Consider the following 254,950-nt stretch of genomic DNA (forward strand, 5'->3'; position numbering starts at 1 on the left):
AGCCAGAAAGCTCACCCCCACACCCTGCATCTGCCTTGACCTTGGACTCCCCCCCCCCAACTGCAAGAAGCGAGTCCCTGTTGGGTCTGAGGCTTCCGGTCAGTGGCGTTTTGTTACAGCAGTCTGAGCGGGCGAAGGCAGTCCTCAGGGCCATCGATGTAGCTGTGACAGCACTTCTTCTTGAGGCTGAACTGTTGTGTCATACCACGTTTTTTTTTTTTTTTTTCCTGCCATCTGTCCATGAGCTGGTAGGTTGCTTCTGGGCCTTCTATTGTGAATAATGCCAGACTGAACCCAGGTGGGCAGACGGCTCCTGGGAATCCTGGTTTTACTTCTCTGGAGGCCCACCCAGACCTGCGGCTGCTGGGCTGCACACCATTTTTAACTTTTTGAGCAATCTCCACACTGTTTTCCAAGGCAGCTGTTAGGTGGGAGTTCAGGGCCACCCAGATGGCGGGGGCAGGGAATAAGAAGGATGCAGCTGGCAGACAAGACAGGCAGAGGGCTCATGTCCCAGTTCACGATTAGTCCTGCCACTGAGGACCCATCACCCTGACATTTCCCACCAAGGCTCGGTATTTCAAAATGACCAATGAGGGTAAATTGGACAGTATTCTAATTGGGTTTTCTAAGGTTACCCAAAGGGGAAAAGTGGACACTATTCTGATCAGGTATCATACGTATCCGGTGGGAGCAAATGGGGTGAGGTCTTCAATCAGGTCCGTCTAGGGAAGAGAGCGTGTCCCAGCTCAGCTTATAAGACACCAGTTGCCAGAGATCTGAACCTTGAGCCTCCCTCTTGCCTGGCCCACTCCGCTCTACCCTGGGGAGTGCTCCCTGTGAAGCCAGATTTAAAGTCAGGTAGTCAGTGTAGTTAGGTAAATCGGGTCTAATATCGAGTGAAATCTAAAATGGAGGCCATGTTGAATGATTCCGGGAAACGCAGGACAACTCACGGAATGTTAATGAAGTCCCGAAAAGGCCCTAGGCCAAAGTCCATCCCAAAGAAATGTTAATGGAACCCAGGAAACGGCCCCCAACAGATTTGGAGATAGCACATCCCAGAGAAGTGATAATCCCATCCCAAAAGGTGATAATTAAGTCCACCTGTGTCCCACCCCTCGGGCCTTCCCACCTACATTCCATCATTGAAAGAAACTATAAAATGGAGAGATAACCGCACTTCCACGGATTCCACCTCTTGGGTCCCCTTCTTCCTCTGGGAGAAGTCTTTTCTGCTGTCCTTTAATAAACTTCTACTCTGACCTTGTGTGCTTCTTTGGTGTTATTCTTCAACATCGGGGGAAGCAAGGACTCGTCACCAATCAGCAGCGGTAACACCTGGGGAGTGCTCCTCCCACCTTCACCTTCAGCAACCCTGCACTTGGCCTCTTACTTGTGCATGTCTTGCTCAATTCTTTGTTTGGGACACCAAGGACCTGGCCCCTGGTGATAGCAGCTGTGCCATCTCACAGTCCCATGAAGCATGATGAAGCTCAGAGTTTCCCGTTTCTCCAACACTTTTTCTTTTTAAAGAGTGGTCAGCCAAATGGGTACGGGATGACCTCTCATTGTGGTTTTGATTTGCATTTTCCTGGCAATTAAGTTGCTGAGCACCTTTTCAAAAGTCTGCTTGATGGTCACTTGCACATCTTTATTGGAGAAATGTCTGCTCAGTTCTCTTGCCCATTTTTCACTGAGGGATTGTCGTGCTGTAGGAATCCTGTATACAGAGGTTCCCAACCCTGTGTCAGATGAGCGATCAGCAAAGGTTTTGGCCATTCCGAGCTTTGCCCTTTCCCTCTGTTGTCTCCTTTGTCCTGAAGAGGCTTTTGAGGTTGACGTAGCCCCATCTGAACGTTTTATTTAGTTAGTTTATATTTTTTTCCTGTGTCTTGGATTCCACATCCAAAAAGTCAGTGTCCGTTCTAATGTCATGAAGATTTTCTACTTTCTTCTGCTTTTAGGTTTGTTTAGTTTCGGCTCTTAGATTTAGGTCTGTGATTCACTCTGAGTACTTTTGCATTTGGTATAGGATAGAGTCCACCTTGATTCTTCAGCATATGGTTAGAAGAGCCTTTGATCATAAATGTGGGTGTTGAGAGCCACAGCTGAGTTGGGATGGCGCATGGCATTTTGCCAGAAGGAGTGGTTGAGAGGTGCCGCCACTGAGCCATTAAGATGATGATAATTAAGTTAAGCTGTGTATAATTGCTGTGACTGGATGCTGCTGGATTGAAACAGGCTGTGTATTCAGTTGTATATAGACCCCTGCTGTCCGGCAATAGGGCGGCTCCTGCTGCCTCGGCTACTTTTGAGTTCTCGTGGAGTTCCCGTTGAGTTCTCACAGATCCTTGTTGAGGGCTGAGAGAGTTCCTGGGGAGTGCACGTGGTGTGCCGAGAGAGTTCAGGCAATAAAGTAGTTCCTGTTTGAACTTACAAGTGCCTCCTGGCGGCTCGGTTATTTGTGCCCAGCCAGACTGCGGCATGTGGGGTTGTTTCTGGGCTCTCTCTTTTATGGCACTACTCCATATGTCAGTCTTTAGGACACTTCCAGACTGTTTTATTCCTGTAACTTTGGAGTATGTTTTTGTTTGTCTGTTTGCAGTACTGAGGATCCAATCCCAGGGGCTCCCTACCAGAGAGTTACATTCTAGCCCTTTTTAAAAGTAAGACACAGTCTTTTTTTTTTTTTTTTCCCCCAGGGTTAACGAGACACAGTCTTACTAGGTTGTCCTCAAACTCAGAATCCTCCTGTTAACTCCCCACCCCCCTCAAGAAGCAAGAAGCTGTGATTGCAGGTGTGCACCACCGCACCTGACTGTATTTTTTGGCGGGTTTGGGGTGGGGTACTGGGGATTGAACCCAAGGGCACTGAGCCACATCACCAGCCTTTTTGTTTATTTATCTATTTATTATTTTGAGGCAAGATCTTGCTAAGTTGCTAAGGCTTTGAACTCTCAGTCCTCCTGCCTCAGCCTCCCAAGTTGCTGGGATTATAGCGTGCACCACCACACCCGGCTTGTTTTCCTTTCTGCAAAAAAGTCATTGGGATTTTGATAGGGATTTCATGGAGTCTGTTCTGGGTAGGTTAGGCACTAATACTAAGTTCCCGGCTTATGAATATGGGTATCTTTCCATGGATTTCTGTCTTCCTTAATTTCTTTCTGCAAATTTTGGTAGTTTTCATTTCATATCTGTAGCCTCCTTGCTCTAGTTGCTTTAAAAGTGCTTTATTCTTTTTTTTTTTTTTTTGTACCAGGGATGGAACCCAGAGGTGCTTAACCACCGAGCCATATCCCAACCGTTTATATTTTATTTTGAGTCAGGTTCTTGTTAAGTTGCATAGCACTTTGCTAAGTTGCTGAGGCTGGCTTTAAACTTGGGATCATCTGTCCTCAGCCTTCCGAGCTGCTAGGATTATAGGTGTGTGCCACTGCACTCAGCTGAAAGGTGCTTTATTTTTATTCTTCTTCTTCTTTTTTTTTTTTTTTAGTTGTTGATAGACCTTTATTTTATTTATTTATTTTTATGTGGTGCTGAAGATGGAACCCAGTACTTCACACTGCTAGGCAAGCACTCTACCAGAGCCCCAGCCCCAGCCTGAAAGGTGCTTAATTCTTTCTGATGCTGTTATAAATGAGACTTTTCTTAATTTCCTTTTTTGGATTGTTCATTTTTTATGCATGGAAGCCCAATTGGTGTTTGAGTGTAATTTTGTATTCTGCAATTGTGCTGAATTCATTTAACACTGGCATTTTGTAGACACTTTAGAATTTCCTACATTTAAGGTCCTGCCCTGTGCTGCAGGCTTTCTTTCTTCCTTCCTGGTCTGAATGCTGTTTGCTTCTTTTTCTTGCAGAGGGGTGGTGAGAATGGGCACCTGGCTTGGTTCCTGACCTAGCACAAGCATCTTTCAGGTTTCCGCCCTGAGTGAGGCGTCAGCAGTCACGCACAGTCTCTTGATGGCCAGGCACTTGGCCTTTCTGCCTAGTGTGCGTGTGTCTCACTGTGGAAGGCCGTTGAACATCCTCAAATGCTGCTTTTCATTGGGGGCCATAATTGCGGGTTTTGTCTTTCTGTGAATGTGGCCAACTACATTTGTTAATTTTGCACATCAAACCATCCTTGGTTACCAAGGATGATCCCACTAAGTGATGTGATAGAATCCTTTTAGTGCTTGGATAAATTTAATTTGCTAATATTTTGTTGAGAATTTTTGCATCGATATTTATCAAAGATATTGGCCTGCAGTTTTTTTAAAATATGTGTATATATATATATATATATATATATATATATATATATATATATATATAGTAGTTGACACAATACCTTTATTTATTTATTTATACGTGGTGCTAAGGATGGAACCCAAGGTGTTGCACGCGCAAGGCAAGCCCTCTACCACTGAGCCCCAGCCCCACCTGCAGTTTTCTGTAGTATCTTTTTCTGGGGGTCGTGCTGGAGCTGGAAACTGTTCCTTTAACTTTTTGGAAGAGTTTGTGAAGAATTGATGTAGACTGTTTTTCAAAAGTTTGGCAGAATTCTCCAGTGAAACCATCTGGTTCTGGGTTTTCTTTGTTGTGGGATTTGTGATTATTATTATTTTTTAAATATTTTATTTTATTTTATTTTTTTAGATGTAGATGGATACAATATAATGCCTCTATTTTTATGTGGTGCTGAGGATCGAACCCAGGTCCTGCCTGTGCTAGGGGAGCGCTCTACCACTGAGCCACAATCCCAACCCCTAGGGATTTGTGATTATTGATCATACATCTACTAGTTACAGATCTGTTCAGGTTTTCAATTTATTCAAGGATGTTACTCAGTGGTTGAGCACTTGGTGAGCATGAGTGAGACCCTGGATGTGGCCATCAGCACTGTAAAAAATTTTAAACAATCATATTCTCTCTGTAATTCAGCTTTCGTGGATTGTATGTTACTGGGAATTAATTTCTTCTGGACTATCCAAATTATTCGTATACACTTGTTCATGGTATTCCCTTCTTTCTGCTACTTCAGTTATGAAATCTCTTTCCTGCTTTTAGATATTTGAATCTTTATTTTCTTAGTCTAGCTAAGGGTTTGTTAATACATTGACCTTTTCAAACAGACAACTCTTAGTTGACTTTTTTCTATATTTTCCTATTGTCTATTTATTTTTGCCCTAATTTATCTTCTTCTTTCTGCTAACTTTGTATTTACTGTTTTCTTCTTTTTTCTACTTCCTTAAAGTTAATTTGAGATCTTTTTTTTTTTTCCTAATGTAGGCACCATTATGAACTTCTTAGTTCTGCTTTTGATGGACCCATTTCAGTTTTAGTACATTCTAGTTTTTGTTCATGTCTCAAGGTATTTTCTATTTTTCCTTGTGATTTCCTCTTTGACCTACTGGTTGTTCAAGAGTTTGTTGTTTAATTCCCACATACTTGTGGATTTCTTCAGTTTTCCTACTGATAATGATTTCTAGTTTCTTTCCATTGTGATTGGAAAAGTCACTTATATGATTCTAATCTTAATTTCTTTAGGGCTCACTTTGTGGCCTAGTGTGATCTGTCTTGGGAAACGTTCTCTGTGCACCATGGAAGAACCTGCTACTGGGCTCCTGGATAATGTCCTGTCAGGGCCAGGTGGTCTCTGGTGTCATTCAAGTCCTCTGGGTCCTTTCTATCTTCAGTCTAGCAGGCCTTTCTATTACGGAACACAGGTTTCTATTACTGAACTCCTTGCGTTATTAGTTCTCCCTTCAGTTTTTAGTGTTTGCTTCCTATATTTGGGTGTTTTAATGTTTGTTCACATGTATTTATAATTGTATCTTCTTGGTAAATTGCCCTTTTCTGATTAGATGAGATTCTTCATTTGTCGTTTGCTGACAGGTTGTTTTCCATTTTTTTTTTTTTTTTTTTTGTATAGGGGTACTTAACCACTGAGCCACATCCCTAGCCCGTTTCATATTTTATTTAGGGACAGGGTCTCACAAAGTTGCTTAGGGCCTTGGCTAAGTTGCTGAGGTTGGCTTTGAACTCACAATCCTTCTGCCTCGGCCTCCCAAGCCGCTGGGAGTACTGGGGTACTGGGGATTGAACCCAAGGGCACGTAACCACTGAGCAACATCTCCAGCCTTTTTGTTTATTTATCTATTTATTATTTTGAGGCTTTGGATACTGACACGGGGCCTGGCTGCTGACAATTTTTGACCAAGTATGTCATCTGCTCTGCTCTGTCTGGGCTACCATTTGCTGGGCTTATCTTTCTTCCCTTCTTTCACTTTTGCATCATGCATTGTGTGTAAGGTGCATCTCTTTTAGAGATGTACACAGAGTGCCAGTTGAAGGGGTTTGATCCATTTGCATGAATGTGTTTACTGATAGGGAAGAGCTTACTATTGTCATTTTGTTCCTTTGTCTGTCTTGTAGCTATTTGTCATTTTTCCTATTGCTATGTCCCTTTATTTTTTATTTTTGTATTGACACAATTTGATTCCTTTTTCATTTTCTTTTTTTGTATTCTCTATCAGCTCTACTATATTATTGATGTCACAAATTTCTTCTCTATATACTGTGTATCCACAAATATATTTTAACATTTTTTTGAACATGTAGATACTTTATTGCTCATCTTTCACACAGAGCACACCTCCAGCCACTTTCTTCCACAGCTTGACAATGTTTATGTACTCAAAAACCCAGCAAGCAGCAGCAAGGCGTGCAGATGTCAGTCAAATTCAGCCAGTCTTGTGCTTTCTACAGCAATATTAAAGGGCCTCCTGCACTCGGCTAAATCTACCTTTCTCTGTAGTGCATTTATTTCTTCCACTCCTTCCTTCAAAAGCCTCCTGCAGAAGCAAACTAACTTGCGTTTGCGGAGCCAGTGATATTAACTTTACATAAAACAAATTTTGGTTTGCTATTTCTTCTAGCCGACATCAAGTAAAAACAAGGTTGAATGAGGAATTGTCTTGGATGGACACAGGTCAGTTTGAGTTGCTATACTTAACTAAATGCCTAAATGTACTATAGGGTCACAACTTAGTTTGTTATTATAGTCTTTATGGAATTTGGCTGTGATCAGGGTTTTCAGAGCATATGGTACAGTATTCCATCAACTGAATAATATACTGAATGTGCTATCTGCAGAAGAGCTCATCTAAAGGAACTGACCTAATGGGTTTAGCAAATATGGCAAATATCTCTGAATAAAATGCCAATTCGGGCAAAATGGTGCTTAGAAAACAGACATTACAATATTTTACACAAAACACATATAAATGGATTGTTAATATGAGGAAGGCTTCTAAAAATTTCTAGGTGAATCCTCATTTTCAAAACTATGTATTGAAAACTACTTTATTCAAGTAATTTCTTCAAGAAAGTATGCATGTTCTGTCTGTGGAATTAGTCTACTGGTCAATTAAAGGCAACTTTATTTACTGTTTAAGAACTTTTTTCATAGAAAGGAGAGATGATGCATGTGTTTCTCAAATAAACAGCATTATGTAAGTCCATTACAAAAAACAACAGACAGGTGCAGTGGTGCACAGCTATAATCCCAGCAGCCAGGAGGCTGAGACAGGGGAATTGTGGATTCAAAGCCAGCCTCAGCAAAAGCAAGGTCCTAAGCAACTCAGTGAGACAATTAGAGAGTGTAGGTAAAAATGAATACAAACTAGAGCTGGGGGTGTGGCTCAGCGGGCAAGTGCCCCTCAATTGTTCAATCCCTCATACCAACAACAACAAAAAAACAGAATCAAAGGAAGACCTACAATGTCTATGCCAAGCAGGAATCTGCCCACTGCCCCCACACCAATTCAAAACAGTGCAGCTCTCCACAAACGCCCCAACTGAGGTTGAGACATACAGCCATCCTGTAAGCAGCACTTTGGAAAAGCCAGAATGCTGGACTCAGTCCACTCTTCAATGAGGGAGAAGCCACAGATTGGGAGAGGTTCCCTATAGGCATCTCTGTACTGCAAGCCCTGGGGCCACAGCAAGCTACCCACTGACCCCTGTGTCAGGGGCTCCCAGGCAACCAAACTATGCTGCATCCATCAATTAATCGGAGCCGGGTGAGCCAGAAAGCAGTCCCTGGGGCAGCCCTCTGAAGAGCTGGAATTAGACAAGTCCCACACCTCTCTATCCTGGCCCTCCTGGAGGCTACAACCCAGGTGCTATTCCAGCCATGCTGAGCTGTCAGCCTGGGCCAGGGGCAGTCACAGGACCCTTCCTACCTATTCTACTGCAGCTGTTCTTGGTTTTGCACCCACTTGGGGGCACCACAACTGGACTGGTGTTTTACCCAATATATCTGGTGAGAGCTAGAATTTGAATCCTGGCATTCTGTCCTTGTTCCCATTATTTAAAATGGATTCATTTTATAAAAGAGATGATTATATCTTCCTCAAGAATTGTTGTAGGAACTGATTCAGAAAAATGGCAGACAGTGCTTAGCCGTAACAATCACTCAAGAAAAAAGAAGCAGAAGTAAGTTTTTCTCCTTTTAACCATTCCATTCTCTTCCAGTTACATACTTTCAAACTGGCATCTCTCTAGGATATCTAGGGCTGTTTCTTCTTGTTCTGTCATTTTGTCACACCCAATATTTTAACCAAAAAGGAAAGAGAACAGGCTATGGAATCCAAGATGATTTATGTGTCAAAAGGTACATTTTCCTGAGCACTGTGGAGTAGGGTGTACTCTTCAATACTCCAAGCCCTTGGTTTGCACTGCAGGTCAAGGCACAGAAATTACACAGCTGTGGTGTCTGTCTCAAGCTAGTTGGGGCTGACATGCTTGGATGCCTGAGCTGCGGGACAAAGCTGGCAACTTGCTGCTGGAGCCCCCATGAGCCTGCAATACTGCAAACAGACACCAGAGGGAGCCAGAGACTATGCTCTGCACACCACTCGCTGGGAATTACAGCTGCTCAAGACCCTGTGTAAATAGAGGCTGGTATGCACTAGGCAAGGGGAACGATTTTTATTTCTTTTATAGTAAAATATCTTTGAGATGGAGAAATTATCCTGTGTTACTGGGGTAGGTCTACTAGAATCATTAAGACTTCTGATGTGAAAGAGGGAGAAAGATCTGAGCTACTAAGCTGCTGGCTTTGAATTTGGTGGAAGGAGCCATGAACTGTTGCACCCTCCTGAAGGTGGGCAGGGGCTCTCCCCAGGGCCTCTGGAAGGAAAAGCCAGCCATCACCTGGATTTTAGCCGTGTAAAATCTAGTTTTGAATTTCTGATTTCTAGAACTGTAGATAAAAATAAATGTGTCATTTCATGTCACTAGGTTAGTGAATTAGCACAACAGAAATAGTGAATGAATATAGTCTGTTAAAAAAAAAATACGTTTCAGACAGAATCACTCAGGAAATAAAATTTTACTGTATGAAATTTACATTTGTTACATGTGATGAAAAGTACAGCCAAAGATCTTTTGCTCATCCTTTTTCTAATGTACTCTTGCAAAGTCACATTCTTTATACAGATTATTTAACAGCTGTTAAATAACAGTTGTACTGGCATAAATGTATAAATAAGGTATAAAACAAGAAACAGATCAAAACAGTGCAGGGGGAAGACCACTGCCAAAGAGTAACCTCCAAGAACTTGGGATTTTCCACGGCAAGGCAGATGTTGCAGGGTCATCACTCTGTAATTGAAGAATAAAATACTTTAGTCTTTCAATTTTACCATCAAATCTCCCTTTCAGTTCCTCTTTTACATGGTTTTCATTGTTAGAAAAAATAAAGCAGTAAGTTTCTATATCTTTTTTAAAATACAGATAAATTCCTTCAAGTTCCAAATCTTAAAGATATGTTAAAAAGGCTGCAGATAGTCTACTACCTAGAATGAAATTCACAAAGATCAAGGGTTTGTGAATTTCTGAACAACAGAAATAATTGCATCATTTTTCTTCTTGGCAAAAAGCAAGAATAAAAAGTATAAAACAGACTAATGGCTGCCCCTTCCCTGGGCTGTCATGCCCATATTTCAGGATACAGAAAGTTCTTCATTTTGACATGCAATCGCTACAGGAAGCACTGCTCACAGGGCAATACTTTCCGGAAACTTCTCTGAAACAATCCTGAATTCCACAGAAGAACTTCCTAGATGGATGTGTCTGATTGATTAATATAACAAGAATAATGAGTTCAATATAGAATCTGGGGCTTTCCTTCCTGGAAAATGAAGCAACTATAAATAGACTGGTTAACTATCTTACTTTCAAAAGTTCAGTTTAAACTTAATTTTATATAGATATATGTCTATAATTAATATAAATTTTTACTTATTTGATCTACTTACATAGAATATAAAATGCAAGTTAATGAATACAGAGCAAGTTAATACAATACAAGTTAATGAAGTCAGAGGCAGCTGGTGTAGTAAGACTTACACATGGTTTGATTATCTGAAGCCATTCATTAAGATACTCGACAAGACCTAGTGCATCTGGGATATTGTCTCCCTCTGAAACAAATTTCAGCAGAACCACCATTTGGATTTCTTTAGAACAGCTACAAGAAATAAAAAGAATAATTCAGTATTCTTCCACTTGTAGATAATTCTAGTGTGTTAGCATTTCAGGCAAGACAACCTGCCAGGTTTTAGGCAAGGAAAAGATACCATACCATAAAATCACTGTCTCCCAGGGGCCCACATATACTCTTGTAGGTATGGGCAGGAACAGGAGCCTAGAACAACCAGCCAGGGAATGTAGAGATTGTGCCTTGCCCCAAAGCTGCACGGACATCTGTCCTTGCACAGTCCAGCTGTGCTTGGCAATAACATGTGAGCTCTGTTCTGAACTACTCCCCAGACCTACTTGGGAAGACAGTGACTTTCAGAAGGACCATACAAAGAGACTGAAAGAAAAACCACAAAACAACACCTTTGTTCTTGGAAATCTAACTCAGTGAAGGCAAACTTGGAGAGTAGAAAGGTTCAAGAAAGGAAAACTCCCGGCTACTTCTCAGAGATAGCACCTACTGGGTGACTGTTCCAACAGGCACTTTTCTGCAGTTTATGATTCAACACTTTCTTGAGGAAGCTGTAATCATTTCCATTTTCTAATGAATCAGTTTAAAATTAATGGGAACAAGGACAGAATGCCAGGATCTGATTTTTTTTCTCTCCACTGACCAGATACATGGGTCAAATTATTTCATTTCCCTCATCTATGAAAGGACATCAGAACCCACCTTACAGGCTGCTGTGAGGTTTAAAGGAGGTAATGGAGGCAATGTGCTTAAAGGTGACATACAGATTATAGTATGCAAGTGTCAGTAGCTAACATGAGGCAAGAGGTTCAGAGAGATAGAAAGTGTAGTTAACCTGCTCTGCATTGGCAAGCGGCAGAGGAGGGGACCTGAGGCTAGTCCTCCTGACTCCCAAATAGCCTCTCTACTATCATGGGTAAGTGCCCCCAGCCAGGGGTGACACGGCAGAACACCAATGCAAAGCTTCCAGTTCACCAACAAAAGCAAAAGCACCCTAAAACTAAGAACTAGGAGAAAAATGTAATGTTGAAAGTTGAGAGTGCGTGACTGACAGCCACAGAGAGTGGGGTCCTAAGCAGGGTTCTAAGACAAGAGACTCTGGGTTCAGAAGTCAGGGGACAGCACCAGGAGAGTTTACCACAGCATCCCAGGCTTCCAAGAGCTAAGGGCAGAAGTCATCAGCACTACTCACACCACTCCACCCTGCAGTTCTCAAGCCCCTTAGAAACTTTCCATCTTTATAGGGAATACTATGAATTTTGATACTCAGAAAATTCTAGCTACTAAGTGCTTCTGCTCCAGTGGCCTCAGCAAAGGCTGCTTAGAGAAGGCTAGCCTCCCTGATTGTGCTGTAAGCATTCCAGCTCCTACAGAGCTTCTGCTTCTGACAGGGCAGCACAACAGCTTTAATATCCTTTTGCAGAGATGGGAATAAATATTTGTTCTGATAAGGAAAAACAAAATATGTATATTGTAAATAAACTGGAAAATACTCAAGATAATCACTGAAGGAGAAAAAAGGACTCAAAATTGTACACCATATGATCTCACACACTTTTTTCAATTTCAAAAATTCTTTTACCACAATTAATGCTTAATTGTACTGAACATGGTTTGGTAATGAATGAATAAAAAATTTGTTAAAAAACTAAAACTGTGAAAATTCTTTGAATAGGATGAACTCTAACCAGTGTTAAAAATGTCAGAAATGTATTATCTCACCCATACATACATTTGAGTAACTATAAAGAAGTTTGTAAAAAAAATGGGTTAAAAAATTAATGGGTCACAAGACTATCACAACATGGTTTCTTTAGGCTGCATTTTCCAGACAGTCTACGCTGAGCACGTCTGGCTTTCACATTTCCGGGGCACTGCGGCTACCTTTTTGGGCAGCTTTTATTCATGGGGTTTCACTTAACACATGGCACAATGCAGAGACTTAAGGAGACCCCAGGTCCTTCTGGCAAGCAGCCCCCTGTCTCTGGTTCTCTGCATGGATTTCCAGTCCCCCAGTCCCATCTGATTCCTTCAACTTGGCAGGAGGCTGTGCTCTGCTGGGGCGCCCCCTGCAGGCCGGCAGTGCAAAAAGTGCTGCCAGTCGAAGCTGAGCAACTGCGGGACCCCTCAAGTTTGCTCTCAGAGATGAGACTCGGTGCAGCAGGCTGTGCTGTAATGTCCGAGGAACAGTTGTTTCGTTTATTCTGTCAAGTTTCTGTTTTTTTAATTGCTGGAGAGCAAGTCTGCTATCAAGTACACTGTTGTGGCCAGAGACAGACGTCCAGGCGATGACTAGTGAAGACTCAAGTACCACAGAGAGGAAGTAACACAACTACCGACTCTTGGAAACCAGGCAGACTTTTGCAAGGAGGACAAGAGGAGGCAGTGACAGAGGAAATGAAGAATTAAGAAACAACAAGGAACCCAGAAAGCAAGGCTGAAATGGCCAAAGTCCTTCCTCACCAGTAATGATTCTCAATGTGAACAGCTGAGACTCGACCCAAAGGCAGAGACTGGCAGAATGGAGAAGTACATAGATAGGATCCAACCACAGGCTGCTAGACATACCACAGGGTGACAGTGAAAAGATGCAAGATGCTCTGCATACAAAAACCGAGAAGAGCAAGGGCGGCCACACCAACATCAGACAAACAGACTAAATCAAATACTGCAAGAGACTAAGGTCACTCTACACTTAGGAAGGGTCCGTTCATTAATAAGACATAACAAACATAACCATATTAAGTGCAAAATAACAGTCTCAGAATGTATGAGGCAGTGACAGAAATGAAGGAGAAATAATCCTACAGTAGTAGACTGGGTTACCCCACATTCAACAATGGCTAGAAAGTTAGCCACAAAATTAGTAAGGAAAAAGAAGACTTGGACAATATTATAAATCAGTTCTAATGATCATATATCACCCCCCTCCCCAACAAAACAGCAATATTTTTTCTCAGATACATATAGAACATTCTCCAGGATAGATCATATATTTTGCCACAAAACAAGCATTGATGATTCCAGTTCTCAGGAGGCTGAGGCAGGAGCATCACAAGTTGGAGGCCAGATGGATAACTTCACAAGACCCTGTCCTAACATAAAGATAAAAAGGGCTGGGTTTTAGCTCAGTGGTAGAGCTTTTTTTTTTTTTTTGCCTAGTATGTGCTAGGCCCTGGGTTTCATCTATAGTACTGACAAGAAAACCCAGCAATTCTACAAATAATAAATAAGTTTACACCTTGTGGGGGAAGAAAGGAGAAAGGGAGAGAAGGAGGGAGCGAGGAAGGGAGGGGGAAGGGAGAGAGGAACAGAGACAGAGAGAGAGAGACACATAGAAGCAAACGCAAGCTGGCATAAGGAAGAAAATAATAAGAGATTACAATGCAGGTAAGTAAAAGAATAGAAACAGAAAATCAATGATCTTTTTAAAGATCAACAAAACTGACAAACCTTTAGACTAACAAGAAATAAGACAAATAAATTCAGAAATGAAAAAGTGGGGACATTACTAGCAATTTTACAGAAATAAAAAAATAAAAAATTATTTCATGTGTACAAATTTTCCATTTAGGAAATGAAATTCTGGAAGTGGGCAGGGCGATGGAGACATGTGGTGAGATTACACTTAATGCCATTTAACTGTACACTTAAAAAGCAATGAAAACGGTAAGTTTATGTGTATTTTACTGCCATTTAAAGACAGTGTTTGGAGAAACTATGTGGCATAATTAGAATCCCTAAAATGTAACACACCAATACAGCACCAAATATGGCTTTTCAGGAACCATGTCTTTTATAACCAAATTTAAATTTTTCCCCTACAAGCAAGATCTCTAGCATAGCACCTATTTTCTAAATACATTTTCAAAGTTCCAATAAAAAAAATCCAATATACTCCTAATTACTTTAAATTTTTTTTGGAGACAGGGTCTCAATTCCTGGACTCCAAGTAATCCTCCAGCCTCAACCTCCTCAGAGGTGGTCACAGATGTGAATCACAATGCCAAACAACTTTAACTTGTAAGTAAAGTGAGAAACAGACACACTCACCTTTCATCATAGAGTGTTTTTGTGATCCCTCCTCCTGGAACACGGACACAAAACTCAGAATCATCCATTTGAGGGATGCATGGACTTTTTTCCATTTCTTGCCAGTTAAGGCTCTGTATTTTACTTTGAACATTTTTTTGCACAGAAGGTGTAAGCAGGTAACGGAAGGGAGTACTAGAAACAATCATATATAATCACCTTTTCAAAAATTACAAACATGAATACTAAGGTGAATATTATCAGTTTTTAACCAATATCATCTTGGTCTCCACATGTTCTACTGCATAAGGCAAGTTATACGTTAGCTGATGATGGAAGGGCAACTCGGGCATAACACATCACCTGGCTTGACGCTTACATACCAGGAGGGAGTGAAAGACAGGAAAATTTAAACCAACGAAAGCCATTGTAAAAATCAACCCACTTTCTATTGCTATGTTCCCTTCTGCAATGGGGTCTGAAATGTCTGTGGTGAGAACCTTAGAAGTTAGCTCCTTTTGAAAGTTTAACTATGGGCTTATTGATATTTTTCACTCTGATTTTACAGGTATATAGACGATAAAATTTATGATCTAAATTAACTAAAAGTCAATATTCAGAATATAAGAGTATTCTATATAATATCTTATTAACTATGTGACAATGACAAAATATCATTTATATCCTATTTCTGGGATACTCTGTCATATATTAAAGAATACACTCTGACAGGCTAGGCAACTATACTTAAGGGCAACTGGATTTCTGCATATACAAATGGGTGCATTTTGAAAATAAGTAGAAACATCAATGTAATCTCTCAAAAGTTAGCAATTAACATAGCCTTGGTGTGGTTTGCCCAGCATGCACAAGGCCCTGGGTTTTTACCAAGTAAATACCAAGAGCATGGTTCCAAAGCTCGCTCTCCACCAAAGTCCTAACTGTGAGGACCTACTAACTACACTCCCCTTATCTCTTATCTTTCTTTCACCTTCCTCTAAAATGGCATACCAAATACCATAACGAAGTCAAGAACACACCTGCGCAGCTGGAGATCATTGCGCTGGTAGGAATGAGTACTTGAAAGGACGATGACTTTGGCACAGCCACTGCTTTGCACCCAGGAGAGCAGCTTTTCACAGAATGACTTGGATTTATACTTTGTGTACATTGAGAGAATAAACAGACAATGTGAAAGTGAGATCTTAGGGTAGAAGAACAGCGTCTACATTATCCACTAAAATTATTAGTACTGTCAGATCCACTTAATGTTTTTAAATTGAAAATGGAAGATATACAGCTGTAAACTATTTGATATATTTTTACAATGACAAAATAAACTAACTGAAAGGAATCTATATTTCTAAGGAAAATGTCTCATTTCTCTGCTTAAGAAATCTACTGTTATGTAATAATCATCACATGGTCATCTATGAAGTGTTCTTGCCAGAAAATTTCTGCCTGGAATCTGATTGGGTGGTAGCAATCAGGTGACTGAGAATGCTGAACATCTGACCTCAAGTCCTCATACAAGCCAACACTAGGAAGAAGAGGAGAAAGGGGGCCAGCTGTACACGGCGGGGGGGGGGGGGGGGGCACCAATTTAAAAGATGTAATGGAGAAATGTAACATGTTAACCTTGACTGGATCCAGAACTGGAGGATATTTTGGGGACAAGTGGGGAAACCAGAATACCCTGGATGACACTTCTGAACAAGGCCTGAAATGTTTATTCTCTGAATGTGGTAATGACAATGTGGTTGTGAGAGAGAATATCCTTGATCTTGACTATACTTTGTTTTTTTCTAGTGCTGGAGCACCCAGGGCCTCACACACACTAGGCAAGCCCCTACCACTAGGCCATAACATAAGCCCTGTCCTTCTTGAATGCTGTGTGCTGAAGCATTTGGGGGACAATACCATGTTGCTAGCCTATGTTTGGATTGCCTGGCAGAAGGACACTGTTTACGCATTGTGTGTTCACATGCATAAAGAGAGATCAAGTGGGTTCGACAACAAGATGTGAAGTTGGTGAATCTGGAATATGGATTATAAATTTTAGCGGAAAAACTCACTTTATGAGAATTCTTAAATTTAAAATACAGGTAAAAATGGTTAACTATAGAAAGTAGAGAGTAGCAAAATACAGAAGTTAAGGGAGGCAGGTTCTGAAGTCAGGCTGCCTGGGTGTAGGACATAGGTCCTTTCCAGACTCTGCATCTCAGGCAAAGTCCTTAACCTTTCTGGACTTCAGTTTCCTCCTTAGAAAAACAATGAAATGATATTTGTGCCTGCCTCAGCTTGTTGTGAGGATTAAAGGGATAATAAAGTGCTTAGCATAGCATCAGTAAAGAACCAATGCTCAGCAATTTTTGGCCCACCTTAATTTTTAAACTGACTCTGTTTATGAAGAGAATCAGTGAGCAATTTTCCTTACGGCATTGTTAAGTTTAAAAAAAAAAAAAGGAGTGATTCTTTTTTTTTTTTTTTTTTTTTAAAGAGAGAGTGAGAGAGGAGAGAGAGAGAAAGAGAGAATTTTTAATATTTATTATTTTTTTAGTTATTGGCGGATACAACATCTTTGTTTGTATGTGGTGCTGAGGATCGAACCCGGGCCGCACGCATGCCAGACGAGCGCGCTACCGCTTGAGCCACATCCCCAGCCCCAGGAGTGATTCTAATACTAATAAAGTCACAGCAACACTATTCACGATAGCCTCAAATGGAAAAACCAAATGTAGCATCAACAGTGCAATGGACCACTATGGTTTACTTATATATCAGAATAGCGCATGAAGGTGAGAACCAATTACTGCTACTTGCAACAACATGGATGAACGGCACAAGGGGAATGTTGACTGCAGAAAGCCAGACACAGTACAGTGTACAATCTGAGATACCATCTATATAGGACTCATTGTGGCAGCCCTTGGAATGCTGACAATATTCTTTCTCTCTCTCTTTTTTTGGTAGCAGGGACTGAACTCAGGGGTACTCAACCACTAAGCCACATCCCCAGCTCTATTTTGTTTTTTATTTAGAGACAGGGTCTCATTGAGTTGCTTAGTGCCTTGCTTCTGCTGAGGTTGGCTTTGAACTCTTACAATCCTCCTGCCTCAGCCTCCTGAGCTGCTGGGATTACAGGCATGCACCACTACACACCCGTCGACAATATTCTATTTCTTCATCTGGAGGCTAATTTCAGAGTTTTTACTCTTGAAATTTCATCAAGCTATACATTTATGGTTTGTAAAAATGTATGTTTTACTTCATTAAAAAATTAAAACAAGTATTATGCAGTTAACCTTAATAAAATCCTGTATTTCTGACCTCCTGAACACATATACCTTAAGTCATTTCAAATAACCCACTCAATAAATATCTATTGATAGTTTCCCTGTGTGAAAAGCTCTGTCCTAGGTACTGGGGATATCAGAGTGAGCACCATAATGTCAATTCTCTCAGGAAATTCACTTCTTCTTAGTGAGGAAGATAATAAACATGTTATGCCAGGAAGTGATAATTTCTGAAGAACATAAATACAGAAAAAGGAGACAGAGAAGATGGTAAGGGACAGCTTTTCTGATGAGGCAACATTTAAGCAATAAGGCAGCGAGCCATTTGGCTTTGTAGGGGAAAAGCATTCCAGGCAGAGAATCAGCGGCAGGATTCTGAGCTGGGCATGAAGGGCAAGTGTCTGAAGAACAACCAGGCAGCTATGGAGGCTGCAGGTCAGAGCCTGCATATAAAATATAGTAGCTGTCCCACAGGACTCTTTGAGCGTGGTAACGCTCTTTACACGTGTGCTTACAGACAACTTGAAATGTGGTTACTGACCCAGGAATCCAGTGTTTAACTTTATTTACTTTAAATCAATGAATTAACATTTAAATAGCTACATGGTAGGGGCGATGAGAATAGAGCTTAGTGGTAGAGCCCCTGCTTAGCACACAGGAGGCTGGGTTCAATCCCCAGCACTGCCAATAAATAAATGAACGAATAAATAGCTACATGTGGCCAGTAGGTACCAGATTAGAAACTTGAAGGCTTGGTAAAAGGTTATGAATTCACTGTGAGGAAGTAGGAAGCCACAGGAGGGTTCTAAAGAGAGCACTGATGTGATTTGACTTGGTTTCAAGGATCATTAATGTTGCTGTTAAAAGACTATGAAAAGGTTCATGGTAGGGAGTGGGCAAGAGTGAAATGGGCTTAAGAGATGAGGAGTGGTTCAGGCTGAGTGGTAGCACAGGTGGTGGCACTGGAGGAGTAAGTTGGATTCAGAGCATAATTTTGATATATAGGTACTTTAACAGATACTCAATTTTTTAAATTTTATTTTTAATTGGTTCTAATTAGTTATACATGACATTAGAATGCATTTTGACACATTGCATACAAATGGAGCACAACTTCTCCTTTCTCTGGCTGAACATGGTGCAGAGTCACACAGGTAGTGTAATCATACATGTGTGTATACAGCATAATGATGCCCATCTCATTCCACCGTCCTTCCCATCCCGACACCCCCTCCCTACTTTGAATTCTTAATGATACTGACTCGATATTTTCTCATTACATTTTAATTTAATAAACTTAAGAAGTGAATATAACATACCAACCTTGATAAAAATGGATCTTAACTGAAGAGCCACAAGCTTCTTTGAAGGCAATGAATATACTACAAGGAAAAGAAACTGAAATCATACAATAGTTAAAATGAAGGATTCTGAAAGTTGAAAAGTTTTTAAATATATATATTTATAGTTGTTGATGGACCTTTATATTTCATTTATTTATATGCAGTGTAGAGAATCGAACCTAGTGCCTCACACATGGTAGGCAAGCACTCTACCATTAAGCCACAACCCCAGTCCTAAATGTTGGAATTATTAATGATAAAAAATAAAATTTGAATAATATAATAGCTTTTACATCTAAGTATTTTCAGTAACTAAAATATAGAATATAAGTACTATATTAATTGGTTAAAATAAAACATTTTAGAAGTAACTCAAAATGTGAGTGCCAGTGAGCTTTATTCTATGGAATATATTCATAAGTTAACTCGGGCATGGTGGACACTCCTGTAGTCCTAATTACTGCAGAGACTGGGCAGGAAGACAGCTTGAACCCTTGAGTTTGGGGCCAGCCTAGTTAACAGAGAGAGTCATATCTCCTAAACCAGAGAAGTATTTCCCTGGAAATTTCTGGTATTATGAAAAGAAAGCTACACTTTTTTGTCTGATATTCCTCCCTCTTCTCTCCTGAGAACAGTAATATTCACTAGGATTAACAGAAGAACTAGGTAGGTAAGTTTGTGTTCTTTTGGAGTTTTTAAAAGACCTCAATAACAAAAAATTTCTGTGAGTCAGCATGTGTGCATTTTTCTGGGAAAAGGATTCATAGCTCTCACCAGATTCTACAAGAAGCCAGCTCTAGAGAGGCTAAAGGCCCCTTGTCCAACCTTACCTCTGTGAATGAGAAGTTCTTGTATGAACCGAGGGCAGAACAGAGTCACTCAATCCAGAGGAAGAGGCCACTGTGGCAAGGAGTCAGTTTTTGGTACCAGGAATTGAACCAGGGGCACTTAACCACTGAGCCACATCCCTGGTCCGTTTTAATATTTTATTTAGAGACAGGGTCTGAATGAGTTGCTTATGGCCTCACTAAGTTCTTGAGGCTGGCTTTGAACTCTCAATCCTCCTGCCTAAGCCTCCCAAGTCTCAGGGATTATAGGCGTGCGCCACCACGCCTAAGGGGTAAGTTTTTGATTACTATAAATGGATTACAAATAACCTAGTTTGGGCATATCCTTTGGTGGGTCAGGTCTCTCCTGTTACAAGTTTCTGGGGGACTGTCATCTGTGATTGGTGTGACTAGGGGTTATACCACACTCAGAAGACTATTAAATACCACTACACTCAGGCCAAAGGGACTAGAACAGGAAGTTTCGAAATTAATGAAACGGGAATAAATTCAGGGAAAAAGGACTAAGGCACAGGCCACTCAGGCCTCTGATCTGTGACATACCCCTTTAATCCTGTGGTAGAGATTTTCTCAGCACAGAAAAAGATAACAGGGAGCCATCTGCATCAGTTGGAGCCTACCATAGCTCAGCTGCAACACTGTTGTTACTCTGTAGTACAGAAGTAGAATGCCTAATCAGAAATGTATATTTCCTCATGTGGAACATAAAGAAATAGTATGTAAAAGAAAACTAACAAAAATATATAAGGCTATGTATGCAACCCTACGATAGGGGCTCAGCCTCTGGATGATAATCTGCTGAGCCAGTGCTGGCACTGAATACAACTGCTTCCTGCTGACAGCCTTGGTGTCTCGTGTTTCTGTCCAAATATCCTACAGCAGTCCAAATTAACAGATCTGGGTACAAAAAGCATGTATCTATAGGGATGGAGGTAAGACTTAGAGCACAATATATACCATTTTCAATAACAGCAAGTCTCATACTCTCCATTAATAAATCATGAAATTCTTTTTTGTTATTAGATCCTGTTTCCTAGTACTCCCCGCCGCCCCTGACATGACATAATATGAAAACAATACCACCTTTTATGTATTCTGGCCAAAAATATTATCTCATAGCAAATCAAGACAACAGACCTAATTCCAGGTTCAGAAAATACAGGGGGCTAGAGGAAGAAGCCAAAAGAGAGCACAAGGAAATAAATTGGTTTTGTGAAGAGAAAAGGACTACTCTAGAGTAAAAGTGTTTCAAGGGCACAACAATCAGCATGGATCCTGTTTGGAGAAATAAACTTTATGTGACATTTTGAGGCAAATCAATACAGATTATGCATAGGAAAATATTTAAAACAGTGCTAATGTAGTTTTAGTTATATGATAGGCCTATGAAGAATTATGGTCTTATGGTATTAAAAACTTACATATCAGGAGCACTGAACAACTCAATCTCTGAGACTTATCTATACTATATTACCATGAATTCTAAAACATTTGAGGGGATAAATACAAGGTTTAGCTGAAGCACCACTATTAAGCATTGCACTGAGCCTACTGGAATTTCTTTTCCTCTATAATACTAGCAATGGTTACATATGCCACTAAGAACAGAAAATAAAACAGGACAAAAGGAAAAAGATCTGAGTTGAAAAAAGTGGAACTCTGAAAGGCTACCCAGACCACAAGCACAACACACTTTCATAATCTTCACTGGAGTTTCCATTACACTGCTTTTCTTTTCTTCTTTTTGAGAAGTCATGTGGGAGGAAGTCTTGTTGTGTGATCCAGACCTCTAGTCAAGAAGTCTTATCCTGTGATCCAGGCCAGCCACAGGCTCCAGGTGACACACCAGCCTCAGCACTGTGAGTGGCTGGGACCACAGGTGTGGCTTCTGTGCCCAGGTCAGTCCTTTCTGATTTAAAGGAACTCCATCAGGTGGGAGAGATAAGCATGCTGACCAACCACTGGCAAGCATACTAAGAGAGAGCTCTGGCTGGGGTAGGATTGAAAATGCTAAGCCAGGACCTTCTGTGTTTATACTAAGGAAGAACTCCACACTGCAGTGGAGCTGTTACAGTGTCCACTTTATGCTTTGAAAATTGCCCTTGCTGCTCTACCTCTGTGACTTATTTTTAAAAAGACATGTTTCTCTTCCTGTCTCCCGACTCCTCCCTAATCTCTCCTCTGCCCCAATCTCAGGGAAAACAGTATTACCTTTCTTCCCCATTTTAGACAGATTTATCAGTCCTTGAGTACCCACCCACGATAGGAAAGAAGTAATCCAGACTTTGGGTGGTACCAGATCTCAGAAATGACTATCTCCCAAATTAACAAGTGAATCACAACTCAACACAGAAGTCCATGACTTTAGCAGCCTTTGCATCACCTCTTTAAAACCCACTGTTAGCCAGTGGCATAGCCTCTTATCCCAGTGGCTTGGGAGGCAGAGGCAGGAGGATCCCAAGTTCAAAGATAGCCTCAGCAAAAGTGAGGTGCTAAGCAACTCAATGAGACCCTGTCTCTAAATAAAATACAAAGTAGGTCTGAGGATGTGGCTCAGTGGTTGGGTGCTCCTAAATTCAATCCCTCAAACAACAACAATAACAACAAAAAACAAACCCCTGTTCTTGCTGATGGGGAGATTCACAGCCTCTGGGACATGAGTCCCCTATGTTTCTCCTTTGTTGCAAAGCAATTAAACTCCTTTTTCTCAAAACTGTGTCCTCATTATTGGATTGGCATTGGGGATAAGGACCGAGCTTTTGGTAACATAACAGAACATGCCAAAGACATACCTTCAGCATTTGTACTGAGCTCTGTTGAATTGTCTTCTTCAGTTGCATATGGATTGTTCCCAACTATTGGCACCAGGCAATCGGTATAGAAGTAGCCAATTTTACGCATGTTCAATGTAGAAATGATCAGATCTATTGCAAGCTGTCCAACATTTCCAACAGATACTGCTGGCTGAAAAAAAGACATTTTCAATAAGTCATCAAAATGAGGAGCACGTCAAACAGTTTAGACAGAAGATAATAATTGACTGTTCGGAATGCGTATATGTTCAGGTGCATAGCTAGATACTGACTCTTTCATGCAGTAAAACAAACTAAGTTCCTGCTCTTGTGGAACTTCCATTCCAGTGAGGGAGTAGTTTACCTGTAATAAAAATAAAGAGCAAAATATACAGTGTTAGTTCTACAAAGAAAAATACAGTGAATGAATGGGAGCAGGTTTATATGTAGTTGGATGCAATTTTAAATTTTGAAGTGATCCAGGCTTCACTTCAAGTGACGAGTCACTATCTTAAAGTGGTAAAGGACAGTCATAGAGAAACCTGGGAAAACAATACTGAAGGAAGCTAGAAAGCAAGTATAAAATCTGTAAAGGATCTATAAAAGAAATCTCTTGGGCTTCTTTCCGTTTGCTTTGTTGGTCTCCTTTCTATCCACTTCCTGAAGTTGGCATGATCTTTTCACATTAAACACACACACTCTCCCGTAACTTCAAACGGCCAACCTACATCACATGACAAGTTTTTGGGCTCCAGAGTCTACTGGACATATCTACATGGTTATATCACAGGCAATTCCCATTCCACTTGTATTAAACCAACTTTTGCTCAAACTTGTTCTCATATTTGTATTTTACAAAAGAACATATTCTCTTGACTACCTTATCTAGAAAATGTCTTCCTTTCCCCTCATCAACCTAATATATGACAATTTTTATTGATTTATCTTCAAAATACCTCTTTAATGAGCTCCTCCTTTGCATTCTTCCAGCAATTGCCTTTTTTTTGTGACCTTCAATGTTCTTACCTAAGTTTTCTCCTACTTCTCATAGCTATTGTCTATTAAACTCCTGGTTATCTACTACATATAATTCCCTTCTCAAAGATTCCGCTACTTTGGTTGGACTCATCTGTATCACCCTTCTTTTCCTCACTACTGGACTGTTCCCATGAGCATGTACACATGTTGTAAATCTTCCATTCTAAAAAGTCTTCCCTTATTCCATATACTCCTCTCCCTCCCACCTCATTTCTGTTGCCTTTCATAGCCCAAATTCTCCAAGAGTTGTCTACTACACATAAGTGGGAACTTTATCTTTGAATGAATGCATACATATGTTGCTGAAAGCTTGTTCTTTGTCCCAGATGCCAATCCAATAACAAAGACCTGGTTTTGAGAAAAGGGAAAAAGAAGGTTTATTGCTTTGATAGCTTAGGAAGAGAGATCAGGAAGGAGAAGATCAGGGAAAAGGTTAGGGAAAAGAAGATAAGGGAGGAGAAGGTCAGGAAGGAGAAGGTTAGGGAAAAGATCAGGGAGGAGAGTCAAGAAGAAGGTTGGAAAAAAGAACAAAACACATAAGTTTCAAAGCCCCAAGGGATCTAGTCAAAGCATCACGTGAGCCCATTACACATATACCTACAATCTCTACCTCCTCTTCTCCCTACTGAACTCACCCCAGGACAGCTTCCCTCTTCGCCACCCCATCCATAACTGTTTGCTCAGGTGACCCCTCTAACTTACGTGTTGGTACCAAATCCTTAACATGTTTGATATTTTATGAATAAAAGAAAGCTATTGTCACTTCAAGCATTACACCACTACAAAAAGTGCATTTTTCAGTGCTACATTCTGGGTTCACAGGGACCCCAGCTTATTCTCTCTCAATGTTTCATTCCAAACTCTTTGCAGTCCCCAATGCTTATGCACCTCTGCCTTTAGCATCCATCTTTCAGAAATGCACCCTCTCCCATCTTTTGGACAAGAATTTCTCTACATGGCTATTTAAGAAATTTTTTTTAGTTGTCAATGTATCTTTATTGTATTTATTTATATGTGGTGCTGACAATCGAACCCAATGCGTCACTCAAGCTAGGCAAGCGCTCTACCACTGAGCCTCAGCCCCTCCACACAGCTTGACTTTTAGATTGAACTCATCCACTGAGCCCATCCGCAGCTCCTTTTTGTATTTTATTTAGAGACAGGGTCTCACTGAGTTGCTTAGTGTCTCCCTGTTGTTGAGGCTGGCTCTGAACTCGAGATCCTTCTGCCTCTGCCTCCCCAGCCGCTGAGCGTGCGCTACACAGATTTTCTTAACAAGCTCCTGTGTCCCTCTCCCTGTCAATCACCTAAGGCCTTTCTCTCTAGTTGTCAAACTCTGATCCCAGTATTAACTGGTGAGGATTTCCAGCTAGCTAGTAAGCTCTTTGAGGACAGCATCTAACATCAGCAGCACCAAGTAGAACGTTCACCGAAACAAATCGGAATACAGCAGCTCCAGGAGGAACAGAACTTGGCGTTGGCGCCTGACAGCTCTCTTGTTACCTAACAGTGGTTCTAACGATGAGGTGCTGGCCGAGGAGCGACCTAAAGCACGTGTTTTGAGGACACACTGCAGGGATGCGCGGCCCGCCGTGCGCGGTCCCCGACTGTCGCTCGCAGGCCTGTTACGTTTCGCGGGCAACAAAGACGGCCCGAGAACGTCGGTTCCCAGCGCGGACAAAGGTTGGCTCCCGACCGCCGCCCCGCGCGACCGACGCCCTCCGCGACCACCTCCCCAATATTATTTCGGTCTCAACCACTGAAATAAAGACGCGCGCCTTCGCCCTGCCGCGGCCCCGCGGGGCCCCCGGGTGGGGTCGCTCCGGGGGGCCGCAATCCGCGCGCACGCACACTTACCATCAGCAGGGTGAAGCCCGTCAGGTCAGGCACCCAATCCCCGCAGGGAACAAACATGACCGCGGCGGGCTGGCAGGGAGGCTGCGCGAGGGCGCGAGAGAACCAGGCCTCAGGAAGGCGCGAGCGCGGGCGCCGCGCGGGGCCTCGCAGATCCCTGGGGTCCCGCGTGACGCGACCGGGGTCCTTCGAGTCCCCTGGCGCCGGGTCCTGAGAGGCTGTCCAGCCTTCTGCCGGCGCGTGGCGCGCAAAGAGGCGGCCAGGGGTAGACAGGCGGTGGGCCTCGCCGTAGGAGCCCCGGCCAGGCGCGGCGGCGGGGGCGGGCCCTGAGGGAGGGCGGGCGGCGAGTGAGGATCAGGCAGCGCGGCGGGCAGCCCCGGGTCCGGCGCCGTTTGAAAACAGTTGGCGGCGGCGCCGGGGCAGCCGGGTTCCCGCCCAGCCCCGGGTCAGCCAGACGCGGCGTCGCGCCCCTGGGGACACGCGCGAGGCGGGTGGCTGAGCCGCTTGGTGCTGCAGCCGCCACTGTCGCTCCGGGGCCCGCCGCCAGCATGTCGCTGCCTCCGGAGAAGGCGTCGGAGCTGAAGCAGCTCATCCACCAGCAGCTGAGCAAGGTGCCGGGGCGGCGGGGCGGCCGGGTGGGTCCAGTCGGGCGACCCCGGGGCGCCCTTCGACCCCGGCGCGGACCAGCCTGGGGCAGGTCCTCTCGCATTTCCCGCGCCTCACCAGCTCCGGAGGATGACCTGCATGGCCCTGCGCTCGCGGGCCGAGCCTGGGCCGGCATCTGGCGACCCTCGCCGGGTCCTGGGTCGGTCTGGGTTGGTCTGGGTCAGCCCTGGGTCGGCCCTGACGCTGCGTCTCCGACCGGGCGGCGGGCACGGGTGCCTTGCGGGCCTGCGGGCCTCCGGGTGCGGGGCTGCGGGGCGAACCCGGGCCGCCGGCCCTCGGGAGGTGGCGGAGGGGAACGGGGGAAACTGCAGCGACACTTTGTGGAAGGCGTGCTCGAAGAGTTCTTTCAAAAAGTCCCCTTTTCTTGTTCAGTTGCGGTCAGATAGTTTTGGAAGCCGCAAACCCGAGAAGCAAGTTTTAGCTGCTTTGTGATGATGTGAGTTACAATTCGAATTTTCTGCGTAGATGGATGTCCATGGCAGAATAAGAGAAATCCTTGCTGAGACCATACGGGAAGAATTGGCACCGGATCAGCAACATTTGTCGACCGAAGATTTGATAAAAGCCCTTAGACGTCGAGGAATCATTGATGATGTGATGAAAGAACTTAATTTTGTTACTGTGAGTTAAATTTTAGGGGGGGAAATTTGACAATATATTGATCGTGCATAACACTTCGGTCTGGGCTTGGGGATGTGGCTCAAGCGGTAGCGCACTTGCCTGGCATGCGTGCGGCCCGGGTTCGATCCTCAGCACCACATACTAACAAAGATGTTGTGTCCGCCGAAAATAATAAATAAATATTTAAAAAAAAATAACACTTCGGTCTGTATTGGGTGCCTCTCCTGATTGATTGAAGTCACTTTAAGGTCATTGTGTCTACTAATAGCCTTGTTTCAGCGTTCAGTATGGCAAATAGTATTTTATATCAGTGAAATTTGAGTTACCATATTTCTTTCTGTGCATAGCAGAATTTTGTATTCTTTTAGATCAGTAATCTGAACTACACATGCTTTCTTGGATTGTTTTATAACATTTTAGGTTAAACTATTTTAAAGAAAATACGCTTAGGAATTTAAAAAAAAAAATACTTGACTCAATAAGAGCTCTCAAATCTTTTCATACATATAGGTCAAAGCTAAGTGATAGCCTCTTGGTATATTAGTAAGTAGGCCCTCTTTTGAAAATGAGACAGTAATGAGAAATTGTGACCTCGATACCTGGGTAATATAATGTAAAAATAGAATGAACTTCATAATACATGAGGGAATTAAGTCTGTTCATCCTTTTTTTGGTTTTTGAGGCTTATGGAACCCATTTATTAAAAAAAAATTGACCTAGTAAAAGCTATTGCTATATGAATGTCATATTAAAACCAGTTCATGGTGGAATCTTAAGCCAGTGTTATATAAGGTTTAGAGAAAGTTTAACCTTGTATAAGGTGTTAAGGATTTGTTTTGTCACATTCTGTGAATGGTAAGACAATTTAGACTTTTTTTTTTTTTTTTTAAGCAAATTATGCTCCTTAACGCACTTCTTTTTTTTTTTTTTGAGAGAGAATTTTATTATTTATTTGTTTTTTAGTTATCAGCGGACACAACATCTTTGTTTGTATGTGGTGCTGAGGATCGAACCCGGGCCGCACGCATGCCAGACGAGCGCGCTACAGCTTGAGCCAAATCCCCAGCCCCAGACAATTTAGACTTTAGGAATAACCAGTTTTGCTGTCTTTTATGCAGATATTTGTAGGTATTTATTTTCATTATGCTAGGAAAATAAAGTGGTTTATTTTATTTTTGAAAGGTTATTATCCTAACTGCTTTTGATTTCAGTGTGCTTGGCATGTTCTTACCTATGATTTGTGTTTTGATTTTTTTTTCTCTGCCTTTTTAGGAAAATGTTGATCAAGAACTTCCTTCCTCTCCAAAACAACCTGTTGGTTTTGATAAACAATCAACATTAAAAAAAAGTATGTATATGTTTTTTAACATTACTACAGTGTTTGATAGAAAAAAATCAGTATTTATTTTTCAAAGTGAAACCCTTAGGGCTGGGGGTGTAGCTCAGTGGTGGAATGCCTGCCTCCCATGTATGAGGCACTGGGTTTGATCCTCAGCACCACATAAAAATAAATAAAGATATTGTGTCCATTTACAACTAAAAAAGAAAAAAAATTTAAAAAGACTGAGACACAGAAAAGCAAAAAAAATATTTTTTTAAAAAATGAAACACTTAAAATTTGATGGTTAGTTTGTCTAAACTTGGATTTCATTTTGTATGTAGTGTATCATTTCATATGTAGCACATGAAACATGAGGACATGAAACAAGAAACTCTAGTTTCTTGTGTTTTAGTATGATTTTATAAAAACAGTACAACTTTGCTTTTCTAACAGTAATATAATTATTTGACAAAGCACTTGCTAAGTTGATAACTGTCTGAGTTGGTTTATGGGGTAGAGGAATGTTGTATAAACAACTAAAAAAGCAAGCTACAGAAAACCTTGGCTGTTAAATCCTTTCCAGCTGGGAGAAAGTAGCCAGGATATAAACTCAGAAAAGGATATGTATTATGTATCTTTTTGTCCCAGAGTGCAAATGATCTGCTCCATAGTAAATTTGTTGCTCTCTTTTTTAGTCTTTGGTTTTATTTCAGTCAAGTTATTGTTTCCTAATGTCTTGATCACAGTCTAAGTTATTTGGCAGTTTCCTCATATATATTGCTACACTTTACAGCTAATATTGATCCAACACGGAGGTATCTTTACCTTCAGGTTTTGGGTGGAAAAGCTTTCTTGGAACATCTTCAAGAACCTGAGCCTTTACCTGGACAAGTTTGTTCAACTTTTACTTTATGTTTACATTATCGGAACCAACGTTTTCGTTCTAAACCTGTTCCATGTGCCTGTGAACCGGATTTTCATGATGGCTTTCTACTTGAAGTACACAGAGAAAGCTTAGGTAAGGATGGGAAATACATTCAATTGAATAAATCTTGACAGGTTTTATTGCAGAAAACTATAACTTTCCCTATAAATTTTTTTATTTGTTTGTTTTGTTTTTGTGCTGGGGATTGAACCCAGGAGGGTTCAACCACTGAGCCACATCCCTAGGCCTTTTTTAATATTTTTACTTAGAGACAGGGTCTCATTAAATTACTGAGGCTGGCTTTAAATTTGTGATCCTCCTGCCTCAGCCTCCTGAGATGCTGGGATTACAGGCATGTGCCACCACACTTGGTAAGGAGAGATTTTTTTAACGGATGAATCTCTCTTTTCTCATATTGCTGTGTTTTTTTGTTTTGTTTTTTTTTTTTTTTTTTTGAGGGGAAGGTGGGTAATGGGGATCATCTCCAGCCCTTTTTTATGTTTTATTTGAGACAGGGTGTTCCTAAGTTGCTTAGGGCCCCATTAAATTGAAGACGCTGGCTTTGAACTTGGGACCCTCCTGCCTCAGTCTCCTGAGCTGCTGGGATTACATGTATGTGCCACCATGCATGGCCTATAAAGGCATTTTATACACTTTCGTTGTTTGTATTTATAAAATAAGCAAAGTTATAGAATTATGCCTTCATAAGTTTAGATTTTAAGATTGATAATGCATTCATAAATTGTTTTTCTTTATAAACAATGTTACTTAATAAGGCAGTTAATGAGATAAATTGCTAGATCCAAGGCTTTACATCTTTGAGTTTTCTGTAGATAATACAGTGGTATATCGGGAGGTTTAAGAGCAAGGTAGCTCAGCACAGGGGTGCATACCTGTAACCACAGACTGAAGGCTGATGTGAAAGATTGCAGATTCAAAGCCAGTCTCAGCAACTTATCTAGATCCTGTCTCAAAATAATAAAGGGACTGGGGATATAGCTCATTGGTAAAGTGCCCCTGGGTTCAATCTCCAGTACCCAAAAAAAAAAGAAAGAGTAAGATTCTTGCTGTGAAGATAATTTAAAAAAAATGTTTTTTTTGAAGAAGGGTAAAGGTAGTTTGAAAATGATGTTATTTAATAGCATTTTATCATATTAGCATATAAATAAAGAACAAACTCATTGTTTATGGGTCAGAAAGAACTGACTATGTATTAAGTAACTAAATGACGCATCACAATTCTTCCATCCTCTCAGAAGTTAGTGATAAAACTATTTTTATTCCCAGCCTTTGGCATGCTTTCCAAGACATAACAAAGTTATTCTATTTGGTTTTGTATTAGCTTAGTATAATTTTCAGTAAGTTTTCTTTTATATTGGCCTAAATGAGAATGTAACTTGATTTTTTTTTTTTTTTCTGATTTATGTTGCTAGGCGATGGAACTAGAATGGCTGATTCAACAACAATGTTATCAATAAGTGATCCAATTCATATGGTGCTAATCAAAACTGACATATTTGGTGAGACCACCTTAGTAGCATCCTATTTTCTGGAATGGCGATCAGTTTTGGGTTCAGAAAATGGAGTAACCAGTCTGACTGTGGAGCTTATGGGTGTAGGTATGAGTGTCACTCTTACCTTTTTATAGGCACAGTTGGTAAAAACATTTATACCTCTATTTTAAAGATGCCTTCCTTATAAGCCAAGAGGGAAGGAAGCCTGTAGAGTTTCTTTCTTTTTTATTGTTTTTTTGTACTCGGGATTGAACGTAGAGGTGCCTAAACACTAAGCTACATCCCCAGCCCTTTTTAAAATATTTTTTTTATTTAGAGACAAGAGTCTCACTGAGTTGCCTAGGGCCTTGTGAAGTTGCTGAGGAGGCGGTCTCCAACTTGGAATCCTCTTGCTTTAGCCTCTTGAGCCACTGGGATTACAGATGTGTGCCACTGTGTTGGCTTAAATGGAATTTCATTAGCATTCCATCTTTGGGAACTTTTTGACAAACAATACCAGTATAGCACTGATGAGGCTGGCCTTGTCTTAAGAAAAATGTTTTTCTGGAAAACAAATATAGAAATTTTGAAGGTTTTTAATTTATTTTCATTTGCTTAAATAAGTATGAGACTATAGAGAAACATAAGATTTTTGGCATGCACAAATATACATGTGCAAAAAGCTTATTCCTCTTTAGCATATCCTGGAATACAGTGCATCTAGTCAGTACTAGTGACTCCTAAAGAATATGGAGTAGGGCTGGGATTGTGGCTCAGTGGTAGAGTGCTGGCCTAGCAAGTGTGAGGCCCTGGGTTTGATCCTCAGCACTACATGAAAAACTAATTAATTAATTAATTAAGGTATTGTGTCCAACTACAACTAAAAAACAAATATAAAAAAAAATATATGGAGTAGATTTTTTTCTCAGCATTTTACAGTGGACTAGTCAGACTTGGAAGGAGGTAATAACTACTTGCTCAGTATAAATATTAATGAATAGTTGTTGTCCTTCAGGGCAAAGTTCATGCCTGTCTTATTTATCATTGTTTCCTTGGAATCTTGCATATTGTCTGTTATGTAACATTATTTTTTGCTAATAAAATGGAAAACCCAAAAATCTAAAACCTACCAATGTTTTTTGCCTGACAGAATGGAATTTCATATTGACACTTCTTCACAGAGTTAAACCTGACCAGTGGACAGCATAGCTTTAGTAATGATTTGGATTTTAAACCAGACCTAGAACATATATTTCATTAAATAAAAAGTAGAAGAAAAAAATGTGTTTTTTATGTAGGAAATTTATTAAAATAAAAATTCCCAGTTATTTGTCTTCAAAAATAGGCCTAACATAATAATCATAGTAATGACCTGGAAACAAGCATATTGATTTCCTGAAGCAATATTAAATACTTTGGTTATGAAGTACATTTGTTTTCTAATTCTTTTAATCTAGACATGGATTGAAAATTTGTATTCCTATGTGATGTGATAATAAGGATAAATGAGAATTTCTCTATGACACACAAAAAATTCTTTTTTTTTTTTCATGGAGACAGAATGAGGTATTGCATTGACTTTGTATTTAATGTAAGTCTGGTTGGTAAAATGCACTTAATAAAGATAAAAAATTAAGAATCCTGGATTCATTAGATCAGAAAAATCTTAAAATTTATTAGAAAGCCAAGAAAATAGTTGATCTCCTTATAACTAGATAAATGTTTTGTTAAACATATTTGTGTTAAAAAAGGTTCATTTTTTAATATGAATATTAATATTTATGTGAATATTAATATTTATTCCATTTAAGTGGAAAACACCAAGTTAAGTTATTTTGGTTACACTTTGATTGACTATACATAGTATTGAAACTTGTGAAGTTCTAAATCTTTATTTATCTTTATAGGCACAGAATCAAAAGTTTCTGTGGGAATTTTAAATATAAAACTTGAAATGTATCCACCACTCAATCAGACATTATCTCAAGAAGTGGTGAACACACAGGTAATTCCTAGTTTCTCCTGGTATATTTGTTTTTATTCTGTTGATCCTAGAAAGTACTCCCTTTTTGGAAATTGCCATGCATTTTTAAATTAATACTCAAAGGTTAATAAAAGAACTGAGAAAGAAAATGACAAAGATTGCTTTCTAGGGAAATCTGTGGTGTATTTTGGGAAATGTAATGGATGTTTGAAACGACATAAAGGAGTAGCCTCAGTGGGTGTGGTTTGTTCATTTTGTAGACTTTTATTGAGAGATTGGTGTCATGCAGTTTCTGCTCTGTACTCAGCACTTGCTTCTGGAAAGTTTGAAAAGGCTTTCTTCCCTAACTCTGCTGTGAGATCTCTTTTATGAAATGCAATGCTGACTTTGTAAATCTCTTTTATTGAGTAGGTGAGTGGCATAACACAATCTTTGTTTTATTTTGCTTTCAATTTTTTATTAGGCTCTTAAAACCCTTTCAGATCTCAGATCTCTGCTGCTTTCTTCTTAGGTCTTGAGATTAGTAGGTTTCTCCACCCCTTCAGGGGGGTGTGCCACCCTGTCCTTACTTTGCAGGTTATGATCATCTGCCACCTTTTGTCATGATTTCTCCTGGACTACATATATTGGTCCTGAAATTGTGCTTTTTACTCAGTCATGCCCCTTTGTATTGTTCTATTTATAGTGTTCTAGTGACTTAGTTTTATTTATCTTTTTTGGCGGGGGGGATTTTTATTTTTACTATTATTTTTTGCAATGCTGGGGATCAAACCCAAAGCCTTGTACATGTTAGGCAAGTGCTCTATCACTGAGCTTTTTGGGGTTTGTTATGTTTTTGCTTTCTTAGTTTTACAGTGCTAACCCCTCTCCCCCAGGTAAACAGTGTCCTACTCTGCTTTCCTGAAACAGCTTCTTAGTTCTGAACTCTCATCTTCCTTTAATCTGGCATTGAATTATATGTTACATAACACTTAGTGGGAACTGACCTGATGTTACTTGTAAATGAATAGAAATGTGTACATATACATACATTATGTATGAGTTTTAATTATGTTTTTTGTAAGTTTATATGATACATAAGGAAGTAAACATTTGGGTTTTACTTTTTTCTTTTGTTTATTATGTTGACAAATAAATGGGTTTGGTGTTTGTATGCGTTTGCCTACGTGCACGCATACTAGGAATCGAACCTCAGGCGTCTGGCAGGTCGTGTAGACTTCTACCACTGAGCTATATCCCCAGTCCCAACAACTCTAGTATTTAACATTGTTTTATAAACATTTCTCATGTTTTTGCTGTCTTGTTTGTTTTTTAATGACTGTAGCCTAAGTTTATTTTCTTATTTCATATATTTTTTCTAACTTTTCAGTCTTCTCTTTAAGATTATATTAAAATTTTCAAGTCAGAAATATTTATTGATCTTAAACAGATATTAAAAAGGGCCAGACACTTTTCTAGATGCTGAAGATGCAGCAGTACACATGGCATACAGCTTGTTTTTGGAGCCTAGATTCTGGTGAGAAGACAAACAGTAAAAATTAGTCCATAAACAAAGTACCGGATAGTAGAAGGTGTTAGGTGGAAAAGTTTCATGGGGTGAAGTGTGCAGTAGAGTGGATACTAGGAGTCTGATTTAGGTCAAGTGATTAGGAGAGGGAAAAAGGACCAGATGGCAAGAGCAGCATACCAGGCCAGAACATTCCAGGCAGGGGGAACAGTAGCTTAAAGCAGAAGTCCCTGAACAGAATCAAGGGTCCCGTGTGGATGGGGCAAGAGAAGAAAATGAGGTGGATACCAGAGTTTGGAAGCCCATGCAAGTACTCTAGAGTGTGTTAGAAAATTACTGAAGTGTTTTAAACAAGGAAGTGACAATATGATTTATTGTTTACAATTTTCTGTCTTGGAAGAAAAAAAAGATCACTTGACTATGTTGTAGAGACCAAATAATATGGCTAGTCATAGAAACAAGGAAGTATGCAGGCTCTTGCAAATATGGTAATGGGAAATAGATATGTATTGTGGTAATCGAGGAGATGGAGTAGAAATTGAAAAAAATATATTTTTCTTTTAAATTTTAAGCTTGCTTTGGAACGTCAGAAAACTGCAGAGAAAGAGCGATTATTTCTTGTGTATGCCAAGCAGTGGTGGAGAGAATATTTGCAAATTCGACCCTCACACAACTCACGGCTGGTGAAAATTTTTGCACAGGTTTGTAAATTATATCAGAAAAGTTTCTTTTCTGCATATGGTAGTTAGTATTGTATATGTAAGTTTATTTAATTTGCTTTTATAAAATGCAATGCTGACTTTGTAAATTTCTTTTATTGAGTAGATGAGTGGCATAACACAATCTTTGTTTTATTTTGCTTTCGATTTTTTTAGGCTCTTAAAACCCTTTCTGACTTTATTTAATTTTTAAGTAGATGAAAATCTGTTTTATTTAACCTGGAATAAACCCATTCATGATACTTAGAAGTTAGATAATTCACCACTTGGACTCTGTGATTTCTGTAAGTGCAGCTCTTGTGTGCAGAACAGAGGCTCTGGACATAAATTATTTTTGTTAGGGTTTTTTTTTTTTTTAAAAAAAAGTCACATGCAATAATTCTGTATAATCAAGATCTCTAACTTAGTGACTACTGATGTTCAGCTGCAGAATTCCAACAACAAATGCTTCTTGGCTTACAATTGGGATTACATCCTGATAAAATAAAGCCATCAGAAGTTGAAAATTTAATATATCTAACATACTGTGCATCACAGCTTAGCAACCAGTAGAGTGTCAGTTGTTTACCCTAAGATCATGTGGCTGATTGAGAGCTGTGGCTGCCTTGCATGGAGAGATGGTATCATACTGCATATTACTAGTCTGGAGCTCAAAATTGAAAATGAAATATGGTTTCTACTGAATGCACATAGCTTCACACTATCTAAAGTGGAAAAATTGTTAAGTCAAATCATCCTAAGCCTAGGACTATCTGTATAGATCTCTGCCTCTGTTTTCCCAAATCTTAAGCCCATTCCCCCGCCCCCTCTCTTTTTTTAAGTTTTTATTAGTTATTGATGGACCTATATTTATTTATTTGCTTATATGTGGTGCTGAGAATCAAACCCAGTGCCTCACACTTGCTAGGCAAGTGCTCTACTACTGAGCCACAACCCCAACGCCCATTTTCTTTTTAACAAATCAGTATGAAGCATATAGTGAGATCCTGTACTTTTTGTAACTTTTGAGGAGACATCCAAATCTTTTACGTATGTTTAACCTTATATAAATGCTTCTTTATAATGTAATATTGCTTTAAATTATATTTCTTAGATCCTAGCTTTACCCTGTTCTTCTCCCTAGATGTTGGGACAAATGAAAAATGGTTTAGTTTCTAGATGGGAAGTTTGGGAATGAGAGTCCCTGGTTATCTAGTGGTGGGAATGAGGGAAATAGCTTCAGACTTTACAGAGGCATTTTTTTCAATGCTTTCAGTGACTGGGTAGGCAAGGTAGTGCTGAATCAGCACAAGGGCATGGAGAAACCACAATCAAAATATAACTTATCTTCCTGTTTTCTAGTCAAATTGCAGATTTTCACTGAGGTGGAATCTGAGACCAGAGAGGACTCAAGAAGTGGATCAGATAAATGACATATCACAGAGAAAGGAGCAATGGGCTAGGGATGTGGCTCAGCAATAGTGTAGTAGTAGGTAACAGGTAGTCCTGGGATTGATCCCCAGCATGGGATGGGGTGGGGAACAAGGAACAAGAGGTTGGTGTGCAGCTAAGGAAATCAAGGGATTATGGAATTTTTTAAGATCAAATGGCAACTTGGTCCTGGCAGAGTCTATATTAATTTGCATATTGTTTTGTTTTATTTTTTTACTTTTTAATTCTAATTTGTTATATATGACAGCAGAATGCATTACAATTCATATTACATATAGAGCACAATTTTTCATATCTCTGATTATACACAAAGTACATTCACACCATTCATGTACTTAGGGTAATAATGTCCATCTCAATCCATCATCTTTTTTATCCCCATGCTCCCTCCCTTCCCCTCTTTCCCCTTTGCCCTATCTCCCCTTTACCCCACTATGAATCAGCCTCCTTATATCAGAGAAAAGATTTGGCATTTGGTTTTTTGGGAGTGGCTAACTTCACTTAGCGTTATATTCTCCAGCTTCATCCATTTACCTGCAAATGCCATGATTCTATTCTCTTTTCATTGTTTTGTTGTTGTTTTTGTTTTGGTTGAACCCAGTGGCACTTAACTACTGAGCTATCATTGAATTGCATAGGGTCTTGCAAATTTGCTGAGGCTGGCTTCAGACTTGAAATCCTCCTGCCTCAGCCTCTCAAGTGATAGGGATTATAGACATTTACCACCTGCCCCACTTAAAACCATAGTTTTAATCCAGAAAATTATACATGGTCTGAAAAAGAATTTGCTCCTTCCAGGCCCAAGAGGAATTAAATTTCCAGTAGTACTATGCAGTAGCACTTTCTGCAGAGATGGCAATGTTCTACATCTGCTATGGGATCTACCAGCCATGTGTTGAGAACTCAGAATGTGGCTAATGCAACTAAAACTGAAATTTCATTTAATTTTAGTTAATTAAAATTTAGAATAAAGTTCTGGTGTTTTTTTGCACAGTAGATTGACTACAAATAATATGTACTGTAAATTTTTGAAAGCTTAAAGAAAGGACTTTGAATGTTTTCACCACAAAAATAGTAAATGAGGGCTGGGGCTATAGTTCAGTGACAGAGTGCTTGGCTTGCACGTGTGAGGCACTGGGTTCCATCCTCAGCACCACATTAAAAAAAATAAATAAAGGCATGCTGTTCATCTACAACTATAAAAAATTTTTTTAAAATAGTAAATGAGATATGTATAGATGTGTGTGATTCTTATGTATTAAATTTTTTAAAAATCAATAAATTTAAAAATGGGAAAAACTTTCTTATTGGACAATGCAGATTAAGAAGTTGAAATATTGAAATTTTCAAGACTTGAATAATATGGGGATATATAGGTAATATATTAAATATTATTATAATGAAACATGATGATATATCTTGTATTCCAAGATGCTACTCTTGATGGCAGATAAATTTATTGTTTAGGTACTCAACCTTTTCTTGTCATTAGTGCCTATCTAACCAAAGATCTATGGACCCATCAGGGTCATTATATACTTGGTAATCCTTTGTTCTTTTCCTCCCTAACTAGCTGGGCAACAATTCATTTAACGACACCTTTTAAAATTTTTAGTGCAAGAAATTTTAAAATAAGTTACAGAAATTGAAACTTAGGGCTAATAATTTTTTAAGATAATATTATAATTGCTTGAGGATATCCTTTTAATGTTCTGCTTGTGATTTCAGGACTTAATATTATACTACACAAATTAGTAATGCTGAATTAATGTAAAAGAAAATCAAATAATAATTTTCCACTTTCCCCCAAATTAGAATCATATTTTGTTTTAGAATTTGATGGCAATCAGAATTGAGAACTATCAGAACGAGTGAAAATAATAAGTTGTTTTACTCTGGAGTGTGTAACAATTTATGGTCAGATGTGTATAATAATCAAATATAAGTGATAAGTAAGTTTTTTTTCCTTGCTGAGTGAGGATTATTCTGGAGAAGTGATGTCTTTGTGATGTAGAGAGATTAGCAGTTCTGATTGTTGGAGCAGGTAGTGTTCCTGTTGGCTGAGTTAGGTTTTGTCTCCTGAGAATCCTGGCCTTGGTCAAGGGTGTGGGGTCTCTAGACCCTGACCAGCTGTTGGCCCTTTCTCATGCTTCGGCATAACTGTGAAGTTAAGGAATGTGTGTGCTTGGTGATGTATTCTCCCTTCAGTCTCGAGACTGCTACACACAATAATAGTTATTAACCACAAGTATTAAGAGCTAGAATGAAAGACATTTTCCTAAAATGTTTTTTAAAATTGTGCTTTCGGTTGACTTGGTTAACAAATGGCTATTTTTCTGGATCTCTGAAGTGGGATGCTATAATAAAAACAAATTAGAAATAAGCTCTGATCATTCTTATATCAGCCAATCAGAATTGTTGTTTGTTAGGATACATATTAAATTGTTTGGTAATATAAATAGTACTTTAGCTTAGACCCTCTATCCCTCCTGTACCTGTCTGCCCACTGTTTTTTCAGATCAATTCTTACTGTTATAGACTTTGCTTTTGATGGTGGTGGGAGGTACTAGGGGTTAAACCCCAGGGGCACTTAACCTCTGAGCCACATCCCCACCCTGATTTACTCTTCATTTTGAGATGGGGGTCTTGCTAAGATGCTCAGGGCCTTACTAAGTTGCTGAGGTTGGCTTTGAACTTGTGGTCATCCTGCCTCAACCTCCTGAGCCCATGGGATTATAGGTGTGTGCCACCACTCCTGGCTGTCTTAGGCTTTAGAGTTGGACAGTTTAGGGTTTGAATCCTGACTCTGTTGTGTGATAGTTATAGCTTCTGTTTTTTTAAATATGAAATGAAAATAATATAGATGAGAATTAAAAGATTATATGAATAGTGCTTAGCAGCTTAGTGCTGGATTTATGATTAATGGTAAATGACATCCAGAGTTATTTTAGCTCATACTCATGTATTAAAAAAAACAAAAGATGTTAAAATTGGGGGATGACAATCTGTCATTATAGATGATGTTTTCATCCTTTTCTTCCAGGATGAAAATGGAATAAATAGACCCGTCTGTTCCTACATTAAACCACTTCGAGCTGGCCGGCTTCTGGATACTCCACGGCAGGCAGCAAGATTCGTTAATGTCCTTGGTTATGAACGAGCTCCTGTTATTGGAGGAGGAGGTAAACAGGAACAATGGTGCACTCTGCTGGCCTTTCTCTGTAGAAACAAGGTATCATACACACATAGTAGAATTAAGTAGCAAGTACATCATAGTTATTCTGGACTTACAGTACACTTATAAAAGAATGACCTTAGAAAAAATGTACGTACTGTCAGTTTGAATAAGAAAATCTTGTTCTCGTCATTTGCCATAAACATTTTAAGTGTCTCAATACGTAAAGACACGTCTTTGTTTTCTCACAGTTTCTTATGTAACTTATGATGATTTCTACAAGGTACGGACATGTTAAGTACTAGTCAGAAACCAAGCTATAGAGTGAATTTGAGAAAGCACTGTGACCAGAACTATGGTCTGCTGGTACAATTCTTGGGTTAACTTTTGCTTGGGTAATATTGCATATATTTAAAGGGAAAATGGCAGTACAAAATGAATATGGGGAAAAAAACTTGGATTACATGGTAGTTTTGTTTAGTTTTAAACACAGTATTAAAGACATGTAGAATAAATTTGTTAATGTTAATTTTTTTTTATTGGTTGTTCAAAACATTACAAAGCTCTTGACATATTTCATACATTAGATTCAAGTGGGTTATGAACTCCCATTTTTACCCCAAATACAGATTGCAGAATCACATCGGTTACACATCCACATTTTTATATAATGCCATATTAGTAACTGTTGTATTCTGCTACCTTTCCTATCCTCTACTATCCCCCTTCCCCTCCCATCTTCTCTCTCTACCCCATCTACTGTAATTAATTTCTCTCCTTGTTTTTTTTCCCATTCCCCTCACAGCCTCTTATATGTAATTTTGTATAACAATGAGGGTCTCCTTCCATTTCCATGCAATTTCCCTTTTCTCTCCCTTTCCCTCCCACCTCATGTCTCTGTTAAATGTTAATCTTTTCCTCCTGCTCTTCCTCCCTGCTCTGTTCTTAGTTGCTCTCATTATATCAAAGAAGACATTTGGCATTTGTTTTTTAGGGATTGGCTAGCTTCACTTAGCATAATCTGCTCTAGTGCCATCCATTTACCTGCAAATTCCATGATTTTGTCATTTTTTAGTGCTGCGTTATACTCCATGGTGTATAAATGCCACATTTTTAATCCAATCATCTATTGAAGGGCATCTGGGTTGGTTCCACAGTCTAGCTATTGTGAATTGTGCTGCTATGAACATTGATGTGGCAGTATCCCTGTAGTACGTTCTTTTAAGGTCTTCAGGGAATAGTCTGAGAAGGGCAATAGAATGTTAAATTTTTTTAATGACTCAATTTTGATAAATTAAATATATCATGGGATGTTCCCTAGAAGTCTGAATTCTAAGAATTATGAACAAATAACACTATAACATTTAATTGTATTGAAACAGGAAAAAAAGAGAACTTACCTTCATCTATTATTGTTTGGAAATAATTCTGCTTATTCTGAGGTTGTATAAATAGTATGGTAGTCTAAGTAAAGCTCAAACTATGAAAGAAACATTTGGATGATGTTGATATGACAGAGAAATTATGTATGGTTTTTCATTTGTTATTGTTTTGTAGTCTGGGATTGAAGCAGGAGGTGCTCTGCCTTTTAGTCTTTTTCATTTTTTGAGACAAGATCTCGCCAAGTTGCTGAGGCTGATCTCTAATTTGGGATCCTCTTGCCTTAGCCTGGCAAGTTCTTGGGATTACAGGCATGTGGCACCAGTCTTGGCTAAGACTGTGTCTTAAAGACAGTTAAGAAAACATTTAATTTTATTTAGCAACAAAAATTAGATTTGTTTCCAAGGTCTAGTTCCCAAATGTTATATATTTATGGACTTTTTAAAAATTTCAAATATAATAGGAATAATATATTTACAGTTGTGTCTATAATTATTTTGTAAAGCAAATAATCACTCTTCCAACTATTTTTATTTTGGTACCAGGGATTGAACTCAGAGGTGCTTAACCCACTGAGCCATATCCCCAACCCAACCCCACCCTGCCTTTGTTTTTGAGATAGGGTCTTGCTGAGTTGCTGAGGCTTTGAACTTGGGATCCTCTGCCTCAAGTCTCCTGAGCTACTGGGATTAGGGCATACACCACCAAGCCAGCTTGACTGTTTTATTTATTTATTCATTTATTTATTTATTTTAAATATTTATTTTTTTAGTTATAGGTGGATACCATATCTTTATTTTAATTTTATGTAGAGCTGAGGATTGAACCCAGTGCCTCATGCATGGTAGGCGAGAGCTCTACCTCTGAGCCACAACCCCATCCCTTGACTGTTTTATTTTTAAAGAGAAAGTATATCTTAAAAAGGAGAACCTTGAAAATTAGAGTAGTCTTTTACAAACAAGCCTTACAATAGTAAAGGTGAAACTTCAGAAACCCATAATTCTTTTCCAAACTTACAATTTCTTCATATTTTTGGGTTTTTTTTTTAAGTAGATATCACTTTTTCCACAATTATAAATTTCCATAAGTAGAAATGAAACTATCTTGCTTTATAATTTAACATTATGCTATGAACATTTTTTTCATATATTGGTATCTTTTTGTGATTTCCAACTTCTAATGGTTATTTCACATTTTCTTGAGTCAATATATAAAATCTACCTATTTCTCCATTGTAGGAACTGTTTCTTTTGGCCAACTTGTGCTTCTAGCTTTTTGATATTATGAATGAATTTTTGCATTGATTTTTTTTTTTTTTTCTCTGTGTGTGTGTGTGAATTTTGGTTTTTTACCAAACCTCAGGATAGAAAGTATGGGTCTAAAAAATTGTGTAAAGTCAATTTACTAACTATAAAATAGTACTTGCCTAGAATGCATAAGCCCTGGGTTCCACCCCCATTACCGCAAAACAAACAATGCAGAGCCACTAATTTAAAATTTTGAGGGGAAAGGAGGCCTTCTTCATTCTAGCATTCAACTCAATATTTTCAGGGCTGGGGATGTAGCTTATTGGTAGAGCACTTGCCTAGCATGCCCATGGTCCTGGGTTCCATCTCCAGTACTACAGCAACAAAAAGTTATTTTCACTTTTGTGTGTTACCTGCAGTATTCCATACATAAATACATATCTTTACATAATGTAGTCATATTATTTTTATAGAGTTTTTCTCAGAACATATTAGAAATTTTCTGTGTGCAGTCTTCATAATTTTTTTAAATTGTGAAATGTAGCAAAGAGAATTTAGAAAACAGGGAGAATGATGTATAATCTACACTAATAATAGGCATTGTTGTCATTTTTGTGTTTTTTCCCAATCAAATTTTCCTATATATTTCCTTGAAATTATATACAGATGCTAAAAATCATTGGTGTGTGTTCCATTTATTTACAACTTTTGCTATATGATTTGTTAGCTTGCTTATTCGTGTCCTTTAGCTATTCATTCATGTATTAAAATCTTCCTGATTTTCTTCCTACATTGTATGAGTTCTTCATAAACTTTTGAATCTTAAGTTCTGCCTATTAAAGTGTACATCATATCTGTGAGAACTTAATTTTTTTAAATTAATTAATTTTGTGGCCCTGGGGATCCTAGCTATGCAAGCATTGTATCACTGAGCCATTTTCCCCATTCCATGAACACTAATTATGTAAAATAATTTCCTTCCAGAATTAGTATGTTTTCCCCCATTCTCTCAATTTAATACTGGTCTAGTGATTAAAATTGAAAAATTTTGATAAATTTTGATTGTAATATTGCATATAAATATCAAGTGAGGTGACAATGTAAAGAAATAAGTACTTGGGCTGGGGTTGTGGCTCAGTGGTAGAGCGCTCGCCTAGCACATGAAAGCCCTGGGTTCAAACCTCAGCACCACTTAAAAATAAATAAAATGTATTGTGTCGAACTACAACTAAAAAATATTTTTGAAAAAGGAATAAGTAGTTGATTTGAATTCATTCTATCCTGTAGGGTGACTGTGAAGATCATGCTAACCTTCTGTGCAGCCTTCTTCTTGGATATGGGTTAGAAGCCTTTGTCTGTGTAGGGACTAAGACAAAAGCAGTACCTCATGCATGGGTTATGACTTGTGGAACTGATGGAACCATCACTTTTTGGGAGAGTTTAACTGGACACAGGTGAGTCATCTCAGTTTGTAGGATTTTAAAATGAAGGTGTCAGTATTTTAATTAGTTGATTTTTGTGGCGTTTGGCATCAAATCCAGGGCCTCAGCACATTAGGCAAGCACTGTACCTCTGAGCTACATCCCCAGCCTTAAAAATTGTTTTTAAACAGGGTTTTTGGGGCTGGGGATGTGGCTCAAGCGGTGGCGCGCTCACCTGGCATGCATGCGGCCCAGGTTCGATCCTCAGCACCACATACAGACAAAGATGTTGTGTCTGCCAAATACTGAAAAATAAATATTAAAAATTCTCTCTCTCCCTCTTTCTCACTCTCTCTCACTATTTCTTTAAAAAAAAAAAAAAACAGGGTTTTTGTTCATATTGATGTATTGAAGGTACACGTTTATAATTTTAGTTATTAGAATATTTTTGGAGACTTCAGTAAAAAATTACTTCAGTATGGGCTAGGATTGTGGCTCAGAGATAGAGCACTCGCGTAACATGCGTGAGGCACTGGGTTCAATCCCTAGCACCACATAAATATAAAATAAAGATATTGTGTCCATATATAACTTAAAAAAAAATTCAATATGAAAGTCTGTGCCCCTGAAAAGAAGTCTTTACCGACATTATACTAGTAAAAACTAAATCATAGTAACTTTTAGCTATGTGTAACTGGCATACTTTTTTTCTGACAATCATACCTAAATCTGAAAATAAATTTAAGTTGTAAATCATGAATTCTTTTGAAAATTGGATGTGGACACCAACTCCATGTTGGTAAGTCCACTGGACTTTTTTTTTTTTTTTCCAGTTCATTAGACTGTCTTGGTTTAAAAAAGAAGTTGGAGCACTCCCTCTATCTTGGGACATTCTCTCCTTAGCTTCAGTGGCTATCACTATCACTGCCTATCAGTTTTCATTCTTTCATTCTGGATGTTCTTCTCAGTTTTAGTTCATCTCATCTTTAAATGGTGAATGTTTTAAAGACACATCCCTGGATTGCCTTCTCATTTCCTTGGGTCTTCTTTCTCCTGCATCAATAATCATTTTGGTTAGTCATGCCTGCTAATATGTTGCTAAATTATTCTAATTATATTATCTGAGATAAACTTTTTTGATATTGATAATAGACATAGAATATATCATATTGTTAGGTGAATACAATTTGGTTTCTATATTATAAGATGTTCTTTGCAGTTAATAGAGAGTAATCAGATTGTGGAAGTATACAAAGGAAAAACAAGTATTAAACTCTAGTTCTGGAAGGTAGTTATGGTCTTGTGTTAGACTATTTTTTTCCTCAGTAAGATACTGCCTGTAATTTAAAAATTTTCATTATGTAAATTTATAAATTATTTTTTTTTAGGTATATTCACAAACCTATTAATCCTGATGAGCCTCCGCTTGCTGAACAGGCCAAACCATTGTACCCATATCGAACGATTGGCTGTGTTTTCAATCATCAGATGTTCCTTGGAAATTGTCAACCCTCTGATGCAGTAGAAACCTGTATATTTGATTTGAATGATGAATCCAAATGGAAACCCATGAGTGAAGAAGCAATTAAATCTGTGTGTGCCCCAGGAGCGACAACATCCCTTCCTCCCTTTCCACCTCTGTGTGCATCCACAATTGACGCATCCGTCACAAGTAATGAAATAGAAATGCAGCTGAGGCTCCTAGTGTCAGAACACAGAAAGGTAATTAATGCCAAAATAGTTGTAGGTTTATACCTTTTTCATTTGTTCATGTATTGAACTGTTTTGTGCTTTTCTTTTTTGGTACTGAGGATTGAACCTAGGGGCACTTAACCACTAAGTCACATCCCCAGTTCTTTTTAACTTTTATTTAGACAGGGTCTCACTAAATTGCTTAGGACCTGGTTAAGTTGCTGAGGCTAGCCTTGAACTCACTATCCTCCTGCCTCAGCCTCCTGAGCTGCTGGGAGAGGGTATCATTTTACATCCACCCATCTAGGCAAACTAGATGCCAGTGTCAATCATTGTCTTTAATGGTACCTGTAAACCAGCAAGTGAGATTCCCATTTTGCCACAAAGTGTAGTTGATTATGAACCTTTGTGATGAGCAGAAACCTTGAATGTGAAGTTAGGAATTGATAAAATACATTACATTATGGTAATCAAAAGATTCATAAGTTTGAAAAGTTTTTATTTTTTAATTTTTTTTTCAGTTGCCAATAGATCTTTATTTTATTTATTTATGTGTGGTGCTGAGAATTGAACCCAGGGCTTTATACAAGCTAGGCAAGTATTCCACCACTGAGCCACAAAACCCCAGCCTCCTGAAAAGTTTGTTTGTAAATGTAGGTTTCTTTAATGCACATGTTATGTATAAAGGAAACCATAATTGCCTTTAATATTCCATGGAAATATACGCTCTAAGCTCTGTAAGGACCCCTAGCTGATTGTCTTTTTTTTCTGTTGTAGTATAAAAGTCAAAGCTTTTGGGAGAGTAAGTGCTCAGTTTAATTACATGTATCATTAATTTGTCCCTCCCACCCACTGCAGGTGAGTTGATGCAGATTCAGTCTTTTTTTTTTTTTTTTTTTCAGTTGTTCTTTTTAGATGTCTGAGACAGTGGAGTATATTTTGACATATTATACATACATGGAGTATGACTTATTCTAATTAGGCAGATTCAGTCTTATAAACTCTTTAAATTTAAATAAATATGGTCTCCAAATTCATTGACACTTCTTGTCTTCATACTAGGACTTTTCCAGGTGGCCACTTGTAGTAGATGTTTTAAAAGTAGAGGATATAGCCAGGTGTGGTCAGTTGCCTGTAGTCCCAGTTGCTCAGGAGGCAGAGGCAGGAGGATCTTGAGTTCAAAGCCAGCCTCAGTGACTTAGTGAGGCTCTGTGCACCTCAGTGAGACCCTGTCTCTAATAAAATAAAAATAGGGCTAGGGGTATCTGGCTCAGTGGTCGAGTGCCCCTGAGTTCAATCCCTGGTACCCCCCCACCCCTACACAAAAAAGTATAGGACATAAAAACTTCATGAACATCATTGTATTGAATGTCTTTCCGTTATTTAAGAATTTAAACCTGGTAACCTTTAGTTGTCTTCTTTTTATCTCTCTTTATCCTTAGGATACTTAATAGGAAGTTTTAAAAACTATGGCAGCTTTAAAAAATTTTTTCTTGGCATCCATTAAAATAATTGACATTTTTGTTTGTTGGTTTTTATAATATTAATGCACTTCACTTTTTCTTTTCCTCTTGAATATGTAGGATCTTGGCCTCACGACTGTTTGGGAAGACCAGCTTTCTTATCTTTTATCACCAGCGTTGGCTTCTTATGAATTTGAGCGCACCACAAGTATATCTGCAGGCAACGAAGAATTTCAGGATGCCATAAGGAGGGCGGTACCTGATGGTCACACATTTAAAGGGTTCCCTATACATTTTGTGTATAGAAATGCAAGGCGTGCATTTGCCACCTGTCTTCGGTAAGGTGGCATTTATGGATTTATAAAATTTTTTTTGCCTAGAATTCTTAGAAACCAGTTAGTCTGGTAGTTATTAGGAGTGACAGCACAACACAAGCATCTGGGGAGCTTTTACAAAGACCTTCTTGCCACACATTTTGTTAAGTCTGACGTAGCCCTAAATAGTCTGGGGTAATTTCCTCAGTGATTTTGGTTGAGGATCTCTGATCTTGACTAGTGTATAGACTATGGGGAAATATTCCATAATTTGAATAGCCCAACCAGAATTATTGAGCAGAGATAGGATTTATCAAATATTAAGATACTTATTATATAATTAAATACTGACTTAGTTGGAAATAAGAAAGTAAAGCCTGTGTCACTTCTTAATTGAGTAAATTTTCTTTCTAACATAGATCCCCTTTTTGTGAAGAAATAATCTGTTGCCGTGGAGACCAGGTGCGACTGGCAGTTCGTGTCCGAGTGTTTACTTACCCCGAATCTGCATGTGCTGTTTGGATCATGTTTGCTTGTAAATATCGCTCTGTATTATAGGACTAGCATTTCCATAAGAATTATACCTGTGTTTTACTGAAATTTTACACATTATATATTACTAGCTGTTTGAAGGTTTTTTATTATTATTATTATCATAATCTGCTTTGGATGTCTTATTTCAATTTTGTATAGACCTGACTGATAATGTTTTAAAAAATCATGATTTGTGTATTTCAAGTCTAAGGATGAAAAACTTGTAAAAATCTTGTTGAATTTAATATAAATTAAGTGTATATTCTATTTTAATAAATGCTACTTTGTTTACAGGTATTCAGTAGTTTAAATATGAATATAAAATTTACTCAGTTTTCTTTACAGTAATAATTATCATAGAGGTATATAGCTAAGGGTTTGGACTATAGTAAAATCAAAGTGATTATTATTTTTCAGAGGCGAATGAAATTATTTTAAATAAATTAGGAGGAATTATCCTCACAAGATTTATTAATTGCATATATAAGAATACATTTTGGTGAATTATCACTTTTGTGGTTTACCCATGATGCTGGGGATATTTGAGACTTCCCAGAAATTTTTGGAAAGACTTCTTCAGAGTAGGAAATCAGTAATTCCACAAAAGCATGAATATTAATAACAGAGCTCATATGAAAGTAATTCAGTAATTTATAAATATTTATTGTTACAGAAGTGTATTGGGTATTTAAAATTTTTTTTCTCTTGCACCCCTGTATTATGATACAGATCTTTTTTTTTTTTTAATGCTTATTTTTTAGTTTTAGGTGGACACAATATCTTTTCCTTATTTTTACGTGGTGCTGAGGATCGAACCCAGTGCCTCACACATGCCAGGCAAGCAAGCTACCACTTGAGCCACATCCCGAGCCCCAATACAGATTATTTTCTATAATTAATGGCATTCTATCACTATTACTGTTTTTAGTGGTCAGAAGATTTATTTCTAACCTCTTAATGGATTCCATCTTCTGAGACCACTTCTTTTCATTGTGATAAAAACGTCAGTGTATGTGTGAATAACCTAAGTGAGGGAATCATTGTGTGAAGCCACTGAAAATAAGTAATAAATGAGTGAATCCATGCTCCTATTTTTAAAAATTGAACAGGTTTTATGTGAGCAAAAGTAAGCATTAAAAAGACTCTAGCAGGGCTAGGGCTGTGGCTCAGTGGTAGAGCGCTTGCCTAGCATATGTGAGGCACTGGGTTCGATCCTCAGCACCACAAATAAATGAATAAAGGTATAAAAAAAATTTTAAAAAGCAGTTCAACTTTCTATAAAAGGCTATGTGATGTAAGTGATAGGTTTGATTATCCTTTTAGCATCTCTGTACAAAGTTTTTTGTTTTTGCTTTTGGCAGTGCTGGGGACTGAACCTAGGACCCTGCACATGCTAGGCAAGCATTTTACCACTGAGCTATATATCCCAACCCTCCGTAAAGTTCTTAATTCAGTTGCTTTATCCAGTGGTCTTCTTAAAGTAAATGTATATCAGTTGTCTATCCAAGTTATTTATTCTATTTGTCATTAACTATTGCAAAGTACACGATTTTTTTTTTTTAAATAAAGATATCTTAAAATTTACTTTTTTTCTTTATTTTTATGTGTAGTGAATATTTATGATTTAACATGTTTTAAAAGTCTGGAACTATTACTATCCTATTATCACTTTTCATTGAAAATGGTAATCAGATGTTTCTTGTGAGATCATATTTAAGAAATTAGTGAAATAAGAATGAAGACATTTTTATTTGTTGCCACAATTACACATAAAGCTATCAACAGAGAAAATTACTCATAATTTTTAATTTTTGAGGTAAACTATAAAGCACATAATAAGAGACACAGACTGTATATATGCTGTGTGTAGTGGCACACACCTGTAATCCCAGCCACTTGGGAGGCTGGGATAGGAAGACTGCAATTTCGAGGCCAACTTCAGCAATTTAGCAAGGTCCTAAGCAACTTTGTGATTACTTAATAAGTACTACTTACTAAGACCCTGTCTTCAGAACAAAAGATAAAAAGGACTGGGGATATGGCTCAGTAGTTCAGCACCTCTGGGTTCAATCTCCAGTACCAAAGAAAGAAAAGAAGAGGCAGACTTTATATGGGCTATTTTATCATCAAGTAATCAAGGCTGTACTGATGTTAGTCTGGGTTTCCTGCCTTGCTGTACCATGATAACACGTGTTTTGAATGTGCTTTTGGTATAAATTCTAAAATAAATTTGCTTTTTATGCACTTTAATAAGAGTCTGGCATTAATTAATATTTTTCTTTGAAGATAGTCTAATGACTTCATTACTAGGATTCTCTTACTAATAATTTTTCTTAAGAATTAAATTTACCTTTGTATATTTAGCTGTTATAAGGTTGTTTATTAAAATTTTTTGTATAACGTGTAATGTGTTCTTTTTGACAATATGGATATTGACATAGAGAACTATGTATTTATATGTATATTTACTTAGTAGAAAAATATGAGAAGCCCCAAAACTTCATTTTTCATTCTCAAGCATGAACCTGTTGAATAAAACTTACCTAAATCCAGTTCTAACTTATGGAAAACTCCAAGTGCCTTCAGAATTTTTTCTAGTATTTAGGTATACATCTTTAAATATGATCTGCAATATAATGGTTTCATACTTTCTACTTATGTGTAGTATAGGAGTTGGATGATCTGTTTTTAACATGGACTTAATCTTTGTAACAGTGAAAGTAAATACTTTCCAGAAGTCTTTATTTAAGAAATTTTGAGGTTAAAGGCTGTATAAAATCTTAAAATAGCCAAAGAAACTAGATGTCATCCTAATTTGAAGAGCCACATCATATTGTTTTTACCATGATATAGTTAAAGCACAACTCACTTATAATCATTAATGTACTTAAATATTGGTATTGAATGTTGTTCAAAATTTTCTTCTGAGGTTTGGTATGTTCTTTGAATTTTCATTTGGCTTATAATTGGATTTAGAACTAATTATGTAATACAAGTGTTAAAATAGTCATGGATTTTTAGAAGAAAAGGGAAGGGAGCTCTTAATTGGCAGCAGTTCAAATGTTGTGTTTACATGAAATGAAAGATTTATCTGATTCTATTGAATTTAGATTTGTAATCTAAATTCTATGTTTTCTAGTGTTTTTGAAATACAAAAGGCATTTATGTCTATGGCACCTATATGTGACATAACAAAATTTATAATATGTTGTGTGTGAAGTCACCAGTGGGACCAGAATTACTTTTTAAAGAGGATGACTTTGGAAAGCTGAGGCCCCACGACAGGCGACAGGGTGCCTGAAGTTACTTGTGGTTGGCAGGTTAAGAAGGATGTGAATTTTGCTGTTCGAATACTTGAGAGATTGAATCAATTACTGAATACTGAAGCAGTGCTCACTAATGTGCATCCACAAACTATCTCAGTCATATTTAGTTTGTATTCTGAAAGAATTCTGAAATTCATTTACAAATTAGGTATAACTAACCAATTGTTACTTGCATATTTTCTTTGCCAAAATATATGGTGATAGAATGGTAGGCCCAAAGTGTATATTCAGTGGTTTGTAAGATAGTGAGATTGCAGTCATCACTCATTTTAGAACATATTTCGTCACCTCTAAAAGCAGCCCTGGACTTTGTAACTCAGTCTCCTATCTCCACATCCCTTTTAACTCCCAACACTAAGCACTAATTTACTCTCTAGATCTCCCTATTGTGAACTTGCACATGAATGAAATGAAATAATACATAGTCTTTTGGGTCTGGCATCTTTTACTTGGTATAATGTTTTTAAGGTGCACCCAGCTTGGAGCATGTACCATGCTGCTTCATTGCTTTTTTTGAGTGACAACTCTTCTATTGTGTGGATATGCCATATATGTTTGTCCTTTTGTCAGTTGGTATCTGGTTATTTTTACCTTTTGACTGTTATGAATAATGCTCCTATAAATGTTTGGGTTATTACTGAATTGAAAGAGTTCTTAATATGAGGTAGGTAGAAGTCTCTTATTAAACAAGTGATTTATAAATGTTTTTTCCCCATCTGTGGATTAGCTCTTCACTTTTGTGATGCTGTCCTTTGAAGTACAAAAGTTTTTAATTTTGATGAATTCCAGTATGTTTGTGATTCAAAGTTTTGGTGTCCTATCTAAGAACCCAATATAAGGCTGTGAAGATTTACCTGTTTTCTTTTTAGACCTTTGTAGTATTAACTCTCACATTTAGGTCTTCACACAATTAGGCAAACAAGTTTTCTGTTAATTTTGAATATGGTTTGAGATAAGGATCCACCTTCATTCTTTTGCATAAGCATACCCAATTGTAACAGCACTATTTTTTTTGAGACTCTTTTCCCTCTCCCTGTTCAATCGTCTTGTCACCCTCATTAAAAATTATTTGAGCCGGATGTGGTGGCATATGCCTATAATCCCAGTAACTTGGGAGGCTGAGGCAGGAGGATTGCAAGTTCAAAGCCAGCCTCAATAATGGTGAGGCACTAAGTAACTCAGTGAGACCCTGTCTCTAAATAAAATGTAAATTAGGGCTGAGGATGTGACTCAGTGGTAGAGTGCCCCTGAGTTCAATCACCTGTACGAAAAAAAAAAAATTATTTGACCATTGACATACAGGTTTATTTCTAGACTTTCAATTCTATACCTAGTACCACACATTTTGATTACTGTTGCTTTTGTAGGTTCTGAAATTGCAAACTGTGGTTCTCTCAACTTTGTTCTTTTTCAAGATTGTTTTGGCTATTATGGGTCCCTTGCAGTTTCATATTAATTTTAGAAACAATGTCAATTTCTAGAAAAAGGCAGAAAGGACTGCCTTCAATTTGTGGATTATGTTGGGGAATAATTCCATCATAACCAAGTTAGGTCTTTTGATCTTTTGATTCGTGGACATGGAGTGATTTTACATTTATTCAACAATGAGAATATTATTCCTATTTTTTCCCCTTTTGATGGTATTATAAATGGAACTTTTATTTATTTTCTCTTTTTTGTAGTTTTGTGGCCAGAGCCTTGTGCATGCTAAGCAAGTGCTCTGTCACTAAGCTATGTCTCCAATCCTGGCATTGTTTTAATTTCAGATTGTTCACTAAAAGTACATAAAAACACAGTTGATTTTTGTATATTGATTATATATCCTGCAACCTAACGAACTTATTTATTAGTTCTAAAATTTTTTAATGGATTCTTTAGCATTGTCTTTACACACTGTCATGTCATCTACAAAAGAGATAGTTTTACTTTCCAAGGCAGATGTCTTTTATTTATTTTATTTATTTGTTTGTTTGCCTGATTGTTGTCCTAGCACAATGATAGATGGAAGCAGAAGAGCAGACATCTTTTTCCTCGTCTTGGGGAAAGCGTCCTTTATTTCACTGTTATGTTAACTGTGCTTTTTTTAAAATATTTATTTTTTAGTTAGGTGGATACAGTTTCTTTATTTTACTTAATGTGGCGCTGAGGAACAAACCCAGTGCCTCATGCATGCTTGGCGAGCCTCTCTATCTCTGATCGAGGACCCCAGCCCCTGTGTTGTTTTGTTTGTTGATGGCTTTTATCAGGTTGAGAAAGTTCCCTTTAACACCCCCTTTTTTTTTCAACTTTTTTTTTAAGTTGTAGATGTACACATAACTATTTATTTTTATGTGGTGCTAAGAATCAAACCCAGTACCTCACATTTGCTAGATAAGTGCTCTACCACTGAGCTACAACCGCAGCCCTTAACACCTCTTTTTTTTTTTAATGAAAACAATACCTTTATTTTTATTTATTTACTTTTATGTGATGCTGAGGATCGAACCCAGTGCCTCACATATGCCAGGCAAGTGTTCTACCACTGAGCCCCAGCCCCTTGATTCTTTTTTTTTTTTCTTATTTTATTTTTTTATTGGTTATTCAAAACATTACAAAGATTTCAGAATCACATCGGTTACACATCCACATTTTTACATAATACCATAATAGTAACTGTTGTATTCTGCTACCTTTCCTATCCTCTACTATCCCCCCTCCCCCCCTCCCATCTTCTCTCTCTACCCCATCTACTGTAATTCATTTCTCTCCTTATTTTTTTCCCATTCCCCTCACAAACTCTTATATGTAATTTTGTATAACAATGAGGGTCTCCTTCCATTTCCAAGCAATTTCCCTTTTCTCTCCCTTTCCCTCCCACTTCATGACTCTGATTAATGTTAATCTTTTCCTCCTGCTCTTCCTCCCTGCTCTGTTCTTGGTTGCTCTCATTATATCAAAGAAGACATTTGGCATTTGTTTTTTAGGGATTGGCTAGCTTCACTTAGCATAATCTGCTCTAGTGCCATCCATTTCCCTGCAGATTCCATGATTTTGTCATTTCTTAGTGCTGCGTAGTACTCCATTGTGTATAAATGCCACATTTTTTTTATCCATTCATCTATTGAGGGGCATCGGGGTTGGTTCCACAGTCTAGCTATTGTGAATTGTGCTGCTATGAACATCGATGTGGCAGTATCCCTGTAGTACGCTCTTTTGAGGTCTTCAGGGAATAGTCCGAGAAGGGCAATAGCTGGGTCAAATGGTGGTTCCATTCCCAGCTTTCCCAGGAATCTCCATACTGCTTTCCATATTGGCCTCACCATTTTGCAGTCCCACCAGCAATGTATAAGAGTACCCTTTTCCCCACATCCTCGCCAGCACTTGTTATTGTTCGACTTCATAATGGCTGCCAATCTTACTGGAGTGAGATGGTATCTTAGGGTGGTTTTGATTTGCATTTCTCTGACTGCTAGAGATGGTGAGCATTTTTTCATGTACTTGTTGATTGATTGTATGTCCTCCTCTGAGAAGTGACTGTTCAGGTCTTTGGCCCATTTGTTGATTGGGTTATTTGTTTTCTTATTGTTTAATTTTTTGAGTTCTTTGTATACTCTGGATATTAGGGCTCTATCTGAAGTGTGAGGAGTAAAAATTTGTTCCCATGATGTAGGCTCCCTATTTACCTCTCTTATTGTTTCTCTTGCTGAGAAAAAACTTTTTAGTTTAAGTAAGTCCCATTTGTTGATTCTTGTTTTTAACTCTTGTGCTATGGGTGTCCTATTAAGGAATTTGGAGCCCGACCCCACAATATGTAGATCGGAGCCAACCTTTTCATCTATCAGACGCATAGTCTCTGATTTGATATCAAGGTCCTTGATCCATTTTGAGTTAACTTTTGTTCATGGCGAGAGGAGGGGATTCAGTTTCATTTTATTGCATATGGATTTCCAGTTTTCCCAGCACCATTTGTTGAAGATGCTATCCTTCCTCCATTGCATGCTTTTAGCCCCTTTATCGAATATAAGATAGTTGTAATTTTGTGGATTGGTTTCTGTGTCCTCTATTCTATACCATTGGTCCACCCGCCTGTTTTGGTACCAGTACCATGCTGTTTTTGTTACTATTGCTTTGTAGTACAGTTTGAAATCTGGTATCGCTACACCTCCTGATTCACACTTCCTGCTTAGATTGCTTTTGCTATTCTGGGTCTTTTATTTTTCCATATGAATTTCATGATTGCTTTATCTATTTCTACAAGAAATGCCATTGGGATTTTGATTGGCATTGCATTGAACCTATAGAGAACTTTTGGTAATATTGCCATTTTGATGATGTTATTTCTGCCTATCCATGAACAGGGTATATTTTTCCATCTTCTGAGATCTTCTTCTATTTCTCTCTTTAGGGTTCTGTAGTTTTCATTGTATAAATCTTTCACCTCTTTTGTTAGGTTGATTCCCAAGTATTTTATTTTTTTTTTGAGGATATTGTGAATGGGGTAGATGTCCTCATTTCCAGTTCAGAAGATTTGTCGCTGATATACAGGAATGCCTTTGATTTATGCGTGTTGATTTTATATCCAGCCACTTTCCTGAATTCATTTATTAGCTCTAGTAGTTTCTTTGTAGACCCTTTTGTGTCTTCTAGGTATAGGATCATATCATCCGCAAATAGTGATAATTTAAGTTCTTCTTTTCCTATTTTTATGCCTTTAATTTCTTTCGTCTGTCTAATTGCTCTGGCCAGTGTTTCAAGAACTATATTGAATAGAAGTGGTGAGAGAGGGCATCCCTGTCTTGTTCCAGATTTTAGAGGGAATGCCTTCAGTTTTTTTCCATTTAGAATGATGCTAGCCTGAGGCTTAGCATATATAGCTTTTATAATTTTGAGGTAAGTTCCTGTTATCCCTAGTTTTTCTAATGTTTTGCACATAAAGGGATGCTGTACTTTGTCGAATGCTTTCTCTGCGTCCACCAAGATGATCATATGGTTCTTATCTTTAAGTCTATTGATGTGGTGAATAACGTTTATTGATTTCTGTATATTGAACCAGCCTTGCATCCCAGGGATGAATCCTACTTGATCATGGTGCACAATCTTTTTGATATGTTTTTGTATACGATTTGCCAGAATTTTATTGAGGATTTTTGCATCTAAATTCATTAGGGATATTGGTCTGTAGTTTTCTTTCTTTGAGGTGTCCTTCTCTGGTTTGGGAATCAGGGTGATACTGGCCTCATAGAATGAATTTGGGAGTTCTCCCTCTTTTTCTATCTCCTGAAATAGATTATGGAGTATTGGTATTAGTTCCTCTTTAAATGTTTTGTAAAACTCTGCTGTATATCCATCCGGTCCTGGGCTTTTCTTGGTTGGTAGTCTTTTGATGGCTTCTTCTATTTCCTCCCTTGATATTGATCTGTTTAGGTTGTTTATATCTTCCTGATTCAATCTGGGTAGTTCATATGTCTCAAGGAATTTATCTATGCCTTCACTATCTTCTATTTTATTAGAGTATAGGGTTTCAAAATAATTTCTAATTATCGTCTGTATTTCTGAATTGTCTGTTGTGATGTTGCCTTTTTCATCCCATAAGCTAGTAATTTGGGTTCTCCCTCTTCTTCTCCTTGTTAGTGTGGCTAGTGGTCTATCAATCTTATTTATTTTTTCAAAGAACCAACTTTTAGTTTTGTCAATTTTTTCGATTGTTTCTTTTGTTTCGATTTCATTGATTTCTGCTCTAATTTTAATTATTTCTTGCCTTCTACTGTATTTGCTGCTGATTTGTTCTTCTTTTTCTAAGGCTTTGAGGTGTAGTATGAGGTCATTTATTTGTTGGCTTTTCCTTCTTTTAAGGAATGAACTCCATGAAATGAATTTTCCTCTTAGTACTGCTTTCATAGTGTCCCAAAGATTTCGATATGTTGTTTCTGAGTTTTCATTTACCTCTAAGAATTTTTTAATTTCCTCTTTGATGTCTTCTGTAACCCTTTGTTCATTCAGTAGCATATTGTTTAATCTCCATGTGATGTAGGGTTTTTCCTTTCTCATTTTATTATTGATTTCCAATTTCATTCCATTATGATCAGATAAAATGCATGGTAGTATCTCAACTCCTTTGTAATTGCTAAGCTTTGCCCTGTGACATAATATATGGTCTATTTTTGAGAAGGATCCATGTGCTGCTGAGAAGAAAGTGTATCCGCTTGATGTTGGGTGGTATATTCTGTATATATCAATTAAGTCTAAGTTATTTATTGTATTATTGAGCTCTATGGTTTCTTTATTCAATTTTTGTTTGGAAGATCTGTCCATTGGTGAGAGAGGTGTATTAAAATCTCCCATGATTATTGTGTTGTGGTCTATTAGACTCTTGAACTTGAGAAGAGTTTGTTTGATGAACGTAGCTGCACCATTGTTTGGGGCATATATATTAATGATCGTCAAGTCTTGTTGGTGTATGGTTCCCTTGAGCAGTATGTATTGTCCTTGTTTATCCCTTTTGATTAACTTTGGCTTGAAGTCTATTTTATTTGATACAAGTATGGACACCCCTGCTTGCTTCCGGGGTCCGTATGAGTGATATGATTTTTCCCAACCTTTCACCTTCAGTCTGTGTATGTCTTTTCCTATCAGATGAGTCTCCTGTAGGCAGCATATTGTTGGATCTTTTTTTTTAATCCATTCTACTAGCCTATGTCTTTTGATTGGTGCATTTAAGCCATTAACATTTAGGGTTGCTATTGAGATATGGTTTGTATTTCCAGCCATATTTGGTTATGTATGATACTTAACATGATTAGTTTTTCCTCTATGCTTAGTTTTTCCTTTATTGTACTACCTCCCGTTGTTGGTTTTCATTGTTATTTTTCATTTCCTCTTCCTGTAATGTTTTGCCAAGGATGTTTTGAAGAGCTGGTTTTCTAGCTGCAAATTCTTTTAACTTTTGCTTATCGTGGAAGATTTTTATTTCATCTTCAATCCTGAAGCTTAATTTCGCTGGATACATGATTCTTGGTTGGAACCCTTTTTCTTTCAGCGTTTGAAATATGTTGTTCCAGGATCTTCTAGCTTTCAGAGTCTGTGTTGAAAGATCAGCAGTTATCCTGATTGGTTTACCCTTAAATGTAATCTGCTTCCTCTCTCTTGTGGCTTTTAAGATTCTCTCCTTATTCTGTATGTTGGGCATCTTCATTATTATATGTCTTGGTGTGGATCTCTTATGATTTTGTATATTCGGTGTCCTGTAGGCTTCTAGTATTTGGATTTCTTTTTCATTCTTTAAGTCTGGGAAGTTTTCTAGTATTATTTCATTGAATAGATTACTCATTCCCTTGGTTTGGACCTCTGTACCCTCTTGTATCCCAATAACTCTTAGGTTTGGTTTCTTGATGTTATCCCATAATTCTTGGATGTTCTGCTCATGATTTCTTAACATTCTCGCTGAGCTGTCTATGTTCTTTTCAAGTTGAAAAACTTTGTCTTCGTTGTCTGAAGTTCTATCTTCCAAGTGTTCTACTCTGCTAGTAATACTCTCATTTGAGTTTTTAATTTGGTTTATTGTTTCCTGCATTTCCAGGATTTCTGTTTGTTTGTTTTTTATATCCTCTATCTCCCTATAGAGTTGATCTTTTGCTTCTTGGATTTGTTTATGTAATTCATTGTCAAAGTGATTTTTCATTGTCTGAATTTGATGAATAATGTCTTCCTTGAGACTCCAGATCATCTGAAGCATGTATATCCTGAACTCTTTGTCTGACATTCCATCAGCTGCAGATATTACCTCATCTAATGTTGAATTGACCTGTATTGTTTGTGGTCCTTTCTTTCCTTGTCTTTTCATACTGCTCATGATTCTTTCTAGCTTTGTGAAACTGTTGAGCTAATGTTTTTCCCCTTATATATTTGTATTGTTCTTGAATAGCTCCAATATCCCTCTTTTTCGGAGAAAGACAATGTTAACAGATCCCAATATCAACAGTACATTATCTAAGGACAAGTTTTCATTATTAATACATTTATAGTTAGATTCTAAGACTATAGATATTGGATTTAATTATTACTTAAGAATATATTCCTTAGTTTCATAAAAGGCGTACCATATCTGGTGGCATATAGAAAACTTAATTTCAGACGAAGGATGTTATACTTAAAGAGAAAGGAGTGAGGGAATGAGGTTAAACTAACTTAGCACCTTTGGAGAACTCTAACCACTCGACTGGTAATTTATGGAAGAATGTATAGACTCAACCTCCTATTTAGATAGTTACCCTATGTATAGATAGCAAAAGTTAGGAGATTGAAAGTGGTATAGAGAGAATATGAATTAAAAAAAAAAAGAAAAGAAAAGAAATAAGAAGGAAGAAAAGAGAAATAAGAGAAGGGAAAGGGAAGTAAGATAGAAATACAGAAAAAAAAATAGGGGGGAGGTGGGGTATATGCAATTCCTCTATATTATATTACTTTGGTAATTCAGTTGTTCATGCTCAGTTCTTGGTTTCACATATGCTGAAGTTGTGGAAGAGAGAGAAGAAAAGAGAAAGAGAGGAAAAAAAAAAAAGTCTCTCAGAACACTGTTTTCTTTGCTTCCAGTAGGTGGCGTTGTCTATTCCTAGTTTGAGCCTCTGTATTCAGGGTGGTGGGTATAGCCAGTGTGAAGGGAAATGAGCTTCCACCTGTATCTTCCCTACTCTAGTCTCTGAGGTAGAAACCAGGTGCCTCTACAGTTGTTGTTTTGTGTTGATAGCTACAATCCCCAAAAGCGTGGGAAATAAATTTTGAGTTATCGCAGCTAAGGGTGGGGGAGTTGGAAATCGGGTACCTGGATCAGCGGCAGCTGTGCTGGTAGCCACACCCACTTTGATGGGTTTTAAGGGTTGATGGGCTTCCTGGAGACTAGCGCTCAAGGCAGGACGGACTTCCTCCTCCGGTCTGGCTGAGCGGCTGGCGCCTTCCTGCTCCGGTCTGGCTGGCGGCTGGCGCCTTCCTGCTCCGGTCTGGCTGGGCGGCTGTCGCGGCTTCCTGCTCCGGTCTCGCCCCTTGATTCTTAAATGTTAAACCAATTTTAAATTTCTGGGATAAACCATACTTGGTCATGGTGAAAATATGATATCTAACACCTGTATTTTGCTGTGTTTGGTTTGCTAGTATTGAGAATTTCTGGGTATACATGAGATTTTGGTTTGTAGTTTACTTGTGTTGTCTTTGTCTAAATAAATTATAGCTTCAGAAAATGGGTTTGGAAGTATTGTTTACCTCTTCCTTTTGGAAAGAGTTTAAAAATATTATTGATTCTTAACTTTGGTAGAACTTTGAAACCCTCTGGGCCTGGATTTTACTTTGCAGGTAGTTTTTTTATTATTATTAATCTATTCACTTGTTATAGTCTATCTAGATTATGGTATTTAGGAATTTGTCCGTTTTATCTAAGTTATCTAATTTTGGTGTACAATTGTTCATAATCCTTTTTATTTCTATAGTGTTAATGATAATGTCCCCTCTTTAGTTCTGACTCTGGCAATTGGAGTCTTCTTTTTAGGTTTTTTTTTTTTTTTTTAAGTACTGTGGATTGAACCCAGTGGTACTTCAACACTGAACTACATCCCCAGTCTTTTTTTTTTTTTTTTTTTTTGGTTAATTTTTGAAACAGTTTTGAGAAGTTGCTCAGGGTCTTGCTAAATTGCCCAGATGGCCTAGAATTTGCAAACACCTGGCTCAGCTTCCTGAGTCTCTAGGATTATGGGTGGTGGGTGTGTACCATGGCATCAGCCTGGGTCCTCTTCTCTCCCAGCCACTTGTTCAGTCTAGCTTAGGACATAGCAATCATGTTAATCTTTTTGAAGAACCAGCTTTGAGTTTCCATTAATGTTTGTTTTTCTATTCCCTATTTAATTAATTTCCATTCTGACTTATTTCCTTTTTTTTTTTTTTAGTGTAAGGTTAGGTTATTGGTTTGATATCTTCTTTCTTTAGACATTTACACATGTAAATTTTCCTCTAAGCATGATTTAGATGTGTTCCATAAGTTTTGTTATAGTGTTCTTCATTTCCATTCATCTTAAATTATTTTCTGACTTCCCTTTTGATTTCTACAATCTGTCAGCTATTTAGGAGTGTGTCGTTTACATGTATGTGTAAGTTTACCCAGTTTTCCCCCTGCTATTGATTTATACTTTTCATTCTACTGTGGTTGGAAAACTTACTCTGTTGCCAATACTTCAGAGCCTTGCTGTAGCTAAGGAAAGTTGGTCCAAGATTGATAACCCCACAATATAAATTAAAAATTGTCTGTTAAAATGAAAAAGAATACAATTTAGTCATCCCTGAAAATGGCCATGCATAATTTTTGACAGTACGACAGTTGAAGAATGACTATTAACCAAATCTCGAAAGGGAATCATTTTAATGCTATTAAAAATAATAGCATAAGAAAGTCTGCGTAAGCTTTGTGCAGTGATGCACACCTGTAACCCAAGCATCTCAAAGAGCTGAGGCAGAAGGATCTGAAGTTCAAGGCCAGTCTTAGTGATTCAGTGGGACGCTGTTCAAAATTAAAAATAGAAAAGGCTATCTCAATGGTAAAAGCATCCCTAAATTCAATCTCCAGTACCAAAAAAGAAAACAAAAAAGTGATGTTAGAAGAAAATCACTGATAATGAAATCCGTAAATGAGAAGAGACCCCAAGGACACAGGACTTCCAGTTCACAGAGCAGTTCAGGGGAAAAAACTTAAAAAAGAACAGAAACCAATTTAAGCCTTCCACAAAAAAATGATTCCCCAGAGTTCAACCAAAAAGTATAAGAGTATTTTAAGCAAACTTTTTTTTTTTTTTGTACCAGGGATTGAATCCAGGGGTACTTAACCACTGAGTCAACATCTGGAGCCCTTTATTTAGAGAATAGGGTCTTGTGGACTTGTGCAGGGACTCACTAAGTTGCTGAGGCTGGCTTTGAACTCGATCCTCCTGAGCTGCTTGGTATGCCACTGCACCTGAAGAAAGAGCATGTGTAGTATAGTTCTATTAATGACCCTTCACTGAGAAGAGACCCCCAAGGACACAGGACTTCCAGTCCACAGAGCAGTTCAGGAAAAACAACTTACAAAAGAACAGAAACCCATTTAACCCTTCCACAAAAGTCACCAAGGTTAGGCTAGCTAGAATGTGCTTTAACCATTGCTTATTTAATTGAATTAAAGGAAAGCCATATTTTATGTTTGTTACATGCTGACCTTGGAAGAGAAAGAAGCCTCTCAGGGTCAAAGGAATACACAAGAGCCAAGCACAGCTCCAGACCTCTGTATGTAGGGAAAAAAGACATCAGTTTTAAACAAGAAAGGTCTTTTTTTTTTTTTTTTTTTTTTTTAAAGATCAGCAAAAATTAGACTGGGCACTATGTCACACAACTGTAATCCTAGCTGCTCAGAAGGCCTGGGGATTCAGCTCAGTGGTTAAGTGCTCCTGTGTTCAATCTCTGGTACCACACGCAGGTGAATTGGCAAATTAAATAGTGGAGGTTTGAAAAAAAAATATTTCATTTTGCTAATTCCAGTCAAAAAATGGATTTTGTTTAATTTACATAACTCCGAGCTCTGGTTTCTTAAACTTGTCGAGATTCTCCATTTTAAAGCAATTATTGTCAAACACCAAACTCTTGATATGAAAAAAGGGTATTTTTGTATTTTATATGACTCATATAAGATATTACTTATATCTGGGTGTAGTGGCATGGGCTTGTAGTCCCAACTTCTTGGGAAGCTGAGGAGAAAGGATCACAAGTTCAAGACCAGCCTGGGCATCTTAATGAGGTCCACCTCAAAAAAGAGTAAGGTACTGCTTGTCCTCACTTTTTAAGTCTGATGGGAATTAGGTAATATGGCTAAAAAAGGAGGGTCTAGAAATTTTGTTATAGGGAGTATATTTGAATAACTTCTGGAACTAACAGAAACTTAGGTAAAGTCATTTTACCTTTGTAGACTCCAAATTCTATCTGCATTAAAATAGTAATTTGGCCTAAAATTTGGATCCATGTGAATTTCCCCAGATTGAATCTTTCTAATTAGTTGAAGCTAATAATTCTACTTACATCATATTCAGAATATCATATTGGTTTTAAAATAATTGTTTCACCATTAAGAAGGTGAAAGCCATTGCTTGGCTTAGTCTTTTCCAGTCTTCATGAATGTACTCATATTCTGTTTATGTTTTACCTTATTTCTCTACTTTCCCTCAATTTTTTATCAAAAGGTACATCTCCCTTTGGGATACGTTAGGTAAATTATAAATATATTAGGTTTTATAGAATGAAAATGTAGAAAACATTGGTTTAGGATATATTACTTAAAAGCACTACTGGATATTTTCTAGATACTTTCCAGATAAATATATTTTCCATAAGAAAGGAAAAGTTAATTCTTTACAAGATTAGAGACCAGAAGAAGCCAATTTTGTTGTGTTCTTATTGGGTCTATGTACTTTTAGTTGTGGGGATAAGGTCACATGCTGGTTTGCATGCTGATTTTAAAGATCATTGATTACTATTCAACCTAATTACAAGAGATCAGTTTCAAATTGTACTTTAGGATTGTTCATGGAATTGGGCCTGCCTGTGGAGTGATAATTTACAGTCCTTTGATGGGGATGAAATTAGTAGATACCGCTGAAGAGGATGACTTCAGAGAAGACTGCTACAGGGATACTTTCATGCCAGTGAAAAACCCCATCAAGGGAGGATGGCATCATTGCAGGATTTCAGTTAAAGTTATTTTCAAATACCAAAAGTTTAGCCGGGTGCAGTGGTGCACTCCTGTAATCCAGCAGCTCAGGAGGCTGAGACAGGATTACAAGCTGGAGACCAGCCTCGGAACTTAATGAGGCCCTAAGCAACATAGTGAGACCCTATTTCAATATAAAAAATTAAAAGGGCTGGGGATGTAGTTCAGTGGTAAAGTGCCACCCCACCCCTGTTTCAGTCTCCAGTATCAAAAAACAAAACAAATCAAATAACAATAACAAAAATCTAGTCATATTGGTATACACAAATTTTAAGGCATCTGCCTTTTATGTTCTTAGCCTTGGTGTAATGAGAAATAAGTGTCAGCACTTTTTGTTGCTCTTTGCAAGTGGCAGAGAGAACTGAGCTGGTCAAGAGGCCTGGATTCCATTCCCATCTTTTTCATTTACTAGTCCTCTATTTTTTTCCTGTTGACTGTATTTTCTCACCTATAACACAGGGATAATAATATCTGACCCTACAAGTTGTATCACCAAAGAAAGCACTTTGAAAGTATTAAAAAAAATCACTAGAAATTTATAAGGTATTATAATGATGAGGAATGAAAATTTAGGTTGCAACATTGAAAAAATATGCTGTCCTATTTTTTTTTTTCCCTTTTTGGTGCACTTTTCTAGGTGAATGTGCCTCTTAGGAGCAATTGCCTGGAAGTGTCTGGGATAAGTTTGGGCTGCACAGACAGGTGTGCTCCCTGAAGGCCGTGCTCCCTGAAAGACTCAGCAGCTCAGCCAGCACATCCGGAATGTGAAGCATGAAGTACATTTATTCTGCAAAAATGATAAGTAATGTAAGAAAAAATGTCAAGGATTCCATTTTTTAATAAACACAACAAAAGCAATGAAAACAAATCATTTTTGGAGCAATATGCGGTCGTTTTTCACAGATCTCGCAACACTGAAAAAGACATTTAGATGTTGATTTGAATTGTCCAGACATTTCAACCACATAGTACAATTTTTAGAAGTTGAAGTCATAGAATGACCATGATATCAGGGTTGCGACTTAGCTCAGTGGTAGAGCACTAGCATGCTAGAAGCCCAGGGTTCATTTGCCTAGCATGTGTTAGGCACTGGGTTCAATCCTCAGCACCACGCAAAAATAAAGTCGTTGTGTCTGTCTACAACTAAAATAATAATAATAAAAAAATCAATGACAGGGGATGGAGTTGTGGCTCAGAGGCAAACCCTGGCATGTGTGTGAGGCCCTGGGTTGGATTCTCAGCACCATATTAAAAAAAGGTCCACTGACAACTAAAAAAAAAAAAAGTAAATGACAAATGACAAATTTGGCCAAATATACTGAACACAAAAGTATTTGAATCTTTGAAATTGAACTGAAAGTGAAAAAGAGAAAAAGAGCTAACTAATTCCACAGGATACCTTGAACTCCACTGATAATGTATCAACCTCTGGTAGCCTTTGAAGGGGCCAGCAGTCACTTTTGAAGACTCTTGTGATGATGAATAGGTGGGGCTTTTAAAGGGTACTGAAAATCAAATAAAAGAATTATGCTGCCTTTGTACAGAAAATGTCAAATATTCAGCCTATATAAAATAAAATCACTGATTTTTCAAGATTTTCCTTCTGTGTAGAAATGGAACATCAGGCAACATTCTAGCTCTCATCTTGCCTCAACTTAATGACATACAAGCTCACCAAGGCAAAAGATTTACTTTAAATGTGGTATAGCCATGAATTTGCACAGGGCACATGCACAAGTGGGCACACATGAATATATACATACGGTCTTTCCATTGTTTATATATCCCTGTGACTCAGTGCCATTATGTTTTTCCCTTCCAAAATATTTTTAAAATTATCCCTTAGGAAAGGAAAAAAATCTTAGTGTTACAAATTTGTTTTTAAGATCAAGCTTAACATTAAATTTGGATTTTTCATTTCTACTCCTCCTTTCCCTCATTGTTACCTTTAGGTGGATATTTATTTACTACTCATGCCTGATACTTAGTAGCAGGCTCCTGGATTGCTCAGCTGATTAATTCATTTCAGTTATTTCTTGGGAGTAAAGCAAGGACACAAGTGTTTTTGGCTATAGTTATCCAAATGCAGTGGGGCAGCAATATCCCACAAAGCCAGAAGATGGTGGTGCTGTCTACAAAAACAGACCATGTCACTCTATTGTTCAATTTATTTTAAGCCCCGATGTATTTACAAAATCCTTATAGAATCTAAACTTTCAAAATAGCAAAATTTGAGAATGTTTGAGCATGATTTTAATCATAGTCTTACAAGGAATCAAAGCTCTTTGCCTATGAGGGTGTGTTCACATATAAATACTGCATTTTTACAAAGGAGATTATGAACCCATAATTAAGTGGTGCTACCTTTTAAAAAAATCCATTTTACTATTTTTGAACTGAGGATTGAACCCAGGGCTGCTTAACCAGTGAACCACATCCCCACCCCTTTTTATTTTTATTTTGAGACAGGGTTTCCACTAAGCTACTGGGGTCCTCCCTAAATTTCTGAGGCCTATCTTGAACTTGCAATCCTCCTGTCTCAGCAGGAGGTGCACCACCATGCCCAGATGTATGTCTTTAAGTGAAATTATAATAAGGTGCCTAAAGAGCCCCCACCCCTTAGACATCTAAGCAGCTGTGATTTTTTTTTTCCTGCAAGATGTAATGTTTAGCATGAGGTTTCTAATATTGCACATAAAATGGTAGTTCCTATAAATTTCTTACTTGGTTGATGTTTTCAACTCTGAGGTATTTCACACAAGACTAGCCTTAGAAGTAACTCATTTACCAACGGGTGATTTCTTTTTTTTTTTTTTTAAAAATACTTGTTTTTTAGTTGTACACAATACCTTTTATTTTGTTTATTCAATTTTTATGTGGTGTTGAGGATCAAACCCAGGGTTCTGGCGCATGCCAGGCGAGGCTCTACTGCTGAGCCACAACCCCAGCCACTCGACAGGCGATTTCTGTACTTAAGAATTACTTTTTATTGCTTGCTTAGCGGGTTACCTGAGGCCCGGGAGTAATTTCCTGCATTCTGTGGCTAATTGCCTTGGGCTGAGTTTGCCACTGTGCTGTCCATTCCCTGTCCTGTGAGCAGACTGGGTTAGGCGGGTGATGACGCGTGTGGTTATGGAGACATTACCTTAGGGGGCTGTTCTGATGTTACCGATGATCTGAAAGGACACTGAAATACTCATCTGCAAAAGACGGCCACGTCCCAGGCCTTGATCTAGGCGACTGGAAAGAGTCAAGGAGGGACATCAGAAAGGATCCTTGACCTTAACGAAGATGAGAAAGGGAGATGCACAATAAAAATCTAAAAACCAGTAGAGCAGGGTGCGTGGAGGGTACGGAGTGGATGGTCAGGAGATGGGGAGGCCCGGGCCGCGGGGATTCCCTGCAGGCCGGGGCTCGGGTTCCTGAGGAGAATTTCTGCAATCCTGTTCCCGGGGCGGCTCAGTGACAGTGACTACCTGCTTTCTCGGCAAGGTGGCTCCCGGCTGGCTTGCTCCGGCAGCGCGGCGGCAGGCGGGGAACCTGGGCCGTGCCCACCTCCGCGGGTAGCCCCGGGCTGAGCGGCACGCCCCTGGCGCGCCGCCCCCACCGCACGTCCTGCCGCCCGCCCCGCCGCGTGCTCCGCTCCCTCCCTCAGCCGCGCATCCTCAGCTCGGCCGCGCGGGGCTCGGGCCGCGGCCCCTCCCCAACCGCGCCGGCGCCCCCGCGCACGCCCTCCGCCGGCGGCGTTCCCGCCCGCGAGGCTCCGGGGCACGCCGGGCGGGGCAAGAGGACGCCAGCGCGGCCGACCGGCCTCTCGGAGCCGCCGCGGCGCCGGCCGCCTCGCTCGCCCACGCCGCCCGGCCCTCGGATCCCGCGCCTGAGCGGCGCGCGCGGCCGGGTGGGGCGCGGCTCGGGCGGAGGCGCGCGGGGACGATGTCGCGGAGCTGAGCGGACGCGGCAGCGGCGCGGCGCCCTCCGCGGGATGGCGCAGGCGGCTGGCGGCGAGGGCCCGGCCGAGCCCGCGGCCGCGGCGGGCCCGCCGGAGGCTCTGAGCCTGGAGGAGATCCTGCGGCTGTACGGGCAGCCCATCAACGAGGAGCAGGCGTGGGCCGTGTGCTACCAGTGCTGCGGCTCGCTGCGGGCCGCCCGCCGGGCCCCGCGCCGCGTGCGCTCGGCTGCGCAGGTCCGCGTCTGCAAGGACGGCGCCGTCACGCTGGCGCCCGGAGACGAGGGCCCGGCGGCCTCGGGTGAGCCGGGCGGAGGGCGCGGAGGGCGCGGAGGGCGGGCGGCGAGCGGAGGGCGCGGAAGGCGGCAGGCGGGGTGGGGGGGCGGGAGGGCGCCCTGCGCTGGGGGCTGCGGGCCGGCAGGGCCTCCCCTCCGCGGCCGCTCGCCCTGTCGGTGGGGAGCTCCGAGCCCCGCGGCCCCGCGCAGAAGGCGGTCCGCACGCACCGGCCCTCGGTGACCGCGCGCGGTGGTTACCGAGCCGCAGAGGTCTCAGCCGGGGAGGAGGCTGCGGTGTGGAGAGACACTCAGGACTGCAGGGCTCCTGGAAGCCGCGGACGTGGTTTGCCGGTGTTGGGTTTTGCCGAGATGACAAACAGGCTCCTCAGTAAAGACTTGACTGAATGTTGAGGGCAGAGGGGAAACGGGTTGGTCACCCATTGTCTAGTGTCAACCAACCTGCACCTACTGGGGACCAAGAGGAGGTTGGCGGTATGTTTCTCCTGCCAGTTTTTATCTAATTCCGTTTTTTGAGAGGCAGGTCTATTAAAACATGGGAAAACAACCCACCTTCGACTTTGAGAAAGTTGATGGAAATGTCAAAATGCTTAATGTGAAAGATGTAATTCAGAATTAGTCTGTAAAAATGGCATTCAGTGAAAATCCTTTTCTAAATTAAAAACATTCAAGATTATAGTTATTCTTTTAGTCCTACCAGAACATTTCTCTTTCTGTGTATGTGTGTGTGTGTGTGTGTGTATGTGTATGTGTATGTGTGTGTGTGTGTTAAACCCATTTTTATTTATTTAAAGTCAGCTTCTAATTTTTTAAACTGATTTGTCCTCCAATTGCACATATTTTTGAGGTACCATGTGATGCATCCATACGCGCATACATTGTGTTATTTAAAGCCAGCCTTTTGAAGATTCTTTTGAGATTATATTTCAGATTTTCTGGATCTGATGCATCTGTTGTGTCTGGACTTGGACTCAGTTGTAAATACTACCTGCAGTTATCATTTATTTAGAGTATTAAGATGGAATGAAAAAGATACCTTTTTGAAAGGACAGTGAAGTTGTGCCTTGGTACTTAGTTGTTTTCTAGGAGAAGTGGTGAGCAGCCTGCTTTTAGAAGCAGCCTTGGTGCTTTCCAGAGAGAAAAACCCTGGTTTTGAATAGTCTTTCTCCTGAACTTACTCCAAAGAGAGTACTCCAGCTGCCAAAGACTGACAGGTTCTTTTTGTTGTAATTAGAACTTTCCTTATATGACATCCATGATTTTAGACATCCTAGTGTAGTCTCAGTGTAATGCACTGCGGAGAGAATAGTGAGCAGAAATGGCATGGGTGTGCAACTGTCCTCTTCCTTCCTTCTGCATGTGACCTCTGCTGTCAGCTGTGGAGAGAACCTGATCAATGTTGATGAAGTCATGAGCATTTCAGGCCCTGTTAAAAATGTTTAGGAAGTTCATTATAAAATCTTATTGATATTAACTTATTTTCTCAGGATTTACAAGTAGCTGCATGGCTGTGCAAGACATAGTGTCTTTGAATATTTAATCATGATTCTTAGAAGTGATGAGTAATTTGGCACTGGGCATACTTGTGTAAGTTCTATTTTTAAGGAAAAATTGTATTTATACAACATCCATTGTAAGAAGCATTTTTCCTCTTGTATTTAGTGTGATTATATGTGGTTAATAATCAGCATTGTTTACATTTTCAAATGTTATACATTGAGTTATTTTCTAAATGGAGGCTTAGGGAGTCCATCTACTTGCCGAAAGTCATACTGGGAATTCTGAATTAAATCCAAGTCTTTTTGACCTCTACTCTTTGTAGTACTGTTGAATGACAGATTTGGTTTGAATTCCTTTCCTTTGTAGCTGAATGACCTTGAATAAGTTCCTTAACACTCTTTGTGTCCAGCCTTCTGTATAAAAGCATAATACATGTCTTTTTTTTTTTCTTTTCCCCCATCCAGGAAAGGTTTAAGTGAAATAATATATCTAAAGTGCCTGACACTTTTTTACCCTATCCCCTGATTCTTTCATACCACAACAGTGCCTGTAGTTAAGCTGTTTTTTATTTCTACTCAGAATTGAAACAGATGTCTAAGGGCTATTTTTCTTTTTGGTGCCAGGGGTTGAACCCATGGCTTTGCCATGCTAGGCAGGTGCTCTACCACTGAGCTACACCCCCAACCCCTAGGCAAGAGTTTCTCAGCTGAATAGTTATTTTTGGCTGAATAGTAATTTCTGTGGAGGCCTCCTGTGCAGCATCTTGGGTTTCTACCACTGGATGCCAGTAAGCCCTATTTGTGACAATAAAAAGCCTACAGACATTGCCAACTATTTCCTGAGGACAAAATTATCCCCTGTTGAAGGTTACAGATGTGCCCAGGAGTGTGTTCATATGTAGCAGTGGATACTGGTGGTAGTCCTTAGGTGAGCACACCTTTCAGTTTGCTGAGCTGAACGAATGGTGGCATTGCTTCTTGCTGCCGCTGGTATCATCCCAGTTAGAAAGAAGAAAGAGAAGAAAGAGAACCTCATAAGCTTTACCACCTTGTTTTGGGGCTGAATGTAGTAATAATTGACTTTAGTTCTGTTTTACTTTTTTTTGTGGTGCTGGAGATTCAACATATGGCCTCAGGCATACTAGGCAAGGGCTCAACCACTGTGCTTCACTCCTAGACCTGTTCTTTAAAGAGCATTGAGGGAGTTTGGTTCCAGATCCCCTGCAAATACCCAAGTCCTTGGACTGGCATGGTGCTTGCATGTGACTTTAGCACATCTTCTATAAATTGCTTTTGATACTTAGCATTATGTGGCAACCCGCAGATACTGAGGGCTGACTCTGCAGATCCATTCCAGAACAGTCCCATTTAGCTTGGATAAAACAAATAGGAGTACATTATAGGAGAAATAGAAAATGACGAAAATTGTCCAAGGCATAGAAATGAGACACACTGGAAGGAAGAACAAGTGATCTTATTTAGCATTCAGATATGTCTCAGAGCCACGCTTGGGTCATCATAAACGCAGTGTGGTATAAAACTGAGGGAGATAAGGAAAAGGAAAATTGTGAGCTAGGATTGTAAAACCAGCAGTGTGTTTTATGAAGTGTTTCTGTGATGACAGGAGGCTAGATTGCCTGGAATCAGGAGGTTTATGATTCTTCTTAGGTAGTTTATGTAACATTCTTATCTTCCCCAATGTTCAAGCAGTTGTGCTCATCAGACCTTATTGTGGGGAGAGTTTCTTAGGTACAGAGTGATGAAGTTTTCATTTTCACACGCTGATAGTCAAGGACCTAAGGATATGGGTTCTGGGTACTCACGAGGAAACCTAACTGGCACTTAGAGTGCACTTCGGTATGTTTAGGAAGTAGTAACTGATGAAATTGAGGTAATATTCTAGATCATAAAAGATTAAAACATTTGTTTTTCTGGAATGCCACAAAGATTTACTAATAGCATAATATTAGAAATTAGAATCATGCATGGGCTGTCAGCCTTCAGGACTTAAACACATTAAATGACAGCAGTCATTTATTTAAAAATTTTATTTCACTTTTTTAAATATGCCTTTAGTTTTGGTTGTGTAAAGAACATTTTAAAAATTATGGTCACATCTTGATTTTAAATAACCTTAAGGTTAATAATAGGTTTTCCTGGGAGGAACAATGAAGGCTGTGTGCACACTAATAAAGACATCCCTTGAGAATGGTTTCTTGGTGTAGGGAACATTCAGGCTTTGTTTGGGATTTGAAAAGAGGATATGATCAGTCAGCTTCTCAGCAAGATTCTTGCTAATTTATTGGTGAGAATGGTGTTGGAATAATATCCCGTTGGATTTTAAAGAGAAAATATTTGTGAAGAAGGTGGACGTAATGAAAACATGTTTAAAAACATTTTTGTCCACTCTTGTTTTATTTCTTGTGTGATTACATCCTGGCCATTAAATGAAAAGAACATAGGAGGTATGTGTGTGAGTCCAGGGCAGGTGTTGGGGGTTAATGGTGAGATTAAGGGCTGGTAAATGCCTGATCGGTTACAGGAATAGGTAAAACTCATCTTCTGTACGGTATGTTCAGATCTGTCAGTTTAATTCCCTCTAACATATATTCAGTGGGTTTCTACTATGTGCAAGCAGTGTTCTAGTTTTCATGGGTTATTTAAACATAAAAAGTTGTAGTCATTGAACAGGAGAAAATAAAACCTAAACAGAGTGGTAAATTTACCATGAAGTTAAATGAGACCTTAAACTTCAAGCCCCTTTATTTACCCAGGCCCCTCCCAGTTCATTTGCAAAACTAAATCATGATCAGATAAGATCAAAGTCACTCTCAGTGTCACCTTCCAACATACTTCCACTTGGATTGTGTGGTCATGTGGGCTTTGGGGAGAGATTCTGAAAGAGCACATGATTTCTGTCTTTTTTTCTGTCTCACGCAAAGGGAAACAAAGAATTTATATTCAGGTGTTGGTGCTTCAGTAAGTTGGGGGTGTGTCAAGAAAGCATTAGTCTCACTATAAGTTTTGACTGAATGAGAACAATTATTGATCTGCCAAGGGTCATGTGTTGGTTGGTGAGAGCCCTGGGTGAGCTCAACTGTAAGGTCACAGGTTCTGCAGGCAGCAGTTCCCATCCCTTTTCCTTAAGGGTGTCATGAGGCTCTTTGTAGTTCCACTTGCTTCTTGTTGTCCAAGTGGAACACAAGAAAAGGGTCTCTTTCAAGTATTTAAAAGGATGAGGGAAATACTGTTTGTTACCCGTCCCCCAAAAAACAACGTCGACAACAACAACAACTATTTTATTTTGGACAGAATTTTAAGTTTACAGAAAAGTTACAGTGATAATTCAGAGAATTTCGTGTGCCCCTCACTCACTTCCTGTGGTGCTAGCATCTTACATCCTCGAGGCACCTCTGTCAGAACTGCATGAAGACCAGCAGTGGTATACTACTGTTTCCCTGAGCTCCTTATGTGCCTTGGGTTCCTCCAAGTTTTCTGCCTCTTTCCTCTGTAGAAATCCTGCCCAGGATGCTGTCCTGCAGTTAGTCGTACTGCTTGTTCTGTTTTGGTCTGTGACAGTTTCCTGGTGAAGTGTCCCTCCATTTGGGAGTGTCTAGACTGGGGTGCTGGAAGAGAATTCCAGAGGAGAAGGGCTCTTCTCAGGTGGTGCTGGGGCCTGGAACGGCAGACGTTATGTTAACCTTGACACTTAGTTAAGCAAGTTTTTTCCCAGTTTCTCTGCCAAGTTATTGTTTTCATCTTTTCAGTGCTCTTGTTTAGAAATGGGATGGTAAGTCCAGCCTCATTCAGAAAGAGGGCCAGGTGAGATTGTCCCCTTCCCGCATTTACTTATTGATCCGGTCACCTATTTTCATCAGTCTGGATTCCCACATATTTTGTACTTTGGTCATTATCCACTTACATTCTTTTGCTGCTCAGATAGTTCTAGCTGTTGCCACTGTGGCTCTCCTTTGGGGTGGCCACTGGCCTTTTACCCTTCAGCCATCCTTTTTGGTGGCACACATCCTTGCTTTTTGGCACTGCAGGGTGTTTTGAGTCTCATGTTGTATATTTCCTGCCCAGCACCTGGCATTGGCTGAACCTCTAAGGAGTTGTGGTTCCTTGGCTGGGAACAGTTGGACCCCAAAAGCTGAGCCCCAGCTATGCTTGCTGCTGCTCTAGTTTAGTTTTTGTTTTAATGTAGGAGAATTGCAGTGTTAGCTTCGTTCCTTTTGCTAGGTTTGGGGTTTCTTGCCGGTGTTCTGCTTCTGCTGGAAGCCACTGTCCTTTCCTTTGCTCAGCAGGTATTTACTGGATACCACAGAGCCAGGCTGAGTAGGGAGGATGACAGCAGGCTGTGTGTCAGAGGGAGAAATGCCTGGGAGCTGAAGCCAGAGAAGCCTTTGCTGAGATGTTGAAATAGACTCCTGGCGCTCAGGGGAGGCTGCCTGGGTGTAGTGGGCAAGCATTCATTGACTGAGGTGTGCGAATGGTCAAGAAATGGTTTGGGAAATCTCAAGGTCATTGGCCTCCCTCTTTTAAGCAGCTGTGGAGACTGGACTGATGGTGTCCCTAAAACAGTAGCGTAACCATCTAAGTGATAGCCAGTCAGCCACATTTGAAATGGTCCCCTGTTCGCAAATGTGTGCTTTCATTAGGGCTCTCAAGTGCAATGTGTAGGTACAATACACTCCTTGTGGTGTGCGGATCTGCTCATGGAACATCTTACACAAACAAAGAGATGAAAACAGTGTGATCAGGCACAGCGTTGGCTGAGTATTTCAGATTGCTAGCTGGGATCATATTTACTTTAGGAATGTGAAAAACACTGATACATAGCATATAAAGCGATGCAAGTTAGTTGGGAAAGGTCACAATATTTTCTCCAGTGCTAATTCTGTGTGGTTACTTTGGTGGCACAGCCAGGCACGGTTTGCTTTTTCCTGCTATGACTCCGCTGGGGCCACCTGATGCAGCCTTTGCTGCTCACAAGCCAGTGCCCCCCTGGCTGGCGTCCTGTGCGTTCTCAAGTGTGTGAAGGGAGGATGTTCCTTGACCTCTTGCTTGTTTTGCTGCTGGCATTATTCTCATTCAAATTCCTCACCAGATTTTTAACCAGTTCAAGTGCATTTCATGGTATAGTTTGAATCATCTAGTTGAGCAGGTGGTGGGCTGATAACCAAGTACTATAAGGATCTCTTAACAGACTTTTTTTGTTGGTGTGCATGTTGTATATATTTGAAGATAATAATTGGCCACTTCTAACTAAAAAAACATTTTTTTTCACATTTCTTACTCAGAACTTATTTCTTGGGCTTCTTGGGCTTTTTCCGGTTTTTCCCTGCAATTTTTTTTGAAAAATAAATACATAAATACAGGGAAGTGCCCAAGTCATTAGTAATACAACCATGTAAATACTAACCCAGTAAGAACCACACTCAGCATACAAAACAGGACCAGACCAGACCAGACCAGACCAAATCAGAGCAAAAAAGAGGACACCACCAGTCACCCAGAGCCTTCAGCTCAGCTAATCATTGTCTTAGTTTTTGTCACCAGAGATTGGATTTGCTTGATTCAGAATCTTACATTGTGCTTATGTCTGCTTTTTGAAAATCTTTTTCTTTTATTTAGTGCTGGGGATGGAACCGAGGACCTGGCCTGCTTGGCATGGACTCCATCACCAAGCAGTACTCCCAATTGGTCTGGCTTTTTTGTGTGTGTGTGTGTAGTGCTGGGGTTGAACTCGGGGCCTTACACGTGTGAGGCAAGCCCTCTACCAACTAAGCTACATCTCCCCAGCCCCTCTTTGTGACTTCTTTTAATCAACTTTGCATTCATCACTTACATTATTTATTGCATAGTATTCAACTATATGACAATACCTGAATTTTTGTATCCATTCTGCTGTTGCTGTGCATTATGAATAGTTTGGAATTTTTTAGCTGTTTCAAGCACTGCTGTAAACACTGCTGAATTACTAATATTTGGCTTTAAAAAAAAATCTGCCCTTATTTGTTTTCTATTTGTCCCACCTGCTCTGTATACATTTTCTCATTCTCTTTATGAATATTTTTAAAAATTATTAAAATTTTCTTCTTCATTGTAATATTCCATTTTTTTTCTTGTAGTTGCCTTACAACATGCATTATTGACTTATTAAATCTCACATAAATTGTTGTATTACTTTCTGTGTAATGCAAAGACCTTAGAACATTAACTCTGTCTTTTAGTTAATATATTTAATTAATTAACTTGTTTGTTTATTTTGGTATTGAGGATTAAACCCAGGAGTGCTTAACCACTGAGAAACATTCCCAGTACCCCCCTTTTCAAAATATTTTGAAATAGGGTCTTGCTAAGTTTGCTTAGGACCTCGCTAAGTTGCTTGAACTTGCGATCCTCCTGCTCCAGCCTCCTGATTCCCTGGGTTTATAGGTATGAGCCACCGTGCCCAATAGTTCATATATTTTAAATGCCAAAAGACAGTATTTTAACACAATATAATATTCATTAGATTGTTTTACAGAAAGTCAACTCAGTCCTTCCAGGGAATTTGCAACTTCAAAAGTATTTTCGAAATACTACTAAAACATCATCTTTTTCAATGTCTGCAGGAGATTGGTTCCAGTACTATCCCCAGTACCAAAATCCACGAATGCTCAAGTCTCATATATAAAATGGTGAAATATTTATATATAACCTGTGTGTACATCTCCGTATAGTTTGAATCATCTCTATATGATTTGTAATTCCCAGTATAACATATATGCTATGTAAATAGTTATATTGTTCAAGGAATAGTGATGGGGTGGGAGTGTGTGTGTGTTTAGTATAGGCACAATGTTTTTGTATCCACAGTTGGTCAAATCCACTGATGTGAACTTGGGCTGACTATATTTGCTCTTTTTCTTGGATTACTGTATCTAACTCTGGGTCTATTTGTCCCACTTGAGGAACTCCTTTTAGTATTTCCTTAGAGCAGGCCCTGTCGTTGAATTCACTGTTTTTGTTGGTCTGAAGACATCTCAGTTTTGTCTTATGCTTTAAAAATACTTTTGTTCTAATTTTATTTATTTATTTATTTTTGGTAGTGGGGATTGAACCCAGAGGTACTTTACTCCTGAACCACACCCCAAGCCCTTTTTAATTTTAATTGCTAGGTTGCTTAGAGCCTTGCTAAGTTGTTGAGGCTGGCTTTGAACTTGTAATCCTCCTGCCTCAGCCTCCTAAGCTGCTGGGATGACAGACATGTGCCACCGTTCCTGGCCTTTCGTCAATATTTTTAAAGCAAATTTATTTAAAATGTCACACAATGTAAAGTGCACAAGTCCTACATGATGAGTTTTGCAGCATGAGTAGATACATGTAGCCTTGGAACACGTGTAGCCGGAACAGCACTGCTAGCATCAGGGTGGCCTACCTGTGTCTGGTCATGGCCGTTGTTCCTGCTTGCCTTGTGAGCTCTGTCTACTGATGAGCTTATACAGAACCCACAGTGTGTATGGTTTTACGTCTTTTTTTTTTTTTTTCCTAGCCTTTGTGAGGTTGAACCTTGTTTCAATTCATTTGTTCGTGTTTTAGTGTGACATTCCAATGTGCGACTGTACTGTTCCCATCTCACTCTACCTGGACTCTGGGTTTCAGAGACCCAATTATTAGATACTGTGATACTGCTATAAACATTATGAACATATCTTTTGGTATAGGTGTAGCATTTGTGTCTAATATTTAAATGTGCAGTGGTTAGTTCACGTTGGTTGTTCAACATTAATAGATATTGTATTTTTGCCAAAAGTTTTCGAATGCAATTTTTAAACACAACCTTTGGGAAAAAAAAAAAAAACAGTCTAGGACATCAGTATAAATTTTATGTGACTAAGGTTATTAATAATGTATATTTCAAAATAGCTAAAAGAAGGGCTGGGAATGTAGCTCAGTGGTAGAGCACTTGCCTAGCAGTGTTGGATTCAATGCCTCTTACTCCTCTACCCTCCTACACCCTAAAATCAAAATAGGTAAAGGAGAGGATTTTAAGAATTCTTTTTTTTTTTTTTTTTTAAGTACCAGGGATGTTTAACCACTGAACCACATCCTCGTCCTTTTTTATTTTTTATTTAGAGACAGGGTCTTGCTAAGTTGCTGAGGCTGGCCTTGAACTTGTGATACTCTTGCCTCGGCCTCCTGAGCTGCTCAGAATAGAGATGTATGCCATTGTGCCTAGAAAGAATTCTTACTTCAAAGAAATAACTATTTGCGCTGTTAGATATGCTGGGTACTCTGATGTGATCATTCCACAATATATACATGTTAAAATATCACTTTATACCCCATAGCTATATATACAATTATTATTTGTCTATTTGAAGTAAAGCTAAAGTACTGGGGATGTAGCTTAATGGTAGAATGATTGCTCAGTGTGCATGAGTACCTGGGTTTGATCCACTGCAGAGAGGGGGAGAAGGGAGAGAATGTGAGAGGGAGATATTAGTGTCATATGTGGATAGGTTTTATTCCTAATAATATCAGCACTTCATGGCCTATGTTTAGCTTATGAAAACTGACCCTTAGGTTATATTGATTTTTTTTTTTTTTAAGTAGAACTATTGTCTTTCCACCTCATTTCCCATTTTCTTCACCCTCCCCAATATAATTAGAAGCCAAATTCTTATTTAATATCCTAATACCTTTTGTTTCTGAGAAATAAAGCTAGGTTATTATATTTGACAGGTATGGTAGAGTGCCATTAACAATCCCCATAGGGCCTGGCACGGTGGTGCATACTGGTAATTCCAGCTTGAGAGGCTGAGGCAGGAGGATCGCAAGTTCAAAGCCAGACTCAGCAACTGAGGCCCTGAGCAGCTTAGTGAGACCCTGTCTTTAAGTAAAATATAAAAAAGACTGGGGATGTGCCCCAGTGGTTAGGTGCCCCTGGGTTCAATCCCTTGTACCAAAAAACAAAAAACAACAACAAAAAAATAACAATCTCCGTAAGTTGCCTGGTCATGGACATGGCCTGTCTTCCTGGATATTTACTCAGAATACTATGTCAGAGGAATCCTTGTTACATGACTTTATTTGCTAATTTCAGTAATATCTGAGTGCCTTCTGAGTGAACTGTCCCCCAGGTGGAAGATAGAATAAGGGGTGCAGTACACCCATTCCTAGATGAAGCTCGTAGCTGCATTGACACCTGGAGTACAGTACAGCGACCTCAGAATTTCAGAGACCTGTAGAACCTGTGAACCCAGAGCAGGGCGACTGGCTGCCTGTGACACCTGGCTAGTGTCAGAAGAGGTTTTGTTTCTGGACAAGGTAAAGGAGGAGCAGTAGGTAAAAGGAAGGCCTGGGAGGCAGATGCATTGGGGTCGAAAGGTTGGAGGTGTAATGGGAGACAGTGTGCCACCCACCGGAGTGGTGAGTGCCCAGTGTGCTGCCCTACTTCCCCTGGGAACCCTCACTGCAGTGCTGCTAAATCCGTGAACAGCCTGCATTCTCACAGGGTGCTTCAGGCTGCCCCTACCAGTGATTTGGACTTGGCATGGAGGTTAAACCTGTTTGTCCTCTCTGGTGGGCGTTCACTGTGCCTGGGGCAGGGATGTGTGTGGGAGAGCATGCTGGCTGGACTCTGGCTACCCAGAGGTACTCTTGGACTCTCTCTACCAGAGAGGCCAAGAAGGACCTGTAGGGAGGGGAAGCAGGAGGGTGACATGGAGGGCTTTGTAGAGGGGCTCTTGACGGGGTGAGGCTCAGGCCCAAGATGCTAGTGGCCCTCCACGCTGTCTTTAGATCCTGATTGCTCTGAGTTGCAGAACCACTTAGGGGCACAAGGGCTGCTCAGACCAGAGGATGGAGGGCTGACCAGGGGAACTGGAGCAGGGCGAGGCTCTTGAGTTCCTGATGTGTGGGTGAGAAAGAGGCAGGAATCTTCAGACTCCTGGTCTCCCTTCCTGGGTGTTGTGGAGGCAGGAGGGCAGGTCAGGGAGGGAAGAAGATGACTTGGGCTTCATGGAAGCTCAGTTGGCTGGGGAGATATTTTTCCTATGGAGTCATGTCAATTCTCCTGTCTTTGGTTCTTTCCGGTACTTGTACATCAACTTTGTAATATCATGTGATGACATGGAAAGAACATGAGACTTGGCTACAAAAGATGTGGTTTTGATTCTTGGCTCTGATGCTTACTGCTTAGTTGTGACCTCAGGCAAGCCATGTAACCTTTGGCTTTCTAATTTTTTCTTATTTTTAATCTATAAAATGGAAATAGTATTCAGTTAGCTTTTTTTTTTTTTTTTTTTTTGTGCTGAGGATTGAACCCAGGGGTGCTCTACCACTGAGTTTCACCCCCAGACCTTATATATATATATATATATATATATATATATATATATATATATATATGTATTTATTTATTTATTTTATTTTGAGACAGGATCTCTCCAAATTGCCCAGACTGGCCTTGAACTTGTGATACTCCTGCCTTAGTCTCCAGAGTCATTGGGATTACAGGTGTGCACTACCACACCTGGCTGTTCAGCTCTTCTTACAGAATTGTTTTGAGAATCAAATGAATATGTGTGAGGACATTTCGTCAGCTCATACAATCTGCACAAATATATTGTTACTGAACTATTATTACCCTTTGTGAAAAGATGAGTATTTTAAGATTCTTTGATTCAAGATTGATAAGAAATTCTGAAACAATATCAAATATAATTTTTGGAGGTCCATAGAATGATTCTTGAGGTTGAAAAAAATCTGAAACTGTAGGTATTCATATTTGTCTTAGGGCTGTACTAGGTTTTAGAATAGATCATAAGGACTGGGGATTTCGTTGGAGAATACCAGAAAAGGGTAATTAGCATTTGAGAACCATTTATAGTTTTACCTGCTTTCCATGTGTATATTCTTGTTTTTCCTGTTCTTTACTACTTTTTAACTCATTGTATATTTACTTCCTAATTAATTTAGCTTTTTGAAACCTTTTGGGGAGTGAAAGAGGGCCTATTTCCATTAATAATAAAAATAATGTAAATACAGCATTTCCCCTGAACTCTCGGAACAAATTTTACATAAGATCTGTAAGAGAAGATAGCTTAGACAAAGTGAAACATTTGGATGATTCTTTGCTTGGTGTGTTAAATTTTAATTTTGATGGGAAATTGTCATAACAGTTGCTCCCAAACTAATGTTTTCCTTTTAGTTAATGTCATTTTGTTCTGTTTGTACTTAAAGATACTGGGCAGGGAATGCAGCTCAGTGGTAAGGCACCTGTGCCCAAGGCCCTGGGTTCAATCCCTAGCACCCAAACAAACAAAAACTTAGTATTTTACTCACAAGTATAATAAAAAGCAAAGCTTTTTTTTTTTTTTTTTAAACTTTCTCCCCCTCCTCCTTCTTTCTCTCCATGTGTGTCTGTGTTTATAATATTTATATGAATGAAAATTTAAATAGATAAAAATGTTTTCCTTAGTAGGTTTGTGTATGTGTGTGTAGGGAGGCAGTGTTGGGGATGGAACCCAGAGCCTCTTTCATGCTGGGCAAGTGCTGTACCACTGAGTCACCCTCCCCCTGTCCCTACCTAGGTTTTTTTTGTAGTTTAAATCAGATATACTCAAATCTTGATAGGGATGAGTAATAAAGAGGTAGATGGATATGGATGGTGGAGTTGTGATCTATCTAAGGGGAGATAGGGCCAGTAAGATAGAAATACCTGAGCTGCCTGGCAGGGCCCTTCCTGACTGGAAGATCTCTTGCATGGTCCTGGGTCACAGTGGGGAGGAGATCCCAAGGATGTGCAGGGATGTATGGAAGGGACACAGGACCTTCACTGACAGGAGCCCTGGACATTTGGGAGGCAGTGGTGATTCTGCCCGGGAGTTCCCTCCCAGTTCTTGTTCTTGAAGGAAGTGATATAGTGCTGTGGTCTTAAGTGTATTTTTAAATTTCATGAAATTTAAGCAATCTTTTAATTAATATTGCTAGGGAAAATTTAAGTGTTTACAAAAAGTATCACAGATTCCAATATCTCTGTGCTCTGTGGAGGAGTGTCAGTTCTGTGGCCCCAGGGCTGATCTCCTGCCTTCCTGTGCCCAGGCTCCACTTCCCACCTGCCACCTGCCCGCAGAGGTCTTCTGAAGATCGAGTTCTACACAGCCATGACTGGCTGGCTGCAGCTGGCAGCAGAGGCGAAACCTGTTTTCTCTGGTAACTTTTGGTGTTGCCACATTACATAAAACAGACAAGGTGATATTTGAGCTATGTTGAGAAAACCTCTGCTGAAACTGAAGTAATCATTTTTCAGGGGAAAAAATTGACATTTAATGATATTTATGATGTTTGTTCTATGAGAGAATATTAAGGTTGTTGAATAGAAAGAGAAAAACAACACTGATAATTAAGTACTCTTGTTTTGAAAAATTAAATTTCTAATATTTTGTCATGGAACTGCTTGGGGAGCTGTGGGACACATTTCCTCCTAGATTGGGGTGGTGGAGGCAAGGAGACCTAATGAGCAAGGGACAGAATCGGTGTGTTGGTCCTCCACAGTGCTCAGCCTCTGTGGGAACTGCTTTCTCATCTGGGCCCCAAGCTGCAGCCTGTAGCCATGGCAAAGAACCAGTAAGTGGTGTGTGCTGGAGAAACAATGGTGGGTTTTAATCCTTGGCATTGGATCCAGGACTAACCTCTGGTCCCTGGGAGGTGACCAGCAATAATAAAAAAGCAAGGCTTTCATTTTTTTAAGATAAGAAATTTAGTTATGAAGCGTAGGATGCATAGTATAGACTGTCTTGAGAAAATAAAGTAGGCTTATGTCACCTTTGCCACTAATCTGACTTTTTTATCCAAAAAGTTGATGCTGAAGGTCCTAGAGCCTGCCCCAGGGCAGAGCCTGCAGATGGCAGTTATTTCATCCCAAAGGAGAGTCCAGTTCTGGGTAGTGCCTGTGTGTGAATAGATGGCTGAACACTTGTTCCCCGAGTGGCATTAAAATTAGAGGTTATGGCTGGGCACAGTGGCACATGCCTGTAATCCCAGCAGCTCGGTAGGCTGAGGTGGGGGATTGAGAATTCAAAGCCAGCCTCAGCAACAGTGAGGTGCTAAGCAACTCAGTGAGACCTGTCTCTAAATAACATACAAAAAATAGGACTGGGGATGTGGCTCAGTAGTTGAGTACCCCTGAGTTTAATCCCTGGTACCAAAAACAAAAACAAAAACAAAAAACCAACAACAACAAAAAACAATTAGAAGTTATGCTCCTGACCAGGATCTTGGAGTCAAAATCTGTTGGATAAGAGCAACAGTGTAGGCATTGTGTCTGTGCATGTCTATAATTGTTTAAAGTGGTAAGATTGTGCTCCAGATCCTTGAAAATGTTGATTAAATGTGTCGTACTCATTGATTTATTTAAAGGATTCCTCTGTCCTCTCAGGTGGGTGTGAAGTTTAAACACGGCTTTTTTTCTTTTCTTTTGCCTATAGTTATGAGTCATGACCAAGGAATAGTAAGCCAAAGCAATACTTTGCAAATTTTGCTTCTGATATTCCCAGACTTCCCCCGTGCTGGTCCTTTGCCTCCCTTTTAGGCACTATTGATTCCTGTTCTTCCCTTTATTGAGTGAGGAGAGAGAGACCAGCTGCTGGTTGGTCTCAGTTCTTTGACCTCTAAGGACTCATTTTATTCTTTGAGCTTGAGCCTCCTCCGCTGTAACAGGAGGGCTTTACACCTCTCTTCTCATGTCTGGTCTTCAGATCAGAGTGTAGCCTGTGTTTGAGCTCTCTAAGACAAGTGTGAACTGATTGTATTGAGATATTTCACTGGTAATAATTTTGTCTCCTAGCTTTTAAAAGGTTATTATTGGGGTTTGAATGGCATGTAATTTTAGAAATGTCCAGGGAAGTTTGGACGGATACCTCTTATCCTTTTAAATGCATCTTTGGCAGAGGTGTTCAGAACAGTTCCACTGTTTGTAGCATTTCCCCTTAAGGTGGGGATCTTTGTAAAAATAATTGTCAGAGCATCTACATGAAGTTATTAACTAAAGCTGTTCAGTGTAAGGACATGGAGAAATCTTCGTAACCAGAATCACTCTTAGGGTGCTGTCAGTTTTGGAAGAAGTACTTGCAAGGTAGGATAAGACCCCTGGGGTGTGCACAAGCTGGATCGCCAGGAAGAAGTCAAGGTGGAGACAGTGAAAAGGTGAGGGAAAGCAGAGATGGAGAATGACTGCAGCTCCTTGCCAGCCCCTGACTTCGGAGGTATCAATGATTTTTCCCCGCCCAGGCTAGTAATGCAGCATGCATAGATGTAGGAGACTCTTGGACCTTAAAGAAATTGGGCGGGAACTGGGTCTTTAACTCAGTGGTACAGCGCATGCCTAGCATATGGGAGGTGTTGGGCTCAATCCTTAGCACCATGTAAACAAAACAAATGCATTGTATCCATCCACAACTTAAAAAAAGTTAATAATAAACTGGGTGGTCTTTTTACTTAGGGCCCAGGCATGGTGAGGGCTTAAGTTGTACCAGATCTTGGGGAGGTCAGGTCAGGTCAGGTAGCTAGTGTGGAAGAGAAGGATCTTTTTGAGTTAGCTCCTTAAGTTTAGGAAGCAGCCCACCTGGATCACACCTAAAAAGTGTGACGCTGAGGCCTCACGCTGCCACCTGCATCCTGTGTGCCATGTGGGGGCTGTGTCTGACTTCTCACCCAGGGTGTTCTCTCTAGGGTTGGTACAGTGTGCATGGTTTCCTGGGATTGGGTTTGTAATGAAGAGGGAATGTCCTTTTGCTTTGATGGTCCATGTCTTGGTTTTCTGTAAAAAATGACCATAAACTTTATGGCTTCAAAACAACATAAAATTGTTATCTTACAGTTCTGGCAGTCAGAAGTCTGAAAATAAGAGCCCAAATCTAGGCGTCGGCAGGCTGTGTTCCCTCTGGGGGCTCCAGGGAGACTGCATCCTTCCTTTTCCAGCTTCTGAAGGCCTCCTGCGTGTTCCCTTGGTCCCCTTCCTCTCTGCTCCTGTCTGCCCTTCCCCTCTGATTCTGAGCCTGCTGCCTTCTCCCCTGGTGACCCTCCAGTTGGTTGCCTTTGGGCCATCTTGGAACACACTGGAGCAGCTCCCTCCGTGTCGGGTCCTGTAGGAATATCTTCTTGTGCTTAAGTCGCGGCTTAATGCCCTGTGCCGCCCATGTGGGCCTGTGGTCCACTCCTCTCCTCTCCTCCTGACCCTCTGTGCTCCCCACAGACTGTTGTCTTCTGCTTTTTCCTGTAGCCTGCAGTCAGTTCTGCTCAGCTTCGAGGTCTTTGTTTAAACAGCATCTTCTCAAGGAGTCTTACCTGGCCACCCTGAGTGGAGTCATTTCTCTTGTTCTTTCTCTCCCTTTTGTGTCCTTAATAGCAGTTATCACCAGTTGTGATTATTTTGCTTGATTGGTTTTCTTCCCATTCTCTTTTTTGGTCTGTGTTATTAAATGTAGACACTATGGGACGAGGCCCGTGTCCGGCTTGTTCACTCCATGTCATCAGTGCTAATGATCGTCAGGAACACTTAATATGTGTTAGTCAGTGGAGGTACCTTCTAGGTTCATCGTGATAAAGCACACGCGTTCGCATGGTCAGATGGACCTGAACATTGTCCAGTGTGGTCACAAAGGAAGAGATTTGAGAATAATTCAGAGAAGTATCTATTTGTTTAAAAGTTTAGGAATTCTGTGTCTCTGGGGTTATAGTTTGCCCTGTGCTTACTCAATGGTTTGTATGTGGCATTGTGATCGCTCAGCCAGGTGGGAGGCTTCTGCTCCAGAGCTCTTGACTCCAAAATACTGTTTGGCCATATGAAAACTTGGGGATCTTTTTCTGAAACACTGCCAGAAAAAGTTTGTGTCAGAGTTGTGTGGTTCATGGGACTCTGGCTGCACTGAGGGAAGTGGATAGGGCGCTGAGCTATAATCTTAATGCCATGCCCTGTGGCCTGCTGCGCCTCCTCGTAAGTGACGTGTGCAGAATTGCTGACTGCAGCCACTTGAGCGTCAGCACTGAAGACTCAAGATGCCTGCTAAATGGGGCTGTGGTTGTGGCTCAGTGGTAGAGCGCTTGCCTGGAACTTGTGAGGCACTACCTTCAATCCCCAGACTACATAAAAATCAATAAACAAAATAATGGTATTGTGTCCATCTATAGCTTAAAAAAAAATTAAGAAAAAAAGCCTGCTAGAGTGGTGTTGTCTGGTGGTTCTTATGATGCATGTCTTATACCAGGACTGGTGTGCTGCTACTACTTTTTTTTTTTTTGTAAATATTTTTTAGTTGTAGATGGACACAATAACCTTTTTATTTTATTTATTTATTTTTATGTGGTGCTGAGGACTGACCCCAGTGCCTTACATGTGCTAGGCAAGTGCTGTACCACAGAGCCACAACCCCAGCCCTCTGTGTGCTGCTTAAAACCATTACCTATCATTTTATATTGAGATGCAGGGTGTTCCGTTTCCTGGATCATGAGGGGCTCATCCAGGAAAACTTCAGAACAGAATGTGTCTTTTAGATGAGTTAAAAAGAAGAGTTTAAAACACGACCCTGCCCATTCCTGTTGAGAAACATTGAGCTAAACTTCTGGCTTCCTGTGCAAATCATCCCTCTGCTTAGTGTGTAAGTGCTTCTTGACAATTTGGAAATATTTTGAAAACTTAATATTTAAATTCAGATTTTGTTTTAGCATTTATTTTTTAATTGTAGTTGGACACAATACCTTTGTTTATTTATTTTTATGTGGTGTTGAGGATTGAACCCAGGGCCTTGATGTGCTAGTCGGGCGCTCTGCCGCTTAGCCCCAGACCCTTACTTCAGATATTTGATTTTATGTTGTCACACAGTTAATCTGTCCTTCTAAACTCAGCCTACTTCATATTTAATTGAAAGATCTGCTTCCCTGTGTTTATAGCCTCACTACTTGGGAAGGCCTTCCATCAGTGTATACAACTGGAAGTGCCATAGGTGACCTGGTATGATTTCTGGGTTCTGGAGGAATCCTTATATCTGGTTCTATACAACAGTGCCCAGTCCTTGAAGAAAGGTGCAAAAGTGGTCAAGTGAAAATCCCTTGGTGCCAGACTGGAGGTTTCCAGCCTGAGTGGTGTGTGAGAGTGTCGGTTTCTCCATTTCCCCCTCTCTCCCCACCAGCACAGCATCCCTGCGATCCCCTCCCGGTCCTACCAGCTCTAGGAAGTGGGAATGGAGGACAGGGGTAAGACAGCCCTACCAGCACACAGGCGATCGGGAGCCTGGCAGTCTTCCTGGCCTGCCACCCACTCTGTGTCATCACATGCCAGTCATTTGACTCTGCAGCCTCTCGGGTTACTCATCTACGAAATGAGTGGATTGAGCAAGACCATTTCCAAGGTCCTAGGCTCTGATGTCATGTGATTGGGGTTTTCTGACTCCTGGGTCAGCATCTGGGTGAGGATTTGGTGGCAGACTGGTGTAGGTGGTCAGGTCCTGCATACTTGGGATGTTGTCACATTCTCTGGGGGGATTCACTGGCTCACCCTGGATAACCAGGAACAGTTACACTCTCTCACAAGAATTCTTGGTGCTCTTATAGAAAGGCATTTTCAGTTTTGTAAACAGGTTTTGGAAAGAATCCTATTACATATAATCAAATGCCCTTTTGACATTATCATTCTTTAAGCACTTTGTTATGTTCAGGTGCAAGATGTTAGGCTCATTTGGCCATTTCCCTCTCCTGGCCTAGAGTCGGCCAGCTCCCGAGGGGTCCTGGTCCGATGAAGGGGAATGGGCATAGATGTGCCCTTGCAGAATGGGTGCCTGGAAAGCGTGGGTGTGGAATTGAGAAATGACTCTAGTTCTAGTCACCCACAGAGCTCTTCCCATCCTTCCCACATAGTCTTGTGTTTTCCTTCCCTCACAGAATGGTCCTCCCACCACCAGTGTATCTGTCTACTCATTTGCTCAGTGCTCGCAGTTTTTACCAGCAAGACCACCAGCAGCAAACCCACTACCAAAAAAATTACAGATTTCTTTGTAATTCTCTTTACTTTAAGAATCTATCCTAATGAAGCCACACATCCATGTGCATACTCTTGGAGGTTACTCTGTTCTCTCTTATAGTGTGGGGTGCCCCCCCGCCCCGTGCAGAGTAGGCCTTAGGAAATGTTTGCAAAGAACCAGTCTGCCCCCTTTTTTGGGCTGCCTCTGATCAACAGCACTTTCCTGCTTTCATTACCACTTTTGTAGGAGTTTAGTAAAACTAATCTACCCAAAGCATTAATGGTTTGAACAGATAGTTGTATGTGAATATAGACATAAATAAAGTCTGTAACGATATGCAGAATCACATCCTAATAATTTTATATAACAGATTAAAAAACAGTCATCTTTAGCAAGCCCTCCTATATAAAAACCTCATCTATTTAGCTCATTATATATATTCACATAGACTTTAATTACTCATTGCTTATATATATGTTTTAATTGGCAGGACCCAAGGTCCCTTGTTATCTGACCTCAGCTGCAGCTGATGTTTTTACATTAGGGTCATTAGGTGGTGGGAATCGTGGCTCCCCTTCAGTATTCGTCTAGAACTGGGTGGCCTACGAAACCATTGCTCATGATTTTCCTTTGGTGGTGTCATCATAGACTCTCAGGCGTAGGAAGTCATTAAACCTGAAGAAAGGAAAGCCCCAAGACAGATGGGGCCATCACTGTGGAGCTGGCTGGGTGAGTGGGAAGGTGAGGAGTGGGGTTAGCGGGGGACACGTGGGAGGAGGGAGAGCAGCGAGAGCAGCGCCGGCAGCCCGCCCGGTGACAGGTGAGCTCAGGAGGATGAAGCCTGAGCCACTGAATTCCCAGGGCCCACATGGAGCACATGGAGGTGCTGTTTGTTCTTGTCGACACTACTTAATGCAAGGTTCTCCTTTAAAGCAGCTGCTTTTATTTTTTATTTTATTTTTTTTAAAGAGAGAGAGAGAGAGAATTTTTTGATATTTATTATTTAGTTTTTGGCGGACACAGCATCTTTGTTTGTAAAAGCGTTTTCGCCACCCACATTGACAGAAATGTATGGCCACACATGTTCCTTGGCTTATGTCTCTGAGGTGACGAATGACACTATGTTGGTACAGCCAGGTCCTGTTCAATTTTGGTCATCCTTCAGGTGGTCTTCTATTGAAAGAATTACTAAATTCATGATGTGCCATCTAATCACATATTAAAGAAGAAAAGCCACATGTGTTAAAGAAAACTTGAATTTGAAACGTTTCTGCTTGCATTGAAATGATCACTGTACCTTTAAAATGGAAATATATTAGGGGGAAAGCCCAAGAATCTTTAAAGTTTTCTTAAGGTATATTTAAAATGTCTTTAAAATATTTTAAGATATTTTAAAAAGAAAGTAGGACTTTAAAAGCATTTTTATTTTCTTTTGATTAATTGGTATGAGTGCATATTAAGTATGTATGTGTTTTAGATCATTCTACAATTAAGCATATTCTTCTATCTTTTTCTTTATTATTTTCGCATGGGCCCATTTAGGCTTAAATATCTGAGCAAGATCTAGAAAATTGGTCACTCTAGCACTTTTTATTTGCATAGATATTTTTATAGGTATAATAAAGTCATGGTCAGAGTAACTCATATATTCGTCAATGATTAAAAAAATCCAAAATCCTTTGAAAGTAACTTTTCTCATTTTTATTACAGGTAAAATGGGAAATTCACATTGTACAGAAACAGAGGTAAGAGACACTCAAGAATTTTGAGTAAAGCAACTTGGCTGTCCTATTTTTACTTAGTGCTGACCATATCACTGCTGTTCTTGGTTTCTCTTAAGAATATATTGGGAACAGCTATAAACTGTTTATACTGAAGGATGAAAAGTGAGGAGAAATTAGTTACCTTGTCTACATGTTTGTAATGTCAAGGTGTGTTATAAAGAGTGACTTAATCATAGTTTAAAACTGTTTCTGTAATAGTATTTTTGGGATTGAGTTAAGACCAAGATCTCTGAATAAAAATTAAGTCCAATTTATTTATTTTTTAATAGCCCAGCCTAGTGTGTTGTGATCAAAACATCACTTAGATGTGTTGGACTCTGTGAGGCTTCCTGAGTGTAGGAAAAAAAAAATAGGGACTCAGAAACAGTGTTCTAGAAAGAAGAATAAGGAATCAAATGTTGTGTTGTTCACACAAATAGCCTTATTATTTTTTAATAATTTAAATAACTTGGTTCAGAACTGTGGTTGTGAAGTTTGAGGCATTTCTGTGTGTCCCTGAGGTGCCAGGGCTGCACCGTGTGACTCTCTTTCTGCTCTCATGGAGTGGGGTGTCGGGTTCTTGTTCATGATGATGCCTGAATAAAGGATTTGGGAAATTGTATTTCTGATGCCTCTGCATTCTGATGTAGGTTTTAATAAATTAGTGAAATTCAAGCTTCCCAAGGGATTATATTATGCAATAAAAAGCAAAAATGATTTTTGTATTTTCTGTTCAACTTTGAAATAACTTGAGATAATTTTTCAAATTAGTTCTAAAAATAGGTCACTTAGTATTTTTATATTGCTAGGGTTTTGAGGCATTGTTCAGGGGGCATCAAGGAGTAGGACTGGATTGGAGTCAGAATGGAGGTTTTATCTGTGGTTTCTGGGTGTGCATCTTTCTAGGAGTACAATTTTGAGCAAGTGTTGTTTTTTTCTCTCAGAACTTTGTCTCTCTTACCTGTAAAGCATTAATGACAATCCCTAGTGACTTCCTAGCATTGTGGAACTTAAGAAGAGATCATCGCCTTATGTGAGCAGATGTTTCCCAAATCTGAAGGCTCTGTCACAGTGAAGACCAGGGAGTTTCTGGCACTTGCCTACACTTGGTGATGTGGTGTGGCCATGTGTACAAGGTCCCGTCCTCGGAAAGAACCAGCTGGCTGTAGCGTTGCTGCCTCTGCACAGGATGGCTCACTCCTCCTATTTCCTGACTGGTAAATTAGGTCACCAGAAGGAATGAGCCTAAGCAGAATTTTTAAAATAACTGTTGAGGGAAGAGGGCAAATTATAGGAAAATGGAAAGTTCAATCTGGTTTAAAAAGTAGGTTCTGGGTAAAGTAGGTGACAGTTCCCTCTGGAGAGGAGATTGGGATGATGGATGGTTGCTTATATTGTTTGAGTTTTTTAAAGAAAAATAAATGCCTCTGTGTATTACTTTTTAGTAATTAAAATACTAACAGTCAGGGGCAGTGAGTTTGTAGGAACTACACTTTTAAGAAGTTTTGGGACCGGAGAGGAGATGTTCTTGGGTTGTTTTGTGGTTAGGGAAGATGTGCCTTTGGGGGGAGGGGAGAATGTGAGACTGACGTCCAGGTGGAGCCTGATTACCTGTTGAAGCAGCCCCCAGGGTGGATGAGAGGGGCAGTGGTGGGAGCAGGACCACAGGGTCCCTGAGACCCTTTCTGGGGATCTGCAAGGTTAAGACCATTTTCAGAGTACTCTTGGACGTTATTTGCCTTTTGTCTTCATCCTCCACAGTGTGCCATGGGCTTTCAATGACTGATTCTGGGTAGCCATGATGGCTAGACTGACTGCAGGAGTCAGCCCTAGGTCTGCTGCCTGTTATGAGCCCAGCATCAGAGCGTTTTGCAAAATGTGGAACAGTATAGCCCTTCTTGATTTTTTTGGAAAATATTTTTTTAAATGAAAGCATATTTATATTAATATGTTATGGGGTTTAAATGAACTAATGATATTCTTAAAATTTCTTTTTATTTCAAACACAATAAATGTTAGATTGTAGCCCACATAAACAGAAACTCTCTGGAGTCCTTGGCGATTTTTTTTAGAGTATAAAGGTCTCCTAAAACCAAAGGTTTGACAGCCTCTGGGTAATGTGCCCTTGCAGAAGCTCTTTCTCTGAGGAACAGGATGAGGGAACCCTCTGCAGGCCCTGGACAGCCAGGACACCCTTTGCAGATTCTGGCCAGTGGCCTCTGTAGAGAGGAGACGGGCTTGGGCACTGCGGGGCCCTCGGGGCTCCTGAGTAGTTTTCTAGTGAGGACAGAAGTTTGAAGGCCCTGTGCTTGGCAGACTTGCTGTGTGGACGGTGGCTAGGGCTTGTGCAGATGGTGGCTGGGGCTTCAGGGTGGGCTTCCACCTTGGGATTCTTCCTGGTGGTGAGCTGAGGGCAGAGCCCTGCCTGGCCTGGCCGAGGAGTGCAGCTCGTGATTGCTATTATGCAACGAGGTTTTCTGGAGGGAGCCGAAGGTCCTGCTTCTTGAGCAGCCCCCTGGTGAAAAAGGAGGCCCTGTATCTTTCTGGGGCTTCAGTACCCTCATCAAGACAGCATAGTTGAAATGGATAACTAATTTCAAGTGTTCAAGTGTGTTTATTTTAGTGTTTTTTGTGGTACATAAAAACAATGTTAGTAATTGTTTCCTAGTTTTACTCATAATTCTCTTTTTAATATGACTATGCAGGCATGCAGTTAACAAGTTCTTTTGCCTTAAGATTAGCTAATGTTTATTGCAATCAAGAATTTTGCCACATTTGTCATGGTTTGGATTTTTTTTGGCAGTGCTGGGGATGGAACCTCGACTTTGCATGTGCTCAGTAGGGCTCTGCCACTGAGCCTCACCCCAGCCCACTGGAAGGATGTTTCCAGTGTACTGCATTATGCTCTCATGTTCCCTTATTTGAACTTGTGAAGGGAAATCTTTCATGTGACTTCTTCTTAAGGATCTACTTCCTTTTTAAAAATTTTTAATAGGCAATTTTCCATACTTTTTCCCCCATCCCCCCATTTTTATGCACAGTGAAATTCACTCCTTTTAATTTTACAGTGTTGCAAATGCATTCATTTGTTGACACCACCCTCCCCGCCATAGCCCCCCCCCCCGCCATAGCCCCCCCCCCCATAGCCCCAGTGCTCCTCCTCCAAGCCTGTGGTGACCTCTGATGTGCATGCTCTGAGGAGGACATGTAATTTAAACAGAATGGCCCATACTTCTCCCTCCTGTGGCTGCCAGTTCAGGCTGGTGACTTATAAACTGGGAATGACTGACCTGCACTTGGCCTGCATGTCAAGGAAATAGTTCTGACCCAGATTAGGAGCTTTTGCCCACATTTTATAAGTTTTTCCTTCTGCCATTATTTAAATAGTTTTTATGGATTATAAACTTTGAAGAAAAATTGTTGAGTACTTAAAATTACTAAGACATAACTGATTTGAATTTTCAAGTATTTAAACTGAGACTTTCTTTTTTTTTTTTTAAAGTTTTCTGCATTTCATTACATTCCTGTCTTCCATTAACTACCACTAATTATGTAGCATTCAGAGGCCTTTCCCTTTAATAGGAAAGAAGGTTAAATGAATAACTAGAACAACCCTGCTGTTCCCCTGGCAGATTAGCTATATTTTAAGTGGAATAGGTTAATGTATTACATAAAGTTAGATTAACTTTTATCATTACTGTTGTCTTGATAGAGCTGATTTAAGTGAACTTTCAGTAGAAATTATTTTAATTTGTATCATAGCAGAAAAATTTAAACTTTACTGAAGGAAACTATTTTTAAAAATTATACTTATATCTTTAGAGTTTATATATACTGTGCATAAGTATTTATTTTGCTTTATTCCTGCGTGCATCTTTAAAAAACACTAGAGCTTTCTCAATGCCAGGCACTATTAGAGACATTAATTAATTCTCATAACAAATTTATGAGATGGCTGCTATTATTATTGGTATTTTAGAGTTGGAAGCTAAGGTATAGAGAGGCTAAACAAGTTGCAGAACCACTCTCGTCTACCCCATGCTTTCCTTTGCTCAGCCTGTGTGTGTGTGTGTGTGTGTGTGTGTTTGCGCGCTTCTGTAGTGTGGACATCTGTATTGTGCTGATAATTAGGACCCCGAGGAGAACAGTGCATGGTCTAGTCTCCTCACCCTGTGTGTGCCCTGACCAGGGACGGCTAAACCTAACCAACCTGTGAGGCTGTAGTGCTGTCCTCGGACCTTCAATCCACAAGTTGGGTGGGTACAGAGTTTGCACAATGGTCTGCTTCTGAATTACTCAAGAATGATTCAAGAACTGTCCTATATATTAGAATCTCCTGGGAAGTTGGACCTAGAATTGGTCTGCTTTGGGGAAAACCCAGATATCTTGGAAATGAGCCAAGAAATACATTAGAGTTAGTGTTTTGGAATTACTCCATTTTGGTCGTGGATAGTTTTTTATTTTTTTTATTTATTTTTTTTTAGGTGTAGATGGACACAACACAATGCCTTTATTTTTATGTGGTGCTGAGGATCGAACCCGGGTCCCGCCCGTGCTAGGCGAGCGCTCTACTGCTGAGCCACAATCCTAGCCCCGGTTGTGGACTATATTATTTTTTGTTTGTTTGTTTCCTGAGCAGCCGAGAGGTGGTACGTGGAGGTTGCTGTGATGCAGAATATGATGTTTTAAAATGTTCACTTTGTCTCTGGCTCAATCTGCCCATTGCACTCTGGCTTCCATACATATTGTTTCTTATGACATGGTACCACCCTTAGTTAATTTTATAAGCAACTGAAAAATCTAACTTGAGAGAAGTGTATGATATTTTTTGTAAAAGTATTTGCATGTGTATACAACTTGAGTTGCTTGAATGAGGCTGTTTCCTTTGACCCTCCCCCTTTTTTTTTGGTGGTACCAGGGATTGAACCCAGGGGTACTTAACCACTGAGCTGCATCCCCGGCCTTTTTTTAAATTTAGAGACAGGGTCTCTGTAGTTACTTAGGGACTTGCTGAGTTGCTGAGGCTGGCTTTGAACTTGCAATCTTCCTGCTTTGGCCTCCCAAGCCACTGAGGTTATAGGTGTGGGCCACCATGACTGGCATACTGTGTGACTGTTAAAATAGCATTTGATACAAAATAATTGGAATAGCTAGCAGAAACACAGGGAGAAATGCTCTCAAGTCTACCCTTTTTAGCACAAGGCTTTGTCTGTCTTAAACTTAAGTTGAACAGTTGATAAATGGAATTAGACCACAAGAAGTTAAAATGGTGATATGCCACCAAAAGGATTAAAATAAGCAGCTCTGGGAACTCCTGGTAATAACATCACATCCTCCCTCCTCCTTGGTCCATGGGCTAAAAGGAGTGGGAAGGAATGCTCACATTCTACTTCCTACCCCCTCCCCCAAACGACCCCCCCCAATGTGTTGGCATTCCTATAGCCATTTGGCTGACGTTAATTTGTAATTTAAAATTGGTGTATTTCCTCAGAGAAAATTGCATTCATGTGTGAATTGCCATTCCTGATTGTCGATTCTCATAGAGATTGGTAGAGGGGCATTGGTGTGCTGAATAGATAGTCTCCACTCAGGTTTTCTGTAGACACAGACAGGGCATTGTGATAGTGACCTCCCCTCCCCCACCCAGGTATGTTTACTACTAAAATGGCCTATCTGGGTGACAGTGTCGGAGATAGATGTCTATGTCAGGTGTAAACAAAGGCAGTGCAGTCATATCTTGGTGACAGCTGGGAGACAAGAGTGGGGAAAGACTACCCATAGCAGGTATGCTCGCTCCAAAGAAAGGAAGCATGGATATTTTGTTTGGCAAGCCTCTGTGTGTGCACGCAGGAAAGCATGTGGCAGGGCACATTTCTGAGCATGTCTAGTTTGAAGTCACAGTTCAGGAAAAAGATGGCAGAGGTTCCTGGGCTTGCTCAGCTTAGCATCATAGAGTACATGTTCAAAAGGAAGGATAGTGGACAGGAGCACTTCTGAGCAAGTTGACCCTAGGTTCCAAAAAGAATGAGTTGGAGTGCTTCAGTGACCCTGACTGGCTCCCAAAGGTTTCCTAGGAGTTTTAGCTGAAATGAAAAGAATGGTCTTTTCAAGGGTGAACAGCTTGCTTCCTCTAAGTGCAGTGGTTTGCCCCGAAGGCGCCTGCCTTGGTTAATGGCTGATGGGGGCACCTGATTGGACCACAGGATACAGAACTTGTATAAGTAGTGTTTCTTTGTGTGACTTTTAATGTATCCAAAGACAGATGAAAATTGTATATCTATGTTTGGCAAAGGATTTCAGAAAAACCAAAAATGTTTATTTGCGGGGAAGCATTTTATAATTATCCATAGTTACTATACATTAAACAGGTTTCTGTACTTAAACATCTCTCAGTAGTTGGATAAGGAGTAAAAGGTTTTCTCAATCATTTGCCCTATCAGGGGGCCATGTCATCTACCTTGATGAAAAGGCAAGTTTGATAACATTCAACTTGAGGATTTTTTAGCATATATAATTCAGTGCTGACAGGACCAGATTTCTGTTTCTTTTCTCAAAGTACCTTTATTCATTTGTAGAGTTGTAAAAATTAAAAAGGCACAGAAAGGTAAAAGGAAACAGTAGGGTGACATTTACCCTACCACTTAGGGTCATGGCTGCTCAGGGTGTCCCAGGCCTCGCTTCCCATCTATGTGATGACCATGTTACATTGAGCACATATCAGGTACCACCCTCAGGGACTTTTTGCATTAAAAGACCAACTTGGCTTCAAGGAGGTAGCCAGGCTGAGAGGAGGGGCTTAGGTACCTGAGGGAGGTTTCTAGGCAGAGGACACCATCATCCTGGAGACTGAAGTGGGTAGCCATGCTGTGGTGTGCTGAGAGCACCGGGGCCGGAGGGGAGGACAAGCTGGTGCTGGGACTGACCACTCGTGCTAAGACAGGACATCTCTTTTTCATTCTGAAGTCATCAGGGTCACTCTTCTTTTGATGTCCACTCTTCACATTGTCTGCCTGTTCTTTGTGGGGTGTTCATGTATGCTCATGTCACCAGTATATGCATTATTTGTCCAGATTGTTATTGTGATCTCAGGAGTGCATTTGTCCAAGCTGCCACAGCTGACATGGTAAGCTCACTGCGCACCCATGTCAGAATGGCAGAGATGCACTGGTGACCTAGGGAGTGGAGCTCAGCTGTGGGATGGACCGGGAGTGAGTGGTGGACAGGTCAGCTACTGGAGACTGACCAAGAGTGTCTGCCTCTCGGCACTGTGTGTCTCGGTGTCTTCCCTCAGGCTGGTAGAAATTTTATGGAGTTAGCAGATACCATAAAATACAGCTTAAAAACCCCATTGTCAGTAAAGTTAGATAATTTATTTGGGATTATTACCTAGTTTTTTTGATGATAGTATTTCTTAATTTTTTATCAGCTTTATAAAAATGTTAGTTACAAACCCTATAAGTTATTTATTTAACCAAATCAGCAATCTTAAAGATAACCACAGAGATATTACTGCAGTCAACTTCAGAACATCCTTATCACCTCAGGAGGGGCTCAGTACCCTTTGTCTTCTCCGGTCCTTCACTTTCCAGCCTCAGCCCCCACTGCCTACTTTGTGTTTGTGTAGATTTGCCTGTGCTGGACATTTTCTGTAAGTAGCTGGACACTTCGCATAACGTGTGCTCCTTCCTGTCTTGTTTCTGCCTCTTGGCAGGGGGCTCAGTGTTCCTTCATGTTACAGGATATGTTGGTATCCAGTACCATTTTATTGCTGAATAGTCCACTGTATGAATAGCATCATATTTTGTTACCCATTTATCTATTAATGGAAATTTGATTTGTTCCTACTTTTTAGCTGTTCTGAATAATGGTGCTATACACAAAGTTTTGTGTTGACTTATGTTTCTTCTCTCTTGGGCATGTATTTAGAAGAACAATTTGTGGTTAAACATGGAACTACATGTATTAACTTTTTCAGCTTGCTCCAAGTTTCTTTTCCACAGTACCTCCATCTCACGACATTACCACCAGCAGTGTGAGTTCTGATTCCTCACATCCTTGCCAACCCATTATTACCTGATGTTTTCATTCCAGTCATCCTACAGGGTATGAAGTAGTATGTCATATAGTTTCATTTGACATTTTTCCTGATGATTAATGAGGTTGAGCATGTTTTCACATGCTTATTGACCATTCATATATCTTCCTTGTAAAAATATCTATTCAGATTCTTGGCCCATTTTTAAAGTGGTTATTTCTCTTTTTATTATTGAGTTGCAAGAGTTCTTCACATGTTGTGGAAACAAGCCCTTGAAAAGTGTATGATTTGCAAATATTTTCTCCCAGTCTGTGGGTGGGTTTTCCTTCTGCTTTCTTGATGATGTTTGTTGAAGCACCTGGGTTTTTAACTTTGGTGAGCTAAGGTTCAGTTTCTTCCGTCATTGCTCAGTTTTGGTGTCGTGTCTTTGAATATTCCACTGTATGAATAGCATCATATTTTGCTGGCCGTGAAGATCTATGTGGCAGTGGGAGGGAGCATGCAGCTTCTGTACTGACTCATATCAGTTGGGACACAGACAGAGTGTTCTGAGAGCAAGTAAGATGATGAAGTCATCGATGGTAGAAGTGGGGAAGGTAGAGCTCCCTTTTGATCCTGCAGAAGGATATTCTGGAAATAGGTCTCAGGTATTACTGGAATAGACTGCACTCCTCCTCCTTGGTGGAGTATGGAGCTGTCAGGAAGAGACATTATGCCAGCTCTTCTCACCAGGGTGGTGGCAAGAGGAAAACAGGAGACTGACTTAACAGCTTGAAGCTGGCATGCTGGTCACCTGGCTGCACTGCACAGCCACTCCCCACATGCGGATTTCTGTGGTGTAAGTAGTACTCCCACCTGGACAGTTGCAGTCTAGTTAGTGAGCTTGCAGGATTCCTGAACATTTGCCAGTTTGGCTCTTGATAAGTCAATATTAGCTCTACTGTATGTCACTTTCCTTTTTTTTTTTTTTTTTGGTATAGGGAATTGAACTCAGGGGCATTCAACCACCGAGCCACATCCCCAGCCCTTTTAAAAAAATATTTATTTGGGGCTGGGGATGTGGCTCAAGCGGTAGCGTGCTCGCCTGGTGTGCGTGGGGCCCGGGTTCGATCCTCAGCACCACATACAAAGATGTTGTGTCCGCCGATAACTAAAAAATAAATATAAAAAAATATTTATTTTTTAATTGTTGTTGGACACAATACCTTTATTTATTTATTTTTATGTGGTGCTGAGGATCCAACATAGGGCTTCACATATGCTAGGCGAGCGCTCTGCTGCTGAGCCCCAGCCCCAGCCCCCAGCCCCCAGTCCTGTTTTGTATTTTATTCAGAGACAGGGTCTCACTGAGTTGCTTAGTGCCTCACCATTGCTGAGGCTGGCTTTGAACTCGAGGAAAGATGTGTGGTTACCAAATACAAATATGGCCTTGAGTTTTATCAGTGAACAAAACTGCCGCAGGATCGGGGAGCTGCAGATCCCAGATTGAACAGGGCCTGGCTTCCCAGTTGATGGAATATTCTCTGAAATTTGCATTTACCTTGAGCTAAGTAAAAAGCAGATTTCATGTCCCAACAAAATTATCTTTTATTCTGTTGTTCAGCAGGTATGAGGGTAAAGCAGCTTTTTAATTATGTGTATAGTACTAATAAAAGGGAACATTAGCATTGCTAAGTATACAAATCAGATAATTAAAGGGAAAAAAATAATTTGCTAACTTTAGGCAGGTGAGCAGTCTGGGAAGGAGCTGGGCCAGGGAGCAGCCCTAGATGGTTGGTCAGATGCTATCCTCTCCTTTTTCTTTCTCTCCTTTTCCTTCTCCCATCTCCCTTTCTTCCTCTCTCCCCTCTTTCCCTCTTCTTCTCCCTTTTCTTTCTTTCCCTTCTTTCTGCAAAGAGAGCAGAAACAAAATACACATGGTTCCTTTCTTTGCAGGGAGCATATCTCCTGCTAGGCCTTGAGGTTTGTCAGTTAACAAAACTGACAAGGCCTCTGCTTGCCTGGTTTGCACCCTAATGTTTGTGGGGAACACACAGACGAGTGTCTACTAAATGTGGGGTCCCAGTAAGTGCTGTAAAGAACACAAGGATGAGGAGTGGACCGTGACTCCTTAACATAAGAGAGAGGGTCCCTCTTGATTCTATTTTCTCACTTTTGTTTTAGAAGGGAAGGCCTCTTTTTTGTTGTTTTTAATACATATTTTTAAGGTGTAGTTGGACACACAATACCTTTGTTTTATGTGTATATTTTTATGTGGTACAGAGGATCAAGCCCAGGGCCTCACATGGGCTAGGCGAGCACTTGACCACTGAGCCGCAACCCAGCCCCCTTGCCCCAGGAGGGCCTCTTTTTGAGGTGATTTTTGAGCAGAGATCTGAATGGAGTGAGAGAGGAAGCCAGGCAGAAGAAGTGGCAGGTGCCAAAGGTGTGTGGTGGGAGGGAGTCTGGGTGTCCCAAGGAGGAAGGCAGTGTGATGGAAGGCAGTGGGCAATGCCAGGGGCAGGTCTGTGGTGTGCTCTCTGAGGAGCGTGGAGACTGGAGGCGCAGTCATGGTTCCACAGGACCCACCCACCTTACCCCGGAACAGGTCGACCAGAAGATGATCTCGTTTCAGTAGCTGGTGATGGTGAGGGACTGCTATCGGGACTGTCATCACAGTCCAGAGCTCTGCTCCCGCCGCCGGCTTCTTGTCTGGGTGTTCGCCTGTCCTCCATGGGGGTCTGCTGGCATAACATAAGGTAATACAAGTTTACCTTTTTAGAAATTGTGGTAAAAAGCACGTGATACTTACCATCTTAACCACTTTTAATGTACTTTTTGTTGGTGTTAAGTACATCCACATGGTATGCCACAGAACTCCAGAACTTTTTCATTTGACAAACCTGAAACTCTCTGCCCTTCTCCCTGTCCCCTGCCCTGACAGCAGCCTCTCTGCTGCCTCCAATGGGCCACTGCAGGTGACTCCCAGGGTGGGCTTGTGCGGTGTTTGTTTAGCTTGGCTGATATCTTCCAGGTTCCTCGGAGCTGGAGCACAGGGCACAGTTCCTTCTTTTTGAAGGCTGAGTCATAATCCATTTTATGTGTACACCGCGTTCTGATTACCCGTTCACCCGCTGATGAAGGATTGCTTGCTTCCCATCTTGGCTGTTGTGAATAGTGCTTCTGTGAACTGGGTGTGAGCAGAGAAGCACCATCTGACCTGACCTGAGCTGTCCCCTTCCCTTAACACACGTACGCACAGTGTGTGTGTGTTCTCTGCTCTTTCTATTGCGTGTGCTGCCTGGCCCATAGTGGGCATGCACATTTTTGAAGAAATAAGAATGTAAGAAAACACAGTGCGGCAAACCCTGCAGGCCATCGTGTGGTTTACGTGGTGTCAGCTCACACACATGTTAGGGCAGGGAGCCTTTACCACTTGGGAGGTCACTGACCTTATTGAAAATATGATGAAAAATATGGAATTTGTCCAGAAAAGCAAAACAGTTTTACCTACAGCTGCAGCGGTTCTTCAGCTCCTGACAGCCATGGAAGGACTTCCTGCATCGCTGGGTGTGTACGCTTGGCACTCTGCTGGTGGTGTGGGTCCTGTCCTGTGCACATACTGGTCTGCGCAGCAGTGGCCGCTTTGGTTTCTTCCACTGCCTTGCACACTAGACTGGATTCGGCATCTCCTCCTCTGCCTGGTCCCTAATTCCTGCTGGTTTTGGATACAGAAACTGGAAGACTGTGGCTTGAGGGCTTTTACTGTTGCACTTTCCTGTTTAGCTTATGGTCTACAGAGTCATGGCTGTCTTTAGAGCGTGGCCACACAATGTCTCCAAAATGTCTTAAAAATTTCCTCTTTCCTTTGTCAGACTGTGTTTAGGTGATGTGGCAGTATGAGTTGCTTATTTTGGTGCTGTGGATTGACCCCAAGGGTTTGAGCATTGGAATGACAAATCCTAAAGGACCACATGACAATTAGTTTTCTATTGATTTAAGACAATTTTGCCACCAAATTAGAAGCTTAAAACAAGCACATATTTGTCATCTCGTGGCTTCTGTGAGTCAGGAAGCTGGGCCTGGCTGGCTGGGTCCTCTGCTCAGGGTCCCCTGAGCCTGGAATCCTGGGGTCAGCTGGGCTGGGTTGTCTGAAGGCTCAGCTGGGGAAGGGTCCTCTTCCTGCTTTTGGCTCCTGAGCTTGTTGGCCACGTTCCCTTCCTGTGGCTGTAGGACTGACAGCTTCATCATGTGCTGGCCTTGGCTTGTAGAGGTGTCTATAGTTCCCGCCATGCTGGTTCCCCTGTGGCCATCTTTCCCCCACAGCAGCTGGTAAGGCGACTCTGGCACTAGAAGCTGCAGTTCACCTACCAAAGTCACACGCTGCATCCTGTTGGCTAGAGGCACATCACAGGTCCTGCATGTGTTCACAAGGAAGGCTCAAACAGGCACGAGCAGCCGGACACCTCAGGGTCTGTCCATGTCAGAGTTATAGGTGGTACTCTCTGCCTCTTGGTGTCGCTCCTCAGGTGGTCCTGCCAACTATGCACAACCCAGGAGCTTGAGACTGACTGAACGCCCGAGGGACCAAGTGCCAGGCTTCAGCAGTGACATTGTCATGAAGGACAAAGCTGAGTTGTTCCAGATTAAAGGAGATGGAAGAGACATGACCAAAAAAATCCAGCTGGTGACGCCAGGTTGTGATGAGTTGCAAAGTGCGCGTTTCAGGGATGGTTATCGGAGTTTCATACAGACTCAGTCAGTCTGTGTCTCTGGTGAATGTCCTAATTTCGATCATTGTATCATCATCTGAGGCGTGTCCTTATTAGGAAATAACAGCACAGTATTTGGAGAAGAGGTGGTCGTGATGTGTCCAGTTTACTCAAATGGTTTTAGATATGTGTGAATATGATTTGGGTGAGAAAGTATGTATGAGTGTGTTTATGAGAAAAATCATGAAGCAAGGGTAGTTATTTAGCTTGTAAAGTTTCATTGTTACTTAAAAATACAAGTGTACACAGTGATGTATGTTAATGATCTGCTGGGATCGGTGCAGCCTGAGCACGTGGCAGTGGGTGTGGGCCCTCTTCTCAAGTGTGATTGGCGTTTGATGTGCTTTCTAAAGGAAATCTTAAGAAAGAACCAGGAGCTGGGGCTCAGTGGCAGAGCACTTGCCTGGCCCATGTGAGGCACTAGGTTCGATCCTCAGCACCACTTAAAAATAAACAACTAAGGTAAAGGTTTTGTGTCCATCTACAACTAAAACAGCAACAAAAATTAAAAATCTTAAAAAATGAACCAGGAATGTAGGGAGGATTCTTAAAGGAATTGTTGCTTCTGACATAATTTGAAATGAAATTTAAATTTGCGTTATCTTATGTTCATTGTATATTTCTAATTTAGTTTTAAGAAAATTATGTATATGTTTAAGGGAGATATAACCCTACCAAGTAAATACAAGAAAAATATGTGAGGAGTGAATAATTCAGATTAGTTTTCTACCATATAATTCAAAATTTTGAAAAAGCAAAGATTATATATGACCCAGGCTACTCTGTTGTGTAAAAATCTGAAGTATGTGACCAGGGCCGCCTCTGCACCCTGCTGCATCCTGCCCGCCCTCCCCTTGGGCACCCTCCCCAACTGCCTGTAGCCCACTATCTAGATGCCAGCCAGTGGGTTGTGCTGGGAGGGGCGGGCCCACACACTGATGGCATGGTCTCCTGGCATCTGCACCACTGAATTCCATCTTCTCCTCTTCCTCCAGTCTGCATATTTAAATGTGCCCTGGGGGGTGGGGCAAAGAAACTATACAGCTATTGCCGACAGTGAGGTAGTCCTGAAAAAACAGTGGAGACTGCGTTTGTTTCACGAATGGTCCTGGTGCAAGAGAACCCCAGTGCCAGGCCCTCTGACACAGTTCCTAACACAGTGTTACTGTGCAGCTTTTCTTTTTCTTCTGGCCAGACATTCCTTTGAATTAGTTACTCTTTGGGGGGCCTGAGATGGAACCATTTATGTGGCAAACATTCAGAAGTGCTGGGCACAGAGACACAGAGTTAATAGTCTCCCCAGAGCCGTTGGCATTTAGGCCTAGGCAGGCTGCCCTGGCTCTGTCCTCTGGGGATTTGTCTTCAGCGTCTGCCCACAGGGGTTAAAGCAGCATCGGGTGTTTTGCTCCCATAGCTCCCTTCCCTGTGGCTGCCCAGGCCGCCAGCCTCTCCAGCTCTCCTTCAGAATCAGGGGGCTGGGTGGGTGGGCTCTTTCAACTTTTGGGGTTTTAAGTAAACCTGATGGTTGAATTGTGTGTGTGTGTGTATGTGTGTGTAGAGGGAGAGGTTAAGGAAGGAGAGACATGCCATAGAGAGAATCCAAAATGCAACCGTGAATAGAGACTTTGAATAGGGAATAAAACATGGGGGCTTGAATTATATAAAGGAGCCAAGGAAGGAGAAGGCCTTTGTCAAGAGAGAAGGTGGCTAGAGTGAGGCAGAGGTGGAGGAGTCAGCCAGGCTTCTGAGCACTCACCTATCCCTAATGGGAGGAGGAGACGAGAAAGGGGAACAGGTCCTGCACAAGACAGCTGTGGTCTCAAGGTCTCATAGCCACAGTGACTTCTTTAGGAACGTGTTATGAGTTATTAAAGTCAATTTGAAAATCACATCTCTCAGCTGAGTTTAATGAGTTATTTGAATGGCATCTTATTTATTTATTTATTTATTTAAATCTTTTAGGTGAAGATGGACACAACACAATGCCTTTATTTTTATGTGGTGCTGAGGATTGAACCTGGGTCCCGCCCATGCTAGGCGAGTGCTATACTGCTTAGCCACAATCCCAGCCCTCGAATGTCATTTTAAATGTTTAAGATTAAGCATGTGTGAACCAAACGGTATTTGGGTCCAATATCAGTCATTGCAATGTATAGAATTTTATAGGAGCCACAGTTTCTCCTAACAAAATTTTCACCTCAATTAATATGTGGTCCATGCTGTAGAAATATATCCTCTTCCTTTTGAACCTTGTAGGGAACCTGTTTTTCATCAGCTTCTATTGTAATGAAGGTTTGAATACTCAGAGTAGCAGACATTTTTAATTGACCGTTCCTTCTGTGATTCAAGGAAAGCTGGATGTAGAGGGTGGAAAAGCAAAGTGACGGATCTGGCTTCCACCTGCTCTTCATTTTCTTCTCCTTTCAGTAGACGACAGGTACTGCAGGTCTTCCTCTCCTGTCTCTCTGGCTGGCTGGAAAGCTGTTAACATGTAGCCAGAGCTGATTGCACATCTGCCCTTGACAACCAAGAGGCTGGAGAACAGGAGTGGACCATCTGATAACAGGCGCCTGGGTGGCCATTGTGTCCTTCCCACAACGGGTGCCTTGTGCAGCAGGTACAGAGCATCAATGCTGCATTGTGGGCTGCTGTGTATGATTGGTGTGGCCTCCCTCCCCTCCTTCCTTCCCCCTTTTTTCTGTGGTGGCAAATAGGTCAAGGTGATGTGCTATGAATGGGACTCTCTGGGGCCCAGGAGGCAGTTATTGAAGAGCAGCTTCTAGAATGCCAGAGGTCTCTGTCCTCAGGAGCGCCACAGTTCTTTGTGGTGTCTCCATTAGCAGTTAGAAAACACGTTGCTCTCTGCTTACCTGCCTGTCCCACTTGACTCTGAGCCCTTTGAGGGTGGGGGCCCAGCCTCATTGCATGGCCACATTGCAGGGCATGGAATAAGGAAGCCCTCTAATGAAGAGGAGTGTGACCATAATTTTAGAAACAGAAGCAACTGTGTGTCTTCACCTTGCAAACCTGGTCATGGAGGAGCCACATGTTTTCATTTAATACTACTTCCAGCCTATTTTGGATTGTCTATAGTAATTGTTATAATAAGAGGGAAAGATAAGCAAAAAGAAAGAAATAGATCACTTCCAATCCTGTTTCCCCAAAATAACAGCGGTCAGCATTTTATAGTCACACCTTTTTTTTCTTGGGGGTATGCGCATGTTCTTCATGAGAATACAGTCACATGGGAACTTACTGGTTTGTAACTGGATTTTTTTCACCTCCCTAGCTCAGTGCGGTAATAGATGCTCAGTAAATACTTATCTTGACAAACATTTTCCATGTTTTCAAACATATTTCAGCATCTTTATATGGTATTCAATGTTGCATTGTATGGACGTATTATCACTTATCCAGCCAGTCTCCCAGTTCTCCATGGTTAGGCTGCTGTGTACTCACTTAACAGAGTGCGTATGATCTGTGTGCCCCTCTGGCTTCATCCCTTTCTCCTCCTGTTCTTTATTTTGATGGTACTGGCTGACCATCCCTAATCCAAAGATCTGATCTCCAGAATGCTCTGCAGCCCAGGAGTTAGAAAGCCTGGACATGACTACACGGGGGGCTTTGGATTTGCCAGGTATGTGTGTGGGTTTGGGGGTGTGGGTGTGTTTGGGGATGCCAACCAGCTAAGCCTGTGCAGTCACTCTGCAACCCGGGGGACTCTGTACCTGGGGGAACCTGTGGCCCCAGGCATTGTGGGTTAGGGATGCTCAACCTGTGTCAGTCCATTTTTAAGACTTGAAAACTTTATGTTCTTTCGATTTCAGACAAGCTCAGAGCTTTTCCTTCTGCTCAGAACATACTTGCCTGACCAGTAAGCTGTTTTTAAAGCCTGAACTTAGATGATCCTTTCTTTTTTTTGTACTGGGTATTAGACTCAGGGGCACCCAGGTGAAGCCACCTCCCAAGCCCTATTTTGTATTTTATTTAGAGACAGGGTCTCACTGAGATGCTTAGCACCTTTCTAAGTTACTGAGGCTGGCTTTGAACTCGCCATACTCCTGCCTCAGCCTCCTGAAGCCACTGGGATTACAGGTGTGTGCCACTGCCCCACCTGGCATGTTCCTTCTTTTTTGAATGTTTTCCTAGACTGAGTTACTGTCCCTCAGAGGGCTTTGTGGGTGGCATTTTGTGCACACTTCTGTGGGAGCAGCCTGCTGTCTTCAGTGTGTCTCCCACTAGACCACAACAGGCTCAGGAAGGGAACTGGGCTTTATTTCTGTTGTGTGTCCCAGCCCCATACAGTGCTACAGTGTAGTTCAGTTGGGATTTTTTGGCCCTAGTTGTTTCTGTGGTGGAGTTTGAGTCTGGTTTTTCCCGGGTGGGCACCATGTGCTCTGGCTTCCTATTGATCGGATGAATGGATGCCTTCTCCAGGTGGGTCATTAGCTGACAGGCTCTGACAGTCATTTTGTTTATCCGCACAACAGCAATGACCTTTTACTTACAGAGTACTTTATAGTACATTTCATGTTGGAAAACGCCAATAATTTTTATTAAATGTATTCTGCATTTCAAATTGATCTACTGTTCAGTACCTTAATATATTAGTCTTTATTGGTAGATAAGTGATTAAATGATAACATTAGTAATTCATGTCTATGTATCTTAAAAGTTTAAGCAGAGAATTTTCTTTCTAAGCAAATTACAGTTAATACCATATGTTCTTAGTTTATATTTGAAGTCTGTCTTAAGTAATAATTAGACATGATGAGAATTTGTAACTGGTTTAAGTTGATTTAAAACTATAGTATAAAGATAAAGGGTTTATTTTTATAGCTAATGACTCAATAATAGTTGGGCTTTGATCAGTTACTAAGTAGAGTGACCTGTGACAAATACCTAGACAGGGACAAGAGAACCTAGTAGTATCCATAGAGAACAGAAACACCTGGCTGGACTGGGAAAGTGGTCCAGGTGGTTCCCCACAGCTGTTGGCCCCCAGCTCACAGTAGTTCTGTTTGGTTTTTCAGCCCTGGTTGTTTCTGCCTTTCTTGGCAGACGCCGTGTGCTCTGACCTTCTGTGTCCAAGGACCAGCAGTGATCCCTGTGATCACGAGGAGACTCCCCATGCTCTATCCCACCACCCGGTTTCTCGACCTGGGTGTTGGGTGGGTTGGGTGGATTAAATGTGTGTGTGGGTGCTTACCTGGGGGTCTGTGGATGACACTGTAGCTCACCATTGAATGTGTGAATTTTGACAGATGGTTTAACCTCTCTTTAAAGACCTTTATCCTTCCTTTCTGTGAACAAAGGGATGAGACCAGATAATATATAAACTCACTTTTAGAAATCATATTCTCTTAATTTTTCTTTTTAAATTTTTTTAGTTCTAGATGAACATAACTTTATTTTTTTATGTGGTGCCAAGAATTGAACCCAGTGCCTCACGTGTGCTAGGCAAGTGCTCTGCCATAGAGCTACAACCTCAGCCCTCATCTTCTCTAACTTTTCTGATGCTCAGACATACAAAATGAATCTTGCTCTTGAAGAACTATGTGAGTGAAAAATGATATGCCTTTGTCTAAAATGTGATTCTATTACATGGGTTTAGCAGATCTTACCACACGTTTAAAAAGCCCTCCAGATGAGTCTCCCTAAGAAACTAAGAACTGTTGCTGACAGTTCTCATTACCTCAGAAAAAGGAAATCCTGGCTGCTCTTCTATGCCGGCACCCTGAAATCTAGGACAGGGATCTCGGCGGTCTTATTGTCCTGGTCTCTGTGCCCTGGCTTATGCTGGACATTGCTGACTTGACCTGTGCCACTTTCTTGCTTGTCAGCTGGTGGGCCAGTCCTTTTAGATGTCAGCAATGTGGCTCAAGCTTAATCTGTCCCTGATTTTGAACCCTGATTTTCCTTGCAGAGCTGTTCTTCGTGTCTCTGTGTCTGAGAAGGGAGACGTTGGCGTGTGCACCTGTGGTTGTTAAGCCCCAGCCATGAAGCTGCTAGCACAGCCAGCCATCGGTTTGCTGTGGGAGGGCACCTATACCTGCTTCCTTCTCAGCAGTGCTCCGAGCTGCCGCCCGCGCTCCAGCCTGTTGGCAGCAAGCGACAGAGGCAGTTGTGTCTGGGTCCCTCCTCCACTTACCTTCAGTGGCTTCCGTCCCCTTCAGCATAAAAGTCTTAGTCCCTGCAGTTAGCGGGCAGCTGGCTCCCACCCATCTGGCACTGTGTGGCTTGTCTTCACAGGGCCGCCTTGCTGTTGGCAGAGTGCACTGCACACCACCCCTTTCTGGGTTGTGGCGCTGTGCTGCCCTCTGCCTGGGACCTCTCTCCCCCAGATAGCCATGCATCTGCCCTTCCCAGCCTAGCTCTGTGTAACCACCTGATGTGACACTGCTGCCTGTCCTAGTCACAGCTGACGCTGCTGCCACTCACACACAGTGTGATTTCCCCACACTTGGTACCTTCCGATATGCTATCATTTATTTATTATCCTTGTTTATTAATATTGCTCCCTCTTCTGAGTGCAAGGATTTCCGTCTCTGGATTCCCTCTGTTTCTTGGGCTCTGTGATTCTGAGCACATAACTTACTTTTGAGTCTTTCTCACCTGAAAAGGTGAAGATGATAAAAATAATAACAGGGCGATGGACCATTTATGGACACCACTGGGGTTGAGTGCCCAGCCGTGAGCTTGTGTGGCTCAAGAAGTCCCCACAACATGGGTCTCACCTCACATGTTCCATACAGATCTTATTCATGTGGAGGCCTTGGGGACAGGAGCCATCGAGCTCTGCAGTCTTACTGCTGCCTTCACCTCCAGCTCCCCAGATAATGTTCCGTCTCCCACCTGTGGCCCTAGGGATTTTGGGCTCACACCACTTCTGCACCATGTTTTCAACTATAGTGGTCTGTTGTGGCCTAGTATTGGAGCATTTCATAACAATTTTTTGGTACTGGGGATTAAACCCAGGGGTGCTTAACCACTGAGCCACATCCTAGCCCTTTTTATGTTTTATTTAGAGAAAGGGCCTGAGTTCCTTAGGGCCTTGCTAAGTTGCTGAGTCTGGCTTTGAACTCATGATCCTCCTTCCTCAGCCTCCTGAGCCACTGGCTGACAGGTGTGCACCACTGTGCTTGGCCTCATAACTTTTTTATATCCAGTTTATAAATGCATTGATAGAAAACTGGAACATAACCCACTCGGCAGTTAGGAGAGGCCCAGAGAATGACTTTTCACTTACTACTGCATGAAGAAAAGTATTACTAAGAGACAAGATTAAAGTATCCTGGCATCCTAAATAGTCCTGAATAACATATTTATTATGTACCTAAATCTTTAAAAATTACAAACCCCTGTTCTTTAGCAGTGCAAGTTTGCTTTATGAAGATAAATTATATATGACTGGACAACATGGAAGCGCTTATCTTGATGAACTCATATCATTGTTGTATTAAACTACTCCCTCTGTAGCAGAGGGTAACTTAATCTTTAACATGAGATCCCTGCTTCCCTGTTCTGATACAGGAAGGTGAAGGTGGTGGTGGTTGCTGCTGGATCAGAACAGAAGGCACTGGCAGATGGGTGGTGCCTGTCCTTGCCCTGGCTCTTCTCAAGTTGGGCCTGCTTGTTTGTTTTTTCAGCTTGGCACAGAAGTTTTTTTTTTTTTTTTTTTTCCAGAAATGATGAGCTGTAAGCATGAGCTGTTTTACCTGAGAGCTCCTGGGACGGAGGGAGGACACATGTCCTGCAGTTTTTGTGCCCTCTCTGTGCATGTTTGAAGAAAGGTCCCAGCAGAGCTGCCTGTTAGAAGCCCGGCAGGGCGGTGGCCTGCACACTGCCCAGGCCCTGGCACCTGGCATGTGGTCCAAGGTCAAGGGTGTGCCCTATTGTGCTGGCTGTCCTGGTCTTCAGCTCTCTTGCTTTTTGATGTGTGCATGCACCACAAAGGTCAAGTCCTGGCTCTCAAGGCAGACTCGAGTTTCAGTTCTGGCTCCATTACTTACTTTGCCCCTAATTATCTTACTTAATCTTAATTTCTTTATCTCTAAGTTGGGTGTGTTAATATGCATAATACCTATTTAATAGTACTATTATGAGAATTAAATAATGCATGAAAATATTTAGCACAGGCCCTTGCACATAGAAACTTGGTAGGTATCAGCTACTATGAAAATCTTCTCAGGCCATATTTCTTTCATTTGTGTGTTCTATTTTATATTTGCAAAGTTATTAATACAGAGGGTTAGTATAAGAGTAACTGCCTGGGCTCCCTACCAGGTGCCGAGTGACCACAGCTGCCATGGCACAGTCCAGGGAGAGATCTTTGTGTCATGAAACCTGGTAGTTGTTAGAAGAAGCCTTGAGTAGATCTGGAGTTGGAGAAGAAATCTAAATTGAAGCTGGGATAAAGGTTTTTTTTTTTTTAACAATGCCTTTATTTTTATGTGGTGCTGAGGATTGAACCCAGATCCTGCCTGTGCTAGGCGAGTGCTCTACCGCTGAGCCACAATCCCATCCCCTAGGATAAAGTTTTAAATTGAAAGCTGAATAAAATAACTCTGAAGTTAAAAAAGAACAAGAGAAATCAGTGTAATTTCCAGCGTTTTGATAGAAGTGCTCTGCAAGCTGGCGTGGCCCCTAAGGAGCATCTATGGGTCAGCTCTGGGAAGGGGGGGGGCAGTCGGAGGAGCAGGGCCTCTGAGGGCTGCCTTTAAAGTGAAACCCGAGAGCACCCTGCCCTGTAGAGTGGAGGTGGGGGATTTTCCAGGACAGAAGCCATAACCTCTGGTGGCAGCATCAGAAGTTAGCACCTGGATTTGAAAGAGTCATGGTTTAAACATCATGACCCCCAACCATTCAAACACGTGATGATAAGCATGTTTATGTTCTGGTGTCTGCTTTAATAGCAGTAAATAATATGGGAAAGTATGCTATTAACTGTAGCTGGTATGTTTATGCTATGATAAGATTTACTCTAGTAAACAGATTGACTATGTTGATATCTAGGAAAATCTTAATGAAGTTTTAAACCTGATGTACTTTTTTCTGCATTAAAATGAGGCAGTTTTAGAAATCAGTGGCTATCCATTATGGACGAGTGAGATGTGGTGCATGGGTACTTCCTGTGGAGACTGAAGTGGCTGTGGTGGACAGACGTCAGGAAGCAGAGTAGGTGGCTTCTCTGTGAGAGGCTGGTCTAGAAATATCAACAGTTGGGTGTGCCTGGGGCAGGGGTGGAGTTGGAGCAGTGAGGAGTGATGCAGAAACTGGGGCTGCCTGTGGAGTGAGGAAGCCCTGAAATTGACTGTGAGTGATTGGGTGGCTCTCACAAGTACACTGAAAGCCACCAAATTGTGAACACCAGGTGAACTGTGTGGCAGATAACTACATCATAAAAAGGCTGTTAATTTTTATTAAAGGGTTATGCAGTTGAAAGAATTCTTGAAATCTTGAGGGGGCAGGGTAGACCATAGGGCCTGGGTTGGGGCAGCCTTTCACCAGTGAGGGGGGGTTACAGTGTGGTCTCAGGTGCTCCTGGGCGGTGGGCACTGCTGTTCCCCAGTGAGTCAGCTGTCCTCTCAAGCACCCAGACCCGCCTGGCAGAGGTTCTCATAGAGCATCTTCCTGGACCCCTTGATTCAGCCTGGGTTCTGTGCATTTCTGTCCTGTCTCTACTGTTGTCATGCAGTAATTTATTTAGAGTTTGAAATGACATTAGAACCTCTCTTGTGTGGACTTACTGCAGCTGATGACAGGTCTTTTTTTCATGAGAGCCTCACAGCTACTAAGCAGGAGCATTGGAATCCATATCCAGGCTGGCTTGGGCCCTCTCTAGCTCCTCCCTCTTCCTCACACTGTGCAGAATTCTATTTTGTATGCAGTACTCAGTCCTTGACCTGCACAGACTTGGGGGCTAACTGCTTTTCAGCAGCTTTACCACGTTGGCTGTGACTTTGGGCAGGTTGCTTTCCCCTCTCTGTGTTCCAGTTTAATCCTCAGAAGGACACAGGGTAAGAATTATGTCTGCTTGATAGAATTCTTGTGAGGATTTACAGTGTTGTCTATGGGATGCTTGGTACAGTCACAGGCACATAGTACATGCTCGGTCAATGTGAACTGTTTCTACAGAAGGTTTCAGGTAGCTTTGCTTTAAGACCTAGAGTCACGAAATGTTTTTTAAAGGGCAGGTAAACAAAATATGCCCTTTCTCAATATATCAACCTTGTCATTTTCCTGCTAGGGCTTGGAAGGTCAAGTGGACAGTGCTCACCACATTTGTTCAGAGGGCAGAGCTGCCCTGCTTGTCTCAGAAAACATGGTGTGCCGTGTCCTGCGCCAGAAGGGTGTGGGCAGCACACAGGCCCTGCAGTAGATTGTGTGATGTAAGTCTCCATAAGCATGTGTATCTATGAGACATCACTGCAGCCAGCCCGAGACTCCATGGAAATACACTCTAAATTTACATAGTGTTAACTTGTTTCCTCATCCACCAGGGCAAGTGCAGCAGCTGTGGGATTTTTGTGGAGAGGATCTTTTTCACGGATTCCAGTCTTTCTGTGACATGGGAAGAGTGGTCCTTCTCCGCCCTCTGCCTGTTGCTTCAGACCAGCCTAGGGAACTCCAAGGCAGCCCCTCCGCCTGGCTGCAGACCTACTGTTTCCTAGGCAAGGGAGTGAAGGTAGAGGTGGGCTAAACCAGGTTATTTGTGGGGCTGGAATTTGTTATACCAGGCTTGACTTCCGTAGTTACGCTGGCAAAAGAGCTGAGCTATGAAAACTTGTTTTTATACTTCTGAATTTAAAGTTTATGAGGTAATAGTGAAGCAAATTCTCACAGTACAACACAGTTTTGCCCGGTCCTTCCAGTCTAGTGGCTAGAAGTGACTGTTAGAAACTTAGCTATTCTTCTAGAAGAATTCACAGGCATTTGTGTTTGTTACGCACATTTATTTTAACTCTCCGTAACACTAACAGCAGAGTGCCTGCTGGTGGTGACCAGCTGCTGATGGTTTCAGGCCTGCATTGTGGTGCTGTCGGGAGCTCCTTCCCACTCTAGGCTCTTTGAGTCGTCACCCAGCCTCATGGATGAGCTGCTGCCATTACCCCACTGTGTGGAGGGTCCTCAGGCTCAGAGGTGTGTGGCCATCCTCCCAGGACTACCTCCCCCGAAGCCACTCCAGAGGCCGTATCTGGCTCTTATTCTCATGTATTCTTTGTAAACACTCCATGAAGTAGTCTATCCATTTTATTTATTTATTTATTTAAAGAATTTAACTTTTATTTTAGTAGGTTTTTTTTTTTTAATATTTATGTGATGCTGAGGATCAAACCCAGGGCCTCACCAGTGGTAGGCAAGCGCCCTACCACTGAGCTACAATCCCAGCCCCACCCCCATTTTATTTTTTGTGAAAGGAGCAAATAGTTTTCAGCGAAGAAGAGAATTACCTGAATATTTAGCTGTGATACTTCCCCCTAGTACCCTGTTGATGGCCTTGTGCTTGGTAGGATTCCAGCTGTTCGTCCTCTGCTCTTCCTCTCTCAAAGTTTCTCTAGCTTTCACATTTTTTAATAAAACATTATGCTAGTGTTTGGAGGGAACGGTGTCCTAATAGCCCATGTGTCACCTCAGTAGGTGTCCATGTGGCTTGTTCATCGTATTATTCAGATGTTTTCATCCTGGTTTATTTTTGGGGGGGTGCTGGGGCTGATTTGTAATATTTGGGGGGAAGATGTTTTGAGTTTTCCTTTTATGGCTAGGGATTTATCACTTTCTCTTTGTACTTTTTTTTTGGTACCAGATTGAACTCGGGCACTTGACCAAAAAGCCACATCCCCAGCCCGATTTTGTATTTTATGTAGAGATAGGGTCTCACTGAGTTGCTTAGTGCCTCGTATTTGCTCAAGCTGGCTTTGAACTTGTAATCCTCCTGCCTCAGCTTCCCGAGCCACTGGGATTACAGGTGTGTACCTCTGTGCCTGGCCTCTTTGTAACTTTTGATATCTTTAGTAACAGCTAAAATATTTACTCTGTCTTGAGGCTATACTGTTCAGTGCTTGCAAGTTTATAGCCATCATTTTTTGAAAGTTTTTTTTTGCCATTTTATTTATTTTATTTATTATTAAAAAATTAATTTTTATAGCCCCCTTTTTGCTATTTTAAATAGTGTTTTCCTTAAGTCTGTTTTCTCCTGTGTGTTGATATTGTACCCAGGCCACCTTCGGATTTGGAGCCTCGTGGTTTGTATATTCCCTTCTGCTCACCCTAGACCATGTTGCGTGGTTGACAGTGTGCTTATGGTGAACAGCATGTTGCGGGGCTGTCGTCTCAAGACCTCACCTGGAGTCTGTCTTCAGACATGTTTTACCCATTCACGTTTATTATGATTTCTGATGTATTTGGACTAATTTCTGTCATCTTACTTTGTGCAGCTTGTTATACTTGGCCTTGGGTTCTTGACTTTTCTCTCGCCTACTTGGAAAGTCACATTTGCCATTCATTGTTGGGCATGTGTGCCTGCGTGGAGGTGTGCTGAGCAGTGGGGCTGGAGTGTACCTTTGGGTGCTGTACGCTCTGGCTGCCACAGCCTCTCCTGGCTGTTGGTCATGTCCATCTGACCCTGTACTAGGTTCATGAGGACAATGTGCCAGTCTTGTCTGTCCTTCACTACTGTCCCTCAGCTCTGGGCACCGTACTGTAGGTACTTATTTCATGTTTTGAATGAATGAGTAGCTGATCGTTCAGATCACCTAGCTAGCTTTACAAACTGCTGGTGGCTGCCTTCGTTCTCAGGAGCTCTGACTTGGTAGGCTAAGAAACAGAAATTCCCCAGATTGTCAGATAGACTTGGAACAGTTTGAACTGGTGTTTTATGGACTTTCCTGTCTTGAGAGAGACTCTGGCTCCTTTGCTATAGGTAATGACTGTAACTCAAATCATTGATCACTTGGTAATCTATTTACCTATTTAATGTCAGGTGTCAGGCTTTTGTCCCATAAAGCAGAGAGCAGAGAAACATTCTACCATGTTAGCGCTCTCTCTCCCTCTCTCTCTCTCTTTCAGTTAAGTTGGAGGATACCATTTGGGTAACATCAAAGCAGCAATGTTAAGATTTTCCTCTTTTTCAGAAATGGTTCTTTAAGCTTTTCTACGTCTTTTTCACATGCTCTGTAAGAGTTGGCTTGGCTGAACATGCTTCTATGCTTTTCATCAACAGTATCCATCCCTGGAAGTAGCCAAAGGGCTTGAGTGTGGAAGCGAGTGCCTGAACTAGGGATGGTAGACTTCCCTCCACTTCCTAAGGCACTGATTCTCTTAGTTGACATTTATCATGGTTTATAGTTTATGAAATTGACTGGCATAGAAAGGACCTGCTTTGTTATACCTTTTGAGTTTTTCTTCGGGTTGAGTCAACCGTGGAGTTGGGAAATGCATTAGCCTCGAAGGAACACACATCGTAGAATGTGAGCTTTGTAGAGTTGGAGACAGTTGTTTACGAGACCTGTGTGTGATTAGGTAGTCCTGAGTTCCTTTCTGTGTTGAAGCTGAGCACCCAGGCGTCAGGTGGGCTCATGGTGAGTTGTTTCAGCAGGTATATTTAAGGGAAAACATTAGAATTGCATTTTCAGATTTACTCAGGTTAAAATACCAATAATATGGCTTTTTACTTTTTAAATATTTCAACATCTTTTAATTGGGAGTATATTATTTAACCTTTTAGTGCCTTGATTTTCTTGTTTTAAAAATGGAAATAATACTTAGTTCAGTATGGAATCTTAATTAATGGTTTGAGCCACTTTGATGAAAGTCCCTTCTGTTCAAGCACTACAGAAGTCATATGTTAAATAGTCTGAGAACTCACCATGGGGAGAACTGGCCAGGCCAGGATCCTCACTCAACGTCAGGGCTGCTTGGTGCCCCCCAGATGACATGACCGTGCTTTCCTGGTAAGTCCAGTCTCAGCTGTGGAGATCTCTGTCCTGCCCTTGGGCTGCATGGCCTGGAGGCTGATGAGGGCCACCTGCTGTGGCGGTTCAGTGGCGCTGCAGGGCATTATACCCTAACAGGAGGGTGAACAGCAGGATCATCTGGAAACAGGAAACCAAGTCTTTGTCCCCAAATAGTGACCCACTTTCCTTGCTCTGTTTCTACATCCATCTTGATAAAGCCACGACCTTGCAAACTGAGTAGTACTCAGACACAAAGCTTCATATAACCAGCTGATGTTGGCAAGACTGGGTCCCTCCAGTGTAACATGCTGCCAGCAGTTGAGTTCTGATGTTGATCAGTGCCCTTGTGTACAACCTGTCTGTTACCCTCTGATCTGTGGGCTTTGAAATGTGGCCCAGATGCCCAGCCTGGACCTTTGTGGTGTCCCTGTCTGTGGTCCTCTCTGTGGCTGCTTAGCCTCCTGGGGCATACATGCTTTCCTTTCTCTGGCTCTGTACTATTCAGCAAGTAGCCACCTCCCATGTGTCTCTTTTAAAATTAGAATCAACTATATAATTGTGTTATATTTCTTTAGTCCTATGGCTACATTTCATGTGTCCAAGCCTGCTTTGCTTGGTGGATACAGCACGAGGCAGCTCATATACAGAACATGCCACTCTAGAAGGTTCTGTTGGCCAATGATGTACTATATGTGATTCTTAGCCAATTTCCATTTTTTATCTTAATATTTTTTCAATATTTAAAGAAGAAGCTTAATATGCTGCTTAGGTTTCAGTTCCTGATGTGTATGATCTGGACCACTAAGTCCCCTCCCATGTAATGGAGCTGTTGTTAAGGATAGAGATTTGCATATGACATTTATTTATGGTTTTTTTAATCCATTTTAAGACAGTTCACATGACCCATAATTTACCCATTTAAAGTAAAAAGTCAGTAGCTTCTAGTTAATGCACAGTTGTGCCAGCATCACCATGATCATCTTTTTCACATTTTCTTCATCCTTAGAGGGTTCTTGTACCCACCAGCAGTTATTCCTCATCTCCCCGTATGCTCCAGGTGTTGTTCCACTGCTGTGGATTTCCAGTTCCCAGCCCATCACCTAACAGATTACACTGGGCCCATGTGACTGGCCTCTTTCCTCGGCTGGCTCTTCAGGGTTTAGCAGCCGTGGTGTAGCCCGGGTCAGGGCTTCAGTCTGTTATGGCTCAGAGATATTCCCTCGTGTGGGCAGGTTGCATGTTGTTGAACTGGACATCAGTGGTAGATACGGGCCATTGTTGTACTTTATAATCTTGTTATAAAACTAGTTATATAAAAAGTTCAGGAAATTACTGTGTTATAAGGAAAGTTTAAATGTTTAATTTTAATTGAACCTTTTTGAAGAAATGAAAGTTTGATTGTTTTCTGAACCTGTACTCACTAGGTAATCTAAATGAAATAATAAGTATGTGCTATTGTAAGTGAGCCTGGCCAGGACTTGTTTGACACTTAGAATCATGTGCCTGGAGTGCCTCGGTCTGTCTTTATTACTGTTGTCATAAAACCCTTTTGGTCTCTTGTATTTGAAAAGGCACTGTAAATATTGGGAAATGATGGAGAAAGAGCAAACAGCTTGTGTGAAACACAAAATTACATGTGGTAAGACTTTAACAGAAATTGTAGGAAAACAGAATTTAATGAGTACTTTGAATTGTCACAACAGAACAAGTGAAACCCAGCTTTAGTAAATTGGAGAATTAGAAGGATGACATCCTCTGTTTCAGCACCTTTATTCTGTAACAACACAGACGTGTCAATTCTTCCCACAACCAGCTTGATGGCAGAGAACCAAAGGTTCTGTGTTTACCCTAACCACGCATTCTTCATGTGAGCTCTGAGGACCCGCCGTGGTCAGTAGTTCTGCTCCAGAGGGTTCTGTTTTGATTCTGGTGGGTCCTACCCAAGCTCTGTCTGGCTGCCATGCCTGGATTAGTCACATGTCCATCTTGCTGCCCTCCACAGAAGCTGGTGACCTAAAGATAGCAACACCCAGTGTCCTTCTAGCTGGCCCACAGATGTTCTCAGGAGCCCTCACATGCTCAGTTGGGGAGACACTGCCCTAGTTTAGATTTGTAACTCTTTGAAAAGCTAATTTGCATAACTTGTCTAATTTCTTACTCTCCCCTCCAAGATGATAAAAACTTAGGACCTTTTTTTTTTTGGTACTAGAGATTTCAGAAGTGACTCTGAAGGCTTGTTTGCCCCCTGTCCCTCCATTTCCTCTTCTCATGTGTTAACAAGGACCAACTAAGTGAAAGCCCCTATTGTCAAGGGCGTCAGTCTAGACAGGAAGCAGGTCAGAAGAGTGTGAAGTCAACAGAAGGAAGCATCATGTGAGGTCAGCTTGGCGGATACAGGGATAGGTGTCTTTTTTTGTAGATGAACACAATATCTTTATTTATTTATTTATTTATTTATTTATTCATTATTTTTTAGTTATACATGGATATAATATCTTTTTTTAGAGATATTTTTAATATTTATTTTTCAGTTTTCAGTGGATACAACATCTTTATTTTATGTGGTGCTGAGGTTCGAACCCAGCGCCCCACGCATGCCAGGCGAGCGTGTTACTGCTTGAGCCCCAGCCCTGGATATAATATCTTTATTTTATTTATTTATTTATATAATGTGGTGCTGAGGATCGAATCCAGTGCCTCACACGTGCCAGGCAAATGCTGCACCCCTGAGCCCCAGCCCCAGCCTGGGACAGGTGCTTTTGAAGGCTTGGTCATGGAAGCTGATTGACAACCTGTGCTCGCCAGGCTGCTGCTCATGCAGAGGAGCTGGTGGGTGGGGAGAGGGCAGGTTGGTTCCTGGACTTTGGAGCTGCCTTGGAAACCTTAGTAACCTCTGTGGGTACAGGGACTCAGGGCTTTTTAATTTATTTTTTAATATTTATTTTTTAGTTGTACTTGGACACAATACCTTTATTTTATTTATTTTTATCTGGTGCTGAAGATTGAACCCAGGGCCTTGCACGTGCTAGGCAAGTGCTGTACCCCTGAGCCACAACCCTAGCACTACCCCCCCCCTTTTTTAGTGTTGTTAAGTGATAGTATTTCCTAAGAAATTGTGGTGGCCCCTATGGTTTTTTTTAATTATTATTTAAAAAAATTTTAATGTGATAAAATACACAGCTTGATTTTAACTATGTTCAGCAGCATTAATTCCATTCAAGGTATTGACAGCCATTACCACTGTTTCCAAAACTTTTGTATTGCCCCAAATTGAAACTTTTTGGGGGGGTACCAGGGATTAAACTCAGGGGCACTCGACCACTGAGCCACATCCAAGACATATTTTGTACTTTATTTAGAGGCAGGGTCTCACTGAGTTGTTTAGCACCTCGCTTTTCCTGAGGCTGGCTTTGAATTTGCAATCCTCCTGCCTCAGCCTCCTGAGCTGCTGGGATTATAGGCCTGCAAGAGTCCCAAAGTGAAACTTTGTATCCAATAAGCCCTAGCCTCACTACTAATCTTGAACCTACTTCCTGTCTATTCTTATTCTAGATATTTCACTTAAATGGAGTATTATAATAATTGTCTTTTTGTGTCTGCCATTTTATTTAGCATAATGTTTTAAAGGTTCATCTGTGATGTAACATGCATCAGAATTTTGTTCCTTTTAAAGGCTGAGTAATATTCCGCTGTATATATAAGTACCCAAGTTGTTTTGTTCCTGGAATTTTCCTCTCTGTGGTGAAAAATTCCTTTCTTGTTCTTAGTCTTGTTCAAATTTGGTGTCTTTGATGTGGGTTTCTTTTTTTCCCCTCCTCCTCCTTACATCCTCAAGGCCTGATTTTTTTTTTTTTTTTTTTTAAATTCAAGGAGAACCAGTTCTGAAATTAAATGTTCCTTCATAGCAGGCCAGGCAAGTTCCCACGATGATGATGAAGTTTTTCAGAGGCTGCTGATTGTTGCTGTAATTGTTCTTTACTCCTGCTAAAGTGCAGTTGATTCCGAGGCCTGTTTACGTATTCCTCTGAACCTTCGGGGTTCTTGGGCTCTGGTATTCCTTCCCATAAGCAGAACATTGTGCGTCCAGCTGGGGTGTTTTTTTTCAGTGTTCTTACTCTGCACTTCTTTCTAACTGTACCGTTTTGCTGTGTTGAAATCCCACAGGCTGGGTGTCTTTTGGGCTCATTCAATGGCCCAGGGTTATACCTTAGGCCATGGGCAGAACCTCTCAGGGTCACTGGCTCATATTCTTTTCACAATGGAAATAACTCATTTGGCTATTTTTAAAAAACAACCCTGAGGTCTCATTTAAATATGATAAAATGCCAACAATGTAAATATTTTAAGTAGATGAGTTCTAACAATACTGTACACTTGTGTAGCTGAGGTTCCAGCCATTTTATCACATGGAAGTTCCCTCCGCAGCCATGCCCTCTGCAGTCCCAGGTTCCTATAAATGGGGTCATGCTGAATGTGCTGTGTGGACTCTTTTCTGTTCAGAGTGTGGGGAGTTGTGGTTGTCAGCACACAGCTGCAGTGTGCCCCGGTACTGTGTCATTGTACAGCTGCCTGGCTTTCTGTTTTGTCAGTTCATTGCAGTTTGTTTATCCAGTAATCTGTTGTGTGACAGCTGGGGTTTTACAGTTTGGGACCCTTGCAGATAAAGCTGCTATGAGTTTTACTGTATGAGTCCTTTTGTGGACATACATTTTCATTTTTCTTGGATAAATAACTTGGTATGTAATTGGTAGGTAATATGGTAATTGGGTTTGATATTTATAAGAAATTGCCATATATTTTGCAGAATAGTTGTATTTTCAGTGTGTGGGGGGGTGGGAGGGTTGGTACTAGGGATTGAACCCAGAAGGACTTATCCACTGAGCCACATCCCTACCCTTTTTTAAGTCACACCAGCAAATCAGTGAGTTCTTGTATTCCACATCCTCCCAGTTCTTGGGATTTCTGTCTTTATGTGACATGTTTTAGAGGACATAAGTGCCACCTCGTACTGTGCATTTGCTAGTGATTAATGATATAGATCCTTTATTCACATGCTTATAAATTTTTAAAAATTTATTTATTTATTTTTAGTTTTCGGCGGACACAACATCTTTGTATGTGGTGCTAAGGATCGAACCCGGGCCGCACGCATCCCAGGCAAGCGCGCTACCGCTTGAGCCACATCCCCAGCCCTGCTTATAAGTTTTAAGTGTGTCTTCTTTAGGGAAATATGTGTTCAAATCCTTGGCCCATTTTTATTGGACTTTTTAATATTAGTTCTAAATTTTTTTTGTTCTTGTTTTTAGCTCTGGGAATTAAACCCAGGGGTGCTCAACCACTGAGTCATATCTCTAGCCCCCTTTACAAATTTTTTTTCTTTTGAGACAGGTTCTTACTAAGTTTTTGAGGCTGGCTTCGAACTTGTGATGCTCCTGTTTCAGCCTTCCAAATTGCTGGGAGTAGAGTTGTATGCTACTGTGCCTGGCAGTTCTAAGTTTTTAAAACATATATTCTGGATTTAACTTCTTTGTCACACATGGGATATATATGAGAGAGAGCTTTGCTCAACATGTGACTTGCCTTTTCACTTTCACTGTTGTCTTTTGAAGCACAGTTTTAATTCTGATAAATTTTCATAGATTTTTTTCTTTATGTCAACCTCACTGATGACATGACCATGGAAAGTACTTAAAAATTTATGAAAACTCTTGTCATTCAGATTTTCTATAAGTTTAATACATCTTTGATATGCGATCTGTTTAAAAATAACCTTTGTGTTCAATGTGAGGTGTGGGGCCTGTGTCTGTTTCCTGATAGAAGACCCAGGTATTCAGCCCATCTATTTTTTAAAAATATTTATTTTTTAGTTATAGGTGGGCACAATGTCTTTATTCTACTTTATGTGGTGCTGAGGATCGAACTTAGCGCCCCATGCGTGCTAGGCACACGTTCTACCTCTGAGCTACAACCCCAGCCTCTAGCCTGTCTGTTGAAATGGTGGCCTCTGCTGTCCAACTGCCTTGGCATGTTTGTTACAATGGGCTGATTGTGGGTTCCTGGTGTGCCTTCGTCCTGGGCCAGTGCTTCAGGCGTTGATTCTGCAATTCTGTCCTGAGTCTTGAACCTGGGTTGTGTTCGTCACCAGCTCTGTTGTTCTGAAATTGTGAGTCTAGGTAACTTGCATTTCCATAGACATCTTTAAATCATTTTCCCTGAAAGTGACTAGGATTTTGATAGGTATTACATTAAGTGTAAATCAATGTGGGAGAGACCTGAGATAACTAACCATATTTAATCTTTTAAAAAATTTTTGGTTTAAAAAAATTTGGTTGTAGATGGACCAAATACCGTACTTTATTCACTTATTTTGTATGTGGTGCCAAGGATCGAACCAATGCCTCACACACGCTAGGCAAGCGCTCTAACACTGAGCCACAACCTCAACTCCAATATTTAGTCTTTTGGTCCAGGAATTCTGTGTTTCTGTGGTCTTTGATGTCTCTCAGCTCCTGATGAGTATGTTTTCAGGACGTCTGTCCCTCCATCTGACACTGTCAGGTTCTGGAGCACTGCTTTCCCTGCATCCCACAAATCTTGATAGGTTGTGTTTTCATTATTATGAAATATTTTCTAATTCTCCTTGAGATTTCTTTAGTTGTGTGTTAATTAATTTTTCAGTTCTTGGGAATGGTGTAGGTATCGTTAACTGATTTCTGATTTCATTGCATTTCCAGGAAACATATTCTTGGATATTTCAGTCTTGAATTTTATTGGGACTTGTTTTTGGCAGAACTTTGGGCTTTTCTTGGCAAATGTGCCATTCACACTTAAAGAGAATGTTCTAGGTATGTTAGTAATTGACCTCTGCAGTTTGTGGTGTGATTGGTGAACACATGGATTGTGGTGGGTAAGATAGGGCAGGGGAGGTGCCCTATCTTCCTGGCTACTCCACCATGGCCAGTGGGAACCTCTGAGAGGAGGTGGGAGAAGTAGCTGGGACTGAGGGCTGATGGGGTCCAAGGAGGGCACCATGGGTAAAGGAAGGAAGGGACCACTATGTGGAAGTGAGGCTGGGAATGAGGTGTGGGTAGATCCGTGTGTGCTGGCACAGAGAGGCCCCTGGGACGTGCTGGGGAGGGGGCAGCTCTCCTCTCCGCATGAGCAGGGTGCCTTTGTGTTAGCTAATGGGAGCCGTGCCTGGGGCTCAAGGCCTTGCTCATCAGTGGGGAGACTGATGGTGCCTACAGCAGAGAAAGGCGCTTTGCTTCCTTATTTTATTTATAAAAATCACTGACCCTTTGGGGATCTGATTTGCCACAGTCAAGTCACAGAATAATGACTGTGGGAGTCCACTGTCTTGGTCTTTTCCCTTCTTTCCATCACATACAAGTCCACAGTTGAACATGGAAGCACCCGCTCTGTCCTGTCCCCATCCAGTGTTGCTGTGCTTTCCCTCCTGTTCCTCATGCAAGTCTCTGACACTGCTGCATCCCCATCTGTGGACACATAACTGTCCTGGCCATGGTCCCCAGGGCCTCCACTGCCTCACCTGGTGGGCGTGTTCCAGGCCTCTCTGCTCCATGCTGGGCTGCCCCTGCCTCTCCGGCACTCTCTGGTGTTTGTGATGCCTGAGTCTTGGGACTTCATCCCCTTCCCCTATCCTGTTGCTCCTGGACAGTCCATCCCTGAGTCCCCTTACTCCTGGCTGTCCTCTGCTGCCTCATAGTTTTGCTTTTTCCTGAGTGCCCTGTAGTCGAGTATGGAGGATGTGGCTTTTCAGATTGGCTTCTTTCACTTAGGCACTAACAATTCCTCTGCGGCTTTGCAGAGCTTGGTAGCTTTTATTTCTGTCTCTCCTTTTTCTTTTCTTGTTTTTGTGGTGCTAGGGATCCAGCCTGGGCTCCTGGTGTGAGGAAGCAGGCTGCTCACCTGTCTTTTGTCTCTGAGTGACGCTCCTGCTGGGCGTACCACAATCTGCCCGTCCCTTACCTGCTGAGGGACCCCTTGGTTGCTTTCCAAGTTTTGGCCATCAGGAATAACATTGCTACAGACATTCATGTCTGGTTTTGTGTAGACAGATGTCTTAAGTGCCAAAGAGCACGATTTGGGGGTCACTTGGTGAGAGTGTGTTGCTTCCTGGAAAGCCTCCAGCCTGTCTTCCACAGTCTCCTGTTTTGCGGTCCCAGCTCCTTGACCTTGTTATCACCTGGCCCTGCTGTTTTGCTGGCTGTGCTGGGGAGGTGCAGGGTACCCTACCACTGTCCTAGCTAGCGACCCTAGAGAAGGGGGCAGAGCTGCTCTTCACGTTCCCGTTTGCCACTTGCTTGTCTTCCCTGGCGAGGTGTCCGTTCATACCACTTGCCCATCTTGTAATTGTCTTTTCTTAATGAGTTCTTTATGTATTCTGGGGAGTAGTCCTTTATCAGGTTTGTGGTCTGCAAATATTTATTCCCAGTTTGTGGCTTATCATTTCATCCTCTGAAAAGTGTCTTTATGGGGCAGAATTTTTTTTTTTTAATTTTAATGAAGTTCAACTCGACTTTTTCTTTCATACATCTTTTAGGATTACACCTGAAGAATCATTGCCAACCCAAGGTTTCCTGGGTTTCCTCCTGGGCTGTCTGCTCGGAATTTTAGTTTCACATTTTACGTTTATGTTGTAACCCTTTATAATTTTTGTGAAAGGTTTAAGGTCTGTATCTGGATTCCTGTTTTTGCATGACGGCATCCATTTGTCCCAATTTGATGAAATTGTCTTGGTCCCTTCTCCATTGCATTGCCCTGTTCCTTTGTATGTGGCTCTGTTTATGGGCCTTTCTCTTCTTTTCTTCTGGTCATTTATCTATTCTTTTGTCAAGTACAGCACCTTTAAAAAAAAAAGAGCAAGTCAGAGTGACCCTCTCCCTGCTCAGAGGCTCTGCCTGATGAAGACCAGGTCCTTAAGAAAAAAAAAGATCAGTGAAATGGAGGACAGGGAACAGCAGGAGGGAGGAGAGGAGGGAAAGGGGAGGCACCAGGGACTGAATCAGAGCAAGCTGTAGTCCATGCTTTCATAATTATGTCCAAATGAACCCCACCCCAGGGTTACGTGTAACTAAGAAGAGCTGCACTGCCTCCCACACCCCGGGTCCCTCCCCATCCTATCCTGTCCCCTAGCCATGAGGAATTCTGTTCTTCTGTCATTTTAATGCTTTTCCAGACCTGTAGGCCTTGCTCACTGTCCTCTCTTCCTGAAACTGGTTTCTCTCTTTCTGCTACTGACTAATTCCCACTTATCTTTCAGTTGTCCTTTCAGAATTCACTATCTCATGGGGCATCCCTGATCACCAGGCGTGTTCTCATGACGCCCTCCTGTGTGTGTGTGTGATGGAACCCAGAGGCACAACCACTGAGCCACACCCTAGCCCACCATTGTTATTTTTATTTTGAGACAAGGTCTCACTAAACTGCAAGGCCGGCTTCAAATGTGCACTCTCCTGACTCAGCCTTCCGAGTATCTAGGATTACAGGTGTGCACCACCACACCTGGCTCCTTAATAAATGTCTGTTTAATGAGTGCTGTGCATGATGAACTGTAGCTAGATTAACTAATGGAAAAGCGTGCTTGGGATTACAAATTAGTATTCAGAGATTACAGCTAGGTGTTAAGTCTTTTATAATTTTTTTTGTGTGTGTGAACAACATGGAGATAGGTGTAATGAATTTTTTAAAAGTTAGATTGTGATCAGTGTCAGCATGAGAAAAATGCTCCTGGTGTCCAGAAGTGCACCATTTAGATGGATTTTCTGAATCCTCAGGATGTGTACCTGATTGGCTGCGTTTATAACTTGGGAGGGTAGACATTGTGTTGGATGGCAGACACTCGGTTGTAAGTCACTTCACTAAGCCAAAGTGATTAGTCAGGATAAATGGGTAAAATAGATTTGAAATAAATGTAAAAGCCTCTTCTAGGCTGTGAAAGATTTCTCAAGCTAAGGCAGGAAGGTCTTGGCTGTGCAATGACATGGCGGCTCGGCTGCAGGAGGACTGTAAACCCTGAGCCTTGCAACGGGGGCCTCTCAGGAGTCTCCATCCTGAGCTGCATTGACGCAGGTGCTTGGGTGCCCTCTGGGCCAGCACTGGCAAGCTGGGAGGCGCTGAGTGCACAGCTCTGGCACAGAAGGGTCTGGGCACAGGGTCCTCGAGCAGCGCAGCCAGGGTGGGTCCTGTTCACCCCCTGACTGGAAGTAATTTGTTGACTTTCTTTTAAGCTTGGTTATCTCTTTTTTTCTTTTTCTTTTAATTTCTGAAATGGGATCTCCTAATGCCCTAGCTGGCCTCAAACTCTTGGGCTTCAGTGATCCTCTCAGCCAACCAAGCAGCTGCGTCTCACCAGCTCGAGCTCTCTCCTCTCTGAAATGGGGGTAACATCTGCTTGGCAGGATTGCTGTGGCGTATGAAGGAAAACGTGTTCCTAATGAAATGTTCTACAAACATAAGGAATTGCATTTGTGGCTGGCAAGGTCTTGAAGAGTTCAAGAAACTTTGCTATGTTTCCCCGGGGGCTGGAGAGGAGGGGTTGGGAGGGCAGTGGCCTCTGCTGTTGGTTGGGGTGGAGGGGCCACCGTGCAGCTCCTGCCCCTTCACAGGGCCAGCCTTGACCCACACCGGCCTGCCCGAGCACCGACTCTGAAGCAGCGTGCTGGCCTTGTAGCACAGGCCACCAAGAGCCACACTTCTCTCCAGCCCAAAGAAGCCACGTCCCAGCAGAGGAGTGGAGTGCAGGTGCATGGTTCCGGAAGTGCCAGGAGGTGAAAGTCGCAGGAAGAGGGGCTAGATGAGGGGAGCAGTAGGTGACAGGACCACAGGGTGAGCAAGGGGGCCTGGCCTTCTCCTTTACGGCCAGTTGAGACCTCAAGCCAGATGTTTTGTGGGGCCTCACATGTTCTGTGTTGCTGTAAAGCCTTCCACTGTGATTCCTGTGCGCCTCAGCCAATGTCAGAGGCTCTGGGGATGTCTGTGGCCATCTGGTGGCAGTGTGACAAGACATGTGCATTGACTTCAGGCCGCCTCGAGGCTGCTGAGTCATGGCCATCTCAGAGCTGATGCTACTGTGGCCTTGGGCTTTTTTTTTTGGCCTATGTGCCTGCTATTAGTGAAGGAGCGTCTGTCCAGGCTCGTGCGTCCACTGCCTCGTAGGTTTCTGTAGCTTCCTGGCAGCTCTCCCTTGTCCCTGGCTCAAGTCTGTGTCTGAGGAAGAAGGGAGAAGGTCAGAGGTTCCTCAGCCCCATGAAAAGTAAGAGTCAAGTTTGCGTCCTCCTGAAGGTGCCTGGTGCAGCACCTGGGTGTCTAAGAGATTGGGCCTGTTTGAGAACCCCTCCCACTCAGGTTTACCTCTGCATGGTGAGCAGGTTTGGGATGTTTGAATGGGAACAGATGCTGTTCATCCCTGGGCTGGGTCCCCTCGGGACATCCCAGAGCTGTTTAGGATGGGTCATGGCTGTGGTGGTTGGTTGAAGTGACCAGGGTTGAAGTGGTACGTATTTGTCCCTGTGTCTGTGAATTCCACATCTAACTTGATACCACACAGGTCTGAGTGGAAGAAATTTATATTTTAGTTGATTCATTCATTGACTATTAAGTCCCTACTTTTTATAAATAATTTGAATATATAAAGATGAATTTCGAAGGATTTTGTCCTCAAGGAGCTTAGTCTTGTTGGAGGACTAGGACATGTACGTCACAGAAGGCTTCAAGCCAATGTCATGGAGATGCAGAAGGTCCTGTGCTCATCTCATCTGGAAGGGAGGGGCGGTGATGATGTGATGTCCATCAGGGCTGTGGAAGTATCACGAGGTTTGTCTGTTTTTCTGTTTGTTTTTTTAAGTTGTGGGATGAAAACATGCACAGGTGTTGAATATAGCAATGCAGGAGAAAGCTGAGCAGAAGTAGGAATGACATTTTCAGAGAGGCCTAGAGACGAGCACAGAGCATCCAAGGGAGACGGAAGGACAAGGACATCACAATTTTTATCAGAACTTGTGATGTGTAGTAAAAGAAAATCAAGTAGCAAAGATAAGCTGAGGCAAGAGTGAAAAAATGTTAGAATTGATTTGTCATTTAAGAGCCACGTGTCCACCTGGGGGGGTCTGAAGACACACCTTCCACCGTGAGTGCGAGGAGAAGCCCTCCGCAGCATCCCTGAGGAGCTCTGAGCGCTCTAATGTGTGTGCCAGACCTTGCAGTGGAAGCCGTGGCTCCTGAACTGGGAAACCTAAAAGCAGGGAAGTAGCCAAAGGGAGGGTGGCAGGGCTGCATGGTGGCACTGGGTAACCAAGGGCATGGTGGGCATGGCTACGGTAATGAGCAGCAGAGTATGGCAGCTTCAAAATGATCTGGCTTTCACAGACCTTGGTCTTGGTCTGGTTGACTATGGTGTTCCTATAAGTAAAATAAGCAAAAAAGTCCTAGATTAAGTAAACAAGCCTGGCCTGAACCATAAAAGTAGTCACAGTCTCACAGTCAGTCCCACACTTGAGCTGTTAGCTTACCCAGAACCCATTGAAAGTATGGAGGCTGGCTTCCCTTGAGGAAGAATCCTAATACACTGCTGAAAATTGATACTGTTAATCCTTCCCAAGGGACCTTTGGCCTTTTACTGGGTATATTAGTTTATTTTCCATTGTAGAATATCTGAGTCTGGGTAATTTGTCAAGAAAATAAGTTGGTTTAGCTCATAGTTCTGGGAGTCCATGAGCATGGTTCCACACTCCACTCCGCTCTGATAAGAGCCCCGTGGCAGAGACTTCTCACATTACCACACTGGGGACCACACATTCAACAGATGAGACCTTCAGGACACAGTCAGACTGTTCAAGTCATAGCACCAGGACAGCTGCACCTTGGGGAGAGGGAAGTGATCATGACTTTTAGGTATCTTAGGGATCACTGGACCTGGGCTCTGGGCTGCGCTGATTCCAGGAGGCCACAGGTGGCATTGTGGTTTGCCAGGTAGAGTAGGAATTGTGCAGGTCCTTGCCTCTACGTGTGACCTTGGACTGTTTGCTGCTGGTGGCTTAGTGGTAGAGGTGGTAGAGGACTTGTCTTACGTGTAAGGCCCTGGGTTTGAACTCCGCACGGGGTGGGGGGGTATGCTTTTTGATATCTGAAATATAATTGGCTGAGATCGTGAGTGGAATTGCATTGAATATGTAGATCAAGTTGGGAAGAACTGACATCTTGAGAGTATTGGGTCTTCCTGTCCATGAACATGGAATCTTTCTCCGTTTTACTTCTTTAATTTCACTCACCAAAGTTTTGTAGTTTTCCTCATGTAGATGTTGTATATATTTTGTTAGATTTATACCTAAGCATTTCATTCTTGGGTGGCGGGGGTGCTAATGTAAATAGTATTATGTTTTTTATTTCAAATTCCACTTGTTCATTGCTGATATATTTAGTAAGGCTGTTTACTTTTGTATACTGACCTTGTAAACTGCAATTTTACTATAATTGCTTATTCTAAGAATTTTTTTGCAGATTCTTTTGGATTATCTATGTAGGTAAATCATGTTAATGAAGAACAAAGCTCGTTACATTACCTACATACCTTGGATAAACCCCACGTGATTGTGGCAAGGGGTTCTTTTTGTACATTGTTCATTTGATTTTTACATAAGTTTACAGATGAACACTGTATGTCTAGGGCTCAGAAAGATTTTTTTTTGCTATAGAATATAGAATGGGATTCTCACTCCGCTTTCTGGGTTGTGTGTGAACTTGGGTGGGGAAAGCAGTGGTTACTTTGTTACCCTCTGAATTAAATGAGGCATTTTATTCAGTTGAGTCTAGATGACAGACAATACTAGTATCAGCATATTGGAGCTTTGTCACTAACAGAGACCCTGATTTTCTCAGTTAAGCAGTTGCTGTTGCAGATATCGCCAATGCACCATCACTGCTGTAAATCAATGGGCCCGCCACTGGGTGCACTGCCGCACTGGGTTTTAATAGCTGTAGGTTAGTATAGTTTTCTTCATAATCTCTTATGTGTTTAAGAACATGATTATGAGACAAGATCGTGCTTCATCAGAATGCTAAATAGGTCCATGGTGCTTGACATTTTAATGGTGGAAGGTCCTTTTCTTCCTCTTGTTCTTCCACTGCCAAACAGAATAAGCAGAACTGAATTCCAGTTTTCCAGGTACAAAAAGTAAACGAAAACTTAACCTGGACGCTGCTATATTCAGCCTGATGAACTCGTGCTTCTTCCCAGAGCCTCAGCAGTCTCATTGCTGTTGCTGGTGGTGGTACCATCACGTGGCCCTTAGTGCCAAGTTGTGGTTTAAGCAGCTCTGAGAAACCAATGTTCTTTCCAAAGTTTGGTATCCAATTTGTTTGGTGGCAAAATGTAACCAGTATGAAACTATATACATAGTCTTTCTTTTTCTATTCAATGTAAATGATCAAACATTTCATTGCAGGAATATTAAGGTCTTGATTATAAAGTACTATCCCACTGAGATATGGGAATTGTGGGATTAACCTTTCTAATCATCTGAAGGTTCTAACTTGCTGCTTTTAAAGGTTTCAGATAAGAGGTGGTGGAAGTTGATGATTGTGGAGAACTTAGCCTTGGGAACACTAGCATATTTATTCTATTTTTACATTTTAAAAAGAACCAAATCATTTGTATTCAAATGTAGCCAAAATGACTTTTCTTTTCTTTTTTTTTTTTTTAAAGAGAGAGAGAATTTTAATAACATTTTTGTATGTGGTGCTGAGGATCGAACCCAGGCCGCACGCATGCCAGGCGAGCGTGCTACCACTTGAGCCACATTCCCAGCCCCAAAATGATTTTTCTTAGTAACTTAGATTGTTAAGATAAAAATTCTATAACTTTTCTGAAAAAAAATTTTGTTTACTCTTTCACTTTATGTCTACAGAAAGAAACTAAGAAGTAGATGTGTTTCTTTTATAAATCAATGCATTTATTGCTTATGAGATATTTATTTGGCATTGCGGTGAGCCAGGTGCTGTAGATGTATATTCCTTAGTGAACAGAGCAAGCAAGCTCCCAGGCCTGGTGGAACTTGAACTTTGGTGCAGGGACAGCCAGGAGACAAACATCAATGCTGTGCTGGTTATTACTTATTCACGTGCAGGTTTTAAGATAACAGTATGACATACAAGTCGCAACCCAGGGGCAAATGGCAAGCCCTGTGGGTGCGGAGGGCTCCAGCTCTGGGGGAGCTTTGACCAGGGAAGCTGCCAGGAGAGGCCGCCAGAGCAGTCAGTTGCCTTGGAATCTGAAGACCCATTGTTCATACCCATTTTTTTTAAAATATTTATTTTTTTAGGTGTAGATGGACACAACACAATGCTTTATTTTTATGTGGTGCTGAGGATCGAACCTGGGTCCCGCGCATGCTAGGCGAGTGCTCTGTCGCTGAGCCACAATCCCAGCCCCCATACCTATTTTTGAAAACAGTGACCATACAAACTAATCAGAATATGTATTTTCAACAAGAAATATTGACTGATTAGTTGGTGGCTGGCTGGACTGATTGATGATACTGGGAATTAAATCCAGGGGCACTTAACCACTGAGCCACATCCCTATCCCTTTTTATATTATTTTGAGACAGGGTTTTGCTAAGTTGCGTAGGGCCTTGCTAAGTTGCTGAGGCTGGCTTTGAACTTGGGATCCTCTTGCCTCAGCTTCTTGAGTTGCTGGGGTTATAATTGGGTGCCACTGCACCCAGTCCTGTGATATTTTTCTGAGCAGAAAAGGAAGGAAGTATTGAAGAATAGAGTTCCCTGTGCTGGCTGTGTCTGGTGTGGTTGTGAGAAGGCTGCGCAGCAGCAGTGTGTCTGGTATTTGTGAATCAGGTTTGTGTTACCTGGTCCTGGTGTTGGAGGTGGAGGCAGGGAGGGTCATTTGGGTACTCTGTAACTTGGGGGTTTGAAGAGTGTTTGTTTTGCATGAGAGTTACACATTTCCAGGGATTGAATGTAACTCAACAAGGTGTAAGTTATTTGCTACTCAGAACTGAATTTATGCCTCTCAGCTTGGGATGTCTATGAAATCTTCAAACATTGGAATAAGAATTCTGAAAGGATATGTTCCCTTAATAATTCTGTTTTCAGAAATATTTTGGGGAAATGTAAAAAATCAACCTGGTTAGAATTTTAAATGAAAGGAGAATGTTGATCTTAACATTTTGTAAATCCAAGAAAATATAAAAATGGTTTGTGGGTATCATGTATTGGTTTGAAGGAAGCAAAGATTGCCATTGAGTTGTTTTTATAATATGCATAGGTAGACACTCCTTAAATTTACTTTGTCACATATCTGAAATGGAACAGTATCAGACCTAGCTTAAGTATCATTCCGAATGTGTCATATCTTCCACTTAGTCCTGTAGAGCGGTTCCATCACCTCCCTAACCCCTTCTCTAATGTTCCCAGGTTATCGAGTCCTTGGGAATTATTATCTATAAAGCACTGGACTATGGATTGAAGGAGAATGAGGAACGGGAGCTAAGCCCTCCCCTGGAGCAGCTCATCGACCGGATGGCCAACACAGTGGAGGCCGATGGCAGCAAGGATGAGGGCTACGAGGCTGCAGACGAGGGCCTGGAGGAGGAGGAAGATGAGAAGAGGGCCGTCTCCGCTGTACGCTCCTACCGAGACGTCATGAAGGTAAAGCACCAGCTCATGGCAGCATAGTGCTTGTTTCTCTAGAGTGCTTCTTTTTCTGTTTTAAAAACATAATGATAAAAACCTGTAATCCCAACCACCCGGGAGGCTGAGGCCTGAGGAACACTAGTTCAAGGGCAGCCTGGCAACTTGCAAGGCTTTGTCTCAAAATAAGAAATAAAAAGGGCTGTAGTACTTTCCATTTTAGATCAGTGTCCTCAACAAGAAAAATGTCCTCACATACATACAAATTTAAATTTCACACATTGTATTAATTTTATGTTTTCTAGATGTTAAGGTTTATTTTTTAAAAATACAAACGAGGAAATCATGTTAAGTGAAATAAGCCAGACATAGACAAGTGCCTCAAGCTCCCTCATATGGAAGGTGAACTAAGCTGACCTGAGCCTGGGATAGTGACCAGTGCCGGTTGGGAATGGACGGGTGGGTCAAAGGAGGATTTGGTCAGCACATGCTGTGCACGTGTATTGACATATACTGAAAAATCTCCCACACCTATAATAATATGTTCTGAGTATCCCTTTTAGCTAAACAGGAGGAAAAATAATTGCTGAGACATTAGACAAGTAAACTGAACTTTTAAAATATCATAAAACCCATTACTTAGGACCTGAGAAAGAGTTTATGGTAGTTTATGGTCTGGCCGGTGGGTTAAAAACCTCACCCTTGACTTTGTCAGGAGGGAAGGCAAGAATCAGCTGAAGAACTCAGACTGCACCCTTACTGTAAGGGTGGGAGACACATAACAGAACGACCAGCATCTTGGAGTCAATTAGTCTTCAATTCTTAGTGAGCAGGATCTCTTTAGTGTGTAAGAAATATGCAGGGTCTCTACCTGGATGGTTTTTTTTTTTTTTTTTTTTTTTTTGGTACCATAATATGCACATGTAAGACACTCCATAATATGCATATGTAAGACACTCGGGGGCTTTCAACCACTGAGCCACATCCCCAGCCCTGTTTTGTATTTTATTTAGAGACAGGGTCTCACTGAGTTGTTTTTGCTGAGGCTGGCTTTGAACTCATGATCCTCCTGCCTCAGCCTCCGAAGCAGCTGGGATTACAGGCGTGCACCACTGCACCCGGCCCCAGTGGCTCTTAACTGTAATAGAAACAGAATACACACAAGCTATAGGCCTCTGATTCTTGGGATGTCTATGAAATTGGAAGCACAAATGCACATGCATAAGTTTTTTTTCCTGAATTTTTTGAGAGTTCTTTGCCATTGAAATTTCAGGCACAATAAATTGCAGGCACAAATTTATGTCAGGACTGGAACATGTGCTTTTTAAAATTTTTAGAATATGGCATGTAAAATACTTCCAGTTTTAAGTATTTCTTGAGAAACATAAGCATCGGCCCTCTAAAAGTATTAAGAAAAGTTGACTCCATTATTTTTATATATAAAAGTATATTCCTGGATGCACATTCTGTCTGTGTTAGGAAAAAAACTGTCGTGGTCCAGTGGACAGTGCAATGGGTGGGGTGGGTTAAGATGCACAGGGAGGAAGGGAAGAGTGAGCCCTGGAATAGTGACAGATGGACCTGAAAGACCCCGGAGGTGTGGGGCCTGAGGGTGTTTGAGAAGTGACCGAGGGCTAATAGGAGAGTGGTATCCATGCTGAGCTTTATCTTTAAACATCCTGCGAGCCTCTGGTATGCCTTCTTTGGGAATTACAGTGGGCATTTGGATCGCCTGCCACAAGGAGTGAGTTGTGGCTCCTCTCAGAGCTGACCACATGGGGGAGAGGCAAGTTAAGTGAACAGCAGCAAGGCGTACATTGGGCAGACATGTCAGGCAGGGCTGGCCACGAGGAGTTTCTAGATGGGTTGTTCTCATGAGCAAGGATGGAAGGGTGGTCCCTGGAGTGGATGTGAGATACTCTGAGAGCACAGAGGGGAGGAACCCAGCTGAGAGGATTCTCTTCTCCTGCAGCATTCCTTCTTTCTGACAGTTGGAAACATAAAGCAATACCTTTTGCAACAATTTATTTTGCAAACAATTTATTTTGTTGAAATTTGAAAGTGTGGCAAATTGTTTTGCTTGGTAATTAATAGCAGCAGTGTAAATTTATGTATTCCTGATGAAAAATAATTTGTCAGTATATTAAAAAGTTCAAAATAGTTCACTATAATAAAAAAGGTTAAAGTCTAGAAAAAACTTGATTGTCCATTAATTGGGGACTAGTTCAACTATGGTACAACCATTCACTGGAGTACTAGGAAACCATAAGGATTAAGGACTATCTCTTCATACCTTGTGGAGAAATCTCCAGGGTTTTTACTTGAAAGCATAGGGGAGAGTGTGCCTGCTGCACTGGCACTTTTGTGGGAGGGGGCAGATAGAACATTCTCAGGGATGTGCATGGCATCCTGACTGCCCCCACGCTACAAACCGATGGCGGAGAGGAAAGAGTTGGCACCTGGTTTAGCAGCGAAGTGGAATACTATACAGGCTGTCACATTAAAATCACATGGGTTCTGTGGTTGTAGAGAAACTTTAGTTTTTTTTAATTTATTTGTTTGTTTTAATTTTTAGTTGTAGATGGACACAATATCTTTATTTTATTTATTTTGTTTTATGTGGTGCTGAGGATCAAATCCAGTGCTTCACATGTGCTAGGCAAGCGCTCTACCACTGAGCCATACCCCCAACCCCCTTTAGTTTTAATATTTGGGGGAAAACCCACAAAATTTGCATATATTAGATAAAGAATAAAAGAAACTCTGGCAGTTTGAAGTTGTATGTCAGTTGTATTGTGACTGCGGGGGAATCACTTGATTTCAGAAACTCCCTTCCTCTTATTATTTAGCATTTGTACAGTAAATAAAATACGTAAAATTCTTAGTTAAAATTTATAAGTTTTTTCAGTGCTAATTCATACTTTTGAATGAGATCTGCCATACCTAAATAGATTACAAATAACAGGCCATGTTTAGAAAAAAGGTGGTAGATTCTTTGGTTGTAATTACAGTTGTAATTTGGAAATTTGCCTACTTTTTTTTTTTTTTGGTACCAGGGATTGAAACCAGAAGTGCTTAACCACTGAGCCACAACCATAGCCCTTTTTATATTTTAGAGACAGGGTCTTGTTGAGTTGCGTAGGGCCTTGCTGAGTTGCTTAGGGCTTTGCTAAGTTGCCAAGGCTGGTTTTGAACGATCCTCCTGCCTCAGCCTTCCAAGCTACTGGGATTACAGGTGTGCACCACTGTGCCTGGCCTGCCTGCTATTTTAAAAGGGGAAGAATTTAAGAATAGTAAAGTAAGATTAGAAGTGAGCTTTATGTATTTAATTTTATAAATACTAAACTAGATTTGTCCATGCAGAGTCTTCCTTTTCAAAATGCTCATCTATTGCAAACAGCTGAAACAGGACCCATCTGTTATTTCATTTATGCTTTAATTTGGCCTAGGCTTACAGAGTTTATTCAAGGGAAGTCTGAATGTTTGGTGGAGCCAGTGAATTAAGATCTCTGTCCACACAGGTTAGTTTACTGGACAGTGTGCACCACTCCCTGGAGTGGCTCCATGGAGAGAAACTTCTCCACCCTTCCTGGTACTTGTCCTCTGAGTTCTAAAGTCTGGCGGAAAGTGTGCTGCTTTTCTTACTGAGGAGATGGAGATTTAGTGATCCATCTTGGTTAACTGTATGGTGCTGAGTTAATCAAAAAGATTGCCATGTAGTTTTTTGTTGTTGTTGTTATTTCTTGTGATAAATACATGCTTATGCTCAGTGAGAAAACATTTTTATATTATGTAGTTGAAAATACTGATATGGTACTTTAAAAACAATTTTTTAGTTGTGGATGGATGCAATATCTTTTTAAAAAATTATTATTATTTTTTTTTATGTGGTGCTGAGGATCAAACATGGTGCCTCACACAAGCTAGGCAAGCGCTCTGCTACTGACCACAACACAGGTCCAATATGGTACTTTTTTGCAAATAAGATTTTATACTATAAATGTTTGTGACTAAATATGATTAAAAACATTTGAATTTCTGTATCTGAGAACAAATTATGGGAAAAACTGGAAGCTAATATTTTAAAATTTATTTTGTAATTGACATTATTTATGGGGCAGAGTATGAAATTCGAGTACACACATACAATCTGTGATGACCAAACCAGGGTAAGGAATTCAGTAGTATTAATAAAGTACTCTGATGTGATAAATGCTAAATAACTGAGAGAATGTAATTATGATTATATCAGTTCTATGGTTAAAGATCTCGCACATATTGTGGTATGCATTACAGAAAAAGAGGTAGACATACTGACTACCTTCTAACTTAAAGAAAAACTATATTATTAATTATGCCAAGTTTTCAGGAAAACTTCATGGTCTCTTATTGTGTAGTATTTCATTACTAAGTAGAAATAAAGTATCAGTTGTTAATAAATAGAATTTCCAAGTTACCCACAATGTCTTTGGTATCAAATAAAGGTTTTTCTCCTAGTTGGTACATTGTTTATGATGTATATGTTTTTTTATTTGCCAGAACAACAAAAGTGAGAAGGTTTCAAAATGTTGACATGTAAATAGGCTTTTTCCTCATCACATCAGTATAGGTGGGGTTTGCTGATACTTTCAAGTGCTGTTGAAAATATCTAGCAGAGTCCTATGAGTGCTGATGAAATTTTCTTGAAAATTAACTTTGAGTCCAGTATATTAATAATGATTCTATACAGGGAATTCAAATAATGGAATTGTGAAGACTTTAGAATGATGTTCAGGATTTTAAGAGCCAGGAAACTGGAAAAGATTTTCAACAGAACCAAATGGAAATTTGAGAGCCAAAAAACCACAGTAACTAAAATAAAAGTTGAATGGATTGGTTCAGTAGCAGACTAGACAGAGCTGAAAAGAAAATGAGTGATGTAGAAAGTGTGGTCACTAGGAGACACACTGAGCAAAGTACAGGGACACCAAATGAACAAAACGTGCAGAATAGAGGGTCAGACACAAAGCTGGTGCATGTAATTAAAGTCTTAAAGGAGAGCAAAGAAGAGAAGGGCTGATAGCAGTATTGAAGACACACTGTTTTTCCAACACCATGATCTGATTTCATTAGAGCAAAACTGCAAAACACCACATTTAAAATCAGCCAGAGGAAAAAAGATGACTTCAAAGGAACATCAGTGAAACTGCACCAGAGGTCTCAGTTGAAAGGATGGAACTGGAAGACAGGGAGTGCCATCTTCAGAGTCCTGACAGTCTAGCATTACTCAGTGGAATAACTGTCAGCAGTAAAGGTGAAATACCTCTTCTGACAGAGAAGACAAAGACCATGCCAGGTGGAAGCTCGGGGATGCAGGGAGATTTGAAGAACAAAGAAAAAGATAAACATGAAAGTAAATCAAAAAGAATACTAACTGCATAAAACAATAATAATGACTTGTGTGGTTTAGACCATACTGAGTTAAAACACCCAACTTCAGCACAAGTGAGAAAGTAATTGGAGGTAGTACTGTCAGGTCCTGGAATGGTGTGGCCAGAGGTTTGTGTTAGCCAGCCTTCCCTTTCTGTAATGAATACCCGAGAATAAATACCAGCTTATAAAGAGAAGAGTTATTTTGGCTCAGTTCTAAGGTCTTAATCTGTGGCCAATTGACCCATTTCTTTGGGGTCTACATTGAAGTAGCTCTTCATGGCAGGGAGATTGTGGTAGAACAAACTGGTCACCTGTGGCCAGGAACTGAGCAAGAGGACAGCACGTCCCCAGTGACCAGGCCTCCAATTGGACCCTCCTGTTAGAGATCCCACCACCCCCTTTGGCAGCATATCCCCAGTGACCAGGAGTCCCCTAGACCCTCCTCTTAGAGATCCCACCACCTCCCAGAGAATGGAGCTGGCACCTCGTCTTCAACACGCGGTTCTTTGGGGGACAAGTCCAGACCGTAGCAGGTTAGAGCACTAATTTATTAGATTGTGATGAAGAACATAGCCCATCTCTAGGGAAGCCAATAAAAGAAAGTAAAATAATTTGTAGATTTTGAGCTGGTAGGGGAGGGGACAAGGTCATAAAATAATTTTGACTGTGTGAAAGAAGAAATGGGAAGAATGATAAAGCTTTGAACAGAGAGCAGTTGGACAGGTAGAGGCACGTGGAGGACAGTGTCCTAACACCTGAATTGGTGGGACTGCTCTTGCTCAGGACGGTAGCAGCCACAGCTCGATCACCTGAGATGATGTGCAAAAAGTGTAAAATGCATATTGCATTCCAAAACACCCAGAAATAATGTAAAATATCTCCTTAAGAATTTTTATATTGACTGTAATTTGAAGTATTGTATAATATGTATTTTATCAGGTTAGCTAAACTATATTCTCAAGGTCAGTTTCAGTGTTTTTTTGTACTCTTTATGTGTTCAGCAGAAAACTCTTAAGTCACGTATGTGGCTCACACTGTTTCTATGGATTGTACTCGCCGAAAACACTCTAATTAAAAGAGAAATATTTTTAGACTGCATTAAAAATACAAAATCCAGCCATATGTTCTTACAAAGGACATATTCATAAATACAAGGACAAAGAAAACTTGAAAGTAAAAGAACAAAAAAAGATACAGCATTCTAACCAAAAGAAAGCTATTGTAGATATTCTTTTCAGATAAACTGGACTTAAAATGCATTACTACAGATAAAAAGTATACTTAGTGATAGAAATTTGATTCACTAAAGAGAAGTAGCAATTCTAAATTTGTGTGCACCTAATAACAGCCTATAACTAGTCGCATTAACAACATATTGAATTAAATAAAATTAAAATTGATAAAATTATATGGAGAAATTGACAGATCCATGGTCCTTGAGGGAGGTTTTGTGTCTCTCAGCATCCATCAAAGAAAGGGTATGTGGACAGTGGGAACAGCAAACTGACATCATGGGACCCAGCACCCAGAGTACATGTTCTTTTTAAGTTTGTGTGGAACAATGAAAAATTTGACCATTCTAGGACATGAAACAAGTCTTTCTGGGTGTCCAAGGGTTAAAATTATATTAACCATATATATTTGACTTTACCTGTGGAAAGCGACCTGTGTTCTACAGAAACCGTACTTCATGTTTTGAACCTTGATCTTTTCCCAAGCTAGCAGTTTCCCGAGCTGGGCGGTTCAGCAAGCCACCGCTCCCAGCTAGCTCATGCCCTCCACCACGATGCTGACTTCCTTCACAGTGATTATTAGAATTTACAGTTCCCAGATCGACTGTTGAGCAAGGTGTGAGTCAGGAGTTGTTGCATGATTTTCAGGCCTGGCACTATTAAAAGCATGGGGACAGTTTTCCCTATTGCTGTGCCTGCCACGCAGAGCGTGCCGAGTATACACTCAGGCAGGCATCTTCTTTGGCCTTTCTGATTGGGCTCAATGGTCCAGTGATTGCAGCTCTGAAGGAAGCCCTAGTACCAAGTTCTCCCACTGAGTGCTTCTCCCTAAGAATGGATGCATCTGGCCCTGCGTTCTACCCAGCCCCACCAAACAAACAAACAACAACAACAACAAAAAAAACCAATAACCCAGTCCCTCTCTTCCTCCTGCCCTGGCATTTCCATTTCCAGCTTAGTACTCTTCAATTGATGGCAATTATTAAAATGTAATGACATGTTCATTTAGTATTTGTATTTTTTTTTGAGAGAGAGAGAGAGAGAGAGAGAGAGAGAGAGAGAAAGAATTTTATTATTTATTTTTTAGTTATCGGCGGACACAACATCTTTGTTTGTATGTGGTGCTGAGGATCGAACCCGGGCCGCACGCATGCCAGGCGAGCGCGATACCACTTGAGCCACATCCCCAGCCCCTAGTAATTGTATTAATGTCAAATTTATTAAGGGAAAACTTATTTACAGCATTTATTTATTTAATGTACCCAGGGACACTTTACCACTGAGCTACATCTCCAGCCCTTTTCATTTTTGAGACGGGGTCTTGCTAAGTTGTTGAGTCTGACCTTGAACTTGTGGTCCACCTGCCCCAGCCTCCTGAGTCATAGGGATTACAGGTGTATGCCACCACACCTGGCTCTTATAGCTTTTTAATGTAAATGGAGTACTTTAAAATATAGCTATTGTATATGGATATATAATTATTATAGAAAAATGGTTATTCCAGTGCATTGGACTCCTGGGAGGTATCTTTGCAATCTAATAAAATAAATGGTGCATGTATGATGAAGTTCACTATTATGTGAAATTATAATGCACCATTTAAAGATTTGAAAACAAATAAAGTGGTATATTGTCTGCATGACATTAAATGGTGTATTTTGCTGCAAATGATGATGTGAGGGTCATGTGCTCTGTGGAGTCCAGGATGGCAGGACAGGAAGCATCAGTGGGCTCCTGCTGCCCTTTTGTTCCACTCCCAAGCACCTTCTCCTGAGTCCAAATGTTTTCCTGACATTCTTTTTACTACTTATAAAGGTCAACATGTACTAGAGTGAGCCTGGGCCTCAGTACCAGGTAGTATTGTGATAGTATCCCTCTTCTCAGATCTCTGACTGTGGACAGGTTAACCTGGCTTCTCTCACTGTCATCTTCCTTTGCACAAAAAGGGGAAAAGTCAGGGTTTCACAGAATAGTACATGATAATAGGCTGCCTAATGGCATGTCAGATATAGGACCTGGCATGACAACAGTTGAGTATATAGTAGCTGTTAAGATACTCTCATTTTTACCAGTAAATGGTAATTCCCTTTCTGTTCCCAACCTAAACTTTGATACATGCCTGGTCATTTTCAGGGAGAAGCTAATTCAGCCAGCCTCGTGTATTGTTGAGCATTGGTTGGTTACTGGTCCTCCCCATGTAATTGTGTAGGAACTGATGGCCCTGGGTGAGGAGGGTTGCCTTTCTGTCTCACGGGAGCATACATAGGTGCGGCTGCTTTCCCGGTATGAACCCTGACCACAGACCTTCTCTGTTGATTTCCTCTTCTGTAGCTGTGTGCTGCTCATCTCCCAGCTGAGTCAGAGGCACCAAATCATTATCAGGCAGTGTGTCGTGCACTGTTTGCTGAAACCATGGAGCTCCACACGTTCCTGACTAAAATCAAGAGTGCAAAGGAGGTGAGTGCTGTCTGCTGATGTCGGGGATGGCACACGTGAGTCCTCAACCTTGTCCTCCCTGTGAACCTTAAAATGTCCATCCCCATCCTGCTTTCTGGTGAGTACTGGAACCTGTTTAGGAAAGAAGCAACTTAGGCATAAGGAAGTCTCTTCTTTTTTTTTTTTTTTTTTAAAAGAGAGAGAATTTTTTTTTTAAATATTTGTTTTTCAGTGGACACAGCATCTTTATGAGGTGCTGAGGATCCAACCCAGCGCCCCGCGCATGCCAGGCGAACGCGTTACCGCTTGAGCCACATCCCCAGCTCCAGGAAATCTCTTGTTACATATGAGCAGCGTGAATCCATTTTATAAAACAAAGGTTTTCATGAAGTTTCCTTCCTAGTGGGGAACAAGGACGCCTCAGCTGGCTGCACCAGCTTCCCGCATACCTGCTTGTCACCTGCCCTGCCATGCTTTCTTTTGTCCATTCTGAAACATGTTAGTGCCTTTTTCAGGAAAGGACAGGAACTCTGAAAGAAGGTGACCCCTACTTCTGATTGGATTTGATGAAAGATTTAGTGGAGGAGCTTGGAATTAATGTATGGATAACCTAAAACCTTACTTGGGATATCTTTTTTATTGTTTATTAATGCCTGTGAGTTTAAAATATTGTGTCACTCTATTTAGAGGGTGAATCATCATGTTCTGAGTTAGATGGTTGTGAAGATTCAGTGAGATCTCATCTGAAATGGCACAGCATTCTGGATCACGATAGGGAACAGAAGCAGTATTTCAATGCCTTAAGTACAGAGTTTATCTGAAGCACTAGACTAAGATTCACTATGCATGATTTGGGGAGAGACACATATTGGATGCAGAATCAAAGAAGGAAAAAGTAACCTCATTGCCAAGTAAGACTTAGCCCTGGTAAAAAGGAGGTGAGGGGTGTCTCAGCCACATCATCCTCAATAATCTGCCCTTACCTGAGTCCGTCAGGTACCTGTGAAGATGAGCTTTGGGCTTCTTCATTTGCTCTAGCCAGCACACTGCCTACAGTCTTTTTTTTTTTTTGTAATGGTAGGCCAGTGAGAAGCTATGCCTTTTTTTTTTTTTTTTTTTTTTTTAAGTTCATAAAATTGGACCCAAGAGGAAAGACATCACCAGGCCAGGGTGGAGAAAGGCGAACTGTATGTTATTTGGAGGGTCATTGCACATGTTACGGACCGGCTGCCCAGCATGGATGGGTTCAGAGGAAACAGCAGCTGATACAGCTTCCAAGTGAATATGTGAAAACACCCCCAACTAAGTTGTAGTAAGTGGTAGGAAAGGTCACAGTTTAAGGCTGTCCTCTTCTTCCTGGTTAGGTGAGGTTGAGGTTGCTCTCCGCAGAGCTTCAGTTCAAGGATGTGAGTACAGTGCTGCAGAGTTAGTACGGCAGATTGAATGGCTTCTGACATCTCCAGCACAGATGTGCTCAGAAGCTGCTTCTTTTTTTTTTTACAGAGAGAGAGAATTTTAATACTTATTTATTTATTTAGTTTTCAGTGGACACAACATCGTTGCTTGTATGTGGTGCTGAGGATCGAACCCGGGCCGCACGCATGCCAGGCGAGCGCGCTACCGCTTGAGCCACATCTCCAGCCCTCAGAAGCTGCTTCTGAGCATAAAGAACAGCATTAGTATTTTTACCACTGTACCCCACCCAGTGAGCTTCTTAAAAAGTTTCCTTGGCTCCTAATTAGAACTTGACTCTTCCAGATACGCAAACACATTCTCAGAAAGAGGTTTAACCATGATCCAAGTCTGTTTAAATAAGAAAACTGGCAGTTGGAGAAGCAATGCCGGGTGCTGGGCTTGAGGGACCACCCAGGCAGTTGGAGCAGCAGTGCTGGGTGCTGGGTGCTGGGCCTGGGGGACCAGCCAGGCCTTGGGGTGGGTTCCAGCCGCGTCTCCATCCGCCCTGCTTCCCCACCCCTCCTGCTCTGTGCCTTGCTGTTGATCACCCTCAGTCTTGCCCGACTGCTCAGGCTCTTCTGGGCACTGTCTCCTGGTTCTCTCTCTGCACAGCTTCTGTGCCTGTGGCCGCCCTGGGCAGTTGCCTTCTTTCTTTGACGCTTATGCAGTCCCCCAGTCAGTCTCAACCCTCCATTGCTGTCATCAGCTCCTCTCGGGGGAGTTCAAGAAAAGAAGAAAAATGGCACAGTCCTGCCATTCCTCTTGTTGGGGCTCTGCCACCTAATTACACCTTCTCCTCATAAAAACCTGTGTTTGTCACATGTCAGAACCCTGGCCCTGGTTCCGCTTCTGGCCCAGCGCCTGTCCTCAGGCCTGGCCCACTGCAGCCAGCGCAGTGACTGTCTTCCGGTCTATCAGCCCTTCCGGCTCCACTTCCTTTCTTGTCTGGACTGGGTTCAGTCACTTTCCAGGAGTCTGTGTCCGCTGTCTTGCCTCCATCATGACAACAGCCTCCTTGCAGGTGGCCTTCATCACCGAGACCCTCTCCGTCCAGTTCATCTTCCTCTTTGTTGATGGCTAATTTTTGTAGATCACAGAGTAGGAGGCCTGCTCCAGGCCCAAATCCTGTGTGTTGTGTGTGCCCTATGACCCAGCACAGGAGGTGACAGGTGTGACCTGGCAGGCTTGTGGGCAGGTGGCCTGCCTGCCCCCTTCCACCTTGGTGCCAGCCAGTGCGCTGTTGGTCTCTGCCGGGGCACAGGGACTCACAGCCTGCCTCCCCAGCGCTGGGCAGCCCTCCCCTCTGATCCACGCCTTCCATTCCTGGCCCCTCCCCTTTCCTCCTGTGGGCCCCCGGTGAGCTTTCTGTCCAGTACTGCTCAGCAGTGACATCCTTCCCCTGCCTGCAGGACTCTTGACCCTGCCTCAGTGCCGTCTGTTGGAATTAGCAGGCCAGGGGCAGCCAGCGCTTTCCTGCCTGGCCTCTCGCCTGCCCCATTGTAGGAGGCAGTAGCTCCTTTCTTAGGCTGGTTGTCCTGACTGACTGCTCTGACCCCAGGGACTTGCTGTCCTGGTTAACATGGCACCCTGTCACTGTGGAGAACAGTTAAAGTTCATTGTGATGGAGGCCTCCAGTGTGCGTCATCTATTTAGGTTTTGTTCTCTCTCTCTTTTTTTTTTTTTTTTTTTTTTTGGTACCAGGGATTGAACTCAGGGACTCTCAACCCCTGAGCCACCTCCCCAGCTCTATTTTGTATTTTACTTAGAGACAGGATCTCCCTGAGTTGCTTAGCACCTCACCACTGCTGAGGCTGGCTTTGAACTCTCAGTCTTCCCGCCTCAGCCTCCTAAGCTGCTGGAGTGACAGATGTGTGCCACCGTGCCCGCCTGGTTTTGTTCTTCTTCACAGTGCTGCCTTCCTCATGTGTACATCACCCTGTGCTGTTGGAGAGCATCATGCTGTCTATGTTTGCAGCCCTTGCATGCTGGGCTCTTTTTATGTGGTCAGCCCCTATCAAGCCCTGCCCTCTTGCTGCTTTCTGTGTGACATCCTCATCACTTCCCTCCACCCCTAACAGCACTGACCCCTCTGCTGCCCCTGCCTCTCTTGTGTCCTCTCACTTTTCAGACTCAGTGACGGCCATTTGCTTACATCCTTGAGACTCGTCTCCACAACTGGACCAGGTGCTGGTTTGTGTTTGAAGCCATCACGCCGTGTGGGGCACGTAGGAAACCCTCTAGAAACGCTTGCTGAACTGAAATCATTCATATGCTTCTGTGTCTTCCCAGAACCCAAAGGATTTCTTCTGGTTGAAAGGAGTCAGTTTTGAAAGCATATTTGGAAGATCTTGGTCACGTAGTCCAGTGAACATGGGAACATTTATGGACTGTAGATGAGGTCTTCTTCTGTTCTTGCCATTCTGTAAGCTTGCACGCCTTCATCTAGTAAGGAGTCCTGACAGGCGAGCCGTGGAGCACATGCAAATTTGGCTCTGAGAGGTTCTGAGCCATTTAGTTACACAAACTGCCTGTCAGCACTGAGGTCTCAGGATGAAGTCTTGCAGGGTCACATAGGTTTTCTTATGACATAAAACACACAATTTAGGAAAAAAGAAAAGACATAGAAATTTTAAATAAAAAACAAGTAGGTTTTCTTTTATAATATATAAGGTATTCTTGAAATGAAAGAAAGTTTTCATAGATGTTAGTTCATGTATGTATGTCAGTGGTTTTAACCTTAAGAATGCTGAGTTCACACTACTAATAAAATATTACATATTTATTTGATATTTTTTCTTGAGGATCTCAAATACTTAATGCATTTTAAGAATCAGACAGTATTGCTGGGCATGGTGTCACACACCTGTAATCCCAGCAACTCAGGAGGCTGAGGCAGGAGGATTGTGATTTCAAAGCCAGCCTCAGCAACTTAGCAAGACCCTGTCTCTAAATAAAATAAAACAGGATGGGTGCTAGAGATATAGTTCAGTTGGTAGAGTGCCTGCCTTGCATGCACAAGGTCCTGGGTTCAGTCCATGGTACTAAAAAAAAAAAAAAAAAAGGAGGGGGCACTGGGGATTTGGCTCAGTGGTAAGTGCCCCTGGGTTCAATCCCAAGTACCCCCCCCAAAAAAAAAAAAAAATCAGCAGTCTATATAAGTTTGAGCCAAGTGAAATTTTCAAAATAGCCTCAGAGTAAACAAAATAAAAAGTTAAATTATCAATGATCTTTCAAACTACCTTATATCAGTGTATAATTATGTCTGTGTTTATGTAACTTGGGGTAAAATCATAGTATATGAACATTTGAGCTCAGTTGCTGATACCCTTCCTGATTTAATGATCTGAAAGCACTTTAATTATATTCAATTCTTTATTTATTTAATTGGCAATGATTAAAATATAAAACCTGTCATGGTATACAATGCTTTGAAGTGTCAGGATTTTCAAAATCTGTTTTCAAGTGCCACCATTGTCCTATAAAGTGGCAGTAAGTACCCATTTACTGAATATGGGTACTTTAAGCTCCCCCCCTCCCATTTCTGGGTGCTAGAGACCTGCCCAGGGCCTCCACTCCAGAGCCTAGGTGGGTGTTTTCTTTGTTGTTTTGGGTTTGCTTTTTGTGGTCCTGGGAATAAATCCAAGGGCACTTTACCACTGAGTTACATCCCCAGACTTTTTCAGTTTATTTGAGAAAGGGTCTTACCGAGTTGCCCTTTGAACTTATGGTTGCCCTTTGAACTTGTCATTCTCCTTCAGCCTCCCAAGTAGCTGGGATTATAGGCGTGGTGAGACTGGGTTCTTCATAAAGTGCATTTCCTGGTATTTCATCATCTGTTCATTTTAGAGTACATTTGTTTCTATTCTGATCTCTTCTTATGATGTGATTTTCTTCTTAAATGACAAATAAAATCCTTTGAAGTTATTCTCTAAATGATAGAAAAGACTTGCATGGGCCTGCTGGATTGTCTCAGAGCAGTTTGATGTCCTTGGAAGGGAGCAGGCATGAGCATGCCTCATGCCTGGCGAGCAGCTGGATGTCCTGTATGTAAGGGTGGCGTGTAAACCTGACCTTCCATGTCAGGATGTGTTTTCTACAGATGGCATCCTCAGAGTGATGGGAGTCGTCTCCCCTGGCTGCGGCTGGCACCATGCATGCCACACCGCACTGAAGGTATTCCAGACCTTCAGTCATGTGAGAGGCGAGGCGTCTCAGGTAGTCAAGCCATCTTAGGTTTCTTCAGGGTTTTCATTGTCATTAGCCGAGTGTGATGATCTTTGATCCCAAGTGTGGCGACATCTGTGGTGCTTAGTTAGCTTCTTGTTGACGTCTTACCTCCTCTGATGAGTTCTTTGTTCATTCTCCCCTCGGTTATAATTTTCCACTCATATTCTTGAGGCATCTACTGCCAGTCACCTCAGGCTACCCCATGATGGTTCCTCATACTGGGCACTGTGCCCTGTACCTTCCTGTCTGGCAGCTGTCATGGGGACAGGTGTTTTCTTGGTTTCTCTCGTGTTCCTCTGTAGACATCAGTGAGCAGGTATCCCTGAGGGGTCTTTCTGCCTGATTCTGCAGCTGTGAACTTGAGATGTGCCACCGAGAGGAGCTGTACCACGCAGCTTGTCCCAAGCATACTGGGTGCTTGCAGGTGCAACTGGGGGTGCCGCGGGCTGCAGGCACCCTCCCCGAGGCCATCTCACCCCAGAGGCTCTTCCTTCAACTGCTGCGCCGCCTGTACTTCCCTTGCATGAGCATCCAGGGAGTCTGCACCCAGCTGAAGCTGCTCTTTCCTTCTTCTCCCCACAACAGAATGCCTGTTTCTGCTTAGGATCTAGGTCTGAGTCCACTGTCCAGAGTTCATTCTTCATCCTCTATTAGTGTGCAGTGCACCCGGCTCTGTCTTCTTCCAATTGCTGCTGGCATCATGTAGTAGTGACAGTGGACAGGCCTACCCTGCGCTGTGAGCTGCTGGGGGCATCCTGTAGTAGTACAGGGGACGGGCCTCCCCTGCACCTTGAGCTCCTGGGGGCGTTGTGTAGAAGTGACAGGGGACTGGCCTCCCCTGCACCGTGGGCTGCTGGGGGTGTCGGGTAGTGGACGGGCCTCCCCTGCACCGTGAGCTGCTGGGGGCAGGGGTCTCTTCACATTGTCAGAGTCCAGAATTGAGGCCCAGGATGAAATCTTGCGTGTTTTGTTTAGGTGTTTCCCTTGCTTCTTCCTCAGCTTGCCTTATGTCAGTAAAATCAGATTTTTTTTTTTAACAAATTATTCCATTTTGAAGAAGGTTAGCCTTCAGTTGCCAGTAGGAGGCAGGAGGCAACACCAGGAACCCTGCACTGTGGTCAGCCCTGGTCCTGCCCCTGGGCCAGCCCCTCATGTGTGTCTTGCTGTCCACAGTGAGAGGCTGAGGGGTTGGGGGAGATTGGGTGCCCTACTTGATTTTTATTAGTTTTTAAAAGATTTTCACGGTAGGACAGTTTATACACCCCAAAGCCCTGTGCAGCAGCTCAGAGCCCAGATAGCCTGCATCGCTGTCCTTACGACCCTGAGTGGCCCGCTCCTTGCTTATGTTGGCACTTAATCCTTGTGATATTCTTGTAATCAGGTAGCCCCGCCCTTTGCCTCTCATTTCTTCATATGTATAGGAAAACCCAAGTCTGGTTGTAATAAACTGGAACAGATTAGCCACTGAGGGAGATAGGAGGAATTGGATCAGCCGTGCCTTCCAGTATTTTAGAAACAACAAGTAACACATACCTGGGATGGCAGGTCAGGACTGCTGTGCACGTGATTGGCTGCGAGTCTCAATAGAGGAGAAGCAGTGAAGACGCTGGGGGTTTTGGTGTAGAATTGGCAGAATGTGATAGCTATTTCCAATATCAGAAATGCTAGTGGGTAAAGAAGTTCTAGGTTTAAGGAGAACGAGGACCAAATGGCAAAATTAGTTCATCCATGTAATATGTGACTGGTGTGCTCTGTGACATGTGCCACTGTAGCAGTAAGCAGCATTTCTGCCATACTTACCCCGCACTGGCTGCCACTGGGAGACATCAAGCACATTAACCCATTGGTTCCCGACAAGCCATTGTTAAGTGTCGTTACTGTTTTCCCCCGTTGGGAGTACAATGGTGAATAGGGTTATGATAGTTTGTTGTCGCTGCAACCAGAATACCCGAGAAGAACAACTTGTTTGGCTCTCAGTTTCAGAGGTCTCAGTCCATAGATGGCCAAATCCACTGCTCTGGGCCCAGGTCAGGCAGCACATCATGGGGGAAGGGCGAGGTGGAGGAAAGTTGCTCAGCCTCTGGCAGCTGGGAAGCAGAGCAAAGGGGCCTCAAGAAGATGCACCCTTCCAGGGCTCCCCTAGAGACCCCCTCCCCTGGTCATGCTGTCCCTTGCCTACAGCTACCACCCAGTCAGCTCGTTCAGACTAGGATGGGCCGACTAGGGCCCAGCTCTCACAGTCGAGCCCTTCCACCTCTGAACATCCTGCATCGACACAGGACTTCTGGGGGACACCCCTTACCCTAACCATAATAAAGGTGAATGGGTCTCTGTCCTCACAAAACTTCTAGCTGAGTAAGGGTGACCGTCTAGGAGCAGCCATCCTAGAGTAGTGTGAGAAGACTGATGTGTATGCAGGGTGCTGTGGATGCACCTAAGAGCGTCTTGAAGCCCAAGTGCCCAGCAAAATGGTGGATGCATACGGCCCTGTGAAGGCCCAGAGACAAGGGACAGGCAAGGGAGGAGGCAGTATAAGATGACAGGGGGAGGAAGGGGCAGACCTGTCCAAGGGCAGAGCCACTGTCTGAGGAGGAACATCCCAGGAGGATGCTCATGGGGAAGGCAGGTGCCTGATGGGGGTGGGCTTGAAGGCCCAGGCATTCTGACTGCTCATGGCCTAATGCTTTCTTCAGGAACCAGCATAAGTCTGTGGTGTGTGCTTCAGTGCTCCGACCCCTACTGCTGTGCTGCTTCCTTCCTTCATTCAGTGTGTCACGGAACATGTCTGTGTTCTGGGCAGTGAGCTTCTGAGCACATGCAGGTCACCAGGACTCGTTGAATTCAAGTGGCAGAATGACCCTTGTAATGAGTGAGGCATGCACAGAAACATGAACGAACGTCCCAGGTCTCGTCTCTTGCTGTTGATGACTAGGTGGAGAACAATTCAGTTGCAAGGTACAGTGAGTTTGTAGTTATTCAATCTTCTACAAATGGAACTCCTTTGTTTTAAAGGTGGTTTTGCTTTAAAATAGAAACTCTGTTAAACTTGTGTCCAGACAAAGGTAGATGTGTGAGGATGCAAGCTCCAATTTGCCGCATTAGATCAGGAATAGTGTGCGTGGGCTGGTGCCCAGAGCCCTGATGTTGAGAGGGGCCGCGCTTCAGAGAAAGCTCAGGAAGCCAGGTGAGGGGAAAGTCAGGGGTTACTTCCATTTTCTCTGTGTTCTCTCCCGATTTCTGATTTGCTTTTTAAAAATTCTGAAGCATGCAGCAGCTTGGGAGCTGAGGCAGGAGGATCGCAAGTTCAAAGCCAGCCTCAAGCTGCTTAAGTGAGGCCCCCAGCAACTCAGCAAGACCTTGTCTCAAAATAAAAGAAAGGACTGGGGATGTGGCTCAGTGGTTAAGTGCCCCTGGGTTCCATCCTTGGTAAATAAATAATCAATCAATCAATCAGTCTATAGCAGCTTAGATGGAAAGCCGGAACCTGAATCTGGGTCTATAAGCCTCTGACCCACAGTTCTTGGTCACGCAGCTCTAGTGAAAGAGCCCTGGAACAGCAGCTTCTCCGCCTTCCCTTCCCCTCCCTTCCTTCCACTTTCACATCCCCTTCCTCATCTGGACAGTATCTGCCATGAGATGATGTAAGCCAAGAGCATGCACTCCTCCAGTACCTAGGAACTAGGTCGCAGACAGAGAGTGAGCTAGAGAGGTCCCGGGGGCCAGGAATCCTGGTTGGATCTGGTGTCCAGACGTGGGGGCTTATTCTCAATAGCAGCACTTGCTTCATCTGAGATAAGCTTGCAATCTCAACATTTTTTCATGACCCGAAAGTCGTATGATGGTTTCATACTGAACTTACACTATGACTAGGTTAGTCCACTAGGCAATTTTAAATTTTCTCCCTAAAATGCATGGATTTCTGTTTGACTGCGTATCTGTTTTGTATTGCATTTCATTTAAAAGTTATGATTACTTGGCATTTCTAAATCCTTCTTTATTTTCTTTTTTAAGGTAAAGGTTCAACTTTTTTTAAAACAAATTTTTAGTTGTAGATAGACACAATAACTTTATTTATTTGTTTTTTATGTGGTGCTGAGGATGGAACCCAGTGCCTCACACATACTAGGCAAGTGCTCTACCACTGAGCTAGAACCCCAGCCTGTAAATCCTCCTCCTTACCCAGGTTCATTTCACTTTTATCTTCTTTTCAGGTAACTCTTCAGTCATCCATTTGATTGAACAACTTTATAAAGCTGATGGAATTTTGATCATTTCAGCAGCATTTATTAAGCATCTTCATTTTCAGTATACCCAGGATTTCATTTGAATTTCTGATTAGGTTTATTTATTATTTTTCTCCTCACCCAGACCATCATAAATGCTTAATATGAACTTCTTCGCTATAATTATCAAATGAAATTAATTAACAAATAAAATAACAGCAGCGTTGAATTAAATATTAATTTTAAAAATTCATATCACAAAGGTGATTTTTAAATTTTTCCTTTGTTAACTTCTTGCCCTTATTTATTTCGATTCTTTCTATGTAATTATCACAATAAATTATTTTTATCCAAGTTTAGTATTTTTTTTAGTGTTATGCTAGTGTACTTCTGCACAGTTCTGGTTGAATTTTAAGCAAGTTTTTTGTTTTTTTAAATATTTATTTTTTAATTGTAGTTGGACACAATTATTTATTTTGTTTACTTATTTTATGTGGTGCTGAGAATCGAACTCAGGGCCTTGCACATGCTAGGTTAGCACACTACCGCTGAGCCACAACCCCAGCCCTAAGAAAGTATTTTTATAAGGATGTATATTTTTTAAATATTAATTTCACTATTTTTGGTTTTAAATTTTAAAATTTAAAAAATTTTTAGAAGTACAAGTTAGGTTATGACAGTTTTACTATGAAAAACTATTGAATTATTCATCTTCACCTTCCATTCTGTTATACTGTGAAATGAGTTGAATTTTTTGTCTTTCATTTCTCAGAATGTTTTAAAAGTTGTCCTGAGGAAGGAAATACTTTCCCCTCTACCAGTGCTAATGGCTACCACTATTTAAGTAGCATTATTCTAGCCAGGTACAGTGGTGCCTTCTGTAGCCCTAGTAGCTCAGGGTCTGAGGCAGGAGAATCGCAGGTTTGAGGCCAACCTCAGTAAACAGCTCCCCCTGCCGCCGCCCACCCCCTGCCTCCCGCACCCCCCGCCCCTCCTCCCATACCCCACCCCACCCCACCCCTGCATCCCCCCCACCCCTCACCCCCAGTAGCACAGAACTGCAGCATTTAGGTGCCTGGCAATTCCTCCCTAGACCCAAGATGGTTTAATCCCTCCAAGTGGTGAACATGTCACTTTTGACAGACAGAATCTGCCACCAGATGCCTGTTTGTGTGGTTGCCATTTATTCATTTTAGTGAGGCCATCCATCATTTGTGACTTTCAGGGTCCTTATCCCAGCCTGTCTTCGTCTGACATGTTCCTATCGTGCATGTTGTGTGTGCACAGGACGTTTGTCACATTGCAGTCCTGGCTGCTCACTGCTGTCCCTGTTCAGATGTTTCACAAGAGTGCTTTAGTGAGAGATGGCGGAGGAGCTCCTCTAGGTGCCCGTTGCACAGGGGAAGTGACATGTAGTTTAAATGGTTAACGATGTGGAAAAAAGCAGTGATCTTTAAGATGGAGATTTAATCAAAAAGGGGAGACATGTCTGTGAGCTGACATTGAACTCTCATAAATGAATTAATATTATTCTCTGAGCATTTGACAGGCTTGTGATTCACAGGGTAGATTCTGTTTGTTTTTTCTTCAAGATGCCAGGAACTGAAAATGTTGGCATGGAGCAGTTCTAATTGCTAGCCTGACATGGTTATGTCAGAAATGTGGAGAGGTAATTACCATGTGGGTGCTCCCAATTAGAGCTTTCTCACCATATTCCAGGCACAGGTTGGCATCTGTGATTACATTTGTGTAAGCAAATTAAAAAAATTTTTTTCATTCACAAGCTGAAATAGAATTCACAGAAGCTTGTCTGTAAAGCAGGACAAATCTGTAATTGACAAGTAGCTCATTTGTCTTTCTGTGAACTAGAAAGCTTTTTAATCACATATTTGATCAAACTTGTTCAATTGTAGTATTTACGGATTCTCCACTGTTTTACCTTGATTTGTTGCTGAGCCAGGATTTGATTTTATGAAGACGAGAAGTATCATTTGGTAAAACTCAAAAGAGTAAAGTGTTTTTGTGATGGAATAAAAATTGACAGTCAGCTCCTTAGGGACGTCCGTTGGTCCTCCACATGTACTGTCTCCTGAATGCCCACGATGAGAGGGCTGCTTTCTTCTCTGTTATTTTATATTATGTTAACAAAACCCTAAAAGTGATTGTTATTATCTGCATCTCACAGATGAGGATGGGCCATTTAATACCATCTAGAATCACACAGCCTGGAGGATCTACGCCACCAGAGAGTTCTGCTCAGGAAAATAAAGAACCTGACGTTCTTGGACCATTCGTTTAAATTATCTACAATATCTTAAGAAGAGATGGATTTTCTTAGTAGCAGGGAATTGGGGTTTGAGCTTAGCCCAGACAGAGGCAGAGACGGTGAAGGCCTGTGTTGGGTGGGTGTGTTGGCGAGCCGTGGATGGGGTCGAAGGAGGCTGTGCTGACTGGACCTGGTTGCTGCTTCTCCTGTACTTGCACCAGAGGAGCACAGGAACAGAATCATGAACTCAGCTCTTGGACCTGTGGTGACACATTCTGTCACAACTTTAATTTTAATGACAGAATCACACTCAAAATAGCATGGGAAAGGTAGGGAGGAGTTAGTTGGCTGAATAATGGGGACATCCAGTTGGCTTTAGGCACAGCTCTAATTAGGACGGGCTTTCCCACCCCCCTTCCCAGGACAGGCGGGAGGCCGTTCTCTAACCATGTCCTTTCAGGTCAGTGACTCCCATGGAAATTTGTTGGTTATTTAGGTCAAAGTCTTGGAGGTTCACTGTCTTGGGAGCCAGTCACAGAGGTCAAGCTGTCATGTCCTTGCCTGGTGAGGATGAGGTGAGGTGCTGGCAGTGGACCAGCTCTGCTCAGCCACAGGGCATGCATTGCCCAACAGGAAAAGGGCCTTTGCCAAACGAAGGAGCCGGAAAATTTCTGGGTCCAAAGAACGGCTGACTTTGAAGGGATATGTAGTCCAGTGCAAGTCAAGATCTCCTTAAAATTCATAAAACTTTGGCTGCTGTGTCTGTTGTAATGATTTTTAATGTCCTGTGTTATGGATTTAGTTTCCCCAGGAAGTAGGCTCCAAGGGGTAAAATCTGAATTCAGGTTTATGAGGAGTGCCTTGAGGGACCCAGAGTGGTGAGGGAGCGTACAGGGACTGCAGCGGACCCACCAGAAATTGGGGTGTCCCCGAGACGTCCCAGATTGACGCTGTGTGCTTCCACACAGGCAGGACAAGTATGGGCTGCCCCAGAGAGGAGGGCCCCCTTTGGTGAGGGCAGCTCCTGGAGGGGAGGAAGTGAGGAGCCCCTTAGTTCGGCAGCCAGTAGAAGAAATTTCCTTCCCAACTTGGAAGGCAACTGACTGCAGCTTCCGCTGCCCTATCGTGGAATAAAATTAACTCCTGGAAATGTGTTCTGTTTACCTGTCACTTTTAATTCTCTCTGGCATATCCCTGCACTGTTGATCAGAGGTCCCAGTTTGAGGGCCACAGCAGCGACACTGGGAACCTGGCACAGGGGAGTGAGAAGGTAGATGCAGTGGGGGAGAAACCAGAGCGAATGAACGACCAGAGAAAGAGAGATTTGGGCCTTCCCAGAGGCCTCCCAGCCTCTGCCTATGGGTCTGATCCTGGGGACCACTGGAGTGTGGTCAGCAACCCAGGCCTGGAAGGGTTCCTTCCTATTTTCCTTCTGCTGGTTTAGAGGTCATTGGCACTGGTCCTTGCCATGTGTTCAGCCTTCAGTGATGGGAGAACGTGAAGCGAGAACTCCATTCCAGCTGGGCAGGAGCAGCAAGCTGCTGCTGTGTGGGGACAGGGGCTGCCCGATCACTGGTGGGGCTGCGTGGGCTCGGCTGACCTAGGCAGAGAGTCTCAGCTGGTTTGTTTTGATGCTGCTAGAGCCTTCCTGACCTGCTAGCACTGTGATTGCTTCATTTCCTCTGTAAGGTGCTATAGAATGGTTCCTTTCCCTTTTTTTTTTTTTTTTTTTTTTTTTTTGACTGAGGTCCATTCCTGGACAGGGAGGAAGCCTGGGTGTGGGATGGAACACTGAGGTGTGTAGTGTGGGTGCTGGCGGTTTTCCTGAGCTGCAGAGCACATTTCTCTGGCACAGATAGATACCTCTCTCCCAGCTTCCCTGGAGATCCTGAATTGAAAGGAGAAAATGCAGATTCCCTTCTGAATAATTTTCCCTGTGATTGAGCTTCTTTTAATTAAAGGTGACTTTTATTAAGAGCTCTTGAAGACATATAAGCATTTAAACATTCTTGGTTGAAAGTTCTTATTCACTTATGAACAGATGCGTACTAAATGCCAGTGATGTGCCAGGCACCTGTCAGTGAACAGAATATGTGCAAGTCTCTTTTCTTACTCAGGGAGATGGTTAGTAGTAGTGAATCGTAAGCTGAGAAGTCAGGCTGTGCTCTGCAAGAAGATGTAGACCTGGGGGAGGGCCAGTGGCTTGGAGTTTGGTCAAGGGCGTCCCCATTAAGAAGGTGACATTTGAGCAACGATGTGAAGGGGAAGGACATGAGGGAATTGGCTCTGGGACCTTCGGATCTGTTGAAGCCTTCTGGGAGGGGGAGCAGTGCAGCCCCAAGACTGCATGGGGAGGAGCAGCAGGGGACCCAGGCATTCTCCGCTCCCATGGCACAGGGAGCATGCTGACACAGCACCTGCCTGGGAACCCAGGGGCACTTCACCACCTGGAGTCCCTTTCCTCTCACCATTGTAATTGTTAAAAATTAAATAACTAGAACAATATACACTTTAAGTCATTCATTCTTTTTGAATGGAGCCTGAGTCACATCACCAGAGAACAAAGTAAACTCACCAGATCCCCCTGCCTGGTCTCCTCCTCACTCAGTTCTGATGTGGACACTGGTGAGGAGTGTGGACTTGGGTTGTGAATCATCAGGAATTTTTCAAAAAGATACCTGACCCCTACCAAAACAAATCAGGGATTTTGAATGTCAGAAATATTGTGTGTGCCAGTGTGATGTATCTAAAAAGGTAGAAACGGTGGAGTCCTAATTTAGTAATAATGATCACTACTCAGATTCCATATAAGGTCATGCCAGACGTTACTACCCACTATCTGCAAAGACCAGCCACAAGTAATAAATTCTGTCCTCTTTCCTTACATAATATCAAAATTCATTAATATTCATGAATGTTTATTTTAGCAAAATAAAGTAGAGCTGCATCCAGCTGTTCTGAGGGTTGGATAAGCCACTGGGGTAGGATCAGGATATGTCGGTTGCCTGGAGGGCCACTGTTATCATAGCCTGGTGAGGCCTCACAGCCTACTCATACCTGGGAGCCTGGTGGAAAACCCCAGGTGTGCTATTCAGCCAGTCAGAGCCTTGGTTCCCCTCATTATGGGCCATGGGAGGGGTACATGGTAGTTGCCTGGAGGCTTAGCAGCTTGTTTACCATGACCCTACCACCCTGCTGTGGGTAAGACCAGCACTGGGAAAGAGCCTAGCTCCAGAGGAGTGCACGGGCCTGGAGAGGTGGCCCAGAAGAAAATCCAGATGTGTATGTTTTGGGTTGCTTTCCACCAAATCTATATGTGCCCATCTCTGCTGCGTTTAATTGATTGCATTTTAGATTTTGATACATATTATGGTGTAATGAACTGTGACTTATTATACTTGTAAGGTACTGGGAGCTGTCCTGGGAGCCTTCTGCATGCCAGCCAGCATGCCAGGGATTTACTTCAGCAGGTGATCTCCTCATGCCCTGGTGAGGGAGGTAGTGGTGGTTTCCTTTTACAGCTAAGAGGCCCAAAGAGGGTGACTTAGGCAAGACCAGAGACTCGAGGAGTGGCAAGGATCTTATCACAGCATCTCAAACAGGAGACTTGACTTGGCTTTTTAAAATAAGTGTAAACACATTCTGAAATAACCAGAAATACTCCCCCCACCCCGGAGAGTAGAAATAATGCATTATTTGTACTCCATTTCCCCTGAGTGTTTTGAGTAACTGCATCTGCACTCCTTCATGTTATTGAAGGAAAAGAAGCAGGTGATGTGTTCCGTGTTCACAGATGGCCAGTGGAGGAGTTAAGAAATAGTTAAGAAATGTTTCATTTGTATTCTCATATAAAACAAGTCAGATTTCTTATAGCTCATTGAAATTCAGCCTAAGTGCAAGCAGGTAAATATCTCAGCACATAGAAAAATACAGTAGGGTTGATGACTCTCTAACTAGGAGACAGGCCGCAACTGCATCATTAATATGTGAACATGTACATTACAGTCAGGATACTCCTAAAGTTGCACACATTGAACTGATGCAATTGAAAAGGTCTTTTTTCATTTGCAATGTATTTATTAAGTTATTTGGTGAATGGATGGTGCAGCAGGTGTAAGCCCACTGTGCTGATAAGGGCCTGGAGGAAGGGAGTCTCATTCGGGGTGGAAGGGGCTTCCCAAAGAACTGGCGATTTCTGTTGAGCCTGGGATCTGGAAGAAAAGAAGTAGTGAAAGGGAGCCTTGTGGGCGAGGAGGGGAGGGTGCCCAGCAGGGATCGCCTTGGGTGGCAGGACATGATGTGGAGTAAGGCATCTGCATGGAAACCGAGAGGGGCTGGTGCAGGTGTGGCCCTGTGTTCTGTGGAGTAGTACTTCCTAGGCCAGGGTGGGTGGTATGGGGCTGGGGAGGGAGAGCTGGGGCCATGGCCTAGAGCCAGCTGCCCCAGGTTTCCTCGTAAGACTGTATCCATTTTCAGGGACTTCTCTCCCACAATGATGCCTCTGTGTGTATCTTGTCTGATCTCTTAGAAGTTTTAATTTGAGAAGGGCTTAGTGAAATTTTCATGCCTGTTTTCTTTTTATTTTAACCGGTAGAATCTTAAGAAGATTCAAGAAATGGAGAAGAGTGACGACTCCAGCACAGACCTAGATGAGCTGAAAAACGCTGACTGGGTGAGGCAGTGGAGTCCGCTTCCTGGCTGTTCAGTGTCTAAGACAGTGTGACTTCCTAAACATAGAGTTTGTTAGGACTGTAGTGTGACTTGATCGGATGTAAATTTGAATGCCTGGTTTAACATGTGAGGAAATATCTGTTCCCATTTTTAAAAGCTTTCCTATTTTATCAGCTATCTTTCATGTCTCCGGGAATTTCGAAATTTTAAAATACCAACATTTCTAATGATACTAGTACCCGGATGTACACTTATGTGCACTCAAAGTCAAACCTGTTTTCAGGATTAGGTGCAAGACTAGCATGCAGTGCCTTCATTTATCCAAATACATTTCCTGGATTAGGGTCCCAGGGCTTCAGAGTAAGTAGTGTGGAGTCTGCCCTCTAGAGCTCTGAGCAGGAGCTGGATCACAGGCCAGTGATGGATGTGCTCCAGGGACATGAGCCAAGCCTCCACTGGCCTGCTTCCAGATCCCAATGATGCACACTAGGGTTCCTGCCCTTAGGTAAACCAGTGACAGGACAGTGGGCGCCCTGAAGCGTTCAAGGTGGGCTATGTCCAGGTGTTAGGGGGAGGCACACTTCAGAATTCTGACTTTTTTTTGAGCAAAGCTTTTTTTGAGCGCTTGTGACTTCTTGGCTGACTTTTTTTTTTTTTTTAGTATCCTAAAATGTTATTTTTAGAGTAGTTTTTGTTTGGTTTACTCAGCATTTTGTACTCTTGATTCATTCCTTTATTCTACATGACTGTAGCTTTTCAGAGAAAACTATCAATTTACTTATTGATGCCTCTTGACCTATGGTTCTTTCAGGCCCGATTCTGGGTCCAGGTGATGAGGGATTTGCGAAATGGGGTAAAACTTAAGAAGGTCCAGGAGCGGCAGTACAACCCACTGCCCATCGAGTACCAGCTGACCCCCTATGAGATGCTGATGGATGACATCCGGTGCAGAAGGTACACCCTGCGGAAGGTGATGGTAAGTGACCACAGCCATGAGTGCTCTCAAGAGGGTCGTGTGATGTTTGTTGAAATGGTCTACTCTATTATTATAATTATTATTATTATTTTATTTTGGTACTGGAGATTGAGCTCAGGGCACTTGACCACTGAGCCAGATCTCCAGTCTTTTTGTGTTTTATTTAGAGACAGGGTCTCAATGAGTTGCTTAGTGCCTTGTTTTTTGCTGAGGCTGGCTTGGAATTCATGATCCTCCTGTCTGAGCCTCCTGAGCCGCTGGGGTTACAGGTGTGCACCACCGCGCCCAGCAGTGGTCTACTCTTTATATTTTTTAAAGCATTTCTTCTCATAAAAATAATACTTGATCATTGTAAAATATTTGGAAAATACTTTATAAATTTCTCAAAGGAAAGTTATAAACTTATAATTGCACAAGCAAAGAAGAACTTTATTATGTGGAAGACATCCCTCAATCTTTTCTCTGTGATTTCATTTGGACAAAATGGGCTAATTTCATTTTGTCACCAGTTATTTTTGTTTGACATATTGTGAATGTTTTTTCCTGTCATTATAGTCAACATTACCCTTTCTGAATGGGTCTATCTTTTGTAGCTATGGCTGAACCAGAATCCATTAAGCTGATTGCCCCATACCCAATCATACGCAGCCTGTTTTGTGTGTTCTTTGACATTTGTCTTCCTAAATAGCCACAATGAAACCCTTGGATTCAGGTCTTAGAGTTAGAATGTCTAGCATGCCAGCAGCGACAGCCCTACCTGTCAAGTGTGCCTGGAATCCGACCATGCACCCCTTCTGCTTTGGCCACATTGTCTCTCCCTTGGACAGTGGAGGTGGAGACTGAGTGAGGTGCTGGGCTGGGTCTAGAGGTACCCTGCACCCTCCTGCAGCGTGCTGTGTGGCTGCTGGCTCTGCCCCGTCAGCCTCTGTGCTCTGTCAGCCTCGCTGCCATGCACCTGCAGTGCCATGTAACAGCAAGAGGGGCTTGTGTCTTGGACCACAGATGCCAGGGCAGCCCCTGGGAAATGTGGCTCAGGGACAACACTGTGTCATGAAGTTATCTCTCTAGTTCATGCCACATTGAGCATTTGTGACCATGCTGGCTGGGACAGCAAGGTGTGCTGTAGGGTGGTGGCCACCAGTAGGTTTGCATGCTCCAGTGAGTCCTGAGTGATGGACAGGTGACAGGTGCATCCAGGTGCAGTTCCCATTACTTTTGCATACATTTTCCACACAACATTTTTTGTTCTCTGTTTGCTTGCTCATTGTAGAAGGAAATGAATAAAAGCAAATGTGTCCTGAAAACCTTGCCCTTGGCCTGTTCTTCATGTTCACTCCCTAATTATAGATAGGCAGGTAGGTTGATGGTCATTTTACACAGAGAGTGGCATGTAGTCCAAGAGCTTTTTTCAGTCTTTAAAGTTGACTGTGGATGATCTCTTTGTTTAATGGTGGCTCAATATTTCCTTGTATCCAGACAGCAAAAGCATCAGAATGAAAAGTGGAGTGTGCTGCCGGCTTGTGCCTGGTTTTCTCCCCTCCCAGCCTTCTTTCCTCCTGCCGTGATTTACTTCCCATCCTATGAACGGTCATTTAGGTTGTTCCCAGTTTCATCATTTTAATCAGGATTAGGATGATCATCCACATAAAAACATTTTGGGGCTGGGGCTGTAGCTCAGTGCAGAGCTCTTGCCTAGCATGTGTGAGGCACTGGGTTTGATCCTCAGCACCAAATAAAAATGAACAAATAAAATAAATGTATGCTGTCCATCTACAACTACAAAATTTTTTTAAAAAATCACTCATTTTTCTTCTGGGTTTAAATTTCTGCTGGAGACATGAATTGATAAAGATAAGGCATATTTAAAAATTTAATGCATTTTTGCCAGTCTTCTCTCCAGAAGGAATCACCAATTTGTATGCTTTCCAGTATTGCAAGATAATACATTCCAATCCTGTTGCCAATACGGGGTAGTGTTATCATTTTAAAAAAAACATCTACTTATTAGAATTTTATCCATTCTGATTGGGCAAGCACTAGCATAAATCTCAGGTAGTTTTCCTCTGTAGCCAGAAGGCATTTTTGAAAAATTCGTCAGTAATTATAGTAAGCCCAGTTGGTCATTAGCATTAATAGTTGATCTAACATTAATGTCTTTTACCTGCTACCCTTGATATTATTAAATCTTTACATTTTTATCCAAAAAAATAATTGTGTTGAATAGTAGGTAACATTTCTGATACTAAGAATTACTAGGATAGATTCCTCTTGTAGCTGCTGACTTAACAGACTCTACCTGGGGCTTGAGCATTTGTACATTATATAATCACTCTCTGTGAGGATTACGGAAATAGTAATGTGTAATAGAATGTGTGTTGGTCAGCTTTTTTGTCACTGTGGCCAAAGGACCTCACAACCAGCTTAGAGGAAGAAAAGTTTATTTGAGCTCATGGCTTCCGAGGTTCAGGTCATGGATGGCCAACTCTACTGCTCTGGGTCCGAGGACAGAGAGATCATGCAGAAGGGCCTGGTGTAGGAAAGCAGCTCAAAACATGAATCAGAGACAAAATATGAACTCCAAAGGCACGCCCTCAGTGACCCATCTCCTCCAGCCACACACTGCCTATAGTTATCACCCACTTAATCCATGTCAGTGGATTAATCCACTGCTTAGGTTACAGTTCTTAATCTAATCTTTTCACCTCTGAACATTCTTGCATTGTCTCATGTATGAGCTTTTGAAGGACATCACATATCCAAACCATAATAGAATGACATCCAACTTGGAAAGTATTTGCAAGCATAATTATTTTTTTCCTGGGGTAAATAAAAGGCTTTGAAAATAAGAGTCTAGCTAGGTATGGTGGCATGCTCCTCTAATCCCAGGGGCTCAGGAGGCTAACACAGGACGATTGCAAGTTTTTAGCTCCAGCAACTTAGCAAGACCCTAAGCAAATCAGTGAGATGTTGTCTCAAAACAAAAATGGCTGGGAATGTGGCTTAATAGTTAACGCACCCTCAATCCCTGACACCAAAAAAATAAAGTGTACAGTTCAGTGACATTTAGTATATCACAAGATTGTAGTCTCCACCTCTATCTAGTTCTGAAATAAGTTTCATCCTCCTAGAAGGAAATCCATAGCCATGATGGGTCACTGGTATCCCCCACCAGCCCTGGCAACCACTTCTCTGCTTTGACTCTGAGAACTTACCTGTCTGGATATGTCATGAATGGAGTCATGTGATGTGCCACCTTTTGTGTCTGGCCTCTTTCACTTGGCCTGATGTTCTTTAAGTCTGTCCATCCTGCTAGCATGTAGGAGTGCTTCATTCCTTTTCATGGCTGAACAATCATTCCACCCCAGAGATAGACAACATTGTACTGTGTGTTGCTTAGTAGATATTAGGTTCTTGTCACCATTGTGCAGTGCTGGTGGGGTTGCTGTGAACCGTCACTTGCGAGTGTCTGACATCTCATTTCTGTTCTTTTGGGTGTGTGCCTCGGCTAGAGTGTCTGGGTCACATGGTGATTTTGTGAGTGACTGAGCAATCACCAAACTCTTTCCACAGTGGTAGCACATTTAATGTTCCCACCAGCAGGGGACGAGGGCTTCTGTGTCCCACATTTTTGTCAACACATATTGTCCATTTCTGCCTTTAATCATAACTGCCTTGGTTGGCATGGCGTGGTATCTCTTTGTGGTTTTGATTTGCTGATGACTGATGCTATGGTGCTGCTATGTATGTGTTCATATGTTTGTGGGCCATTTGTGTGTCGTCTTTGGAGAGGTGTCTGTTGAGGTCCTGTACCCATTCTGCCATGATGTTGTAACGTTCCTTCATGTGTTCTAGATGCTGAATCCTCAACACACAAATTGCAAGTATTTTATCCCATTTTGCAGCTGGTCATTCTTCTGTCACCCTCTTGATAGTGTCCTTTGATGTTCAGAAGGTTTTAGCTTGGCTAAAACAGTTGATCTGTTTTGTCTTCTGTTTCCCTTGCTTCAGGTATCCATTGCCAAATCCAGGGCATGAGGATATCCTCCTGTGTTCTCTTGTATGATTTTCACTTCTGGTGCTTATGATCCTGTCTTTGCTCCATTCTTGAGTTAATCTGTACACTGCATGTGGTAAGAGGTCAAGGTCAGGCTCTTGTGTCTCAGCACCCAACTACCCCAGTGCTGTCCACTGAGTCACTCCCCCCTCCCCTCCCCTCCCACCATTTCAACCCATATGTCTTTTGTTCATCTGATGTGTGAACAAATATCTATGGATTCATTTCTGGATTCTGAATTTTTTTAATGTAAATGTCTGTCATTATGTTTTTATTACCATAGCTTTGTTGTGATTTTTGAAATAGAGAAGTGAGCCCTTTTCTTTTTCAAGATTGTTTTGTCTTTTCAAGTTTCCTTGAAATTCCTTATGAATTTTAGGATGCATATTTCTACTTAAAAAACAGCATTTGGGATTTTGGTAGAGGTTGAATTACATCTGTGGATCACTTTGGGCAGTTTGTCATCTTAACAATATTAAGTCTTCAGTACATAAACATGAGGTATTACTTAGATCTTCTTTTAATTTCTTTAAGCAATATTTTCTAGTTTTCAGTGTATGAATCTTGTGCCCCATTGGTCAAGCTAGCTTCTTTTAAAGTATTTTATCCTTTTCAATGCTATTATAAATGGAATCATTTTTAAGATTATTTTAGGTTGTTCATTGTTAGTATAGAAATGCAGTTGATTTTTGTATATTGGTCTGGTATCCTATAACTCAGCTGAATTTGTTTGTTCTGATGGCTTCACTAATGTATTTTTATTTCATGCTCGTGTCCTCTGTGTGGACCTTTGATTGTACCTCTTCCTCTTCTGTCTGGATGCCCTCGAATTGCCCAGCGAGGACTCCAGCTGACTAAATGTGGCAGAAGCAGGCATCTGTGTCTTGTCCCTGGTCTCCTCAGGACATTCACTGTTCTGCCACTGAGTGTCATAGTAGATTGTAGGATTTTATAAATGGCTTGTCATGCCAAGAAAATTGTCTTCCAATTAATGTATGTTGACTGTTAGTTATTGTTTTGTTTTAGTCATAAAATAAGTGTTAGATTTTATCAAATCCTCTTCCTGCATCAATGAGGACAATCATGGAAGTTCATTTGCTTTATTCTGTTAATGTGGGGATGGAATACCTTGAGGGATTTTTATATGTTGGACCACCATTATATTTATGGGGTAAATCTCACTTCTCAAAATAAACTTTTTTTAGTACTGGGGATTGAACCCAGGGGTGCTTAAGTAGTGAGGCACTAATTAAGTGCCATTTATATATTTTATTTTGAGGCAGAGTCGTGCTAAGTTGCTTAGGATGTCACTGAGTTGCTGAGACTGGTCTTGAACTTGGGATTCTCCTGCTTCAGCCTCCTTGCCACTGGGATTACAAGTGTGTGCCACCAAACCCGGCTGAATCATCTTTTTGATATGCTGCTGGAGTCCCCTTGCGAGGATATTGTGCATCCGTTTGATGTGGTGTTTTCTTCCGTTGTCTTGTCTTAGCTGCAAGGCAACGCTGGTCCCACAGATAAGTTAGGAAGTCTTAGCTCTTCTGCTAAGCTTGTGAGAAGCATTAAAGTCTGAGTGAAGTTCACCAGTGAAACCTCCTGGTCCTGGACTGATAGTTGTCCTTGGGAGGCTTTTGATTGCTGGTTTGATCTTGTTCCTCCTTCAGGTCTTCCCCAGGGTGTTTTCTGCCTGTCTTCTGTCTTCCCTCCCCTCCTGTTGTCTGTTTCCTCTAGGTGACCTAGTTTGCTGATGTACAATCATCAAGTACAGTCGTTTGCTGATGTACATCTTACAGTCCTTCGTATTGGTGCGCAGCCTGTTTAATATCCTTGTTTTCTAATTTTATATTTTGGGTCCTTTTCTTTGGTTAGTCTAGGTAATGGTTTGTAACTTTTATTGATTTTTGTCAGGGAAATACCTTTTGCTTTTGTTAATTCTGTCCACTGCTTTCTGCTCTCTGCTCATTGTCTCCTCTCTGTTCTTTACCATTTCCTCCACCCTGTATCCATAGGCATTGTTCTTTGTTCTTTGAGGGGTCAGGTTGTGGAGTCAGGTTGTTCAGTCCTCATTGAGCTCAGGGGTTTGCAGTGTGGACTGCCCTCTGCGCACCACTCCTGCTGCATCCCGTGTTTTCCTTTCTTTCACTTTCATTATCATTGAACCTGTTGGTGGTTTGGTAGTATGTTTTTAAATTCCTCATGTTTGCAAAGTTTTCATTTTTCCTTCTGCTTTTGACTTTGAGTTTCAGTCCGTTATGGGCAGATGAGTTAGTTGGTGTGGTTTCAGTGTCTTAAATTTGAGGTGTTTCTTGTGGCCTAGCGCTGTCCGCCTGGATGCACATTCTGCTGGTGGTTTGGGGGGTTTCCAAGCCCTCTCTTTCCTCATTGGCCCCATTGTCTAGTAGTGAATCCCGAATGGAAAATGGACTGTTGAGCCTCCACCTGTTGTGGAGCTTTCCCCTAATGCTTTCAGCGTGCTCCCTGTGCTTTGGAGCTCTGTGGTCTGGTGTCCCCCCGCCCCCCCCCCCCCGCCCCCTCCGCGATAAGGGTACGTGGGAGACCAGCCTGTTGTCTCCAAAGCACCAGCTGTGGCAACCGCCCTCTGACAGAGGTAGTGAAGTGCACTAGACCAGCTATGTCTCCTGGGCTGAGCGAGGGGGTAAGTATCACGACCCGGCCCGCCACCCTACCTCGCCCACACAATCACACCTAGTCGGGAGATGAGTCAACCTCAAGTGAAGGTGCAATAATCTCAACTTTATTGTGTCAGGGACAAGGTTATATAGTGATAGAAGGGACTAAGAAGAGACAGTAGCAAGAACCAATAAGGAGCAGTTAGGACACTATCACCAAGGGGCCTAGGCAGATTTCAGATTAAACCAATAGGCGGGACTAAGGTCAAAAGCCTGAGCAAATGCCAATCCAGCCAGGTCACATATACGGAAATGCTAACCCATGAGGCCGCCTCAGCCAACACCCAATAATGGCCGAGGTCCCAAGGGAGGTAAAAGGTCCCAACAGACTGGTGCGTGTCCACCTACAACTGTGGAATGTTCCGGATGCGGAGCCTTTGTCTTGATGAGTGTTTCCTGAAGCTCCAGTCTGACAGCAGCGTTGCTGCCCCTGTTCTCTGTACTGCTATTGCACGGAACATCTTTTTCCATCCTTTACTCTCAAACGTGCTCATGTTGTAACTTTCTTTTAACATTTTATTTTAAAAGTATAACTGCTCATTATGGGGAAATTAGAAAATGTGGGTAAAAAGAAAAAAAAATCACACAGTTTATCTACTCTTAAGACCACTTCTACCATTTTTAGCATGTTTGCTTCTGAATTTTCTCTGTAAATGTGTAATGTATAATTATAAGAATAGAGTTAAAGTGGACAAAATGTATTGGAACTCTTTCCACCTGCTTGATATGTTATAAACTTGGTTCTGTATCATGAAATACAATTGTGTATCATGTAAAAATTTTTTAATACCTAGGTTTTATATAGGTAATAAGTAACCCATGGGTAAACTAGAAAGACATTGATGGACATTTGCAAGTCTCTCTCCCAGGGCCCCCGGTTTGTTCCTAGAAATGGTCAGAAATCTGTCCGTCTTAGTACAGCCCTCTTGTGTGTGCGCACGCGCACACACACACGTGAGCCCCATCTATGCTCACATTTGCACAATTTTACCATATTATAAATATTGTTTTGGGTCTTTGTCTCTCTTGCTGATCATTATGTTAACAGCATGTAAAAAGTTTTCTTATTTTTTGTAGCTTTATTATATTACATTCTACATTATTTTTTAAAAATTTATTTATTCTAATTTGTTATACATGATAGCAGAATGCATTTCAATTCATATTACACATATAGAGCACAATTTTTCATGTCTCTGGTTGTACACAAAGTAGAGTCACACCATTCGGGTCACACCGCCTTTCTTACGCATGCCCCCTCCTTTTCCCTTCCTTTGCCCTATCTAGAGTTTGTCTATTCCTCCATGCCTCACCCCACCCCATCCCCATTATGGATCAGCATCCTCCCCTCAGAGAAAACATTTGGCATTTGTTTTTTTGAGATTGGCTAACTTCACTTAGCATAGTATTCTCCAACTCCATCCATTTACCTGCAAATGCCATGATTTTATTCTCTTTTAATGCTGAGTAATATTCCATTGTGTAATTGTGTAACTTTATCCATTCATCTACTGAAGGGCGTCTAGGTTGGTTCCACAGTTTAGCTATAGTGAATTGTGCTGCTATAAACATTGATGTGGGGTTGGAGATGTGGCTCAAGTGGTAGTGCACTTGCCTGGCATACATGAGGCACTGGGTTTGATCCTCAGCACCACATAAAAATAAAATAAAGACATTGTGTCCACCTGAAAAAAAATAAAAAATAAATATCTTTTTTAAAAAAATTGATGTGGCTGTGTCCCAGTAGTATGCTGTTTTTAAGTCCTTTGGGTATAGACCGAGGAGAGGGATAGCTGGGTCAAATGGTGTTTCCATTCCCAGTTTACCAAGGAATCTCTATACTGCTTTCCATATTGGCTGCAGCAATTTGCAGACCCACCAGCGTGTATGAGTGTGCCTTTCTCCCCACATCCTCCCCAACTCTTATTGTTGTTTATATTCTTAATAGCTGCCATTCTGACTTGAGTGAGATGAAATCTTAGAGTGGTTTTGATTTGCATTTCTCTAATTCCTAGAGATGTTGAACATCTTTTCATATATTGATTTTATATCATCTTCTGAGAAGATGTCTTGGGATTTTGATTGGAATTGCATTAAATTGTATAGTACTTTTGGTAGTATGGTCATTTTGACAATACTAATTCTGCCTATCTAAGAACAAGGGAGATCTTTCCATTTTCTAAAGTCTTCTTTAATATCTTTCTTTAGCGTTCTGTAATTTTCATTGTAGAGGTCTTTCACCTTTTTCATTAAGTTAATTCCCAAGTATTTTTTATTTATTTAATTTTTGAGGCTATTGTAAACGAGATAGTTTTCCTAGTTTCTCTTTCAGAGGATTTGTCCCTGATGTACAGAAAAGCCTTTGATTTTGGGGTGTTGATTTTATATTCTGCTAGGTTGCTGAGTTCATTTATTAGTTCTAGAAGTTTTCTGGTGGAATTTTTGGTACATCCTACGTTATTTTTAATGCCTTCAAAATAATCTCTTGAGTAAGCAAACCATAATTTATTTAACTAATCTATTATTGATATTTCCCATTTTTTAGTATTGTGTAAAAACTGTATTAGTTTCCTTAAATAAATTCTAACCACCGAATTACTGGGTCAGTGACTATGCATGCTGTGATGGCCTTTGATAAATACAATCAAATTATCCAAAATACTTGTAGGCAACTTGTGCTTTGAAAATTAGATATATATATAAAATAAGATCAAAGCTAAAATTATAACTTTACATATTTCTGAAAGAAACTATATTCATTTTCTTAAAAATGCATGTGTTAGAGTAGGTGTCAGGCCACATATTTTATGCACCTCTCATTAATGTTTTGAGTATCAACAAATAAGCATAAATCCCATCTTTGATTGCTAATACTTTGAACAAATATCACGGTGTGGACATCAATGGATGAGTCAGCCTTGCTGAAGGGGAGGCCGAAAGGTGTTAAGAGTGGAGTTGGTGGCCGCAGGGCCATCTTGATTTGATTCAGTCTTTCTCTTAAACCTGTCTTCGTACTGTTTACAGGGATACTGAAAACAAGCCGGGCAGGGCAGCTGCTGGGGGAAGACTGCAGCGGGTGGCTGGGGTGGGGTGGCACTGTTCTGCTCCTTGAGCTGGGCAGGGGACTCAGTGGAGCCCCTTCCATGCACGTACTTCCTCTCTGTGTGCACATGTGGTACTTCAGTGAGGCTGACACCTCCACCTGAAGAGCAGGCCTTCAGGCTGGGCTGGGGCTCAGTGGTAGAGTGCTCGCCTGGCATGTTCGAGGCCCTGGGTTCCATCGTCAGCACCACATAAAAATGAATACATAAAATAAAGGTATTGTGTCCAACTACAGCTAAAAAAAAAAATATTTAAAACAAAACAAAACAAAAAAAGATCAGGCCTTCTTAGGTTTTAGTATTTCACATGGAATGGAGGAGTCCTCGGTGGCACAGGAGCACTGCATCCTCAGCTGACCCTGTTCCTGAGCAGAGTGGCCTCGTTCTGTAAACATCACAGGTCTTGCTGTTTACACCTACCATAAACTTTATGAGCCAGTTCAGCATTTGTCAAAGAAACCACCATCCTAAAGAAGCTGGTACTAGAGAAAAAAAATGGAAGATTCAGGGATGATCAGTTCACAGATGGAGGAGATCAAGAGGGAGGGGAGGGGCACCGCAGAATTATTTTAGCAAGATCATGTTAGGTACATGCATAAATAAAGGTGCACCTTCATGTACAAGTAGAAAGAACCTGTCAGAAATGAACAAATGAATGAGCAAAGGGAGATGAGTAGAGGCAGGAGAATAAGGGAGGAAGGATGAGAGGAAAAAAGAGGGAAACAGGGACATTCTGTTAAAATGAACCCAACTACTTTGTATGACTGTGATAGAGGAGAAGGAGCTGCAGGTTGGAGTTTAGCCTTGGGTGGGTCTTTGTTCGTGCACACGAGGGGCCCCCTACATATGAACGTGTGACTAGAATTGAAGTACAGGATTTGAGAAGCTTACACAGAACCAAAAATTGATTGATCATTTTATATATAATGATGTTTGCAGATGTTCATTCTGCAAAGTGAAGCAGTCAGTGTGTTCATTAAATAAAATACTAGGAACAGAATGGGTTTTTCCGTTGTCTAAGAAGCGTAGGGGACACGCTGAGCATCCCAGATGTGTTGGGCCTGGAGGGAGAGTCCTGGAGCAAGCCCCACAGCGGTCCAGATGTTGGAGCGTGGAGATTAGATCGTCACACCAGCCTGTGGGCAAGGGACTCTCTCAGGGATGGCAGGAGAGGATGTTGAAGCAGGGGGCTCCCAGAGGGAGATGGAGACACCACCACCACGGCCCTCCACAGTGCACACAGACCACCTGAAAGACCCACTGGACTCAGAAGTGAAGGGGCCCAGGGTTCTGCAGTCTAGGAAGGCAGGGCTAGGTTCCACTTATTGGAACCCATGTTCCACAGACTGTCAGTAGACAGCAGAAACACATTTGGACCTGTGTGTTCATTTGGTTGGTGACAGAGGTGACACTGTAAAGCAGTGGAGGAAGAATGGCATTTCAATAAATGGTATATGTTCAATTAGATTTCCTTATGGGAAAAGAGTACATCTTGACCTTTACCTCAAAGTATACACAGGAGAGAAAACTCAGTCTCATGTGGCTTTAGATCTCAAAGTAAATGTGCAGCAGTCAGTTTCTGCAAGGTAACAGAGTCTTCATGAGCTTCAGGTAGGCAATTTCTTAAATGGACTGTGAGGGTGTGGTGCCGGAAGACGCGTACAGCAGTATGCCTGGTAGTGTTGTCTGCAGCAGCAACAATGTGAGTGTAACCCAAGGTCCGTCAGTATGAACAGGAGCAAGCACATGGAGTGTGGGCAGCAGTGTCCTGGAGTCTCAGAGTGGCGAGCAGCAGAGGCCACATAGGAAAACTGACCTGTGAGTCCTTTCACCTGAGGTTTTCAAAAATGCGTAGTAAAGCCTTTCCCCGGCTCTTCACTAATGATGCGCTATAGTCAGACTTTATCTACCAGTCTACAGGTAAAAATGTGTTCTTATTTATAAATCTCATGTTTTTATGAATAAGTTTAGGCACCTCTTTAACGTGTTTAAGCAGCTGAGTGCAGTGGCCCAGAGCAGAGGCTCTGGAAGCAGGCACTAGTGTTTGAGTCTTAGGTCTGCTCTGACCGTATGGTTCCGCCTGTTTTGCTTCTGTGCCTTGGATTGCTCGTTTTTGAAATGTGGGTAAAAGTACCTGCCCCATAGGGCTGCGGTGTGTATCAAAAAGTACAAAGATACATAGTCCTAGGAAATGCTTAGAACACAGCAAGTACTTTGCAGTATTTTCTAGTGGCTGTAGTTTGTTTGTTTGTTTATTTATTTTGGTGGGATTTTTGTTTTTGTTCTTGGTTTTTTTTTTTTTTCATCTTTCATACATTTGATTCATGTGAGTTATGCTTTTCCATTTTTACCCCAAATACAAATTGCAGAATCACATCAGTTACACATTCACAATGTTTACATAATGCCATATTAGTGACTGTTGTATTCTGCTGTCTTTCCTATCCCCTACTATCCCCCCTCCTCTCCCCTCCCCTCCCATCTTCCCTCTCTACCTCATCTGTTGTTGTTCCGTTCTCTCCCTCCCCCCCCCTTTCCCCTCACAACCTCATATATGTGATTTCGTATAACAATGTGGTTTTCCTTCCATTTCCATGCAATTTCCCTTCCCTCTCCCTTTCCCTCCCTTCATTCGTCTCAGTTTAATGTTAATCTTTTCCTCATGCTCTTTTCCCCTGTTCAGTTCTTAGTTGCTCTCCTTAAATCAAAGAAGACATTTGGCATTTGCTTTTTAAGGATTGGCTAGCTTCACTTAGCATAATCTGCTCTAATGCCATCCATTTCCCTGCAAATTCCATGATTTTGTCATTTTTTAGTGCTGCATAATACTCCATTGTGTATAGATGCCACATTTTTTTTATCCATTCATCTATTGAAGGGCATCTAGGTTGGTTCCACAGTCTAGCTATTGTGAATTGTGCTGCTATGATCATTGATGTGGCAGTGTCCCTATAGTATGCTCTTTTAAGGTCCTCAGGGAATAGTCCAAGGAGGGCGATAGCTGGGTCAAATGGTGGTTCCATTCCCAGCTTTCCCAGGAATCTCCATACTGCTTTCCATACTGGCCGCACCAATTTGCAGTCCCACCAGCAATGTACAAGTGTACCCTTTTCCCCACAACCTCGCCAGCACTTATTGTTGTTTGACTTCCTAATGGCTGCCAGTCTTACTGGAGTGAGATGGTATCTTAGGGTGGTTTTGATTTGCATTTCTCTGACTGCTAGAGATGGTGAGCATTTTTTCATGTACTTATTGATTGATTGTATGTCCTCTTCTGAGAAGTGTCTGTTCAGGTCCTTGGCCCATTTGTTGATTGGGTTATTTGTTATCTTATTGTTTAATTTTTTGAGTTCTTTGTATATTCTGGAAATTAGGGCTCTATCTGAAGTGTGGGGAGTAAAGATTTGTTCCCAGGATGTAGGCTCCCTATTTACTTCTCTTATTGTTTCTCTTGCTGAGAAAAAACTTTTTAGTTTAAGTAAGTCCCATTTGTTTATTCTTGTTATTAACTCTTGGGCTATGGGCGTCCTATTAAGGAATTTGGAGCCTGACCCCACAATATGTAGATCGGAGCCAACTTTTTCTTCTATCAGACACCATGTCTCTGATTTGATATCAAGCTCCTTGATCCATTTTGAGTTAACTTTTGTGCATGGCGAGAGAAAGGGATTCAGTTTCATTTTGTTGCATATGGATTTCCAATTTTCCCAGCACCATTTGTTGAAGGTGCTATCCTTCCTCCATTGCATGTTTTTAGCCCCTTTATCAAATATAAGAAAGTTGTAATTTTGTGGATTGGTTTCTGTGTCCTCTATTCTGTACCATTGATCCACCTGCTTGTTTTGGTACCAGTACCACACTGTTTTTGTTACTATTGCTCTGTAGTACAGTTTGAACTCTGGTATCGCTATACCTCCAGATTCACACTTCCTGCTTAGAATTGTTTTTGCTATTCTGGGTTTTTTGTTATTCCATATGAATTTCATGATTGCTTTATCTATTTCTACAAGAAATGTCGTTGGGATTTTGATGGGCATCGCATTAAACCTGTAGAGAACTTTGGGTAATATCGCCATTTTGATAATGTTAGTTCTGCCTATCCATGAACAGGGTACATTTTTCCATCTTCTGAGATCTTCTCCTATCTCTCTCTTTAGGGTTCTATAGTTTTCATTGTATAAATCTTTCACCTCTTTTGTTAGGTTGATTCCCAAGTATTTTATTTTTTTTTGAGGATATTGTGAATGGAATGGTTTTCCTCATTTCCATTTCAGAAGTTTTGTTGCTGATATACAGGAATGCCTTTGATTTATGCGTGTTGATTTTATATCCTGCCACTTTGCTGAATTCATTTATTAACTCTAGCAGTTTCTTTGTAGACCCTTTTGGGTCTGTTAAGTATATTATCATGTCATCCGCAAATAGCAATAATATTAAGTTCTTCTTTTCCTATTTTTATGCCTTTAATTTCTTTTGTCTGTCTAATTGCTCTGGCTAGTATTTCAAGAACTAAATTGAATAGAAGTGGTGATAGAGGGCATCCCTGTCTAGTTCCAGATTTTAGAGGGAATGCCTTCAGTTTTTCTCCATTTAGAATGATGTTAGCCTGAGGCTTAGCATATATAGCTTTTACAATGTTGAGGTAAGTTCCTGTTATCCCTAGTTTTTCTAGTGTTTTGAACATAAAGGGATGCTGTACTTTGTCAAATGCTTTTTCTGCATCTATTGAGATGATCATATGGTTCTTATCCTTAAGTCTATTGATGTGGTGAATAACATTTATTGATTTTCGTATATTGAACCAGCCTTGCATCCCAGGGATGAATCCTACTTGATCATGGTGTACAATTTTTTTGATGTGCTTTTGCATTCGATTCGCCAGGATTTTATTGAGAATTTTTGCATCTGGTACCAGGGACTGAACCCAGGGGTGCTTAACCACTGAGCCACATCTATGGCCCTTTTTAATATTTTATTTAGAGACAGGTTCTCACTGAGTTGTTAGGGCTTCACTAAGTTGCTGAGGCTGGCTTTGAATTTGTGATCCTCCTGCCTTGGCCTCCCAAGCTGCTGGAATTACAGGCACATGCCACTGTCCCTGGCTTTATAAATGTTTCTGTAAAGAGTAAGTGCACACCATTTTCACTCACGATTCATGCATCCCTGAGGTGCTGTGCCATGGTGTCTTAGGTTTAATCCTAAGGTTTAGGCTACATAGATGTACCACAGTAATTCTCTGCTTTCTGCATATTTGTGATACTATTTGTGACAATTGACTGGCTCAACTCTATTATATATTGTTTGGAATATTAAATTATAGAGATGTAAAACACTTTATTTGATTTTTTTTTTTAATCCCAAAATGTTTGAGCGGAATGCTTTATTTCATTATTTCTAACAAATAACTTTGTCCTTTAAAAATAGATGTAAAAACTTAGCATATTTCTGTTGTAGTTGTATTTATTGTAATTCACATTTTTTTTGGTGTGTTTAATTTTTTTAGTGTATTTATACATAATAGTGGGGTTCAGCCAGTCACAGTGTCACATGCCTATAATCCCAGCAGCTTGATAGACTAAGGCAGGAGGATTATAAATTCAAGGACAGCCTCAGCAACTTAATGAGACCCTGTCTCAAAAGTTACAGTGGTAGAGTGCCCCTGGGTTCAACCCCCAGTACCTTCTCAAAACAGGGGGTCTATGTTATGTTCATTTATGAATTTTGATATTCATATAACATGGTTTTCTCCATTTCAATCCCTAGCAGTACCCCCAATTCACAAATTTTAAAAATTCAAATAAGACACGGAGAAAAATTTATCATGTAATCTGCTTATAACTTTGTAATTAAACAACCAATTCAGTAATTTAATTGTATCTATCTATGGGGAGTGGGGATCAAACCTGGGGCCTGTACATGTAGGCAGGCACTCTATCACTGAGCTATTCTGCCAGCCCCATGATATATATCTTAATAGGAGAAGAGATTATCTTTGGCCTTGTGTGTTTGTAAATATGTTAATAAGATTTCCTTTATCTGTTTAAAGTTCAGTTACCTAAAAAAAAATATTATTCCAGAAACAATGCAGAGTTCAGGATAGATGTTTTAAAGTATTGAAAGGGGATCCTTTTGTGTACTAGAATTTTTATGTTTGTTTAAGTTATTTGGCTCAAAATTAAGATCAGGTTTCTGTAACTGATGTAACTTATTTTGAGTCTACTGTTTGTGTCCACGCAGGACACGTTTTCCTCTGCAGTTCAGGCTTGATGTGTACCCGGAGATCCTGCCCTGCCAGCAGGCTGGCCTCACAGGGCTGCTTGTGCTTACCTGCTTACCCCACCTTCCTGTCCTCTGTAGCATGCTACTGACCCTCATTCATTGCAGGGACCAGGAGGCAGCTCCTGCCACTGAGGAGGCTGTTTGTTGACAGGGTTCACAACCCCAGCCTCATTTAAGCCAGCTCTACTCTCTCTGCGTCTTGCCACTGTGATGGAAAGAAGAGTAAAGCATACAAAAATCAGCTGTAAAGGTAGATGCTGTTCTGCTCCGGAGTAGCATTGTGAGTAATAGGAAGTTCTCATTGCTTCATACACTAAGGATTTTTTTTTTTTTTAATCTTATATAACACGAAACCCCTGTCACATCAGGTCCCGGGTTCTGCTTCCAAGTTGCAGCTCCTACCTTTAGTCCAAGCCCCAGCTGCCAGGCCACATGCTTGGCTGGGCTGGGCTGGTTATTGCTGCTGAGACTTGCTGTGGGGCCACCCAGCCTTGGTCAGGCCTGGGGAGGGCGCCTGGAGGAAGAAGCCACAGGCCTGGAGGTGCAGTTCAGTTTCTGTTTTGTTCAAACAAGACTGGGGAGCAAAGGTGGCCAAGTGGTCACAGCTGTGCCTTCTGGAGTGTCAGACTGAGTTCAGGTTCTTACTTTTGCGGCTTTCTGAGGATTTTTCATATTTCTTAAAAAAAAAATAAGAATTAGAAAAAAATATTTCTTGCTGTAAAATGAGAAGATCTTAGAGTATTTAAGTGAGAGGCAACTGGGGCTGCAGTAACTCTTCTGCCCACTGGTCTTGGGAACATGGGCAACATCTCCTCCGCTACTAGAGTTTCATTTACAGAATATGATGTGTGTCACCTGTCCTTCCTGCTACCTTGGTTTTTCCAAGGGTGAGAATATGAGGTGAAGTCTTTTTATATTATAAAAGGCTTTATAATCACAGTGTTTATTCTGTTCACATGCATGATTTGAGAAACTTGGTTGGAAGGCTGTGTCTCAAATATCTCAAAATGGTGGGACTAACGGGAACTGTGGGTGTTTTCTCAGTTCCACAGTTACTTTTGCTGAGAATCACAGACTTTTTCCTCCTTTTTATTGATTTGACATGTGTCCTTGGGGGAGCCAGACTGCACTTCACCAATTTTGCATCGTCATTTGGGGAACACTTCTACCTAGAAGTTCACCATGGTACATCCTGGGGTCAGCTGGGTCTTTACCTTTTGTCTCCTTAGGTGAATGGCGACATTCCTCCTCGGTTAAAGAAGAGTGCTCACGAGATCATCCTGGACTTCATCAGGTCAAGACCTCCTTTAAACCCTGTATGTAACTTGACATTCCCCTCGCTGCCAGAGCTACTCCCTGCCAGGGCTCCTCCCTAGAAGGCAGCTTTCCCTAGTGGTTGGTGTATCTGTGCTTTCCTTTTAAGAACGATGAAACCCAAGTGTCATAGAAAAATACTAAACTTATTCAATATGAGGCTATCAGGGTGTTTTTACTCAAAACCCCCAACTCTGGTGCAAGACCTGGCTGGACGGCTGCTCGGTTGAGGCCTGGTGGTTTCTAGGAAGGAGGCCTCCCAGGCCCTGTTGCTGTACCCAACCCTTCTACCACCTAGCACAGCGGCCTTCTTAGCTCCTCTGTTGACCAGGTTCCTTCTGGTGACCACAGAGTCAGAATACTCATCAGGAAGAGCCTGGGGTGAGGTGAAATTGACAGGCACACTAGCTCTGTAGCCCAGTAGGCACGCATCTCCGAGCCATTAATTGGCCTCTCTGAGCCTTAATTTCCACAGAGTAAAGAAAACAATAATAGTCTAAGAAGGTTGTGGTGGGTCAGTCAGGGTCGTCAGCTGGGGAAGCAGTGAGGGCAATGATCAGGCGCAGCTGACTCCTGCCCTGTGAGCATCCAGGGCTATGGGTGTGACTTGAGCAGCACAGATGCTGCAGGGGAGCAGAGCAGAGCATTCATGACCAGAGCATGGTGGAACCCTGTGCTCTTCCTGTTGCTTGAGGAATCGTGATGTTTAATGACTTGTACTGGTTATCAAGCAGCAGTCCAGTCCATGAAATATAAATCACGATATTGGAAAGACTGTTGAAGCACGAACACCCAGATCTCTAGCCATTATACTCTTTTTTCAAGGCTTCAGCCAGAAAACTGAAACCAACCCCACCACGGCCTCGGAGCCTGCATGAAAGAATATTGGAAGAAATTAAAGCAGAAAGAAAGCTGCGGCCTGTGTCCCCGGAGGAGATTAGACGGAGCCGATTGGGTGAGTCCATTACCTCTCGCACTCTCAGTTTGTGGTCACCTCTGGGAAAGACATGTCTGTGTGGCTGATCCCTGAGCAGAGCTGATCCCTGCAGTTGCTCTCCATCACCTCCCTCCCCCTCTCCACATCTGTCACTCACACACACTGACACTCACTCAGAGTCTGTGCTAGAAGATTTTCCCTCCTGGCCCAGTGGAGGGGACTCTACCAGGACCCATGCTGAGGCTTCCGGAGGGGCTCTTTACCTCGCTGAGTACACGTCCTTCATTAGCAGAGAGGGAATAAAGATACTGCCTACTGCGTTGTGGCTTTTGTGTAAGAAATAGGAGTGTGGTAAAAACATTTCATGAATAGCAACATTTTTGCAAAGATTGGGTGTTGTGTTTTGGGAATGTAAATAGTAGATACATGATCTTACTTCGTATTTCTGTCATCCTAATTATGGGTGTTATGTGTGAGAGCACCCATTATCACTAGGGAGCACTTATTCCCAAACTTCCTTAATGATTTTTATTTTTTAAATATTTATTTTTAGTTATAGGTGAACATAGTATCTTTATTTTTATGTGGTGCTGAGGATGGAACCCAGTGTCCCACGTATGGTAGGCGAGCACTCTACCTTTGAGCCACAAACCCAGCCCCAGTTATTATTTTTAATAATAGATATTTTAATGTGTATTTCACATATTGACTTTAATTTATTGCAAGACCATATTTTTAGATGTTTGTAAACATTTTTGTTTATGTAGCTCTTCTCTGATTTGTAAAATTAAAGGTGCCCAAAGAATTCAGAGAAGCATCTTTAGGAAAACAGGTTTTAGTGGTGCCTGAGCAGGGAGCAGCCAATCCCAGGAAGACACACTCTGCTAATTCTGTCCCCCATCACTCTTTCTGCCTCTTCACACTCCTCATGGTCCTTGTTTCCACCCTGGACTCTTCTCTCTGAGCAACCATACCTTCCCTCAGGGTGTGTTTCTGGCTATCTTCCAGCTCCCGATCTACAGCACAAATCTCTCAAGTTCAGGGCCAGGCACCCAGCTGTCTGCTAGATAGGGCCTCTTCATATCCCACAAGCAAACAGACCACGGTGTCCACGAGTGGCCTCTGCCCACCAGCCCTCTCACCCTGTCTCCCCAGGCAGGGGCCTCAGCGTCGACTCTGGCTCCTGCCTGCTGTCCAGGCCCCATTGAGTCTGCTCCCATTGGCAGCCCAGCAGCCACTGTCTAACCAGGTGCCTCCTCCCCAACCTGGTGTGTCCTCTGACTGTGCTCCCCGCTTCCACTCTGGAACCCCTCACTCAGGCCACACCAGTGTTCCCTATTTGGCCCTCACCCTCCTTTAGTGTGGCAGGGCCCATAGCTCTTGTTTGTTGTGTTCCTAGTATGGGACTGGGCTGTAAAATAGTTAATGTGCCTTCTGGTTATAAAGCTAGAGTGAGCAAGGTTCTATCAGCTTATCCCTCATGAGATATTTTTGTTGTTATTTGGGGTTTTTAGTTTAGTTTTTGAGAGAGGGTCTCACTAAGTTGCCCAGCGTGGCCTCGACCTTGTAATCCTCCTGCCTTAGCCTCCTGAGTAGCTGGGATTACAGACATGTACCACCATGCCCAGCTCCCTCCCTAGGTTTATGGCAGCACGTTTTGTCTCTTGAACATTTAAGCTGAGTATACTGGTGCACACCTGGAGATCCCCTGTCTGGGATGCTGAGAAGGGGTATCCCGGAGTACAGGATCAGTCTGGGTGGCACAGGGAGACCCTGCTTCAAAAAAAAAGAAGGAAAGGAAAAATATTTAAAGCATGCTAAATGACAATTTCATGTAAGCATTTATATGAGCCACAACATAGATCAGGGAACCAAGGGTGTTTTTTTTCCTTGGAGGAAAGTCTGTGGATCCCCTGAAATATAAAAAAATGTCTGGGCTGGGTTTATAGCTCAGTAGTAGAGCACTTGCTCAGTAGGTATGAGGCCCTGGGTTCCATCCCTAGTACCACTAAAATAAAAAACAAAAAACAAGGCATATTTCACAAGGGCCTTCAGGATATCATGCTGAGTGAAATAAGAAAAACAAATATTGCATGGATTTACTAATAGGAGGACTCTAAACCACTCAAATTCATGGAATCAGAAAAACGTAGTGTTGGTTGCCAGGGGCTGGCTTATCGATCAAACAAGATGAGTAAGCTCCAAAGACCTGCTGTACAAAATTGTATCTGTATTCAGTAATAACGTATCGCACACTTCAACATTTGTTAAAATGGGGCTGGGGTGTAGCTCAGTGGTAGGACACTTACCTTGCACTGCCGAAAAGAGAAAAAGAAAATAGATTAAGGTAGATTTCATTTTAAAGCGCTCTTACCACAATTTTTAAAAATTAAGCTTTTCTATTGCATTAGGAATAAAATGTTAACTATTTAAAAAGGAAAGAAGTCTGCTATGATCCTTGGGGGCAGTGGGCCGGGTCCCCTGCTGGTCTTAGACCCCTGTCTTGGCCCTGGAGAAGCCGTCCTGATGGGCTCTGCTGGGGCTCACTCAGCCCTCCTGCAGTTGCAGCCTCATGGTCTCTTCTGGAAGTGTGCAGTAAGCAGGGCTGTGCCTTGTCATCTCTGGTCTCCAGTCACTCCCACAGTGATCGACAGTGGAGGCTCAGAGAACTTGAAATGAGGAGTTGATGTCCAGTGTCTGAGCTGGTGTCTGCCTGGCTCCCCTCCGGGCTCTGCTGGCACTGGAAGCCTTTTAGTGTGATGCAGTCCCATGTGTTCTTTTTTCTTGTGTTGCCTATGATTTTAGTGTCATATCCCTGAAATTGGTGCCCAGACCACTGTCGTAAAGGTTTTCCGCTGCTTTTTAATGGGAGTTTTGTACTTCAAGGTCTTTCACTTTAAGTTTTCAATCCACTTTGAATTGATTCTTATGTATGGTGTAAGACCAGAGTGCAGCTTTGTTCTTGTGAATGTGGATATTCAGTTTTCCTAACACCGCTTGTACCTACCTTTTCCACCGTGGGTTCAGGTAATGCTGTCACACATTAGTTGACCCCATCTAAGAAGGTTTGTCCCATCCTTGGGTCTGGCTGTCTGCCTGTACTTCAGTACCCTGTGTTTTGATTACAGTAACTTCGTAACATCATATTTGAACCTCTGCAAGAGTAATGCCTTCAGCTTGGCTCTTCTGTCTCAGGATTGATTGGCTATTCATCTTCGGTTTTCTGTATGAATTTTGGAACTGATCTTTTCTATTTCTGTATAAACTAGCACTAAAATTTTCATGGGGATTGTGTTGAATCTGTATTTAGCTTTGGGTACTACAGATATTTTAGCAATATTAATTCTTGTGGTCTGAACACAGAGGTGTCTTTGCATTCGTTTGTACCTTGTGGTTTCTAGAATACAAGTATTCCTAGGTGTTTTATTCTTCTTGGTGATAAATAAGATTGTTCTAATTTCCTTTCCAGATAGTTTGCTGTTATGTATTGAAATGCCACAGGTTTTTGTAGTTGATTTTGGGTCTTGCAACTTTACTAAATTTATTAGTTCCGACAATTTCTGTGGCATTGTTAGGGTTTTCTGTATATAAGATCTTGTTGTCTACAGAGACAGTTTACCTCTTCCTTTCCAATCTAGGTGCCTTTTAATTCTGGTCCCCATTTATTGCCTGGCTGTTTTCCTTAGGTCTACCAGTGCTATGGTCATTCTTGGCCTGGTTCCTGATATTGGAGAGAAAGTGTTCAGTTTTTCAGGCTGAGTGTTACCTGGGGGCTTTTCACATGTGGCCTTATTATGCTGATTAACTTCCCTCTGTTCCCACTTCCTTGGGAGTCTGTTTCATGGAAGGTGTGGAGTTTTACCAAACTCTACTAGGTCACATTAGCTGGGTGTGACCCATTCTCACAGGGTGAGCTGTCCTCCTGCCCCAGAGTCACACCCCACTTGGCCCAGTTGTAGTCCTTTCAGTGTGCTGCTAGAGTTGATTCACTGCAGTTTTGTTGAGGATTTTTCGTCTGAGTTAATCCGAGATATTGGCCTGTAGTTTTCCATTTTCATTTGATCTTTAATTTTTTTCCTTTCCTCCTCGGAGTTTTGGAAGACTGAGAAAGACTGGCGTTCCTTCTTGCAGTTCTTGGCAGAGGTCACAGGTGACGCCCCTGGTCCTGGACGCTTCTTTGTGGGGAGTGGATTGATTACTGCAGGCTCTTCTCAGTATATGTTCTTCAACTTCTTTAAAAAATTAGATTCAGGTGCTGCCTAACCAGGGCAGGGACCCTACTTTAGAATATGTAAATAACAGTTTTGTGTTGAGTTTTATCTTTTTTTTTTTTTTTTTAATATTTTATTTCTTAGTTTTCGGCAGACACAACATCTTTGTTTATATGTGGTGCTGAGGATCAAACCCGGGCCGCGCGCATGCCAGACGGGCGCGCTACCCCTTGAGCCACATCCCCAGCCCAGAGTGATCTTATTTAGCCTTGACAGTTGGGGTTTCACAACCTCCAAATTTGGTGATTCTGTGAGAATTCTAGAATTCCAAGTGATCTTAATTGAAAAGTAAGGGATTTGAGTTCATTTTTTACACAGATCTACATAGATTTTTTAACAATAAAATTGGGCTTTGGAGAGTTTGGATAAGGTTGGCAGACTTAACCTAAGAAAAGTTCCCCTAAATACTTGTATGACATTTTTTTCTCCATTTATTTGCTAGTATGAACCCAGTGCAGAAATGGAGAAAATGTCTAAATGTTTGAAGAAGAAATGTCACCCATAATTTCATCAGCCAGCTGAATCTACTGTGAATCTAAAAAGTGAGGACAGAAAACCAAATTCCACGTCTGTACAGTATCCCATCCCTCCATTTAACACTGATGTGTCACAAACATCTTGCCATTAATTATGACACAGAACTGGATTTATAAGGCTGTGACCTTCCAGCATGTGGCTAATGGCACTTTAGCACCTGCCCCGTCTTGTTTTCTCTGACCATGTTAATTGCCACAATCCTCAGTTACTGTCTGTCCTCCTGGGCTAGAGAGCTTGGAGAGACACAACCTCTTCCCCCAGAAGTGACTGCATTGCTTTCTTAAGTCTTCAGCCACAGGTGTGGTCACATACCAGAGAAGAGCAGAAAAATGTTAGAGAAGATTGAGGATATATAATATTTTACCTTGAGAATATGTAATATTTTATTTGCTATCCATAATTAGGAAAATCTACAGTAGATGGTATTTGAGTTTAGAAATGCATAGTGTTTGAAGAGTGAGCAGAAGATTATTCTCATCAACACAAAATCCCTAATCACTTTCCTATGCTTAGGAGGAAAGGAGGCTGAGGCAAGAGGATTGCAAGTTGGAGGCCATCTTGGGCAATTTGGTGAGATTCTGTCTCAAAATTTAAAGAAATTTTTTAAAGGACTGGGGGTATGGCTTAGTGGTAGAGCATCCTGGTTCAGTCCCCAGTACTGGAGGGAAAAAAGTTGTATCCTAACTTTTACGTTAGGATGGAAGTGCTTAAATTATTACTTTCTGACCATCAAACAGTAAGAACGTTAAGTAAAATAGCTGCCTCATTTGCCCCACCTCAGATGCAGATCCCTTTGATGAAATACAGCTTTTAAAAACATCTACCTGTGGAGATGTGTGCTGGACATAAGTCAGTGCTTTTCCTTCACATCTATTTTTTTGAAGGATGCTATATTGAGCTTTTGGGTTGTAGATGTGAATTATTCCCTGAAATCACCTACTGACATACATGCTGAAGGGTGCAGTCTGTTCCGTTGGGGTACAGAGCCCAGAGGCTGCCTTCCTGGAGGACACTGCTTGGTGTGCCTGTGCGTCAGCCTTGCCCTCCTGCAGTGGATCCTCCCGCAGCAGCACCTCAGGCCACCAGAGGTCATGCCAGGAAGGCAGCGTTGTCCCTAGATGACAAGTTGCCTGAGACAGGGCTGTGATGAGGGCTTTGTGGAATGGGGAAGCCAAAAAGAAATAGTGAACGCCTCAGATCATCCTGGCTAGCTGGTGTGAAGAGGATGTAGAAGAATAGAAGAAAGAATGTGAGCTGACACCAGAGACTCCACTCTGCCTCCAGCGGTTCTGGGGAGCCTTGCAGGTCCTGGTAGCTGAGTGTTTGCCTGGGGAGAGCCCGCACCTCCTGAGGGAGGGAGGAAGGCCACCTGGGTGTCTGAAATGCTGTGCATCCCTGCAGTTTCTGAGCAGGGACAGGAGAACAGCCCAGGTCACGGAAGAGGTGTTCTCCTGGGCAAGGTACCATCAAGGTACTGGTCAGGGTTTGGGACTGCAATGAAAGTAGGTAGCTCTGTCCATAGTACCAAATTCATCAGATCTCTCTCACAGCCTCCTCTGCCTGCTTGGGTAAGGAATAATATACATACCCTAAAATTTATCCACTTAAAGTACATATTTTGGCGGTTTCATGATATGTAATAAATTTTAGAAACAGATTATTTCAACAAGACGGAAATAATGATCTTAAGAAATGGTAATCATTGTTTTTTTTTTTTTTTTTTTTTTTTTTACTGTGTGCCAAGCACCCTTTTTGGAAGTCATTTATATCTGAAGACACAGTATATAACACGTTGTGATGCCGCTGGTTCCTGAGACTGTTAAACTGAAATGTTTCACCTTTATTGAGAAAACCAAATTTTCATCCTGACTTACTTTATTGAAATTTTCACCCTGACTTACATTACTACATTTGTGTGCTAAAATTCTAAACATTGTGTACATTCCCTAAAATCCTGTTTTAAAACTTGCCCGTTTTTCCTTTGAATCTATTTTATATTTAAGTGAAAGATCCTTCTGTGGCTTTCTATTCTGCAATTCTTTATCTTCATTTTCCCTTCCGTTGTCCCTGCATGTCAAGTCTCAGTGACCCAGTGGAGGCTTGGGTTCCTGCATGGTGCTGCCACCTTCAGGCCTGCTCTCTAGCAGCCTGGGGGCTGAGGTGTGCCAGCGCACTCCGCCCTTTCTTTCTTTCTTTCCTGTATACTCCTAACAGCTGAACTGTTTTCTTTTATTGTTTGTTTTCTTTTTTCCAGCAATGCGGCCACTTAGCATGTCTCACAGTTTTGACTTGTCAGGTAAAAACAACAAACATTTCACACCTGACGTGGGTTTGTGTGGTTTCTGTGAAACACGTTGCATTCATCTGCTTGTTCAAACATGTCAAAAAAGAAAATTGAAAGGCTTTCTTGTAATCTGTGGTCAGTAAGACATTCTGCCTTTTGAAAACAGCATACTTGAAATAATCAAAACTGCAGCATATTCGCACTCTTGGTCAGTTACGCAGGAGACATGATGCCAGGCTTAGGGTCCAGAACTCAGCTACCACCCACATGGGGCTGTCACAGCTTCCGGCCTTGGCCTTGAGAGAAAGACTTTTAAGAAAACCAAATTTCAATGCATCCTATTCTCTGGGGCATTCAGTTTTTAGTAGCTGAACTCCCAATAGTCAGCTGCTTGAGATGCCTGCAGAATCTCAGTTGGTGGGCAGGAGCTGGGTAGATGTAGCCCAGGTGGGAATGACAGCTCAAGAGTGAAGAAAACCAGTGCAGGTTGTGGCTCAGGGAAGAGCACACATGAGCAAACTTCCAAAGCCAGCTGATTCCAATGAAATATTTTACAGTTTAAAGTTTTTAATTTTAGAAGCCACTGTTTAAAACATATAACATGAGGTGTTACAATGTTTTCTTCCAGAATTTCCTTTTAAATACTATAGAATGCTCCTTAAGTCACAAAGAAGTAGTGGCATACCTTACATATAGTACATATGTAAAGAGCCGGAGAGTTCTAACTTCATTTTCTATATTGAATACTTACTGTCTTTTAACTATGAAACTAATTTCCAACTGCTTTTAAGTTTTCTGTTTATTTTTGTAGATCTATGGCATGAATAAAATTTTACAATCTTTTTGACTGACCACTGAAGAGCTTTTTCTATTTTCTTTTATCCATTTGACAATTTTAATTTTATCAACCATCTGCAGAGTAACCCCGTAAAAACAAATATAGTCTAGAAAAGGAACTCAGGAAGGTTTTAGAACGTATGTGTGACTGCTGCTCTCCGGAAGTTGGCTAAGTATACCACGAGGCTCTTTTCCTGACCTCTGCCTGAGGTCTCTGAGGCTGGGTGGCAGGGAATGAGGCGGTGGGCAGTGGGTTGATGGACACAGGCTTAGGCTCCCACATGAGGGTGTGTTCACAGGCCCACGGGGATCTGTGTTGGGAAGAAAGTTCTTGTTACTTACACCCTCCAGCAGAGAGTTTTGCCTTCACTTGTCATTTGCTGTGATTTATTTTGTGCCTTAATGTACTCTGTGATTTCCAACTGCTTCATTCTTTTTTGTGCTACTTTTATGTTTTCCATTGTTGCATTTTGACTATTAATCAAAATGTCCCAGATTGTAAACAGGAAAGGTTCGTCCATTTCTAATTCTATTAAGGATAGGAGTGTATTTCCTGAGTTGAAGAATGCACAGACTAAGGAGTAAACATTTGAAACTTGTAGTCTAGATGATAACTTTTGAATCTAAGTGTAGAATAAGACAGTACATCCTGCTGCTTAAGAACATCGTAGAGAGGTCATTTCTCAGTGAAATTCCTAACAGTCCACTCAGCATCAATCAAGGTGAGTATTTTTCCTATGTATATATTAAATATAGAACCTGTATTCTAGTCACATTTCCTCAAACAGAATAAGGCAGCACAAAGTTATTATATAAAATATTGAATATTATAAGTATACATTTTAGATTCTGCGCCTAATATAGGTGTTTCTAAAACTGTCTAAATATTTCACATCTTTAATATAATACCATTTTTCCTCTCAAGATATGCTGTCTTACATAGAAGAAATAAAAGTTTAATCCAAATACTAATAGGTGTTGATTCCAGGAGTTTCAATCAGTGAGCTAAAGAGACAGCTGTCATAGAACAGTATTCAGATGGTTAGGAAGCTGCTGGGCAGTTTCTCAACGTCCCTGTATTGAAATGAACTCAGGGCAGCCACTGTCCCTGAACTCCACATAGTGCCTCTAGTACTGTTTAAGATGTTTAAGCTCCCCTAAATGACTCTTTTCATTGTCCTAAGCAATGATATCCATAAAATCCTGGATCTGATTAGTGGTTATATTTTTTACAAAGTTTTCATAAATATGTACCACTGAGCTGCTCATGCCCCTAAGCGCTACCCGTGGTGGGGTGCAGCAAGGTGGGAAGTGTGGCCATCCTGGACTGGGAGGCTGGCCATGTTCCCAGGCCTCTTCCTCTTCTTTGCCACCCATGGAGCAGAGGGAGCCTATGTTGGGAATGTGAGAAGCTCAGACAGGCGAGAGCTTTCTCGCCTGTCTTGCCTGTCTGAGCTTTAGGAGTGCTTTCTCCTAAACAGTGCGAGCAGTCTTTGGAAATGTATATTGTTAGAATTCTATAGAGTTAGTATTCTGTAGAATAAAACTTTGAGAAATTTATTCTTCAAGACCATATTTAAACACTTTTTTTCTTGAATAGAAATTAATCATTTAGCCCAGTCATTTCCTCTTTTGCTTTCTAGAAAACTTTTAAAATACTTAAGATACTTCTCCCTACATCTCTTACAAAAGAATTATTTAATGATTTTAACCTTTATATTTTATATAAACCCTTGTCGCCCATTCTATTTTTTCTCTTTCAATACCCCCCCACACACACACACCATCAATTATTTATTTGTTCTAACCATTTAATCCCCAAGAAGGCAATAATAAGTGTGTGTATTGTTAGGTATTAAAAATGTCACTTAAAATGGTAAATGGCTGATGCTCTGCCTTCTCCGTTCCTTCTTCCCTCCTCCCTCCTTTTTTCTTCCCTTTCCACTTCCTTTCATCCTTTTTTTCTAGCTTGTTCAAATCTTTCTTCATGTTCAGAAGTGCATGTTCTCTGACGTCCTGTCTCCAAAAATAAGCAGAGATTATAAACATTGCATAAGCTGTGTGTCATTTGCAGTAAGCACAGTGTGCAGGTCTCTTGTGCAGGCTCCTAGGCAGCATCCCGGGAGTTGCACAGTGGAGCACTCTTGCCTACTGACTGTTTCCTGGAACTTGACCTCTTACACTCCAGACATAGAAGTGTCATTTGTTGAGGAAAAACCTACTGCTGCTCCTCCTCACTTTCATGTACCCTTGTGTTGAGTAAGCTATTAAATTCAGTCCACACTTAAGTTTTTAATTGAAATGGTGAGGAAAACTAATTCCACTTGCAGGGGAGGATTCCAGGAAAGCGCCCCAGAGCAGGGGCTTGGCATGGGCCTCGGGTGCCAGTCTGGGCCTGCCTTCACTTGCTCACAGCTGCTGGTGCTGGTGTTGCCCACCTTGCCTACAGGGTGTCCTTGAGTGGTGTCACCCTTGCACCCTCTCAGCAGCTCTCCTCTGTCCCTGTCCTTGTGTTACAGAGGGGGAAGCAGCTTGGGCAGCTTGCTCAGAATCAGGAGGCTCCTGTAGAGAGCTGCCTCCTCCTCCTCTTCCTCGTTTGTCATGTTAACTTCCCATCAAATTCAAGCCCTTAATAATTTAAATCTGATGTGTGAGAGGGAACATCTCCCAGATTCTTTGTTTGTTGGCATATTGATTTTTGGTATATGAATTACTGGTATATTGGGTTTTTAATGTTTTTATTTTATTTGTATGTGGTGCTGAGGCTCGAACCCAGTGCCTCACAGTGCTAGGCAAGCGCTCTACCTCTGAGCCACAACTCCAGCCCCTGGTGTCCAAGACACGTACAGAGCTTGGAACTGTGCCCGTAAGGCTCCATGTGCTGTTCTTACGTCTGCCCACCTCTGCCTCCTCAGAGGTGGTAAAGGAAAGCCAGATTCTCAGAACTCAGTTTCTTCATCTGAAAAATAAAAAGAAGTCAGAGTCTTTAGGATTTCTCCCAGATCTGAATTCTAAACTACAAATGTGAACATGTGAAGTTTCTTTTATCAAGTCTCAACAGTTAAACCCTGAACATAGTGGTTTGTGGGCAAAGGCAAGGCGCCTCTGTGCCAAGCCTGAGTGATCAGGAGATGCTAGTTGCTTGATGCCAGTTTTCAGCACCACCTACCTTGATGGTTTAAGCACAGCTGAGCTTCTCTCTTTCTTCCTCCAGATGTGACTACCCCAGAATCTCCAAAGAATGTTGGGGAGCCATCTATGCTGAATGGAGGCCTGACATCGCAGACAGAAATTGGGGGGACTCGTGCTGCCCAGCAAGCACCTGCACAGCGCAAGAAGCTCCTCAAGGCCCCCACGCTGGCCGAGCTGGACAGCTCTGACTCCGAGGTGAGGCCCATCTAGATCGCCATGGCCTTAAGAGGTTGCTTCCTCTCCTCTCGCATTCCAGCCATCGAAGAGGATTCCAGTTGACCTGGGTAGCACAGAGGGAGACAGCAGGTGCCTTAGTGTCATTTGAGTAGGCTGGTGCAGTGGTGCACCTCTAGAATAAATGCTGAAATTTGAATATTCTGCAGTCTTAAATTATACATAGGGCTAAAATTAGTCAGCAGTTTTCAAACTTATACCACCTTCCCCTTTGTTTGGGGAAGGGGAAAAATAAAGACCAGAAAAACCTTTCTGCATATTCTTCTCCCTCTAAAATACGCATGCCGGAATTGCGATTCTTTCTGTAATAGTAATGTCAGCAGACAAGTCTCAAAAAGCAAGCTAGCAAGCACTCCTGAGAGTGGTCCTGCGTTTCCTTCGCTCCCCACCCTGGCCAGTGTCCTGTGCACCTTTGCTGCTGGGTCTTGCTGCCCGTTCTAAGACCAGCCGTGAGGTGAAGCTGGTTTCTGCCCTGCCTTCCCCTCATCTGCTTGCCAAACCCCTCCCTGCCCCTCGTGTGTGCACAACTGCCCTCTTATCTCTCCCCAGTCGCTTGCACCAGCCTGTATTTGCACTTGGGTTTTCAGGCCTAGTGGCCACCACCATAGGATGGTGCAGGTCAGGGTCCTCTTGCAGAACATTCTGTTGGGTGGGTCTGTCCACAGCTTCCAGGGCTGCCTTCCTTTGCCCCCTGGCCTGTGGCTGACTCTGCTTGACTCCTCCATCACCTCCTGCCCAGAACCATGCACCAGGCCGTGGTTCCAAACACTGGCAGCCTCTACAGCCTTTTTTATGGTCTCTTCTAGAAGATACTTTGTTAACACCTCAACTCCCTCAGGCTGTTACCCAGCCCCCTACCATCAGAACAGGAGGGCACTGCCAGGGGAAGTGTTGAAGCTATGGTCCTGTGGCCTCTGACCTTCGTCACTAGCCACAGGGGTCATAATCTTAGTGGCCTGGAAGGCAACATACCCTCCCTTCCTCTGCAGTTTAATATGATTGATGTTTCTAAGTGTAAGGAAGGACTACTCAAAGGGATCATATGTGGCAATGCTTTATGTTACTTTTTTGAAAAGAATTTTAAAACTTTAAAAGTTCAGAGTGTTCAAATTTTTAACATTAAGAAAACAGATAGAAGCCTTCATATTTAATCAAGTGTATTTAAATTTGGGCTTTATAGTAATCAAAGTTTCAATAAAGTGTCTGTGGAGGAAACATACCTTTAATTGAATTAAAGTAGATTAGTGTGCTTATCCTAACGGTGTCTTCCTGCATTAGCTAGCTTCAGGTGATCTGTTACCTGGTGGAAGCTGACTGGCAGGTCATCTGTTATAAAGTCAGATCATCAGCTGACATTCATCTGGATGGATGGTGCACTAGGAAATTCACACCAGCTTTCTTTCCAGTGTGGACTAGTGAAGGTTGTTATCCACAGGGAACCTGCCCAAGCTCCCAGTTCTCAGGACCTGGAAGAGACCCTTCATCTTATTGACAGTGTACCCTGCATCCAACGATGGCAATAGATCCCTGCACCCTCCACTGCATGAAGGGAGTAGATCCCTGTGCCCGCCAGCCAGTGAAGGGAGTTGATCCCCATACCCTATGCCTGGTGAGGGGAGTGGATCCCAGTGTCTTCCAGCTGGTGAGAGGAGTAGAATCAGGTATCCTCCACCTGGAATTAATCCCTGTATCCTCCATCTGATGAATTCCATGAACTCATATGAGCATCCCAGTGCAACCCCAGAAGTATGGAACTGCAGAAGACGTTGAAGAATCCTGCCTTTTCTAACCTGTGGTTGGTATTCTCCTGCCCCTTTTGTTATTTCTGATTGATACCAGGACATTCCTAAACCAAGATTGACCTCTGTTCATCTCTGCTCTCTAGTAAAAATGGCCACAAATATGAAGACGAGGTGTGTCTCATGTCACATCACAGACTGCCTTCATCTGCATTCTCTAGTAATTTTTTTGTTATTGTTTTCTGCTTCTGTTTGGCCTTTTCACCAACTTGTTTTTTCCATTTTTTCTGGTCAAATATTTTTGACTGACTTCAATAAGTATTGGAGGTGGAGGCAAAAATAAATGACAAATGTCCTCTAGCTATTTGTCATTTAAATAGGAAATGAAAACCTACAGCCAAGGATCCTTACAGCCTCTCTGAGCACAGTGTCTGAGGGCACTTTGGACTGTGTGACTGAATGCATGGAGTCTGGTGGTCTCAGAGGGTGGAAAGCTGCAGCAGCCTCAGGCGTGGGGTGGAACGTGGGTGTTAGACTTAGATGAACATGGCAGACAGGCAGGGGCCTTCCCTTCTGCTGTGCGATGACCAGAGCCTGGATGGGCCTAGCATGCTTGTGCTGGCCTGTGCTCCAGGACAGGAGGCCATGGAGCCTCTGCTCCACCTCTGGCATGTGGTGGCTCTGCTGACTTACCTAGTGAACTCCTGGCCAAGGTCGCACCAGGAGCAAAGACCAGGTCAGGACTCGGGGCTGCAGAGGCTGAGTCAAGGGAAATCTCAGAGAAGGCTGATCTTGCTTTCTTGCGTCCCCCTCTTAATCACCTTCTTCCCCATTTTGCTCCTTCCCTCCTTGTTTAAGGAAAGGCTTCCAGACCTTTTTTTAAGCATCACAACTTTTCCTTACCCCAGAGTTACACAGAGCTGCTGTGTCTGTGACTAGAAATGGAGGTGGAGGCCAGAGTCTTTCCACCTTCACTGTCCATCTTCCTGGCCTCGCTGAGGGCCTCGTAGGGCACCATGAAGTTCATCTTCCCTCCTAAGGGAAGTGTTTGTGCCAAAAGTGACAGCATGTGGCCTGCACTGCACTTCTGCCCCCTACCTGTTTGCCACCCCATATCCTGCAGCCCTGGAAATGGAGGAGAAGCAGCAACACTGCAAACCAAGCACCTTGTCCTGAATGTGAACGCCCTTCTCAGCTACCCCACAGAGAGCTTTTGTCCTGCCGTCTTAAGCCCATCAGGACACCTCCTGCACAGTGAACTCTGATCATGGTTGTGTCTTTCTCTTGGAGACTTGACTTTCTTTTGAGAGACAGCTTCTCCCACTGTAGGATGTCACCTAGAGAGGCAGTTTTCAGTTGATGACATCACCCACCAGCAGTTTCCTCATTGGTGATTGTGAGGCTAACTTGGGACTGTAGGATCACAAAGAGCAGTTTACTGTTTAAGTAGTTCTTGTTTTGTTCTGAAGTTCCTTGTAATCAGTTACTATGTTATTATTGATCAAATGGTCTTGTGAAGTAGAATATTAATTATTTGCACATCAATGATAACTTCACTGTTTTATGCAGAAAGAAAATGGTTCTCTTAATCACTTTAAGAACTGTGAGACACTGACTTTCTTTTCGTTTTCTTAAAGTCCAAAGTTTGTGGTTTAATCAAGGAAAATCAAATTTTTTTCTTTTCCATTAAGTAAGAGATCCATTTGCAGTAGTGGCAAACCAATCTTTTTTCTCTTGTACTTACCCAGTAGCTTTATCCATTCAAATTGCAATCACAGGAAGCATTAGCTCAAGTTGGGGTTGGTGTCTTCAGAGTTTCTAGCTGTCAGACATGGCCTGCTGGTTCTGCCTCCTTGACACTGAACTTGGGAATTTGCACTGTTAGTGGACACCACTTGTTCATTGGTGGTGGCCAGAAGCTTCACACCTCTCTTAGGGCTTGGAAGTAGCTTGTCTAACCTGCCATTTTGCCAGAACTAGAGCTAACCCATGTCTTTGGCTTACCAAAATACCATGAGCATTTTACCATCTGATTAAATGTCCTTTTCAAACACAGTGCTATTACGATGTCCAGTGGTATGCCATCATTAGCATTTTCCCTGTCCCCCATTTTAGAACATTTAGATTAGCACCGATTTTCTACTATTATAAGTAACAACATTATAGTGAACGTTCTTATGTTACATTTTTATATTATTTCAGAATATTTCTAGAACCACATTTGGGAGATGAAAATATACACTTTCATAGCTTACATATTTTCAATTTCCTTAAAGGAAATTATATCAACTTTTTTTTCGGTTTTAAGAGGTTGTGTTTCCTTTTTTAACCTTTCTTTATTGGTACATTATAATTATACATAAACCGGGAATCAAGTCGGGCATGGTGGCACATGCCTATTTATCCTAACAGCTCAGAAGGCTGAGGCAGGAAGACAGCAAGTTCAAAGCAGCCTTAGCAATTTAGTGAGGCACTAAGTAACTCAGTGAGATCCTGTCTCTAAATAAAATACAAAAAAGGACTGGGGATGTGGCTCAGTGTTTATGTGCCACTGAGTTCAATCCCTGGTACAAAAAAAAGGGGGGCGGGAATCATTGTGGTATGTGTGTACATGTACATAACATAGTTTAGTCAGTTTCGTTCCCTATTACCTCCTCTTCCCTTCTAATAGCCACTATCTATTGTGCTAACTCTAAGCTAGATTTTAGATATCAATTAACTCATCTTTACAAAGACCTTATTAAGTAACTTAATCCTTATTTAAGAAATAAGGACTCAGTCATGGTGGCACTTGCCTGTAATCCCAGCCACCAGGACGCTGAGGCAGGAGGATTGCAAGTTGAATATCACCCTACTCAACTTAATGAGACCCTGTGTTAAAATAAAAAAAAATAAAAAGGACTGGGCATATAGCCCAGTGGTAGAGCACCCCTGGGTTCAATCCCTGATACTGCAAAAAAGAAAGGGATATATGTTTCCTTTTCACATCATATAAATCTCTCACCTTTTACTTTTAAAAAACCAGAAACAGAATGGTTGTCCAAGTTCAGGAATTTGAAACATAACTCCAAAGTCCATGTACCACATGAACTTGCTAGTATTCCAATTAGCAGTGTGTGTGAAGGCCTGAATTTAAAACAAGTTTTTTTAAACTGGAAGGGGTCTAAGAAGTTTTGTTCAACATCGTTACTTTTCCATGAGAAAACAGCCCTTGATGAAGGTAGTGACCAAGTCACAAAAGCCATGCACAATTTTAATGAACCTCTGTTTAATTTCACCGCCCTGCCAGGCCTTACATCAGTTCCTTGAAATGGAGCTGTGGGGTCTCTGGTTTAGCTCTGATAACTGCTGCTAACCTATGTTGACAACTCTCCTCAAAGGTTTGATTGTTGCTGTACCAGAACTGCAGTGAGAAAGCTAAGCAAAGATGCTCTGGGCCTTTTTTCCAGGAAAAGGAAGATTTCCACTTCTATAACCATGAGTTAGGGACCCACAGGCAGGATCAGTGCCACCCTAGGAGCAGAGCCATGCCCTAGGCTGTCTTACAGAGCAGTTCTGAACTAGAAAAGACCTGAGTGTCAGATAGGTCCCTGGGATCAGCAACTCAAGCTGACTGAAGAAAGCAGGCCAGGCAGAGGAGACTGGTGTTCTAGAGACGCCAGAGACCCATCAGAACCCCTCAGACAGGCAGAGACAGGCAGCAGGTTTGGCTACTCAACAGAAACAGACATGGGACAACCACAAGCAGGTGCACACACATCTCCTGCTCCCAAAGTCTAGCCTGGGCCCTTGAGCTTTGGTGGCCCTCTGGAGCAGGAGCTTATCCTAAAGAAGGTTAGTTGTCAAGCAGTCAGAAAATTGAGTGCCGCTTCCTATCATAGGCATGTGGGGGAAGGGAAATAGAGGACCATCAGCAACTTCTGGGGAGCCATTTAAATTTAAAACAATCCTTTTTAAGGACTGGGGGTGTAGCTCAGTAGTATAGCACTTCCTAGCATACCCAAGGCCCTGTGTTCTATCCCTAGCATTGCAAGAGGTTAAGAATTCTAACATTTAAATTTATTATATGTCCATAATGAGGACATCAGATTCTATCACCAAACCTTGGTTATTTCCTTTTTGCAAAAACACTTAAAAAATGAGTACATTATGCATGCAGTTTTCTTGTGTTGCTCTTTAATTTTGAGCAAATGCATTTTAAATAGAGAATGCAGCTTCTGAGTAGCACAGATCCTGCTCTGAATGTGCTCCTTTCTCACTCTTATCATTCTTGGGTCTACAAAAGTGAAAGAAAAGTATCAGGCATTATTAAGGAAAAAATCAGAATGTTACTTTTAAATTTACCTGAACTGAAATATTTATTCCCCTAGAACCATATCTGCACATTTTTAGTGTTACTTTGAAAAGTAGAATTCAGGAAAGATGCTTACTTTGAGTTGACACTCTGACCTGCTAGGGGCAGTGAAGGGTATTCCTCCAGCCCCTCACTCCAGATGGTTAGGAAAGGGGTGGATCTCGCTCTGCCCTGCTGACTTCCTGGAGCAGAGCTGGCGCTCTAGGGTACCATGAAGGCTCCTGATTAACTTTACTTTGCTTCCTTAAAGTGCTTTCAAGACTATCAGATATTGAGTAGCTGTTTTAAAGATTGGGAGCAATGGTAGGGAAAGCTGGCTATGAGGTTTTATAGGACTTCACCTAGAATTAGGTATGAAGGAAAGAAAAGGAGGTCCCCACCACACACACACGTGGAAGTGCTGGGCAGAATATTGGCCAAACTGTGTGGTTACATTGTGTGCATGTAACAACAGATCCATCATTATGTACAACTATAATGCACCAATAAAAAGTGTAGAAAGAAAAAAGAAAAAGAGCCCCCTTCCGCAGAGACCTCTCCACAGCTCTTCTCCTTCAATACAGAACAGTGGAGGAGGGGCCAGGCCGAAGGGGGCCATTGCAGGCTGTGAGCCCAGTGGCCACTCCCCCCACTGACCACACTTTCTCACATTGGTTAGTTTTCTTTGAAATTTTAACATTTATGGTAATAAGACTATTGATCTCTTTGCTTGCTTAAAAAAGACTTCACTCTGACATACTTTATTTAGAGAGCTTTTTTTTCCCCCCAGAGTTTTCTTTAAAAAATAAGGATGGTAATATCTTCAAGAGACAAAGTTTGGCTTTATAATTAGGTTCTGCCTGTAAATAAAGAAATGTGATCTGTTTCTCTCTTGACACTAACAGAGGTAACAGCATGTAAAATTGGACTTCAAACACATTGTTAGCTGGGCACAGCAGCGCAGGCCTGTCATACCAGCTGCTCCAGAGGCTGAGACAGGAGGATTCCAAGTTCAAGGCCAGCTTTAGCAATTTAGCAACACCCTGTATCAAAATTTAGAAATGAAAATAAAAAGGGCTTGGAAAGGAACGATTCCCACTACTGCAGAAAAAGTTCCTGCGGAAGGTGGGCAGGAGTGTGTGGGGCCAGGGAAGGTTCTCCGGGTCTCCATCGTGCAGTCTTCTGCAGGACATTGCAGGGAGGTGCTGCTCCTCGCTCCTTTTTTTCTTTTCCTAAGACGTGCTTTTGGCTGCTGTTCCCTTTTGAGCTCCATAGCAGGAGTCCTTCTCTCTGCTGGCTGGCTGCATGTCCTGGTCACTGTGGCCTGTGGCACATGTGGATGGGTGTAACCTTCACTGTTTGGCTGCTCTTCCTGGCCTGTCCCAGGAATGGGGAAGCCACTGCTAAAACCTGCAGGTGCCCTCTGCCTCCCTTTGTGGCCTTTCTCCTTCTCCTGATCTTGGACCAGATTCTTTGCCTTGTAACTGACTTGAAACTGATGATTTCAGCATGAAGTTTCAGGGGAGGCCCCTCTTTGGTAACTGACTAATTCTTAAAGTCACCTGAGCTGGGAAGGTCAAAGGGAATTTTCACTACCTCACAAAGTCATGGATGAGCAGATTTACCTAATATTCTTCCTTCTGTATTTAAAATATTTAGTGGTATTTCATAGATATTATAGTGAAATTTAGTTGTTTTCTAGTTAATGTGTATTTTCTGTCACAAAGTAGAAAATATTTCTTGGATAAATTCGGTACCTTATTAAGGTTTGCATTAAAGCCAATAAAGGTCCATTCTCACTGGTAACAGGAATTTGAATTTTACTTGGTGCACCGTAGGCATTTTTCTAGACTTATGACGCTCGGTAAATGTTTACTTTCATCCATTCCTTCAGCTAATATTTACTCATTATTACTAAGTCATGGGTTTGCTACTAAGCACACAGCAGTGAGCAGGACGACCCAGCATCTGCCCATGGGGCTCACCATCTAGTACTTGGGTTCGATATTCCTGAGTGTGCCTCTCAGTCCTTCCAGTAACATTATGGAGAAGAGGTGTCATGCCCCCTCACCAGTGGTGGAGCTGAAATACTTGCCCCATGCCACTCAGTGGGCCCGACCTGGGACACACACCCAGAGCTGTCTAACTCAGGCCCTCTGGGTGTCTCCCCTGCTTTGAACCTTTGAGTTATGATGTGGAGCCGTTGGGAGTCGTGTGTTCTTAGCATCCTGGGAGTGCTGACGGGCAGGACCTCTCCCTTCCTCAGGAGGAGACTCTGCCCAGGTCGTCCAGCGGCAGCAGCGCGTCGCCCTCCTTCCTCGAGGACCCAGCGCTGGAGGCCACGTGCGTGAGGAAGAGTGAGTACCCAGGGCACACGTGGCCCAGACCAAGGAGCCCAGAGCTCCCTGTGACCTTCGGGATGTAAAGCCCCAAACCTGGGTCTTACCATCACAAGCAGGAACACCTGGCTACTTTCTTAGCTGCCCTCCAGAGGTAGGCTAACCTGGTCTCTGGCCTCAGTTCTAATGTGGAGCAGGTGGGGCACATTTGAGTGTGACAGATAATGTCGGAAATAAGTCCTCGAGGGGTGTGCCTGTCTGAGATTAATTACCTCATCTGAATTTGAGCAGTAAGCCCTAAATAATCATATTTGTCCCTTCTGGGACACACACACATCCCCCCACCTTCATTCATGCACGTGAATGTGCTTCCAGAAGATATCATAGGAGAATTTAGTAGACTCGGAACATAGAATCTACAGGCAGTAGATTCGGAACACAGATACCTAAATGAAGGTATTGATTTCTAAAGGCTTTTAGTAATCTTTTACCCATAAGATTATTATAAAGAACTGAAAGTTAATTACATATTAAGAGTCTTTTGACTTCTTGTAAACCAGAGAGCTTAGTGGTTAAAATTCTTTACATAGCATTTCAGTTACTTAAAAAGATTATTAAAAAAAAAAAATCAGGAAGTGGTTTGGGTTACTATGTGTAATTAGTATTTGGTGAGGCCCAGCTTAAGGGACCCAGTTCAGCCACAGGAGGGATTTCTGCATCTTTCTCGACTGCTGTCTCGTAAGGGGACGGTGCAAGTTGGTGGGTCTCGTTTGACTCTGTTGGCCCTGCTGACCCACCTACTGGCTGAAGCAGCCCTCCTTTGCAGTAGAGCAGGAGGGGGTACTCAATCAGACTGTCAGGATGACTTATTTCTAATGTTCTCCTTGTGCTTTCAAAGGGTGAATCCAGCACCATTCCGACTTGAAAAGTTCTTTCACACCCTTTCCCAAAATACTACTAGGCAGAGGAGCAGTGGCTACAATGTTAACATCAAGCCTAATTTTTTTTTTTGTTTGCAATTTAAATACAATTTAAACCTAAGAATAAAATATCTGAATAAACATGTAGTACAAAAGGTTTTCATATTTTATCTTTATAAGGGAGAATGTAAAAAGAAAGAGAATGCACTTAAGAATTCTGGGATGGTTTGGGAGCTTTTTTGGCTATACAGAATACATATTTTTGCATGTTTTTAAAATAATGCCGGAGATGTGAATTGTAAGACTACATCCAGGAGTGTGCTGTGCTGTGCTGTGCTTCCTCATGTGAATTTGACGGAGTGTTCAGAACAGGTTTTCCTTCTCGTTGCCACTTGGCTGGGAGTCCCTCGGGGTCCCCCTTAATCTGGCCACCACCAGCCTGCAGTCTTTCCTGGAACGCCGTGCTGTCACATTGACAGGGCTCTCCGTCGGAAAGTCAAGGCCTAAGATTTCTGTTCTGTAAGAGAGTCCTTTGTTGGGTTCGCCTGCAGAGCCCCCAGAGTTCCTGCCCATGTCGTCCACCCCGCAGCCCGAGCGGCGGCAGCCGCCCCAGCGCCGCCACTCCATCGAGAAGGAGACGCCAACCAACGTGAGGCAGTTCCTGCCCCCGACCCGGCAGAGCTCCCGCTCCCTGGTGAGTACCGGCTCCCAGCCCCCCAGAGACCTGGAGTCAGTGGCTTTCTTCCAAAATGATAAGGAGAAAAACTTCCCAAAGGTTAAAATGAACTCCAAGTAACTTACTCTGTATGTGAAGAAAATAGGCGCCAACCTGAGTGAAATCCCCAGAATATTTATCAGTGTATTATCATTAAAGAAATGCTTTCTTTCAAAGGACATTAATTCGTTTAAAATTGTTAAAGGCTAATCTAAAAATTCTTAGCAAAATCTGACCACAGTAGAGGATTGTATTGGAACAGAAGGGCTAGGAGAATTTTGACCCATGTATAACCATTGTACATTGTTTTCTAGTATGTTCTGTGATATTGGGCCAAAGCTGCTATTTGGATTGGTTAACAGTTTCTGCTATTTTCCAGAGCATCCAGGTTTGTTTGTTTTGGTTGTATGACCGGGGATCCAACCCAGGTGTGCTCTACCTCTGAGCTACATCTCTGGGCCTTCTGGTTTTTATTTTGAGACAGGGTCTCACTGTGTTGCCCAGGCTGGTGTTAAACTTGAGATCCTCCTGCCTCTGACCCCCAAGTAGCTGGCATTGCAAGTGTGTGCCACCGTGTCTGCCTGATTATCTGGTTCACATAGTGGCTACTTACTTCTCAGGACATGGGACAGCATGTTAATGCCTGCCAGGAAAAATTAATAGATCAGCCAGCCAAAGGAGGCCTGTGTAGATTCTTTTTAGCCCCCTTACATGGGGCGGCATGTAAGGCTTCAGTTTTCTACCCACAACCTAATATCTAATGTTTTTCCAAGTACTCAGAATAAAAATCACCACCATATCCTTACCCCCACTTTGGGGCTGTGATGGACGTGAGAGTTTTCAATGAAGCAGCAGCAGATGTCCCTCAGGGTAAGGGGAGAGTGGTCATTGTGAACACAGGGAGTTTGAGCAGAGCTGAGAGCTGACGTGAAAGCTGAAGTGGGATCAGTCCTCTCTATTTTCAAACAATGCAGTGAAAGAACAAACGATGTTATGGTTGTTCCTCAGGAGGCTCCCCTAACCTCTAAATAAGCACAAAGCACTGCTGTTGGATCAAGATGTAGCCTTGCTGTGCTCCTCAGCAGAGAAGCAGAACTCTGGCCATAATTCAAACCTTAAATCCAGACTTTTGCCAAGTGCAGGGGTGTAATCCCGGTGGCTCTGCGGCTGAGGCAGGAGGATGGCAAGTTCAAGGCCAGCCTCAGCAGCTTAGCAAGGCCCTGTGCAACTTAGCAAGACCCTTTCTCAAAATTAAAAAAAAATAAAAGGGGGGGGGTGGCGCTGGGGACATGGCTTAGTAGTTGAACACTCCTGGGTTCAATCCCTGGTACCAAAAAATAAATAAAGTCCAGACTCTCAATAACATGATCAGTTATTGTCACAACCTAAACACATAAGCAGGAGTTCTCCGGGATGTTTGGCTGGTCTGATAATTAGGATATTCTTTTCTTTGCCCTGAGGTTAGACTCAAACTAAAGGAACTACAGAGCAACTAAAAGTAGTTCCACCTAATAAGAGAAGTACCAGGACCCTCAGGCTCCTGTATGCTTTGTCCTGCTGTGGGCTGTTCCTTTGTGGGTAGGAAGGAGATCAAGACAAACTTCCTTTGCAGGCACTCAGAAGGGCCTGAGGGACAGGCAGCAGGAGAGCAGCTATGCTGACGCAGAGGGCATGCAGGTTGGAGGATAGGGAGGGCATGTGCAGCCTGGAGGACATCCTCGGCCCCACCTGGGCCACCAGCTAAGGCAGAGGAACTTCCAGCTCCAGGCAGAGACTTCCCACTAGCAGCTTATCTTGGGAAATCCACAGAATCACACTTCTGTAGCAGTTCACTCTAGCTTGATTGGGACCTTTTCTCAAAGTGTGGTCATCAGTTTAAAATTGTGTCTGCATTTTAGAAAACAAGGAATCACTGTGTGTGTGTGTAGCCCTCAGCTGGAAGTGGCCGGAATGCTCTGGCATTGATAGTTTTACTTTATCGTACTTCCTCCCTTCCCACAGGAGGTTCAGGTGTCATTTTCCCATCATTTGGGATCCAGTGACTAGGGGCGGTTGCCCATCCAGGTGAAAGGAGAGAGTCTTTCAGGACCTTCTGAGTGGGTGGCTGTGTGCCTTGTGTTCACTCCAGGGCTTTCTTGGCAGAGGAAGTGGTGGCCTATTCTGCATCCCCACAAGCCCCATGTGGGAGACTCAGTGCTCACAGGACCACCCAGTTAGGAAAACCCTTTTCATGGCTTTGCCGTATGAGCTGAAAACCTCCACCCAGCTCTTGGCTGGTTCCTGGCCATAGGCCTGTGTGCGCAGGCGTCAGCGGGGACCTCACCACCATCCTCCGGTGCTTCTTGTTTTGTTTTTCTTTCATGATCTGCAGCTGCTGTTTTTTAGGTTCGGTGGTATCATTTCTCCTGTCGTCCCCTGCCACTGTCTTCTCCCTTCTGTTGTTCAGGTTCCTGGGATGAGCAGCGCGTGGCCCCGGACGCCTTTCCGGCCGCTTTTCTCTACCCTACACACAGCTTCTCTGCTCAGCTCCCATCCTCTTGAAGCGGCTGTGTTTGGGGTGGCAGGGGCTGTGTACTATCTGTGTGAGAGAGCGTTTACCAGCAGGTGGACCTCCTCCAAGGTTGGCCTCTCTCTGCCGGTGTGGGAATTTCCATCTCTCTGAGGGTGATGCCTCAGCTCCTGTCCTCCGCAAGAATTAACAGCCTGGGCACTTTGCTTCTGGTCCTTGATTCCAGCTTGTGTAGGATGCGTAGGTCGTGCCGTGATCTCATTCCAGAGGGGAAAGGACAACAAACTCAAAATGCAGCAGGGATTAGAGAGCCCACTGGGCATTTTTCTCTTGGAGCAAGTCTTTGGCAGGGGCAGTGCCCTTTCCTGGGAGGTCCCAGCCTGCATTCCTCCAGGGGCCTCCCCTGCAGCCAGAAGAGTTTGCTCAGGACCTGGGGGCGCTCGGCAGCCTCCCACCCCCAGGCAGCGCTGGGGCTCCACCCACTGTGCGGCCACTTGGGGCAGCACCTGTCATAAACTGCACCATGGTGGGCAGGGTGCTGCTTCACTGTGGATAGAGGCTTACACTTTCTTTGTATTGGTGTGGTTATTTTAAATTTTTTAAATCTGCATGTCATTGCATTTTTTTGGAGCTTTTTCTCACAGAAGGACACATTTTACTGGCATTTGAGCCTTCATAATTTAAAGACAGCAGCAAGAGCAGGTGCCACTGAATCCCCAGGTCCTGGCTTCTTAAGGCTCCCCCTCAGGGTGACCCAGCAGCTGCTATTTTTTATTACTCGTCTTGGAATAGAAAAGAGACCCCAAATGTGAATGCACACTTTCCTCTTGTCAGATCTCAGCCTTTTTCTATTTTAGACCTGGTTTGGGCAGAGTATGGTCAGGTGCAGGGTGGCCTTCAGTGCCTCCCAATCCTGCCGGTCAGCATTTTATGACCAGCCTCCCAACAGAGAGATCCTCGCACAAAAACCAGGTAGTGCTTTAGGCAACACGAGGATTCACTCTGGCCTTTATGGTCAAATTCTAAAAAAGGTTAGCCTAACTAAACTTAATAGTTGCTATTCTTATTTATTTAAAGTTGCCTCCCTTTGGTATATAAAAGCTTGAAAATTGGTGGTTATTTTGGATAGTTTTCAGGTATCCGCTACTTATGTATGACGTTTTTGCTAATCAAGAACATTATAGAAAAGAAGTCTCTTCCCATTTCTCTGGCTCAGTAACTAGAGTTTTACACTCTGATCTCTGCTGCCTAACTTTGCCCCCTTTCGTATAGTAAAATAGGACAAGAATATTCAATAAAAGTTTTGCGATCTTAATGACATGCACACAGGTTAAGTTCTGAGGCATGTCTGTCCGTGTAGCAGATTGTGACCTCTATTGGACTTTCCTAAATTTGAGGGTCACGTTGAAGTACAGAGAAGTAAGGGGACAGAATGGTGCTGGCCCCAGCCCTTATCCACCTGCCCACATCTAGCCATCAAGTGAGCTCAATGCCCCCTGCAGGAGTGACAAAGCAATATCCCTATGGGCAGCTCTCTCTCACCCTTAAACCCCTGCTGCTCTTCACATTTTGGAGCAGTAGCCGCTCAGCAAGGTCTGTAAAGTTTAATTTGATGTTGGGTATGTCAAATTACTGTTTCTCTCAATTTGCGGTGGGGGGGGGACTTTTCTAGTAACTATCTGTCATTTTATTTCGTGTTGCATTAAAGTTTTGTTGTCCTTGGGAAGGCTCCAGAATTAAAACATTAGCATTTTACCTGATAGATATTATTTTACCGAAGGGTAGTCTGCTTGAAATAAAAAAGAAAAAAAAATGAGAAACAGAAATCTATTATGATTCATATGAAGCACTGGATTTGCAGATGGTTCAAAGTAGGAAGTCGCAGGTACACTTGACTAAGCCCTTTTGCGACTAAAGAGAGAACAGCACAAGCTGTCAGGTGTATTGTGTGTGTGGTACCATGTCCCCACAAATAAAAAGGAATTGCTGTCTACCTGAAATGTGTAGCAGCCCAGGTATGATGGTTGTGAAGTCAATGAAACTGGCACTGCTGGGTGTCTTCCTGCACAGTGATGAGTGTTATGTGGCACTGTGCTAGGTGACAGACTTAGGAGTGACTACCTGGTTATTTGCTAGATCCACACATTATTTTGCTGCAGCTTAGCAAATTTATCATAGACTCAGCCAGCAGCAAGTTCCCATGCTCACACTCACCACTGATGAATAGGAATGGCTGCAGAAAACTTCTGAAATATGGTGAAGTCGAGTAGGGCCACCGCCAGCTGTGTCAAGCCAGCTCTGCTTGTTTAGTGCAGTTTCAACGCCTGACCTTCAAAGGTGCTCACTGTTCCCACTTGGCCCCACACTCTTCCCAGGGCAGAGCAAACTACAGTGGATAATTGAACATGTCCATTTTATCCTATTGTCTCTGTGAGCTGCTCTCAGAGAAAGAAAACTCTGAAGGGTGATTTTTTTTTTCCCCTCTAATGAGTGTTTTGGACATCTTTGAGCAAATGATGCAGTGTTTCTGAACAAACCATGCCCTCCAAATACTAATGAGCTCCTCACATTAAAAATTCAATCGAGGGCTTTTTCCAAAGCATTTTTAAGCTGATTTAATCTTCCTGAAGTTTGCTTGAACAGAGATGATTTTGTATTGAGTTTCAGTAGGAAACAGTAGTTCTCAAAGTACTTTTTTTAGTAAATGCTAATGTTTGTCAAGTTTGCAACCTAGATTTACTTTTGTTCCTCTCTGATTTGAAAGACCCAACCGGAGGCTAGTGCTCTGTAAACTGACTGCATTCAGGCACAGCTCTCTTGGCTCCTGGGGCTGTAGGATGCCTGTGAGCGGTGCTGGCTGTGTGGGAGTGAATCCTGATGTGCTGTCCTGAGGACATTCAGTTTCAGTGTCACTGCACCACAATGGCCCCTTGAAGCCCTGCAGGGCCCAGTGCCCCAGACCGGTCCGTCTTTCCCTTAGATCCGCCAATCAAGCAGGGCCAGATGGAGAGCGGAGGGATCGGTTACATCAGCGTCTTCCGTGCTGATTGCAGGGAGACTGTTAACAGGAGACGAAAGCCTTGGGAGTTTCTGCAGTCTTCCCGGTGCTGACTGCGGCTCACAGTTGTTGAAAAAACGTGGAGGCCTGTGGGGCAGCCCGGAGAAGCGGCCTTGCAGGCCGACCTCCCAGCCTCTGTTCACAAGGATTTTTTTCAAGTGTGCTGATGTAACTGATCACTAAATAATGCTTGTAATATAAAGTACTAACCACCATCTTTTGGCTATTCTGGGTACCACAAACCAGTTACAAAAATAGGACCAATGTTGCAGATTTGCTCTTTTATCTGTTAGTATAAAATGCCCCCAAAATAATAGTATCCTTGCCTAATTTTAGGAGAAAACTGACATAAAATTGGCTTAGAAGAACAAAATTTATTTGAAGATTTCAAGCATAAAAATACAGCTGTGCTCGATGGAATAGAATAACTAGAGTCAAAATACCCGAGTAAATGAGAGGCTTTGACTGTGGACCTTTCCGTGGCTACAGGGCTTTGCATGGTCCCGTCAGCCACCTATAGTCTCAGTGCACTTGGAACCTTGTGGTCCCCAGAGCAAGCCAGCTCTGTCCCAGTGATCATGGGAAACCTCTTTTCCTCTCTGATGCTACTAACAAGGTGTCTGATTGGAAGGGGATCTTGCAGTGCTGGGTGGGTGGGAGCTCCTGCTCACTGGCACCCTGAATTTCAGGAGGAGTTCTGCTTCCCCGTGGAATGCCTCGCCCTGACGGTGGAGGAGGTGATGCACATCCGCCAGGTGCTGGTGAAGGCAGAGCTGGAGAAGTACCAGCAGTACAAGGACATCTACACCGCCCTGAAGAAAGGAAAGGTAGTGCTGCTGCAGGAGGCCAGCAGGAGGGCTGGAGGGCAGGAGGACACCAGGTCCAGGCTCGGCTCCTGGCCTGGCAGGCCTGGCTGCTGGCCGCAGGGCTCAGGACCTGGGCATTCAAGGGCAAGATCCATGCTCTTGTGATGGTCCTGTTCTGCCTCTCCTGCAAAGGAGGTGGTCTTTGTTCCCTCCTAGGAAGTAAAAATCTGGAAGGTTCAAAGACCACCACAAAGATAGTGACCTGCCTTCATAACTGTGTTAGTCACTAGACTTGGAAAGAGTCTGTACAGAAATGCCTAAGAGCAGGGGAGTGTTTCAGTATCATGGCGGCTGGGTAAAGCCCTGCCAGGACCACAGGCCTTCTGGATTCCCCTCCTGTCTGTGAAACCTGCCCAGCCGGCGGGGCTGGCAGGGCAGCTGTCAACCCTGCTTCTTTTCTCTGACTTTGTGTTTTTTAGCTCTGCTTCTGTTGCCGAACCCGGAGGTTTTCCTTCTTCACCTGGTCTTACACCTGCCAGTTCTGTAAGAGGTAAGGTAACCTGGAATTGATAAAAAGATAAGATCAGCAGTCATGAAAGAAATGACCGTCACCTCCACTGTTTCTGCGTTCTTGGCCCAGGATATTAGGAACGGCCCCTTCTGCCCTGGTCCCTTGTGCCATCCCTGCCAGTTAGAATCATCTGTTTCCCATGAAGGGTAGGCTAGACAGTGACTTGGTATTGAACTGGGAAACTGTTGGCTCATTATTTCTTTTACATAAGCAAGATAATTCTAATACTATGTCATGGAGGAATGGGAAAAAAGAAAAAGAAGAAAGAAAATCAGGTATGGTTGCCATGAGATTCAGGGTAGACTGATAAAAAAACTTCCAAAGAGATATCAATTGGTCCTTTTATGAAAGACAAAGTAGGAGTTCAGCATTCCAGGTGCCACTTTGGCATCCACACCATCAACTTGTTAGGTTCTGGTAGACAGGCAGTTGACTACAGAGATTCATGGTAGCTGGCCACGAGCTTGGTAGCTCGTGGCCTCATCTGTTGTACATCAACTGATATTTCTGGTTTTGTCTGCAGGCCCGTGTGCTCACAGTGCTGCAAAAAGGTAAGCTTCACTGGTTGAGTTGGACCGAGGCGGCTTACTGCCTGCCGCCTCAGCACCACTCACGCTGTTTTATTTGGGGTGACAGATGCGGCTGCCCTCCAAGCCATACTCCACTCTACCCATCTTCTCTCTGGGACCTTCCACCTTACAAAGAGGGGACAGTACTACCAGGTCAGAAAAGCCCCCGGCAAGCCGCCAGCGGCCACTGCGCAGCATCGCCAGGTGAGGGGGGTTGTGCTCCAGGGGCATGTGTTGGCTTCAGTTTTAATAGTTTTGGACTTCCACATGAGTCCCAAATCTCCAAAGTTACCTTTGGGGGGACAATGGCTAGCTACTCTAATAATGTAGTCTATTATTTTTCCCACTTTTGAAATAACTGCTTTATTAAGTCTTTTAAAAGTCATCTTTATGGGCTGGGGCTCAGCCGTAGAGCACTCACCTCGAACGTGCGAGACCCTGGGTTCGATCCTCAGCACCACATAAAAATAAATAAGTGAAATAAGGTATTGTGTCCAACACAACCAAAAAAAATAAATATTTAAGAAAAAAGTCATCTTTAAAACTATTGTCAGTGGAATGAAAATTGCATGTAACACTCTAATCCTTATTCCCTACCTAAGTTTTTGGGAAAAAAATAAATAAATCTGTTCATTCCTGTGCTACAAGAGTCTGAAACAGCCCTGGGCCACTTAACTATGAAATAAAGCTCTGTGCCCAAAGCTGGCAATTTAAAAGTAAAAAAACTCATCCAAGTCTCAAGTCATTTTGGATTCAGGGCAGGGCAAGGTTAGTGCTGGTCTTAAAAGAAAAATGGAAGGAGCCGGGCGCAGTGGCACACCTGTCATCCCAGTGGCTTGGGAGGCTGAAGCAGGAGGATGGCGAATTCAAAGCCAGCCTCAGCAAAAAAGGAGGTGCTAAGCAACGAAGTGAGACTTTTCCTCAAAGTAAAATACAAATAGGGCTGAGGATATGGCTTAGTGGTTAAGTGTCCCTGAGTTCAATCCCCGGCACCCCCTGGGCCAAAAAAAAAAAAAGAAAAATGGAAGGAAGAAGGCCAACTCTGGTCATATGGTGGCAGGACAAAGCTAGGCTTAGAGGTGGGCACAGGCCTACTGGCAGAAAGATGGCAAATTCAAGGCCAGCCTGGGCAACTTAGCGAGACTCTATCTCAAAATAAAAAAATAGAAAGGGCTGGGCATGTGGCTCAGTGGTTAAGCACTTGTGGGTTCAATCCCCAGTACAAAAAAATAAAATAAATGAATAGCTGGTCCCGCAAACATGGCCAAAATGTCTGTGATGATGTTGGTCTAGTTAACACCAAGTTAACTCTGGAATCCAAGTTACCAGTCACCCAAATGTAAAGATCGGGGAGGGGTGGCATATTGACAAATACACAAATGACAGGAGAACTGATCAAAGACAATTTTTCAGAATGTGTCATAGGATGAAGATAAATGTGCTTCAGTTTCCCATAATCTGACCCCCGTGCACCATTTACCAATGTCCTGTGCTCACAATACAGGGTCCCCAGACTCTTGGGAAGAAGTCATTCTTCTAAATCTAGTAGGGTGCTAGAGCAGCGTGTACCCTTGTGTCATTTGGCTGTTAAAATCCACCTGTATATGTGTGGTAACCAGCAGATACCCGGGAGGCTCTTTTTTCTTTCTTTCTTTTCTTTCCTCCTCCTTTATAATACATATATATATATATATATTTTGTGTGTGTGTGTGTGTATATATATATATATTTTGTGTGTGTGTGTGTGTGTGTGTGTGTGTGTCAGGGATTGAGCCCAGGGGCACTTAACCACTGAGCCACTTCCTCAGCCATTTTTTAATAATTTTTTTAGAGACAGGGTCTCACTGAGCTGCTTAGGACCTTGCTGAGTTGCTGAGGCTGGCTTTGAACACGCAGTCCTCCTGCCTCAGCCCCCAGAGTTGCTGGGGTGACAGATGTGTGCCCAGCTATTTCTGTTCCTTCTTAATGAACCATGTTTCCTGGTTTCTTTACTGAAAAATATTTTTAAATCTGTTTCCAGTGAGAAGTTCCCCTCTGAAAGGACCTGATTAGGCCACTCCCCAGCCCATGTTCTGGCAACAATAGTTGCTTTTTACCAATGTCCTCAGTATTGCAGTGGAAAAATAAGTAAGAATATTGAGTGGTTCTGGTTTTTCCTAGGTTCTCCTCAAAGTCTAAGTCTGTGGACAGGTCGGATGAAGAGCCGCACTTTCCCAAGGAGCTCATGGAGGACTGGAGCACCATGGAGGTGTGCGTGGACTGCAAGAAGTTCATCTCGGAAATCATCAGCTCCAGCCGGCGCAGCCTGGTGCTGGCCAACAAAAGAGCCCGGTTAAAAAGGAAAACACAGTCCTTCTATGTGTCCTCTCCTGGCCCTTCGGAGTACTGTCCTTCAGAGAGGACTATCAGTGAGATCTGAGCCGTGCCTTCCACTGGCTTCAGTGTGCAGAGTTGGGGCAGCCATGTCCCAGGATGCTGACCGGGCCGCTCCTTTCTGTGGTTTGACTAAACAGGCTTAAGTTCGCAGTGGACCAGACTCCTGCTGCATCACCTTGTCCCACAGGCTCTACGCTGAGTTCCCTCGACTGGTAATAGGAACAGGCCAGCCACCTGCTCGTTGGCCCTGAGAGGACAGTACATTGGAACTTGCTTTGTGTGTGTGGATGTGGAGGCCGGAACCTTGCTGAGTCCAGTTCCTTGGCGCCCCTCCAGTGATCCTGGCTGAGGCAGAAGCTGCTCCCGCAAGTAGTCAGTTCAGCAGAGATGTCGATGGCAGCAGGGCTGTGCGCAGAAAGGCACGTTGGCAGTTCTACCTGACAGTGTGCCTGTCCAGGGTGCCTGGTGATGGCAGGCCAGGCTGTCCATTGTCTCAGCACAACACCTGGAGGGACTTGCTGATGCCGTCCAGCTGACTGAAATCATCATTGTTCCAAGGTTCAAGTTTGTGCCGGCACTGTAGTGCAGAGCATCTGAGGGAGCGGGGCCTCGAGGTGGCCACATTGTCCTGGCGCCTGCATCAGTGTTGCTGAGCCTGTGACAGGCCTCCTTCCCCATCACGAGTGTATTTCAGTTACTGGGTGTCATCATGAGGATCTGAGAATGACAGTTCTGTGGGAGTTTCAGGACAGAGGAAGGCTAAACTGTTCTCAAGCAGCTGAGGGTATTTGGTCAGCCCTGGAATGGCTGTGACCACAGAGGGTGCCGGGAGGAGGAGTTGGGGCTCAGCATTTTCAGCTGCGTTTTTCATGACTTTATAGTGCAGCCATCTTGACTAAATTAAGCTACAATTTGGTACCTAAGGTCTCAAACTGAAATTTATTTTTATAAATGAATTTTGAAAGAAAAATGTCTAGCTCTTTTAAAATTATATGAAAATTAACCTGCTGACAGGCAAGGTTTTTGGATGCTTTTTGCACTGATTTCCTGGTAGATAACTTGAGTGTAGGCTGGGTTTTGGATGAAGGAGGCCTGAAGGGCGGTTTCCCAGTTCCAGGGGCCCTTCTGTGGGCCAGCCTTTATTATTTTGGTATGCTTAGAAGTGACCAGCCAACCAAATCAGCATTAATGTTCAGAAAGTCACTTAATGCACGGGCATAGTAATTTCCTGAAAGCTGTAGATCGCGTCTGTGGTCAAACCCCAGCAGCCTAGGGAGCTGCGGGCACAGCAGTCACATTTCCAGCCACATTTCCATATTAAGTTAACAGTAATACCTCAGAACTGCTCTGGTAGTAGTTTTTAAAGGATTGAAATTTACAATTTAGTAAATGGCTTTAAATTACTGATACTTATGAAATAAACTTTAACAGTTGACTAAATAATACATGTTAACAGTTGGTCTGTGCTGCTTGTGAAAGCGGGTCCCCAGAACATGCTGCTGGGTGCTTCAGCCATGTTCAAGTCTTTTTTTAAAGAGCTTTAGAAATCACGCCAGGGAAGCTTGCTTATGCAATTTTCCAAGAGACTCTGAACTTCACATTCCAGACAGTTAGGTGGGGCCACCTGCTTTGGTGGCCCTGGGTGTGAGCTTCTGAAGCAGCTACCAGGCAGGTCCCGAGGAGAGCAAGGGACGGAGATGGAGTTCGCACAGTGTACACTCGAATGCAGGGCAGTGACTAGTGTGTGCAACACAAGAAACAAAGCCCAGGACGAGGATTTTACTCCTGTTCACAAAGCAGTGACCTGGTTAAACCCCTTGTCCCTTCACTTCCTCATATGGGATGACTGGGCATCACGGTCACCCCTTAGCAGGGTGTGAGGGTGTAAATTCTTCAGCAGCAGTGATGGGTTTGGCCAAGTGCACAGAGGTCAGATGGATGGCATGTGGTTGAAACCACCAAAACCAGTAGGCATCGCCCGGGCTGCCAAGAAGGATTCTGAATTAGCCCTGGGATGTGTGCTGCCCCCTGCAGGCTGCAGGAGGTAACTTCCTCAGGCTGACTCTTACCCCTAGGCTCCTGGCATGCCCTCCCTCTGCACCTTCCTCTGTCCTGACTGCCCACTGGGCCCCTCTGACTTCCACGCCAATAAGAAGCATGCCGTCTGCTGGCCTCAGTGTCGTCCAGCGCGTTTTGAACACTGTGCACATCTGAACGGTCACCCTCGTCTCACCCTCCTCTCATCCCTGAGCGCTGCTTCCTTTTGTCCCATTTGCCATTAGGTCACGTTGTCAGGAAATCTTCCCTCCTGTGGCTTGACTTTCCAGTCAGTGTCAGAGTATGTGAGAATGCTTGTAAATACTGTAGTGTATTTATTAATATTTAAGTCATCCATCCAGTGGACAGTGGGAATTAACTCTCCCCAGCCAGTAAAAATTAAGTCAGGTAAATGACATACATGTACATTGACCTAACGATCTCACTAGATTTCAAGTCACGTCTTTCAAATTAAACCAGAGGTTGTTATGTAAACGAGTCTTAAAAATAATCTTATGTTAAAGAGATTATGTGATTAATACATGAACTCATACCATGAAATTTTTAAGGCTTTTATTTTTCTAACTCTATTAATAAATATAGGACTGGATTTTAGGTGTCATACAGGAAATGTGAGAGTTTTAAATCATGTTGCTGTTTGCTAAAGCAAAACGGGAGATTCTATACATGCAAAACTACTGAAGGACCATGAAGAAGTGTATGCTGCTAGCTGGGCCTTGACCCGGCTGCCACATGTGTAGAAGCCGAGATGCTGTGGCATTCAGGGTGACATGATGGGTACTCAGTGTTTTCCATTAAAGTATTTTAAAATTTATGTAGGAAAAAATAAAATGGCTTTGGTCATACCTCTGTGTCATTCCTGTAGTAAAACGGTGATGTCTTTTGGTGAGTGGCTGTTAAATCGCTGGGGTCAAGGCAGGTACTATCCACAGCAAATCCTGGGCATTGAAGAAATGTGATCTGCAGGGACCCCCTGGAAAGACAAGGCCGTCAGCCCCGGGACTGCAGTGTTATGAGGCAGTGTGACTCTTCTTTGTTTTTATAACCTCGTGTGGGAGATTAAAATAGATTATATAGCATTTTATTATATATGGAGACAGACTATAGATAATGTATTTATAACAGCTTTCTGGATAACAGATACCAAACCAAAAAGTCATCTTAACATTTTTATGTCATTTGATGAGTTTGGGATAAGACCTTCCCCCTTCCCCTTTTTTATAGGATGAGGGCTGTTTCTCAGGCTGGTACTGCATTACATACACTTTAAATAGCATTCCTCAAAGAACATATTCCTAAATGGTGAATTTAGAGAAATTTGTTGACCGTGAGCATAGTTTCAACAGTGTGTGATAATTGAATTTGATATTAATCCATGTTACACAAACCTGTTTTCTCAGTTGCCTGACTTGTTTTGTTTTTTAGGTACTGAGAATTGCACCCAGGGGTGCTTAAGCACTGAGCCTCATCCTCAGCCCTCTTTTATATTTTATTTAGAGACAGGGTCTTGCTGAGTTGTGTAGGACTAAGCTGCTTAGGACTAATTCAATAAGTTGCTGAGGCTGGCTTTGAACTTGCCGTCTTCCTGTCTCAGCCTCCCCAGCCACTGGGATTACCAGCATGCGCCACTACCCACCTGCCTGACATTTTTTTAGGAGCTCTTTTTACTGGAGTTTCTCTGTGATATGTAGAGAACAAGACCAGTGTGTGTCACTCATGACCCAAACATTCAGTGACCTTCTAAGTCCAGGACCGAATTCTTGAATCCAGAGATACAGAAAATGGGGATACCATAAATGGTCAGAGGTTTATGTGATTCTGTAAATGTATTTTTTCCCCAGCTTCGACAGAGGAAAACATTTGTCCTTGTAAATCATGAGTCTGCAGTATCCTAGAGGGGACTACTTTCAGGAAGGGACTCCATTCTGCATGCACCGTGCACTGGTTACATTGCTGATGAGCCCGGGCCACCCTCCCTCTTGTCATCCAGAGGCATGACAGAATCTAGAAACGGCTCCCTTTGCCCACCCCAAAAAAAGTTTAGAAGCCAAGTGCCTGGTTAGTACAGAACTCTGCCAAGAGCCACGCTCAGCGGCATGTGTGTGGCAGATGGAGTTCACTGTCTCCCAGCTCATCCCATTAAAACATGGTGACGTTGTGGAACTATTTAGATTTCACTGCACAGAGCTCTGGCCAACCCAAGAGCCATGATGTGCAAGTGCTGAAGAGGGGCTCCAGACCCTGAGGGCAGGGCTCCTGGGAGGGGCATCAAGAAGCTGCTCACTGTCCCGGGGAGAGGGGCCTGACCCCTTGCCACATTCAATTTCCTCGGCACCCAGAGGGCCAGACGCACTGGGTCTCACCGGCTGCTGTATCGAGCCTGGGTCAGCTGTGAGTTAAGGAGGGGTGCACTTCCCGGGCTGCGGTCAGCGAAGAGGCCCAGCCTTGAAAAACCAGCCCATTTGATGCCCCTTTTATATTTGCCGCTCCACTTGGGAGTGTGGTTCTGACCTCAGCAGTCACCTGCCCTCCTCCCCCAGAGCCCTTCCTGAGGGGGGCAAAAGAGAACCTCATACCTCCCAGGACAGGCACGGCCCAAGGTCAGGAGAGCCCAGGAGAGTCAGGAGCAGCCACAGGGAGCAAAGGTGAGCCTTGAGCAGGGCGACTTCTGGGGCGAAGCTTTAGCCGTCTAGCAGCAATGCAGCCTGTCCCCCACCCCCAGGAAGCACAGGCTGACACGCAGCCCCAGGGCCTCCTGCCCCGACTCCTGGTCACCTGGAGTCAGCTGCACAGAGCACATTAGGAACAAGTGCCCAGGGGTACCTGGCCCCTGGGGTCCCCCAGGTCCAGCAGTGGCTGAAGCTTCCTTGTAGGCGGTAGAGCCCTCGCCACTCCCAAGTGACATCTCTAGCAAAAAGGACTTTGCAGGACCCAAGAGCTTCCATCCTGATACTGAAGGGAAAAAAAGAAAAGCCTAGCTAGCAAAGGAGAGTCTTCAGGAGCACCCGGTTCTCACAGATCAGAAATGGTACTAAGGAAACTGCTCCTGCTCAGCTCAGGAAAGTTCCTGAACATTTATGGATATGTTTCTTCAATTTTAAAATGAGGATGTTAGCCTAGGTGGTCACGATGTCACTTTTCACCCAGAGAGATACTGGAGCTACTGTGTTAAACCTCCAGGACCACGCAGGCACCAGCCAGCAACTGCGTTAAAACCTGACCTGCTGTGACTAGAAGTGGCGAAGAGTCTGTGGAGCCCCCACCAGCCTTCACAGCCTTCACCCAAGTGTGATGCTTTCTGAGCAGTCTCTCTCTCTCTCTCTCTTTTTTTTTTGCACAGTGCTGGAGACTGAACACAGGGCCCCATGAAATGCCCAGCAAGAGCTCTATCACGGAGATACACCTCTAGCCTTTTTTATTTTTTTATTTAAAGATAAATAAAGTCTTGCTGGCCTCAAACTCATGATCCTGTCTGCCTCAGCCTCTCCGGTCACTTGGGATCACAGGCGTGTGCCACAATGCCTGGCTTTAAGTAGTGCCTCTCTGTGCTGAAGACAAGCTGGTTGTGAACATTACCTAGAAGCAGGAAAAAGTGCAAACTGGGCTTGGTTTATCTGCAGCTCAAGGCAGAGGCCAATCGGTTTCACCAGTTGCTGTAAAGACCTGAGTCCATCTCTCAGAATTAAAAAGAAAACCCTCAGTGGTGAGTGTCAGACAGTGTCTTCCTCTGGCACCTTCTGGGCTCCGCGGTCCCCTTGGGTTCTGCTGGAGACCAGGCCTCATCTGTCCTGGCAGAAGCAGGGGCTCGGTCTCTGTGACCCATGCTGTGCTGCCTACTTCCTGTTGGAGAAGCAGATGGTGGCGGGGGCCAAGACATGAGGAGGCTATTTTCACTTACTTGTACATGGCAACACAAACGCCATTTTTGGAAACAAACATCCAGGCAAGTCGGCATGGCTGCCAATGTTCCCTGTCCTGCTGGCTAGAGTCGATGACGTCCCCAGTGAGGTGGCTGGCCTTCGATGCTGCACCCTCCAGCCCCGCCTGATGCCTCTCCACAGCTGATGCTCAGAGCTGATGTGGCCTCCTTCCTGCACCAGCCAGTGGCAGGAGTGGTCCTCAGCCTCTGCTGAAGGGCACTCTCAGTGCTGAATAGACAAGGTGCACCTTCTTCCCTGCACAGTGCCATCTTCTTTGAACAATGCCAACTTGCAAGTTCCACCCTCACGTACTTTGCTCCCATCCTTGACTTGCTCGTGACTTCTCTCCCGCTGTACATGGGCCTGTGTTTCCCCCTCGGCTCTTAGCACCCCATATCCCACTTCATTGTTCCATGAAAACAAGAATCTCGGCCACATTTCTTCCCTGTCCTATGTATCCCAATTTCTGAAATAAATGGCTGGCATGAAGCAGGTGCTCAGTAAGTGCAGAGTGAGTTAGCAGCAGGTTCAAGACGGGAATAAGTGAGAAACACAAAGATGGGTCCATCAGGATGTCAGAGCACCTGGCAGTGTGCTGACAGCCCCCAGCCCAGGGGGTTCAGCGGCTAAGGACAGTTCTACACTCAGTCACTGCAGCCCTGAGCTGGCTAAGGGAAGAGCCAGAAGCAGCTCAAGCACTACTCAGAAACACGGAGTTTTCTCTCAGGACCCTGACTCACCACCTGGCTTCCCTGGCTCACTCTCCCAGAGGCTGTTCCAGCTTGAGAGCCCTGGGTGGGGGCTGCACCTGTCTCCTTCCATTAACAAAGAGATGTGCAGATGCACAGGGCCCGTGCCTGTCAGGAGGCAGCTGCGTAAATGCACCAGGTTTACTGGGCCCATAATCTTCACTGCCTGACTCTTATAGTGTGGTTAACTCTTAGTAGGAATCATAAAAGTTTCGTTAACAATTTTATTCCAGTTGGGCCAACTTAACTGAACTATTCCAAATTTGTTATAATTTGTTAATTATAACATTATTTATTATGTTATTTGTTATATTATAAGAAAGTAAGCTTTAGGATATGAAGATATTCCCCGCTTAGTTTGTTATGGTTAATATAGGCTTTTTTCAACATTTGCTTTTGTGGCAGGGGTCTTGCTGGGTTGCCCAGGTTGGCCTTGATCTCCTCGGTTCCTGCGATCCTCCTGCCTCAGCCTCCCCAGTAGCTGGACTCTAGGTAGACATGCACCACCATGCCTCACCAATTTTTGAGAATTGCTGAGTTGTGGGTATAGCTCAGTGGTAGAGCACATACTACCATGCACAAGGCCCTCGGTGCAACCCCCAACCCAACTAGTAACAAGGTAACATTCTGTTCCACCAGTGAGCTATGCCCCCAGTCCACAGCATCTCCTTTAGCACTCAGACACTAGCCTCCTCTTTACAGATGAAGAAGGGGGAACAGTGAGGTTGCCAGTGGTTAGAAACAGATCATGGGTCTCCAGAAGCTGCCTCACCCTGTTGCATTTCCAGCTGCTCCTCTTAACAGCGACTGGCCATCAGTCCCCAAGAGCCTTAGCGAACACCCAGACTGTGCACGCCAAGCAGAACACCTGATCTCGCTCTGGAGGAAATCTCAGTTCAAACCAATCAAATATACATGAGAACAGGTGAAAAGGAGGTCTCTGGAGGCCGTGTAAATCTCCAGGGTTGACTGCCCTGGACCATGAGCTGCGCTCAGGCAAGGCCAGCTCCAGGACAGATTTTAAGGCGGTTCAAAGGGGGGAGAGAGCCCAGACTTCTAGGCCATGTGGCACCACCTGGGCCACCTGTGCCAAAGCCTCAGCCTTGGTTTTGACATTTCCAAAATGGAACAGAAACCTCCCAGCTTGACAGCCAATTAGCCCAGGACTCCTTGGGAAGGATTTGACAGCAAGAGGGAAAGTGTGAAAGAGATGATGGAAATATGAGGTGACATCTGAGTTATCTGTTACTGTTGCCCGCAAACTCCAGCTTCAACAACAAGCATTTACTATCTCACAATTTCCCCTGGGTCACAAATTCAGGAGCAGTGTTAGCAGGGATCCCCCTCGGGCTCCCAGCCAAGTCTGCGGAGGCGCCTGTCATGCCAAGGCTGCTCTGGGCTAGTGTATCTGCCTGCGAGGTGGCTGCTCACAGGCTGGTACCCTGAGGCCCCCGCAGGCCCCAAATGACAGAGGGAGCAGGGCGCAGTGTCTCTTGTGACTGGCTTCTGGAGTCACACCATCGTGACCACATTCCGACCACATTCCCAGGTCACGCAGGCCAGCCCTCCCTGCCCCTGCACGGGCCAGAGAAGCCCCTGGGCCGAGGCCTGGGGAGGAGCACCCAGCACGGACGGAGCACGACAGTGACACGGAAGAGACCCACCTGAGCCATTTGGAGAAGCCGAGAAGGACGTCCCAAGTCACGCAGGCTGTGTGTCTGGGAAACGGAGGCAGCGTGGTCCCGAAGGCGAGAGGGAGGTTCTGGCGGAAGGAGGAAAGTTTGGCTCAAACAATGTCGACCAGGGTCGCGTGGGGTCCTGGGGAGGTGCAGGCAGTGTTTCCCACAAAGGGCCGCGTGGGCCTCCCAGGTCTCCTCACCCTCCTGCTGAGGGTTTTCATTAACCAGCCTTAAAAAACACCTGGGCCATTCTCGGCTCACAGGTGGTACTGAAGTCACCCGGGGCCACAGAGTGCCAGCCTGCCCTGCTGGACAGTCCTGGGACCGCTGGACACAGCATGGCTGGACCTGAGAAGTAGAGGATCCAAAGCTCATCCATCCCCATGAGCACCTGTAACTTCACTAGAAGGCTCTACAGCTGACAGGTGCCGCTTATTAGTGACTAAGTTACAAAAAGGAAGCCAGGTTGTGGTGGTGCACACCTATAATCTCAGCAATGTGGAGGCTGAGGCAGGAGGTTCACAAGTCTGAGGTCAGCCTCAGCAACTTAGCCAGCCCCTATCTCAAAACAAATTAAATAAGTAAAAGGGCTGGAGTTGTAGCACAATCATAAAGTGCCCCCGGGGTCAATCCCCAGTACCAAAAAAAAAAAAAAAAGTTACAAAAATTTAAAAGACCCTCCCTACACCCAGCCTTGCCTTTCCCAAGCGCCTGGCCAACACCCGCGACACAGGCTCCGCGGGCTCCACGGGGACCTCCCGACTGCTCTGGTTGGTCGGTGTCCACACTCCCGGGGGAGGGGGCGGAAGCTCGGCCGGCGGCCTGCCCAGGAGACCAGAGCGCTGGCCAACAGCGGGCCTCCTCCTGAGCCTCCTCGCCCTGGAGGCTGAACGCTTCGCAGGCCGCCCCGGGGCTCCGCCACTGAGAGCCGCTGGGGAGGCCGGCCAGCGCCAGGGTCAGTGGGGCCCCGCGGCCAGCTCCTCTCGCCCGCCGCCGCCTCCCAAACGCAGGCAGAGGTGCCAGGCCACCCGCCCGGCTTCAGGAGCAAAGCCGCCGCGCACGTCCGAGGGTCCAGCGCCCGACGGGGCGTACGCGAGCCGGGCCCCAGAGAACCGCTACCCAGCTCCCGGTGCACCCAGACCAGGGCTGTCGGAGGGGCTCCGGCTTCTCGGGGACTCTGGGAGGTGTGCACATGGCCGGAGTCACCCGGTGGTGTCCTGCAGACTTGGTGTCCTGCGCTCATTCCTGCTGGGCTTGAGGGCCTTGCAGACCCGAGGCTGGAAACCAAGGAAGGCTGACCTGGGACAGACCCCTCCGGGAACTTCTGTTGGTAGGGTGGGGGTGGGGTGAGGACTCAAGGTGTAGAAATCCACTCCCTTCTCTCCATGTCATGGACTCTGCGGAAAGGATGGCTCTGGAGAAGCTGAATTAACTTCCTGTCAGTGGTCAACACCTGTCTTTCTTCCATCAAAGAGAAAAGACAGGGCAGGTGGGCTAAGAGGTGGCAGAGTCACCCAGGGGTGGTCCTGGGGCTGCAGGTGGGGGCAGTGGCTGGGGCCGGTGCCAGGTTCTGGTGCCTGCAGAGACACCTGCAGGCTGCGGGTTCACCAAGGCCACATTCAGACGGCCAGTCCCCCACTCCAAGACCCCTCCACCCTGAGGACAGAACAGCACTGAGTCCCCTCCCAAAGTGGCCAGAGGGTCTTGCCCACACTCCTTCCCTACATTATATATCCCATCTCATTAGTCTTACTCCTGCTTCTTCTCTGTTTTTATTTTTGTTACACTGAGACTGATATTCGAGAACTTCTGCCCCAAAGCATCCCAGGACAGGGGGCTCCCCTTGGGGATTTCTGGGTATCTACTAGACATTAATGCAACAGCCACTTCTGTCGGTTATGAAGCATGCTGCCTTGTTAAAGTTGACTTTTGACAAATTTATCTAGTTTGGAATCAAGGCTAAACTGCTTCCTTGCTATTTTATCATACAAATTTTCTTTTGCTGATGAATTCCAAATGGAAATGGTTGTAGAAATAAGTACTGTGTTCGCTTCCAACCAACCGTGTTACAAAGCCAAGCAACTTACCCTGTAGGTTTAATGATCACTTTAAAGGAAACTTTTAAAACCTGTTAATGGCTGAAAGCATGGAAGACTGAGAATTCAGTGCATGCAGGGGCTTGTTTTTACCTCCCTCAAGCTGCCAGAAGTTGGGCAGAATCAGTTGACTAACATTTACAACAGCCCTCACACTAAAAATGCCATCTGACTCCAAAAACACCCGGGGCCTCTGCGGCCTCACCGCTGCCCAGGTCAGAGAAGCTGCCCTGACACTATCCAGCCTTCAGCACATGCTTTCCAAATCACAGCCTCACATGCTTCCCTCCAGAACACAACTCCCAGGGGACACGCCTAGACAATGACCCTGTGAAGTGACACAGTCGTCCTGAAACCTGGGAACAAGAGGCTGCACTGGAGATAGTGGGGTGCAGTGACCTGGAGATGGTGTCACCCACGTCATACCTCGCCCACCAGAGGACTGGGCACAGCAGAGCCAGTGAACGTGGCCCTCAGGGCCCCAGGGATGAGGGGCTGGGTGCATGCAGAGAATCCTCCTGGGGGGAGTCCTCTGGGGGACCTTCAAGATAATGTTTAAAAAGTAGGGGGAACAAGTCACAAAACAGTACACACAGCACGATCCTAAGTTTAATGAAAGAAGGGAAAGATCAAACCCCACATGGGAACTTTCACAGGCACAGAGAATTTCTGGAAGGGTCTGTGAGAACCGGCTGGGGGGAGCTCACCTGCAGAGGGAGAGCTGAGGACTCTGTTCAACACAGTCCTGTGCTTTTCTTCTAACCAATTAAATATGGGCTGCTTTGACTTTCTTTTTTTTAACTAGTTTTGTTTTAAACTTTGATTTCAAAACATTGAGAAAAAGCCTTTTGCCCTGATCCCTGAAATGTGCATGAAACTATGAGGAGAAAACCAGGAAAACAAACGTCAAAACCTTGGAGGTGTTGGCACCCTGAGGCCATCAGTCATAGTGGGAGAGCAGAGCTGGGGCTGGAGATGTAGGCAGGGACAGTCCAGCCCAGGCAGGGCCCAAAGCCACCAGTGAGAGCCCAGCAGGTCCCACACCCAGGTGTCCCAAGAGGGCAGTGCCAGGCTCCAGGAATTGCTGCCCAACCTATAGGACGTGGGAGGCCACTGTGTTCCTCCCCTCCCCAGGAGCTGGGGAGTCTTGTCAGAAGCCAAACCACTCCAGAGAAAAGACATTTGGTAACTGACCACGAACCCACCAGGCCACAGGACCCCACAGCAAGTCCAGTGACTCCCAGGGCTCAGCTCCCATCAGTGTGAAGCGACATCTGAGCAGAGCTCCCTGCTAAGGGGTGCAGAGGGGACCTGGGGCAGAAGGAAGCTTCCGGATCAGAGACCGTTTCTGTGAAGCATGGAGGGCACAAGCAGGTGGAGGGCAGGGACAGTGTCAGCTCTACAGAGGGACAGGGCTCAGTGGGGACATAAGAAGGAGCTCTCACAGCAAGGTCCCAGCACTGGCAGAAAAGCGCTGGGGGCCGTGCCAGGGAAAGGCAGCAAAGGCCCCAGAACAGGCCCAGGGAACAGTGGCGACATGGTGTGGACTGGCGCTGGGGTTCTAGCACTCCTGCAGCCTCCGCATGCGCATGACCGCAGCCTGCACGCTGAGGGCTGCTCCAGGGTCACCAGGGCTTCCGTGCCAGCAGGTTCCCCTCCAGACAGGCCGGAGCCACGTCTAGCTCGCCTTTCTCCATCTTCTTCTTTCTCTTCCTTCCTGTCTTCTTGGAGTTTTTGGGTCAGGTATCTGGTTGAAGATGGAGGCAGGTTAGCTCTGGCTTTGGAGGAAACAGATCCTGAGGAGCCATGACTCACATCAATGCTCGCTCTCTCTCTCTCTCTCTCTCTCTCACACACACACACACACACACACACACACACACACACACTGCAACACCAGCCTGGTAACCTCCCTGAGAGTGCTCAGCTCAGTGCCACCAGGGAAGAGGAAAGACTGTGGCAGCTCTCAGCCTTGGATTCAAGGTCAAGGTCACTGGCAAATTGCAGCTTCAGTGACTGAGGCAAAATCAGCAACAAGTTCTTAAAGACACCAGGACCAGGCAGCTTATTGGCTGAAGGACGGCCAAACAAGAGCAGGCAGGCTGGACAGACAGTGGGGAGCTGGGCCCAGAGCAGCACAGCCCAGCAGCCTGATGGGGACCAGGAGCATGAGGAGTCCCTGGACAAAGGGAGGCAGGGCTCTGGTCTCCTTTCCCAAGTGAGACGTGGCCAAGGGTGCTGGGCACCCAGTATCAAGTTCACGGGCACAAATCAAGCAATGCTTGTGACACTCTCAGACATGCCAGGGATGGTTCTGCCACTGAAGAGAAGCAGGCAGGGGCTGAACACTGGCTCTGGCAGGTGACAGACTATGTGTGGGGTGGGGATGGAGCTCAGGGGTAGAAGTGGGAGACCCTGGGGTCCATCCCCAGTTCAAAAAAAAGAGAACAAATTTTACCCCACATGAAATCTCTTTGCCTCAGAAGAGCCTTTAAGCCCCTCTTGACCTACCCAAGGAGGGTTCTTCACTAGCCACTCATTGCAGGAGGAACCTGCAGGCACCAGAGGACAGCAGCTCAAGTGTCCCCAGAAAACACATCCTGCATGAAGCAAGCAAGTGCAAAGCAGTGGGGTTGGAGGTTCGACCTGGGGGCGGACACTGAGAAGCACAGGCCCGGAGGGGAACGCAGTGGGCTCCTGAGCATCCTCTTGCACACGCCCCATGCACGCGGTTAGTGAAACGCCAAACGTCTGTACCAGCATCACGAGCACTGCAGTGGCCACCGTGTATCCCGAGGTGCAGGTCCCCGCCCGTTAGCTCACAGCGCTTTCAGAATGTTCGATTATCCACTCAATAGCAGCCCACCCTTGCAGCAACACAGAACAAGGTCCACTGTGAGTTCCACTGCGGGCCTGCGCGGGCAGCAGGAGAGGGACGACACTGTGGTGAAGACACAGCAACGACCTGTCCAGCCTCGCCCTCAAGCTCAAAATCAGCCAGAATGTTTTCTCTACCATCTTAGTAAATTGACACCCTCGCTCCAGCTTTCCCAGCCTTGGCACCCCCTTAGTATAACACAGAAGGTCCTCATTCCCCCAGAGGTTTGCGAATGCAACCCTGATGTCCCAAGTCCCAACCCTGAGCCTGCTGCCTAGAGGCTGGGGTGGGGGGTGGCCACAGGCCTACCTGTACCCCACCCCTGCAAGATGAGGGGAATAATCTCTAGCCCTCCTCCTGGTAAGAGGAGTAGAGCCTGCACCAGAGTAGGGGAGTTAATCCTGTTCCCTCCTTCTGAAGAGTACCCATTCCAGAGCATTCCAGTTTAACCCATGAAGCAGGAAAATAAAGAGAACAATATTAATATGTTTATGAGTTTGTAGATGATTATACATATAAATAAACATGATTATGATTATGAATATATATATTAGATAACGGTGCCTCCTGATCAGGATGGAGCATGGATCACCTTGCCCTACAGGAGAGAATTGCAAGATGGATCCTTCCTACAGGAGGGAATTGGAACTCCAAGCCCTCTGCCCAGGGAGGGGAGAAGGTCCCCACAGGGGAGTGGTCCTGTGCCCTTCACTCTGTGATGGGTATGATCCCATGACCTCCACTTGGTGAAGGGAGTAAGATCACTTATACTGCACTTGACCAGGGAGTTAACCTCTGTACCCTCCATCTGAGGAGTTCCCATTTCAGATCATTCCAGTTCTACCATAAAATATGAAAGCCAAAGAGATGTACGTGAATATGTATATGAATATGTATATAAATGTGCATATGGTATTAATATGGATGTGAATATAAATATGAACATCTGTATGAATATGCAAATACATATGTATATGAATGAGCATGAACACAGATATGTATATGATATTAGCATGTACATGTTTATGTATATGAATATGTATATGCTCTATATGAATATGCAAATGAGCATGTATACGAATAGATAAGGAGATATATATATAAATAAGATCCCAAGGTTTTCAAGATGGTGGAATAGAGGAGGTCACTTTCCTGGCTGCTCCGTGGAGTGGAACCAAGAAAGCAGACAGGTAGCTTCCCAGCAAGGTGGGTGAACAAGAAAAAGGGCGGGGGACTTTACTGGAATTTAAAACTGAACATTCAAAGCAGACTGGGGACACAGGCGGGGGGATGTAATGAAGTAAGGAGGAAGTCCCACAGCACAGCCACTGCCACAGCACAGCCAGAGTGGTTCCTCCAAAAGCACAGTGGAGAGGTAAGGGAGTTAAAGAAACCCGCATTCTGGGGAGGCCAGGGGTGTGTCTGGTTTAGAGATCAAGGACATTGCCCATCGGATCTGAAAGAGGCGCTGCACGATCCTTGTGTGGAGATGGAAGCTGCATCTCTCCAGGCCGCAAGCTGAGGACAGAGGAAAGAACGATTTTGCAGCTGCTGCTAGTGAGTGAGGGGCAGCAGCTGAGGGGCCCATGCCTGGCAAATTCAAGTTTGGCCCAAAATACAGGCTCAGTAAACACCTGCTGCCTGATAGAGAGTGTGCTTAAATGACCAGGAGAAAAGTCAAACATGGAGAGCGGTTTACACAGGGGACACCTGGTGGTGGAAACCCACTGGCTCTACCCCTCCACCTCCAATCTGACTGCCTGCAGGATTGGGGGGGGGGGAGCCTCTGACCGGGAACTCATGGGAGAGATTGGTGACTGAACCCGAGACCAGGAAAGGTGGTGTCCAGTAACGTAGGGGACTAAGAATTGGGCCCTCAACCACATGAGTGGAACCCAGGGAGACCCCTGGGGTACAGTCCTCCAGCATGGACCAGCAAGTACTGGGCACTGGAGGTGCACTGATTAAAATCTCCAGACAAATGGCATTCAGCAAAGAGCCTGGAGCCCACCTAAGCCTACACCAGGAATCCACCTACAGGATCACCTTGCTCGCTCCAGCAATCCAGAGGGTGGAGCATCACACTACAGAAGATCCTAACTGAAACTGCTGAGAACAGAACCCTCGAACTCCAATGGAAAGAGTTCTTTAACTTTTCATAAAGATCTTCTTAAAAATTCTTTTTCTGTGTTTAGTTTTGACCTTAATGGTACATGGACATTTATGCATACTCATATTTGTTTTTTTCATATTTTGAGCATTTTTGAAGCCAGTTATTTTTCATGGATTAGCTTTTTGTGAACTAGGATGTTTATTAATACATTTAGTTTTGTTCTGTATTCTTTTATTTTTAATTAAAAACATTTAACTTTATACACATTTTTCTCCTGCCTATGTCCCTTGATTCTCTCTTTTCTTCTAACAGCCAATCTCTATTGTTCTCTTTCATTCTCCCTTTAATTTTTTACTTCTTCTTCACTCCTCATCCCTCATAATTATCACATCCTATATCACTTCTGTTCTCTCCCTGTCCACCATTTGAAATTATAAACTTCTTTGCAAATTTGCTGTTTTCATTGTAGGTGATAAGTTATCACATCACTTTTGTTTATTGCAATAATTAACATTGTAGACATCATAGTAAGAACTATTTGGTTTAATGTGGCATGTTATTGGCATTGGTTGCTATTACTTCTCTCCCCAACAAACAGTGAGGTACTGGAAACCTTCAGGGGAATTTTAAGTCCACAGGGTAGAAACTCTAGTCCCTCGAATCCATACTGTTAGATGAGTAGACACACAAACAACATGAAAAAGCAAGAGCAAAGATCACCCCAAACAAACCAAGATACTCCAGTAACAGAATCCGTCAACACCACAGTGGAAGAAGTGTCAGAGAAGGAGTTTAGAATGTACACAGTTAAACTGACCTGCAAAATAAAGGGTGGTATAAGTCATAAAATCAGAGAGAAAGCAGAGGAAGTGAAAGATCACTTCAATAAAAAGGGAAAGATTCTGAAGAAAAACTAAAGAAACAAACAGCAGAAATCCTCAAAATGAAGGAAAAAATAAAACAAAATTTAAAATTCAATAAAAAGCATCACCAACAGACTAGACTACTTGGAAGACAGAACCTCAGGCAATGAACACAAAATATATAATCTTGAAAATAGAGTTGTGCTGGGGCCCAGCAGAGTTGACCACGGAGAGAAGATGTTAAGAAACCATGTACAGAACAACCAAGAATTATGATAGTTAAAACACAAAAAGACCAAATTTAAGAATTATTGGGATACAGGAAGGTGTGGAAATAGAAAACAAGAGACTGCACAACCTTTTCAATGAAATAACATCAGGAAATTTCCCAAACCTAAAGGATGAAATGGGAAATCAAGTACAAGAAGCTTACAGGACCCCAAGTGTACAAAATTACAACAGATTCACACAAAAGGCACATTCTAATGAAAATGCCTAACATACTGAATAAGGATAGAATTTTAAAGGCTTCCAGAGAAAAGTATCAGATTACATATCCGGGAAACCACTTCAGATCTCAGCAGATTTCTCAACCCAAACCCACAAAGCTAGGAGGTCCTGGAGCAATGTAGACCAAGCTCTGAAAGAAAATGGATGTCAACCAAGAATTTCACATCCAGCAAAATTAAGCTTCAGATTTGAAGATGAAATAAAAACCTTCCATGATAAACAGAAGTTAAAAGAATTTGCAGCTAGAAAGCTACACTACAGAACATTCTCAAAAAGTATCCCATGAAGATAAAACAAAATAAAGTGAAAATCAGCAAAGGGAGGAACTACACTAAAGGAATAGTCGACCCAAGGGAAAACTAATTTAATTAAAAACTAGAAATAAACCAAAATGACAGGGAATGCCGCAGTCTGGCTGGGCACAAATCACGAGCCACTGAAGCAGGAACAAACTTTATTTCTGAACTCCACCAGCACACTCCACACACGCTCCCCAGGAACTCTCTTGCACGCCACGCGGCTCCTCCAGGAACCACCAACCGGAAATCCCTCCTCCGGCACTTCCCCAACCGATGGGAACTCTTCAGGAATCCCCGCGAGAGCTCAACCGGAACTCAACAGGAACTCCACAAGAACTCAAAAGTCATCATCTTAATGGCTCACTGGTGTCACCTCTCAACCACTACTTCTGGCCAAAATGCCATGCGTCATCCCAACTCGGCTGTGGCCCTCAACAAGGGAATACAAATTATATCTCAATAATAACCTTGAATGTTAACGGCCTAAACCCATCAATCAAAAGACATAAACTGGCAGATTGGATTAAAAAAAGACTGAACAGTATGCTGCCTTCAAGAGACTCACCTCATAGGCAAAGACATCCTTGGACTGAAGGGAGGGATGGGAGAAAGCATGTCACTCACATGTATCGTGTAAACTAGCAGGGATTTCCATCCTCCTATCAGACAAAGTGGACTTCATGCCAAAGGTAATCAGAAGGGACAAAGAAGGTCATTTCATGATGCTAAGGGAATTATATAACAACAAGACATAATAATCATAAATATTTATGCCCCCCCAAATAGAGCATCTACGTACATCACACAACCCTTCTCAATTTCAATAATCAAATAGACCACAACACAATAATACTGGGTAACTTTAACATGTCTCTGTCACCACTGGATAGTTCCTCCAAACAAAAACTAAATAAAGAAGCTATAGAAGTAAAAAATACAATGGAAAATTTAGACTTAACAGACAAATGGAATATTTCATACACTGTTGACTGAATACACTTTCTTCTTAGCAGCACACAGACCCATCTTGAATGTAGACCATGTTACATAACCTATTATGAATGTTGGCATACAATTGTAATATTACTTAATATATTTTTAGCACTTGTAGCATTATTTTTATAGATTCCAGTGCCTTATGCTAATAATCCCTGTGTCCTTCACCTGGTGAGTGGATTAGAATCAAGTATCTCAACCTGATCAGAAGAGTTGATCATTCACCCTTCACCTGATGACATCCCACGGGAGAACAGTCCAGGTCAACCACCAACAATCAAAATTAAATACCACATATATTCATATCTACAGATAATTAGACCCTGTGCTTTCCACTCAGTATGAGAGTGGATCACCATGCTCTCCACTAGATAAGAAGAGGAGATCTATATGCACAACACTCTGAGAAAAGTAGGTCTGTAGATACATCTATAGAAGAATCTAGAATATATCCCAGTGCCTTCCGCTCAGTATGAAGAATGGAATATCATGTCCTCCCCTACATGGGGAGCGTAGATCTCCATGCCCTCTTACAAGTGAGAGGAGTAGTTCTCCTTGGGGGCAGTAAGTCCCCATGTTTTTAATATCTTGAGGGGTGCAGGTTCTCATGCCCACCACTCTGGGGAGTGTAGAACCATGTATAATCCACCCTGATCAGGCAAGTTAATTTCAGTCCTTTTGATGATTTCCCATTCCAGTCCGACCCTCACAGTATGAATGGAGAAGCCATGTGTAGGCATATGAATATGTATAGAAACATGTTTTTAATATGAATATGCAGATATAAATGTTTGTCAATATGAATATGAATATGGAAATGAATATGTACATATATATAAATTCAAATATCTATATTTGTACATGGATTTTAATATGACCATGTACATGAATATGAATCTACAGATGAATATGAATACATGCATAAATATGTATTATGAATATAATGATTATGAATATGATTATGAATATAAATATATGAATATATGCATGTGGATATGCATATTTATATAAAATATATATGAATATAATTGTAAAATATACATGCATATGAATATAAATATGTGAATGCACATGTGCATAAACTTGAATATTAATGTGTACATGTACATGGATATGAATGTGAATATGTGTATGTATATAAATATGTACATGTACCTGAATATGTATATAAGTATTTGCATGTATGTGTACATTAACATTAATGAGTATGGATATTTGTAGAAATATGACTATGTGTATGAACATGTACATAAATATGAATATATGAATATGTATATGAATGTGAATATACAAATGAATATGTATATGAATATATAAGGATATGCGTTTGTGTGTGTGTGTGTATACATATATATATATATATAATATATATGAGAATTAGATTTCAGTGCTCCTCTGGTCGATGAGGTGAGTAGATATCTACCCTCTCTGCATCGTGAGGGCTCTTGTTCCCTTTAAGGGGAATAGGTCCTGTGTCTTTCACCTCACAATGGGTGTGGCTCCCCATGCCCTCAACCTTGTGAGTGAATTAGAATCCTGTATCCTCCAACTGTTCTGTAAGTTAATCTCTATACCCTCATCTGATGAGATTGCATGCCACAATATCTCAGTTCAAACCCAAAGTATGAAACTGAGATTTTATAGATGAATCCATACACGAATCCATACACATTACATGAATATGAAGTGTACATTTACATGTCCATGAATATGAATGAGTAAAAATATGAATTAACACATGTACACATACATGAATATGAATATGTACATGAATATGGAACATATAGGTATAGGAATATGAATATGTATTTTAATATGTACATAAATACAAATATGAATATTGATATGAATATTTGTGAATATTAATGACTATAAATGTGCTTATGCACATACATGAATATCAATATGAATGTGTATATAAATATGTGCATAATTATGAATATATACAAATATGAATATGCATATGAAAGAGTATTAATTTGAATATGAATATAAATTTGTACATGTACATAAATATGAATGAGTTGGAATATGAATATCTACCTGAATATGAATATGCATATGTACAAGCACATAACATGAATATGAATGTATATAAGTGCATATGTACATGTACTTGAATCTGAACATATTCATGAGTATAAACATGAATATGTGGACATACACATTAATTGAATATGACTATGCATATTAATATGTACATGAAAATGTATATACAAATGAATATATATGCATATATAAGGATACATATATACACACACATATATAACTATATATGTGAATTAGATCCCAGTGCCTTCTGCTGATATAGAAAAGGGGTCAACCTGATCTCTGCTAAATGAGATGAGTAGATCTCCATACCTTTTGCACTGTGAAGGCTATTGGTCCCCATGTCATTCACCCCACCATGGGGGTGGATCCTCATGCCCTTTACCTGGTGAGTTTATTAGAATCGTGTATTCTCAACCTCATCAGGAGAGTTAATTTGTATACCTTCCATCTAATGAGATTAAACTCCAGAATATTCTAATTCAAAATCCCAAGGTATTTAACTGGGAAAGATGTTACAGATGAATCTACTAATGAATCTATAGATGAAATATATCCCAGTGCCTTCCACTCACTATGGGGAATGGAACAATGTGCCTTCCCTTAGATGGGGGAGTAGATCTCCATGCTCTCTGACAAGTGAGAAAAGTAGTTCCCATTGGGTGTAGGTCCTTGTGTCCTTCACACCTTGAGGGGCACATATCCCCATGCCCTTCACCTGATGAGGGGTGCAGAACCTATCCTTCAACTGATCAAGGAAGTTACTCTCTGTACCCTCCATCTGATGATTTCCCATTCCAGATTATTCCACTTCTATCTACTCGAAACACACACACACACACACACACACACACACACACACATACACACACATAACATTTCTATGCATATGAGTACATATATAAGTATGAATATTATTTGAATATGTAAATGAATATTAACATGAATATAAATATATATGAATATGCATATGAATATGTATGTAAATATTAAGATGTACATGCATGTGTATTTAATATGTATATGATTATTGTTATGAACATAAACATGGATATAAATGTGTATGAGTATACAATTATGGCTACAAATATGAATGTATATGTATATATAAATATGTACATAAATATGAGCAAAAATATGAATATACATTAATATATATCTATATATGAATATGAATATGTATATGTGTATATGAATATATACATGAATGTGTATATGTGTGTGGATATGATTATGAATAAGTATATGAATTATTTTAATATGCATGTGAATATAAATATTCATATGAATATTTATATGAAAATAACAATATGCATATAATGTGTACATTTATATATGAATATGCATCTAAATATGAATATTTGTATATATCATTACGTATATAAATATGAATGTGAATATGTATATTAATGTGTATATGTATATGATTATATGAATACATACATTACTATTTCTTTAGTGATAACTTTACCTCAGCTTTACCCAGCTTCACCTAGTTTGACTGCAGATCCAGTCCCTTCATGAGCTCCTGGTTTTCCAAATGAAACTGATTCATTTCCTCTTAGTACTATCTAGAGAAGGGCAATTCCAGGGCCATAATGTTGGCCCAGAGGAGCCTTGAGCAAGATGGCGGCCTAGGACCCCTGCCAGAATGAAGTGCTCTGAGCCTGTGTGATTGACATTCAGCTCCCATTCTGGGGACATCTTGTCAGCCTTGCTGACAGGAGAGAGCTAGTGTTCTCTTCCTCCCTGGAATGTCACCTACACTACTCCAGCCATAAAGCCTACACAGGTCACAGGGTTTATGCTAGTCACAAATGACACGTTCAGATAGAGAGTAAGACACATTGGCTTCATCTACATGAGTGCCAATTAAATGAGGCAAAGCAAAATAGAATGTTAAACAAAAGGTATAATATCTAAATCACATAAAATGTGTTGAGTGGACTTCATAATGCTGTATAGTCCCAGTATTGAATACTGTAAAGTATTCAGTGCATTTTAGGAATACAACTAGCAAATAACTTCCTAAAATTGATACCATCCAGCAGTTAACATTTTCTTTCTGTATTGTACTTATTTTCCAGAGAACACAGTCCACTTAAACAACATGCTAGGATAAGTATCTGTACTCAATTTAGCAAAAGGAGATTCATTGAACAAGGTCCGAAACTCTTAACTTATTTTGCTTAGCATGATATTCTCGAATTCCAACCATTTATCAGCAAATGCCATAATTTCATTCTTCTTTATGGCTGAGTAATATTTCACTGGGTATATAAACCACAATTTCTTTCTCCATTCATCTGTTGAAGGGCACCCAGGTTGGTTCCATAGTTTAGCTACTGTGAATTCAGAAAAAGCTTTAGTCAAAGAAAACAGGTGTAACCCAGGGGTTTTTCAATATTGAAGCAGCTGTTTTATGTCAGATACGATGTATAGAAGAGAACACTTACTGGTTTCCTTACCTGTATTAAACCTACACACCTTTCATTTTACATAACACACAGATAAATCTCAGACAAACATATTTAGTTCTCAGAGGTGTACATATCTCTACTCACATATATTCAGGTGTTAATCATATTAAAAAATCTAAAATCAGTTGTTTATTTAATCAGTTATAAACTAACCATTTAAAAGACTTTAAAATAGGTTTGAACCCTAGTTCCTTTAAGACTTAGTTTTTTAAGCAATAAAACCTAACAGACACAAGAAATTATCTTGATAAATAAGGTAGATCAATATTTGAAGAAACACTTGTGGTAGAACTTGTGGATGTGGTAGAACACACTTGTAACCCCAGCAACTCAGGAGGCTGAGAAAGGAATAGTGCTTGAGGTCAGGCTCACCAACTTAACAACACCCTGTCTCAAAAACAAACAAACAAGCAAATAAATAAATAAGGGCTGGGGATGTGGCTCCGTGGTACAGCACCCTTAGATTTAGTCCCTAGTACTGCATGAGAAAGATCCATTTGTACATAAGAGACACTTTAGGGGCTGGGGCTGGGCTCAGTGGTAGAGCGTTTGCCTTGCATGTGTGGGTCCCTGAGTTCGACCCTCAACACCGCATAAATAAAACAAAGGTATTACGTCCACCTACAACAAAAATAAAATATAAAACAAGAGATGTATTTAGATTAAAAAATTACATTTAGATTGAGATGAAAGTACCACACAAAAATAGCAACTAGAATGACTTTGTGATTGTCAGACAAAGTAGTGGAGAAAAGGCTGTTGGAGAAAAGAAAAGATGTTATATATTAGTAAATTAGCAAATCTCTCAAGGTGATATAATAGTTGTAAATATTTATACATTAACAAGAGAGTCCCAAAACATATGAATGAAAACTATCAGAATTAAAGGAAAAAAAAGAGTTCTATTAAAATGATTGGATATGGTGATACCCCACTTTCAAGAAGGGATAGAATGACTAAAAAAGACAAAAGATTGATTTTTAAAAGAAGGACTGAACAAAATATAAACCAAGTAGAACTGAGTGACCTGTATAGAGGACTGTGTCCAACAAGGCCGAGTACACAATTCTGTTCCTGGAACACTGTCCAGGAGAGGCCATACTGGGGCCTCAAAAGAAGTGTCAAGGGGCTAGGGTTGTGGCTCAGCAGTAGAGCGCTCCCCTAGCAGGGGAGGGACCCGAGTTCAGCTCTCAGCACCACATAAAAATAAAGGCATTATGTTGTGTCCATCTATAAAAAAGATATTCTTTCTCTCTCTCTCTCTCTCTCTCTCTCTCTCTCTCTCTCTCTCAAAAAAAAAATTTTTTTAAAAGTGTCAACAAACATAAAAAGACTGAGATCAGATTATGCTTCTTTTGTGATCATAATAAATGAAGCTAGGAAAAAATAATAAAGGGACTAAATATTTGGCAATAAATTTATGAAAAAAATTGTAAGTCTCTGGACATTAAAAATCCCACTGAAAAAATTTTTAAAAAACTAAATAAATAGGAAGGCATCCCATATTTGTAGATTAGAAGATTTAATTTTAAAATTGCAAATCTCAATAAGATGTATACATATCAATGCCATCCCATCAAAATTTCCCCCTCCATTTCTACAGAATTTTAAATGTGATCCATTGATTAATATGGATGCACAGGGAATCATGTGCTTAACACTCTTTCCAAAACAGATAAAATTGGACAACTGTACTTACAAATTCCAAATCTTAGTGTATGTACCTTCAGTAATAAATCAAACTGGATCTGTATCTCTCACTCTATGAAATCAACTCTAAATGAATGAAAGACCTCAATGTGTTAATTCAACCACTGAAGCTACTGGATAAAACATTGGGGAAATACTTTAAACTTACAGCACAGGCAAAGGTTTTTTTAATGACTCTAAAAGCACAAAAGACAAACAAACAAACAAAAAAAGAAATTACAAATGAAAAAAGCTGTGCACAGCAAAAAAGCAAAGAGAGACAACTTACAAATGGGAAAAATGCTTGACAGACATTCAGGCAATGCACAACTAATATTCAGAATATGAAAAAAAAAACCCTAAAAATTGGGACACTAAAAAACATGTAATCCAATCTAAAAGTAGGCAAATTATCTGAGCAGACACTTTTCCAAAAAAATACACATAGCTGATAAAATGCTGACTATAAGGAGCCTTCAGGGACATGCGAATCAATGCCACAGTGAGATGTCATCTCACTGCAGTTAGAATGGCTATTTTCAGAAGAAAAAAACCCGAATGTTCATGCAGACGTGGAGAAAAAGGACTTACACGCTGTGGAAAACTGTGAGGGTTCCTCAAACAACTAAAAATAGCTGGGCAGAGTGGCCAATGACTGCAATCCCAGCTACTTGGGAGGCTGAGGCAGGGGGATTCCAAATTTTAGTCCAGACAGGGCATCTTGCCAAATGCAGTCTCAAAAGAGAACACAACTGCTGGGAGTAAGGTGATGCCAGAACATGACTGTAAATCCAGTGGCCTGAAAGATAGAGACAAGAGAAAAAAAATTGATGCCACACTAGCAAACTTGGTTGGACCCCCATCTCAAAAACTTAAAAAAGGGATTGGGGATGCAGGTCAGTGTAGAGCACTGATCTATATAGACACAGCATTGGGTTCCATTTTTATTTTTAAAAATAAAAACCCTAAAATTAGAACTACCATGTGATTAAGCTATCCTACACTTCCAGGAATATATCCAAAGGCAATTATATCAGCATGTCAAATAGATGCCTGCACGCCCATGTTCACTGAGGCTCTATTCATAACTGCTTAGGGAGTTCAAAGCCAGTCTCAGCAACTTAGCAAGGCACTGTCTCTAAACAAAATGTAAACAGGGATGGAGATATGGCTTGGTGGTTAAGTGTTTGGGTTCTGTAATGTTTAATTTGAATTGTCAACTTGATTGGTTTAAGATTAAGAGGCTTCTGGGTGTGTCCGTGGGGGTGTGTCTGGGAATGATAGGAATGTGGGATAGTAAACTAAAGGGAGACCACCCTAAGCTTGGGCAGCAACATCCAATAGGTTGGAGGCTTGGATGGAATACAAGTTGGAAGAACAAGGAAGCAGCAGATGCAAGCTGATTCTTCTTGAAGGGGTTTTGATTGCTGCTGCAATCCCCTGAGGATATCAGAGTCTCATTATTTCACTCTTCCCAAGCAGACCCCCAGTGATTCTCCAGGGAGTTTCCAGAAGCCTTTGGTCTTGGACAGGGGTAGGTAGCATCATTGATCCCACTTGTTTGAGGCATCAGCATCTTGGACTGTGCAGTTACTGGTTCCTCCAGCTCTCCAGCAGACGGAGGGCCACTGTGGACTATCCAGCTTCTGGTGTGCAAGCCAATCTAATAATTCCCTTTTTATATCTTACTTCTTGTTGATTCTGTTTCTCTAGAGAACCCTGATTAATACAGGTCCACTAACTCGTACCAAATTTTTTTTTTTCAGACTGGTTTTTATAATGAGAATATAAGAGAGAAGAGGGATGGTGTGGTGGCAGATGCCTGTCATCCCAGTGAATCAAGAGCTGAGGTAGGACCAGCTTCAGTAATGTATGAGGATGTAAACAACTTAGGGCTCAAAATAAAAACCAAAATTGTTGGGTATGCTGTTCAGTGGTTAAGCACCATGGGTTAAATCCTCAGTAGAAGGAAGGAAGGAAGGAAGGAAGGAAGGAAGGAAGGAAGGAAGGAAGGAAGGAAGGAAGGAGAGAGATAAACAGACAAAGAGAAGGTAACCAGAGCTGAATAGTGTCAATAAAGTAAAAATCACAAAACAGTGGGCTGGTCTCTATGAAATTTGTGTGGGTTAACTGACTGCTGATTTTGGAAGTTAGGCTTCTGATCACCCACAAAAGGAAGGAGACAGGAATCCTAACTTCAGGAGCTTGTGAGAACAAATAGGTATTTTTGCATGGCCTTCAGTTGACCCAGATGTGCACTGGGGCTGGGGTCATGCCCAAACAATAGATCTCCTGGCTGTTAGAAACTGTATAGGTGTTTTATTCAAGAGTTCATAGACCGAAGTTAGGGCTTGTCTGACAAAAGCAACGGAGTCACTGAAGGAGATCAAGTAGTTTAAACCAAATTGTGGACAGAATGCTGTGCCAGGCCATGGCAGCCACTGTGTGGAGACCACAGCTCATCAGCTGCCCAGGAAACTCAATCAACAGGGCGTCTCCCCACCTTCAGAGAGCAACAAATTAACAGAGGGAGTAGCCCTATGGTGGTGTGTCTCCATGATCCCTCTAAGAAGAATGAAAGGGGAAGTGCTTCTAGAGAGGAGTGGGGTGGAACAGGTCCACCCTGGGATACCAACCTCTGCACAGCCTCCATGGAGCTCAGGCAGAGAAGAATAGGTGCCCATGGTGCACTGCAGAGGGATCCAGGCAGCCTCTGTCCCAGGCAGTGGAGAGGGAGGCATCCACATGTGGCTGCAGGAGGCGGGAGGTCAGTCATTCATGGAGGGCCTCTTTTGTTGGCCCCGGAGAGGGATGGTGCCTGCATTGTGGTCCCAGATGGTGGTGTTTGGACATGGATGGGATGCTTCCTCAATCCCAGTGAGGGGCCGGTACCCAAGGCTTAAACCTTGGGCAGTGGAAGCCAGAACCCAGGTGAACCAGCTGAAAATCTACTCAAGAGTATGGACTGCACCCAGAGAGCTGTCAGTCAGGGGGTGCTTCTGCACCAGACCACACACTGAGAACCTACAAATCACAGGATCCATGCTTGCAGACAACCAGGTTCTAGGCCACCTTGAGAAAGAGCCTGTGTATCCACGGAACAAGTGCATGGTGAACTGTGGCCATCAGAACGTTTGCCCAGAACCGTGGGTCCTGAGTGTCGGTATATGAAACAAACAAACAAACAAGCAAACGAAAAACAGCCAACAGATATAACACTGGACCTCCTGAGCAGCCAGCCTTAGGCCCTGACCAAAGAGAACCAGCCTGGTGGGAAGTCATAGCAACTAGGGGAGTGACTTCTCTTCCCATCACCTCTGGAGGGATCCAAAGCCCAAGACAAAAGGACACCTTATAAGACCCCCAAATCCTGATGAAATCCAAACCAAGACCCAGCTTTTTCTCCACCTGGGCCTGGTTTATGATGAAGAGCTCTAGCATCAATTGTGATCATATATATATCACACTTCATTGTGATTTGATAGTCATTGTCCTAGTTGCTAACCCTGTGTCCTCAATCTATCTGATTGAATTTCTTATAATGTTTTAATGGATTAATTGAAATAATATATAACAAGCCCTGAAAGAAAATGAGTGCCAAGATGACTATATGCAGCAAAATTGCCCTTTGAAATTGAAGATGAAACAAAAGCTTTACATGGTCAGCACAAACTAGAAGAACATGACCACTAAGCATGCACTAAAAAATGCACTCAGTGAACTATTCCATGCATAAGAAAATGAAAAATAAAAACGAAAATCAGCATAGGGATGAACTATACTAGAAAAAGTCAAATCAGATTTTATTCAATTAAAGGGGGATAAAATCTGATTTAAGCATTAAAAATAAAGTGGGAGGAGATAAAAATAGTATACAATAACACTGAATTTAAACAATCTAAATTCTTCAATTAAAAGACACAGATTGCCAGGCATGGTGATGCAGGCCATGGTAAATCCCAGAGGCTCAGGAGGTAGAAGCAGGAGGACTGCAGATTCAAGCCAGCCTCAGTAACTTAGCAAGACTGTAAGCAACCTAGCAAGACCATCTCAAAACAAAAAATAAAAAGGGCTGGGGATGTGACTCAGGGGTTAAGCACCCTTGGGTTCAATCACTGGTACAAAAAAAAAAAAAAGAAAGAAAGAAAGAAAGAAAAGAAAAAGACATAGTTCAGCAGATTGGATTTAAAAACAAGACCCAACAATATGTTGTTTGCAAGAGACTCACTTTAAGACAAAGACATCCATAGATAAAAGGTGAAATTATGGAAAAAAAATACCACACAAGTGGAAGCCAAAAGCAAGCCAAGGTAGTCTCTGATACCAAAGTGGATTTCAAGCCAAAAATTACTCAGAAGTGACAAAGAGGTCATTTCATACTGGTTAAGGGAAACATTCAACAACAGGATACAATGATTGTAAATATTTATGCCCCAAAATGTAGTGCAATCATGTACATAAAACAAACCCTTTTCAAAGTCGGTTTTGTTATAGGAATGCATTGGTTGGTTCACCATACACAAATCAATAAGAATAAATAGACCTCATACTATTATAATACTGGGTGATTTTAACACACTCCTCTAGCTACTACATGATTATCCAGACATAAACAAAGTAAAGATTATTCGAAACTAAAAAATACTATTAATCAAATGGGACCTAATAGACATTTATAGAGTATTTCATCTATCAACAACTGAATTCACTTCTTAATAGCACATGGAACATTTTTAAAATAGATCATATTTTATTGTACAAAGCAAATCTTGGCAGATGAAAAATTAAAAACAAAAATAAATCATAATGGAATGAAAATGGACATCAGTAAAGAGAAAAACAAATCTGAGACAACTCTAAGACTTGGAGGTTAAATAATACTCTTTTGAATGAAGAGCACTGGACCACATAAGAGTCTCAGTAAATTTTACCAAACTGATTTAAGGAAGAAATAACATGAATTCTTCTCAATTATTTAATGAAATAGAAAAGGAAGGAACACTGCCAAATTCATTCTTTGAAACCATTATCATCCTGATTTTAAAATCAGACAGACACATCAAGGAAAGAAAACTTCAGGCCAATATCCTTGGTGAGCACAGAATCAAAAATCCTTATTTCTGGGCTGGGGTTGTGGCTCAAGTGGTAGCGCGCTCACCTAGCATGTGTGAGGCACTGGGTTCGATTCTCAGCACCACATACAAGTAAATAAAATAAAGGTCTGTCAGCAACTAAAAAATATTTTTTAAAAAAAGAACAAGAATGGGGCTGGGGTTGTGGCTCAGCGGTGGAGCGCTCGCCTTGCATGTGTGAGACCCTGGGTTCAATCCTCAGCACCCCATAAAAAATAAACAAGTGAAATAAAGGTGTTGTGTCCAAATACAACTAAAAAATAAATTTAAAAATATATATAAAAGAATACGAATGATATGATTATTTCAATAGATGCAGAAAAAGCATCTGACAAAGTCCAGCACCCATTCATGTATAAAACACTAGAAAAACTAGGGATAGAAGAAACATACTTCAACAGTGTAAAGGCTACAGATGATAAACCCAAGACCAAGATAATACTGAATAGAGCAAAACTGAAAGCATTTCCTCTAAAAACAGCAAAAATCAAGGATTTCTCTTCTCACCATTCCTATTCAACGAAGTCCTCGAAACTCTAGCCAGAGCACTCAGGCAAGAAAAGAAAATTAAAGGTATAAAAATAGGAAGAGAAGTTGAACTTGTGTGGGGCCACCCATGAGCACCGTCTCAGCCCTGAGCCAAGGGGTGTGGGTCTGGCACTGCACACTGTCTGGGCTGCGTAATGCAGCAGGCGGCCTCCTCCTTGCTCTGCAAAGAAGTCTGCTTTCCCTGGATGGACCTGGTGTCACACACTGGGGCTTGGACAGCCCACCCTGTCTTGTTTGGTGAAGAACATTCTATCGAAAATTCTTTGTTAATCCCACTATAAAATAAATGAATTGTGGGTTCTGGCGCTCTCTTTTTCAAAAGTGGAAGCTGACCCTTATGGTCAAAAGCCACCATGCCCACAATTTGAAAATTATGTCTGTGTTGTGTGCTTTTTCGTTGCCAGCCCATTTAAAACAGTTTGTCTTGTCTGTGCGAGTCGTAGATGACATAAACTATCTCTGTTGGTTGATGACATGACATATTTAGAAGATAAAAACAAACAAACAAACAAACAAACAAAAACACCCATCTCCATGAGAGGATTTCTAGAGCTGAAAAACAATTTTAGTAAAGAAGGATACAAGAACAACATACATCAATCATTTTTCTTTTTCTTTCCTTCTTTTTCTTTTTTTGGTACCAGGGATTGAACTCAGGGGCACTCAAACATTGAGCCACATCCCCAGCCCTATTTTGTATTTATTTAAAGACTGGGTCTCACTGAGTTGTTTAGCACCTCACTTTTGCTGAGACTGGCTTTGAAGAAATTGAAGAAGACCTTAGAAGACGTCTTTGGACAGGCAGAATTAATATTGTCAAAATGCTACACTACTAAAATGCATTACACAGATTAATGCAGTCCCTACCAAAATCCCAATGACATTCTTCACAGAACTAGAAAAAACAGTTCTAAAATTCACTTGGAAGAAGAGAGCCAGAATAGCCAAAGCAATTCTGAGCAAGAAGAGCAACGCTGGAGATCCAACTGTACCAGACCTGGATGTACCACAGAGCATGGTATCCAGAGCATGGTATCGGTGCCTATGGTACCAAACAGCATTAAGTCTAGTGGGACCAAAGACACAGACACAAACCCACAGAGGCAGTCACCCGACGCTTGGCAATTACACAGGTTGGAGAAAAGAAAGCCTTTTTCACAAATGATGTTGAGAAACGGGATGACCCCATCCCTCATCCTATACAAAAGTCAACTCAAGTGAATCAAAGACCCAGGAATTAGACCAGAAACTACACTGCTAGAACAAACACACTCAACACTCCAACAGAGAGGCACAAGCATCAGCTTCCTTAACGAGACCTCTAAAGCTTAAGAAATAAAACCAAGAATCACTAAGTGGGATGGTGTCAAATTAAAAAGCTTCTGCACAGCAAAGTGAACAATTAAGAGCAGGAGGAGCAAGCCTCCAGACTGGGCAAAGATCTTTGCCATCAGCTCCTCAGTTAGGGATTAATATCCAGAATATATAAAGAACTGAGAAAACAAATAATCCAATTAACTAATGGGCAAACTGAACAGACAATTCCCCAAGAAGAAATACAAATGGCCAGTAAATACATGAAAAATGGCCAACATCTCTAGCAATCAGAGAAATGCAAATGAAAACTGCACTAAGATTTCATCTCATTTCAATTGAATGGCAATTATCAAAGAATAAAGACACTAATAAATGTGGACAAGTATGTGGGGAAAAGTGTACTCATACATTGTTGGTAGAACTGCAAGTGAGTAAAGTCATTCTGGAAAACAGAATGTAGAACAACATACATCAAAAAACTAGGAATGGAAGCACCATCGGACCCAGTGATCCCACTCCAGTACATGCACAAAAGCTCTAAAGTCAGCATATTATAGGGTTGCAGCCACACCAGTGTTTCTAGCAACACGACTCACACTAGCCAAGCACAGGGGCCCGTCAACAGATGGATGGATGTAGAAAATGCAGGATACAGACACCAGGGAGTATTACTCAGCCACAGAAAAGAATGAAACTATGGTGTTTGCCAGGAAATAGATGGAAATGGAGAACATCATGCTCAGTGAAATGAGCCAGACCCAGAAAGTTGAAGGTCAGATGTTTTCTCTGATCTGCAGAAGCTAAAACAAAATAGGAAATAACAGTAAAAGGGGGAGGGAATTCCACCACAATAGAAGAGAGGTCAGGGGAGTAGAGGAATGGGGAAGAAGGGAGGGAGGAAGGATGCAAGAAAGGAAGAACAGTGAACGGGTCTAGTGCATGTGACCATGTGTCCAAGGGAGCCCCACCTTCATCTACATCTGCAACGCACTAATTTAAAATATCTGCAAATAAATATAAAGAGACATCAGTACATAGGGCAAAGGGAACAGTGGGAGAGGAGAGCAAAGATAGAGGAAGTACTGGGGATGAACTAGAGAAAGTCTCTCATGCTTGTATAATTAGGTCAAAATGAACCCTAATGTTATGCATAACTAAAGTGAAGTCAGAAACAAAAATAAGTACTCAGTCTTTACTAACTTTGAAAATGGTATTTGTATATACAAGTCCTGATATTCTAGGTAGGAGATAAGTACGTCATTTTTGCTTTCTTACATCATTACCAATATTCTAACCAATGTCACTGGGCCAAATAGAGACTATTATTAAAAAATAATAACATTTGGTCCTTATTTTATCCTATCTTATACTAAAGACTTGAAAGATTTAAAAGGAAAAAAAATTCAGAGAAAAACTTTGTTACTATGCTATTATGAAAATATTCTTACATTGAATAGTTTCAAAGCAAAAAAATCTAAAAAAAGTTAAACAAACCTTTGTAGAGCTTCCTCTGAATTAAATACTGCTACTGAGAGTGCTGGGAGGTTAGACACCCAGTGGGTCGGTCTGTGGTGCCCTTCCAGCAGAGGTTCACAGTGGTCGATCATGTGAGGTGCTACATGCTCCTGAGAAAACCACTGTCGTCTCAGAACAGAAAAGCAACCCAGGAGATTCACACTTCTTTACAAAGAGAACGCTCAAAAGACAACTAAACAGAAGTCAACATGTCTGAGAGAAGTGGGCATTCAAGATGCAGGACCACTGCACTCACCAGGGGTAACAAGGATGACAAAGGCCAAAACAAATCATCAATTAACAGATGAACAACTGCAAAGGAGTGACGCAGTGGCTCTGCCAGACACTGCTGTGGACGCCCAGTGGTGGAGCTCCTGGGAAGAGGACCTGGTGCCACCTACTCAGGCACACCCTGGGGACCACCTGCCGCAGTCTGCTGGGCACAAATAACTGAGCCGCCACAAAGCCTTGTAGGTTCAAACAGCAACTCTTTATTCCCCAACTCTCACCGGCACTGCACACACACTACTCGGGAACACACACCTTCCACCAGGCTCCGTGTGCCCAATCTCCCCGAACCCCTTCGAGAACTCCACAGGGACTCCAAAGTAGCGGGCACCCGAGGCAGATTCCCGGACCCGCCCTTTTCCCAGAGCAGGGTCCATATACAACTCAATCAATCCAGCATCAGAGCAATTATATACAGCTTAACTCAAATCAACATCTCAATGGTTCACTGGCGTCACCTTTCAACCATTCCCTCTGGCAATATGCCAGGTGTCATTCTGACTCGGCTGTGGCTCTCAACATCTCCCCCCTTCTTTTTAATAAAACAACAGCATGTGGCTTAGGGACCGTGCCTGTCTTAGGTTGTCCAATTCTACATATGGTCCTTACCCGTCATTGGATGAGCTGACCTGAAGGCGTCAGCCTCCTGTCTTAGGTTGGTACCATTGCAATTGGATCTTACCCGTCATTGACTACCGGTCCAGCATACAGACATACTTGTGGATAGGCCTTTGCACCAGTGGGGGGGTGAGGTTCTTTGCCTCACCTCTGTTGGCCCCCAAATTTGGCCTTGGTGCCAGTGGGGGGGCTGAAGTTCTTTGCCTCACCTCTGTTGGCCCCCAAATTTTAGACTATCACAAGCAGAAGGGAGAAGGATGCAAAATGCCACGACACCAAGCCAAATGACGGCTCTTTTTGGAAAAATTGTACCACTGATGACACCATCAGCAAAGATACGCCAGCACTACCACAATTTGCTGCACCAACAGATATTTCACAATGCATACAAGTGATACATAGTCCAGAAAAGTTCTGCAAGCAGGTTCAAAGCAGAGGAATCCATCAATATGTTCATTTCCTTCCAAAGTAAATCGACTCCTTGACTGAGCATGGTGAATTCGCTGCCCTCCTGCCTACTCAAGTACAGGGCATGCTAATCTTTGAGGTCCTGTCTCAGGATCCCATCTATCAACTACAGGGGTTGAGGGCCACTCAGCTATCTCCATAGATGGCACTGTTGGTTGAATCACGCCCTCTGGTGATAGAACGGTGTTAGTAGCAGCGTCCTGTTGTAGCTTCCCCCCTGATAGCTGTTTCTCCTCTAAGCTTTCTTCCTTTAAATTTTCTTCCTCTGTCTGACTAGCTCGAGAGACCTTCTCTTTTGCTTGATCTAACATGTTTTCTATCATAGTCTGAATCTCTAACAATTTACTTAACACTCTTTTGGTTTGCTTTTTACTAATTTCTGATCCCATATTTCTTCTATAAAGATAACACAAAACAAAACCGAAACAGAATGAAACCAAAATGGAACAAAAATGCATTGTATCAAATTTCCTTTTTTCTTTTCTTTTTCTTTCTTTTTTAAAAAAAATTTTATTGTTGGTTGTTCAAAACATTACATAGTTCTTGATATATCATATTTCACATTTTGATTCAAGTGGGTTATGAGCTCCCATTTTTACCCCATATACAGATTGCAGAATCCCATCAGTTACACATCCACTGATTTACATATTGCCATACTAGTGTCTGTTGTATTCTGCTGCCTTTCCTATCCTCTACTATTCCCCCTCCCCTCCCCTCACCTCCCCTCTTCTCTCTCTACCCCATCTACTGTAATTCATTTCTCCCCCTTGTTATTTTTTTCCCTTTCCCCTCACTTCTTCTTGTATGTAATTTTGTATAACCCTGAGGGTCTCCTTCCATTTCCATGCAATTTCCCTTCTCTCTCCCTTTCCCTCCCACCTCTCATCCCTGTTTAATGTTAATCTTCTTCTCATGCTCTTCGTCCCTACTCTGTTCTTAGTTACTCTCCTTATATCAAAGAAGACATTTGGCATTTGTTTTTCAGGGATTGGCTAGCTTCACTTAGCATAATCTGCTCTAATGCCATCCATTTCCCTGCAAATTCTATGATTTTGCAATTTTTTAATGCAGAGTAATACTCCATTGTGTATAAATGCCACATTTTTTTTATCCATTCGTCTATTGAAGGGCATCTAGGTTGGTTCCACAGTCTTGCTATTGTGAATTGTGCTGCTATGAACATTGATGTAGCAGTGTCCCTGTAGTATGCTCTTTTTAGGTATTTAGGGAATAGACCAAGAAGGGGAATAGCTGGGTCAAATGGTGGTTCCATTCCAAGCTTTCCAAGAAATCTCCATACTGCTTTCCAAATTGGCCGCACCAATTTGCAGTCCCACCAGCAATGTACAAGTGTACCCTTTTCCCCACATCCTTGCCAGCACTTGTTGTTTGACTTCATAATGGCTGCCAATCTTACTGGAGTGAGATGGTATCTTAGGGTGGTTTTGATTTGCATTTCTCTGACTGCTAGAGATGGTGTGAATTTTTTCATGTACTTATTGATTGATTGTATGTCCTCCTCTGAGAAGTGTCTGTTTAGGTCCTTGGCCCATTTGTTGATTGGGTTATTTGTTTTCTTATTGTTTAATTTTTTGAGTTCTTTGTATACTCTGGATATTAGGGCTCTATCTGAAATGTGAGGAGTAAAGATTTGTTCCCAGGATGTAGGCTCCCTACTTACCTCTCTTATTGTTTCTTTTGCTGAGAAAAAACTTTTTAGTTTGAGTAAGTCCCATTTGTTGATTCTAGTTATTAACTCTTGTGCTATGGGTGTCCTATTGAGGAATTTGGAGCCCAACCCCACAGTATGTAGATCGTAGCCAACTTTTTCTTCTATCAGATGCTGTGTCTCTGATTTGATATCAAGCTCCTTGATCCATTTTGAGTTAACTTTCGTGCATGGCGAGAGAAAGGGATTCAGTTTCATTTTGTTGCATTTCCAGTTTTCCCAGCACCATTTGTTGAAGGTGCTAACCTTCCGCCATTGCATGCTTTTAGCCCCTTTATCAAATATAAGACAGTTGTAATTTTGTGGATTGGTTTCTGTGTCCTCTATTCTGTACCCCTGGTCCACCTGCCTGTTTTGGTACCAGTACCATGCTGTTTTTGTTACTATTGCTCTGTAATATAGTTTGAAATCTGGTATCGCTATACCGCCTGAATCACACTTCTTGCTTAGAGTTATTTTTGCTATTCTGGGTCTTCTATTTTTCCATATGAATTTCATGATTGCTTTATCTATTTCTACAAGAAATGCAGTTGGGATTTTGATTGGCATTGCATTGAACCTATAGAGAACTTTTGGTAATATCACCATTTTGATGATGTTAGTTCTGCCTATCCATGAGCAGGGTATATGTTTCCATCTTCTAAGATCTTCTTCTATTTCTCTCTTTAGGGTTCTGTAGTTTTCATTGTATAAGTCTTTCACATCTGTTGTTAGATTGATTCCCAAGTATTTTATTTTTTTGAGGATATTGTCAATGGAGTGGTTGTCCTCATTTCCATTTCAGAGGATTTGTCACTGATATACAGGAATGCCTTTGATTTATGCATGTTGATTTTATATCCTGCCACTTTGTTGAATTCATTTGTTAGTTCTAGTAGTTTTTTTGTAGACCCTTTTGGGTCTTCTAGTTATAGAATCATGTCATCCGTGAATAGTGATAATTTGAGTTCTTCTTTTCCTATTTTTATGCCTTTAATTTCTTTCATCTGTCTAGTTGCTCTGGCCAGTGTTTCGAGAACTATGTTGAATAGAAGTGGTGAGAGAGGGCATTCCTGCCTTGTTCCAGATTTTAGAGGGAATGCCTTCAGTTTTTCTCCATTCAGAATGATGCTAGCCTGAGGCTTAGCATAGATGGCTTTTACAATATTGAGGTATGTTCCTGTTATCCCTAGTTTTTCTAGAGTTTTGAACATAAAGGGATGCTATACTTTGTCGAATGCTTTTTCTGCATCTATCGAGATGATCATATGGTTCTTGTCTTTAAGTCTATTGATGTGGTGAATAACATTTATTGATTTCCGTATATTGAACCAGCCTTACATCCCAGGGATAAATCCTACCTGATCATGGTGCACAATTTTTTTGATATGTTTTTGTATCCGATTCACCAGAATTTTATTGAGGATTTTTGCATCTAGATTCATTAGAGATATTGGTCTGCAGCTTTCTTTCTTTGAAGTATCTTTGTCTGGTTTAGGAATCAGGGTGATGTTGGCCTCGTAGAATGAATTTGGAAGTTCTCCCTCTTTTTCTATTTCCTGGAATAGCTTGAAAAATATTGGTATTAGTTCTTCTTTAAAGGTTTTGTAAAACTCTGCTGTATACCCATCTGGTCCTGGGCTTTTCTTAGTTGGTAGTCTTTTGATGGCTTCTTCTATTTCCTCAATTGATATTGGTCTGTTTAGGTCGTCTATATCCTCCTGACTCAATCTGGGTAGATCATATAACTTAAGAAATTTATCGATGCCTTCACTATCTTCTATTTTATTGGAGTATAAGGATTCAAAATAATTTCTAATTATCTTCTGTATTTCTGAAGTGTCTGTTGTGATATTGCCTTTTTCATCCCATATGCTAGTAATTTGAGTTCTCTCTCTTCTTCTCTTTGTTAGCATGGCTAAGGGTCTGTCGATCTTATTTATTTTTTCAAAGAACCAACTTTTAGTTTCGTCAATTTTTTCAATTGTTTCTTTTGTTTCGATTTCATTAATTTCAACTCTTATTTTAATTATTTCTTGCCTTCTACTTCTTTGTTGTTGTTTTGTTCTTCTTTTTCAAGGATTTTGAGATGAAGTGTGAGATCATTTATTTGTTGGGTTTTCCTTTTTTTAAGGAATGAACTCCAGGCAATGAATTTTCCTCTTAGAACTCCTTTCATTGTGTCCCATAGATTCCGATATGTTGTGTCTGTGTTTACATTTATCTCTAAGAATTTTTAAATTTCCTCCTTGATGTCTCCTATAACCCATTGATCATTCAGTAACCTATTGTTCATTCTCCAAGTGATGCATGATTTTTCCTTCCTTCTTTTATCGTTGATTTCCAGTTTCATTCCATTATGATCAGATAAGATGCATGGTATTATCTCTACTCCTTTATAATGTCTAAGAGCTGCCCTGTGACATAATATATGATCTCTTTTTGAGAAGGATCCATGTGCTGCTGAGAAAAAGGTGTAACTGCTTGATGTTGGGTGGTATATTCTATATATGTCAATTAAGTCTAGGTTATTAATTGTATTATTGAGTTCTATAGTTTCTTTATTCAACTTTTGTTTGGAAGATCTGTCCAGTGGTGAGAGAGGTGTGTTGAAGTCTCCCACAATTATTGTATGGTGGTCTATTAGACTCTTGAACTTGTGAAGAGTTTGTTTGATGAACATAGGTGCACCATTGTTTGGAGCATATATATTTATGACTGTTATGTCTTGTTGGTGTATGGTTCCCTTGAGCAGTATGCAGTGTCCCTCTTTATTCCTTTTGATTAACTTTGGCTTGAAATCTATTTTATTTGATATGAGTATGGACACTCCTGCTTGTTTCCGAAGTCCATATGAGTGATATGATTTTTCCCAACCTTTCACCTTCAGTCTACGTATGTCTTTTCCTATCAAATGCGTCTCCTGTAGGCAGCATATTGTTGGATCTTTTTTTTTTTTTTTTTTTGATCCACTCTACTAGCCTGTGTCTCTTAATTGGTGAGTTTAAGCCATTAATATTTAGGGTTATTATTGAGATATGGATTGTTCTTCCAGCCATATTTGTTTATTTGTTACTTAACATGGTTTGTTTTTCCTCTTTGATTATTTTTTCCCCTTTACTGTACTACCTCCCACTGTTGGTTTTCATTGTTATTTTCCATTTCCTCTTCCTGTAATGTTTTGCTGAGGATGTTTTGAAGAGATGGTTTTCTAGCTCCAAATTCTTTTAGCTTTTGTTTATCATGGAAGGTTTTGATTTCATCTTCCATCCTGAAGCTTAATTTCGATACACAATTCTTGGTTGGAACCCATTTTCTTTCAGCGTTTGAAATATGTTGTTCCAGGATCTTCTAGCTTTCAGAGTCTGTATTGAAAGATCAGCTGTTATCCTGATTAGTTTACCCCTAAATGTAATCTGCTTCCTTTCTCTTGAAGCTTTTAAAATTCTCTCCTTATTCTGTATGTTGGGCATCTTCATTATAATGTGTCTAGGTGTGGATCTCTTATGATTTTGCATGTTCGGCGTCCTGTAGGCTTCTAGGATTTGGGATTCTGTCTCATTCTTCAACTCTGGGAAGTTTTCTCGTATTATTTCGTTGTAGAGATTGCTCATTCCTTTGGTTTGGACCTCTATACCTTCCTGTATCCCAATGACTCTTAAGTTTGGTCTCTTTATGTTATCCCATATTTCTTGGATGTTCTGTTCATGGTTTCTTAAGAGTCTCACTGAGCTGTCTATGTTCTTTTCAAGTTGAAATACTTTGTCTTCATTGTCTGATGTTCTATCTTCTAAGTGTTCTACTCTGCTGGTAGTATTCTCATTTGAGTTTTTAAGTTGGTTTATTGCTTCCTGCATTTCTAGGATTTCTGTTTGTTTGTTTTTTATAACCTCTATCTCCCTGTATAGTTGATCTTTTGCTTCTTGGATTTGTTTATGTAATTCATTGTTGAAGTGATCTTTCATTGTCTGATTTTGCTGTCTAATGTCTTCCTTGAGACTCCAGATCATCTGAAGCATGTAAATCCTGAATTCTTTATCTGATATTCCATCTGCTGCAGCTATTACCTCTTCTAAGGTTGAGTTGACCTGCATTGATTGTGGTCCTTTCTTTCCTTGTCTTTTCATACTGCTCGAGTTTCTTTCTGCTTGGTGAAACTGTTGTGTTATTGAATTTTCCCCCTATATATTTATATTGCTCTTGTATAGTTGCAAAGTCTCCCTTGCAGGGGTGGGCGGCGGCTGTGCGCCTCCTCCAATTGGGGTGATCTGTCTATCACGCCGGCGGGCCTCTGGGCCCCTTCTCCAGGTTGCGTGGTCTGCCTACCTTGCGGGCAATGGCTGGGCCCCTCCTCCAACAGGGGTGATTTGTCTACCATGCTGGCGGGCCACTTGGCCTGTTCTCCAGGTTGCAGGTCTGCCTACCTTGCAGGTGCGGGCAGCGGCTCTGCCCCTCCTCCAATTGGGGTGATGTGTCTACCACACTGGTGGGCTTCTGGGCCTGTTCTGCCGGTCGGTCGCAGGTCTGCCTAACTTGCAGCGTGGGTGGCGGCTCTGCTCTGCCCCTCCTCCAATTGGGGTGACGTGTCTACCACACTGGCGGGCCGCTGGGCCTCTCCTTTTTTCTTGAAATATATGTTCGTGGCCTATTTCTATCTTTATCTCAGGGGCGAACAACTTCAAACCTTGAGCCAACCATTTTTTCCAGTTTGCCTGAGAAAGTTCTAGGGATAGGCAACTTGAAATAAAAACAAAATAAATCAAAACAAGAACACATTGTTTTTTGAAGTGGTCACCCATTTTCTCGCTCTTCCTCAGGGGCGAGCAATTTCACTTACCTCCAAGCTTCAGGAGTTCCCCGTACGGGCCACCAAATGCCGCAGTCTGCTGGGCACAAATAACCAAGCCACCACAAAGCCTTGTAGGTTCAAACAACAACTCTTTATTCCCCAACTCTCACTGGCACTGCACACACACTACTCGGGAACACACACCTTCCACTGGGCTCTGTGCACCCAATCTCCCTGAACCTCCACAAGAATTCCAAAGTAGGGGGCACCCGAGGCAGATTCCCGGAGCTGCCCTATTCCTGGAGCAGGGTCCATATACAACACAATCAATCCAGCATCACAGCAATTATATACAGCTTAACTCAAATCATCATCTCAATGGTTCGGTGGTGTCACCTTTCAACCATTCCCTCTGGCAATATGCCAGGCGTCATTCTGACTTGGCTGTGGCTCTCCACTCCCAGGCAGAACAGAGCAGCACAAAGGATTCCAGGAGAAAGTTCTAAAGGCCAGTGTCCCCACTGCCTTTGTTACCTCAGGTGGGCTGCCTCTACCCTGCCTAGGCTCCATGACCTGGCTCCTGGCCAGCTGAACATGCGGGGCATTAGAGAAGAGTATGGAGCCACTGGTGGGCTGGCTGCAGAACCTGGAGAGGCCCAGGTGGGGAAGGCGCAAGGTGGGGAGAGGAGGATGCAGGGGAGGAGAATGGAGTGAGGAGCAGGGGGAATCTCCCAGGGTGGGTGGGAGCAGGAGCAGGGGACACAGCGGGGGAAGATGATCAGGGTGACGGGGGCTGTGCCAAGAGAGCTGCTCCAGAGGGGGCGAGGGGGTCCCTACAGAAGATAGGAAATGGGGTGGCAGCGTGAGCCACAGGTGAAGACTATGGTCAGGAGGCCCCCTGGGACTGGGGTGGGGACAGTTGAGGGTGGGATCCTCCCCTGGCTCTCTCCTCTGGCTCCAGAGCAGTGGCCCTGTCAGACACAACTGTGACTTCTCCCCAGCCTCATTCGGCCTCCCTGGACACCGCCCCCACCCTCATCTGCCACTGGACCTTCAGACCTGCCATCCCAGTGCCCAGCTGGACCCGCCCCTCCTCCCCTTCCCATGCTCATCCTCCCGACCCCACCTAGACCACAGGTTTTTCTTCTTCTTGAGTAGCCCCTCCAACTGTACTCTGCACTCCCAGCCTAGTACCCTAGCCTATCCCTTTCCTGCCTGGTCCTCAGATCTCTCAGACCCCTCCCTTAGACAGCAATGGACCAGCCCACAGCTGCCCCCTTTAATTCCTCATATTGTATAATATAATAAAGAAATAGGCATACTTCTGATACTTTTGTTTTGCAGAACACTGTAACAGTTCTAGTTAGATGAGAAAAGTAGTAATTCCACTAACAGGACCCTGTGGACAGTGAGAGGAGGGGGACAAGAGGGGGTTGTCTGGGCATCAGTAATGTCCTGGTAGTTAATGTAGTAGTCATTACAAGATGTGTTTTCTTTGCAATCATTGATCTATATAATTGTGACATTTGTCCTGATTTTGTTTTGCTCAGTAAGATTGAATTTAATTTTAAAAGGTGGGGTGGGGAAGAGTGGAAAAGAGATTTTAAAAGGGTACTAAGGGACATTTTAGGGGAGTGGATATATTCATCATGTTGATTGTAGTGCTGGTCTCATGGATGTGTAAAGATGAAGAAAGGAAAATGTAGGTACCTTAAATATAGACAGGTTACTATGCATCAATCACACCACAATAGAGCTAAAACACTGGGGGAAGGCATCTAAAGCTGAGATCAGCACCACATAAAAATTAAATAAACATATTGTGTCCAACTACAACTAAAAAATAAATATTTTTAAAAGCCTTAAATAGTTAAAGAGACTTGGTATTCAATAGCTAATCATCAATCTCAATAGTTTGAAGAAGTAAAATTTTTATGAAAAGGAGATGAAAGAATATCCTTAGTAAAAGAGCAACATTTAAAGATATTGAAAATGCACATATATGCAGAGAGTGTCAGCAGCTCAAATGTTGGTGCTTGTAAAAGATAAATTAAAATGAAGAGCTCTGGTAAATTTGGGAAGTGAAAAGTACAGATCAGCTGTATGTTCCACTATAACAGATGTGGCCATGTACGATGGTCCCTAAGGGAGCGATGGGTAGACATCCTGGGAAACACACTTCAGTGGCTTTGTCCATTTCCACACGTGGTGGAGTGAACTGACACCCAGTGGCACACTACTGCACACCCGGGCCACGTGCCTCGCTGTCAGTGACCTGAGGTCCATCATTGACCACAGGGTCATCTACCACATGAGTCCTCTGGTATCATCTTGGGAGGTCAGCAGTGGAGGATTTCGATTTCTCTTGGGAGATGTGGTTTGGGTTCTGGGCTTGACTGGCCGCAGGACTCGTTATATGGTCGCAGAGATGACTGAGTGTGTTCTGGGAGGACACTTCGCCTGAAGGTTTCCTTGGCACTGTTTCTGTCCCATCTGGTCGTTATTTTTTCTGGGGGAGGGAGGGCAGGACTGTCCCCTGGCTCACTTTGGTTTGGTGGGGACTTGAGCACACAGGAACCTGCCCTCCCCTGGCGGCCGACCCTTCCTGGGGTCATGCTGACGGTTCCCACTGATCATTCCCCTACGTCTTGTCCCTCGTTGGTTTGTCCCCTGCCCATGTAAATCCTTTCCTCTGAGTTTGTCCGTTATTTGTCCTCTCGCTCGACCACGAATTTCCCAACTGACCCTCCTTCCCCAGGACGGGGATTGCTGGTCCCACCAGCGGCGCCTGGGTCGCCCCTCTGGCTCAGACACAGCCACCTTCCTGGGCGAGGGTCAGGGCGGGCACGGCCCAGGCTGGCTGCCCAGCACCCACCGAGCCGGCTAGGGGTGGGCAGGGACAGGTGACCCCTCCGCGGACTGCCCGCCAGCAGCGCCATCGGCTGTGCCCACCTAGGGACTGGGCTCAGGCCCAGTGCCCACACGGCCGACGGCGCCCGGGGTCTGGTCTCTCCTCCTCGGGTCACGGTCTAGGTGAAACTCCTTAACCTGTCTCAGCAAGCCATATGAGCTGCTTCTTAACCTGGGGACCGCCAGTATGAACTGTCCCCTCAGTGAGGCCGCAAAAGCTGCTCTAGGGTTTGGAAAGACGATATCTTTACCAAGGGGAACCGGTTTAAGGTGCCCAAAGGCACTGCCTCTGGGTGCAGAGTGCGGCACACCAGCCCTAATGGGGGGTGTGTGGGGGGGTAGCTCTCTGGGCTGTAAAACAACAGCCCAAGCTAATGTGGCCATCCCTGCTCCAGCTCCTGCCCCTGGTGGGGACCGAGGATGTCGCAGTAGGTCTCAGCACCTTAGTTTATAACCTGGGGACAGCACACCCCATTTCCAGGGGTATTCATCAGTGGGGCAAAAGCAGTTCTTGCTACAATAGTATTCCATCATTGTCTGATGAAATTTGTTGTGTAAATTAAATGCATTAAGGACTGTTTCAGAATATAAATTTAAGGAAGGATTCCAAACTGAGAGAGATATCAAAAGGTTCTAGGTATGGAAATATTTAGTAGATGGAAAAAGAAAATGTTTCTGGGCAAGAAAGTCTTGGGTAAAACTTGTGATTTGTCCAAGTAAGCAATAAGAGGGTTTGTGTAAGTGAAAGGTAAATTTCAGAGTTTATGAATAAATTGCCTTTAACTAGCACAGTTAAAGTTATTTGAATTTTAATATACTGATATGTAGCAAAATCTGAAACATTGATCTAATCTTATAAAAATGACTTTCTTCTATTTGTGAGGTTTTATTACTTGGCGAAACTAAGTCTTAGGAATGGAGGTGTGTTCCTGTTTTAAAGTCTTAAATGATTACTTTGTAACTTGTTCAACAAACAACTGTTACTTAGGTTATAACAATATTGCTGACATGCAAAATATGTGATTAGGTACATGTATGCATCTGAGAAGTATATCTGTCTAATCCTTGCCTAAGTGCTATATAGAAGTTTATAAAATGAAAGTTTATGTAAGTTTATTCACAAGATAAGCAATAGTACTCTCTTTTATACATGGCCATAAAAGATCACAGTGTCATTTAAAAACCTGTATTTTACCTGCTTGATTTGATGAAGCCAATTTCTGATCAATAGCACTGTTTCCTAAATGTATAGGAGACTGAAGGCTGTTCTTTGACTTTTGTTAATCCATGCAGATCTGTGATTCTTGTTACCATATAAGCTGGATTCTAAATTGTACTAAGTTAAACTTAGTTAAATGTAAACCTTAGGAAAACATTATCCCAAGTTGGTGTCCTCCAAACTAAAATTATGTGTAACAAAAGTTTTGGATTTGTATAGAAATAACAAATTTGGTAGGTATTTATTCAAGTCATTTCATGGCTTATAACTGAATAAAGTAAACTGTTCTCCACAAGTTACATGTATACAATTCTGTGTCACTCTTCACATGGGAATTGGAATTTAAATGTATTTTTGGAAGCTAATGAGACCCTCCTGCCATTTTTCCCCACAAAAAGAAAGTTAAAAGCTCTTAGCCTTTGATTCATGTTTCAGATGTAATGTTCTATTATTTATAAAGAGCCCTTCCTTACCTGAGATAAAGCTCTGCCTCCCACCTTACTCCATGTTAAATTGGCTCCAACATAGGCTAGACTTCAGCTCATTTAAAGTTGTATTCAAAAGATTGATTTTTGTTATAAAGATTACTGTGATCTCAAATAGAGGATATAATGTATAACTAAGTAAAGGTTCAAGATCATGAAAATCATTTTTCTTGGTTCATAGCTATTACACAAAATATGTTCTTGCAGTTAATTTCATCTTGTATTTTCCTTGTGAACTGTTGCCTGATAGTGTTTTGCAGAAGTGCTGCTTCTAAAAACCCACCTGGGTTTATTTGATATAATAAGCCATCACCTACAGGACATATTGTATATAATGCTGACTTCCAGTACTAATACTGACCTTAATTAAATAAAAGGGGTAACTGTAAAATTCAGCCAATATTTTGGCCATTGCCCTT

The 254,950-nt window shown here is 42.4% G+C and overlaps 3 protein-coding genes across 5 annotated transcripts; 2 read left to right on the forward strand and 1 right to left on the reverse strand.

Moving 5' to 3' along the window:
• Positions 1 to 9,365: 9,365 nt before the first annotated feature.
• Positions 9,366 to 25,909, reverse strand: Psmg2 (proteasome assembly chaperone 2). Its single transcript, XM_076836801.1, has 7 exons — positions 25,713 to 25,909; positions 22,818 to 22,989; positions 19,158 to 19,216; positions 15,579 to 15,697; positions 14,560 to 14,733; positions 10,404 to 10,524; positions 9,366 to 9,656 (listed from the first exon to the last, which is right to left on the reverse strand). Exons 1-7 carry the CDS (start codon positions 25,767 to 25,769, stop codon positions 9,564 to 9,566), a joined length of 795 nt encoding a protein of 264 aa, XP_076692916.1. The 5' UTR covers positions 25,770 to 25,909; the 3' UTR covers positions 9,366 to 9,563.
• A 215-nt stretch (positions 25,910 to 26,124) lies between these two features.
• Positions 26,125 to 49,837, forward strand: Cep76 (centrosomal protein 76). Of its 2 annotated transcripts, none has more exons than XM_076836633.1 (12): positions 26,125 to 26,320; positions 26,841 to 26,996; positions 28,269 to 28,344; positions 29,111 to 29,335; positions 30,676 to 30,861; positions 32,643 to 32,740; positions 34,799 to 34,927; positions 39,420 to 39,608; positions 43,466 to 43,632; positions 44,988 to 45,321; positions 46,875 to 47,092; positions 47,488 to 49,837. In XM_076836633.1, the coding sequence occupies exons 1-12, from the start codon at positions 26,258 to 26,260 to the stop codon at positions 47,624 to 47,626; spliced, it is 1,980 nt and encodes a 659-aa protein (XP_076692748.1). In that variant the 5' UTR covers positions 26,125 to 26,257; the 3' UTR covers positions 47,627 to 49,837. The 2 variants fall into 2 exon arrangements, with proteins under 2 accessions (XP_076692748.1, XP_076692749.1); XM_076836634.1 differs by having other exon boundaries at positions 29,318 to 29,335.
• Positions 49,838 to 67,658: 17,821 nt separating this feature from the next.
• Positions 67,659 to 212,034, forward strand: Spire1 (spire type actin nucleation factor 1). Of its 2 annotated transcripts, XM_076837208.1 has the most exons (17): positions 67,659 to 67,923; positions 89,130 to 89,164; positions 132,373 to 132,606; positions 141,564 to 141,689; positions 158,434 to 158,511; positions 159,322 to 159,486; positions 176,840 to 176,926; positions 177,750 to 177,879; positions 189,005 to 189,177; positions 197,555 to 197,645; positions 199,099 to 199,241; positions 201,709 to 201,882; positions 205,519 to 205,656; positions 206,115 to 206,185; positions 206,730 to 206,757; positions 206,843 to 206,979; positions 208,936 to 212,034. In XM_076837208.1, the coding sequence occupies exons 1-17, from the start codon at positions 67,659 to 67,661 to the stop codon at positions 209,192 to 209,194; spliced, it is 2,334 nt and encodes a 777-aa protein (XP_076693323.1). In that variant the 3' UTR covers positions 209,195 to 212,034. The 2 variants fall into 2 exon arrangements, with proteins under 2 accessions (XP_076693323.1, XP_076693324.1); XM_076837209.1 differs by lacking the exon at positions 201,709 to 201,882.
• The last annotated feature ends 42,916 nt before the right edge of the window (positions 212,035 to 254,950 follow it).

Source organism: Callospermophilus lateralis, chromosome 17, assembly GCF_048772815.1.
Source record: "Callospermophilus lateralis isolate mCalLat2 chromosome 17, mCalLat2.hap1, whole genome shotgun sequence".
In the NCBI taxonomy this organism is placed as follows: Eukaryota; Metazoa; Chordata; class Mammalia; order Rodentia; family Sciuridae; genus Callospermophilus; species Callospermophilus lateralis.

Excerpts from the sequence above, each read along its gene's own strand:
- Cep76 (XM_076836633.1), top strand. The coding sequence starts at position 26,258 with ATGTCGCTGCCTCCGGAGAAGGCGTCGGAGCTGAAGCAGCTCATCCAC. Across the intron at positions 32,741-34,798 it reads AAGAAGTGGTGAACACACAG|CTTGCTTTGGAACGTCAGAA; the intron begins GTAATTCCTAGT and ends TTAAATTTTAAG. Across the intron at positions 45,322-46,874 it reads TAGTGTCAGAACACAGAAAG|GATCTTGGCCTCACGACTGT; the intron begins GTAATTAATGCC and ends TTGAATATGTAG.
- Spire1 (XM_076837208.1), top strand. The coding sequence starts at position 67,659 with ATGGCGCAGGCGGCTGGCGGCGAGGGCCCGGCCGAGCCCGCGGCCGCG. Across the intron at positions 67,924-89,129 it reads CGAGGGCCCGGCGGCCTCGG|GTAAAATGGGAAATTCACAT; the intron begins GTGAGCCGGGCG and ends TTTTTATTACAG. Across the intron at positions 177,880-189,004 it reads GATTAGACGGAGCCGATTGG|ATGTGACTACCCCAGAATCT; the intron begins GTGAGTCCATTA and ends TTCTTCCTCCAG.
- Psmg2 (XM_076836801.1), bottom strand. The coding sequence starts at position 25,769 with ATGTTTGTTCCCTGCGGGGATTGGGTGCCTGACCTGACGGGCTTCACC. Across the intron at positions 14,734-15,578 it reads AATGATCTCCAGCTGCGCAG|TACTCCCTTCCGTTACCTGC; the intron begins GTGTGTTCTTGA and ends GATTGTTTCTAG. Across the intron at positions 9,657-10,403 it reads TTCAGATAATCAAACCATGT|AGTGATGACCCTGCAACATC; the intron begins GTAAGTCTTACT and ends CTTCAATTACAG.